A 205,796-nucleotide genomic window follows, 5' to 3' on the forward strand; every position below is an offset into this window, starting at 1 on the left:
CCTGGTTATGACTCGTATTTTCTTGCTTCTTCATATGTTTGGTAATGTTTGACTATATATTGGGAATTATGAATACTTCATTGTTAAGAGTTTGGATCATGTTTAAAGACTGTTGAGTTTGTTTTATTAGGTAGTAAATTCACTAGAGGCCCAATTTGAGCCTATGAGGCTTGGTTTTAGGCTTTATTAGCAATCCACTAGGCCTTATGGAATCTTGCTCTGCATGTGAGGCTTAGACAAAGCCTCAGGAGCACCTCTGTGTAGCTTTCCAGAGCTCCTTCTTTGTGTAGCTCCTTCTTCTTTGATACCCTGTCTCACAAATTTCAGTCACCTCAACATGTGCTATCTATGATCTTTATTTCCTTCAGTTGATGAGACCATTGTTTTCTCTCTCTCTCTCTCTCATTCTCTTTAGATATCTCGACCTCCTGGCCTCAAATGATCCTTCTGCCTAAGCCTCTGGAGTAGCTGGTACTACAAGTGTGCACCACAATGCCTGGCTAATTTTTTAACTTTCGTAGAGACAGAGTATTGCTATGTTGACCAAGCTGGTCTCAAACTCCTGGCCTCAAGGGATCCTCCCACCTCAGCCTCCCAGAGTGCTAGGATTACAGATGTGAGACACTGTGCCTGGTGCCATTGCTTTCTGGGCACCACTTCCCTACACTATGGTTTGGAAAGTATCCCAGGCAAAGCACTTTGGTTCACCTTGTGTGTTTCCCTTCTCTCAAGGACAAAGGCTTTTGATGTTCAATGCCTGTAATCACTGGCTGTAAATATTTCATCGAGTTTTATGGTTGTTTACAGCAGGGAGGGAAGTTTATTACCAATTTATCAGTTATGGTTGGAACCTAAGGAAAGTTTGAAAACTAAAAGAAGAAAGAAAAGGAAAAGAAAATAGGGAGGCCTAATTCAAGATGTGGATCTGATGTCATAAGTGTCTAAGAGTCTGAGCTTCATCTCAAAGCAGCTGGGCCAGTTGAGCATACCCTTCTGTAGTTCTTTTTAACCTGGCATTAGAATTGGACTGAATAAAACACACAGTTCTGGCCACTATAGCAGATTGTGTCAGACTTATCCTCCTGCCGAAAACAACTATAAAAGTTGGACAAAATGTATAAAACAACTAGTTGAAGGCATTTGAGAATAGTCAATACAGCTAAGAATTGAGGAGTTATGATCCTGGAGAAAAGGGAATAATGTGTAGTGAGTTCCACATCTTTGCTTTTTCCCTAAGGGCATTTCACATATTGTTACTTGAGGGAACAGGGACCTAGCAGAAAGCGTCGGTCTTACCAGATTGACGATACAAACGTCAGAGTTCAGGGAAGCCAAAGAAGATGGAAATTAAGAAGGAAAATTCCAGAAGGTAGGAAACAAGAGAGAAGGAGCCCAACAATTACATGCAAATTCCTCCAACTTTATTGGATTTTCTTTTTTTTTTGAGACAGGGTCTTGCTCTGTTGCCCAGGCTGGAGTGTAGGGGTGTGATCTTGGCTCACTGCAGCATCCTTCGACCTCCTGGATTCAAGCCATCCTTCCATATCAGCCTCCCATGTAGCTGGGGCTACAGGCACATGCCTGGCTAACTTTGCTTGTTTTTTTTTGGTAGAGATAAGGTCTCACTATGCTGCCCAGGCTGAGCTTGAACTCCTAGGCTCAAGCAATCCTCCAGCCTTGGTCTCCTAAAGTGTTGGCATGAGTCACCGTGCCCAGCCTATTGGTCTACTTTTAGCCTATGAAGCTAAAGAACTGAGCAAATTTTAGTAGTCTTAAAGTGTTGGGGAGACAAATTGGAAAACAAATTCTATCAAGGTAGAGAAGCCTTGGTAAATGCATAGGTGTTCTGATAAGTCCCAGAAGGGTCACACACTAGGAGAGAGGGTCACATCCTAGGAATAAGAGATATGTCCTAGGACAAAAATGAACCACACCAGCCAAAACATGACATAAAACAAAGCCTTGATGGGAGTAAGGTATTCATTTGGTACTCTGCCTTCCAGAAGGCAACTTAATTCTTTCTTTCTGGATGAATACATCACCCAGAGACCTTCCAACTTTTCATCCAAAATGTGTGTCATCCAAAAGAGAAGTATGAGACATGCTCAAAAACAAAACAAAACAAAACACAAACAAAAAAACAGGGCCAAATGACTAAAAATCAAGGGAAAAGACAGACAATGGAAATAGACCCACAGGTGTTTCAGAAATGAGAGACTTCCAATAATTATGATGAAAATGTTCAAGAAAATGGAGAGAAAGTAAAAAAAAACAAATAGATGAAAAGCTAGAGAATTTAAAAATAGAATTGCCAGAATACTGATAAAGATAGCAGATAGGAGGCAGGACTAGCTTGCAGCTCCTACTCAGACAAACAGAGTGTGGAGACTCACATCCTGAACTTTTGCTCCAAGAACTACTGCAGGAACATACCAGGAAAGCCAAGAGAATCCACAGACCCTTTGAAGGAACTGGATCACTACTGCAGGCTCCTTGAGACGCAAATAAACCATAAGTCTGCTTGTTTTCTCAGCGGGGAGGCTCATGGTCTGGGACAAGTTCTCAGCCCTGGGCACTGGCTGCCTGGAAATAGACTCAGTACTGTTGTGGGGGCATGGTGGGAGTCAGATTGGCCTTTAGGACTGTGGAGTGCATGGAAGCAGGGTGACGCCTGTGACTGCCAGCTTTCCCCCACTTCCCTGGCAACCTGTATGACTCAGCAGAGGCAGCCATAATCCCCCTGGGAGTATAACTCCATTGGACTGGGAATGACACCCCTATCCCCCATAGCAGCTGCAGCAAGCCCTGCCCAAAGAGAGGTTGAGCTCAGAAATGCCTTTCCCCGCCCCTACCTGCTGGTCTTTTTCTACCCACCCTGGTAGCCGAAGACAAAGGTCATAATCTCTTGGGAGCTCTATGGCCCTGTCTACCGTCTTAACCAGGTGTCCTTAGGGTAAATTTGCATTCTCCTTATAGGACTGCAGCAGATGTGCTTTTGAAAGCGCCACCTCCTGGCTGGAGGCCAACCAACACAAAACCAAGGACCCTCACAGAGTCCACTTCACTCCCCTGCTACCTCCACAGGAGCAGGTGCTAGTATCCATGGCTGCAATACTTGAAGATGGATCACATCACAGGACTCTGCGGACACTCCCCAGGTACAAGCCCATAGCCCAGTAGCTCCGCTGGGTGGCTAGACCCAGAAAAGCAAAAACAATCACTACAGTTCAGCTCTCAGGAAGCCCCATTCCTAAGGGAAGGGAGAGAACACCACATCAAGAGAGCACCTCATGGGACAAAATAATCTGAACAACAGCCCTTGAATTCCAGACCTTCCCTCTGACATAGTCTATCTAAATGAGAAAGAACCAGAAAAACAATTCTCTTAATATGACAAAACAAGATTCTTTAACACCCCCAAAAGATCGTACCAGCTCACCAGCAATGGATCCAAACCAAGGCAAAATCTCTGAATTGCCAGAAAAAGAATTCAGAAGGTTGATTATTTAATTAATCAAGGAGGCACCAGAGAAAAGTGAAGTCCTACTTAAAGAAATCAAAAACGTGATACAGGATTTGAAAGGAATAGTGTCAATAGGGATGGTAGCAGTTCTTTGAATGTCTGATAGAATTCAACTGTAAATCCATCTGGTCATGGATTTTTGTTTTTGGTTGCCAATTTTTTTTTGTTGTTTTTTAGAGATGGAGTCTCACTCTGTCACCCAGGCTGGAGTGCAGTGGTGTGACCTCGGCTCACTGCAACCTCCGCCTCCCAGGTTCAAGCAATTCTCCTGCCTCAGCCTCCCGAGTAGCTGGGACTACAGGCACACGCCACCACACCCGGCTAATTTCTTTTGTATTTTAGTAGAGACAGGGTTTCACCGTGTTGCCCAGGCTGGTCTCGAACTCCTGAGCTCAGGCAATCCGCCCTCCTTGGCTTCCCAAAGTGCTAGGATTACAGGCGTGAGCCACTGCGCCCAGCTGGCAATTTTTAAAATTACCATTTAAATCTCACTGCTTGTTATTGGTCTGTTGAGAGATTCTATATCTTCCTAGTTTAATCTAGGAGGGTTGTATATTTCCAGGAACTTAACTATCTCCACTAGATTTTCTAGTTTCTGCATGTAAGGTTTTCATAGTAGCCTTGAATAATCTTTTGTACTTCTGTGGTATTGAAGCGACTTTGTTGTCTGGGGAAACACCCTAGGTTCATCTTGCACTGAGAAGATTAACAACACGGACACACACACCTGGAGCAGGTTAAGGAGGGGAAAGTTTAATAGACAAAAAAAGGAGAGAGAAAGAGAGCTTTCTCATACAGAGAAAGTGGGGCGCCCAAGAGGGTTTCTGGGTTGAGGGTGGGATGCGATCCATTTTATAGAGAGACTTGAGGAGGCAGTGTTTGATTTACACAGGGGCCGGGGGGATTGGTTTGACCAGGTGTAAATAGTTACATAGCCTGAGAAGAGACTGGCCATCCCACCTTAATCTTTTATTATGTAAATGTAACCTCCCCTTGTCCGGCACTATTTGAACCTTGATTCCTCATTGTACCACACATAAAATTAATTTAAGATGGATCATAGACTTAACTATGAAACCATCAAGCTTCTAAAGGAAACCATGGAAGCATAGTTTTACGACCTCTGGGTAGGGAAACATTTCTTAAATGGGACTTAGAAAGCACTAACCAAAATATAAAAGATTAATATGTTGGATTTGTAGGAATTAAGAACTTTTATTTATCAAAAGATCCTATTAGGAGAATGAAAAGTCAAAGCACAGATTGAGAGGGAATATTTGCAATACATATATCCAGCGACAAACTCATATGCAGAAAATATATAGACTTCTACAATTCAGTAAGGAAAACATAGAAACCCCAATAGGAAAATGGACAAGGACTTGAACAGTCATGTCACAAGAAATAACTAATAAACACATAAAAAGGTGCTCAATATCACCAGGGAAACGTTCTTTTAAATTGCAATGAGATATTGCTACACACCCACCAAAATGACCGAAATTGGAAAAGCTAACAATAGCAAATGTTGGCAAAGATTGCCATTGGGAATGTAATTTTGTTCATCCATTTAGAAAAATGGTAATATCTACAATAGCTCAATATATGCTGTCTTACAACCTAGGAATTTCACTCCTGGATTTTTATTATATTTAAATAAGTGCTTGTGCCCACCAAAAGACATGTACAAACATATACAAAACAGTTTTATTTAACATGACTAAAAACAACCCAATGTTCATCAACAAAAATGGATAAATTGTGTTACATTCAAACAATGGAATACCACATAGCAATGAAAAAGAATGAGGAACTATTACAAACAAGATAGATGGATATCACAACCATAATGTGGAGTATAAGAAGCCGACCCAAAAAAATATGTATTGTATAACTTCACTTTATAAAGTTCAAAATCTGACAAAACTAATCAAAAGTGAAAGAAGAAAGAACAGTGCTTAGCTTTGGGAGAGTTTACTGACTATGAAAAGGCACATGGAAACCCTCTGGTATTCTGGAAATACTCTATTTTTATGTGGAAGGTAATTACGTGAACTTATATATAAGCAAAACGCATTGAGGTGTATATTCAGACATGTTTAGTTTACTGTATGTTAACTATATCTTAAAACAAAAGCACACTGGCTGCCCATGCCTCTCTACCCCTGCTAGTGGGGATTCGTGAGGCCCGAAGAGGGAGATACTATTAATAGCTTTCCAGTGTATAGAAGATGGGCTCATATTTGCACCCTAGTTTATGGAGCAGGGCACACCAATTACAGGTCACACATGGAATCCATTCATGCATACCTTCTTCCTCTCTCTGCGTACCACTATTTGTTCCCCAAATCAAAGAGGGCTTCCAGCGTAACATGTGGGTTTGGCCTTGGAGGCTTGTGACAATAAACTGGGGAGATGTATTAGTGTGCTAAGGCTGCCATAACGAAATATCACAGCCTGAGTGGCTTAAATAACAGAAATTCATTTCCTCGTAGTTCTGGAGGCCAGAAGTTCAAGATTAAGGTGTCATCAGGGCAGATTCCTGGTGAGGCCTCTCTTCCTGGCTTGTAGATGGCCACCTTCTTGCTGTGTCCTCCCATGGCTTCATCTTTGTGCAAATGTGGAGAGATACAACTCTCTTGTCTCTTCCTCTTCTTATAAGGACACCAGTCCTATTCAAGTAAGGCTTCACCCCTGCGACCTTACTTAGCCTTTATTAGCTTATTAACCTCTTTATAGGCCTTATCTCCAAATGCAGTCATATTGTAGGTAAGGGCTTCAACATATGAATTTTGAAGCTACGCAATTCAATCCATAAAAGGAGCTGATTTACTTTTTATACCCATGTCATTTTGGCCCCCTCCACCCCACTGATCTCAGAGCATTTCCTGGGGGTTACCTCAGTGTGTTCTGCAACAATCCCCTCCCTCTGAGCCGGGCTGACAGCTCTGCCCTGCCACCCCTTGCTACTTCTGCTGTCCATGGCTCTGGGACGCCTCTGCTCTGCTGGAATTATCATCTGTGCTGGTCACCACTGGGGAGGGATACTGTTTACTGTTGATACCCCCAGCCCAGTCCCAATGGTGGTGGGGGGTATACTCCCTCATTAGGCACTTTCCTCTACTTCCCAAACACAGCAAGGCCCAGGGAGGAATGAAGCTCTGCCTGGCCACCACAGGTCTCCACGGGAATGAGCCATCCCCTCCCCCAGGTTTGCTCATTCTATCTCCTCTGCTGGAATACCATTCTCCCAGACCTCCAGCATTTCCCCTGGCTGACTATGCAGGGAGACCCACACCTCATCCTCCTACCTGACCACTTGGCAAGTGAGCCTCCCCTTCTGTAGTCTCCCTCAGCCTCTGCGATTCACTGTCAATTTCTTCATCTGTGCCTCCTCTCCCCCCATAAAACTAAACAAACAAACAAGCAAACAAAAAACAACATGAGCTCCATGCAGGCGGGGTGTTTTTCTGACTCATCTCTGTGTCCCTGGGTACCCAGGACTGGACACAAGGAAGGTGTCAGGGGATGTTTGTTGACTGACTGTATGTGAGGGTGTAGAGGGTTCCTGAAGCCCTAGGCTGAGTGACCAAGTATGGAAACGCTGCCTGCCACACTTCAACATGGCCAAGGCAGCTGGTCTTCTCCTTCAAAGGCAGTCCTGAGGCTTGACAGGTCATAGAGCCAGGCTTTCGTGTCTAGGCTACAGACAGCTTCCTCAAAGTCCATCTCCTCTTCCCTACTGATCTTTTCCTGCTACTCCCCATTGGTTGAACCCAACCAGAAGTTGCAGGGCAGGTGTACTCATTGATGCTATCCATACAGGTCAGCAGCCAGGGCACAGAACAGAGGGAAGAGGAGACAGGAGAAGAGATCTGGAAGGGTAAGCAGATGACATCTGCCAAGTGTTAGGTAACACTTGGTACAGGGAGAGTGCTCCATAAATTAGTTGTCCAATCACAGAAGCATCCCAGAGCATCATAGAGACCCAGATGAGGACTGCCCATCCTGCTCCTCTGGCTCTTCTCCTCCAGGAGCTCCTCTCCACAGAGCCAGGATATTCTGGGTATGTTCAGAGTTCAAGGTCTCCCCATCTCCTTTCCTAACTTCACTGCATTACTAGTCCTTGGTGTTTCCTTAGGGTTACTGGCTTCTACGGCTCGAGGCTTCTACAGCCTGAGGCTTCCCAAGGCTACAGGTCAACTTAGCTGACCATGAAGGGCCCTGATCACTATGGGCCGAGGAAAGGATTTGGTAGCTTCCCAATATCCTCCCTGCCTCTTCAGCCAGTGGAGGTCAGCATTGGAGTCACTCCCCAGGGCCTGGAAAACATCTCTCTCTTCCCAGTTGCTCATGATTATGCAGCCCTAGACACAGGTCTCAGCTAAACCTTGGCAGGTTGGAGGGATGGGGCATCAAGTGGAACCCCAAGTGGAGGGGCTTTTTGAGCAAGGCTGGAGCTGCTCCTTTGAGTGTCCCCTGGTAGGCTCCATGCACCCTCTGGTGGCCAATCTCATTTTTGCAACTACAGCTCTGGACAAGAAGGAAGCAGCTCTCCTAAAAGATTGTCCCAGAAGGCCTCACACGTTTGCCCTGGGACAAAAATAGCTGTTGGTGCCCCAGGAGAGAGTGCAGAGAAAATTCCAGATCTTGATGAGGGCAGGGTGTCAGCCTGGCCTATAGCTGTTGGGTGACCATTGGGGTGAGAGGGCAGTACTTGCCCCCAAAACTGCATCCACCAATGACAGTGTCTAACGGCCCAGCTAGTTTGAGAAAGCCATCTTTCCACCTTTACCACCTGGATCATTCACTCTTCAGCCAAGAAGATGTACTGTCCAAGCCATCCCTTCTCCCTTGGGCTCTGATTTCTACAGATGATAGAGGTAGACATCTTCCTGATTCCAAGCCTGCGACTAGCTGGTTCAGGGTGTGGAACAAGGCCAGAGTCTGGTTCAAAGTCAATATCAGGCTCTGGTTCAGAGTCAAGGTTAAGGGCAGAGCCAGAGGACAAAGGACAGAACCTCCTCCTTCTCATGTGAAAGGCCAGATCCACACGCTTGCATATGCATGTGAATCCCTCTGTGCATAAGCATACAAATGTGTGTGTGTGTGTGTGTGTGTGTGTGTGTGTGTGTGAGCCCTCTTACTAGAGGCTATGGCTAAGTCTTTCAGGCACTAGAGGGTCAGGGATTATCAAGCTTCTCACAGGTTTATGCAAATGTTTGAAACATGAAAAAATATAGAAAGCTATAAAAAATATAAATACTAAATATAGCAAATGTTAACAGTATGTCATAGTCATAGTCAACTGAAGTTCAGCCATGCTCTTGTGTGGTTAGGTTTAAAATGTATTTATGTGGGATGTGGGTGTGTGGAACAGGTTTGATGTGGAATGAGGTAGTCAGGACCTTTGGAGGAATTAGTGCCCTGGCCTCCTTGTGGTGGGTAAGAGTCCCAGGGCAGTGTCCTGCAGGGGCACAAGGCAGGGCTGACTAGCAAGTTCAAATGCTGGTGTCTACTGAAGGGAAGGGGAGATCAGAGCTGCAACTGAAGCTGATACTAGCAGGGCAGTTGAGAGCAGGAAAGAGGCCACAGGAGGGTTTAGGGTCCTTGAGGCAGGAGTGAGTAGGCCTTAGCCACACCAGTGATTCAGGCTTTTGTGATTACGTGGTGGCAGATTGGGATTAGGGCTAGCCACTGACAGCTCACGTGGTGATTTTTTTTTTTTTTTAATTAGCGAAACATACTCGCTTTTCGGTTCACTTTATTTCCATCTACTGAAAACTTGTTGTAATGACTATGCACATCTATGATGTCTGCCATGTAAATGAAGCCCCAGGCTTCATTGCGCAATGCATCAATTGAGCAATGTTTGATTGGGCTAGGATCACTCATAGATAGATTCACGGACACCAATCTTGCTCCTGAAAGGATATGAAGTGCCTTACAAACATGTTTCATTATAGCAAAGTGAAGTACGTTCATTTAAAAATAGAGACAGGCAGCCTGGGCAACATGGCGAGACCCCGTCTCTACAAAAATAAATTAGCCATGTGTGGTAGCATGCACCTGTGGTCCCACCAGGGAGGCTGAGGAAGATTGCTTGTGCCTGGGAGGCTGAGGCTGCAGTGAGCCTCTGAACTCCAGCCTGTGTTTGTTCACACTCTGCACTTCAGCCTGGAGAGTGACACCCTGTCTCAAAAAAAAAAAAAAAAAGAAAGAAAAGAAAGAAAAAAAAGGAGAGGAAGGGTGGCACCAGGAGAGTTTGTGCTGAAACCATCATTAAATGGGTGGTTACCTTGCAATGAAAGGAGTCTTACATTTGAGGAAGCCAGACACTGTGATTAGGATTCCATGTCAGCCTGAAACCCAGAAGAGTGCTGGCATGTTCTCTGGAGGCAGCCAATTTTCATTCTGTTCTTGTACTGTCTGGGGGCTGCCACTAATTTCCTTTAGCAAAGGCTGCTCTAGGGTAACAGGGCTGAGGGGGCCTGGATGACAAGTAGGACCTCATTCCTAAAAGGGAGCTCAGAAAGGAGGGGGCAGAGCGTTCAACAAATATTTCTTGAATAAATGAATGAGCAAAGGAACATAGCCCTTCCTACTTTACTTCACCAATTCTTAACTCTATCTACTTTTCTCTCTATTCATTGGCAGTTCCCAGTTCAAGTCACTGTCAGCTGTCACCCTGCCTCAGCCAAGCTCTGCTCCTCCTTCTCCTCCTCTCACCCATAGTAGAAAAGGTATTTTTCCTAAATTCCAAATCTGATCCTGCCACTCCCCTGCCTTCGCTCTGGGGTGTTTGCTCCTTGTCTTCAGCCTCACATCTAAATCCTTTTTTGTGGCCCATGAGGCCTCAGGTGATCTGTCCCTGGGATCTCTGCAGCTTTACCTCTTATTATTTCCCTACTCTCTGTTCCACCGTTGTTCCCCAAATCAAAGAGGGCTTCCAGGGTTTGGGCTTTGAGGCTGTGACAATAAACTGGGGAGATGTATTAGCATGCTAAGGCTGCCATAACAAAATATCACAGCCTGAGTGGCTTAAACAATAGAAATTCATTTTCTCGTACTTCTGGAGGCCAGAAGTCCAAGATGATTAAGATGTCATCAGGGCGGGTTCCTGGTGAGGCCTCTCTTCCTGGCTTGTAGATGGTCACCTTCTTGCTGTGTCCTCACATGGCCTCGTTTTTGTGCAAATGTGGAGATACAAATCTCTTGTCTCTCCTTTTCTTATAAGGACACCAGTCGTATTCAAGTAAGGCTTTAGCTCTATGACCTTACTTAACCTTTATTAGCTTTATTAACCTTTTTATAGGTCTTATCTCTACTGGCTTCCTGACATTTTAACAAGGCCTGAAAAAAACATTAAAAACACTGAACTTTCAGCCTTTTAGATAGTAGTACATCAGATGCCCAATAGCTATCCTCAACCCTCACCTCATCTTCACCTATCCCTAATCCCCACCCAGCCCCAATATAGGCTCAGGGCTGGGGAAGGAACGATGGGTGGCTGCTGGACTGTAATAATAATTTCTAAAAGTGTGCTTTACAGTATATACCTCAAAATATCAGATTTCAAGCACCATGCCTAGCCAACTGCTGCCCTCTGGACATTTGCACTAGTCCAGAGCCTCTTGCCCAGGATGGAGGTGAAGTGAGGAGGAAAGCTGTAGTGTAAGCTCACTCTTTACACCATGGGGGGCCTGCCTTGGACTTGCTGGGTAACTGCAGTTCCTGAAGGTCTTGGCATGCCTGTAATGACAGCTCAGCGTGGGCTGACTCTGCTTGTCTTGGGCTGCAGGGGTCCATAGGGGAGACAACTGGTAGGAAAGTTGTAGCCTGCTTTGGTTTTTGCACCCACCAGATGGGCTCAGGGATTAGGGGGGCACTCTCTAGGTACCCACTTGGTCCTGCCCAGCATGTCCCCACAGGCTTCTGGGGATTCTGCCAGATTATCTTTCCCTTTTCCAGGATCAACCACCAGGCTATACGACCAGACTACTGGATAGGCCCTATTTCAGAAGCAATAGGGCCACCACTAGGTAGCCCCACTCAAGCTGCACCTCTTGCTGTCTGTGTTTGGCCTTGAGTCAAAACAATGGCCAATTGAGACACACCCGGTCCTTCCTCAGTCTCTAAGGGGAGAAACCTAGGGTGGGTTGAGGATTGTTTCCAGGCTCCAGTGGACAGCTGCATGCAGAATGTGCTGAAGAATACAGATGTGTATCCACATATACAATGCCCTCTGTGTGGCACTGGTTGAACCTGAGGGCCTTATTCTAGGAAATTCCATGGAAGGCCAGATAGTCATAAACCCTGACCAGACCTCCAGCTGCTGCAGTGGTTCCAGGGCCTGCAAGAGTCATCAGCATTCAGGAAGGCTTCAGTGCCAAGCAGTGGAGCTTGCCCCACTCCCCTTCCCCAAAACAGGGATCACAGATGAGTAGGAGGGGAGGAGGCTGGGGCAGGGCAGGCTGAGGAGGCCCCTGTTTAGAGTTAAGAGCTATGCCCCACCCACCCTCCTATTCATCCAATTTCCTGTCCACCCAGCACAGATGTTTTTACTATCCCTTCTGGGGAAACACCAGGTTCTTCCTTCTGGGTGGGGATGGCAGGCAGACAAGTCCAGACTGCTTCAAGGAACCAATGGCCAGGGATATTGCCTAGGGACAGCATGGAGGTAGAGCCTCATTTGGCAATGCCCTGGCTATGCTGGGGTGAAAGGTCATAGGCCTTGCCTAATCTTGAGCCTGGGAAGGGTCTCTAAGACTGGGTCTAGGTAGGCAGTACCTCCTACTAGTAGCCTTTCCCTCCCTAGACAAAGTTGCTGGGTGGTCCTCTGCTTATCTACTAGTTTTTTATACTAGACAGAGCCCCTTTGACATATGTGGTCCCTGAATCCCCTGCCTCGACCTCAACTGGTGATCAGCAAATGTTTGTTGAGTGAATGCATAAATGAACACCATAGAGCTGTTCCAGAAGTGAGGTATGGCTTTGTTCATACAATGTATCTGGGGAGAAGGGATGCGAATCTCTATAACACGCTGTCATGTGTGACTGTTAAAGATGGTTGTGGATTCATTAAGTGACACACACTGGGTGTACTCAATGAGGTCTGCTAGAGGCCACAATAGTGGGAATGTCCACTCATTCATTTATGTATTTTTGTTCACCACTTCCTGTGTAGGCTCTGGGTGCCAGACCCTGTGCTAGAGCTGGAGACGCAGTGATGAATAGGTTAGAGGCAGTCCCCAGCAGGGCCAAATGGTAAATGAAGTAGACATTGAGTGAGGTCAGGTAGCATGTATGAAACTCATCCATGAGGAGCTTTGGGGCCTATGACTCCAAAGCCATAGGCCCCAAAAGGATCTGGCTCAGGCTAGGCCCAGAAAGGCTTTTGAAAGAAACAACCTTGGCCGGGCACTGTGGCTCACACCTGTAATCCCAGCACTTTGGGAGGCTGAGGCAGGAGGATCACGAGGTCAGGAGATTGAGACCATCCTGGCTAACATGGTGAAACCCTGTCTCTACTAAAAATACAAAAAATTAGCTGGGCATGGTGGTGGGCACCTGTAGCCCCAGCTACTCAGGAGGCTGAGGCAGGAGAATGGTGTGAACTGGGAGGCGGAGCTTGCAGTGAGCCGAGATCACGCCACTGCACTCCAGCCTGGGCAACAGAGCAAGACTCCGTCTCATTAAAAACAAAACAAAACAAAACAAAACAAAAAAAACACAACCTTTTGGGAAGAGAGTGTTCTAGGCAGGAGGAATAACACATTCAAAGGCCAGGGAACTAAAAAGTGCCTGGAGTGGCTGCAGCATCAAGTTTAAGGCTGCACATAAGAAGAGAGACCATCAGGGCTGGATAAAGGGGATTGGCAGCATTGGCAGGATTTGTGTCTATGCTTCGGTCCATGGAATACCTTTGAGAGGTTCTGCATGGAAATAACATGATGGGAATCACATGGTTACAATGTCATTCTGCCTGTGGAATGGAGTAAGGATAGAAGGAGCTGAGTAGAAGAGTGGGCTAGGATGGTTTGTCCAAGTGAGAGATGGTGGTGTCCTGAATTTGGTCTGCCACAGCAGGGTTGAGGAAAAGTAAGTGAACTGAGAGAGATCCACCGGGTAAGATCTCCAGGTGGGGCATGCAGTGGGAAAGAAAAGGGAAGTCACTGGGAGATGGTGATATTTGCTGAGATGTAGGAAATGTTGGAGCAGAACAGTTTAGGTGGTATGGGGTGTGGTATGGGGGGACGTGTTTCATCCTGGCTGAATCTGCAACTGGAGATGCCCTGAAAGCAGTGGCAGGGGAGTCCCCACACGGGACTACCCCAAACGATCCTGAAATGGTTGGGATTCTGAAGAAAGTAGCACTAAATGCGAGGGTGATCAGTAAAAAGCATTTATTAGGGACATTTCTCAGTCTCCGAGGGGGCTGTAGTACATCCTCCAGGCAGACAGCGAGACAGGGATGTTCTATCTAGGTACGCCTGCTGCAAGGGGAGTCTGGATATGGAATTTATATGAGATTTTAAGGAATTTGGCTCAGGGTCGGGGCTAGTTTCTTTCGGTGTTTTGGGCAACAATCTAAACACCTTTATCAGTGCCTGGGAATGTTTAAGGCCCCAGCTTGGGCTCAAGCCTACAGGAAAAAACCTTCGGCTGTCTGGGTCATAGAGTGGTCAAGGCATTTGGTATTTGTCAGGAGAGAGAAAAATGTGGGGGAACCTGGGGGACCCCCCATGAGATAATGAGTTCACTTACAAAGAGGCTACAAAAAAAGGCTGTGACGATGTGGGTCTGGAGGAGACCCGGGCTGGAGATTCAAAACTGAGTGACAGATTTACATGGGTCCAGAAGCCTTTGAGGGTGTGGGGGAATGTCAAATGTAGTGGATTAAATGGCGCCCCCCAACCCCACCAAATTGCATTCATGTCCTACTACCTGGATCCTGTGAATGTGACCTTATTTGGAAAAAGGGACCTTACAGATATTATTAAGTTACAGATTAGGGGAGCTATTGTGGTGGTTCCAGGGCCTGCAAGAGTCATCAGCATTCAGGGAGGCTTCAGTGCCAAGCCTTATCCCGGCCTGCGGGATAGTCAGAGCAGGCCCTGGAGGAGGGGGTGGGAATTTGGGGAACGGGGAACAAGAGACACGAGAAATGGAGACAAGACAGTGCTCTGATCAAGTCTCGTTTAATGGCGGTAATGCACTGCCTTATATACACTTGGAAGGGAAGGGGTTGGGCTAAGGCGGAAATGATCTCATTGCCGAGGGCGTGGCCAGGTTAGTTTCGGTTTCTCCGGTCGGACGTCATGTTGCGCTTGTGCTATTAAGTAACAATTTTCCCGGGCGCGGGAAAAGTGAGTGAAGAAGAAGCAGGAAGAGTGCCATCTTTAATGAGGTATTAGTACAGGGGGAAAAAGGCAAAGATAGGGAGAAGGTGTGGGGTGGAAATGAATATAGCTCAGGCGTTTAATCCTCAATTATTATTCGCTATGGCCGGGGCGTGCAGCTCCGGACGAAGCCTCCTTGGATTACCCGGGTAGACCTCCCAATCTGCCCTGGATTACCTGGGTAGACCCTACAGCCAATGACAGTTATTTTGATAAGAAACAGAAGGGCAGATACCGAGGAGAAGGGCAGGTGAAGATGCAGGCAGAGATTCGTGGGATACAGCCACAAGCCAAGGAACTTCTGAGCCACCAGAAGCTGGAAGAGGCAAGGAGGGGTTTGCCCCTAGAGGCTTCAGAGGGAGCACACCCTGGTAACATTTTGATTTTGGACTTCTGGCCTCCAGAACTGTGAGAGAATAAACTTCTATTGACTTAAGCCACCCAATTCGTGGTAATTTGTTGTGGCATCCCCAGGAAATGAATAGATCAGGAGCCCAGATGGAGTCTGAGGGCCTTATGTTAAGCGCTGGGTGAAGTGAGGCCACAAAGGCAGAGGTCAGAAATGGTATCTTCTGGGTGGAGGCAGGTAGAGGAAAAGGAATGTAAAGACAAATGAATGGCCACTTCCTGCAAGGCAGAAAGACCAATGAGACATGATCCTCAGAAGTCCTGCCCCTTCTCAAGGCCTCAGATTTTTAGGAGGATACCTGACCAATGCTGTGGTCCTGAGCTGCCTGGACTCCGTGGAAGTCTTACTCATGCCCTTGGAGACTAAATCCTACAGTGTGGAGCAAGGTATTGAGGAGATATCCATTCATTCGAGGACTTAGCAAATACTTATTGAGCCCAGTTCTGTGGTGGGAAAATGGCAATGGACAAATGTGTGCATAGTTTATGTATTCCCAGACCTCCCAGTCCAGGAGGGGGGAAGATGTTACCCAAGCGATGATCCAATTTTATCAACTGTGGCAAGTGTTATGAAGCACATAGAGACATGAGAAGCTGTTATGGGAGGTTTTTTGTTGTTTCTTTTTTGAGACAGAGTCTTGCTCTTGTCACCCAGGCTGGAGTGCAATGATGTCATCTTGGCTCACTGTAACCTCTGCCTCCTGGGTTCAAGCGATTCTCCCATCTCAGCCTCCCTAGCAGCTGGGATTAAAGGTACCCGCCATCATGCACGGCTAATTTTTTTTTTTTTTTTTTTTTTTTTTGAGACAGAGTCTCACTCTGTTGCCCAGGCTGGAGTATGGTGGCACAATCTCGACTCACTGCAAGCTCCGCCTCCCGGGTTCATGCCATTCTCCTGCCTCAGCCTCTCGAGTGGCTGGGACTACAGGCGCCCACCACCACGCCCGGCTAATTTTTTGTATTTTCAGTAGAAACGGGGTTTCACCATGTTAGCCAGGATGGTCTCGATCTCTTGACCTCGTGATGCGCCTGCCTCAGCCTCCCAAAGTGCTGGGATTACAGGCGTGAGACACTGTGCCCGGCCATGACCAGCTAATTTTTGTATTGTTGTAGAGACAGGGTTTCACCATGTCGGCCATGCTGGTCTCGAACTCCTGACCTTAGGTGATCCGTCCGCCTCAGGCTTCCAAAGTGCTGGGATTACAAGTGTGAGCCACTGTGCCTGGTCTGTTACGGGAGGTTTTGACTTACTCAGGGAAGTAAGGAAAATCTCTCTGCCTCTGAGGGAATCTGAAAGATTTTGAAGGTTTTAATCAGGAGGGGAAAAATTTTTTCTAGACAGAAGGAATAGCATGTACAAAGGTCTGGGGTGGGGAGGGGGAATGGCCAATTAGAGGGACTGGAAGAAGTTCAACGTGGTTACAGAAGTGAGCAGAGGCCAAACCATGTGGAACCTTATAAACCACTTTTCGATGTTTCTCAAGATCAGTGCAATTTCCCATCCGCAAGTAATGGGCTCAGATCTGCATTTTAAGATCATCATGGTTGTAGTGAAGGAGAGATGAGAGGGAACAAAAATGGAGGAGCAGCCAGTTAGGAAAGTGTTGCCATCACTCATGTGAAAAAGATGGAGAGAAGTGGGTGGATTAGAGGGAGATTTAGGGGTAAAATTGAACAGACTTGGGATAAAGGTGAAGAGTCTGGAGATGAGGGAGAGGGAGCTGCCAAGTATGACTCCTAGGCTTCTGGTTAGGTAACTGATGGGAAGTACTTCCTTCAGTACAGCAGTGAAGACAGTATGCGTGGAGGTGGGAGATGTCAGGGAGAACAAGAACTCTGTGTTGGACATGTTGCCATTGAGGTGCTGTGGACACTCAAGTGGGGATGTACACTGAACAATGAGTTATATGAATTTGGGGTTCAGCAGTAAGGATAAGGGTAAAGAGAGAAATTTGTGTCACCTGCGTGTAAAGAGAAGAGGGAAATGGAAAGCCTAGACTTGAGCCTTGAGGAACCCCCAAACTTTACTAATAGGGAGAGGACGCTGAAGAAGCTTGAGCAGAGGTGGCCAGAGAGGATGAGGGGAAACCAAGGGAAATCAGTGTTCCAGGGGGGCAGTGGCCATCGCTGGGTGTCAAACACTGCTCGGGGCCCTGGCAGATAAGGTCTGAAGAACAGCCGTTGAATTTAGAGATTGGAGGCTATAGTTTATCGAGACCTGGTTTGGTGCTGTTAGGGAGCTAGAAGGCTGACTGCAGGGCCTGAAGAGTGGGAGGGACAGCTCTTTTAGGGCCTGAAGAGTGGGAGAGACGTGAGGATGAGAAGACAGCTCTTTCAAGGAATTTTGCTGTGGTTGAGAACAGAGATACTCAGTGGGGTTGAATGAGGGTTTTGTTCCCATAGCAGAAACTTGAACACATTTATAGGCCAATGGGAAAGATCAAGTTGAGAGCGGATGGTTGAGCCTTCAGGAGAGAAAAGGGATGATCCATGGGACAAGCTCCTGAGAACGGGGAGATGGAAGGAAGCTTCTGTGGATGTAGCAGATGCAGGAGGGTTTCTGTGTGGTTTTAGCCGAGCTCGGGCCGGTGGCTGAGGCAGGCAGGAACAGTGGCTCACCCATGTTTTATGTGTATTTCCGTGTGCGTGCTCTTGCTTTCCCCAGGTCTGGGCCGCCTGCCTGGCCCGTGTGCCATAAGGAATATCCACACTGGGGCCGGGCGGAGGCTGGGCACCTCCCGCTCTGGGCTTGCTCCCTGATGAGATTCTCAGACCGTGTTTCCCCTCATTCATGAGAGGAAGGTTCACAGAGCAGGCGTGGGAACTTGCCTGGCCGCCAGGGCCTCCTCCCGCTCAGGCTGAGGTTTACTGCATCTCTGTCCTTATTGCCTTCTAGACTGGATTGGCTCAACCAGGTGTCCACTCTTTTTGGCCCATGGCATAAAGAAGGGTTTGGGCAACCCAGTGTGCCCCAGGCTGTTACCGCCCCCCCGGCCCCCCCAGCCTTTGATGGGTCCCCTTCTCATTAATCCATCACCCATGCACATGCCACCACGACTGCCTAAACCAGAGCGTGGGACTCTCTGAATCCCTCTGGGAGCTCGGTCCTGGGAATGGGCCTCCCAATCTTGGTCTCCAGGGGGTGGGCCCCAGGTCTCTAGTCTTCCTCAGGATCTTCTCCACTGGTTTGCCTCCTCTCCTGATACCCAGTTCCTAACCGGGGTGACCCCAGCCTCCTGTAACAGCCTCCCTGTGGTAGTGCTGGGAAGAAGGGGCCCGTGTACCCAGCAGGGTCCCCCAGGCAATGGGCATGAGCGCAGACAAGGAAATCCGTCAGATTCCAGGGACGCTCTCCCTACAGCCCCAGCGCGGGGATCGGGTCGTGGCGACCTCTCCAGGCGCCCAGGGGCTGGGGAGGAGGGCGGGCCAAGGCCCGCAGGTGGGGGGCGCCAAAGCCAGGCGGGCGCGGAGTACGTGCGGCGGGCTGCGGGCGGCATGAAGGGCGCGGGCCGCCAGCTCCGGCTCCAGCTTCACGCTCCGGCTCCCGCTCCCGCGAGGTCGGGTAGCCTGGGCGTTCCCAGGGGTCGCAGAGGACTGCGAACCCCGCCGGAGCCCCGGGAGCTCGGAGCCTGGACGCAGTCGGGCGTGTGGAGCGTGAGGTGGGGACGTGGCGGCGGCTCAAGTGGGCGGAGCCCCAGCCGCTGCCGGAGGCGGGGTCGCCAAGGGAGGAGGCGCCAAGCTGACCGGGCGACGCCGCGGGAGGTTCTGGAAACGCCGGGAGCTGCGAGTGTCCAGGTGAGCGCCCGGCCCGCTCAGCAGCCAGATCAACCCCAGGGCTGGGGCGCGGGCTGGAGGCGCCAGGCGGTGCGTTCTGCCCGCGCGGGGCTGAGAGGGGCCGGGGCCGGGGCCGGGGCCAGGGCCAGGGTCGCGCCGCTAGCCGCCCGCAAAGCAGTCCGGGCCGCAACGCTGCGCCCTCCGCCCTGTTTCTGCACCCGTCTGGGTTCTTGTCTCGCCGCCTGTAAGCCTTCCCGAGCTCAGGGTGGTGAGGTCAGCGGCGCCCTTCGTGCAGTCCCCTCGGCGGTCGGGCGGGCCTGGGAACTTGGCCGCCCTTCCCTGTCAGGCTCCCGGGAAGTGGCGGCCTGACCCCGGGCTGCTGACTGTTGGGAGCAGGGGTGCGGCGTCCGCCTGGCCCTGAGGGGCCGCTTCATATTGGCTAGGCCCGTTTTGCACCCTCCCAAGGGCTGGGAGTCCGAGGTCTTGTCCTGGGAGGGTCCAGCTTGGAGCCCATTAGATGGGCCATTGGATCAGAAAGTCTTTTCTCCCCCAGACATCCTTGTGGAACCTGCGTTGTTTTTCCTTGGCAGCTGCGGAGACCCGTGATAATTCGTTAACTAATTCAACAAACGGGACCCTTCTGTGTGCCAGAAACCGCAAGCAGTTGCTAACCCAGTGGGACAGGCGGATTGGAAGAGCGGGAAGGTCCTGGCCCAGAGCGGTGTGGTGAGCGCTGTGCTGGAAGGGAATGCGGGCTGTGGGTACTTGCTAGAGGACTGGCTGCCTCTGGCCAGGGGACTTTCCAGAGGAGGTGACCCATGAGCTGGAGTGGTCAGAGGAAGGCTGGCAAAAGGGCACTGTGGACAGAGGAACAGCCTATATGAGTGGGAGCAGAGACCTTGGCCAATGCCATTCCTTATGGCATTATAGTGGAAGCAAGGTGATGGGGAAGGAACACTGTAGGGGATAGCTGTCCACGGACGCTGTCGACAAGACCCTGGAGTGAGACGACGTGCCTGGTACTGTGCCGTGCATGTGTAAGATGCCCAGTTGGCCCTCGCAGCATGAGCCTGGATCAGGGCACTTGCTGCCTCAGGTATTGCTGGGCAGCCCACGTGGGCCCCTGGCCTTTGTGTTTTATTTGACCCTTTAAGATGGTGCAGGAGGATACAAAAAAATTGGGTGTGGTGGCGTGCGCCTGTAGTCCCAGCTACTCGGGAGGCTGAGGCAGGAGAATTACTTGAGCCTGGGAGGCAGAGGTTGCAGTGAGCCGAGATCGCGCCACTGCACTCCAGCCTGGGCGACAGAGCGAGACTCCATCTCAAAAAAAAAAAAAAGAAAAGAAAAAACAGATGATGCAGGAGAGCATTGGGATCCCTCCCAAGACTGAAACTGTTGTCTTTTGCTGTAGAGTGACACCCGAGATTTGTGCTTCTTGATCTAGACTACCTGGGGCCTCACAGCCTCAGCCCTCTTGTAGGAAATCCTGTCCTAAGAGCAAGGGCTGGGGTTCGTCATTTTGTGACTTGGGGCATTCTTAAGTATCCCAGACTTTGCAGAGATCCATTGTCCACCTAAGAATTTATAGGATGTTTTTGGGATCTGCTGCTTGTTCTCAGCCTAATTCTCATCTGACATTAATCGGTTTCATAATTTAGTCTCTGTTAAATGAACTCGTATTTCCTTTGGCTTGTACTTAAACTGCCCCTGAAGTGTCCAAGGTGCAGCCTCTCACTGTGGTTCTGGGCCTCAGGGCCCAGTCTCTCTGTTTGCTTCTCCCCACTCACAGAATGTTTGATCTTTGAATTCTTTTCTTTTAGAGCCTCCTTGTTCTTACACAGCAGAGTGTCCACTGTGTGGCCCAGCCAATGAAGCCACGTAGCAAGGATGGAGTGAGTTGGCTGGGGGCCTCATCCCAAAGATGCTGTCATACTGGATCACCCTAGTTCTTTGAGAGCTTAGCAGGCAGACTTGGTGACAGCTTAGCTGAGACATTCTCTGTGGCATGTGATAGGCCCTTGTATCCTGTCGAAAGCTCTGCATTGGGGTACTCTAGACAGTGCTTACTTAGTCACTGGTTTAGATTGGCCCCAGCTGATCTCAGTTCATCCCTTGAGGGCCTCCTGCCTGTTTGGCTTCTGACTAGAGCGTGCCTGGGGCTGGAATGAGGGAGGAGAGAGAAGAGGTGGCTGAGGCACTATTCTTGCCTGTGGGTAGCTCGTACTCTGAGATTGCTGCTTCATATTGGCAGCTGGCCATGTGCCAGGGGAGGAGCCCAGCTGTGAGTGCTCATCAAAGGAAGAGACTACGTGGGTGCAGCTCCGAGGAATGAGTCGGTTGAGGGAATCTAGGGTCTCCTCATTTCCTAAGAAGGCCTCCCTTTTTCACTCTGCCCTCCCACATCCTTGGGAGAGTCTGAGACTGTAAGCAAGGCCTTGGCTGATTTGTGGCCACGCTGGCTGATAGTGTGCAGAGGGCTAGGAGGTGTGTCCCTGGCTCCTGGGGTCTGTCAAGAGTTTACTATTAGGCAGATGGAAGTTGGCAGGAAAAGCTGTGATGCAAGTACGTGCAAGCCCAGCAGAGTGCTGGAGTGAGAGTTAAACTTCGGGAAAGTTGCTCACGTCTAACAATTTGGAAGTTCCTTAGGGTAAGACATCAGCCTGTCCTGGAGCAAAGAGGGCTGGAAGGTCCTGTGGTCTGTGGGCTTTGTGCTAGGGACATGGAATGAAGGATAGAAAGACAGTTGTTTTTTTTTCCTCAGAGCAGAGGGGAATGAAAAGTCTGGATGATTTACTGGAGCCCTAGAAGAGAGTTCTTGTTCAGTTGGTGTCATTGCAGGGCAGAGGATTAAGTGTTTGGGTAGAATGCTCTCCAGCTCAGATGGAATCTGTCTGAACCTGGTAAGAGGCCAGCATCTGCTCTGGACCCCTTGGGAAGTGCTTGCTTAGAGTGTGGCCTGTTTTGTACCTGGCACTCTGAGGGCCAGGGTGTAGTGGAGATCCTCAGGCCTGGGTACTTGTAGGAGCCTGGAATGAGCAGGTCAGAGGCATGTACGTGTGTGAGATCCTAGAGTATTGGTCCAGTCCTCCGCCTTTTGCTAGAGAACATTGCTTGATGAGCTTTAGAACCAGTGATTGACCAGTTCCAAGGTTATCCCCTGATGATCAATGTACTACATTATACCTGATTCCAGTCTCTCCTGAATTAAATGTTTCAGCTCTTGTGGCGCTCCTGGGACGTGGAGATCGCCCAATTTCTGCCTTGTTTGCATCTTCACTGTCCCCTAGTCTGGACCTTCTTTCTCACCCGGGAATCAGCTGACTTGGGCTGAGCAGCTGGCTGCCTCAGGTCCACTGATGTTTCTCTGCTGCCCTTGGTACTAATGATTGACATAAATTATGCCTAGTGTGGGGCTGCCTTCTAACATTTGTCATCACATTCAGTCCTCCAACAGCCCTACGAGATATAGGTCCTAGTATTGTCTCTATTATATACATGGGGAAACTGAGGAATCCTATAACTTGTCCAGGGTCACAAAGCTGGGAAGTGGTATAGAACTGGGGTTTAACTTTTAGTATGTCTGACCCTAGGGCAGGTGTGCCTATCCATTCGACTGTACTGCCTTGCCCTGAGCTGGACTGGCTGGTTATTTGTGAGTGCTATCTTGTCTAAGGTAGGAGTGACTGCCCATCTGAACTTAAGGGACCATGGTGCTGTTTTCTGGGTCCATGTTGCGTTCCTCCCTCTGGTGAGATTCAGCCAGGGATGTCATGGACCTGCTTTATGAACCTTTGGTGTAACCCATGATAAAGTCCTTAACCTGGGCAGGCATGCTCTTCCTGGGCAAAGTGTGGCTCCCCTGTTTGGGAGTCCATTGCACTTTAAGGTAACAGATAGATTACTGAGTAGGACTGGATGGCTGCAATATCCAGCAGAGTGTGTTTTGTGTTTGACTCTTGGTTCTGTCATTGATTTGTTGTCAGATGTCAGGTATGCAGGAAACCCTCTCTCAGCCTCAGCTGTTTGTCGTTTGTATCTATCTTATATCTGAAATGGAGGTAGTTATCTAGCTTAGAAGGTTTGGGTGAGAATTAGATAATAGAAATGAAAGATTTTTGGAAACAAATAGTGGTTATCTCAGACTAGGTTCCCAGGAAACAGCCTGAGACAGAGCTTAAGTACTTAATGCTTTATTGGAAGGTGTAATTGCAGGGCAGCCAAGGTGAGGGAAAAGTGAGGTGCAGGCCCGTGTGATGGCTCAGGCCGTGCGATGGCTCCCGCCTGTAATCTCAGCACTCTGGGAGGCCGAGGCGGGTGGATTGCCTGAGGTCAGGAGTTTGAGACCAGCCTGGCCAATATGGTGAAACCCCGTCTCTACTAAAAATACAAAAATTAGCTGGGCATGGTGGCACACGCCTGTAGTCCAAGCTACTGGGGAGACTGAGGCACGAGAATCCCTTGAACCTGGGAGGTGGAGGTTGCATTGAGCCAAGATTGCGCCACTGTACTCCAGCCTGGGCGACAGAGCGAGACTGTCTCAAAAAAATAAAAGGAAAAAAAGTGAGCTATAAAGGAGGATGGGAGGTGGTGTTTTAGCAAGCTGGCTACCCTGCACAGAGATGTACTCGGTTACCCTATGAGGGCCCTTTGGTAGCCACTGGGGAGACCAGTCTGGTACTTCAACAGTCTGGAGATAGTGAGAGGAGCCAGAGATTCTAGCTTGGGCCTGGATAGTCTACGCCACTGAGCTGAGGCAAAGTAAATACCCTGGGACCTGGGAGATGGGTGAGACCAAGAGGTTGCAAGGTGGGACATAAGAGGCATCCAGTATAGTGGTATATGGATTTTATCCTTGAGTGTAGTTCCCTTTTATGAGTTAGTCTCATCCAGACTGCCAAGTCTCTGCCGAGACTGTGACTGAAAACCCAACTTGGGTTTTGCATGTCAGTTTTAACAGCCTTCTCTGCTACTTCATTGTCTAGTTACTGAAGCAAGACTTTGTGGTGGTGTTGATGGTACCCAGGTGGGAAAGTGGAAGTCAATCACTGTTCATGTACCAGATAGAGAATGTATGTGGATAGATACAGATAAACATCTTGGCTTTATTAGGTTCTTGGTGAAGGAGAATATTTTTCACATAAAGTAGTTGTTGAAGATATGAAACCTGGCATGGTGACATGAGGCTGGAGAGGGCAGCAGGGCCTGGTCACACAGTCAAAAGGACCCTTTGGGCTAAAGAGTTTGGACTTTATCCTGATGGCAGTAGAGAGCCAAAGGAGGGCTTTGATAAACCATGCTGGCTACTTTGTAGAGCAGAGGTGGGAGGAAGGCCAGATGAGATGTGGAGAGGCCAGTGTAGTGGGGGCCAGGATGGCTGTACGGGAAGTTAGGGGTGGCTCAGATCAGGGTGATGACTGAGGCTCAGGAGAGTAGGGTGCCCCCCATACTTGCCTAGGGTGCCGTGACAGCAGCTTATGGGCCTGAATGGACATCCACATGCTTTAGTGGCAGGGTCTCCTGGAGCCTCTGGATCCTCTTAGGCTGAACACACAGGTCCTTTCAGCTCTGTTATCCTAGAGTTGGGGGTGGTGGGGAGCCATGTCCAGTTAGGTTTTCCCCCTTCATAGAAGGCAGGCAGCTTCTTGTTCAGTGCCAAGCAAGACCAGTTTGTTCTCAGCAAGCTCATGTTCTGTCTCTAGGCTGTTAAATACATTGTTAAAACTCAAGCTGTTGCATTTGGGTTGCAGCTGGGAGCTTGGCAGAGGGTCTGCCTGATGAGGTAAGGAGAGAAGCTAAGGACACTGCTGGTTTGCAGCTGGAAACATCTTTTCATGGCCATTTGGCCAGATTGTCAATGTCTTTTCCAAAGATCAGGCTTGGTGGGACCTCTGGTGTATGTCTTGGAATTGCCCTGTGTTTAGAAACAGTGCCAGTCGCCTGATGGGTGACTCACTGTTGCTGGGATGTTGGCAGGTTTTGCAGGACCTCCCTGTGGGGGTCCAAACACTGGGGCTGGCAGGGCCCCTTTGGAGTCTATTTGAGAAGGACCTGCTTTGTTTTCTTTACATTTTAAGCATATGATAAAATAATTTTAAAAATTGCTATAGAATTTCTTGTAGAAAGAGTAGAGAAACAAATAAGCATAAAAATAAAAAGAAATTATTTCACCAAGATAGAGCCAGACGTATAACTCTTTTTTTTGCATCTCTCTGTATACACACATACATTAATTTTTCCGTACCAAAATGGAATTATAGAGTGCATATTATTTGGGGCCCACTTTTCTCACTTAACAGTATGCTTTGATCTCTCCATGTTGGTATATAGTATTCATTCTTAATATACTCCATAAAAACTCATTGTATAGAAGAAATGTAAAATCTTCTATTGTTGTAGTTTCCTAATTTGAACAAGTCTGAGGTGAAGTATTTTTCATTGTGTTCCTGGTATGAGACAGGCATTGTTCTAAACTCTGGGCATGCAGCACAGATAAAACTCAGTATTGGTTTTCTGCTCAAGGCTGGTGTCACTTTGTTTTTCATAAAATAGAGTTTGACATGGTTCACCTCCAGACATATTCCACTTGGATTTTGAGGGTTTCTGGCAGGGCTTTTGGCAGCACTGGACACTTTGTAGGGGCACTCAGCAGGTACACATACTTTCGCCTACTCTGTCTTAAGCTGTGGGCATAGTTATAAGATGGGATGGGGATTGGCCTTTCCCACATTGTGGGGCACAGTCCCTCTTGGATGCTGCCTCTTCCCAATCTAACCCTAATTAGAGGACTTTTTGTGCAGAGCCTTTTGAGTTAAGGGGCCCAGGCTTGGGAGAAATGGGGTAGGGGTCCAGAGTACCCCTGCCTGAGATGTCAGTGTTGATGTGGTAGTCTGGGAGCTGCTTCTTGGAGATGCCCAGCTCTCCAGGCTAGCAGAGTTAGTTATCCACTTTTCCCACCAGAGCAAGACTTTGCAGGCTCTTGGTAGGCAAGTCATCTGTGATTACCTGTGATTCTTTGAGGCTCTGCCCAAACCCCATCTGTAATTCTTTGAGGCTCTGCCTCCAGGCTGAGATTCAAGAATGGGCTCAGTCTAAGCCAGATCGCACATTCCAGAGAAATGACAGCTGGTATTCATGTAATGAAGAAACCTGGCTTTTCCCTGAGTGCTGTGAGGTATGAACCATAGATGATAGGAGCAGAATGGTTTGAAAGGAATGGACAGACTTCCTCCCTGGAATTTATCTGGCCTCTAAGAAGGTATGCAACTGTAGCTGGAGAGACACCTGGGGAGAGATGCTGGGTTCCCCACTTCCATCCATGTCTGGTTTGGAATCCTGCCTGAGCTCTGTTCTCCCACCACCCCAGCTCTGAGGAGCAGTCAGGTGGTCCCTTTCTGTTCATAGATACATCCTCCCAGCTCTATGTTTTCACTGTCCACTCCCTACATACATACAGAAGGAGCTGAGCCTGAGCCAGTCAAGTGTTTTGAGGAACAAGGAACAGACACTCAATCCCTTAGGTGTAAGGGGCTTGTGCAAGCAAGAGAGAGGCCTTCTGAAATCCTGGGATAGAGAAGACAGTATAGTAAGGCCTTGAAGCAGACCTGTGGCTAGAACCAGGAGGGCCTGGACTCTGCCTCAGGGCCAGCCCAGGCCTACTCACTTTCTCTGGATGACTAGCTGCTCTGACTCCCTAATGGACTGCTCAGCACAATACTCCCTACCCTGCAGCAGGTTCCAGGTTGAAAGATAATTGTCCTGTGTGTCTTGGGACTCCTACACCTAGACTATGACAGGAAGACTGTCAGCTCTGCAGATCTTTGGCATAGGCATGAACACATGGGGCCATTCACTTATTCTTTCCTTGTGATAGAGGATCCCATTTGCAGATGGGAGTTGTGGTTGGCCTTCTCTGAGCCTAACCTGGAATCTCAATGGATTAGGATTTCTTCTGAAAGAGTAAGATGAGGAATGGTGGGTGTGCTGTGTGTCTAATGAAGTATGGCAGGCAAAAAATTGATGAACTGGCTTTAGCTTAGACTTAGAATTCTGTCAGATAAGGCTTATGTTTTTTGGGGAAGCATTTGTGTTTCCTTTGTTTTGCTTGTTTTCTCTTAGTAGATTTCCATTTGAGCACTCTAGTAGGGTGCTTAAAAGCAGGGCAGGAAGAAGACTGGCAGAGCTGGGGTACAGATGGGTGCTAATCCTCCAACACAGTCTAGGCTGCATGGCTGAGCTGGGAAGACGACATCTGAAGCTTCTGTTGTGGACTGAGGGTTACTGCCAGTGGGGCTTGTCTCAGGTTGTGCCTATTTCTGGGCCGATGAGAAGACAGTAGCTGGCCCCTTTCCCATGTCAGCAGCCCAGCCTGAGGTTTTGGCCATGTGTAGCATATTCATTTTTGTATCCTGAGTGCCTAGATCAGTGCCTGGCATCTGCAGGTCTTCAGTAAATATTTGTGAATGAATGGTGACGGGCCAGTGAGGACAGTGTCTGCCAAGGAGCCTTACTACAGGAAGAACACTGTCTGCCCAGGAGACTGTCTCCCCTGACTGCTTTTTCTCTGGCAGGTGCAGACTGGGAGGGGTTAGTTTTATTTCTCTTCTGGCTGGCTATCTGTTGTACACCTTAGTTTGGGTGTTGGTACCCTGGAGGATGTTGTGTCAAATTATCTTTCTGTTATTATCTCTCGTGTAACAGTATATGAGAGCAGTACTTGTGGGCAGGTACTTGTTCCCTAGAACCTGGCACTGTCCTGGCATATGTCTTGGAAGATAAGACAGAAACAAACAGCAGTCTGTGAAATAAGAAGGACTGGGCCAGAATCTTGGACTGATAGACCGATGGAACCAGAGCTGACTATACCCCGCTGTGATTCCACCTTCCCATGGTACAGGTGGTTGCTGGGAGTAGAGAGGATGGGCTTTCTGCCTAGGGCATATGGCTTCCCAGAGCAGCGACCAGAATTGAGCACACATCACTGGCTGCACGCACTTTGTTCTTTCTGCTGTTTATCCTTTTTAGCTTCTGTGTGCTAGGCCAGGATTTTGGTATGTTTGATTATGTGTATCACATGGTATCTGCATATGTGTTCACATGCCTATGTATCTCTTCACCTAAATTACTTTTTCATTTTGTTGATCCAGTGATTGTCATTGAATGCCTTTCAGACACTTCCCTCTGTGACCATGAAACTCTGGGTGTCTGCATTGCTGATGGCCTGGTTTGGTGTCCTGAGCTGTGTGCAGGCCGAATTCTTCACCTCTATTGGTACGTGCCAACAGGACTGTCGTCTCCCTGACACCTTGGCTCACCTTGGCCACGGATATCTCTGGCTGCAGCCTGTTCTCATTTAGAGTGGGATAGCCTTAATAACTGGTTTTGACCAGTTCTGAGAAGAGTGAAACTGGCAGAGTTGCTATTTTTCCCTATACGATCCCAGTGATCTGGTTGTTCAGGAAGCCAACTGTCTGAATTAGGTCTTTCTCCCTGGGAAGTGCAGGCTGCACTTGGGCTCTCTGGTCTTTTTGACCACCTTGCCCATGGACCAGAGAGTGGTTCTGAGCAGCAAATCCTTTGTATCCTGAGGATCAAGCTTTTCCTGTCCTTCTGACCTGAAGTTCAGAGCTTTTTATCCTGTGATGTGCCCCCAGGATATCCATGCCTGAGTGTCACGACCAGCTATGTAACAGTTGGAGAATGAGATTTAGGTCTACTTCTTGAGTGACATCCAGTGCATTTATCTCAAATGTCCCACTGGTGCCTCTGCCTCTTTCTCTCTGAAGTTGGGAGATAGGACCCCATGAGTGCCTAGGCCCCCTTTAACTCCAAGTCCCCATAATCCCCAGAGATCTTACATGTTCTTGTCCCAGGGGACTTGCTTCTGTGCTGGTATTCTGTGCTCCAAGGAAGGAGGCTGGACATCCCTCTTCTGTTTCTCACTGTTGCCTTTCTTCTCTCTCTTGCAGGGCACATGACTGACCTGATTTATGCAGAAAAAGAGCTGGTGCAGTCTCTGAAGGAGTACATCCTTGTGGAGGAAGCCAAGCTTTCCAAGATTAAGAGGTGTCCTAAGTCCCCATACCACCCTTAGTTGGCCCTCCTTCCCTTCTGCCCCCCAAGGAACAAGGAAGCCACTCAGGGTACCTATTAGAGGAAGCCCTTGAGAGGGTGATGTGGGGCTGGCCTGGTTACTTCATGTCAGTCCTTGAGAGGAGCTAAGTGCATGGGCTAAGGAGTCACCGTTTATTTTGTATTTAAGACCTTTTCCCTTAAATTGGGGGTCCCAGCTCTTATCTAGATTAAGGGGCTAGAAGTATCTGTGGGGAGTTACTGTATTCATTTTTCATTGCCTCTTGATGAGAAGGGCCCTAGCACCTGGCACCAGGGAATTCTCACCAGAGAAATTATCACAGGTCAAGACCTATGTGAGTGGACGCATTACTCTTCCTTTTCCTCTGGTTCCACAGCTGGGCCAACAAAATGGAAGCCTTGACTAGCAAGTCAGCTGCTGACGCTGAGGGCTACCTGGCCCACCCTGTGAATGCCTACAAACTGGTGAAGCGGCTAAACACAGACTGGCCTGCGCTAGAGGACCTTGTCCTGCAGGACTCAGCTGCAGGTGAGGGATGGTGAGCAGGTGCTTGAGTGAGCCCATATGTTCGTGTGCTCATGCCTGGGCTGTTGTGTCTGAGCCTGTCTTGGGTCTGGGTGTTGGTGGGCAAGTGCATTATACAAACAGGACCCTGCTGGTCTCATGGCTCTCTTCCTTCTCTGTGGGGACCTGGAAGTTGGCTGTCCTTGGTTTTTAACGTCTAATGATGGTTAGTTCTTTTTTTAGCGTCCTTTTTTTAGTGTCTGTCTTTTCTTATTTTTTGCTAATGACATTTTTCCGATTATACTTTAGTGATACATGTTTATAGAAAAGTTGGAAAACACAAAAACAAGAGAATTATAATTCTTAATCCAATTGCCCAGTGGTGAGCATTATTAAAATTATAGTTTTTCTACCTATCCATATACATTAAAAAAATGGAACTATACATACATACCAGGGCATGCAAACTCAGTTGCTTGAAGGGACAAATGAATTTACAAGTGTCAAGTGGGCTGGATGGTGGGACCAGGGCAAGTTGGGGAGCATAGGTCTCATCTAAATTCATTCCTATTCATATCTTTTACAAACAAAGTGTATCTGATGGTAGATTTGTGACAGAAGAAAAAATTCTTTCTGAATTTCACCATGTTGGCCAGGTGAGCTTCTTTATATGCTATTCAGTGTTCCTCTGCAACGTGGTTTTAATGTCTGGATGGTGATTACCTATCAGATGGTGATAATCTGTCATAATACTGTCAAATGGGTCAAGTAATTGGATATGGGATTTTTTTTTGAATTATCAGCACCTTTTTACATATTTCTTGGTGTATACTTCTGATTTTTTTTAAGGGTAAATTCTTAGAAGTCATATTTATAGGTCAGATTGTGAACTTTTTAAAAGCTTTAAACTATACTTGATGCTTTTGTTGTGATAATACTTTTTATGCCCTAATACTTTCCTGTCAATAAGAAGAGATGGTAGGGTGGGCCTGGAGGTGGGCTCTCCTAACTCCTAGCCCTGGGTTTAGTCCTCTGGACTCACTGCCTTTTTTTTTTTTGAGACAGAGTCTCACTCTGTCACCACGTTGGAGTGCAGTGGCGTAATCTCGGCTCACTGCAACCTCCGCCTCCGGGTTCAAGCAATTCTCCTGCCTCAGCCTCCTGAGTAGCTGGGACTACAGGCACGTGCCACCAAGCCCAGCTAATTTTTTTTTGGTATTTTTAGTAGAGACAGGGTTTCACCATGAGTTGGCCAGGATGTTCTCGATCTCTTGACCTCGTGATCCACCCATCTCAGCCTCCCAAAGTGCTAGGATTACAGGCGTGAGACACCACGCCCAGCTGCCTTTTTTTTTTTTTTTTAAAGGGACAGAGTCTCACTGTATTAGCTCAGACTGGAGTGCAGTGGCTATTCACAGATGCGATCGTAGCACACTGCAGCCTTGAACTCCTGGCCTCACGTGATCCTCCTGCCTCAGCCTCTTGAGTAGCTGGGACTATAGGCACAGAGCCACTGTACCCAGCTCTTCACTGCCTCTTTTCCCTGAGTTGTGAGTGCTGATTAACTTGAGACTAGCTGTCTCTCTGGCTGAGACATTTTAGTCCATGTGGCCAGACTGGGTTGGGCTTGGGGGCAGGGTGGCCTCTGGAGAGGGATTGGTGAGCTCAGCCAGGCTGGAGCTGTGCCCAGTGAGCTCACTGCCTCCAGAAACCACGTCTGCCTTTCCCAGACTCCCGCCTCTCCGCCTGGGCCTGCAGCTTGGGACAGGCTGTTCTGCCTGCACGGCAGGAGACTAAGCCTACCCAGATGACCTCCCCTCTCCAATCTTGTTCTCCACACCCTACACTCACACCATCATCTGGTTCCTTTGGAAAACCTTATGATTACCTAGAAGGACTTAGGTCAGGCCCAGAGAATAATTGGTTGTTTTCATCTCTGACTTTTGAGTTCTTGCCCCTGAAATGAATGGGGCATGCTGACAGTGTGGCTTTTCCTGGCAGCATGTTCCCCTACCCCCACCCCACCAGATTCTAAACTCTTTAGAGTCCCTGACCGTGTAGCTATGAAGACAAGGAAGGCAGGGTTACAGCTTCTTGGTCCCTGTCCCCAGTTATAGCTGGAAGTGGATGTTTAGGTCTGAAGTCATAGGTGGCAGTGGATATAGCTGCTCTTGGGGAGAAGTTGGGGAAGGAATGGCCTTGTTCCCCTCTCATTTCTCAGCTTAGAGGCAGAATTGAAGGCCCTAAGTCACCCTGGGAAGGCTTGGCTCCCACCTGGAGCCCTGGGATTGTGGGAGGTACACATCTTACTTTACAGCTAGGGCTTGGAGTCCCAGAAAAGCCTCCTTGGAGTACTTCTGTGGTCAAAAGCTCTCCCAGGCTTCAGGCTGTGGTCTTGAGCACCATAACTGGAGAGCCCATGCCCTGAACTCATTGCAGGTCTGAGTGGTGGGAGTACAGAGGAGAATAGGCCCACCATGGTCTCTCAAGGGACTGACCTTGCTGGGCTGGTGCAGCCCCACCTTGGTCCTTGGCCTGTCTAGGTGGTCCCTCAGCTGTCAACCTAGGGGGAGGGGGATGACCTCCAGGACTTTCATCATCACCTTTCTGGATGATAAGTGCCAGTGGTCAGTAATGAGTGGCCAGCTCGGCTTCATTAGTTAACTGTCATTGTCCCTTGGACTCCTCAACTTGAAATGTGGGCTGGAAGTCTGTGTTTACCTGACTGGCCCAATTACCCTGGATCAAGGTTTTCGATGGGATTCATTTTCCACTGAGTGGTTGACAGTTCTTCCCTGAGTCCTCTCCTGTGCTCTTCTCAGTTACCCTCTCTATCCTCTGTTACTTCTGTCTCCACCAGCTCTGACTGAATGCTTTGGAGCCAAGACTTCTAGACTCCTAAATATTAACTAATATTAGTTCCAAAGAGCAGCACGGGCAGTAGGTACAGTGAGGACTAAGAAAGGAAAAGTCCCCATAGACTAGATCAGGGACAACTTCCTGGTGGAAGGGGCAACAGCCTTTGAGGGAAGGGGTGGGGAAATTTCACTAGCCAGAGACCCTCTCTGTGGCTGCCTCGCTGGTCCCCAGTGGAATTCTGCCCCTGGATCAAGGGTAATCTCTTGTTCTGACTCTCATTTGGAAGGTTTTATCGCCAACCTCTCTGTGCAGCGGCAGTTCTTCCCCACTGATGAGGATGAGATAGGAGCTGCCAAAGCCCTGATGAGACTTCAGGACACATACAGGCTGGACCCAGACACAATTTCCAGAGGGGAACTTCCAGGTAACTCACCACTCCAGGCGTTGCCTGTCCTGCATGTGTCTCTTTAGTGGCGGGACAGGTTGCAGCCACCACCGACTTGTGGCCTCTACCCTCAGGTGCACCTCTGGTGTACCTCTTCGCTCACCATTGTGTGTTGGACTCCCTCTCCCATGACAGGTTTCTCCCTCAGCCACTGCCCTGCCACCTCCTTCCATGTATTAGCCAAGGCCCTCTCCTCTTGTGTCTCAGAGAAAGCCAGAGTTGCTGCTCAGGAACCCCCTCTTCCTCTGTCTCCAGAGCACCGCACAGATCTGCATTCAGACCTGCTTCCTGTCTCCCACCCTCCAATGTCTTTTCATCTAAGACTGATCTGGGCTTAGTGTCCCCCTGTCCTGAGTCTTCTTAGTTACAGTCTCTGCTCCTATACATTCTGTCTCCACCTCTCCGGGTTCTACCCTGGAGCTCACATATAGGCTGTATTCTTGCTCATCTTACACTTGCCTCCCTCAGTATCTGAGACTCTTTTGAGTCTTTGCTGCTGATCCATCTCTTCTTCCATCCTGGTTAGGCTACTGGATAGAGTAATCTACACTCTATCCACTTTCCTGGTTCCCATATACTCCTGAACTCACAGTATCTGGCCTTTTTCCCCCCTGTTCACTGATCCTGTTCTTGCAAGGTCATCAGTGGCCACTTGGCTGGTAAACGCAGAGAACAAGGTTCACACATAATGTTCTTTAACTTCACAGCAGCATTTGACAGATGGATTGCCTCATTCTTCGTGATATTCTCTCCTCCTTTGAATTCTGGGATACTGATATCTGCTTCTCTTTTAGCCTCTCTGGTCATTTTCTCTCAAGTGGCCCATCTCCCACTGACTTCCCAGTGTTAGTGTTTATAAGAAGATGTTTTGAGGGCTACTGGAGACCAGTAAACCCAGCGATTCACTGTGTGAGGCCCATGCAGACCCAGCTTATTCCAGCTCCAGAGCCCCAGCTGCCCACTTTAGACTCCATTAGAGAGAGGGCAGTTCAGGGCACCTGCAAGATCTGTTCACCCTGTAGCCTGGAGATTGGTTGCTTGGAGAAGGGAACCACACCCTGGCATTGACCTCTCACATTCACTCAGCAAACCTGTGAGTGTCCTGAATAGGGATATGGAGCAGAAGGGAATTACTCCCTAGGACTCCATCCTTACCTCATCTTCTCCCTGAACACCTTCCCCAGGTGAGCCCCGCCATTTCCATCATGTGAGGTGGATGACATCCAGATCTGTGTTACCTGCCAAGGTTTGTCTCCTGAGCTTCTAACCAGCGTAGACAGATGCCTTTGGGACATCTCTACTTGAATGTTCCATGGACTTCTCGAACTTCATGTGTCCTGAACTGAAATCCTCATCTCCTTGTGAACACTTTACCTTCCCCCTCATCCTTCTATCTCAGCAAAAAGGACCTCCATCCTCTGGCTGCCTAAGCCAGAATCCTAAGGCCTATGGATTCTACCTCCTTCTCTCATGTCTTCTGTACTTATCCCCTGACTCCAGCCTCACAGCCACTTTTTTCTCAATTTGATTATCAAAATACCATCCTGACTTGTCTCCTACTTCCAGCTCACTGCTTAAGACCATCCTTCATATGGAGGATGGTCTTAAGCACACATTTGTTCACATGAGTTCCTGATTACTATGCTTAATTTCCAAGGCTACACCCAAACTCCTCCTGTGTGTGATCTTTGGAGTCCTGTATTGACTCTATTTTCCTGGCTTTCTTGCCCATTGTACTCAGCTTTGCCTATCACTCAGCTCTTTTGTCTCACCCCTCTATAGCTTTACCCATGTCAGCTGGGCTACTCCATGTCTGATTGCCTATCAGCACTTAGCTCAGCTGTCACTCTCCCAAGTGCTCTCCAGGGAGCAGACATTCGAATTGGCTTCTAGGGAGGATGCTGAGTGCCAGGGAGCCATTCTTAGCATTTTTGGCATCTGGGAGACATGTTGATAATAGCTACTGGTCATTAGCATCCTGGGGATCATAGGAGACATCTTCATATGTCATCTCATTGAATTCTTGGAACAAGCTCTTTAAAATTGATATTATCTTTATTTAGAGATGAGAGGACTGAGACTTAGAGAGATATGGTATCTTGTCTATAGTCACACATTGGTGGGCGCCCTAGTGAGGCCAACACAGACCTAGCTTAGTCCGGCTCCAGAGCCCCAGCTCAGTCAGCTATGTTACTCTGCCCCATCAATGCAGGTTCCTGGGCTTGCAGAGCCAGAGGAGACCTGTGGAGAGGGACAAGGGGCTCCAGGAGCCCCCTCATCCCTGGCCTACCTAGGGACTTCATCTTGTGTTTACTCTCCCCAACTTCCTGTTCCTCGTTATTGGTTCCTGAGCCACCGGGGTGAGCAGACCCTGGTCTCTGAAGCATTTAGCCTACTGTGTAGGGGTTTCATTCTAGGCAGAAAGAGCCTTCTCTGAGTTCTTTTGTGTCAGCCATGCCCCCGTTGCTGTTAATGGGGCTGTGGGGAGTCTTCCTTGCTTTCCAGGGTGAGTCACAGCCCCTACTTCCCCTCCATGGTATCTGCTTTCTCATTATTCTCTGAGGAACCGCACACATAGTCTTTCCCATCTTGAGCCCACCCTAAATCCTGCATCTTTCTCTAGCTACTTCTTCATATTGGCTTGAAACTATCTTCATGGTCACTTTCTAGCACTCCCCCTACAGCAGATGACCTTTGGTCATAAGACCCACTGAGCTGATACTCAGCAAGGTCCCTGCCACTTAACAGCCAAAGCTGGCACTGCAACCTTGGCTCTTGGCCTCTCTTGATGTCTCTCACACCACTCCCGCTCCCTCTGTTTCTCCTGTCTTTAGTTCTTTCTCAAGGTTACTCATTGTCTGTTCTTTCTGGGTAGGTGTTCCCTGGAGCTCTGGGCTCAGCCATCTTCTCCATTCTTTCCTTAGAGTTCCTGCAAGCAATTTTCCTCACCCATGGCTTGGTTGCCACCTAAATTTATATTTTTTATATTCAGCTAATTTTCCCATCCTCCAGACTCATATGGCAAGCTGCCCACCAGACATCTGCTTCTCTGTGGTCCACAGGACTTTCCCATTGTCCTCAACGATGCTTCCTGGTGGGTTTTTGGGGCTCCCCCTAAAAAGGCCCCTTCCCACTTGGGAGACGGGGAATCTGAGGCTAAGAGGTTGGCTGTGAACCCCAGTCCAGGGCAGGGCCATCTGTCTGTGCTCACTGTGTCAGCGGCCCTTTAGGATATGCGGTCTAAATGTCTGATGGGGTTCTGCTTGGTAGTGCCCCCCATCCAGTGGCCCAGGCTTTCTTTGAAGCGGGAATCTCTTTCCCTAACCCAGAGGCTCTTTGGAGCCTGACAATTTACTTCCCCTGCTGTAGGAACCAAGTACCAGGCAGTGCTGAGTGTGGATGACTGCTTTGGGATGGGCCGCTCAGCCTACAATGAAGGGGACTATTATCATACGGTGTTGTGGATGGAGCAGGTGCTAAAGCAGCTTGATGCTGGGGAGGAGGCCACCACAACCAAGTCCCAGGTGCTGGACTACCTCAGCTATGCTGTCTTTCAGTTGGGTGATCTGCACCGTGCCCTGGAGCTCACCCGCCGCCTGCTCTCCCTTGGTAAGGAGATTCTAGGGGAAGGTAAGATGGGAATGGAGAGTGGCAGAGGAACTGCACTGTGCTGGCGTCTACCTGACCCCTCTCCTGGGACTGAGTCAGTTTACCCTGTCACTTGGCCAGTGACTAATGCATTACTGACTTTAGGTCCAATCCAGCTTCTTACTAGCTCCTTACCCACCTCAATCCTGGCCTTAGCTTTGCCCGGTCGCTGATAGATACACTCAGGCCTGTGGCACTTGTGGCCCTTTTTAATAAGGACTCTGTGTTACGGTGTATCTATCACCATGCAGGACTACACAGGGTGGAACCTTTATTGCATCAGGAGCAACCCAGGAGTCAGAATGTACTTTAGGATTGCTACAGTGACAAACAGTGGCGGTGCTATTAGAGGCCTGAGGTCTAATAGTCGGACTTAATATGGCATTGATAGTGCCTTGTGCTGTTGAACTGAAGAAGGCCAAAAGCACTGTGCCTTTAAAACTCATCTACCTCTTTTTTTTTTTTTTTTTTTTTTGAGGCGGAGTCTCACTTATCCAGCCTGGAGAGCAGTGGTGTGATCTCAGCTCACTGGAACCTCCGCCTCTGGGGTTCATGAGATTCTCCTGCCTCAGCCTCCCAAGTGGCTGGGATTAGAGAGGCACATGCCCCCATGGTGTATTTTTTTTAGTAGAGATGGGTTTTCACCACGTTGGTCAGGCTGGTCTCGAACTCCTGACCTCACGTGATCCACCCGCCTCAGCCTCCCAAAGTGCTGGGATTACAGGTATGAGCCACGGCGCCTGGCCTCTGTTGGTTTTTCAGTTACGAACAGCATACTCTGGTTAGATGCTGTGGAAGGTAGAATGCAGCATGCAAGTGAACTGCTGGGAGAGAAACCCTTACAGAATAATTTCTCTAAATGACCTAACAGATGTTTGTGGTTTCCTTTTCCTTCTCGTTCCTTGCTTTTTCTAGACCCAAGCCATGAACGAGCTGGAGGGAATCTGCGGTACTTTGAGCAGTTATTGGAGGAAGAGAGAGAAAAAATGTTATCAAATCAGACAGAAGCTGAGCTAGCAACCCCAGAAGGCATCTATGAGAGGCCTGTGGACTACCTGCCTGAGAGGGATGTTTACGAGAGCCTCTGTCGTGGGGAGGGTGTCAAACTGGTGAGATGTGTGAGGGGGGCCAGGGTGCCAAAACAGTAGACCTGGACTCTGGCTCTGGGTAGGCAGGTTTGGGGAAGGTGTTCTTCATTCTGTAGGTACTTTTTTCAGTATCTCCCCCAGTTTTTCATGGCATCTGTGAGGCTGACATGTGGATATTCTCTTTGGTAGGAAAGGAGACTGTCTCCCCTCATGCCCCAGGTAGAGTGTTGCTCCTCTAAGTTACCACTGAGCTCATCTCCTTACCCCAACGTGTCCCACTTTTTGCTTCACTCACTGTTGTGAAGAAAACGATGGGTGGACGTACCTCAGGCCCCAAGAGAAGTCATGGTATAAGTGGAGAGTAAGTCTCTGTGGTAAAGACACCAGCATGTACCAGAGCTTGGTATTGAGCCTTTGAGAGCCCTGGGATCCTAGTGCTTCCTGAGGAGGCCCAGGTGTGACAGGCTCTCGGCCTTTTCCATGCCCCTGTCTGCATGGCTTCCACTGGCTCCTCCACCAAGAAAGGTTTCTCCCCCGTCCCAGCTCTTCAGACCTACTCAAGTCTTCGTGAAAAGGGTCAGAAATTACTCTCTGCCATGGGACTTGAGGATGTGAGGTGATCTTGGGAGAGAAGAAAGATTGCATGATTTGTGGGGTGTCACTTCATGCCAGTTAAGCTGAAGGGGCTTTTGTTCCTTCCTTCCTTTCTTCCCTCCCTCCCTCCGTCCCTCTGTTTTTCCTCTCTTTTCTTTTCTTTCTTTCATCTCACCCTGTCACCCAGGCTGGAGTGCAGTGGTGTAATCATAGCTCACTGCAGCTTTGACCTCCCAGGCTTGAGCAATCTTCCTGCCTCAGCCTCCTGAGTAGCTGTGACTACAGGTGTGCACCACTATACCTGGTTAATTTTTTATAGAGACAGGGTCTATGTCATCTAGGCTGGTCTCAAACTCCTGGTCTCAAGCTATCCTTTGGCCCCCCAGGATTCTAGGATTATAGGCGTGAGCCACTGTGCATGCCCACCTGCTGGGACTTTTGTTTTCTTCTGTGGTGTGGTGGGAGGGAGCAGCTGCTGGCCATGAGGTGAGACCAGTGTCTGCAGACAGCCAGACTGGGACCGAGGATTAGGACTCACTCAGCTCAGGGCCTGTTACTCTGTGCTCTCCAGACACCCCGGAGACAGAAGAGGCTTTTCTGTAGGTACCACCATGGCAACAGGGCCCCACAGCTGCTCATCGCCCCCTTCAAAGAGGAGGATGAGTGGGACAGCCCACACATCGTCAGGTACTACGATGTCATGTCTGATGAGGAAATCGAGAGGATCAAGGAGATCGCAAAACCTAAAGTAGGTGTCACTTCAGGTCCTTCTGGGGGCACTGAAGGGGGCAGGTCCTTTCTCTCATCCCTAGCACTGTGGGTGGTTGGTTTGCTCATCTAGCCACCCTTTATTGATATCTAGCATGGGCCTACCGTGGGGATACAGAGATGCTTCAGACTCAGCCTGACCTTGTGAGTTCGTGGTCCAGTGGGGAAGAACAGGGTAACCAATGTGGACAGCCAATGCTGTGATAGAAAGTCATGCTGGGAACAGGGCAGGTCCACACTGGTGTGTCAGTTCACCTGGTTGGGAGACTGGTGTGTGGGAGTTTTTAGGAAATATTCCATAAGGTGCTATGAAGCTGGGTCCTGTGAAGCTCCTGATTAGGACTGTAAATGAGCAAATGACTTAGAGGAGAATGTATATCTTTATAATATTGGGTCTTCTCATCCAAGGGCGTGACAGGTCTCTCCATTTATTTATATCTTTTTAAGTTTTCTTCATATAAGCCTTGCACATTTCTTAAGTTTAGTCCCAGATAGTTTCTTTGTTACTGTTAATTTACTTTATTTCTTCATTAGTATTTTAACTGGTTACATTATTATATTAGTTTACTATTCTATGCCAAACTGTTGATTTTAAAAATATATTTCATAGTAAGAGCTAATGTTTACTGAGTTCTTAACTGTGGCAGGAACTTCTAAATGCTTAACATATATATTAACTATGTCACAGTTATGAACAGCTGCTCATAACGGTGTCACTGTCTCTGTTTTGCCTATGAAAAAGCAAACTTATGCAGATTGCAGCTAGTGGTTGAATTTACTTATTCCTTTTTTGGTTTTTAGCTGATTCTCTTTGGTTTCCTGGATAGCATTAACACCTGGAAATAAGGAAAATTTTATTTTCTCATAATACTTGTAGTTCCTTTGTTTTTATAATCTTATTGAATCGCCCAGAACTTCTAGAGCATAATTACGAAGAATAGGAATCCTTGTCTCATTCCTGAACTTCCTGGGAATTCCTATGGTATTTTACTGCCAAGTATGCAGTTGGCTGTTGGTTTTGTTTTACGATTATTCTTCTGTTTCTAGTTCATAAAAGATTTGCTCCCCATTTGACATCTTTCAAAGAGACCTACTTGCTGCCATACCCCATCACTGATGATTGGGAGGGAGGATTTAGCTGGATTCTCTATTGCTCTGCTCCTAATAGAATTGTAGTGGCCGAGGTGACCAGGAGGCCTGACGCTCATGGAGAGACCTGAAATAGGTTCCTATCCTGGCCCCTGGACCTCATCTTAGAACACCTTGGCTTGAGGTACTAGGACATCTAGGGCTTTGAGTCAGTGGTTGGCATCATCAATGTGCCTGAGGGAGGGGGCTAGCCAGATGTATGTAGAATGGGGACTAGGACTCCCCTTTCTACTCAGCTCCAGAGTCCTCCAGGAAAGAAAACTACTTTGCTGGTTGTGCCAGGATTTCCTGGGAGATTTCTTACCTGTTCTTCAGTTCCAGACACTGAGAACATTTCTGTGTGCATGTGTGCATGTGTGCATATATGTGTGGCTGGCCAAGGGGTAGTATTGGGAAAACATGTATTTGAATAGAAGCCATGTGAAGAGCCAAACAAGGATGGCAAACATGTTTGGCTCTTCACATGGCTTCTATTCAAAGATAAGCTGACCCCTCCTTTCTGGAGACTGTGAGAGACAGATGCTAGTCTGGCTTTGAAGTAGAGCCAATGAGCTTAATTTGGCCTGTGGGGAATGCCTGGCAGCTGTCTATGGGGTCTCTGGCCTGCTTTCAAAATAGCCCTGTGTTTCCCCTGGGGCAGAGCACAGCTGCTCAGAGCCTCTTTGTGGGTGTCAGGCCAATGCTGAGGCACAGATGTTTGGATGGGGTCTGGTTGTGGCTGCAGTTTTCAGGGAAGGACTGACATACGCTGGAGCTCAGGAAGGGCCGTGAGTAGGAGTTTGGGAGCCGTCTGTCCTGCTTGCACTGGCCATCTTACCAGATCATGCTATAGCAGCACAGTGTCTAGGTTGGTCCATCTCACCCGCTTACTAGCCTTCTGGTCCATTTACTCCTCTCCATTCCGTCTGCCACCACCTGGCCTGGGCCACCATCATCTCTTGCGCTGACCTCTGCCGTGGCCTCACTAGCCTCCCAGTCCCCACTCTGGCCCCTTATTAGTCAACTCTCCATGAGTTATTCACAGTGATCCATTTTACATTCAAATTTTGAGTGTCCCTCCCCTGCATGAAGCCTTCCCCATTTCTCGTTGGCCACAAGGTTGCATCTAGTCCCTAGCTCCTGCGTGTCTCTTCAGCCTATTTTACTACTTCCCTTAACCTTTAATCCACACCTACTGCCACACCCATTTTCATTCCCAGGCCTCTGGATTGCTGCTCCTTCCCTGTTCCTGTAATGTTTCTCTACTTGGATAACTCATGTTAACCCTTCAGGCCTCAGCTAGGTGGTCTCCTCCCCTAGGAAGCTATTCTTGACACTATTCCCTGAGCTTCCACAGGACATTAAGTTCACCCATGCTGTGCTGCAGTTACCTGGCTGGTTTTCTGCTTTCCCCACTCGACTGAGTTGTAAGAGTGCAAGGGCCATGTCTCAGTTACCTAGCATAGTGCCAGGCACAAAGTAGGCACTCATCAATATTTATTAAAATCAAGGGGAAGTGTGTTGGGGTGGGAGTACCTGGGCCTGTGGCTGCACCCATGTGAGGTCATTAGGACAGTCCACAACTGAAGCACATGGACCTTTGCCATGTTGGCTGACTCTGGGCAGCGAGTCCCTCCTGGGGTTTCACTAAGCCTGTCTGTGGAGGCTGGGGGAGTGAAGTAGATGAGGGGAGTGCGTGTGTAGTGTGTACATATGTGAGTGGGTGACTTCCAGGCAGTGGTTCACTTATTTTAACTCACAGAATCTTTTCCTGGTTTTATCATCTGACTTTTAAGGATCCCAAGGGAGTGAAAACTATGCCATCTGTCTTTGCTTCTTGAGGCTGTGGGAACCCAGTGTGAGGTGGTACAGCAGGAGAGTGTTTGGATGGGTTTCTTGGCAGAGGAGCCCACTGAGGTTCAGAAGGATGGTGGAACTTGACCAAGTTGAGAGAAGTACATAAGGCGGAGGCTCAGGGATAGTGGCACAGTCTGAATATGGTGGGAGTAGCTAAGCTCAGGCTGTGCTCAGGCAGGAGTGGTATGTGTGCCTGGCAAGGAAAGGGGCTAGCCAGGCAGATGCATGGATGGATGAAGCAGGCATAATTCTGCAGGCAATGCAGACCTGGGGAGGAGAAGGGATGAGCAGTGACCGAGCAGGGCAATAGCCAGGAACTGATTGCAGATTGGGAATGTGGAGGCCTCAGACTTTTGCCCTCACCTGGCCTGCAGCATCTTGGGACCTTGGCTAGAGCCATTGGCTGCAAAGCTTCCTCCACTAGCATGACAGCAAATGTGGTCCCAGTGCTTTCTGGGAAAATACTCAAGGCAAAACAAACAAATCAAGTATTCCTTCTCCTCCTTCCTTCTAGCTTGCACGAGCCACTGTTCGTGATCCCAAGACAGGAGTCCTCACTGTCGCCAGCTATCGGGTTTCCAAAAGGTAAACAAAGAGCAGGGGTTGGTAGCTGCTCAAGTCTCAACTTCAGGACTTCTCAGTGCCTACCCTAGGAATGGGTGGCTTGCCTTTTCCTGCCTGCTGGCGACTCCTCACCCCTTGTTGCAGCAGGTACCCTGTACTGCCTGTTCGTGCTGGCCCTGACTCTGGGGACAGAGTGCAGGACCTCATGGAAACCTGCCCTTCCATCTTCTTTTCTCTGCTCTTTTCTTTTTACCCAGCTCCTGGCTAGAGGAAGATGATGACCCTGTTGTGGCCCGAGTAAATCGTCGGATGCAGCACATCACAGGGTTAACAGTAAAGACTGCAGAATTGTTACAGGTACAGATAGTCCCTGGGACTGTAGGAGTTGGGAAGTGGGTATTTTTGGCTAGATGGTCTCACAAGGTGTCCAGAACTGGGCCAAAAGAGGCCCAACTGTATGACTACTGCCTGATGCTATGAATATGGAGTGATCTCATTTTAGGAAACCAGAATTAATCATGCCTGTTGGCTTTCAACAATTAGTGTTCAACAAATATCTATTGAGCATCTGCTGGGTGCCCAAGTGTGCTGGAAGCTAGGGATCAGCGGTGGCTATGGCAGGTTCATTCATGTCTTCTTGACAACAGAAGCTCAAATCCTGAATGGTCTCAGGGACATCGCTAAGAGAGCTAAAAATGGTTTCAGAGGCCATGGTTCTGTGTCATAATCAAATACATTTGAAGGTCAAAGTGTTTTGTGTGTTTTCTCCTGCTGAACCACAGCTGAAGTCACTCCAAAAGCAGCAGCAGGGGAGTTCCCCTGAGGGACTGCCAAGATGGGGTCGGTTGAGAATCCAAAGAAAGCGGCACTAAACCCCTGGATCTTTAGTCCACAACATTTATTAGGGAACTTGCAGAGTGGGCTGCAGCAATCCTCAAAATGGACAGCAAGAGACAAGGGTTGTTTTACCTAAGTATTTCCACAGTGATGGGGTCAGAGTATGGAGTTTATGTGAGGGTTTAGGGAATTTGGTTCAGGGCTGGGGCTAGTTTCTTTCAGTGTATTAGGCAACAACCTAAACACCTTCATCCGTGCCTGGGAATGTTCAAGACTCCAGCTTGTGTTCCAGCCTGAAGGGAAAAACCTGCCGCTGGCTGGGTCACAGAGCTGTCAAGGGAGTCTGATTTTCAATCAGAACAAAGAAAGGCAGGGGTGGGTCTGGGGGACCTTACACTGTGATATGTAGGTGGAAGTGAGAGGCCTGGACTGGTTAAGCTGGTGCAGGTGGAGTGTTCTTGTCCAAGTACTCCCACTGGGACCCTGGCTTCCTGCCTTTATTCAGAAGTGATTATGAAGAAACGTGGCAGCACCCTGCTGAAAGGTTTTGGGTAAAGCTCCTTATTAAAGTATCCTCTTGGGTAAAGCTCCTTAATAAAGTATCCTCTTGGGTATTGAGTTCAAATCAGCACTGGCTGTGTTCCCTTATGAATATTGGAACTTCCGTGTTCTGTTGTAAAATTGATGACCTAAGACACTGTCAGAGAAGTTTCACTGGCATCTTTCTAGAGGCCCCTGGGTCTCTCTGTTTGGCCAAGGTTTGTGTATACTTAAAGATAGCAGCCTTTACCTTTATGATTGGCATTTGGGTCTGATCTACTATAGATCTCATTAGAATATTGACTGAAGATCATTTGGGAAAGATTTTTTGAACTTTTGCCTGCACATGCCCAAACAAATCAGCCTTCTTTTTGCTGTTGTTTTTTCAACAAAAAGAAGTGTAGCTGCATCAGCAATTGGAAAATCAATTTTGAAGTTCATCTTTATGGATTTGTGTGAAGTCTACCAGAGTTTTAAAAAACATACTGATTACCTTGCAAATAGTATTGTGAAATTTTAATATTTTTTTTTCAGTTCAGTTCAACTTTGTGTTTTGTAATTTTTAAATAAGTTCTGTAGATAAGCACATCCATGGAGGACTTCTGTCTCATCTCCCACTTGCTGCGTATGTGTAAGAACACTACCATTTCAAGAGAGATGGGCACTCTTGATGTGCTAGATGAGTCCCTGTTGGCATTGTCTTGACTCATATCTTCTTGGAGCAGATTTTTTTTGTTTATTTTTCTTTTTTTTTTTGAGACATCTGCCACTGCTTCCTCTGTGTCAGAGCCAGTCTTCAGGACTTTCATGGTTCTGATCAAAGACCACAGTCTGCTTGGCTGATTTCATACCCTGGACCAGGAGGCTAAGTAGACAGGACCTCTGGCGCGGTTGCTTTCCTGGCTAGCTGTGCAGCTACACTCACTGTATGCCTGTCTTACACTCACCCATGGAAGATAGCAGCTTCTTGCTTATGGACTGACTTCTCTGCTACAATTTGGACTTTATCTTGTCTGGCCTCTCATAGTGTTATAGCTCAGTTGACTGGGGTCTGAATGCCAGACCTCTTGGTAGAGGGGCTCTTATAGTTAAGGATCTTCTGGAAGATTCAGACCACAGCTGCCAAGTGGCTGAGATGCCATTTTTGTTTGCATTCTTCTCCTAGGAACTGTCTTGGCATTTCCTTTGCCAGTCAGTGGTGTTGAAGGCTTTGATCCTTCATGGTCTAGGGAACAGGAAACTGGATTTCAGCATCTATCCCTAAGTACTTACTCCATATGAAATGTTTGTGGTATGATACATGCCTAGGCACCAGCAACAGCCCTCACATCAGGTCCTTTAGGAAATGCTGCAGGCCTCTGGAAAGGAGCTGGTTCTTCTATCTGTGGACATTCTTTCAGCTGTAGCTGACATGTTTGCTGTAGACCATTTGAAGGAAAAAGGTAATTGAGGCTTTCTGGTGAATTGGATGAGGGCTTATCTGATAGAGAGGAAGAGATGCTACACCTCTAGGATTCTCTAAGATTGGAGACTTCGGCTGCATGATGTCTCAGCCTCACCAGAAAAGTGATTTCTGACCTTTTTAATTTTGCCTTTACTCTGTCCTTAGCATCATAAATACCCATGTCTTTCAAATAACTGACTCCACTCTTACAATAGTAAGTCTAAAGATTTAAATGAATACCTCCTCACATGAATCAGTCTTGATGTACAGTTGCTTGTTATTAAAGGCGTGAGCCTGGGGACTTACGTATGCCTGGATAGGCAATCTTACTGCTGCAAATCAAGATGGTCCCATGCGTTTTGTACTTATTTGGGAATTGTATTAAAGAGTGTAGGTACAGTGGCTTCAGAACCATGATCTATAATTCTCCAAACCTAAAAGATGAGCCAGCTCTCGCAACGCAACTTCTTTCACTGCCTGGGATCTGTAAGTTTAAGCAAGCCATTTAACAAGTGGAAGTGTTGAAAAATGCAGTCATACTCTGCAGCTCCAGCAACAAGCACTAATTGAATTTTCCTGAGTGCACTGGCACAGAGTCACAGTTGTGTTTAAAATTTTCTTCCAGGCCAGGTGTGGTGGCTTACATCTGTAACTCAGTTCTTGGGGAGGCCAAGGCAGGAGGATTGCTCGAAGCCAGGAGTTTGAGACCAGTCTGGGCAACATAGTGAGACTCTGTCTCTACCCCCACTCCCCCCCAAAAAAGAAAAAAAATTTTCTTCAAGCTCTTGACTGCAAACAAAGATATGCTTTCTCAGCTGCTCTGGCACTTCTCTCCTTAGATGCATCTCCAGCCTTAGGGCCACCTGCTGAACCAGGCTTCCTTGTGCTGTTGACAGGATTTCCAGGTATTTTTGGTGCAGGAATCTTAAAGGCTGAAGCAGTGGATGACAGCATGTTTTCATCCATGCTTTGTATCAAAAGTTTTATCTTTGTAGATATTGAAAATGATACTGCCAACATTTTGTGCTCCAATAAGATAATTTCCTCTCTTATAAAGTCCACTGTCCCTTTCTTTCTTGCATTTCTTTTTTTGTGTATATGTGAAACAGGGTCTCACTCTGTTGCTCAGGCTGGAGTGCAGTGGCGCAGTCATAGCTCAATGCAACCTTGAACTCTTGGGCTCAAGCTATCCTCCTGCCTCAGCTTCCTGAGTAGCTGGGACTACAGGTGCACGCCACTGTGCCCAGCTAATTTTTTCATTAGTAGAGACGGATGGAGTCTTGCTATGTTGCCCAGGCTAGTCTCAAACTTCTGGGCTCAAGCAGTCCTCTCACTTCAGCCTCCCAAAGTGCTGGGATTACAGGCATGAGCCACCACGCCTGGCTTCTGTCCCACATTTCTATAGGTCTCTGTTATTGCTAGTTTTGTAGCATCTCTCACCTGACCGTTGGGATAGCAGAAAAGGATATACAAAAAATACCAACTTTCTGAGAACTTATGGCCTAGCCCCAGAGGTTTTTATGTTTTCAGTGAGACACACTAACCAGCTGTTCCCAGACGGACATTGGTGGTGCTGCTTGATCCACTAGCTTCCATATCAGATTCTGTGCTTCATCTTTAACCTTGTCTTTCATTCTGTCTACTGAAGCTGAGACAATAATTGTGATTTAAGACTTTCCATTTTGCTGATAAGCTGTCCACAAAGGCATTTACAATTTCTAATCCAATTTATGACACCTGGTAGTTGCTCAGATGTTACTTCAGGTCCAGGGTCACACTGGGGGTGCTGATGTAGTGCGGTAATTCTTGGCCGCCTGGCAGCTGGCCACCCATGTTGTGCTGTTTCATTCCATGCAGTAGACCACTGTGGGAATCTGCCCCATGCAGTCTCACCAGGAATAGCAGTGGTGGTAGGAACAGTACAAGGTGCTGAGTACCTCCAAAACTAGTTTAAAAAAGAAAATCCTCTTCTTAAGTTTGTTACTGACTTTCCTCTGGATTACTATCTTAATATGTCCCAAACAAACTGGGTCCAGGGCCAGGGCTGGCCTCAAGCAGTGTTCCCTTTACTGCTGTCTGAGTATCCATGAAGGGGCTGGAGCTTTTCCTCAGTGATCATATGCAGTTCACCCATCTTGTTTTGTTTGGGAAACCACATTTGTGCTGCAGCCTTACTCTTGGACAGAAATGTAGACTTGTTTGTGATGTTTGCTCTGCCTGTGCTGGCAGGGCATGGTTGTCTTCCACCTTAGAGAGGCTGCTCTTGGGAGTTCTGGTTGTTTTCAGGCCTGGGAAGATTGTATCCTTAGAGTGATGGGCTGCTACAGAGCTGTTCATGCTGCTTACAAGGTCTAATGCTGTTATTTCCCACAGGTTGCAAATTATGGAGTGGGAGGACAATATGAACCACACTTCGACTTCTCTAGGGTAAGGCCTAAATCACAGGTGCTTTCAAAGGGCCCTACTCTAGCTGATTTGAGAAGGGTGGAGCTTCTAGGAGCATTTCAGCCTCCATATCAGTACCCCTACCCCTTGTCCTCCCTCCACCTCTGCATCATTGGGAGAAACTCTTTGTTACTGGTGAATCCCAAATCTGGAACCAGGGATCCTGCAGAACACAGTGGAGCCTGGCTGTCTCCCATGTAGATGTGGGGAGTTCATCCCCTGCCCTAACTGTATCACCCTTTGCCCTGATTCTAAAGCAAAGAGCCTCACTAGGTCTTTGTGAAAACTGTTCTTTTCCCTTTTCCTTTTCCCTGCAAACCCCATGCCCTAACCAGAATTTACTTTGCAGCCTTGGCACATGTTCCAGGCTGATTTATGGAACACACACTTATTACCTTCCCATGACCCTTTTGGTCCTAGTCTTGTGGGTGGTGGATGAAGCCTGTTGTAAACTTCGGTGAAAGTTGTTGTCTGTTACAGCGACCTTTTGACAGCGGCCTCAAAACAGAGGGGAATAGGTTAGCGACGTTTCTTAACTACGTAAGTACTGGGTCCAGGCCCACCTGTTCATTCTCACTTAATTTTGTAGAATGATGAGCGACATACTTTCAAGCATTTAGGGACGGGGAATCGTGTGGCCACTTTCTTAAACTACGTGAGTATGATGTGTGCTGATGGGCCCTAAGGGGACCCTGGGTCCAGAGGGCTGCCTTATATCCCACCCCCATCAGGGCTGATACCATCTGCTATAGAGTAATGGTCAGGTCCTTCTGGCTTTCAGCACCCTTCTTGACTGCAACAGGGAGAGTTGGCCTCTGTTTCTTTTCATTTTCCCCACTGCCACCACCAGGACTTTAACATTCCTGGCTATTTTTTTTCCCCAGTGTTTAAAATTGTGATAAAATAGACATATTATCTTACCATCTTAACCATTTTTAAATGTACAGTTCAGTGGTATTAAATACATTCATAGTGCGCAAGCATCACCACCATTCATTTCCATCTATTTTCATCTTCTAAAACTGAAACTCTACCCAGAGTTTATTAAGCAATAATTCTAGATTCCCCTCCTGCAGCTCCTGGCAGCCACCATTCTGCTTTCTGTCTCTGTGATTTTGGTTACTTAAATAAGTGGAATCAAAGTATTAATACTTGTCTTTCTGTGTGGCTGGTGTATAATGCCCTCAAGGTTTATCCATGTTGTAGCATATTCTGGCTGCTGGTTTTTTTTTTTTTTTTTTGAGATGGAGTATTGCTCTGTCACCTAGGCTGGAGTGCAGTGGTGTGATCTGGGCTTACTGCAACCTTGGCCTCCCAGGTTGGAGCGATTCTTGTACCTCACCCTCCCAAGCAGCTGGGATTATAGGCGCTGGCCACCACGCCTGGCTAATTTTTGTATTTTTAGTAGAGAGAGGGTTTCACCATGTTGGCCAGGCTGGTGTTGAACTCCCGACCTCAGGTGATCTGCCTGCCTCGGCCTCCCAAAGTGCTGGGATTACAAGCGTGAGCCACTGTGCCTGGCCATTCTGGCTCCTTTTTGATGGGCACAGTGCTAGTCTGGATTTTTGGGATGGGTGCCCTGGAGGGTTCCCTCCTTGGCACCAGAGTGAGGAGACAGCGTTAGCTCTCTCTAGATGAGAGCCACGTTTGTTTTATCCAAGGCTTAGTGGCCTGATTCCCACCTCTTGTCTCTGTTTCATCCATAGGTTGTAGGGTTTACCTTTCACATGAGGAACAATTTCCTCTCCCTTCTGCTGAGAGCCAGCTCTAAAGAGACATAGAGGCAGTAAAGTAACTTAGAGACAGAAGCCTGGGTCCATTTTTTCCTTTTACGTTTTTGTTGTATGGTTATTACATGCTGGGGATTGTGCTATGTACATGCTGGTGGGCAGAACGTATGTGGTCTCTTTTGTGGTGCTTGAGGTCCAATATGAGAGACTTATTTTAAACATCAGAGAGATTCTTCTTCTTCTTCTTCTTTTTTGGGCGGGGGGACAGAGTCTCCCTCTGGTGCCCAGGCTGCAGTGCAGTGGCGCGATCTCAGCTTACTGTAACCTCTGCCTCCCGGGTTCAAGTGATTCTCCTGCCTCAGCCTCCCAAGTAGCTGGGATTATAGGCGTGCACCACCATGCCCAGCTAATATTTGTATTTTTAGTAGAGACGAAGTTTCACCATCTTGGCCAGACTGGTCTCGAGCTCCTGACCTCAAGTGATCCACCCACCTTGGCCTCCCAAAGTGCTGGCATTACAGGTGTGAGCCACCTCGCCCAGCCTAAACATCAGAGAGAGTATTATGTAGTTATGGAGACAGGTGCTGTGAACCCCAGACTTGGGGTTCAATGGAGGCCTCTCTTTGGAAGTAACATATCAGTTGAGACTCAAAAGTTGAGTGGAAATTAGCTGGTAGAACATGGTTTCTGGCACGAGAGAGAGTGTATGTAGTCCTGTAAGAGAAAAGGAGCTTGGGATGTTGGAAAAATAGAAAAAGGCTGGTGTGTCTGGAGAGAGGCTAGTGAGACTGACAGGGCCTTGGGGTTCTAGAAAAGAATTTGAGTTTGATCCCCAGGGCTGTGAGAAGCCATTTTTGTCTTATTCATTTACCATATGTCTGTCAAGTACCCTTCACTTAGTCTGGTATGTGTCCTGTGGAAATATTTTTTAGCTCCAATTTTTATTACATTATGGACAAAAAAAGTAAGAGAGCCGTATGGGAAAGAAGTAGTGCTTTGGCCATGAGTCAAGGCATGCTCTGTGGGCATGAGTGCAGCCTTGCTAGTGTGGAACTTGTGTTCAGTGTAGTTTAAGGCCTTACCATGGGAGAAAGCAGGGCCTCTAGAAACACAGTGCCCCACCTTCCCACTCAGGTGGCCCCAGGAAGGGTGGCTACTCTGGGAAGGTGAAGGTCTGACTAGAGCAGCAAACTACTAGAGCCAGAGAAACAGAGCTGCAGTGGGGACTGCACATAGTGTTGGGAACAGTAGGGAGCTCCTGGTCAGGGCACTTTGCTGAGTACAGTGGCTTAGGCAAGGCCAAGGCTAGATGGGAATTCAAGGGGTGGGGGTCAGAACAGGCATTTTCTAAGTACAAACTCAGATTATTTTCATCCAAGGACAGCCTGGATGTGGGTCTCCTGTGGGCCTCAACTCTTGAACACTCATGACATGGAGACTGTTCTAATGAATCACACTGATTAAGTAGGCATGGGAAAACCTTTCTTGGCTAAAGGGCTGGCCATGGAGCAGACTCCAAGCAGTGTCACTGATGCTCAGAGGGGGGTGATCTGTACACTTTGTCATGTCCTTTGTGGCTCAGTTGCTCTGAGAGCCTTGCTTAGGAGGACCAAGCTCTATGTGTTATATTTCCAGATGAGTGATGTAGAAGCTGGTGGTGCCACCGTCTTCCCTGATCTGGGGGCTGCAATTTGGCCTAAGAAGGTAAGTTCTGATTCTTGTGGGTCAGAGGTTGAAGCAAGGCTCAGACTTTACTTTGTCCATGTCCCCCAGTACCATTACCTGGCCTGCCTGATTGTCATTGTGATGTGCCTTAGCCCACCTGGAGTCTGACCTTGTAGCCCCAGCTTCTCCCTGGGAAGAAGGGACAGGGAGGGAAGCCCCTTCAGGGGCGGGTGAGTTCCCAGACTTCTACTCCAGAAAGGTAGGTGCTTTCTGTGAAAAGTCTCTGTTGCTGGAGTCCCAGAGCCCTGTCCCCCATCCATAGGGAAATGAGGGTGTTTCTGCTCAGGGCAGAGCTTCTGTGATGCTTGAGGTCAGGTCCCTGAGCACAGTCTCTAAGAATGTGTTCTGAAAAGACCAATCTCTTTCCCAGGGTACAGCTGTATTCTGGTACAACCTCTTGCGGAGCGGGGAAGGTGACTACCGAACAAGACACGCTGCCTGCCCTGTGCTTGTGGGCTGCAAGTGGGGTGAGTGTCTTAAGGGGTGGTGTTGGTGTTGGTGGCCTCAGCTTGGGCTTTGCTTACTGGCCTTAGATTCTGAGCTGGGAGATAACTGCTGCCAAATTGCAGAGATTGTCTCCCTTCTTAGCTTTTTTTCTGCTGTTACTACCATCCAGCCATGTTATGTCCATGCACCTGGTAAATGCCAAGGCAGCTGGTTGGAAACACTCGGAGATACACAGGGAGCGGAAGAAGGCCTGAGGACGAATAGCTGCATAAGCACCACAGGTCCAGGACCCTCTGGCAAGGCTTCTGGGGGAGCAGAGTGGAGAGCTGGAAGCAGTGAGGGGAAAGAGTGCCTCAGGCGAACAAGGCCCATACGGATGGAGGCACAGGCTAAAACCAGCATATGGGTGTGGGGACAGGCTCCCTTGTCACTTGAAGAAAGGGAGACCTGTGGCACAGGGGCCAGGAGATGAGGCTGGAGGCTGGGACCAAACTGCAGAGGCTCAAGCTTGAGCTTTATCCTGGGAGCAGTTGTGTGAGCCTCGGAGAGGCTTAAACCAGGATGTGACAGGAAGTGTTTGTTAAGGAGATGAGTGTGTAGCCCCCTTGGAGAGTTTTGAAGATAAATAGTGATGGGTTCGCAGATAATTAAGCAAATGAAAAAGAAAACAAGGCAGTTGCTGAATTCAGGGAAAAAAAAGTTGTACAAGAGATAAGTATAAACTACTGGATGGCTCAGGCATAACACTTACATGATATAATTATGTACACACTGAGTATTACTTTAACTAAAACTTGTGATTTACCTGTACCAGAAAGATGGGAGGGGATAAGTATATGTTTTAGGGGTAGAACAAAAGAATTTCAAAGTTGAAAGTTACGGAATAGAACTAAAAGCATGTTACCTAGAAAAATGAAGTTAAATATCAGAAGAAACAGCTAGAGGAGTTTAATGTTCCCTGGGAGTGGGGATTAGGGATGGGAAGGAGAAGCTTCGGAGATTGCTGTTTATCATTATAAGCCTTGTGACAATTTTATTTTTTTTCAATGAATTACGTGTATTACTTTATATTTTAAAAGCTCTGTGACTTCAGTAGTGCATTGAAATAAAATTTTGATTCATTATGAGAGAGTCTGTGAGGAACAGAATCATGGTTCCTGTGTTTTTGAAGATATGGCATGGGGTGACAGTGCTGGCGGCAGCTCTGCTGCTCTTGTGCCCATGGCATACAGACTAGATCTGCTGGTCCACAGCTCCTGAGGTTAACATCAAAGCCCTCTGCAATGCTGACAGGCTTCCTCATCCTCACATCCTACCTCTCAGTTTCCACCTGCCACCTCCCAGTAATGTTAGGCTTCTTGAGTCCTCAACACGCGTCAGGGTGGCTCCTGCCTTGATTACTTTCTCATCCTGTTGTCACTCCTGGGACCCTCTTGGTGAGAGAACCATCTGGGTATGTCATTCTTCTTCCCAGGATAACTTCTATTTAACTTTATATTCTAGCCCTAGGATTTCCTCTTCTCTCTAAGAGCAAGAAATGTGTGCACGTTGCTATGGGCATAGAGCCAAAGGGCATCAAAGGTCATGGGCATCAAAGGGCATGATTAGATGCTCTTTGGTGCTATTCCCATGGGAGAAAAACCTGCACACATGTATCTTGTCCCACTGGCAGAATTTCATACACTTACCTGTTTACATGTGTCTTCCTCACCAATTCATTAGCAAATTGAGGCCTGAGATCATGTCTTGTCTTATTTGTGTCTGATTCCAGGGCACAGTGCAGGGGTCATCATGAAGGAGTCATTCATTCAGGCTACTAAACTGACCAATAGGATTGTAACATGCTTGCTTTCTTTTCACAGTCTCCAATAAGTGGTTCCATGAACGAGGACAGGAGTTCTTGAGACCTTGTGGATCAACAGAAGTTGACTGACATCCTTTTCTGTCCTTCCCCTTCCTGGTCCTGCAGCCCATGTCATCTTCAAGTTCAATGTGACAGACACCTTTGTATGTTCCAGTTTCTATCAGGCTGGTTTTTGGAGAAATGAATGTCTGGAGCAGAGGGAGACCATACTAGGGCGAGTCCTGTGTGACTGAAGTCCCAGCCCTTCCGTTCAGCCTGTGCCATCCCTGGCCCCAAGACCAGGATCAAAGTGGCTGCAGCAGAGTTAGCTGTCTAGCGCCTAGCAAGGTGCCTTTGTACCTCAGGTGTTTTAGGTGTGAGATGTTTCAATGAACCAAAGTTCTGATACCTTGTTTACATTGTTTGTTTTTATGGCATTTCTATCTATTGTGGCTTTAACCAAAAAATAAAATGTCCCTGCGAGAAGCCTTAAAGAGCCTTACTTGGAGTATTTTTAAGACTGGAAGCTTTTACCAGGTTCATCACTTCCTGTGCATCGCTTCCATGCAGGCAGAGTCTGGATCATGAATGCTTTAGTAACAAAACATCTTGGGTCTTGGATTTGAGACCTGGTTTCAACACTTGTGTCTCCTCTAAGTGTCAGTGTCCTTTTCGGGAAAGTAGGGTAAATAATTTCTCTTTGTCTCCCAGAGAACATAGCACACGTGTTCATGATTGTAATGCTGTTATAATGTATAATTTATTTTTAAATTTTGAGATAAGGATTGTTCATGATACATAGATGTATACTTAAAAAAAAAAATGAAGGTGAGCAGGAGCACCTGTGTCAACACCAAGTTAGAGAAGAGAACGTTTTCAAGTCAGTACCTCAGGAGCCCCTTGGGAACCCCTCCTAGATCACATCTCCTTCACTGCCCCCAGCACTTTGGAGATAACCATTGTCTAGTGATGTGTGGTACTCGTTCCTTTGCTTGTCCTTATAGTTTTACCGTCCATGATTACATCCCTAAATAAGTAGTTACTCTGTTTTCCCTGATTTTGAACTTCTACTAATAGAATCAGAGTAAATATTCTTGGGTATGTGACTTCTTTTGTTCAACATTGTTTTAAGATTCATCCATGTCGTGTAGCTGTAGTTTGTTTTAATCTTTATAGTACAGTTTTGTTAATGTTTATTGTAGGACTATACCATAATACAGCCAGTATGCTGCTGATAAACATTGGAATTGGTTTCAGTCTTTGTATATTGTGAATAATGCTGTGATAAACATTTTTATACATGATTCCTGCTATACATATAAACACATATTTCTGTAGGATATATATGTAGGAGTGGAAATGTGGAGTCTTAATGGTGTTCCAACTTTGCTAAATAATGTATTCCAAGGTCATTATACACATTCTCACCAGGAGTAAATGAGAGTTCTTATTACTCTAACCTTTTCCAATATCTAGTATTTTCATACTTTTGCATTTTAGCTAGCTTGGTATGTTACCGACTAAATGTTTGTGTCCCCTCTGCCCAAATTCATATGTTGAAATCTTAACCTCCAATGTGATGATATTAGGATGTGGAGCCTTTGGGAGGTAATTAGGTCATAAGCCTGGAGCCCACATGAGTGGGATTAGTGACCTTATGAAGAGATCCCAGAGAATGCTAGCCCTCTTTCTGCCATGCGAACACACAGCAAGAAGATGCCTATGAACCAGGGGGCTCTCACTAGAAATAAACCTACTAGCATCTTGATCTTGGACTTTTCAGTTTCCATAACCATGAGAAATCAATGTTTTTAATTCAATGTATGGTATTTTATTATAGCAGCTCTACCTAAGACAGTACATGTATAGTATCTATTTTAACATTGTTGATAATGTTTACAACTTTTCATGTTATTAGTTATTAGGTTTCTTCAAGTCCTCTTTTTGATTCATAGAAATTTTAAAATATGTACACAAGCTCTTTGTTATATATTTTGCAAATATCTTCTGTGGTTTGTCTTTTTACTATTTTTTGTCTTTTGATAAACAGCTTTTAATTTTTATGTCAAATCTATCAAGCTTTTTCTTTTTATGTTTTTTATGTCTTATTTGAGAAACCCCAAGATCATGAGGATGTTTCCTGTGTTCTCTTCTGAAAGCTATATAGTCTTTGTCATTAATTTTATCTTTATATATGGTATGAAGTGTAAAGGTCTACTTTTAATTTTTTGCATATTTTATTAGGATAGGATGGGCTTTTGCTATAGTAATAAATAATCCCCAAATCTCAAGGGCTTAATATATAAAATTGTCTCATGCAAAAAACCACTGGGTCTAAGGCAATTGCTATCTACTGTCATCTAATCTCCCTCTAGTGGCTTCCATGGGTAGACCCTAACAGGAAGCCAGCTGATAAGGGAGGGAATCTGGGAAATGTAGTTTACAGAGTGGCAGCTACAGTAGAACAGTAGAGACTACAAGGATGAGTTTGCAGCTGAGAACGGAAACATGACTGGCACACTAGGTTTTTCTTTTCCTGTTTGAGACTTTTTTGCCTTCTTGAATTTGTACAATGGTATCTTTAATCAATTTTGGAAAATTAAATGATTTTCTCTTTCAGCATTGTCTGTTTCTTCTGTAACTCTGATTAATTGTAAGTTGGATCATATCATGATATTATCTCTTAAATCTTTCATATTTTTATATCTATGCTATATTTGGGGAGAATTTTATACTTGTTTTGTACAAAGTTCACTAATTCTGTCTTCTATCGAGTGCATCCAGGAGTCTTTGTTTAAGGACTTTAAAGATTTCTTTGTTTTCTGGCTTATACCATTTCTGTTGAAAAGTCGCTATCTGGTCCTTTGTTGTTCTTTTGAAGGTAACTTTGCCCCCACCTGGCTGCTTTAAAGACTTTTTTTCTTTTTGGTTTTCAGTAGTTTTACTATGGTGTACTTAGTGTGGGTTTCTTTTTCTTTTCCTGCTTGGCATTTAGCTTCTTGAATTTCTGGGTTGACGTCTGATCAATTTTGGAAATTTCTCAGACATTATATCTTCAAATATTGTTTCTGTCCCATTTTTTCTCTATCTGCTCTGAGACTTCAGTAATCTGAATGTTAGAACTTTTCATAGTGCTCTATATGTCTCCTATTCTGTGTCTCTCATGCTTTTTTCCTTGTGTTTCAGACTAGATATTTTCTATTGATCTGTCTTGGAATTCATTTATTACTTTTGCTGCTAAACCCATCTACTGAGTTCTTAATTTCTTTTTTTTTTAAATATATTTCTCAGTTCTAAAATATCCATTCATGTCTTTTTTTTTTTTTTCTTGAGATGGAGTCTTCCTCTGTCACCCAGGCTGGAGTGCAGTGGCGGGATTTCAGCTCACTGCAACCTCTGCCTCCCAGGTTCAAACAATTTTCCCACCTCAGCCTCCCAAGTAGTTGGGATTACAGGCATGTGCCACCACGCCCAGCTAATTTTTGTATTTTTAGTAGAGATGGGGTTTTGTCATGTTGACCAGGCTGGTCTCGAATTCCTGACCTCAAGTGATCCACCCACCTTGGCCTCCCAAAGTGTTGGGATTATAGGCATGAGCCACTGTGGCTGGCCCATTCATGTCCTTTTAATGGATTTTAATTCTCTGGAGAATCTGTCTTGTTTTCTCTGTGTTTTTCTCGGACTGATAAATCAGTTGTGTGAAATTTTTTGTCTGATAACGCCATGATTTTGATTTTCTATGGCTCTCTTTCTATTGTCTTTTTCCCTCCTTAGTTTCTGGTCGTTTGGTCCACTCTGTTGATATGCCTGGTAATTTTTGATTGAATGTGTATGACAAATTGTAGAGCCTCTGGATGGATAACTTCCTGCACAAAGGACTCACCCTTTCCTCTACTATGCAGAGTGGGGATCAATCACCTTAATCCAGTAAGGATCTGAGCTGACTAGACTGGGTGGTAGTTTTCTTAAGACTCTACCTCTGGTTTACCCTTATTTCCCCTGGTATAGGATGTAGTCCTCCAAGATTTTCTAATTGAGAGCCTAGTGTATTCACTGGATCTGTTCCCACTGGCAGTTCCTCAACTCCAGTTCTTGTCTTCTCAGTACCAGACTTGGCCCCAAAAATTTATCCTCCTTTTCAAAGAATTTGAATTTTGTAATCTAAGCAGATATTTTTTGCTTACCTTCTTAGCCTTACATTCTGCACAGCATCAGAATTCAGAAAATGCCTCACTGGGTAAACAGGCTGAGTGTCTGGCCAAGTTCTCCACTCCTCCCTCTTATTCAATATTCTGAGAAACTACTGGCTAATTTTGGTTTTTCAATGCCCCTTGACACTGTCAAAAATTCTTTTGGTTTCTCTGCTTCTTAGTAGTTGCCCATTGCTCTGGATCCTCATTCTTACCCCATGGCTACAATCAGTAAATAATAATAATAATTATAATTATTATTATTATATGTTTTTTGAGATGGTGTCTGGCCCTGTCGCTCAGGCTGGAGTGCAGTGGCGTGATCTGGGCTCACTGCAAGCTTGGCCTCCCAGGTTCACGCCATTCTTCTGCCTCAACCTCCCAAGTAGCTGCGACTACGGGCGCCTGCCACCACGCCCAGCTAATTTTTTGTATTTTTTAGTAGAGACAGGGTTTCACTGTGTTAGCCAGGATGGTCTGTATCTCCTGACCTCGTGATCCGCCCACCTTGGCCTCCCAAAGTGCTGGGATTACAGGCGTGAGCCACCGCGCCCAGCCAGTAAATTATTTAAGGATAAAAGAGACTACGAACTTTTGGCTCACCCACAAGATTTATCGTTCTTCAGGATCTTGATGCTCATACTCTTTTTGCTTCAGCAATTCATTGATGTCTTCCAACAATTTTAAAAGATTTTATTCAGCTTTATTCATTTAGGAATGAAAATTGGTATACCATAAGCTATTCTATCTTGGAAGTAGAAGTCGCCTATTCATCTTTTTAAAAATTATTTTTATTGGCCGGGCACGGTGGCTCAAGCCTGTAATCCCAGCACTTTGGGAGGCCGAGACGGGCGGATCACGAGGTCAGGAGATCGAGACCATCCTGGCTAACACGGTGAAACCCCGTCTCTACTAAAAACTACAAAAAACTAGCCAGGCGTGGTAACGGGCGCCTGTAGTCGCAGCTACTCGGGAGGCTGAGGCAGGAGAATGGCGTGAACCCGGGAGGCGGAGCTTGCAGTGAGCCGAGATTGTGCCACTGCACTCCAGCCTGGGCGACAGAGCGAGACTCCGTCTCAAAAAAAAAAAAAAAAAATTATTTTTATTATAAAATACTGATACAGAAAACCTTATCTTTGTTATCTTCCTTTGTTATCTAGTATAATAAGATGCTCCACACTCATCTTGAGCATTTCTCACATTAAGCATGGAATCAGCCATTAAAGAATCTTATTATATGTTGATGTCTGCCTGTCAATCCCAGCATGGTCCTGGGAACAAACGGGGTAACTTCTACCTTAGAGACAGGGCATTGCTTTTAGCAATCCTTATTAATTTAGCTTGGCATTAATATGTTCACTAGGGCAGCAAAGAGTTATTGAGCTTTTCATTATGCATTTGGTACTGTGCTAGGGATGATACAGTCTGTTATTGCATTCAGCAACTTTTCAGAATGAATAAATAAGCAGAATGTCAGAAAGGTTAGGTAATATACCTGAAGTCACATGAAGTCTCATTGCTGGTAAGTGGAGGACCTGGCAATGAAACTGGCAGCTTCCAAAAGCCTTTGCTCTAAAACAAAATTTGTATTTTTATGCATTTAACAGTTATTAAAGATTTGATGGGGAAACATAAGGACTGTCTTTACCTTTAAAGAATTCTGAGCAATGGAAGGGACTCATAAATAGATGTGTGAAATGTGAGAAGTCTGATAACAGAGAATGTGCTTGAGGAGCACAGTAGAGTGAAGTTCTACTTTAACAAGAAGTTGGCACTACAGTAGGCACCGTTAGAGCTGGGTCTTGAAGTATGAGCAGGAATTTGTTTACTGTGCTATCCTAATTTAAAATACATGCACATGGCTTAAAAATAAGGGACAAAGGAAATTACCCTATTACTGCCCACTCCTAGTCCCCCTTCCTAGAGGAACCTTTTCAAATTATCTTTATTTTAATTTTTTCTGGCTATAAAATGCTTATAAAATGCTGTTCCTTGATTTTTCCACTTCAGAAATTTGAGAGATGATCATTTAGTTTATATTCACTATCTCTCATGGTACCTCCCCCTGCTTTTGCCATTTTTTGATAGTTATATTTTGTATAGTCCTCTCTTTGCCTGGCAACATAATTTTTTTGTTTGGTTAAAACTAAGATGGTGGTCTGGTGCTTTGGATCCGTTTCCATCGGTCCTTACAGCCGCTCCTCAGACCCCAGCAGCAAAGATGGTGAAGCAGATCGAGAGCAAGGCTGCTTTTCAGGAAGCCTTGAACACCGCAGGTGATAAACTTGTAGTAGTTGACTTCTCAGCCACGTGGTGTGGGCCTTGCAAAATGATCAAGCCTTTCTTTCATTCCCTCTCTGAAAAGTATTCCAACGTGGTATTCCTTGAAGTAGATGTGGATGACTGTCAGGATGTTGCTTCAGAGTGTGAAGTCAAATGCATGCCAACATGCCAGTTTTTTAAGAAGGGACAAAAGGTGGGTGAATTTTCTGGAGCCAATAAGGAAAAGCTTGAAGCCACCATTAATGAATTAGTCTAATCATGTTTTCTGAAAACAACCAGCCATTGGCTATTTAAAACTTGTAATTTTTTTAATTTACAAAAATATAAAATATGAAGACATAAACCCAGTTGCCATCTGCGTGACAATAAAACATTAATTCTAACACTTTTTAAAAAAATAAAAAATAAAAAATAAAATAAAATAAACTAAGATGGTGAGATGAAGATCTAAACTAGAATTTTGCCAAACAAATGATCACTATTGTCTAGCCAAGTTGACACATAGAATTAAGTATCGTACACCCTTTCGTCTCCCAACTACTGATCAGTTATACTTTGGACATTATTTTGGTAGCCATGGTAAGTTGCTTCTAAAAGTTAAAAACACAAATGTTATGTTACTTAATTTAGTTGAATTAGTCACTATAATGTTGATGTAGCTAATCATTAAAAGGAATTTGTGTCTTATTTGTCTAATAGAATTCAAAATGAATTTGTAATGTATATAATTTGCTAGGGCTACCATAACAAACTACCACAGAATGGGTGGATCAAACAAAAGAAATTTGTTTTATTACAGTTTTAAAGGCTAGATGTCTAGAATCAAGGTGTCAACAGGTTGTGTTTCTTCTGAGGCCTCCCTACCTGGCTTGCAGATGGTCACCCCTTGGTCTGTGTGTTGACTATGTCATATCGGATTAAAGTCTGAACATATTAACTCATTTTACTTTAATTATGTCTTTAATGCCTTGTCTCCAAATACAGTCACATATTGGGTTAGGACTTTAACATATGCATTTTGGGAGAACACATAAAACTACTAGGAAATCATGTTAGATCTGATACACTATTGAGACTAAAGCAAAATACTTTTCCTTACTCTTTGTACATCAGATATAGCCCATCTTGAACAAATGTATCTGATTATTAAGTATGTTTGTCTAAGAATAATGCCATAACACTAGAAGTTTTTATTTTGAGAAACAGGGATATAGGCTCTTTTATGAAATTATTAATAAATTGAAAAAAGATATTGACATAAAATATCTTTGAGGCCATGGATATAATTGGACAAATACAGCAGGTATATATTTGTTTCCTAAAATTATTTTCCCCTAAAATGGTTATGCCAAATAAGTTCATAATCTGTGCAAAAATGCTGCTTCTGTGAATTCAAATACAATCTTTTTAGTATGTACAAATGATACATAATCTTTTATGAATTCATTGAGCAGTGGAATGTTATGCTTGTTCTAAAAACTACATTAAAAACAAATCCTGAGAGGCATGAAAGTCAAATATGATCAAGGTACTTCACACAAATATGTTTGTCAAATATTAAAAGAACATAAAATGACACAATATCCTAAAATAGGAACCATCTTGGTGTGAACAGATTACAATTTTTCATGTAACTTGTCTATGTGGGATGATATTTTAAACTTAGTAGAAAAAGGTTTATGAAAAAAAAGACTATATACAAAGCTGCATGCTTAATAAAAGGCCTATTCCTTTGCTTATAACAAATGAGAGAAAGTAACTTAAAATTATGTTTGGTTAAAGTAAAACTTTAAAACAGATATGAATATACTTAAAGAAAAATCAGAAATGTACAAATTACTGAATGAGCATATCAATTATTGTGGGAAAAGTGTTTGTTGAATAGAAATTAAAGAGATTACAGATGTCCTAGAGATGGAGATATGAAAAATCAAATGAAGTATTTTTGTATTTTTACTTGGAGAAATTTTCTACGAATACATCTGATTAACAAAAAGCAGCCATTGGCTTGACTTACCTCTTAAATAGTCCAATGATTTAAATCCTGTGGCAATTTCATCTGAAATAGGGGTAAATAGCATGCAACATCAATAGTTTGCATAAACAAATGTGACCCTGAAAGAGCAAGTCCTTCAAGATGGATCTCAAGTGGCTGACTGGGCCTAAATATAAAGCAGAGCCAAGAAGCCATTTGGTGACTAGAGGCAACACACCTATTCTGAGTTCCCTGAAAACCCATACCTCTAACTTTGGAACTTTCAGAGCTCACCTGAACCAACCAATCACAGCCCACCTCCCTTGCTGCTCAGCTGTATCAACCAATCAGAACTGTGTTTCCATCTCATTTGTATCAATGACCCTGATTGGGAACCAGGGCAGGAACTTTTGCTATAAAGCTAGAACCCTTCCTTTCTTCTTTGGACCACACCTTTCTTTTACACTGAATGATGTGTTGGACTCCCTAGTTTGCAAACTATTTACTGGAATAAAGTCCCTTTCTTCCAGATAACTTTTGTTCACATTTGTAATATAAAATCATGATGTTTGTATCCTCTAAAACTGATTTGCAAATTTTTCTTCGTGCAGTCTTACCCAAATTTCAAAATGGTCCTGAGAATTTTTAAACAATACCAGTCACAGTGTGATATAGTTTGGATCTGTGGCCCCACCAAATCTCATGTCAAATTGTAATCTTCAATGTTGGCCATGGGGCCTGGTAGTCGGTGATTAGATCATATCATGGAGGTGGTCCTTCATGAATGGTTTAGCACCATCCCCTTGGTGCTGTTCTCTTGATAGTTATCATGAGATCCGGTTATTTGAAAGTGTGTATACACTTTGGGAGACTGAGGCGGACAGATCGCTTTGAGCTCAGGAGTTCAAGACCAGCCTAGGCAATATGGTGAAACCTCATCTCTACAAAAACTACAAAAATTAACTGGGCATAGTGGCTCACTCCTGTAGTCCCAGCTACTCAGGAGGCTGAGTTTGGAGAATTGCCTGAGCCCAGGAAGTGGAGGCTGCAGTAAGCCGAGACTGTGCCACTGCACACCAGCCTGCGTGACAGAGACCTGTCTCAAAAAGAAAATGTAGCACCTCCTCTCTCTCTCTCTCGCTGTCTTGTTCTCTTGCTCTTGCTCCTTCTCCAGCCATGTAAGATGTGTTTGCTTCCCCTTTGCCTTCAGCCATGATTCATAGTTTCCTGAGGCCTCTCCAGAAGTGGAAGCTGCTACACTTCCTGTATAGCCTGCAGAACCACGAGCCAATAAGCCTTTTTTCTTTATAAATTACCCATTTGCAGGTATTTATGGCAATGCAAGAACAGACCAATGCACCATGGTATCCTGCAAAATCCTGAAGTTAATTAAAAATTATTTAAGATCATCACTTAGTCAAGAGGAGTAGATTTTGACAATTTTATTGATCAGTTTGCTTCCATTAAAGTCATTGGTATAAAATATTTAAATTTAATGTGAGTTTTAAGATACCACCTTTCAATATTATCAACGAATTTAATGTGTAAAAATTAACAAAAACACGAAAACGTACATAAGGAGCATACATTTTTCATTTTGCCTCAGGTTTCAATATGGTTTGGCACAGCACTGCTCTTAAGTTTCCAAACTTGGCATTTTGACTCCAATATTAGATTTGCCAGATTCAGCAAATGAAAATACAAGTAACACCCAGTTTAACTTTAGATGAATAACAAATATTTTTTGCATAGAATATATGCATACTAAAAAGTTTGTTGCTTATCTGAAATTTAACTGGGCATTTTGTATAATATCTGGTAATTCTAAAAATAATTATCTTACATGGTTGAAAAAGCTCCCTGCTTCTTGGTACAATGTAACTGTTGTAGCAACACCGTCTTGCCCCTTTGATTGCTGGTTATGCGGATGACTGAAGTGCACACACGGGAAGTCACATGGCTTCTGTGTCACACTGTCCAGCCTGTAGGTGTGTCCAGTCCTTACCAGGTCTAGGAGAACACAGCAGCCTCATTCCATCTGAGGGCAGAGGAGCAAGCATATTCCCCACTGCCATGACCTTCTCCCCAGCTCCCTCTGCTTCAGTCACACCGCCCCAGTACATTTGTGCTTGTTGGTCCCTCTGCCTGAAAGGTACCTATCCCAAGTAGTTTCTACCCTCATTCCTTTCCAGACTGATCAAAGATTACCTTATCCAAAAGGGTTCTTCTTGTTTCACTGCTGTGCTGCTCAGGCTGGTCTGGAATTCCTGGCCTCAAGTGATCTTCCCAAGAGGTTCCTCCCTTCCTACCTTCTTTGGTTCCCTCCCTTCCTTCCCTCCCTCCCTCCCTCCCTTCCTTACTTCCTTCCTTCCCTTTCTTTCAACAGAGTCTTGCTCTGTAGCCCAGGCTAGAGTGCAGTGGTGCAATCTCTGCTCACTGCAACCTCCATCCCTTGGGTTCAGGTGATTCTCTTGCCTTAGCCTCCCGAGTAGCTTGGATTACAGGTGTGCACCACCACACCCAGCTACTTTTTGTATTTTCAGTAGAGACAGGGTTCCACCATGTTGGCCAGGCTGGTTTCCAACCCTTGACCTCAAGTTATCTGCCTGCCTCTGCCTCCCAAAGTGCTGGGATTACAGGCGTGAACCACCATGCCCAGCCCTGTTTTAGTTTTTCTTTAGAGCACTTATCACTGAGGTAAAAGGCGGGACTTGACTCTAGAGGCAGGCGTCGGACACCGGACCAGATTAAGGACTGGCTAAAACAGGGCCAGGGCCAAAGTAGCTTTCAATCAGACAGCCCACTGGGGTGCCACATCAATTTGCAGTTGCTATGACAACACCCTGGCGTTAGGGCCCCTTTCCACGGTAATGACCCAATGACCCCAAAGTTACTACTCCTTCTCTAGAAATGTCTGCATAAACCTCCCCTTAATCTACATGTAATTAAAAGTAGTTATAAACATGACTGCAAAACTGCCCTGAGCTGCTACCCATTGTCTGTGGGGTAGCCATGTTCTGCCTCTTTAAGAAAGTTGTTTTCGTCTACCTCTGGTTTGCCCTTGAATTCTTTCCGGGGCAAAGCCAAGAACTCTCGTGGGCTAAGCTCCACTTTGGGGCTCACCTGCCCCACATCACTGGCACCCGTTAAGTGATTTAAGGTGTGTATTAGTTCGTGGTCTGTCTCCCCCATGGTATAGAAGCTCCTTGAAGGAAGGAACTTTGTTTTTCCACTTCTCTATCCCCAGTGCCCAGAATGGGCATTTGGAAAGCACCAAGCAGCCTCTCTTGCTCAGTGGGCACTGAAATGGCACTCGGAGCTCAGTACCCAGAAAAAGGACACCCCCCAGATAAAGGACACCAACTCTTCCCCCGCGCAGGCCCGGGGAAGGGGCGAGGCCGTGCGAGGCCACGGGAAGGGGCGGGACCTCTGAGGACCTGGGGCAGGGTCTGGTTTTCTGGAAAGGCCTTTGACCTGTGGGCGTGTGCCTAGAGGCTAGGTGGTGAGAATGGCAGGGAGAGAGGACAGCAGTGGGGCCACAGGGTGTGAGTGTCTGTGGCTGCACTGGCTTAGGGCTGTGGCTGGCCCCTCCTTTCGGACCTGGCCTGGCAGATCAGCCCCGCAAGACCAGCTTGCAAGGCTCCTGGGGCCAGTGGGGCTCTGTCCTGTGAGGCGGTCTCTCCCCAAGGACGGAGCAGACAGAGGCTGGTGAGTCAAGGATGTGCCCTGAGGGAGGAGTCTGGGTGCGTGAAATGATGTCTTGGACATAATATCTAAGGCTGACGCTACTTTGAAGAGGTTTGACTTTTGTGAAGTTTCTTTATTCTAAACTCGGGGGAAACTTTTTTTTTTGTGTGAAGTATTTGGGGATTGTGAGAAGGTAAGTGGTAGGAAAGGCTGTGGGTATTTGGCAGGCTCAAAGTTTTTTGTTTTTAAGGCACTTTTCAGTGTCTTTCTGAAAGTGCATTTATAACAGGGGGGATCAGCCCCCTCCCCACACCCCAGCTTGATCCTCCCTGCTCTTACTCTCCTCTGAAAAGTCCGTCTCTTTGTCTTGAAATTTGCAGCCACCAAAGTAATGACCCAAACTGCTTTTGTACTCAGTGGGCTCACAGCTGTCATCTTGCCTGCTTCTTTGATTTCAAGAAGCTTAAGGCAAGCTGCTTATGCTAGATTTACTGTCCTCACCTTACATTCTTAATTTTTTGACGCAGTGAGTCTACCCCAACTATTTCCCTGGAATTGTCTGGTAAAGTGTTCTGGGTCCTCCTAGTGGCCAAACCCAGTAGACGCTGCGGACTTTTTTTTTTTTTTTCCCCTCCAGCGAAGCACTTCGTGATTCGAATTCTCCTTTATCTCCGGCCTCCCTGGCTCCTTTTCATCAGCCTACGCTTCTCATATATATGTTCCCTAGCCTAGTTTCTGTTTCCTTTTCACAGTAGTACTGTACACTATAGGAGGAAGGATCTTTACTTCCACTACTTTAACATGTATATGTTTATGATTTATTGAATTGTCTTTTTGCACTCAAATCTTTCTCTTGAGTTCTATTTTAGACCCGTATATCCAGCTTTCTAGTGGACATACCCACCTGGACCAACATCTAGAATAGGTGTCACAAATTATTCAACAAATGATCACAAATAGGCCCTGATGTAGGAAAAATACAATTACAATGACTGTTAACCTTTTGGGGTGACAGACCCTCTTGAGACACATACGAAATTTCAGGGTCTTTCTCCCTTTAAAAAGTACACACAAATTTTAGCCTGTTTCAAAGCTCCCTAGACCTTCTGTAGTTCAAGAATTTTGAGTCTTTGGTTAGAGCTTCCTGAAATGATAATGATAAAATGAAAAAGTATGTTTTCATATATAAACATCAGATTTAGAAACTTACAGTGGGAATGCATTGTATTGCAGCCTTCATCAAACATTAACCCTAATTAATCACATCAGGGTGATTTATGGAAACATTGTCTTTAGAAGTAACAACATAGAATGAAAAATCTGGAGCCCTAGAATTAAAATATACCCAGCAGACTCCCTGTGGCTAAAATGAGACATACCAAAACCAGAATCTAACGGCCACAGCAAGGTGAGGGCTTTGTCCTGTATCCCTGCGTTACTACCTGCCATAAGGTTTTCTTTCCTGTAATTAAGCAGAAACCAGGTCCTGAAAAACATCACAGAAACAACTACAGCTGGAAATTTCCCGTTGACCCTGATAGGCTACTACCTGACACCAGCTGACCGACCCCACTGGCTGCCCACCATGGTCCTGCCACAATTCTGATGGGACAGAGGATTGGCCTTACATTCTTTCCTGATAAATAGCTATAGACCTCAAGCCAGCCAGTTTTGGCCAGCTTATAGAGACTGCACAAAACTGTCTGTGTGCCCGGTAGTTCACCTTTTTGATGCAAAGAGCCAAATTCACCTTACTTTAATGCTAAAACCCCACCCCAAAGTGAACATGGAATGTATGTTACGTATATGTTTACCCACTGCAACATGCTTGACTTCCCTCACGTTGACAGATTCCTTCAACGTGCTAAATATACTATGTAAGGCTATCCCTGTAAAGCATAAATACCAGCTTCCTATTCCCTTTTGGAGTATGTCCTCTTGCTTTTCTTGGGAGGTTGCATTTCCCAGTTTGCAGATTGTTTCTTCCTCTGAAAATACAGGTTTTTTTTTTTTTTTTTTCCTTTTCTTCCTCTGTGCATCTCATGGTCTTTTGTTAACGTTTCAAAGAGAGTTTCTGATTAACTGTGGATTGCATGTTTCACAGTCCAATTAGCCTTATAGCCTGGTCAGAGACCAGGGCCTGCTTCAGACCATTTAGGAAGTTCTTGCTATTCAGAGTGTAACCTGGCTGGGCGCGGTAGCTCACACCTGTAATCCTAGTACTTTGGGAGGCTGAGGTGGGTGGATCACTTGAGGCCAGGAGTTTGAGACCAACCTGACCAACATGGTGAAATCCTGTCTCTACTAAAAATACAAAAAAATTAGTCGGGCGTGGTGGCACACTTCTTGATCCCAGTGACTTGGGAGGCTAAGGCAGGACAGTCGCTTGAACCTAGGAGTTGGAGGTTGCAGTGAGCCAAGATTGCACTACTGCACTCCAGCCTGGGCAACAGAGTGAGACTCTTTTGGAAAAAAAAAAAAAAGAATGTAATCTGCTCCCCTCCAGCTGGACGGGAATACAGATAAGGTTCTGAGGCCGGGTGCCTTCGTAGGAGCCCTGAGTGATCAGGTGGTCGTAGAAGTGCATGAAGTGCCAGGAGTTCCTTTCCAGCAGAACTTTCCTTCTTTGTTTATTTGTTGGGCCAGTGACTTCTCAGTTCCAGAGTTATTGCCTTGATCGTCCATGGGTGCTGTTTTGAGATTGACCCCCACTCTCTCGAATGAAATCTATTTCATCTCTTTTCTTCTTGTATTGATATGTTAATATTTATGTTTTAATAAAGGTGAGATCTAAGGAGACATTATCCACTTTTGTTAAACCCTTCTCTTGGCTGCCATGATCCAACTGTATTCTGGTTTTTCTTCTATCTCTGCCTACAACTTCTCAATAGCGTAGTCTCCCGTGACCCTCCTTTCCCATTCCTCAGTTATGGCTCAGAGTTTCTTTATAGCCATTTTTTTTTCTCTGAAGGCTCATGACTTCCAAATACTTGATATTCCAAATATTTGATATGAATATATTGATATTGTTAACTCTTGAGTCTTCAATTCTAGCTTTTATCACTTTCCAACTTCCAGCTCCAGCTGTACTTAGATGGCCCACAAGTTCTTCCATTTTAATGTATCCCGAACTAAGTTCATTATACTTCCTTTAAATGGTTCCTATTTCTGTTTTACTTATCTTTGCGAATGGCAAAAATGACTGATCATTCTCCTAGTCTCAGCTTTCTTCACTCTCTTCTTTCTTCACTGTTCTTGATAACTATTCATGTGAACTTTCTTTTTCGCTTTAGTTGGTATTTTTCCCCCACTGTTCCAGGAAGTTGGTAACTTGTTTCTATTTTGCTCTTAATCTTTAGATTTAGAGCACCCTTAGAGTTTAGGTATATAGTTCCCATTTTACTCATGAGAAAACAGGCTTACTTTTAAAATTATTAATTACACAAAGAAAATGTATGTGCATGTTACCTCTAAGCAAATTTAGGCAAAACAGAAATAGAATAAAATGTTACAGTGCCCCCTCCCTCTCATCACTCTCCTATCTCTTTAGCAGTGGTTCTCAGCTGGAGTGATTTTGTGCCCTAGGGCAGTGGTCCCCAAACTTTTTGGCACCAGAGACCAGTTTCATGGAAGACAGTTTTTCCACAGACAGGGGGTGGTGGAAGATGGTTTCAGAATGAAACTGTTCCACCTTAGATCATAGGCATTACATTCTCATAAGGAGCATGCAACCTACATCCCTTGCATGTGCACGCATAGTTCACAATGGAGTTCGCTCTGCTATGAGAAGTTAATGTCGCTGCTGATCTGACAGGAGGCAGAGCTCAGGCAGTATTGCTTACTCGCCTGTTGCTCACCTCCTGCCGTGCAGCCTGATTGCTAACAGGCCACTCACCAGTACTGATTTGTGGCCCAGGCGTTGGGGACCTCTGCCCTAGGAGATATTTGACAAGGTCTGGAGCCAATTTTGATTGCCTTGACTTAGGGGATACTACTGGAATCTAGAGAGTAGAAACCAGAGATGCTGCTAGACATCTGCAGTGCACACAAGATAGCTCCAGCACAACAAAGAATTCTCCTATCCCTAGATATACCTAATGTAAATGACAAGTTAACGGGTGCAGCACACCAACGTGGCACATATATATAATATATATATATATTAACAACACCATCACCCATGGTTCCCATTACCTTTACATAGTCTTGTTTCCTTCCTTTGTTCTTAATACCTTCTAAGATGTTATATCATTACCTTATTATGTTTATTGTTATGGTTCAGAGATATTTTCAAATTTTTACTTTGTATGGTATATATTTGGAGCAGTATTCAACAAAAAAATGTATTTGGAATCCAACTGTTTATTATGGCTGTTTTTAAAAAATTAATACATAGATTAAAAATAAATACATAAAGCTAGCCACATAAATATGCCTACATTTTGTGTTTTGCACTGGTAATCCAAAGGAAAATAATAATAATAATAATAATTCTCCTGTCCCAAATGTCAGTAGTGATCAGGTTGAAAAACTGCTCTGGAGGTAATCTGTTATACATCTTTTTCCATAACTACACTGTCCAATGCTGTAACCACTAGCCACATGAGGCTATTTACATTGAAATTAATTAAAATGAAATAAAAACTTCAGTTTCTCAGTGCTATTAACTACATTTTTAAGTGTTCAATAGCCACACATGGCTACAGAGTTAAACAGCATAGATTATAAAACATTTCAATTATCTCAGTAAGATTTGTTGGACAGTGCTTTAGGTATGTATCACGCAAGTAGATGTTCTCTTCTCCATAAATAGAATCATACATACTGTTCTATAGTTCTGTAAATATGTCTTGAAGATTTTTCCATCTAACTATATATAACTAAAATATGTACTAAGTACCTATAACTAAATATTTAAGTTGTGATACTGTTCAATTTTATTAAATTCATAAATTTAACTTATAACAGCAGTGTAGTTTAATTTTGCCTTTTTTTGAAGTGTATGTGCACGGACTCATATAACACATATTTTTTTTATCTAGTTCATTTTACTCAATGCTATGTTTTTAAGATATATCCATATTATTTCTGTATATCTATAGTTATTCCTTTTAAGTGCTTTATGGTATTCCATTGGATGACCATACCATAAGTTGTTTATCCATTTGACTTTTGTGGGCATTTTAGTTTCTTCCAGTTTGGAGATATAATGAATAATTCTGTAATAAATATTCTGTACTTATTTCCTGAATATATATTTTTATGCAGGTTGTACATGGGAATGGAATTATTGGTCCACTGGAATTTACTAGATTATGCCACTTTCTCAAAATAGTTGCATTCTTCTTCTTATTATTATTTTTGAGATGAAGCCTTGCTCTGTCACCTAGGCCAGAGAGCAATGGTGTGATCTCAGCTCACTGCAACTTTCACCTCCTGGGTTCAAGCGATTCTCCTGCCTCAGCCTCCTGAGTACATGGGATTACAGGCATGTGCTATCATGCCCAGCTAACTTTTGTACCTTTGGTAGAGATGGGGTTTCACTATGTTCCAGGCTGGCCTTGAACTCCTGACCTCAAGTGATCTGCCCGCCTCGGCCTCCCAAAGTGTTGAGATTACAGATGTGAGCCATGTTGCCTGGCCACATTTTTTTCTTAATAACAATGTGTGAGAGTTCCCCTCTAAACTGCATCCTAAGCAATATCTTTGTATTTGTCAGACTTTTAAAGTTCAAACTTCCTGGTGGCATGTGGTTGTATCCCATAGTTTTATTTCACACTTCTTTGATTATGAATGATATAGAACACTGTCATATATTTATCAACCTTTTGAATATTTTGTGAGTTCTTTTTGAGTCTCTAGACCATTTTTCTATTGAGTTGTTTTATTAATTTGTAGAAAGACTTTATATATTCTGGATATGAGCCTTTTATTGGTTGTATATGTTGCAAAGATATTCTCCAACTTTAGTGGTTGCTTGCCTTTTCTCTCTCTCTTAATGGTGATTTTTGATTTGTTTTGAGAAATATCAACCTTTCTTCCTAAGATTTTTCAGTAACAGCAAAGTAACAGTGAGAAACTACTGTCAGTTTAATGGATGTAGCTCCTCAGTTCCAAGGTATATAATCACTTAAATATAATCTGGAAAAAAAACCCAAAAGTATTTCTCTAAATCATGGTCTTTGTGAAAAAATGAATTAAACCTTCTCTGTTCTCTCACATTGTATTCCAATTTTGGATGTTGCCACCAGTGAGATAACAAATGTCTAAATTTGGACACATCACTTAAATATTTAGAACATTGGTTTCTTCAAACAGTGGGAAAATTCTTGCCATGTCTACCTTATAGACTTTGTATAATGCTATATCAATGCTAGCTGATACTAACTTAGAAGATGATTATACATTTAAAAAAAACTCTTCCTATCCTGGTTCCACAATTAGATACTGAATCCACCACATACTGGATGACCTAGAGCAAGTTAACTTAATGACACTGTGCATTAATTTACTTTGCTATAACAATGGGATAATATATCAATTCCATGTTATTGTTACAGCTATTGTTCAGATAGAACAATTGAGAGAATTTGTAAACAAAAGGACTAAGCAGATGATTTAGTTTTCCTAATTGACCAGCTCAAGGGAGAGAGTTATAAGGGCTATAGAGTTCTGGATGAAATTATAACATCACCTCAAAGAGAGAGCAACTTACCTCTGGTCAGGCTTTCTTCCTGAAGTGTTTCTTGGGAGAGGGTGAGCAGAGTGGTCAAGAGCCTGTCTATTTATTTCCGTGGGCTAAGCATAGATGTCCTTGAGAGAAGACTTCCTTGGTCCTTTAGGTAATGTAAGTCCTTCAACTTCATTCTTTTTCAAAATTGTTCTGACTATTCTGGGTCCCTTTTATTTCCATGTGAATTTAAGATCAGCTTGTCAATTTCTGCAACAAGCCCAGCTAAAATTTTGATAGGATTTACCTTGTTCTTGCTCTTAGGATTAGGAGCAAAGCAACCCATCTTTCACCATTAAGTATGATGTAGGCTGTGAGATTTTCATATCTGTCTTTATCACATTAAGGATGTTCTCTTCTATTCCTAGTCTGTTGAGAGGGTTTTTTGTTTTGTTTTGTTTTGTTTTTTGTTTGTTTGTTTTTGGAGACAGAGTCGCACTGTCACCCAGGCTGGAGTGCAGTGGCACAATCTCTGCTCTCTGCAACCTCCTCCTCCCAGGCTCAAGTGATTCTCCTGCCTCAGTCTCCTGAGTAGCTGGGATTACAGGTGTGTGCCACCACACCCAGCTAATTTTTGTATTTTTAGTAGAGGTGGGGTTTTACTATGTTGGCCAGGCTGGTCTCAAATTCCTGAACTCAGGTGATCCACCCGCCTTGGCCTCCCAAAGTGCTGAGATTACAGGTCTGAACCATCATGCCCAGCCTAGATTTAAAAAAAAAAATCATAAATAGGTGTTGAATTTTGTCAAATGCCTTTCCTGCATCTGTGGAAATAATCATGTATCCTTTATTCTATATAGTCTCATATTAAATGAATGTTAAACCAACCTCGTATTCTTGCAGAAATCCCACTTGGTCATGGTATACACATTCTTTTTACATATTCCTTGATTTAGTTTGCTAATAATTAAGGATTCTTATGATTATGTTCATGAGGGTTTTGTTGTTTTCTTTTTGTATGATGTCTTTAGCTTTGGGATTAGGGTAATAAGCATCTTACAGATTTAGTTGGGATCTATTCTCTCCTCCTCTATTTTCTGAAGACTTTGTGAAGGATTAGCGTTATTTTTTGGTTAAATATTTGATAAAATTCACCAGTGAAGTTATCTGGGCCTAGAATTCTCTTTATGGGAAGATTTTACATTTCTACTTCAATTTCTTTACTTTTTAATAGGTCTACTTAGATTGTTCTATGTGTTTTTTAGTTCATTTTGGTAATTTGTACCTTTCTAGGAACTTTCCACTTCATATTAGTTGCCTACTTTGTTGGCATAAAGATGTTTACAGCATTTCCTTATGATTTCTATAGGATCAGTAATCTGTTCTCTCTTTCATCCCTTTATTAGGTAATTTTTATCTTCTCTATTTTTTTCTTGGTCAATCTAAAGGTTTGTCAATTTTGTTGATCTTTTCAAATAATCAGCCTTTAGGTTTCTTCGGTTTTCTCTATTGTTTTTCCATTGTCTATTTTGTTGATTTCTGCTCTTATCCTTATTATTTCATTTATTTTGATCGCTTTGATCATTTTAACTTGCCCCTCCTTTTTCAGTTTCTTGAGGTGAAAGCCTGGGTTATAGATTGGAGAATTTTAAAAATATAGGCATTTAAAGCTATACATTTCCTTCTAAGTACCACTTTAAACTGCATCCCATACATTTTAATATATTATAGTTTTGTTTTATTTAGCTCAAAATATATTTTAGTTTTCATTGTGAATTCTTCTTTGACCTATGAGTTATTTAGAAAAATGTTGTTCAATTTCCAAATACTTGAAGATATTCAAGAGTTCTTGCTATTTTTGATGTTTCATTTAATTCCATGTGGTTGGATAGCATATTTTGTATGAATTAAACCTTTTAAAATTTATCAAGACTTGGTGTGTGACCTAGCATATGGTCTTTCCTGGAGAATGTTCTGTGTGAACTTGAAAGGAATGTGTATTCTGCTGTTTTTTGGTGGAGAATTCTATAGGTGTCAGTGAAATTGGTTGATAGCATTGTTCAGATTTTCTATATCCTTCCTGATTTTCTGTGTGGTTGTTTTACCAATTAATAAGAGTGATGTATTCAAGTATCTAGCTATTATTGAATTATCTATTTCTTCTTTTAGCACTGTCAATTGTTGTTTTCTGTCTTTGAGGGCTTTCATTAAGTGAATATACATCTATAATTATTACATCGTTTTGATATATTGACTCTTGTTACATTATAAAATGCCTCCTTTTGTCTCTAGGAGTATTTTTTATCTTCAAGTATATTTTGTCAGATATTAGTATAGCCACCCCATCTCTCTTGTAGTTGTTGCTTGCATGGTACATCTTTTACCTCTTTTTTTTGTTTGTTTTTTTAGACAGGGTCTCGCTCTGTTGCCAGGCTGGAGTGCAGTGGCTTGATCTCAGCTCACTGCAACCTCCGCCTCCTGGGTTCAAGCAGTTCTCCTGCCTCAGCCTCCTGAGTAGCTGGGATTACGGGCACGCACCACCACGCCCAGATAATTTTTGTATTTTTAGTAGATATGGGGTCTCACCATGTTGGCCGGGCTGGTCTCAAACTCCTGGCCTCAAGTGATCTGCCCACCTTAGCCTCCCGAAGTGCTGGGATTACAGGTGTGAACCACTGCACCTTGGCTTACCTTTTTTTTTTTTTAACCTTAAAAACCTTTTTAGATTATTTGAATCTAAAGTGTGTCTTTGTATGTAGCATGTATTTGGATCTTGTTTTATTTATTCAATCCGAAAAGCTCTGAGTTTGCTAAGAAAAATCAAGGTGATTTAGTGATAGAGAATCTCAGAGAAGAAGGGTTTCAGATAGAATGTTCAGGGATGACCTCTTTGTAGAGGTGACATAAAACTGATACTAAAGATTAGAAGGAATCAAAATGTGAAGAAGGGAAGGGAAAGGAAAGAGCATTATAAGTCAAGAGAACAGACCCTGAGTGATAAGAGAGCTTGACATTTTTGAAGAACTGAAAGAGAAAGCTGGTTCATAGTGAGCAAAGGGAATGTGGTGGCAGATGAAGGATAAGATGCTAAACAAGGGTGACACTGCAGAATCTTGAAGTCTATGGTGAAGAGTTTGTATTTTATTCAAAAAAGTAGTGTGAAATCATTGAAATTTTTGAAGAGTAGAAGAAACTTGATCCAATTTATGTGCACTAAATCTGAATCTAAACCTTGGTAAACAAGAAATAGCATATTGTAGGCTGGGCACAGTGGCTCACGCCTGTAATCCCAGCACTTTGGGAGGCTGAGGCGGCTGGATCGCCTAAGGTCTGGATTTCGAGACCAGCCTGGCCAGCATAGTGAAACCCTGTCTCTACTAAAAATACAAAAATTATCTGGGCATGGTGGCGGGTGCCTGTAATCCCAGCTACTCCGGAAGCTGAAGCAGGAGAATCACTTGAATCCGGGAGGTGGAGGCTGCAGTGAGCTGAGATTATGCCACTGCACTCCAGCCTGGGCAACAGAGCGAGACTCCATCTCAAAACAAATGAACAAACAAAAAAGAAATAGCATATTGTAAATTTTTTTCTAATTCAAATTAAATTTAACTTAGAGACTCTTCCCTGCTGAGCTGGTGAGAAATGTATTGTCAGTCACTATCAGGGCTCTGTCACCTCAGAAGTTCCCACCAAACAAGCTAACAAGGTTGCTAGAAAATAGAAGGAAAACTTCTAACTTTGAGTTTGTCATGGTCATTGGGATAGTATGTGGATGTTTGTTCATATCCACAGAGTTTCCTTAAAGGATGGTAGTTTTCTGCCTCTATGCCACTTTGGGGTTCATGAAACTGTGGAGATGACAAGTCCTGGTACTCTTTTTGGTGTACCATAGAACCTGCGGGTGTGGTAGTCAGTTCTCTTTATTATGCTTTTTCTTTTTCTTTTTTTCTCCCTCTTCTGATCTTTTCTTTTGTTTTCAGAAATTACTCTGGAATATATACTCTTCTCTTGTTACCATTAAAAACTTAACAGGATTTTACTTTGATTTTTACAAAAGACAGGAAGTACAATTATCTGGATTAGCTTCTTCTATGAAGAAAAATAAAGTAGCCTAACAGCGTAGAGATTGATAGAATCTACTATCTTAAATAGAGAGACCAGGAAACTCTTAGTAGAGTCATTTGAGTAGAATCCTGTATACAGTAAAAGAAAATAATATTTCACACAAAGGGAATAACAATTACAACAATCTGGGAATGGAGAGAATAACAATTACAACAATCTGGGAATGGAGAGTAGTTGGTGTTTTTGAGGAAAAGTAAAGGTCAGGCTACTGTGGCTGGAGTGAATGAACAAGGTTAAGGAGCTTTAGTAGATGAAGCAGCCAGATGTCAGAGCATGCAGAACCTTGAAAGTCAGGGGAAGGACTTTGAGGTTTTACTATAAGTGAGATCATAGAAGATTATTTTGCAAAGAGTAGACTATAGAGGGGACAAGGGCATGCAAGAAAAAATCAGACTAGATACCTAGATACCGAACTTACTAAGTAAAGACATTAAGCCAACTGTTATAAATATTTTCAAAGAACTAAAGACAACTATGTCTAAAGAATTAAAGTTTGAGAATGATGTCTTACTAAATAGAGAATATCAATTAAAAGATATAAATTATTTTACAAACCAGATGGATATTCTGGTTGACAAATACAATAACTGAAATGTAAAATTCACTAAAGGGACTCTTCATCCTTTTTGAACTTGCAAAATAAAGAATCAGTGAACTTAAGATCATCCAGTCTGAGGAACAGAAAGAAAAAAGAATGCAGAAAAATGAACAGAGCCATAGAGATTTGTGAGAACCCATCAAGTATATCAATACATGCATGAGGAGAATCCCAAAAGAAGAGAAGAAAAAGAAAAGGGCAGAAAGAATATTTGAAGATATGGTGACAAGAAACTACAAATTTGATGAAAAACACTAATCTGCACACTAAGAAACTAATGAACTCAAAGTAGGATAAGCCTAAAGAGACACATCATAGTCAAACTGTTGAAAGCCAGAGATCAAGAGAGAATCTTGGCCAGGCACAGTGGCTCATGCCTGTCATACCAGCACTTTGGGAGGTTGAGGTAGGCAGATTACTTGAACTCACAAGTTTGAGAGCAGCCTGGGCAACATGGAGAAACCCTGTCTCTACAAAAGATATGAAAATTAGCCAGGCGTGGTGGTGCATGCCTCTAGTTCCAGCTACTCAGGAGGCTGAGATGGGAGGATGGCTTGAGCAGAGGAAATAGAGGTTGTGGTGAGCAAGATTGTGCCACTGCACTTCAGACTGGGCAATAGAACCAGACCTTTTCTCAGAGACAGAGAGAGAGAGGGAGAGAATATTGAAAATAGAAAGAGAAGGCAGCAAGGCATGTTCAAGAAAATTAACAGCTTTATTTTCATTAGAAACTGTGGATACCACAGAAAGCAGAGGGATGATGTATTCAAAGTGCTGAAAGCAAAGGATTGTCAACTATGAGTTGTATATTCAGCAAACCTAGTCTTCAAAAATTAAGGTGAATATAAAACATTCCCATGAAAACAAAAACAAAGAATTCTTCACTAGCAGGCATACCCTATAAGAAATATGAAAGGGAGTTCTTTAGGTTGATATGACAGGACACTAAATAGTAACTTGAATCCACACAGAGAAATAAAGAGTACTGGTACAGATAACTCTACAGGTAAATGTAAGTCAGTATAAATGTTATTTTTTTGTAACCTTTTTCTTCTATCTCATTCAAAAGACAACTACATGAAGCAATAATTGTAATTATATGTTTTATAATGTATAAGGATATACTTTTAATGCCAATAATAATAAAAGGAGAGGAGAAGGAATGGAGCTGTGCTGGAACAGGGTTTTTATATATTATTGAAATTAAGTCAATATTACCCTGAGCTAGATTGCTTTAAGTTAAGATGTTAATTGCAGTCCCCAGAGCAAATACTAATAAAAGAACTAAAAAATTGTGGTAAAATAACTAACAAGTGGATTAAAATGGTATACTAGAAAACTAACACAAAAGAAGGCAGTAATAAAGGGATAGAGGAACATAAAGGCATGTGCAGAAAACAGCAAAATGGCAAATGTAAATATCATCAGTAATTCCAAGAAATGAAATGGGCACTACAGTCAAAAGACATAGATTAACAGAATGAATAAAATACCATAATCCAACTATATGCTATCTATGAGACAAATACATATTCAGACAAACAAATAGGTTGAAAGTGAAAAGGTGGAAGAAGATAGAGAATACAACAGTTCTCCAAAAAAGAACTGGAGAGGCTCTGCTAGTCTTAGACAAAATAGACTTTGAGACAAAAATTGTTACTAGAGACTGAGAAGAACATTGTATATTAAAAGGATCAGTCCATTGAAAAGACATAACAATTATGAACATATGCACCTAAGAGCAGAGCCTCAAAATAAATGAGGCAAAACCCAGCAAAATCAAAGGGAAACAGACAATTCAACAGTAATAGTTGGAGATGTCAATACCCCACTTTGAAAAATGGATACAACATGTAGGTAGATGATCACTGGGGAACTAGAAGACTTCAACAGCACTATAAACCAACTAGGCTAATAGACATCTATAAAACACTGTACCCAACAGTGTAATGCACATTCTTCTCAAATACACATTTAAAATTCTTTTCTCCCCCCTCCCTTTTTTTTTAGACAGGATATTGTTCTGTGGTCTAGGTTGGAGTGTAGTGGCATGATCACAGCTCACTACAGCTTCAAAGTCCTGGGCTCAAGTAATCTTCCTGCTCCAGCCTCCCAAATATCTGGGACTATAGGTGTGCACCACCATGCTTGGCTAACTTTTTTGTTTTTGTACAGAAAGGGTCTCACTATGTTGCCCAGACTGGTCTTGAACTCTTGGCCTCAAGCAGTCCTCCCAACCTGGCTTCCCAGATATGGAATTATAGGCATGAGCTACTGCAACCAACCTGGAACATTCTTTAGTCAGTTTCTAGACCTCATGTCAGGCCATAAAATAAGTCTCAATAAACTTAAAAGAATTGAAATTATTAAAGTATGTTTTTACTACAACAGCATAAATTAGAAACCAATAAAAAGAAAATTTGGGAGATTCACTAATATGTGAAAATTTATTAACATACTCCTACATAACAAGTAGGTCAAATAAGGAATCACAAGAGAGATGAGAAGGTATTTTGAGATAAGTGTAAATGAAAATACAATACACCAAAACTTAGAGGATGTAGCTAAAGCAGCTCTTAGAGGAAAATTTATGGATGTAAACACCTGTATTTAAAAAGGAGATTCCATATGAACTTTAAACTAGTTTTTTCCAATTCTGTGAAGAAAGTCATTGGTAGCTTGATGGGGATGGCATTAAATCTATAAATTACCTTGGGAAGTATGGCCATTTTCACGATATTGATTCTTCCTATCCATGAGTATGGAATGTTCTTCCATTTGTGTCCTCTCTTATTTCGTTGAGCAGTGGTTTGTAGCTCTTCTTGAAGAGGTCCTTCACATCCCTTGTAAGTTGGATTCCTAAATATTTTATTCTCTTTGAAGCATTCTCTTTGTGAATGGGAGTTCACTCATGATTTGGCTCTCTGTTTGTCTGTTATTGGTGTATAAGAAGGCTTGTGATTTTTGCACATTGATTTTCTATCATGAGACTTTGCTGAAGTTGCTTATCAGCTTAAGGAGATTTTGGGCTGAGGCGATGGGGTTTTCTAAATATGCAATCATGTCATCTGCAAACAGGGACAATTTGACTTCCTCTTTTCCTAATTGAATACCCTTTATTTCTTTCTCCTGCCTGATTGCCCTGGCTAGAACTTCCAACATTATGTTGAATAGGAGTGGTGAGAGAGGGCATCCCTGTCTTGTGCCAGTTTTCAAAGGGAATGCTTCCAGTTCTTGCCCATTCAGTATGATATTGGCTGTGGGTTTGTCATAAATAGCTCTTACTATTTTGAGTTACATCCCATCAATACCTAATTTATTGAGAGTATTTAGCATGAAGGACTGTTGAATTTTGTCAAAGGCCTTTTCTGCATCTATTGAGAAAATCATGTGGTTTTTGTCTTTGGTTCTGTTTATATGCTGGATTACGTTTATTGATTTGCATATGTTGAACCAGCCTTGCATCCCAGGGATGAAGCCCACTTGATCACGGTAGATAAGCTTTTTGATGTGCTGCTGGATTCAGTTTGCCAGTATTTTATTGAGGATTTTTGCATTGATGTTCATCAGGGATATTGGCCTAAAATTCTCTTTTTTTGTTGTGTCTCTGCCAGGCTTTGGTATCAGGATGATTCTGGCCTCATAAAATGAGTTAGGGAGCATTCCCTCTTTTTCTATTGATAAGAATAGTTTCAGAAGCAATGGTACCAGCTCCTCCTTGTACCTCTGGTAGAATTCGGCTGTGAATCGTCTGGTCCTGGACTGTTTTTGGTTGGTAGGCTATTAATTATTGCCACAATTTCAGAACCTGTTATTGGTGTATTCAGAGATTCAACTTCTTCCTGGTTTAGTCTTGGGAGGGTGTATGTGTCCAGGAATTTATCCATTTCTTCTAGATTTTCCAGTTTATTTGCATAGAGGTGTTTACAGTATTCTCTAATGGTAGTTTCTGTGGGATTGGTAGTGATATCCCCTTTAACATTTTTTATTACGTCTATTTGATTCTTCTCTGTTTTCTTCTTTATTAGTCTTGCTAGCGGTCTATCAATTTTGTTGATCTTTTCAAAAAACCAGCTCCTGGATTCATTGATTTTTTGAAGGGTTTTTTGTGTCTCTATCTCCTTCAGTTCTGCTCTGATCTTAGTTATTTCTTGCCTTCTGCTAACTTTTGAATGTGTTTGCTCTTGCTTCTCTAGTTCTTTCCATTGTGATGTTAGGGTGGTGATTTTAGATCTTTCCTGCTTTCTCTTGTGGGCATTTAGTGCTATAAATTTCCCTCTACACACTGCTTTAAATGCGTCCCAGAGATTCTGGTATGTTGCATCTTTGTTCTCATTGGTTTCAAAGAATATCTTTATTTCTGCCTTCATTTTGTTATGTACCCAGTAGTCATTCAGAATCAGGTTGTTCAGTTTCCATGTAGTTGAGCAGTTTTGAGTGAGTTTCTTAATCTTGAGTTCTAGTTTGATTGCACTGTGGTCTGAGAGACAGTTTGTTATAATTTCTGTTCTCTTACATTTGCTGAGGAGTGCTTTACTTCCAACTATGTGGTCAATTTTGGAATAAGTGTGATGTGGTGCTGAGAAGAATGTATATTGTGTTGATTTGGGGTGGAGAGTTCTGTAGATGTCTGTTAGGTCTGCTTGGTGCAGAGATGAGTTCAATTCCTGGATATCCTTTTTAACTTTCTGTCTCATTGATCTGTCTGATGTTGACAGTGGGGTGTTAAAGTCTCCCATTATTAATGTGGGGGAGTCTAAGTCTCTTTGCAGGTGTCTAAGGACTTGCTTTATGAATCTGGGTGCTCCCATATTGGGTGCATATATATTTAGGATAGTTAGCTCTTCCTGTTGAATTGATCCCTTTACCATTATGCAATGGCCTTCTTTGTCTTTTTTGATCTTTGTTGGTTTAAAGTCTGTTTTATCAGAGACTAGGATTGCAACCCCTGCCTTTTTCTGTTTTCCATTTGCTTGGTAGATCTTCCTCCATCCGTTTATTTTGAGCCTGTGTGTGTCTCTGCATGTGAGATGGGTCTCCTGAATACAGCACACTGATGGGTCTTGACTCTTTATCCAATTTAGCAGTCTGTGTCTTATAATTGGAGCATTTAGTCTATTTACATTTAAGATTAATATTGTTATATGTGAATTTGATCCTGTCCTTATGATATTAGCTGGTTATTTTGCTCATTAGTTGATGCAGTTTCTTCCTAGCATTGATGGTCTTTACAATTTAGTATGTTTTTGCAGTGGCTGGTACCAGTTTTTCCTTTCCATGTTTAGTGCTTCCTTCAGGAGCTCTTGTAAGGCAGGCCTGGTGGTGACAAAATCTCTCAGCCTTTGCTTGTCTGTAAAGGATTTTATTTCTCCTTCACTTATGAAGTTTAGTTTGGCTAGATTAAGAAAATGTGGCACATATACACCATGGAATACTATGCAGCCATAAAAAAGGATTAGTTCATGTCCTTTGTAGGGGTATGGATGAAGCTGGAAACCATCATTCTTAGCAAACTATCACAGGGACAAAAAACCGAACACTGTATATTCTCACTCATAGGTGGGAACTGAACAATGAGAACACTTGGACACAGGAAGGGGAACATCACACACCGGGGCCTGTCATGGGGTGGTGGTAGTGGGGAGGGATAGCATTAGGAGATATACCTAATGTAAATGACGAGTTAATGGGTGCAGCACACCAACATGGTACCTGTATACATATGTAACAAACCTGTACATTATGCACATGTACCCTAGAACTTAAAGTATAATAAAAAATAAAATGAAATAAAAAGGAGAAAAATATTAAATTAAAACATAATCTTTTACCCTAGGAAATAAGAAAAGAGCTAACTTGAGCCAAAGCAAGCAGAGAGAAGGAAATAAAGACTAGCACAGAAATAAATTAAGTAGAGAATAGAAACACAGTAAAAAATCAGTAAAACTAAAAGTTGATTTAAAAAAAAACCCAACAAAATGTACAAACCTTTGGCTAAATTAACCAATAAAAAAATATAGAGGACTCAAATTACTGAACTATTAGAAGAAAATATTGGACTAAATCTTCCTGACCTTGGGTAGGTAATGGTCTCTCATATAATGACATCAAAGGCATACAGAATCAAAGAAAAATTTGATATATTGGTTTCAGATATATATTGGACTTCATCGAAATTGTAAAATTCTGATGTTTTACAGGATACTATTGTGAAAGTGCAGACAGACTCCAGAATAGGTAGGTGGTGGCGGGGGTGGGGGGCAGCAGGTATTTGCAAATCACAAATCTGATCTTGTATCAAGAATACATAGAGAACTGTTACAACTCAACAATAAAAAGACAACCTTATTTATTTATTTATTTATTTATTTATTTATTTTGAGACGAAGTCTCGCTCTTGTCTCCAAGGCTAGAGTGCAATGGCGCGTTCTCAGCTCACTGTAATCTCTGCCTCCCAGGTTTAAGCGATTCTCCTGCCTCAGCCTCCCAAGTAGCTGGTATTACAGGTGCCTGCCACCATGCCTGGCTAATTTTCGTATTTTTAGTAGAGACAGGGTTTCACCATATTGGCCAGGCTGGTCTCGAACTTCTGACCTCAGGTGATTTGCCTGCCTTGGCCTCCCAAAGTGCTGGGATTACAGGAGTGAGCCACTGTGCCTGGCCAACAACCCAATTTAATAGTGGACAAAGAATTTGAATAGAAATTTCCTCAAAAAAGATGTACAAATGGCCAATAAACACATGAAAAGATACTTAGCATCACTAATCATTAGGGAAATGCAAATCAAAACCACAGTGAGATACCACTTCCTATCCACTAGGATGGCTAAAATAAAAAAAAGACAGAAAATTACTAGTGTTGGCGAGGATGTGGAGAGATTGGAAACCTCATTCATTGTGGGGTTGTAAAATGGTGCAGCCACCTTTGAAAGCAGATTGGCAGCTCCTCATACAGTTAAACATACAGTTACCGTATGATCCAACAATTTCATTCCTGGGTACATCCCTGAGAGAAATGAAAATATGTATCCACACAAAAACTTGTACATGAATGTTCATAGCAGAATTATTCAGAATTAACCAGAGAGTAGAAACAACCCAAATGCTCATCAACTGACCAATAAATAAACAAAGTATAATATATCCATACTATGGAATATTATTTAGCAAAATAAAAAGGAATGAAGTACTGATACATGCTGTAATATGGATGAAACCTAGAAAAATTATACTAAGTGAAAGAAACCAGACACAAAAGGTCACATATTGTTTAATTCCATTTATGTGTAATATCTAGAATAGCCAAATCCACAGTAATATATATTAGGCTAGTGGTTGCCAAGGGATGGAAAAGTAGGATCAGGGCGTGATTGCTGATGGATACAGGCTTTCTCTTTGATATGACAACGATGCTCTGGAATTAGAGGTGATGGCTGTGTAATTTAAAACTACTCTTTACTTTAAATGAATGTTATGGTATGTGAATTATCAGTAAAGCTGTTAAGAAAAGTAAGTTCACTCAATTTTAGATTTAAGACAAAAGATTCCAAATTGTGATGGATAGAAGAACATGCTCACTCTTCATCAAGGCCAGTACATTAACCAAAGAATGTCTGATGAAGGAGTCCATCAATTCTTGAATTTCCTGATGAAGAAACAACTGGTTGGCCAGCAAAGAAAAGCTGTACTTTAGAAATTTTTTTTTTTTTTTTTGAGACGGAGTCTCGCTCTGTCACCCAGGCTGGAGTGCAGTGGCCAGATCTCAGCTCACTGCAAGCTCCGCCTCCCGGGTTCCCGCCATTCTCCTGCCTCAGCCTCCCGAGTAGCTGGGACCACAGGCGCTGCCACCTCGCCCGGCTAATTTTTTGTGTTTTTAGTAGAGACGGGGTTTCGCCGTGTTAGCCAGGATGGTCTCGATCTCCTGACCTAGTGATCCGCCCGTCTCGGCCTCCCAAAGTGCTGGGATTACAGGCTTGAGCCACCGCGCCCGGCCATAGAAATTTATCTTTTTGTTTCTTAGATGGTCTACTAAACTATGCTTTAAAAATAGGATTGTAGAAATCCAAATATAATAGTAATTATGAGAAATACAAATGCATTGAACTTAGCAATTAAAAGAGATATATTCACTTAATGTTCAACAAATACTGAGTGTATATTATATGCCAGGCTCTGTTGTAAATATAGGGGGCATCAGCAAGCAAAACAGACAAGAATTTCCACCCTCATGGAACTAATGTTCTAGTTAAGGGAAAAAGACCAATAAAATACACTGGTTATGTATGTTTTTTGTATGTTAAAATATATTAAGTGCTATGAATAAAATAGAGTAGGGTAAGCAAGACTAGGGATGCTGGGAAGTTGCAATTTAATGTTCTCAGATTCAATAAAAATTTTAGCTATATTATATTTACAAAAGACACATGAAACTCAAGAATACAGAAAGGCTGAGTGTAAAGGAATTATATATACACTAAACAATTGGAAAAAAGTATGCTGATATGCCAATATTAGTATCAGACAAAATTATCTTTAAGGCAAATAATGATGTTAAGGATTCTAAACTCGCTTGGGCATTGTAAGATAGCATATAAATATTAAAACAAATACAGAATTACAGGGAAGAATTGATAAAGCTGTAATTATTGTGGGATATTTTAATGTACCTATTCAATAAATAGAGCAAATCATAAAATAAAGCAAATAAAGCAAAGCACAGTAAGGCTACTGATAATTTGAATAACACATTTCACAAGCGTGATACAATGAACACATAGAGAACCCTGCATGTTCATTTCAAGTGCTTACGGAATATTTAAAAAAAATTCCCCACATACTAGGTTATAAAACAAGCCTCAGCGTCCCAAAATAAGGAACTGAACATATAGTGTTCTCTGATAATCATTCCTTGAAGTTAGAAAGTAACAAAAGTGACTTTTAAAAGCTCGTGTTTTTAAAATTTAAATATACAGTTAAATAGCTAATGAAAAAGTTATGATGTCACTATAGAAATTAGAAAATATTAGAATGGAATGAATATAATAAAAATATATGTCAGATCTTGAGGGATGCATTTAGATTGTCTTGGAGTGATATTTACAGCTTTAAATGACTAAATTTCAAAGGAAGAAAGCCTGGAATTAATGAGCTAAGCTTTGTTAAGGTAAGTGAAAATTCTGTATTGTATTTTAAGGTTCAAGTGTTGAAATCGCTTTATTTTTTTAATTGCAAAATTGGGTTTTTCTTCCATTTAATCTCTTGAACCCTGCCTTATTGACCTTCTTGGGTCTCTTCTACCCTTTGAATTGTTAATGAACTCCAGTGACATATACAGTGACAAACAGGAAGTAAGCTGAAATCTGAGGCAATAAAATAGATTTACAACCTAGTGTAATCCTAGACAGAATTAATAGTGGTCTGGCATTTAGAATGAGAAAGTGGTGGCTCTTTCTCAGTTGGACCAGCCCTTCGGATATATATTAATAACTGCATATTATAATTTCATTCAGAAGAAAGTAGCCTGAATGTTAAAGGGTTATGTGAACATGATATGAGAAACAGCATGTAGAATAGAGACATATAGAATGAAAAAGAAAAAAACTTCATTGGATCATAAAGCAACAAGGCTCACAACTGGGGCATTCTCTCTTCTGAGAAATCTGCTCTGACGTCCTTCACCTCTCCCCAACCTCCCAATAGGTGTATCTTTCATTTGTTCCGTAGTAGCCTGTGATTCCCTCCACTACAGAAGTTTATTATATTTAATTTAAATTGTCCATTTACATCTATATTGCTTTTACTAAATTGTTTCCCTCAGTAAGCAAAGACTGATTTTTAAATCATTTTTCCATTTTCAAGCCCAACTGTGGTGCTGAGTACTTAATTTGATCTGTATTGAATGAGTAATTGAAGTTATTGAAGGAAGAAAGGATGAACTAATGAATTAAAGCAGTTGATTATATTTTGTTCTCTATGGCCCTGAAGATTAGCCCTAGAGGACATATGTAGAATATCCAGACAGATATACTTGGGTTCTGTATGAAGATAAATCTTAATTGCCATGGGCTGGCAAGATGGCCAAATAGGAGCAGCTCCAGTGTGCAGCTCCCAGCGAGATCAGTGCAGAAGGCGGGTGATTTCTGCATTTCCAACCCAAGTGTCCAGCTCTTCTCAGCCCATGGAGAGTGAGCTGAAGCAGAGTGGGGCGTCACCTTACCCAGGAAGTGCAAGGGGTCGGTGAACTCCCTCCCCTAGCCAAGGGACTGTGCCATAAGCAACGGTGCATTCCGGCCAGATACTATGCTTTTCCCATGGTCTTTGCAACCCAAAGACCAGGAGATTCCCTCGGGTGCCTACAAACCAGGACCCTGGGTTTCAAGCACAAAACTGGGTGGCCATTTGGGCAGATACTGAGATAACTGCAGGAGTGTTTTTCATACCTCACTGGCACCTGGAACACCAGTGAGGCAGAACTGTTTTTTTTTTTTTTTTTTTTTTTTTGAGACGGAGTCTCGCTCTGTCACCCCGGCTGGAGTGCAGTGGCCGGATCTCAGCTCACTGCAAGCTCCGTCTCCCGGGTTCCCGCCATTCTCCTGCCTCAGCCTCCCGAGTAGCTGGGACTACAGGCGCCCGCCACCTCGCCCGGCTAGTTTTTTGTATTTTTTTTAGTAGAGACGGGGTTTCACCGTATTAGCCAGGATGGTCTCGATCTCCTGACCTCGTGATCCACCCGTCTCGGCCTCCCAAAGTGCTGGGATTACAGGCTTGAGCCACCGCGCCCGGCCCGGAACTGTTCACTACCTTGGAAAGGGGGCTGAAGCCAGGGAGCCAAGTGGTCTAGCTCAGTGGATCCCAGCCCACAGAGCCCAGCAAACTAAGATCCACTGGCTTGAAATTCTTACTGCCAGCACAGCAGTCTGAAATCAACCAGGGATGCTCAAGCTTGGTCAGGGGGTGGGGCATCGCCTTACTGAGGCTTGAGCAGGCAGGTTTCCCCTCACAGTGTAAACAAAGCTGCTTGGAAGTTCAAACTGGGTGGAGCCCACTGCAGCTCCACAAAGCCTCTGTAGACAGACTGCTTCTCTAGATTCCTCCTCTCTGGGCAGGGCATCTCTGAAAGAAAGGCAGCAACCCCAGTCAGGGACTTATAGACAAAACTCCCATCTCCCTTGGACAGAGCACCTGGGGGAAGGGGTGGCTGTGGGCACAGCTTCAACAGACTTAAACATTGCTGCCTCCTGGTTCTGAAGAGAGCGGCGGATCTTCCAGCACATCCCTAGAGCTCTGTTAAGGGACAGACTGTATCCTCAAGTGGGTCCCCAAACCCCGTGCCTCCTGACTGGGGACATCTCCCAGCAGGGGTCGACAGACATCTCATACAGGAGAGCTCCGGCTGGCATCTGGCGGGTGCCCCTCTGGGACGAAACTTCCAGAGGAAGGAACAGGCAGCAATCTCTGCAGCCTCTGCTGGTGATACCCAGGCAAACAGGGTCTGGAGTGGACTTCCAGCAAACTACAACAGACCTGCAGCAGAGGAGCCTGACTGTTAGAAGGAAAACTAACAAACAGAAAGAAATAGCATCAACATCAACAAAAAGGATGTCCACACAGAAACCCCATCCAAAGGTCACCAACATCAAAGACCAAACGTAGATAAATCCACGAAGATGAGGAAAAACCAGCACAAAAAGGCCGAAAATTCCAAAAACCAGAATGCCTTTTCTCCTCCAAAGGATCACAACTCCTCACCAGCAAGGGAACAAAACTGGATGGAGAATGAGTTTGACAAATTGACAGAAGTAGGCTTCAGAAGGTGGGTAATAACAAAGTCCTCTGAGCTAAAGGAGCATGTTCTAACCCAATGCAAGGAAGCTAAGAAACTTGAAAAAAGGTTAGAGGAATTGCTAACTAGAATAACCAGTTCCGAAAAAAAACATAAATGACCTGACGGAGCTGAAAAACACAGTACAGGAACTTCATGAAGCATACACAGTATCAATAGCTGAATTGATCAAGCAGAAGAAAGGATATCAGAGATTGAAAATAAACGTAATGAAATAAAGTGTGAAGTCAAGATTAGAGAAAAAAGAATGAAAAGAAATGAACAAAGCCTCCAGGAAACATGGGACTATGTGAAAAGACCAAACTTACGTTTGATTGATGTATCTGAGAGTGACAGGGAGAATGGAACCAAGTTGGAAAACACTCCTCAGGATATTATCCAGGAAAATTTCCCCAACCTAGCGAGAGGCCAACATTCAAATTCAGGAAATACAGAGAAGACCACAAAGATACTCCTTGAGAAGAGCAACCCCTATACACATAATCATCAGATTCATCAAGGTTGAAATGAAGGAAAAAATGTTAAGGTAGCCAGAGAGAAAGGTCGGGTTATCCACAAAGGGAAGCCCATCAGACTAACAGAGAATCTCTCTGCAGAAACCCTATAAGCCAGAAGAGAGTGGGGCCAATATTCATCATTCTTAAAATAATTTTCAAGCCAGAATTTTATATCCAGCCAAACTAAGCTTTATAAGTGAAGGAGAAGTAAAATCCTTCCCAGACAAGCAAATGTTGAGAGATTTTGTCACCACCAGCCTGCCTTACAAGAGCTCCTGAAGGAAGCACTAAATATGGAAAGGAAAAGCTGGTACCAGCCACTGCAAAAGCATACCAAATTGTAAAGACCATCAACACTATGAAGAAACTGCGTCAACTAATGGGCAAAATAACCAGCTAGCAGCATAGTGACAGGATCAAATTCACACATAACATTATTAACCTTAAATGTAAATGGGCTAAATGCCCCAATTAAAAGACACAGACTGCTAAATTGGATAAAGAGTCAAGACCCATCTGTGTGCTGTATTCAGGAGACCCATCTCATGTGCAAAGGCACACATAGGCTCAAAATAAAGGGATGGAAGAATATTTATCAAGCAAATGGAAAGCAAAAAGAAGCAGGGGTTGCAGCCTAGTCTCCAATAAAACAAGAAAACTTTAAGCCAACAAAGATCAAAAAAGACAAAGAGGGGCATTACATAACAGTAAAGGGATCAATGCAACAAGAAGAGCTAACTATCCTAAATGTTTATACACCCAATACAGGGCACCTAGATTCATAAAGCAAGTTCTCAGTGACCTACAAAGAGACTTAGACTCCCACATAGTGATAGTGGGAGACTTTAACACCCCACTGTCAATATTAGACAGGTCAACGAGACAGAAAATTAACAAGGATATTTGGGACTTGAACTCAGCTCTGGACAAAGTGGACCTAATAGACATCTATGGAACTCTCCACCCCAAATCCACAGACTATACATTCTTCTCAGCAGCATGTCACACTTATTCTAAAATTGACCACATAATTGGAAGCAAAACACTCCTCAGCAAATGCAAAAGAATGGAAATAATAACAAACAGTTTCTCAAACCACAGTACAATCAAATTAGGACTCAGGATTAAGAAACTTGCTGAAAACTGCACAACTACATGGAAACTGAACAACCTGCTACTGAATGACTAATAGGTAAATAATGAAATTAAGGAAGAAATAAATTATTTGAAACCAATGAGAACAAAGACACAATGTGCCAGAATCTGTGGGACACAGCTAAAGTAGTGTTTAGAGGAAAATTTATAGCACTAAATGCCCACAGGATAAAGTAGGAAAGATCTAAAATTGACACCCTAACATCACAGTGAAAAGAACTAGAGAAGCAAGAGCAAACAAATTCAAAAGCTAGCAGAAGACAAGAAATAACTAAATCGGAGCAGAATTGAAGGAGATAGAGGCACAAAAGAAACCCTTCAAAAAATCAAAATCTGTGAATCCAGGAGCTGGTTTTTTGAAAAGATTAATAAAATAGATAGACCGCTAGCCAGACTGATAAAGAAGAAAAAAGAGAAGAATCAAATAGACACAATAAAAAATGATAAAGGGGATATCCCCACTGATCCCACAGAAATACAAACTACTATCAGAGAATACTATGAACACCTCTATGCAAATAAACTAGAAAATTCAGAAGAAATGGCTAAATTCCTGGACACATACACCCTCCCAAGACTAAACCAGGAAGAAGTTGAATCTCTGAATAGACCAATAACAAGTTCTGAAATTGAGGCAGCGAACCAAAAAAAGCCCAGGACCAGACAGATTGGCAGCTGAATTCTACCAGAGGTACAGAGAGGAGCTGGTACCATTCCTTCTGAAACTATTCCAAACAAGAGAAAAAGAGGGAATCCTCCCCAACTCATTTTATGAGGCCAGCATCATCCCAATACCAAAACCTATCAGAGACACAACAAAAAATGAAAATTTCAGGCCAGTACCCCTAATGAACGTTGATGCAAAAACCCTCAATAAAATAATGGCAAACCAAATCCAGCAGCACGTCAAAAAGCTTATCCACCACAATCAAGTCGGCTTTATTTCTGGGATGCAAGGCTGGTTCAACATATGCAAATCAATAAACATAATCGATCACATAAACAGAACCAATGTAAAAACCACATGATTATCTCAATAGATGCAGAAAAGGCCTTCAACAAAATTCAACACTGCTTTATGCTAAAAACTCTCAATAAACTAGGTATTGATGGAACATAATCTCAAAATAATAAGAGCTGTTTTTGACAAAGCCACAGCCAATATCATACTGAATGGGCAAAAGCTGGAAGCATTTCCTTTGAAAACTGACACAAGATAAGGATGCCCTCTCTCATCACTCCTATTCAACACAGTATTGGAAGTTCTGGCCAGGGCAATCAGGCAAGAGAAAGAAATAAAGGTATTCAAATAGGAAGAGAGGAAGTTGAATTGTCTCTGTTTGCAGATGACATGATTGTATATTTAGAAAACCCCATTGTCTCAACCCCAAATCTCCTTAAGCTGACAAGCAACTTCAGCAAAGTCTCAGGATACGAAACCAATGTGCAAAATTCACAAGCATTCCTATACACCAGTAATAGACAAACAGCCAAATCATGTGTGAACTTCCATTCACAATTGCTACAAAGAGAATAAAATACCTGGGAATACAACTTACAAGGGATGTGAAGGACCTCTTCAAGGAGAACTACAAACCACTGCCCAAGGAAATAAGAGAAGACACAAATAAATGGAAAGACATTCCATGCTCATGGCTAGGATGAATCAATATTGTGAAAATGGCCATACTGTGCAAAGTAATTTAGAGATCCAATGCTATCTCTATTAAGTTACCATTGACTTTCTTCACAGAATTAGAAAAAACTACTTTAAATTTCATATGGAACCAAAAAAGAACCTGTATACCCAATCCTAAGCAAAAAGAACAAAGCTGGAGGCATCATGGTACCTGACTTCAAACTATACTACAAGGCTACAGTAACCAAAACAGCATGGCACTCGTACCAAAACAGATATATAGACCAATGGAATAGAACAGAGGCCTCAGTAATAACACCACACATCTACAACCATCTGATCTTTGACAGACCTGACAAAAACAAGCAATGGGGGAAGGACTCCCTATTTTAAAATGGTGTTGGAAAAACTGGCTATCCATATGCAGAAAACTGAAACTGGACCCCTTCTTTACACCTTATACAAAAATTAACTCAAGATGGATTAAAGACTTAAACATAAGACCTAAAGCCATAAAAACCCTAGAAGAAAACCTAGGCAATGCCGTTCAGAACATAGGCATGGGCAAAGACTTCATGACTAAAACACCAAAAGCAATGGCAACAAAAGCCAAAATAAACAAATGGGATCTAATTAAACTAAAGAGCTTCTGCACAGTAAAAGAAACTATCATCAGAGTGAACAGGCAACCTACAGAATGGGAGAAAATTTTTGCAATCTATCCATCTGACAAAGGGCTAATATCCAGAATCTATAAGGGACTCAAACAAATTTGCAAGAAAAAAACAACCCCATCAAAAAATGGGCAAAGGATATGAACAGACACTTCTCAAAGGAAGACTTTTATGCTGCCAACAAATATATGAAAAAAAGCTCATCATCACTGGTCATTAGAGAAATGCAAATCAAAACCACAATGAGATACCATCTCATGCCAATTAGAATGGCAATCATTAAAAAGTCGGAAAACAACCGATCCTGGAGAGGATGTGGAGAAATAGGATGCTTTTACACTGTTGGTGGGAGTGTAAATTAGTCCAACCATTGTGGAAGACAGTGTGGCGATTCCTTAAAGATCTAGAACCTGAACTACCATTTGACCCAGCTATCCCATTACTGGGTATATACCTAAAGGATTATAAGTCATTCTACTATAAAGACACATGCACATATGTCTTTATTGTAGCACTATTCACAATAGCAAAGACTTGGAACCAGCCCAAATGCCCATCAGTGATAGACTGGATAAAGAAAATGTGACACATATACATCATGGAATACTATGCAACCATAAAAAAGGATTAGTTCAGGTCCTTTCCTGGGTCATGGATGAAGCTGGAAACCATCATTCTCAGCAAACTAACACAGGAACAGAAAACCAAACACCGCATGTTCTTGCTCATAAGTAGGAGTTGAACAATGAGAACAGATGGACACGGGGAGGGGAACATCACACACTGGGGCCGGTCAGGGGTGGGGGACTAGGGGAGAGATAGCATTAGGAGAAATACCTAAGGTAGATGATGGATTGATGGGTGCAGCAAACCACCATGGCACGTGTATACCTATGTAACAAACCTACACATTCTGCACATGTACCCCAGAACTTAAAGTGTGTGTGTGTGTGTGTGTGTGTGTGTGTGTGTGTGTATATATGTGTGTGTATATATATATATATATATATAAATCTTAACTGCCAAAAAGTGGAAGGAACTCCTTGACAGGCAGTACACTCCATTTCTATCCAAGGAGATGTTCTGGCATGAAGTAGACAACCAACAAATGGGGATACTACAGAGTCATTTCATTTTTATTGAATTCAGCAAACTTACTAAGATCTGTTACATGCTAGAATGCTGTAGTAGGCAAAAAAGTGAAACATTTATGGCCTGTGCCCAGAATATCTTATGGTCTATTTGGGGATGATGGTGGTAGACTAGATATTTAAACAGACGTCTTCAATGGATTGTGTGGCAAGTCATAAAATGGATGTTCAGAGTACTGTGAGAGCTCAGGGAAATGTACTCAAATGCTGGATTTATAATTTTATAATCACTGTAACTGACCAAAGGGCAACTTCTAATTTGACTGCAATATGTTTTCTTTTAGTTATACCATCATAAAACCCTGTTTTAGATAATCTTGGGAAGATTTTACACTCTTTTCTTTTCTTTTCTTTTTTTGAGACAGTCTTGCTCTGTCACCCTGGCTTGAGTGCAGTGGCATGATTTCGGCTCACTGCAACCTCCACCTCCTGGTTCAAGCGATTCTCCTGCCTCAGCCTCCTGAGCAGCTGGGATTACAAGTGTCCGCCACCATGCCCTGCTAATTTTGTATTTTTAGTAGAGACAGGGTTTCACCATGATGGCCAGGCTGGTCTCGAACTCCTGATGTCAGATTATTTGCCTGCCTCAGCCTCCGAAAGTGCTGGGATTACAGACATAAGCCACCCTGACCAGCGGATTTCACACTCTTAGACTTTGCTGTGCTAACTGATGTTAGAAAAATCTTTCTTCTGTTGACACTATTGTCAGTGCCCTGTCTTTGACTTTGGCTAGCATGGGAGAGTCCTTCATGACTGCCATAAAAAATTTGTAAATTCCTTCAGTTATTTTGGTAAGAGCCTTGGACTAGGAGTTAGACGTCTAGGCTCTAATTCTGATCTGCCCCTCTTTTTCTATATGACCTTGACCTAAGTTCCTTGATTACTTTGGGAATCAATTTTCTTATCTGAAGAATGGGAAACCAAAATGTTGGCTGGACTTTGGTCTTGGGTATTATGAAGGCACATGAGATGATAATACCTGTGGAATTTATCAGGGAAGGTATAAGTTATCTGGGACTCTAGTATACATTTTAACTGTGGTCAGTGGTGTAAAACATAACATTGTCATGAAAACACGTTAGGAAGCAGATGTGATCATATGAAGGTGAATTGTGAGAGGTAGGACTGCTGTCTGTCTGTCCTTGGGACTAGTGGGTGAGGAAAGGTGGGATGGATTTTCTCCACCCTAATCTTTGTTTCTCTCTTGATTCTAATTCTGGACAATGTTCAAATTCTACCTGGGCTTGTGAGAGTAGTCTGAAGAAAGGATTTGTAGAGCTTCTCTTAAGTTACCTCCCTGATTGCTAGCCATTTCCTACCCTCTCTTCTTTCCAGTGTCCAGACTCCTCTCACAAACAAGCCTAGTTTCTGCCAACTTTATGAAGTTGTTAGAGGAGGAAGGGGCAGGAAACTTGGATGCAAGGCATCAAAGACCAAGAAGGAGACACTGAGTAGTGTCCTTGAGGATTCTCTGGACCATCTGGAAAACTGGGAGGTCTATGAGGGCCTCTGCAGGGGAGAGGATATCAAACTCATTGCTATGCTCTAAATGTTTGTGTCCCCCTGGAATTCATATCTAAAAATTCTAACCCGCAAGGTGATAGTATTAGAAGGTGAGGTCTTTTGGGAGGTGATTAGTGCCCGTGTCAAAGAGAGCCAAGAGAGCTTCCTGTCTCACCCTTCCCGCTATGTGAGAACACAGCTAGAAGGCTCCTTATGTGAACCAGAAAGCAGGCTCTCACCAGACAGTGAATCTGCTGAGTGCCTTCATCTTGGACTTCCAGCCTCCAAAACTGTGAAAAATAAATTTCTCCTGTTTATAAGTCACTCAGTCAAAAGTATTTTGTTAGAGCAGCCCAGATAGACAAAGAACCTGTAAAAATGGGAAAGGAGGTGGATGGGGTTGAAAGGGCTGCTTAGGGTCCTTGAGAGACCTTCAGATCACCTGGTAATATGAATGCTTGGGACCTTGGCTTTGAAGGGCCAGATTTGGTTGAGAAAGTATTCCGTCCTCAAACCTGTCCCTTAAATGCACCTGTGGGTCTCTCTCAGTGTTAACAATTATATTGAACACTTATTTTTATTGCTGGCTAATTAGGTGCTAGGCATTAAGACCATTATTTATATTACTTTTTGACAATTTTTTATTAAATGCCTGTAGGAAAAAAATAGGTATTTTTCTCAGTCTTTCATCATATCTGAATTATTGCACTCACTTTGATTAATTCATGGGACATTTTCTTAACAGTTTGTTAGTTTATTGCCTTTGGAAAGTTTCTTTTTGCCTGTATTTTGGCATGATTAGCATTAATGTTTTGTACCCACTATGTTTCTGGCTCAGTACTAGTGAGACATGTGGAAAATGAATAATATATGCCCCTTCTTTGGTAGAGTGTAGTCTATTAAAGGAAAATTTAAAATGTAAATCAGTGATTTTAATACAGTAGTGGTATGTGCAAAGTCTGGTGGCAACACAGAAGATGCAATTAACTCTGCTTTGAGAGGATTGACAGTTCACAAGGAAAGGACTCTTGAACTAGAATTTCATGTAGACAGTGGTAGTAAGAGGTTTTAAGCTGATGCTGTTCCATGTGCAAATGTACAGTAAAAAAATTACACTATTTTGAGAACAGCAATAATTTTTTATATTAGTAGAATATAAAATTTGAAAAAGGAAACTATGGTGTTCAAGATGTTAATATATGCAGGCTTGTCTTGTGGAGGGTCAGGTGGATCGTGATATAGAACTTGGATTTTACTTTGTTAGGCAATTCTCAAACTTCAACGTGCATAGGAATCACTTGAGAATCTTGCGAAAGTACGGCTCTTGATTCAGTAAGTTAGAGTAGAGCCTGAGAGGCTGTGTTTCTAACAATCTCCCTGCTACACTGGGATTAGCAAGGCTATACAGAATAGAAAGCACTGTAAGGTTCAATCAGGGGTGTGAGCCAGTTACCTTGGACATTATAGAAAGGTGACTGGAAGAGAAAGGCTGTTTTTCTCCAGCCCCATATAAATTGAATTGTTACCGTTGTACAAGTCCTGTGTAAAGGTGGCTTCCCTCATAGAGCTTGTAGATATGAGGAGGAATGTTCCTGGGAGATAAGAAGCCATTGAACGTTTTATGTTTGTCATTTGTGCCAACCAAGAAAAGAACTTTTGCTTCAGTTCTGAGGGGTGAGGGAGGTGGGCATAAGGAGTGGGGCTAGTACCTACAGCCAGAGCAGACTGGTACTTAAGCCAGAGCCTGTTGCTCCGTGCTCCCCAGGCACGACAGAAGCAGCAGAGGCTTTTCTGTAGGTACTACCAGGGCAAGAGGGCTCCACAGCTACTCATCACCCACTTGGAAGAGGAGGATGAGTGGGACATCATCAGGTGTTATAATGTCATGTCTGAGGAGGAAATCAAAAGGATGAAGGAGATTGTGAAGCTCAAAGTGTGTTTCTCAGTTGGTTCTCACCACATTTTCCCTCTGCCATTTCCTGACACCTACCTTGCTGTCATTATTTTAGAGAAACTTAAGGAAAAAGCTGGTAGCAGAGTTGCAAGCCGATTTATTTTTTAATGACCTGGCCCTCCAGAAGAAATGTATATCATTATATATTATCTTTTAATTTGGTACCTCAGATGAGAATTTTTAAAATCTCTTTAAATTTTATTAATTTTCAACATTTTATTTTAGTTTTAAAGATTGCATATGGCTTTTTAGGGTTTGTCACCTTTTTCTTTTTATTTGACATAATTGTATATATTTATGGAGTACGGTGTGATATTTTGATATGTGTATACGATATGTAATGATTAAATCACAGTAATTAGCATATCACCTCAAACATTTATCTGTGTGTGTGTCAACATTCAAAATCTGCTCTTCTAGATATGTGAAAATATACAATTAATTGTTAATTATATTCACCCTGTAGTGCTATAGAACACTAGAGCTTATTCCTCCTATCTAGCTTTTACATTTGTATCTATTAACCAACCTTTGGCTGTCCCACCCTTTCTCTTACCCTCCCTGCCTCTAGTAACCACCATTCTACTCTATTCTATGAAATCAGGGTTTTTTTTTAGCTTCAATATATAAGTGAGAGCATGTGTTATTTATCTTTTTCTGCCTGGCTTAATTTCCCTTAACGTAATGTCCTCCAGGCTCATCCATGTCGCTGTAAATGACAGAATTTCATTCTTTTTGTGGTTAAATAATATTCCATCTATGTATGTGTATATTATATATATGTGTATATAGATGTGTATATTATATATATGTGTGTATATATGTGTGTGTGTATATATATCACACACACCACACTCTATCCATTCATCTGTTAATGGACACTTAGGTTGATTCCATATCTTGGCTATTGTGAAGAGTGCTTCAATAAACATGAGACTGCAGATATTTCTTTGACATACTAATTTCCTTCCTTTTGGATATATACCTAGCAGTAGGATTGCTGGATCATAAAGTAGTTCTATTTTAATTTGTTGAGGAACCTCCATAATGTGTTCTATAATGACTTTACTAATTTACATTCCTACCAACAGTGTGTAAGAGTTCCCTTTTCTCCACAGCCTTGCCAGCATTTGTTATTTTTTGTCTTTTAAAAAATAGCCATTCTAACAGGTGTGAGGAAATATCTCATTGTGGTTTTGGTTTGCATTTCCCTGATGATTAGTGATGTTGAGCATTTTTTCATATACCTGTTAGCCATTTCTATGTCTTCTTTTAAGATGTCTGTTCAGCTTATTTGCCTATTTTTTAATCTGATTATTATTATTTTTTACTATTGGGTTGTTTGAGTTCTTTGCATATTCTGGCTATCAATCTATCAATTCCTTGTCAGATGAATAGTTTGCAAATATTTCCTCCCATTCTGCAGGTTGTCTCTTCACTCTGTTGATTGTTTCTTTTGCTATGGAGAAGCTGTTTTTTTGTTTGATATAATCCCATTTGTTTATTTTTGCTTTTGTTGCCTGTGCACAAAAGAGATCCCTGCCATAAAAATCTTTGCCCAAAGGATATGAACAGATACTTCTCAAAATAAGACATTTATGCAGCCAACAGACATATGAAAAAATACTCATCATCACTAGTCATCAGAGAAATGCAAATCAAAACCACAATGAGACACCATCTCACGCCAGTTAGAATGGCAGTCATGAAAAAGTCAGGAAATAACAGACGCTGGAGAGGATGTGGAGAAATAGGAACGCTTTTACACTGTTGGTGGGAGTGTATATTAGTCCAACCATTGTGGAAAACAGTGTGGCGATTCCTTAAGGATCTAGAATTAGAAATACCATTTGACCCACTGATCCCACTACTGGGTATATACCCAAAGGACTATAAGTCATGCTACTATAAAGACACATGCACACGTAGGTTTATTGTGGCACTATTCACAATAGCAAAGACTTGGAACTAACCCAAATGTCCATCAATGATAGACTGGATTAAGAAAAGATGGCACATATCCACCATGGAATACTATGCAGCCATAAAAAAGGATGAGTTCTTGTCCTTTGCAGGGACATGGATGAAGCTAGAAAACCATCATTCTAAGTAAACTATCACAAGGACAGAAAACCAACACTGCATGTTCTTACTCATAGGTGAGAGTTGAACAATGAGAACACATGGACACAGGAAGGGGAACATCATACACCGAGGCCTGCGGTGGGGTGGGGGGCTGGGAGAGGAATAGCATTAGTAGGAGAAATACCTAATGTAAATGACGAGTTGATGGGTACAGCAAACCAACATGGCACATGTACAGCTGTGTAACAAACCTGCACGTTGTGCACATGTACCCTAGAATTTAAAGTATAATACAAATAAATAAATAAATAAATAAATAAATAAATAAATAAATAAAATAAAAATAAGTCTTGGTGCTAAAAAAAAAAAAAAAAAAAAAAAAAAAAAACCAAAAATCTTTGCCCAGACCAAATGTCTGGAAGTGTTTCCCCAATGTTTTCTTCTTGTAGTTTCATAACTTGGGGTGTTACATTGAAGTAGTTCATCGATTTTGAGTTGATTTTTGCATATGGTAAAAGAGAGGGGTCTAGTTTCATTATTCTGCATATGGGTATTCCGTTTTCCCAGGACCTTTTATTTAAGAGACTATTCCTTCCCCAGTACTGTTTTGGCATCTTTGTTGAAAATCAGTTGGCTGTAAATATATGGATTTATTTCTAGGTTCTTGTTTCTGTTCTATTTTTATTCTAGTACCATGCTGGGTTTGTTTTGCTTCTTGAATCCATAATGTTTGTGTCTTTTACCAAATTTGTGAAAATTTTGGTCATTCTTTCTCTAGTTTTTCTACCGCATTCTTTTTTCTTTTTCTGGGACTGCACTTACATATATGTAAGACCTTTCATTGTTGTCTGATAGTTCCCTAAGGTTCTGTTAATTTTTTTCTGTTTTTTCTCTTCTTCAGATTAGATAATATCCATTGTCTACTGCTAATCTCAGTGATTCTTCCCTCTGTCATCTCTATTTTCATGTTAACCCCATTTATTAAAGTTTTAAATTCAGATAATGTATTTTTCAGTTCTATAATTTTTAGTTAATTCTTGATTGTTGTTTCTTGTTCTTTTTTGAAACTTGTCTTCTTTTCACTAACTGTGAGTATTATTTTTCTTTACATCATTGAACATGGCTCTAATAACCACTTTGAAATCCTTGTCTGTGAATTCCAAAATCTGTTTCATCTTTGGGTTGATTTCTGTGTCTTTTCTCTTGGAAATAGGTCACATGTTTCTAGTCCTTCACATGTCAAGCAACTTTCTATTGTATCCTGATTGCTACTGGGGGAACTCCAGACTCTGTTATATTCTTTTGAAGAATATTTTCTTGAACTCCTGACCCCAAGTGATCCACTCACCTTGGCCTCCCAAAGTGGTGGAATTACAGACATGAACCACCATACCTGGCTGGAAGAATGTTGTTGTTATTAATTAGCAAGCAATTAACTTGGTTGGACACAAACTGCAAACTTTTTTTGTGCAGTGTATTTCTTTTATTCCTGGCTGGGCTCCTTGCAGTATAACCTACATATGTGTTGCTTAGCAGTCTGCCAGAGATTTGGGCAGAGTTTACACATGCTCCATGCCTCTCTTTTTATTGGGATTTCCTTTCTACTTTTCAGAATTTGTGCTTGCTCCAGACTCTGTAATCAGATATTTTAGGTTAAGAAAGCTGGGTTTTCTATCAGAATTTTAGTTGCTGTATATACCATCAACTGTGGTATGTCCTGAGGCTAATAGTCATTTTAAAAACAGGAAATCACCCTGTACTGTTCTCTTCATTCAAGGGTCAACTTCCATCTATTATCTGCCTGCTTTTGTTTACTCACCATTGACTTCTACTAATTGTATTTTGTATTTTATCCAGAGTTTATAGTTATTATCCGTGTGGGTCACTGTGATAGAAAAATACTCAACCATATTTTTCACATCTTTTATTTTTGCTAAAAATAATTTACTCATGTTAATTTTTTATTCTTATGATTGATATATTTGGTCTCAATTTGACATATTTTTCCAGGTTAATTTTCTGTATTTATTATTTTATATTTTCCTGTTTTACTAGGATATATCTTGGAATTGGACATTCTAGGTCAACTGCATTCTTTGATTTTTCTTCTTTTAAGGACTTCAATAATACCTATGTTGCTCTTCTTTGCCATTCTTTTATATTTATCACTGTTTCTAGTACTGTTTATCTCTGTGTTCATTTTTGCTTCATTTTCTTGACTTTTCTCATTGTCCTTTGTGTTTAGTATAGTTTTGGTCATATCTCTTTCTTTCTTAGGCACATTATAATTTGGTATTTGTTTCTAAGATTTTTATTATTTGCTTCAATAATTTTCCTGAGTTTGATCAGTTTCTGTTTTACATCTTTTGCCATCCATATCCATTCTGAGTTTTAAAATTTATGATTTTTGACATTCTTTCATGTCTACAGTTGTTTGCTTAATTATATTTAATTCATCTTACTGTATTTTATTATAGTTTTTCTCTTTTTTTGGATAGAGCAGGATTGTTTTGTTGTGTTTTCAACTCTTGAAAAGTTTTGATTATGTTTTATGTTTTTCTGTTTATAGTAACTTATGTGGATGTTGGGTTTAATTTTATTTTGTTGTTCATATATTTATTTGTGTTGGATTTTCCTGGACCAGTGATCTTGAGTCAACTGTTTCTTTTATTTCTATAGTGAAATGCAGTTTTTTCAATTAAAGGTACTTTTATGGTATGTCTTCTTCAAATTGTTTCTTAATGTATAATTTGAACAGGGCTCTTACTCTCAGCCACTTTATTCTCTTCTCCACCAAACCTCCAATGGACAGTTCACTTTTCATGGTTCCTCTTTCACCCCAGGAACAGTGCCTTCCTTATACTATCTCTGTGCACTTTACAAGCTCTTGTGTTTAAAATATCCATAAGCCAGTCCTCTGATGCACTAAGTCTCAGACGTTCTCTCTGTACTTTTCCGCTCAGGGTGGAACCCTTTTCCTCTGAAAGCAGGACCTTAGATGATATATATATTACACCACATTAAAACCACACTGCGTTGTTTACTCTTTCTGCAGTCCCAGACTGGTTCTTTGCAGTTGTCTCTGGAGTACTCTGCTGACATTTAATATTTATTTATTCACTTATAAGAAAATGGAAAATTGTACTATTCTCTGTTTCCCAGTTACAATGTAGGCATAAATAATGGGTAATTTTTTTCTTCATTGGTAGTTTTCAGAAATTTATGTGGGTAGAGTTGCTTTTAGAGGATATCTTTTTCTATGACACCCTGTTACATTTCAAATAATCAATGTCACTAACCATAACTTTTTCAGCTGTTTGAATTTGCTTTTCTGTTCAGCAAATGACATATGCTATGCATGAATGTTAAAATAGCTGAAAAGAATTGCCTGTATTTAAATATTAAAAGAATAGACTATATTTAAATATTAAAAGAATTGCCTATATTTAAAGAATTGCCTTTTATTTAAATAAAATATATTGCCTATATTTAAATCAAATAGCTGAAAAATTGCCTATATTTAAATATTTAAATACGTAAATCAACTATTTTTATGTTAAGTATTTTTTATCAGTACTCATTTAGCCCTTATTAGATCATTCCTCAAGAGCAGTGCCTTCTTTGAAAATAGTCAAGGGATGGAAAAGGCAAGCTTATTTGAAAAAATGTGTATCACTTCTACTGTCATACTTTATAAAACATTTTTATTTAGAACATCTCAACAGGGGTTAAAATGCCTCATTTCTAACTGCCATACTTCACACAGAAATATAGGCATACCTCAGAGATATTGCAGGTTCAGTTCTCAACCACCACAATAAAGTGAATATCACAATAACAAGAGAGCCTGTCCTTTGAAGCTTTGAAGCCAGGCATTGACATCTCCTCTCTAGCTATTAAAGTCCTAGATGGCACCTTCTTCCAATAGAAGGGTGTTTCATCTTCATTGAAAATCCGTTGTTTAGTGTAGCCACCTTCATCAGGGATCTTAGCTAGGTCTTCTGGATTACTTGTTGTAGCTTCTACCTTGCATTCTTGGGATTAAAAACTCTATTCAATCATGATGTATTATCTGTCTGATATATTGAAGGATTCAACTTACTAATGTTTTTCTTGCAAATTTTTAAATCTTTGTACATGAGGTACATTGCTCTTTAATTTTCTTTTTCTATATTGTCTTTCTCTGGTTTTGTTATCAAGGTAATGTTCACCTCATGAATTGAGAACTATTCCATTCTCTTCTAGTTTCCAGAATAGTTTATATAGAATTGCTAGTATTTCTTAAGTATTTGGTAGAATTCACTAAATGGACCAATTTGTGCTGGAGTTTTCTTTGTTGGAATATACTTTAGTAAGTATGGGGTCATTCACATTATTTCTTCTTGAATGAGCTTTTGGTAGTTTGTGTCTTTCAAGGAATGTGTTTGTTTCATCCAAGTTATTAAAAATATTAATGTCAGAGAAATCTGTAGTGATAGCCCTTCTTTCATTCCTGATATAAGCAATTTGTTTCTTCTTTTTTTCAATATCAGTTTGACTAGAAGTTTCTTCAATTGATCTTTTCATGGAGTTAACTTTAAAAAAATTTTAATAAGTTTTTGGGGAACAGGTGGTGTTTGGTTATATGATTAAGTTCTTTAGTGGTGATTTTTGAGATTTTGGTACACTTGTCTCCCAAGCAGTGTACACTGTATCCAATGTGTAGCCTTTTATCCCTAACCCCCTTCCCGCTTACCCCTAAATCCCCAAAGTTCATTGTATTATATCATTCTTTTGCTTTTGCATCCTCATAGCTTAGCTCCTACTTATGAGTTAGAACATATGATGTTTGGTTTTCTATTCCTGATTTACTTCACTTAGAATAATGGCCTCCAATTCCATCCAGGTTGCTGAGAATGCCATTATTATGTTCCTTTTTTATGCCTGAGTGGTATTCCATCAGATAGATAGATAGATAGATAGATAGATAGATAGATAGATAGATGACATTTTCTTTATCCACTCATTGATTGATGGGCATTTGGGCTGGTTCCATATTTTTACAATTACAAATTGTGATACTATAAATATGTATGTGCAAGTATCTTTTTTGTATAATGACTTATTTTCCTCTGGGTAGATACCCAGGAGTGGGATTTCTGGATCAAATAGTAGATCTATGTTTAGTTCTTTTTTTTTTTTTTTTTTTTTTTGAGACGGAGTCTCGCTATGTCGCCCAGGGTGGAGTGCAGTGGCCGGATCTCAACTCACTGCAAGCTCCGCCTCCCGGGTTTTTACGCCATTCTCCTGCCTCAGCCTCCCGAGTAGCCGGGACTACAGGCGCCCACCACCTTGCCCGGCTAGTTTTTTGTATTTTTTAGTAGAGACGGGGTTTCACCGTGTTAGCCAGGATGGTCTCGAACTCCTGACCTCGTGATCCGCCCGTCTCGGCCTCCCAAAGTGCTGGGATTACAGGCTTGAGCCACCACGCCCGGCCCTATGTTTAGTTCTTTAAGGAATCTCCACACTGTTTTCCATAGTGGTTTTACTTAGTTCTTTAAGGAATCTGCACATTGTTTTCTATAGTGGTTGTACTAGCTTACATTCCCACCAACAGTGTAAAAGTGCTCCCTTTTCACTGCATCCATACCAACATCTATTATTTTTTGATATTTTGAGTATGGCCATTCTTTCAGGAGTAAAGTGGTATCATATGGTGGTTTTGATTTGCATTTTCTTCATCATTAGTGACGTCGAGCATTTTTTTTTCATGTCTGTTGGCCATTTCTGTATCTTCTTTTGAGAACTGTCTATTCATGCCCTTAGTTCACTTTTTGATGGGATTGCTTTGTTCTTGCTAAACTGTTTGAGTTCCTTGTAGATTCTGGATATCAGTCCTTTGTCAGACGTATAGATTGTGAAGATTTTCTCCCACTCTGTGGGTTGTCTGTTAACTCTGCTGATTATTTATTTTGCAGTGCAGAAGCTTTTTAGTTGAATTAAGTCCCATCTGTTTATCTTTTTTGTTGTTGTTGTTGTTGTTTGTTTGCTTTTGGGTTCTTGGTCATGAAGTCTTTACCTTCTAGCCAATGTCTAGAAGGGTTTTTCAATGTTATAGTCTAGAATCTTTATGGTTTCAGCTCTTAGATTTAAGCCTTTGGTCCATCTTGTTGATTTTTGTATAAGATGAGAGATGAGGATCTAGTTTCATTCTTCCACACGTGGCTTGTCAGTTATCTCAGCACCATTTGTTGAATATGGTGCTATTCCTCTATTTTATATTTTTGTTTACTTTGTCGAAGATCAGTTGGCTGTAAGTATTTGGCTTTATTTTTGGATTCTGCAATCTGTTCCATTGGTCTATGTGCCTGCTTTTATACCAATACCATGCTGTTTTGGTGATTATGGCCTTGTGGTATAGTTTGAAGTCAGGTAATGTGATGCCTCCAGATTTGTTCTTTTCACTTTGTCTTGCTTTGGCTGTGCGGGCTCTTTTTTGGTTTCATATGTATTTTAGGATTGTTTTTTCTAGTTCTGTGAAGAATGATGGTGGCATTTTAATGGGAATTGCATTGACTTTGTAGATTGCTTTTGGCAGTGTGTTCATTTTCACAATATTGATTCTACCCATCTGTGAGCATGGGATCTGTTTCCATTTGTTTGTGTCATCTATGATTTCTTTCAGCAGTGTTTTATAGTTTTCCTTGTAGAGGTCTTTCACCTCTCAAGGCGACAACCTTTGGTTTCATAGATTTTCTCTATTGTGTCTCTCTTTCATATTTCATTGATTTCTGCCCTTCTACATAATTTTTTTCCTTCTTGTTGCTTTCCATTTAATTTGTTGTTCTTTTTCTAGGGTTTTAGAGTAGAAGGTTAGGTTATTGACTGGAAACTTTTATTTTTATAAAAACATTTAATGATCTACATTTTCTTGTAAGCATTGTTTTGACTATATCATGCCAAAATTTGAAAAGAAAAAAAAACTTTTTACATTGGGATAAATTTTAGATTTATGTAATAGTTTTAAATAGAATATAGAGTTCTCTCATACATTTCATCATTTCCCTTAATGTTAATAACTTACATAACCATGGTACATTTTTCAAAACTAAAAAATTAATATTGATATATTACTATTACCTTAAGATCCAGACTTTATTCAGATTTAACCAACTTTTCTACTAATGTCCTTTTTCTATTCTAGGATCCAATCCAGGATACCACAGTGCATCTAGTCATCATGTCTCTTTCATTTATTCTTTCCTTATTTTAAAAGATCTTGGTGGTTATTAAGAGTCATATGTTTTATAGAAGGGCCACCAACTTAGATTTTTCTGATGTTTTCTTATGATTATACTAAAGTTATGAATTTGAGGGAAGAATGTACCCTTCATGTTGCATAATTTTAGGGGAACGTGACTGATGAAGTAAACTTCGATCACTTGGCCAAGGTCATCACAGAAGTATGACATGTTGTCCTTCCATGTAAATGCAACTCAGAATGTTTTCTAATTTCCTTTATGACTTCCACTTTGACTCATGAGTTATTTAGAAGCATGTTGCTTATTTCACAAATATTTGGGGATTTTCCAGATATTTCTGTTATTCTAATTTTATTTTGTTGTGGTCAGATAACATACTTTGTGTGTTTTCAGTTATTTTAAATTTGTTGAGGATTGTTTTATGACCAAGAATATGGTTTAACTTGATGAATGTTCCATGTGCACTTGGAAAGAATGTGTATTCTGCCGTTGTTGAGTTGAATGCTCTATAAATGTCAACTAGGTCAAGTTGGTTGATAATGTTGTTCAGGTCTTCTATATCCTTACTTATTTTTTCTGTATTTGTTCTGTAATTTACTGAGGACTGTTGAAGTGTAACTGTAATTGTGGGTTTGTATGTTTCTATTCAGATCTATTATTTTTGCTTCATGTATTTTGACACTCTTGGTTAGGTAAGTACATAATTAGGATTGTTATGTGTTCTTGGTTAATTTACTACTTTATCATCCCATAATGTCCCTGTTTATTTTTATATATATATATAAATATTTCCTGTTCTGAAGTCTAATTTTTTGATACCAATATAGTTGCTCTAGCTTTCTTTTGATTTATGTTTCAACAGTGTATCATTTTCCATCATTTTATTTTTATTAAATTAATACACTTCATTTTTAAAAGAAGTTTTAGGTTTACAAAAAACTTAGTATAAAGTACAGTACTTCTATAATCCCCTGCCCCCTACAATTTCTCCTGTTATTAACATCTTGCTTTCATGTGGTATATTTGTTACAAGTGATGCACAAATATTGATACATTATTATTATTATTATTATTATTTTGAGACAGAGTCTCGCTCTCTCACCCAGGCTGGAGTGCCATGGCCTGATCTCAGCTCACTGCAACCTCCACCTCCTGGTTTCAGGCTATTCTTCTTCCTCAGTCTCCTGAGTAGCTGGAACTACAGGCAGGTACCACCACTCCCAGCTAATTTTTTCATTTTTATTAGAGACAGGGTTTCACCCTGTTGGCCAGGCTGGTCTCGAACTCTTGACCTCAAGTGATCCGCCTGCCTCGACCTCCCAAAGTGCGGGAATTACAAGCATGAGCCACAGCACCCAGTCTGATACATTATTATTAACTGAAGTTCACAATTCACATTAGAGTTCTGTCTTTGTGCTGTATAGTTCTGTAGATTTTGACAATTGTATGACATGTGTCCACCATCACAGTATTATACAGCATAGTTTCATTGCCCAAAAAATGTTCCGTGCTCCTCTTATTCATCATTCCCTCTGCCTGCAAACTCCTGGCAACCACTGGTCTTTTTACCATCTGTATAGTTTTGCCTTTTCCAGAATGTGATGTAATTTGAGTCATACATTATTTAGCCTTCTCACATTGGTTTCTTTCACTTAGCAACATGCATTTAAGGTTTCCCCATGTCTTTTTGTGGCTTGATAGCTCATTTCCTTATATGGCCAAATAATAATTTATTGTATGGCTGTACCAGTTGGTTTATCCATTCATCTATTGGAGGATGTTTTGGTTGTATCCAGGTTTTGGCAATTATGAATAAAGCTGCTGTAAACATTTGTGTGCAGGTGTTTGTGTGTACATGGATTTTCAGCTGATTTGGGTAAATACCAAGGAGCCTGATTGCTGGATTGCATAGTAAGACTATGTTTAGCTTTGTAAGAAACTGCCAAACTGTCTTCCAAAATGGCTGTAGCATTTTGCACTCCTACCACAGTGTATAAGAGTTTCTATAGCTGTATGTCCTCACCAATATTTGGTGTTGTCTGTGTTTTGGATTTTCATCATTCTGATAGATGCATAGTGATATCTCATTGTTGTTTTAATTTGCAATTCCCTAACAACATATAATATTTAGCTTTTTTTTTTTTCCTGAGACAGACTCTTGCTCTTTTACCCAGGCTGGAGTGCAATGGTGCGATATCGGCTCACTGCAACCTCCTCCCCTCGAGTTCAAGCAGTTCTCCTGCCTCAGCCTCCTGAGTAGCTGGGATTACAGGTGCCTGCCACCATGAGTGGCTAATTGTTGTATTTTTAGTAGAGATGGGGTTTCACCATGTTGACCAGGCTGGTCTCGAACTCCTGACCTCGTGATCCACCTGCCTCAGCCTCCCAAAATGCTGGGATTGCAGGCATGAGCCACCGTGCCCAACTAATATTTAGCATCTTTTCATATGCTTACTTGCCATTTGTATATCATCTTTGATGAGCTGTGTTTATTTAGATATTTTTGCCCATTTTTAAAGTTGGGTTATTTATTTTCTTATTGTTGAGTTTTGAGAGTTCTTTATATATTTTTAATAACAGTCCTTTATCAGATATGTGTTTTGCAAATATTTTCTCCCAGTCTGTGGCTTTTCTTTTTATTCTCTTGACGTATTTTACTTTTAACCCATCTCTGCCTTTATGTTTAGAGTGAGCTCTTTATAGAAACCATATAATCATGCCTTACTTTTTCATCCAATTGAACAATCTCCTTTAATTTGTATGTTTAGACCATTTATACTTAATATGGTTATTGATATAGTTGGACTAAAATCTGTCATTTTTCTGGCTATTTTTTATTTGTTCCGTCTGTTTTTTGTTCTTTTCTCCCCCCTTTTCTGCCTGCTTTTGAATTGGCTATTTTTTATGCTGTTTTTTTCCTTCCATTACTGGCTTATTTGTAACCTCTTCTAAACAAATTTTAGTGGTTGTCCTTAAGTTTACAGTATGTACCTTTAATTAATCACAGTCAGCCTTCAAATAGTATGTATAATATATTTAAGAACCTTATGATACTCCTAATTTTTTCCTCCCAATTTTGTGCTACAGTTTTCATACACTTTATTTTATTATATGCTGTAATCCAACACACTGCTACTATTTTTTGCTTTAGACAATTATGTTTGAGATAATTAAAAATAAGAAAAAATATTTTATATTTATCTTCACTTATCCATTCCCAGACATCTCCATTTCTTTGTGTAGATTCAAGTTCTTGTAGGGCAGGTCTGTGGATAATGAATTATCTCAGCTTTTATTTGTCTGAAAAGATATTTAGAAATTTGGGTTTCCAGTCCAGCAGGTAAGGAGTTTTAAAAAGTTGCCACTCCATCCTAACAACAAATAAAAACTGAACAAGCTGAAGAATTAACAACTCTTCTTAGATCTATAAGAGAGGTGAGGTCACAAGGGAAACTTCTGCACCCAGAATTGGTGAGAAAAACAGGCAGATACAGAAAATCACAACTTACCAGAGCAGAAACTCACCCCGTGAGAGCAAGTACCAGGATAGAAAAACCTGAACCATAGTTGACAAATTGTGGAGGCTCAGTGTGGACAAGCCTGAGTAATAAAAACCCCAGTGGCTTCCAGTCATCAGGTATCCCTCACACTTCTGTAAATTTTATGTGAAGATTGGAGGAAAATCTCCTTACGCTTCCAGCAGGGGGAGGAAAAAGGAACCTTTTTGCAATATGTCAGAGCATTCTGTTCTTGACAAGACCTGAGCCTAACCTGCTGAAGTTTTATAAGAACCTGACTCATCTGGGGCAAGGAAAATAACTCTAGCCCCCTCTGGCTATCCTTTCCCATTTAAAGGGGGGATAAAAAGCTGAAAAGGACTCGTGAAGTTCACTGTCTAGGAATACAGGCTCACCGAAAGATTGACATCTAATCATAGGACTGTGGAACACTTCCCTGCCCTCTGTATGTTACCACTACATTACTAAAAGCCTACATAGCCAGGTGCGGTGGCTCATGCCTGTAATCCCAGCACTTTCGGAGGCCAAGGTGGGAGGATCACTTGAGGCCAGGAGTTCGAGACCCTCCTGGCCAATATGGTGAAAACCCATCTCTACTAAAAATACAAAAAAATAGCTGGGTGTGGTGGCTCACGCCTGTAATCCCAGCTACTTGGGAGGCTGAGGCAGGAGAATCACTTGAACCCAGGAGGCAGAGGTTGCAGTGAGCTGAGATCGTGCCACTGCAGTCCAGCCTGGGCAACAGAGTGCGACTCTGTCTCAAAAACAAACAAACACACAACCTAAAAACCTTTTTACCACAATTCCTTTTACCCCATACACCTTTCAGCAGTATATTACAAGGCATATTAAAAGGCGAAAAACACAATTTGAAGACACAGAGTAACCATCAGAATGACACCCAGATCTGGCAAGGATATGAGAATTATCAGACTGAGAATTTTAAACAATTATGATTAATATGCCAAGGGCACTAATAGAAAAAGTAGGTAACATGCAAGAACAGATGAATAATGTAAGCAGAGAAATGCAAACTCTAAGAAAGATTTAAATGAAGATGCTAGAAATAAAAAGATAGTAACTGAAATTAAGAATACCTTTGGTTAAGCTCATCAGTATACTGGACACAGATGAAGAAAGAAACGGTGAGACTAAAGATATGTCAATAGAAATTTCCCAAAATGAAAAGCAAAGAGGAAATAAAACTTTAAAAAACAGAATATCCAAGAACTGTAAGACAACTACAAAAATGTAAGTACATGTAATGGTAGTATCGGAGAAGAAACTGAGAAAGGAACAGAAGCAATATTTGAAGCAGTGAGGAAATAATTTTCCTCAAATTAATGTCAGACATCAAACCACAGATCTAAGAATCAGAGAACACCAAATAGGATAAATTTTTTAAAAGCCCCCAAAATGAAAAACTATACCTAGGCATATCATACTAAAACTGCAGAAATTTTCAGATAAAGAAAAAAAATCGCCGGGCGCGGTGGCTCACGCCTGTAATCCCAGCACTTTGGGAGGCCGAGGTGGGCGGATCACAAGGTCAGGAGATCGAGACCACGGTGAAACCCCATCTCTACTAAAAATACAAAAAATTAGCCAGGCGCGGTGGTGGGCGCCTGTAGTCCCAGCTACTCGGGAGGCTGAGGCAGGAGAATGGCATGAACCCGGGAGGCGGAGCTTGCAGTGAGCCGAGATCGCGCCACTGCACTCCAGCCTGGGGGACAGAGCCAGACTCTGTCTCAAAAAAAAAAAAAAAAAAAAAAAAAAAAAAGAAAAAGAAAAAAAAATATTGAAAGAAAGCAGGGGGTGGGGCAGGGGGAATCTTATCTATAAAGGAGAAAAGACAACAAATATTTCTGCCTTCTGAGAAATCATGCAAGCAAGAAAAAAGTGGAGTGAAAAATTAAAGCATTGAGAGAAAAAACCCCCACCAACCTGCAATTCTGTCCCTGCAAAATTGTCCTTCAAAAGTGAAGATGAGATAAAGACTTTCTCAGATAAACAAAAATCGAATGAAATTGTTGCCAATAGATCTTCCTTGTAAGAAATGTTAAAAGAAGTTGTTCAGGGAGAAGGAGAATGATATAGGTTAGAATCTCAGATCTATATAAAAAAAGCATCAGAGAAGGGGTAAGTACATATAAAATAAACACTTATGTTTCTTATTCTTAATTGATGTAGCTGAGTAACTGATAACAGTTTGTTTAATAATATTAACAGTGTATTCAATTTTGTGCGTATATAAATATACACATTTATGTGTGCTTATGAATAAGTGAAATGAATGACAGCAATGATACAAGGGATGGGAGGGAGAATTAGAAATACTTGGTTATTAGGTACTTGCACTGTATGGGAAGTGGTATAGTATTATTTGAAAATGGATTGGGGTTAGTTATAAATGTATATTTCAAACTCTAGGACAACTTTTTCTGAAAAAGTAAGAAAAAGAAGTATAATTGGTATGCTAAGAAAAGAGAGAAAATGGAATCATATAAAATGCTCAATTAAAACCACAGAAAGAAAGGCAGAAAAAGAGTGGAAGACAGAAATAGGAACAAAGAGCAAAGGCAACAAATAGAAAACAGTAACAGATATGGTAGATCAAATCATATCAATAAACACTTCACAGTCACTCTGGAAGGCAGTTTGGCTGTCTCTTACAAAACTAAACATACTCTTACCATATGATCCAGCCATTGTACTCCTTAGAATTTACCCAAATAAGTTAAAAACTTATGTTCACCCAAAACACCTGCATACAGCTGTTTACAGCAGCTTTCTTCATAGTTGCCAATACCTGGAAGCAACCAAGATATCTTGCAGTAGATGGATGGATAAATAAACCGATACATCCAGGCAATGAAATATTGTTCAGTACTAAAAGGAAATGCACTATCAAGCTATAAAGAAATATGGAAGAACTTTAAACGCATATTGCTAAGTAAAAGAGGCTCATCTGAGAAGGCCAGCTTCAAGTGATTCTCATGCCTCAGCCTCCCGAGTAGCTGGGATTACAGGCGAATGCCACCATGCTTGGCTAATTTTTTCATTTTTAGTAGAGACGGGATTTCACCATGTTGGCCAGGCTGCTCTTGAACTCTTGACCTCAAGTGATCTGCCCGTCTTGGCCTCCCAAAGTGGTAGGATTACAGGCATGAGCCACCACCTCCGCCCCCATTACACATTTTTCAAAACCCACAGAATGTACACCACCAAGAGTGAACTCTAGTATAAACTGTGGACCTGGGGTGATAATGATGTGACAATGTAGGTTCATTGATCTAACACATGTACCACTGTGATGCAGTACATCAATACTGGGGATGTTCATGCATGTGTAGGGGCAGGGATAGATGAGGAGTCTATACTTTCTGCTTAATTTTGCTGTGAACCTAAAACTGCTGTTTTTTAAAAGATTTTTTTCCCCTTCAATTTAAAAGATTATTTCATTTGGTGTAGAATTCTGAGTTGACAGCAATTTTTTTTCTTTCATTCCTTTAAAGAACTCACACCATTGTCTTCTGGATTATATAATTTCTGAGTATGTCTGATGTAATTCTTATCTTGTTTATCTGTGTGTAATGTTTCTTTTTATCTTGTCATGTTTAAGATTTTCTATCTGTCTTTGGTTTTCAGCAGTTTAAATATGACATATCTTTCTAAGTGTGATTTCTTTTAGTGGTGGTGGTAGGGTACTTATCTTGATTGTGATCTCTGAGTTTCTTTTTTTTTTTTTTTTTAAAAATGTATATTTCATATATATTTAAATATATATTTTTTGTATATTTATGTTTATTTATTTTAGAGACAGGATCTTGCTATATTGTCCAGGCTGGTGTTGAACTCCTGGTTTCAAGCGATCCTCCCACCTGGGATTACAGGCATGAGCCACCATGCCTAATCATCTCTCTGAGCTTCTTGGATCTGTAGTTTGTATCTTTCATTATTTTCTGAAGATTCTTGGCTAATCTCTCTTTAAATATTTCTTCTTTAAAATATATATACTTCAAATACCTAATGTAGATGATGGATTGATGGGTGCGGCAAACAACCATGGCACATGTATACCTATGTAACAAGCCTGCACATTCTGCACATGTATCCCAGAACTTAAAGTATAATTTTAAAAAATTTTTTTAAAAATTTAAAAAAATCTACTTCCTTCCTCTGGAATTTTAAGGCTTAGGAGAAGAGTTGTGTACACTTCCAGAAAAAAAGTAGAGTTGAGTCAGTTTATTAGGATGTGGTGTGGGTTTGGGATTTTTTTGTTTTTGTTTTTGTTGTTGCCTTCAGTGTACCTCCAACTTCAAAACATTGTGCTTAGGGTAGAGGCTGAGTTTCCAGAGGTTTTTTGTTTTGTTTTCTTAAAATGTTCCTGCTTTACCTGCAGCTTTCAGAATTCCCAATGCACCTGTACCTTGGAGGGATGTTTCTTGATTCATGCTTGCCCCTCCTCCAGCAGTGGTCTCCTGTTGCTTGTTATCATGCTTGCTAGCCCAGTGATGGGGACCAGTGAGGACTCTGTGTTGTCCTGGTCTAGTCTTACTATTAGACAGACTAAAAATTCTGTCAGCCTGTTGGAGGGGCAGGAAATGGCCTGGCCTAAGTTCATTAGAGGTTTTTTTGTTGTTGTTGTTTTGTTTGTTTGTTTGTTTTGAGACAGAGTCTTGTTCTGTCACCCAAGCTGGAGTGCAGTGGTGCGATCTCAGCTCACTGAAGCTTCTGCCTCCTGGGTTCAAGCAGTTCTCCTGCCTCAGCCTCCTGAGAAGAAGAGATTACAGGCATGCACCACCACGCTCAACTAATTTTTGTATTTTTGGTGGAGAAGGGATTTCAACATTTTGGTGGAGAAGGGGTTTTACCATGTTGTCCAGACTTGTCTCAAACTCCTGACCTCAAGTGATCCACCCACTTCAGCCTCCCAAAGTGTTGAGATTACAGGTGTGAGCCATCGCACCTGGCCGTGAGGTGTTCTACCACTGTTGGAAGGGGAGAATGTTCTTTCTGGGTCAAGACCCATCAAAGAAACAAGGAAAAGTTTGGCTGTCTTGGAGAGGGGATCAGGATCACCAGGAAATCCCCAGACATGGAGAGCCAGTCTTTCTTGTGAGCATCCAGTAAAGTTCTGTGGAGAAAAATGTATGAGAGAGGTGTGAATTTTTCTTGTGTCTGTGACTCCCAGGACTTTCGTATTCACACATTAGCCCACAATGTGCCTTCAGTAATTTGTTTAAAAAAAAAAAAAAAAAAGGAAATTCTTGGAAGGAGGGGCCAAGATGGCTGAACAGAAACAGCTCCAGTCTGCAACTCCCAGTGAGACCAACACAGAAGGTGGGTAATTTCCAACTGAGGTGCCTGGCTCATCTCATTGGGACTAGTTAGGCAGTGGGTGCAACCCACAGAGAGCAAGCAGAAGCAGGGTGGGGCATCACTTTACCCAGAAAGTGCAAGGAACCAGGGGACCTCCCTTCCTCAGCCAAGGGAAGTGGTGAGGGACTATGCTACCTCCCTGGATACTACACTTTTCCCATGGATTTTTGCAATCTGCAGATCAGGAGATTCCCTCATGAGCTTATACCACCAGAGCCCTGGGTTTCAAGCACAAAACTGGGCAGCTGATTGGGCAGGCACTGAGCTAGCTACAGGAGTTTTTTTGTACTCCAGCGGCACCTGGAACCCCAGTGAGACAGGAGAACCATCCACTCCCCTGGAAAGGGGGCTGAAGCCAGGGAGCCAAGTGGTCTTGCTCAGCACGTCCCACTCCCATGGATCCCAGCAAGCTAAGAACCACTGACTTGAAAGTCTCACTGCCAGCACAGCAGTCTGTAGTCGACCTGGGATGATCGAGCTTGGTGGCGGGAGGGGCATCCACCAGTACTGAGGCATTAGTAGATGGTTTTCCCCTGATAGTGCTAAGGAGACTGGGAGGTTTGGAATGGGCAGAATTTACCACAGCATGGAGAAGTGACTGTGGCCAGATTGCTTCTCTAGATTCCTCCTCACTGGGCAGGGCATCTCTGAAGGAAATTCAGCAGTTCCGGTCAGGGGCTTACAGACAAAATTCTCATCTTCCTAGTACAGAGCACCTGGAGGGAGAGGCAGCTGTGGTCGCAACTTCAGCAGACTTATATCCTTCCTGCCTGCTAGCTCTGAAGAAAGTAGCTGATCCTGACAAGGGAGATTATTCCAGCACAGTACTAGCTCTGCTGAGGTACAGACTGCCTCCTCAAGTGGGTCCTTGACCCCTGTGCCTCTGACTGGGAGAGATCTCCCAACAGGAATCAACAGACACCTCATACAGGAGAGCTCTGGCTGGCATCAGGCCAGTGCCGCCTGGGACGAAGCTTCCAGAGGAAGGAGCAGACAGCAATCTTTGCTGTTCTGCAGCCTCCACTGGTGATACCCAGGTGAACAGGGTCTGGAGTTGACCAGCAAATTACAGCAGACCTGCAGAAGAGGGACCTGACTGTTAGAAGGAAAACAAACAAACAGAAAGCAGCAACAACAACAACAACATAAACAAAAAAGACGCCCACACAAGAACCCCAGCCAAAGGTCATCAGCCTCAAAGATCAAAGGTAGATAAATCCATGAAGATGAGCAAAAACCAGCACAAAAAATGCTGAAAATTCCAAAAGCCAGAATGCCTCTTCTCCTCCAAATGATCGCAACACCTCTCCAGCAAGGGTGCAAAACTGGACAGAGAATGAGAATGATGAATTGACAGAAGTAGGCTTCAGAAGGTGGATAATAACAAATTCCTCTGAGCTAAAGGAGCACATTCTAACCCAATGCAAGGAAGCTAAGAAAACCTTGATAAAAGGTTATAGGAACTACTAACTAGAATAACCAGTTCAGAGAGGAATATAAATGACCTGACATAGCTGCAAAACCAGCATGATAATTTAGTGAAGCATAAACAAGTTTTAGTAGCCAAATCACGTGGAAGAAAGGATGTCCAGAAATTGAAGACCACCTTGCTGAAATAAAGCATGAAGACAAGATTAGAGAAAAAAGAATGGAAAGGAATGAGCAAAGCCTCTAAGAAATATGTGACTATGTGAAAGGACCAAACTTACAATTAATGGGTGTACCTGAAAGTGATGGGGTGATTGGAATCAAGTTGGAAAACACACTTCAGGATATTATCTAGAACTTCCCCAACCTAGCAAGACACGCCAACATTCAAATTCAGGAAATACAGAAAACACCACAAAAATGCTCCTTGAGAAGATCAACCCCAAGAGACATAATCTTCAGATTCACCGAGGATGAAATGAAGGAAAAAATGTTAAGGGCAGCCAGAAAGAAAGGTCAGGTCACCTACGAAGGGAAGCCCATCAGACTAACAGTGTATCTCTCTGCAGAAACCCTACAAGCCAGAAGAGCATGGGGGCCAATATTCAACATTCTTTTTCTTTTTTTTTGAGACGGAGTCTCGCTCTGTCGCCCAGGCTGGAGTGCAGTGGCGCGATCTCGGCTCACTGCAAGCTCCACCTCCCGGGTTCACGCCATTCTCCTGCCTCAGCCTCCCGAGTAGCTGGGACTACAGGCGCCCACAACCGCGCCCAGCTAATTTTTTTTTGTATTTTTAGTAGAGACGGGGTTTCACTGTGGTCTCGATCTCCTGACCTTGTGATCCGCCCGCCTCGGCCTCCCAAAGTGCTGGGATTACAGGCGTGAGCCACCGCGCCTGGCTCAACATTCTTAAATAAAAGAATTTTCAACTCAGAATTTCATATCCAGCCAAACTAAGTTTCATAAGCAAAGGAAAAATAAAATCCTTTCCAGACAAGCAAATGCTGAGGATTTTGTCACCACCAGGCCTGCCTTGCAAGAGCTCCTGAAGGAAGCTCTAACTATGGAAAGGAAAAACTGGTACCAACCATTGCAAAAACACACCAAAATATAAAGACCATGAACACTATGAAGAAGCTGCATCAACTAATGTGCAAAATAGCCAACTAGCATCATGATGACAGGATCAGATTCACACACAATAATATTAACCTTAAATGTAAATGGGCTAAATGCCCCAATTAAAAGACACAGACTGGCAAATTGAATAAAGAGTCAAGACCCATCCATGTGCTGTATTCAGTAGACCCGTCTCATGTGCAAAGACACACATAGGCTCAAAATAAAGGGATGGAGGGATATTTACCAAGCAAATGGAAAGCAAAAAAAAGTAGGGGTTGCAGTCCTAGTCTCCAATAAAGCATACTTTAAACCAACAAAGATCAAAAAAGACAAAAGGGGTATTACATAATGGTACAGGGATCAATGCAACAAGAAGAGCTAGCTATCCTAAATATACATGCACCCAATACAGGAGCACCCAGATTCATCAAACAAGTTCTTAGAGACCTACGAAGAGACTTAGACTCCCACACAATACAAAAGGGAGACTTTAACACTCCACTTTCAATATTAGATGGATCAACGAGATAGAAAATTAACAAGGATATTCAGGATGTGAACTCAGCTCTGGATCAAGGGGACCTAATAGACATCTATAGAACTCTCCACCCCAAATCAACAGAATATGCATTCTTCTCAGCACCACATGGCACTTCTTCTAAAACTGACCACATAATTGGGAGTAAAACACTCCTCAGCAAATGCAAAAGAATGGAAATCATAACAAACAGTCTGTCAGACCACAGTGAGATTAGGATTAAGAAACTCACTCAAAACCTCACAACTACATGGAAATTGAACAATGTGCTCCTGAATGACCACTGGGTAAATAACAAAATTGAGGAAGAAATCAAGAAGTTCTTTGAAACCAATGAGAACAAAGAGACAACATGCCAGAATCTCTGGGACACAGCTGAAGCAGTGTTAAGAGGGAAATTTATAGCATTAAAGGCCCACTTCAGAAATCTGGAAGGATCTCAAATTGACACCCTAACATCACAATTAAAAGAATTAGAAAGCAGGAGCAAACAAATTCAAAAGCTAGCAGAAGTCAAGAAATAACTAAGATTAGATCAGAACTGAAGGAGATAGAGGCACAAAAAACCCTTCAAAAAATCAATGAATCCAGGAGCTGGTTTTTTGAAAAAAAAAAATTAACAAAATAGATAGATTCCTAGCTAGACTAATAAAGAAGAAAAGAAGAATCAAATAGACACAATAAAAATGATAAAGAGAATATCAGCACTGATCCCACAGAAATACACACTACCATCAGAGAATACTATAAACACATCTACACAAATAAACTAGAAAATCTAGAAAAAATGGATAAATTCCTGGACACATACACCCTCCCAAGACTAAACTAGGAAGAAGTCAAATCCCTGGTAGACCAATAACAAGTTCTGAAATTGAGGCAGTAATTAATAGCCTGAGAACCAAAAAAAGCCCAGAACTAGACAGATTCACAGCCAAATTCTACCAGAGGTACAAAGAGTAGCTGGTACCATTTCTTCTGAAACTATTCTAAACAATTGAAAAAGAGGCACTCCTCCTGAACTCATTTTATGAGACCAGCATCATCCTAATACCAACACCTGGCAGAGACGCAACAAAAACAGAAAACTTCAGGCCAATATCCCTGATGAACATCAATGAGAAAATCCTCAATAAAATACTGGCAAACCGAATCCAGCAGCACATCAAAAAAGTTATCCACCACATTCAAGTCAGCTCCATCCCTGGGATGCATGGCTGGTTCAACATATGCAAATAAGTAAGCGTAATCCATCACATAAACAGAACCAATGACAAAGACCACGTGATTATCTCAATAGATGCAGAAAAGGCCTTTGATAAAATTCAACATCCCTTCATGCTAAAAACTCTCAATAAACTAGGTATTGATGGAACATATCTCAAAAGCTACTTATGACAAACATATCTTAAAAGCTACTTATGACATATCTCAAAAGCTACTTATTAGGCAATCTAATACTGAATGGGCAAAAGCTGGAAGCATTCTCTTTGAAAACCGGCACAAGACAAGGGTACCCTCTCTTGCCACTCCTATTCAACATAGTATTGAAAGTTCTGGCCAGGGCAATCAGGCAAGAGAAAGAAATAAAGGATATTCAAATAGGAAGAGAGGGCTAATATCCAGTATCTATAAGGAACTTAAACAAATTTACAAGAAAAATCAAACGACTGCATCAAAAAGTGGGCAAAGTGTATGAACAGAAAATTATCAAAAAACACATTTATGCGACCAACAAACATTATGGAAAAAAGCTCATCATCCCACCATTAGAGAAATGCATATCAAAACCACAATAAGATACCATCTCATGTAAGTCAGAATGGCGATTATTAAAAAGTCAGGAAACAATAGATGGTGAGGAGGCTGTGGAGAAATAGGAATGCTTTTACAGTGTTGGTGGGAGTGTAAATTAGTTCAGCCATTGTGGAAGACAATATGGTGATTTCTCAAGGATCTAGAACCAGAACTACCTTTTGACCCAGAAATCCCATTACTGGGTATATACCTAACAGATTATAAATCATTCTACTATAAAGACACATGCACATGTATGTTTACTGCAGCACTATTTACAATAGCAAAGACTTGGAACCAACCCAAATGCCCATCAATGATAGACTGGATATACACCATAGAATACTACACAGCCATAAAAAAGAATGAGATCATCTTTGCAGGTACGTGGATGAAGCTGGAAGCCATCATTCTCAGCAAACTAACACAGGAACAGAAAACCAAACACTGCATGTTCTCACTCATAAGTGGGAGTTGAACAATGAGAACACATGGACACAGGGAGGAGAACAACACACATCGAGGCCTATTGGGGGATGGGGGGCAAGGAGAGGGAGAGCATTAGGACAGATACCTAACATATGTGGGGCTTAAAACCTAGATGACGGATTGATAGCTGCAGCAAACCATGATGGCCCACGTATACCTATGTAACAAACCTGCACATTCTGCACATGTATCCCAGATAAGATTAAAAAATAAATAAAAATGAAAAAGACAAAAAAAAAACCTCCGCAGAAATTATTTTTACCTGCTTCTATGTTGCCCAGTGTTTCTTCCTTTTGTGTTCTGCCACAGATGACCCAGTACTCATGTCCCATTTCTCTTTGGTGGCACCTATCTTTCCTTACATTTTAGACTTTTTATTTATTTTTTTTTTGAGACAGAGTCTCATGCTTTGCCCAGGCTGGAATGCAGTGGCAAGATCTCAGCTCACTGCAACCTCCACCTCCCAGGTGCAAGCAATTCTCTTGCCTCAGCCTCCCGAGTAGCTGCGATTACTGGCACATGCCACCACGCCTGGCTGATTTTTTTTGTATTTTTGGTAGAGATGGGGTTTCACCATATTGGCCAGGCTAGTCTTCAACTCAGGTGATCTACCCGTCTCAGCCTCCCAAAGTGCTGAGATGACAGGCATAAGCCACCATGCCCGGCCCATTTTAGACTTTTTGATTGCCCTATGATCTCAGTTCTCTAATGAGTTTAGAAAAGGTTATGATTTTGTAGTTTATCTGGCTATTCTTGCTGTTAGGGTGTAATACTTGTCCCAGCTTTCCACATCCTGCAATTCTTTGTGTTTTCAGAATTGTTTAAAAATTATACTTTAAGTTCTGGGGTACATGTGCAGAATGTGCAGGTTTGTTACATAGGTTTACACATGCCATGGTGGTTTGCTGCACCCATCAACCCGTCATCTATATTAGGTGTTTCTCCTAATGCTATCCCTCCCCTAGTCCCCCACTTCTTGAGGCCTTGGTGTGTGATGTTCCCCCTCCCTGTGTCCATGTGTTCTCATTGTTCAGCTCCCACTTATGAGTGAGAACATGCAGTGTTTGGTTTTCTGTTCCTGTGTTAGTTTACTGAGAATGATGGTTTCCAGCTTCATGCATGTCCCTGCAAAGGACTCATCCTTTTTTATGGCTCTGTGGTATTCCATGGTGTATACGTGCCACATTTTGTTAATCCAGTCTGTCATTGATGGGCATTTGGGTTGGTTCCAAGTCTTTACCATTGTGAACAGTGCTGCAGTAGACATACATGTGCATGTGTCTTTATAGTACAGTGATTTATAGTCTTTTGAGTATATACCCAGTAATGGGATTGCTGGGTCAAATAGTAGTTCTGGTTCTAGATCCTTGAGGAATCACCACATTGTCTTCCACAATGGTTGAACTAATTTACACTCCCACCAACTCTGTAAAAGTGTTACTATTTCTCTACATCCTTTCCAGTATCTTTTGTTTCCTGACTTTTTAATGATCGCCATTCTAACTAGTGTGAGATGGATATCTCATTGTGGTATTGATTTGTATTTTTCTAATGACCAGTGATGATGAGCTTTTTTTCATGTTTGTTGGCTGCATAAATGTCTTCTTTTGAGAAGTATCTGTTCATATCCTTCACCCACTTTTTGATGGGGCTGGTTTTTTCTTGTAAATTTGTTTAAGTTCCTTGTAGATTCTGGATATTAGCCCTTTGTCAGATGGATAGATTGCAAACATTTTCTCCCATTCTGTAGGTTGCCTGTTCACTCTGATGATAGTTTTTTTGTGTTTTTTTTTTTTTTTTCTGTGCAGAAGCTCTTTAGTTTAATTAGATCCCATTTGTCAATTTTGCCTTGTGTTGCCATTGCTTTTGGTGTTTTAATCATGAAGTCTTTGCCCATGCCTATGTCCTGAATGGTATTGCCTAGATTTTCTTCTAGGGTTTTTATGGTTTTGGGTTTTCCATTTAAGTCTTTAATCCATCTTAAGTTAATTTTTGTATAAGGTGTAAGGAAGGGGTTCAGTTTCAGTTTTCTGCATATGGCTAGCCTGTTTTCCCAACACCATTTATTAAATAGGGAATGCTTTCTCCATTGCTTGTTTTTGTTAGGTTTGTCAAAGGTCCGATGGTTGTAGATGTATGGTGTTATTTTTGAGGTCTCTGTTCTGTTCCATTCGTCTATGTATCTGTTTGGTACCAGTACCATGCTGTTTTGGTTACTGTAGCCTTGTAGTATAGTTTGAAGTCAGGTAACGTGATGGCCCCAACTTTGTTCTTTTTGCTTAGGATTATCTTGGCTATGTGGGCTTTTTTTAGGTTCCACGTGAAATTTAAAGTAGTTTTTACCAAATCTGTGAAGAAAGTCAATGATAGATTGATGGGGATAGCATTGAATCTGTAAACTACTTTGCACAGTATGCCATTTTCAAAATATTGATTCTTCCTATTCATGAGCATAGAATGTCTTTCCGTTTATTTGTGTCCTGTCTTATTTTCTTGATCAGTGGTTTGTAGTTCTCCTTGAAGAGATCCTTCTCATCCCTTGTAAGTTGTATTCCTAGGTATTTTAGTCTCTTTGTAGCAATTTTGACTGGGCGTTCACGCATGATTTGGTTCTCTGTTTGTCTGTTATTGGCATATAGGAATCCTTGTGATTTTTGTACATTGATTTTGTATCCTGAGACTTTGCTGAAGTTGCTTTTCAGCTTAAGGAGATTTTGGGCTGAGACAATGGGGTTTTCTAAATATAGAATCATGTCATCTGCAAACAGAGACAATTTGACTTCCTCTTTTCCTGTTTGACTACCCTTTATTTCTTTCTCTTGCCTGATTGCCCTGGCCAGAACTTCCAATACTATGTTGAATAGGAGTGGTGAGAAAGGGCACCCTTGTCTTTTGCTGGTTTTCATAGGGAATGCTTCCAACTTTTGCCCATTCAAAATTATATTGGCTGTGGGTTTGTCATAAATAGCTCTTATTATTTTGAGATATGTTCCATCAATACCTAGTTTATTGAGAGTTTTTAGCATGAAGGGATGTTGAATTTTATCGAAGGCCTTTTCTGCATCTGTTGAGATAATCATGTGGTTTTTGTCATTAGTTCTGTTTATGAGATGGATTACGCTTATTTATTTGTGTATGCTGAACCAGCTTTGCATCCCAGAAATGAAGCTGACTTGATTGTGGTGAATAACCTTTCTGATGTGCTGCTGGATTTGGTTTGCCAGTATTTTATTGAGGGTTTTCGCATTGATGTTCATCAGGGATATTGGCCTGAAAGTTTCTTTTTTTGTGTCTCTGCCAGGTTTTGGTATCAGGTTGATGCTACCTCATAAAATGAGTTAGGGAGGATTCCCTCTTCTTCTCTTGTTTGGAATAGTTTCAGAAGGAATGGTACCAGCTCCTCTTTGTACCTCTGGTAGAATTCGGTTGTGAATCTGTCTGGTCCTGGACTTTTTTTTGGTTGGTAGGCTATTAATTACTGCCTCAATTTCAGAACTTGTTTTTTGTCTATTCAGGGATTCAAGTTCTTCCTGGTTTAGACTTGGGAGGGTGTATTTGTCCAGGAATTTATCCATTTCTTCTCAATTTTTTGGTTTATTTAGATTTCTAGTTTATTTGTATTTTCATGGGATCAGTGATTATATCCCCTTTATCATTTTTTATTGCATCTCTTTGATTCTTCTCTCTTTTCTTCTTTATTAGTCTGGCTAGCGGTCTGTCTATTTTGTTGATCTTTTCAAAAAACCAGCTCCTGGATTCACTGATTTTTTTGAAGAGTTTTTCATGTCTCTATCTCCTTCTGATCTGCTCTGATCTTAGTTAACTATTTCTTGTCTTCTGCTAGCTTTTGAATTTGTTTGCTCTTGCTTCTCTAGTTCTTTTAATTTTGGTGTTAGGGTGGTGATTTTAGATCTTTTCTGCTTTCTCTTGTGGGCATTTAGTGCTATAAATTTTCCTCTAAACACTGCTTTAAATGTGTCCCAGGGATTCTGTGCATTGTGTCTTTGTTCACATTGGTTGCAAAGAACATCTTGATTTCTGCCTTAATTTTGTTATTTACCCAGTAATCATTCAGGAGCAGTTTGTTGAGTTTCCATGTAGTCGTATGGCTTTCAGTGAGTTTCTTAATCCTGAGTCCTAATTTGATTGCACTGTGGCCTTGAGAGGCTGTTTGTTATGATTTCTGTTCTTTTGCATTTGCTGAGGAGTGTTTTACTTCCAATTATGTGGTCAGTTTTTGAATTAGTGCAATGCGGTGCTGAGAAGAATGTATAATTTTTGTTGATTTGGGGTGGAGAATTCTGTTGTCTATTATGTCCACTTGGTCCAGAGCTGAGTTTAAGTCCTGAATATCCTTGTGAATTTATTGTCTCATTGACCCATCTAATATTGACAGTGGGCTGTTAAAGTCTCCAATTATTATTGTGTGGGAGTCTTAAGTCTCTTTGTAGATCTCTAAGAACTTGTTTTATGAATCTGGGTGCTCCTGTATTGGGTGTATATACATTTAGGATAGTTAGCTCTTCTTGTTGCATTGATCCCTTTACCATTGTGTAATGCCCTTCTTTGTCTTTTTTGATCTTTGTTGGTTTAAAGTATGTTTTATTAGAGACTAGGATTGCAACCCCTGCTTTTTTTTTTTTTTTTGCTTTCCATTTGCTTGGTAAGTATTCCTCCATCCCTTTATTTTGAGCCTAAGTGTGTCTTTGCATGTGAAATGGATCTCCTGAATACAGCACACTGATGAATCTTGACTCATTATCCAATTTGCCAGTCTGTGTCTTTTCATTGGGGCATTTAGCCAGTTTACATTTAAGGTTAATATTGTTATGTGTTAATTTGATACTGTCATTATGATACTAGCTGGTTATTTTGCCTGTTAGTTGATGCAGTTTCTTCATAGTGTTGATGGTCTTTACAATTTGGTATGTTGTTGCAGTGGCTGGTACCAGTTGTTCCTTTCCACGTCTAGTGGTTCCTTCAGGAGCTCTGGTAAGGCCAGCCTGGTGGTGACAAAATCCTCAGCATTTGCTTGTCTCTCAAGGATTTTATTTCTCCTTCACTTATGAAACTTAGTTTGGCATGATATAAAATTCTGGGTTGAAAATTCTTTTCTTTAAGAATGTTGATTGCAAAAATTTTCTCCCATTCTGTGGCACTATTCACAATAGCAAAGACTTGGAATCAACCCAAATGTCCATCAGTGACAGACTGGATTAAGAAAATGTGGCACATATACACCATGGAATACTATGCAGCCATAAAAGAGGATGAGTTTGTGTCCTTTGTAGGGACATGGATGCAGCTGGAAACCATCATTCTCAGCAAACTATCGCAAGAACAGAAAACCAAACACCACATGTTCTCACTCATGGGTGGGAACTGAACAATGAGATCACTTGGACTCGGGAAGGGGAACATCACACACCTGGGCCTGTCATGGGGAGGGGGGAGGGGGGAGGGATTGCATTGGGAGTTATACCTGATATAAATGACGAGTTGATGGGTGCTGACGAGTTGATGGGTGCAGCACAGCAACATGGCACAAGTATACATATGTAACAAACCTGCACGTTATGCACATGTACCCTAGAACTTAAAGTATAATAATAATAAAAATAAATAAATAAAATAAAATAAAATAAAAAAGAATGTTGAATATTAGCTCCTGCTGCCTTCTAGCTTGTAGGGTTTCTGCAGAGTGATCCGCTGTTAGTCTGATGGGCTTCCCTTTGTGGGTAACCCAAACTTTCTCTCTGGCTGCCCTTAACATTTTTTCCTTCATTTCAACCTTGGTGAATCTATAGATTATGTGTCTTGGAGTTGCTCTTCTCAAGGAATATCTTTGTGGTGTTCTCTGTATTTTCTGAGTTTTAATGTTGACCTGTCCTGCTAGGTTGGGGAAGTTCTTCTGGATAATATCCTGAAGAGTGTTTTCCAACTTGATTCTATTCTCCCCATCACTTTCAGGTACACCAATCAGATGTAGGTTTGGTCTTTTCACATAGTCCCATATTTCTTGTAGGCTTTGTTCGTTCCTTTTTATTCTTTTTTCTCTGATCTTGTCTTCTTACTTTATTTCATTAAGTTGATCTTCAGTCTCTGATATCCTTTCTTCTGCTTGATCGATTCAGCTAGTGATACTTGTGTATGCTTCATGAAGTTCCTGTGCGGTGTTTTTCCGCTCTGTCACGTTATGTTCTTCTCTAAACTGGTTATTCTAGTCAGCAATTCGTCTAACTTTTTTTCAAGGTCCTTAGCTTCCTTGCATTGGGTTAGAACATGCTCCTTTAGCTCAGATGAGTTTGTTATTACCCACCTTCTGAAGCCTACTTTTGTCAATTCATCAAACTCATTCTCTGTCCAGTTTTATTCTCTTGCTGGCGAGAAGTTGTGATCCTTTGGAGGAGAAGAGGTGTTTTGGTTTTTGGAATTTTCAGCGGTTTTGCGCTGGTTTCTCCCCATCTTCGTGGATTTATCTACCTTTCATCTTTGATGTAGGTGACCTTCAGATGGGGTCTCTGTTAGTTTTCCTTCTAACAGTCAGGGCCCTCTGCTGCAGGTCTGCTGTCATTTTCTGGAAGTCCATTCCAGACCCTGTTTGCTTGGGTATCACCGGTGGAGGCTGCAGAACAGCAAAGATTGCTGCCTCTTCCTTCCTCTGGAAGCTTCATCCCAGAAGGGCACCTGCCAGAGATGCCAGCCAGAGCTCTCCTATATGAAGTGTCTGTTGGGCCCTACTGGGAGGTTTCTCCCAGTCAAGATACATGGAGGTCAGGGCCCCACTTGAGGAGGCAGTCTGACCCTTAGCAAAGCTCGAATGCTGTGCTGGGAGATCTGCGCTTTTCAGAGCTGTCAGGCAGGGACATTTAAGTCTGATGAAGCTGTACGCACAGCCCCCCTTCCTCCAGGTTCTCTGTCCCAGGGAGATGGGGGTTTTATCTGTAAGCCCCTGATTGGAGCTGCTGCCTTTTTTTCAGAGGTGCCTTGCCCAGAGAGGGAAGGTAGAGAGGCAGTCTGGCCACAGCGGCCTTGCTGAGCTGTGGTGGGCTCCACCCAGTTTGAACTTCCAGGTGGCTTTGTTTACATTGTGAGGGTAAAACCACCTACTCAAGCCTCAGCAGTGGTGGACGCCCCTCCCCCCACCAAGCTCGAGCATCCCAAGTTGACCTCAGACTACTGTGCTGGCAGTGAGAATTTCAAGGCAGTGGATCTTAGCTTGCTGGGCTCTGTGGAGGTGAGACCCACGAAGCCTGACCACTTGGGTCCCTGGCTTCAGCCCCCTTTCCAGGGGAGTGACCAGTTCTGTCTCACTGGCATTCCAGGTGCCACTGGGGTATGGAAAAAAAAAGTCCTGCAGCTAGCTCAGTGTCTCCTGAACGGCTGCCCAGTTTTGTGCTTGAAACCCAGAACCCTGGTGGCGTAGGCACTGGAGGGAATCTCCTGGTCTGTGGGTTGCGAAGACCGTGGGAAAAGTGCAGTATCTGGGCCAGAGTGCACCGTTCCTCATGGCACAGTTCCTCACAGCTTCCCTTGGGTAGGGGAGATAATTCCTTGACCCCTTGCGCTTCCTGGGTGAGGCGATGCCCCACCTGCTTCTGCTTACCTTCCGTGGGCTGCACCCACGGTCCAACCAGTCCCAGTGAGATGAACTGGGTACCTCAGTTGGAAATGCAGAAATCACCCGCCTTCTGTATTGATTTCGCTGGGAGCTGCAGACTGGAGTTGTTCCTATTTGGCCATCTTGCCAACTCTCTCTATTTTACTATATCTATTTCATATGTTCTACTGTATACAATGCCAATTGATGTTTGCTTTTATTTATTTGCAATTTTGATTTCTTCTTTGACCCAAAGTTATTTAGTGACTTTAAAAACTTTTAAGGTGATTGAGATTTTTGTAAAAGAAAATATTTCTGTTCTTATGTCATTGTGGTCAAAGAATATGGGCAATAAAACTTCTGCTTTGAGAAATTTGTTGAGGTTGTTTTTATGACTTATTAAGCATAATGTATATCCAATGTTTATGTGCTATAGTGTTTAATGTTTCTAAGTCAAGTTTATTAATTATTAATAATAGTCAATTTCTCTGTCTTGATGAAAGAAATATGTTAATGATGTTCATTATTATTGTTTTATCAGTTTTTTCTTGAATTTTCTTTATTTCTTGTTGTTTTAGTTATTTTGTAAACTGTTATTCAGCCTAGAAATTGTTATGAATGTTTGTCTTCATTCTGTATTATCATAGCAAAATAACCCTCTGATTTCATTATCTATTATTGCTTCTGATTGCTTATTTTATGTATTTTTGCCCATCTATTTTAATCCATTTCCTTGTGTCTATATCCACTGCTAAAACCCAAGTCCACATTTACTGTGATCCATTTTCTAGACTACTGAAATAGGTTCCTACTTGGTGTTCTTGCCTCATCTTTTACCCTACAACAATTTATTGTTCACCCAGCAGCCAAAGGGAATGTTTTCGAGCCAAAAGCTCTCTCACGACTTCCCTCATACTTATGCTTCTTCTCATGCCTTACGTATATATGTATAAGCAGCCCCCAGCATACTTATCCAACCTCATCTCCTACTGCTCTCCTCTTTACTCACTGTGCTCTAGACATACTGACCTTATTTCTCTTCCTTAACTATGCTATACATTTCCCTCAGGGCCTTTGCGGTAGCTAGTTCCTGTACCTAGAAGGCTCTTTTTCATGATGAATGCTTTTTTTTCGTTGAAGACTAAGTACACTTGTCACCTCTTCAGAGAATCCTTCCCTGACACCTAAAGTAGCCATTCCATCACTAAGTCATCCTTATGTTTTATTTTTTCTTCAAAGTATTTATCAATATCTGAAATATTCTTGATTGTTTATTCTTTTACTCAGTAAGGGCGATTACCTTGTATGAGTTGTTGACTGTTATATTGCTGACATCTGTGACCCTGCACATCTCAAGCAAGTGGCATGGGAGTGGGAGTTGTGACAAAGGCAAGAGTCGGGCCTGATATAAAAAATTGTCTGTCATCAAAAGGAGGTTCTCCAACCTTGGACAGTCAGAGGAAATGGAGACTGGCCTAGCTATGTCTGAAGGTGAAATGAATGTATTTATAAACTAGAGCCACCTCTCAGTTATCTGTATGATCCCAGGCAGGAACACTTAGCATGGTTTCTGATACAGAGTTGGTACTCAGAATGCATTTCTTGAAATGAATCAAAGTATACTGACTGATTGCTGTATGCCTCTATCCTAGGTGCTATGGGAAATACAGGGATAATAAAAGCACAGCCCTTCCTACAAGGGGCTTCATCTAGTGGGGGATATTAGCCATTTGAAGAGTTAAACAATAACCAAAGATTTCTGAAGAAATCTAGATATACTGAAAGAAGGGAGGGCTTTCCTCCAAATTGGATAGTTGGGGAAGGCTTTCAAAAAGGGACAATGTTATCTACATCTTGAAGAAGTGGTTGGAAAAAGGAAGGATGTGGTTTGAGTGGACTAGAGAGTGGGAGTAACTGATAAAGATGATGTAGAGGCCCTAATCAGCATGACATGTGTGGGAGAAGTAAAAGGGTTCATTTGAGGTGGAAAAGGCATACAGGGCATAGAGTACGTAGGTCCTGGCCCATTCATCTTGATTGCTAAGCTTGGGATTTGGGCCTTTACGTTGTGGCTACAGGAAGGTATTGGGAGCCTTTGAGTCAGGAAGAACTATAGTTAGAAGTGCTTCAAGAAGTTCTATTCTGTATTAGGACAAGGCCTGTTAAAAAATTTATTTAAAAAGCTCCATTGATGCAAGATGTCTCCTTTTGTCTTTTTCTGCCTTCACCCCATCTGCCTTCCCCCACCCCCTCGCCCTGTCAATGTGGTCTTACTCTCACCTAGGCTGGAGTGCAGTGGTGTGATCATAGCTCACTATAGCCTCAAACTCCTGGGCTCGAGAAGTCTTTCCTACCCAGCCTCCCAAGTAGTTAGGACTACAGGTACATATCACCATGCCTGGCTAATTATTAAAAGTTTTTTCTTGTAGAGATAAGGTCTCGCTGTGTCACCCAACCTGGTCTCAAACTCCTGGCCTAAAGTGATCCTCCTGCCTCAGCCTCCCAAAGCACTGGTATTACATGCATGAGCCACTGCTCCCAGCTTGCCTTTTCTCTATTTCTTCCCTTCCCCCAATCTGGATCAGCCTCCTGATTACTACCATCCTCAAAGCAGTAATAAGGTCAGCACCAGACAGTTTACTTACTAGTGGCTACTGCAGTCTGAACCTGGCTAGCATGTCAGATATGGCAGATATATTAGAGTTTTCCAAAGGGGAATTCTGCATCCTGGATGCCTGAAATAGAGACTATGTTTGGGGCTAAGTAGACTACTTTGATGCCTTCAGTGTTGAACTCGTGGGGTTCTGGGTAGCCAGGGGCATTATCAAACATCAAAAAAACTTTTAAAGGCATTCCCTTACTCACCGGGTACTTCCTGATCTCAGGGACAAAGCATTGATGGAACCAATACAGAAAAAGGATTTTCATCATCCAGGCCTTCTTGTACAGCTGAGAGACTGGCAGTTGGTATATAACTTTTCCCTGCAAGGACTGGGAGTTAGCAGCTTTATAGATAAGGGCAATGCTAGTGCTTGTTTCTGTTCCTTACTAATAAATATCCTTTGTGACAATTTTTTTTTCCCCCAGAATAGGGCATTTTTGTCTGTATTAAAAACCTGTTGAGGCAGGTATCCTTTCTCCTTAATGATTTTCTTAATGCTATCTGGGAACCCATCTCCTGCTTTTGGTCAGCAGAAACTGCTTCTCCTATTACCTTGATATTTTTAAGGCCAAACCTCTTTCTAAAATTATCAAACCATCCTTTGCTGGCATTACATTTTTCAGCTTTAGATCCTTCACCTTCCTATTTATTTATTTAAGACAGAATCTTGCTCTGTCTCCCAGGCTGGAGTGCAGTGGTGTGATCTCGGCCCACTGCAACTTGCACCTCCTGGGTTCAAGTGATTCTTGTGCCTCAGCCTCCTGAATACCTGGGATTACAGGCATGTGCCACCACACTAAGCTAATTTTTGTATTTTTAGTAGAGATGGGGCTTCACCATGTTAGTCAGGCAGGTCTCAAACTCCCTCCTGACCTCAGGTGATCAGCCCGCTTCGGCCTCCCAAAGTGTTGGGATTACAGTCATGAGCCAGTACACCTGGCCTCTTCACCTTCCTTTTGGTTTATGTTATCATACAATGACTGTGCTTTTTCTCAAGTCACAGTAGGGTCTACAGTTATACCTTTCTTTTAGCAATCCTCTACCCACATAAAGCTGCAATTTCAATATGAGATAAAAAGGTATTTCACACACACAAAAATGCAAAGTTTTTGCACCTGGTGATATAGTTGCAGAGATGGCTTCATTAATTTCATTTTCTTTTTTAGCAATGGTCCTTACAGTAGATTAGTTTATCTTGAAATGGTGGACACACTGCAGCTGCAGACCTCAATGTATAGTACATATTAATGGATTCAGTTTTTCTTAATGTCATGACTTTCTCTGCTTCTTGGGAGCACTTTCCAGCATGGTTAGAAAGTTGAGGCCTCTTTCAACTCATCACTCTTTCTTCCTGGGTCCCTGTCTATGGAAAACAGGTAAGTCAAATTTCAAAACTGTGCACTATGGTTCCAACCGTAGTTTCCTTTGGCCACTTGCCAAAGTGGGGCTTCTCAGTAATGGGAGTAAAAATGAAGGTTTTATCCAGCTAACAGCTGGATCACACTGTTCTGTTATTCTGTTTGCTAGACTTCATATAACTCAGTTTCACTAATATAGCACCTTTCCTTGGGCTTTTCCGAAAATATCACTTGTACAAGATTTTCGTGTGTGAGCAGATTCTTGAGAAGACTTGAGGTGCCAAATGTGTTTTATGTTGCCATGGTGCTTGCTCTTAGCTTCATCTGTCATGAGGGTTTTGTTTCTCATAGTAGTGTTTTCTCCTACCAAATTCCACTACACAACCTCTCCTACCCTTCAGTAAACCCTGCCCCAAACAGAGCAATTAATCTAGAACTGTGTTGTTCAGTACAGTAGCCATTAGCCATATATGGCTATTTAATTAAATATGGCCAATTAATTAAAATTAAATAAAATTAGAAATTTAAAACTCTCAGTTGCTGTAACCATATTTCAGGTGTTCAATAGCCACATGTGCTAGTAGCTTCTATATTGGACAGTGCGGATGTACAACATTCTGATCACCACAGAAAGTTCTATTGGATAATGCTAATCTAGAGTAATACTGCCAAATTCCAGCAGGACTATCAAGGTAGATGTAGGTACTCCAAGGCACATTCCTATCACGTCCCTGTTGCCACTACAGAAAGTATAACTTCTTCATTATTCCAGTTGGCCATCTGGTAACTGTTAGATCAGGCACACGTGCACATGTACGTGCACATGCACACACACACACACATTAATTCTTACAGACTGGATATTCTAAATTTACAAGGAGAAGGAAAAGCATTTTCCTAATTGCTCCGTTATCTACCAACAATAATAAAGCGAGTACCTTACATTATTTTGCAGAGAAGTCCCTCCCTTTCAAATTGTGCCCCTTGGGCCTGGCATAAATAAGAAAACAAACCCATTTCTGCAGCTATCTCAGTTAATGACAGGTTACTCAGCTATAAAAGGATGCAAAGAAAACTTTTCTTATCTATTCCTTTTAAGACCCTAATTATGTTCTCACCTTCTTCCCAGTTCCTGCTGAGTCTGTAAAGGTAGGAGTGGGAAGTCTCGCATTGGAAAGGCCGTCTTAGGTGCAGTAGTATTTGTTATTTTATACCTTAACCTCAAAGGAAGTCCTTCTTTTTCTTGGGATGGAGCACTTTAGTTCTCATAATTCTTCTCTGAAGTCATTGCAGAGTGGGTGGAGGAAGGTGAGGGTGATGCTTTGGTCTGAACTTTCTTGGTAAACTTACAAGTGGATCTATCAAAACCAGAGGGTTTTTTCTTAACCACACCACCCCCAGAATTACATTTCCTGCAGATGTAGCAGCAGCACCCCTAGCCATCTTGGCCCGGCCTCTGGACCATGCCTTGGGAGGGCTCTGCCCTGTGCCTTGAGTTCCATTGGAACTTCTCCAGTGGAAAGAGTGAGTTACTTTGCCCTGGCCTGGTGGGCAGGCTTTTTCCTCTCTGACTTGGCTAAATGAAATGGGATTTAAGGTAGCTCTCCCTGTGGGTAAAACACATTTTGCTGTATGCTGGAGAAAGAGGTAGGCAGTGGTTTCATCTGCCACTACTACCTATGGATGTGAACAGAACCTCTGCTCCTGATGCAGACCCCTGGCCCTTTCCCAGCTCCTATTCTGTTTTGACTTCTGCACACCCCTTTTTCTGACCCTGATACTATTCCAGATCATTCTTCTTTCTCTAGTCCTGCCCTTGTTCTAGCCAGTGCCCCAGACCCAAGGTGAGCTAAGGGACAGTCTCTCAAAGTCTGGGCAAACAGCCTCGGGAAGTGGGCGTATGGCTGAGAGGAGAGAGGGGAGTACAGGGGGATAGGCATACAAACTCTGAATGCTTGACCTTCCATGGCCTTCCTTCTTTTCTGTCTTTGAACTTATTTCAACAGAGGAACCCTTATCATCTAGCCCTGTGGCTCTCTAGTACCTTGTACCTGCTTCCTGTCCCATAATTGTAGGCCTTTAGCTGTGGTGCAGGTGAGAGACCCATTCTCCCACCCTGAGGAGCCAGGAAGGCCCACCAGTATGGCAGGGAGGCCTAGGCAGAGATATACAGGAGAGCAGAGGCATCTGGAGCTAGGTCACCCATGGTCAGCAGGGCCTCCTGCAGAGGGAGCAGCCTCCTTTGGTCTTTGCTTGGCTGACTTCTAATGATCCTGTAAAAATTTGTTTTGTTTTTTAAGCACCCCAATGATACATGAATACACTGTTTTGTCAAATCTTACAAGAAGAGTACATCCTTTTTTTTTTTTTTAAATAAAAAGAAAGTTATTTAGTCTTAAGATTGTAAAATTGTAAAGTTAAATAAAGTGACTGCCCTTTGGCTGCCCTGATCCCCTTCCCCTACTCCAGCTTCTACAAGTAACCACAATTCTCAGCTAGTTGTATATCCTTCCAGATCTCTTTCTATACCTTTACCTTTCCTTATTGTTTAAACCAGTTTGAGTTGTGTTTTCTCTTACTTAAATCTGAAAGTGTTCCTAACTAATTTAATAACAGTTGCCTCAGTGCTGTTTATTGAAAGGTTCTTCGTTTCATACTGACATGAAATGCCAGTTGTGTTGGACCCTGGCCAGGCCTGCTTCCTCAAAGACCCAGAGTAAACATGAACTGTAAACTCCCAAACTGTACAACTAGTTAAAGAACGATTGCCCAAGATACTGGCAACAAGACTTTTTAAGGCCTGGGATTTACATATTAGACCTACGTAATGTGACTCACTGAAAAGCAGAGTTCTTGCTTTCTTTGGTAGTGTAAGCTGTTTCTGGTGCTCACACAGGAAGGACTGTAAAGGGCAGTGAGTGCTTAAATCTGGACTCCTCTGACATGAGGGACATCTCATTTTATGCAGGCTGCCAAGAGCATTGAACTTGGGGGATGCCTTTGTGAGAAAGCAAGAAAGGCAGTGGGGAGCTGCAGCCCCCACATACACCTTCATCTCAGGAACATCCTTTGTACTTTTAATTGTTAACTGCCTTAGGAATAAGCCAAAGTAAAAGTATCCTTGTTACTTGTTACTAACCAAGTTAACATTCTCACCTATTCCTGAACCTAGACTTTGTGTTACTCCATAAACCTATAAATATGTGAGTCTGTTTCTGGACTTTTCATTCTGGCCTATAGATTTATTCATTTATCGCAATACCAGCACCACTCTGTTTTGATTCCTATTGCTTTATATTTTGGTATAATATAGGGCAAATCTTCCACCATCATTTTTCTTCAAAATGATCTGATATATTCTTCCATATGGATTTTAGAATCAATTTGTCAGGCTTTATGAGAAGTTCTACAGGGATTTTGATTTTTATAGAATTAGGATATAATTTATAGGCTGATTGGGGAGAATTGATTTTGTGATATTTGAGAAAGCTGCTGAATTTTTGTTTGTTCATCTTAACTCTTGGATTTTCTGTGTAGAGTCTCATATCGTCAGGATAGTGATTAAGAGCACATACTCTGAAGTCATACTGCTTGGATTTAAATTCTGGCTCTGTAACTTATAACCAAGCACCTCAACATCTCTATTACTTAATTTCTTCCCCTGTAAAAATGAGTTTAATGCTAATACCTACCTCACAAGCCAGTTGTGAGGATTAAATGATTTAAGATAAGTAAAGCATTGAACATAAAGTATTCAGTAATAATGATAATCATCATCATTTATTTCAAAATAAGTTTATCTGAGGTTTTTTCAATTCCTACATCAATTTTTCTCACGTTGATGCATGTGCTGGAACTTCAATAGTCAGACTTTATTAGCACTGATAACAGATATCATCTTGTTCTGGACTTAATGGAATTTCTTCTGTTTTACTATTAAATATATTTACTATAGGTTACTGGTATAATTCTTTTCTTTTCTTTCTTTTTTTTTTTTTTTGAGATGGGGTCTTGCTCTATCACCCAGGCTGGAGTGCGGTGGTGCAATCTTGGCTCACTGCAACCTCCACCTCCAGGGTTCAAGCTATTCTCCTGCTTCAGCCTCCTGAGTAGCTGGGATAATAGGCACCTGCAATGACATCTGGCTAATTTTTGTATTTTTAGTACAGATGGTGTTTCCCCGTGTTGGCCAAGCTGGTCTTGAACTCCTGACGTCAAGTGATCCACCCGCCTTGCCTCCCAAAGTTCAGGGATTATATAGGTGAGAACCACTGCACCCAGCTTTTTTTTTTTTTTTTTTTTTTTTTTTTTTTTTTTTTTGAGACAGAGTCTCAGTTTGTCGTCCAGGCCGTAGTGCAGTGGTGCAATCTTGTCTCATTGAAACCTCCACCTCCCAGGTTCAAGCAATTCTTGTGCCTCAGCCTCCAGAGTAGCTGAGATTATAGGCACACACTCCCATGCCCGGCTAATTTTTTTTTTTTTTTTTTGGTATTTTTAGTAGAGATGGGGTTTCACCATGTTGGCCAGGCTGGTCTCGAACTCCAGACCTCAAGTGATCTGCCTGTCTCCCAAAGTGCTGGGATTATAGGCGTGAGCCACTGCACCCAGCCAGTTTCTGGTATAATTCTTGATCTTATTAAGGATGCTCCCCAGTAGTCCTAGTAGACAAAGAATTTTTCTCATAAACGGATGTTTCTGTTGAGATGATCATATTTTGATTAACCCATTATTGTGGAGAAGTACATTGGTAGATTTTCCATAATCAGATTTGCATTCCTGGGAACGACCCTGCTTGATCATGATCTGTTATTCTTTTAATTCAATTTGGTAGTGTCTTAGTCCTACTGAGTTCTACCTCAGTAAAAATTTTCACCAAAACCGTGCCTAGCCTCCAGGCTGGGTGGCATGTTCCTTCTCTGTGCACCCAGAGCACCATGTCTGTATTTTTCTAACACCTCTCTAGTTTTGTGCTTGCAATATGGTATTATAGTTACCTGTCTCCCTCAGTGGAATATGCCATTGTTGAGAGACAGACTTTTATCTTCTTCCTAATTGTATCCTCAGTGCCCAGATAAGGCCTGACTTAAAGCAGGCCTTGGGAAAATATGTCTAGTCTATGTGAAAGTGCTTACCACTCACCTGACAGGGACAAGTGCCAAGTCCCCATACTAGCTTAGCTTTGTGGGCAGAGCCCCGGCTTTGTTGGTCCAGCTTATCACTCAGATAAGAGCCATGTCAATACTGGTGGACCCCGCTTGCTGTGGGAGCTGGGCAGCCAGATATGCTCACAGCTCCCTTCTTAGTTACACCTAAGCAGCCCGTGGGGAGCTCAGGACTCTCCATGCGCCTCCACATCTTCAGGCTGAAGATTCTCCATCACTTCCAAGAAAGCACACTCAAATGTGAAGGCAGATAAATCATTAGCACCCCGTGCTGGAGCTTGTTACTGTTCAACAGGGGTTCTCTTTCTGGGAACCTAAGACACTTCATGTGTACCTTAGCAGCAGCTAATGGGGGTGGATGGAAGTGGTCACCAGGCATTCCAGTCACCCAGGGATGCCTGGGTCCCTTTACCAGGAAGCAGCAAGAGAGGCATAATGGACACAACTCTGTCTTTCTTATAGAAGACGCCTATTTCAGGCCAGGCCTTTAACTTGCTGAAGGTGACGCCACTGAAGGGTCATTGTGCTTTGGTGAGGAAACCACTGCAACCAAGGCCATCCAGTGACAGAGTAGTGGGATCCCTCCTACTGGAGCAGGCAGGCACCTACTGTCCCAGTAGTCTCATGTCAGAAACAACACTCAACATACATTGTCTTTTGTGCCCAGGTTGGGAGCTGGTCTGTGAGGACTGAGGGATCCCAGGTACCTTGAGGTCTTGTAACCATACAGTGGATGGACATAGACATAGCACCATCCTGGCAGATACTCCATGCTCATCGGTGCCAGGCTGCTCATCAACAGAATCACCCACCTCCATTCTGTCACCCACCAGGTATTTACTGAGACTCTTCTACGTGACATGTGCCGTTGAGGGTACTGGGAGAATAGCAGCAGACCTATAATACAAAAGCCCATGCCCTTGAGGGGGGATACCTGGTTTCCAGGTATACCCCCAGTTTTTCTCATGGTTTAGATGGCACTATTTATGACTCGCCAAGTTGTGACAAATGATCAGTGTCTTCCTTCTGCTGCTGCAGTTTATCTGTGCACAGATGCTGGCATCCTTCAATCCAGGTCTCAGGTTTGGGTCAGGGCTTAGCTTGAGGCAGTAGGAAGAACAGAGCTCTCTGGAAGGTTTAGGCAAGCTTGTCCAACCCATGACTCACAGGCTGGATACTACCCAGCACAGCTTTGAATGTGACCCAACATAAATTGGTAAATTGGTAAACTTTCTTAAAATATTATGAGAGTTTTTTTTTGTTTTTTTTTTTTTGGCTCATCAGCTATCGTTAGTGTTAGTGAATTTTATGTGTGGCCCAAGACAAGTCTTCTAATGTGGCCCAGGGAAACCAAAAGATTGGACATGTCTGGTTTAGAGATTCAGATGGTTCCTTCAACTTCAGTTGTTGGTGTACAGGGATGGCCTCTGACTTACTCCACATCCTCAATCCGGCCACCGCCTGGTTTTCTGCACACAGGAAACACTTGGCAATGTTGGCTGAAACAATGAGTGAGAGCCAAGTGCCAAGTGCTGGGCTAACCTCGCTCACAGCCAATTAGGCATAAAGTAACCAGGGCTGCAGGAGAAGTGGAAACAGATGCAGATGCTCCAAGCAGGCCAGACACTTGCCGTCCTCTCTTGGTGAGTCCTGTGCTCAGAAGGGGCACAATGGAAACGTGCTTGGGCTGTCCATGCGGCAGTCTCTCTGTGGCAGTGGAGAAATCTCTGGCCTGTGTGTACAGTGTGCGTGCAGGGGAATGTGCATATGTGTGCATATTTGCATGCATGCACATGCATGTTCATGTTGGCTCTGGTCCCCACAACAACACCATTATAGGGTCCTGCTTAGCCATCCTTTCTGCAGCGGGGGGAAAATGGGTTCCTGACTGCTGTGTCACTTTTGGATTGTCACTGTTTTTTGTGTGCAGCACTCCTACCTCACCTACCCCACCCCTAGAGGCAGGCAGGGTGATGACTGAAGCATCAGGCCTATGGTTTCTGTAACAGGAAGTGATTTAGATGCTGAAAGCTAATTTTAGATGAGTTGATATGGGGTTTTTAAACAATCTTTCAGGGTTGGTTTCAGGCTCAAGGCTCAGCCCCCTGCTCCTCTTGCCTACAGGGGATAGGCAGTTTCCCACTGTCCTTTTCACTGTCTAGCTGGGTGAGCTCATGCCTGGCTGGGCAGGGCTCTTGAGTAGAAAGCCAGTGCTGATTTTCCCTGGATTTCAGAATATGTAAGTCATCGTTTTTGGCCTTGAACACCAGGCAGAGTCCTGTGACTCAGCTCAGGCCTGACTCTAGGCCAAGCAGACACAGGACCTCTTATCCCTGGAAGAGAATTGCCTCGAGGCTCCCAAGGATCTTGTTAGGACAGAGATGTCCACCCTTAGAACCCAGGCTGAGGCCTGGGCCAGAGGTCAGATGAGGCTTCTGGGCCAAGAAAAGTATAATCTCAGGTGGCAGACACTTAGGTGGGGCCTCTTCTCCCAGTCAGCTCTGTCCTGAGCCTCTTAGAAGGGGCGGCTTTCTGACCCAGATGCCACACTAAGGATCCCATCCTAATTGAGCCCTGTAGATTGGGACTCCTGATAGCAGCAGACACAAAAGAAACTGAGGAGTAGGCACAGAACTCTGAGAGTTCTGTCCTCCTGGTGTTGAGGTCCCACTGGTTGGGGACCTTGGAGCCTAGTGGTTTCTGTCTCTGCCAAGGCCTGAGCACAAGAAATAGAAGGTTGGGCCTCCCTGGTCACCTCTGCAAGGGTCTTCAAAGGCCATTTTAATCTGCTATCCCATTCCCTAGGGCTTCCACAGCACCCCCTATACCAGAGAATGCTGTTCCCATGATCAAAGAAGCAGCCAAATCTCAGCATGCTAGGAGAGATGTCCCAGGGTTACATAGCTTCACTCAGGTAGCATTGGAGACAGCCAGGCGAGGAGCTGACCCTGCCCCGTAGTACTGACGGGATGCCCAGCATTCAGGGAGAAGAGCTCACTCTGCAGGTCTCATCTAGACAGCAGCCAGCCTCATGAACCCCTACCACAAACTGGGACCTCTGGAAAGCCAAGTATAAGTCTCTGCCAGTTCTTAGTCCACCCCTTGCTCTGCTTTGTGTTGAGGTGTAGCTTGGGAGATGAAGCCAGGCCTATAGGTCTTGGTTGGTACAGAAGAAGAAACACTTCTGCCTGGAGAGGCTGTCGACGGACATTTCCAGGGACACACAGCAGACGCCTTCATGGCCTTTATGACCAGTCAGTCCCTTGTGGAAGACAAGTAGGACAGGATGGATGACTAGCTCAGAGCCAAGACTGAACTCAGACCACAGAAGAGAAGAGCATTCTCATGAAACCTCCAGTGTTTGCAGCACAATGACATAGAGGTAGATGGTGTGAGCTAAGCCCTGTTTTGAGAGTTCCATAGAAGGTGTCTTTGACCTATTTTCAAGGGCTGTGGTGGTAGGAGGAATTTTTGGCCACATCATAAAGAGTTTTGTGGCCACCTCTGATACACCTAGCTCAGGAAGTTGTAATTTTCCATGATTAGGTTATTAGTCACCAAAGTGATCGCTGCCCCCAGTCCCTGGCCGCTGTGCTGCAGGAGGCTCAGAGATGCCCCCTCCAGCACTGCAGCCCTGCCTCCCCAGCTGCAGGTCAGAAGCCAGGGAGGCCCTGAGTACTGATGGTGGGCCCTCTGGGTGCCTGCCTTGTTTGTGGAGCCCCACAGCCCCATTCCAGCTTCTTGAACACTTTGCCCACCCCAGGAGATCCTGTAAGATCTCAACAAAGGGATGAAGGTAGAATAGCTCCCACAAAATCTACTCAAGGGAAGACCCATATACTCCAAGGTATCAATAATGGTGAGGGACCCAGTCTGTAACTTTCTAGGGCAGTTTCATTTCATTTAAAAAAATCTTAAGATGAAGGAATATATTAATGGAAGTAGTTCATGAAGCATTTTCAGGAAACCACACAGGACTCAGAGCTCCTTGCCCATTAGAAAGATGGGGCTTTGTCAGCCTGTGTGGCATTCACACCTGGATTCCCAGGGTGGGCTTCCCTTAGGAAGGAAGAATTAGGTGCAGCCCATCTCTCTGTAGGAATCTCACCTGGTGGGCCCCTTCTCCCAAACTCCTGGAGTGTCTCACCCCAGCTCCTGGGCTCGACAGGGTGCCTCTGAGGAGCCTACCTGCTGTTGGAATTAGCGGAGCACTGCCAGACTGAGGAGCGAGGAGAGCCTGCCCCTGGGCCCTGCCACCAAAGCCTTGGGGGCAGTCCATGCTTTGCTTGCCAGTTGTTGGCAATTAGGTGGCATTAGAAATGTTTGTTGTTTCTAATTATTTGTTGGTTTGTTTATTTGAACAAAGGCCTTTTTTCCAAAGGCCTGCATGCTGCCTTCATTCTGGAGGAGCCAGGGATTGGCCCAATGACCCAAGTGTTTGGAAGTCTGTAAGGGCCCTTCATGCCTGTGAAGTCACAGAAGTAGGTAATCACCCACCTACCCTCCCCAGGTACCTGATGCTGATGTGGTCAGAGAGGGTTGAGAAATAACTCAGCCTCAAAGCCTTAGACTGCCTTCTCAGGGTATACTGTCTTCTCAGGGTGTAACTGCCTTCTTAGGGTATAACCGTCATCTCAGTATAGAGAATTCAGGAAGAAGATGCCTTGCCACACATGAGGAAGTGGGAGTGGAATGAGCAGGCATTGCATTCAGGGCAGGTTTAGAGGAAGGTTTGGCAGGTGAATGATGGTTTGTGTACAAACCACAAACAAGAAATTGAGAGGACAACTGGGTATAGGTGAGGTGACTACTCTGCCCTCAGAGAAGTGGAAGTCTGAGTTCATGGGGAAATGCCTCTTAAATAACACAGATGGGCAAACTCCAGACATTAGTGAAACCTTCTTTGTTAGACATCCTTTTCAGGGGTTTCTCATACTTCCCCACCCACCTTAATCAACAGTGCTGACCACAACTGATACCTTTCTGGGTGACTCAGGGCCAGTGCTCAGGCTGGCCACTGTGCGTTGAATCCAGCTGAGGATGCAGGTGCAGCTGGAGGAAGGACTAGCCCTGAATGGGCACCAACCCCAAAAGAGTCCTCTGACTGTCACTCAGGCAAAAGTTCCACAGTCACATTGCTTTTGGATCCTCTGCCTCATTCTTCCTGAGAGGTATTTGGTGAAAATAGCCAGACCTCTGGAGTGGGAGACACCTGACTCCTGTTCCTGCCGCTTCCTCCTTCCTGCTAGTTGCCAGACCTTGGACAGTTTGGTAACTTTGAATTTGCCCCTGTCAGATTCATTCATTTACTCACGCACTCACTCACTCATTCACTCAACATAAATTCCTGAGCAGCTTCCATGTGCCAGGTACTAGTTTAGGTACTTGGGAGTGATCAGTAGAGGAAATAGGTAAGTGTTCCACCTTCAGAAATGTGTATCACAGCATGGGAGGTACAAAATAAACAACAAAGCTGTTAACAGGTTAGAAGATGGTAAGTGCTATGGGGAAAAACAGAGCAAGATAAATGGTGCTTGGAGTGGTGGCAGAAGGGGCTGCAATCTTAAACAGTATGGACATGGCAGATCTCTGAGAAAGTAACATCTGAGCAAAGACTTGAAGGTGTTGAAGGCGTTAGCCCCTTTTAGGCACAGGGAAGAGCCAGTGCAAAGGCTTTGAGGCTGGTGTTTTCAAGGAGCAATGTGGAGGCAAGTGTGACTGGAGCAGAATGAGTGAGCGGGGAGGGTCACAGGGGAAAAGAGAGGGATGGAAAGATAAAGGGGAAGATGATGCGGACCTTGTAGGCCACTGTGGGAACTATGGCTTTTCTCTGGTAAAACACAGAACTCCGAGAGGGTTTTGAACAGAGGGTGTGATCTGACTGGAGTGTAACAGGATCACTCTGGCTGCTGAGTTGAGAATAGATTATAGAGCAGGGAACAGGTAGAAGCAGAGAAATTAGCTAGGCTTCCACTGAAGTATATTCTAGAAGATAATAGTGGCTGGAATCATCATGGATTCAGTGGAAGTGGGGAGAAATGAGAAATGTTGGATTCTGGACCTATTTTGGAAGAAGAATCATCAGCATTTTCTGATGGATTAGATGTTGAGTATGAGAGAGAGGTCAGAGTCAAGGATGACTCCAAGGGTTTTTCTCTGAGCAGCTGGAAAGAAGAATTTGATATCAACTGAGACAAGAAGACTATAGGTGGGGCAGGCATGGAGGGGAAGATTAGGAGTTCACTTTAGTGCACATAAAATGGGATAATTAAACTTCACAGGCTGTAGTGAGGGTTAAATACGATAATATATGATAGGCCTTAGCACTAGCACCTAGTTAGCTCTTCGTAAATGTCACTTTCCCTTTTTCTTTCTCAAAGAGGTGGTGAAGCATGAACAGTTGGGGTCCCCAGACCAATTTGACTAATTGCCTTTCCGTAGAAATAATGTGCCAATCAGATGCCAAGACAGCCTCCTCCCTGTGGTTTTCTCACTCTTCAGGACACTTTCACTGTTGCTAACAGGGTCTTTAGATTTGTCAAAGGTTTCTCAGTGATGTTGACACACTGGTGTGATGATGAGTTTCTGCATCAGGGGCACTGTGGCGCCCAGACAGCCTCCATCTCTGTGCTCACTGTTTCCATATCAGTCACCCTGCTGGTGTCAGATGAGCAAGAGGCATGGTCTCTTCAGCAGAACAGTTTGGTTCTGCAGACACACACACCCACATCCATATCACCCCTTGACCCCCCACCCCCAGATTGTTATGGGACTGTTGAAAAATTACTTACCTGTGAGGTAGGTACTGTTAGTCCCATTTTATAGATGAAGAACAAAGGTTCAGAGAGGCTTGTTATATGAATTAAGTGAGTGAGTACATGCAAAAGTGCTTAGTAGCATTGCGCCTGGAACTTAGTAAATGATTGAGAATGGTTAACTATTGTTAGTAAATGTTAACCATTGTCAGTAGTTCAAGAAAGGAAGGAGTTTCTTCAAAACTACACTTTTGTTATAAAAGATAGTAGGCTGACTTAACATTAGGTCACAACTTTATCTTAGCTATTTGAATCATTTGATTCTGAATAATATTGTTGGTATGTGGCACACCACAATTTTTAAATGGACAAAACAAAAAGGGTTATAGTCTGCATAGTAGAAGCATTTTCATACAGGGAATAGTTGGATATACTTGCCTTTATGGATGAGAAAATCGAGGTACCTGGAAGGATGCTACCCAAGGGCCATCTTTGGATATGCGATGCTGTTTACTTGTATGAATATTTAACAGTAAACAGAAATCCTTCTTAGGACAGTAGGCTAGTTTGTAAAGATGCCTCTGAAATGTCCGAGTAAGATTTGTGTGTTTTCAGTGGTTACATTGCTTCATCTGAGGGGCCACCTGACTGTGCTGCCACCATGATGGACAGCCCAAGGCAGGGTGCATAAGATAGTGAAGCCTAGCAAAATAGATTCCTTAGAAGTGCCCAAACTCCCCTCTTCAGCTGAGGTTGGTGAGCGCTCAGACCCAGAGCCGTGCACACTCTTAGTCATTTGCTCACTGTCTGAGAAAGCCTTCTCTCCAGGTAGAAACACAAGAACAACTCAAGGTTTGTAGTATCCCTCTCAAGCTTGTCCAATCCATGGCCTGTGGGCCACGTGCGGCCCAGGACAGCTTTGAATGTGGCCCAGCACAAATTCGTAAACTTTCTTAAAACTATTATGAGACTTCTTTTTTTCTTTTAAGCTCATCAGCTATCATTAGTGTATTTTATGTGTGGCCCAAGACACATATGGGGAAGCCAAAAGATTGGACACCCCTGCTCTATACACTGGTTGGTGGTGAGTGAGGGCTCAGGTAAACATGAGACATCTTTGACAGCTTCAGGATAACAAAATCTTTAGGTACAGAAGTTCTGCTTGCAGGCCTCCTGTAGAACTGGCATATATGAGAACAGGAATCTCATCTTTATTCTGTTTAAATCCTGGAGATTTGATTCATGGCCCCTGCCAGTGTGGATATTTGCATGTGAATCTCAAATACACTGGCTTCAGTAGCCTGTAAAACAGTTCAAGAGACAGACCAGGTTCCCGAATGGTCTCTCAAAAAAGCTATAAAATTGTGCAGAAGCAGAACATTTGAGTACCTGCCTTTCAGCCATGATGTCTTCTATATTGGAAGCCTAGTATCATCCTGATTCAACTACATTTTCCTGGACTCATTCTTAGAGTCCAGGGCAGCTCAATTTGAAAATGGCATAATTCTCATACTCTCTGACCATTGGGGTTCCACTACCGGGTACCAAATCATGATGGGGGTATTGCTGGATGTGTCACAGACATCCACCCTGCCCCACGCCACTGAGATTTGCTGACTGGACCATTTCTGCCCCAACACTGAATGCTCACACAAGGCCCTTGACTCTTCCCTGATATTCCCATTTATGCTTCAGCTGTCCTTGCTTCCATTTCTTACCCCTTCACCTTGGCATCCCTAGCCCTCTGCTTTGGTATATTTGTGTCTTGGATGCTGAGTGGAGAGGAGAGCTCTCTTTGGTGGTGAGCAGTGGGTGAATAGTGGACCTCTGATGACAACTGACTATCTCTCCTCCTGGCAGCTGCCTTCCCTCGGCTCTGCACCACTACCACTGTTCAAACACTCCTCTCTGCCCTCCCCATGGCCAGGAGCTCAAAAGATGCTGCAGACCAGGAGGATTCCAGCTTGGGCACATTATGACCAATGGGCTACAACTTTAGTGGGCATCATCTGGGTATCAGCTTGGATTATGACCACCAGGTCAAAGTGCTGAGTGCCAGGCAGTCAACAAGCAGCTGCTATGGCATCTACCTGTCAAAGTTCTGTCAGTTCAAGATACAAGAGCACCAGGTGGAAGGGCACTTGCTGCATGTCAAGTTCACTGTTTTTTATGGTCAGGGTCAGAGTTCCCTGCAAGTGAGGACAGAACCCAGCTAGACCTGGCCCCAGGGCTCCCTTGCGGTCTGTTCCCACTTCCTTCTGGATAATTCTGGCCCTGTCCCAGGGCATTTGACAGGGGCCAAGTACCTAGGCCAACTGAGGAGCAGAGTGTAGAAGTGTTGAAAAGCCTCCACCTGCCAAGACCTTGAACACTGAACCCAGCCAGCCTCCTGTGCCCCAGCCTCTGTCCTCTATTCCTTTGTGAGCCCTTCCTTGACCACTTCTCCTCCTTTTTACCCTCACTCTCCAGTTCAGGCCATCAACTCTGGCAAAGCAAATATAAAAACCTCACTGATCCCCTTACTGACTTTTGGCCAGCACAATAGCCTAAGGGATCCTTTAAAAACATAAATCCAGCTTCTTCTTGTCAGTCAGGTCTCAGCCAAATGTCGCCTTCTCAGAAAGGCTCCCATCGACCATCTAAAATCTTCCATGCCATTATCACATATTCTATTTATTTTATTTTTATTTTAAAAATAGGTTTAAAGGGCACAAGTGCGGTTTTGTTACATGGATATATTGTGTAGTGGTGAAGTCTGGGCTTTCAGTGTAGCCATCACCTGAATAGTGAACATCGTACCCAATAGGTAATTTTTTAACCCTCACTCCCTCCCATCTCTTGAAGTCTCCAATGCCTGTTATTCCACTCTGTATTTTATTTTATTGTATCCACTGACATTATCTTGAGCATTCTTTTATTTACTGCTTTACTGTCTTCTTTACTACCTTGGAAGCATCAAGAGGGCAGACAATTTGTCTCGCTTGGTCCTAATGCCCAGGACAGTGCCTGATAACATGGTAAACTGGTACTCAAAAAGTATTTACTGAATGAATGAACGAATCCATTCTTAAGAAGAGCTCACATTGCCAGTCACGGGGCTGTCAAGCAGTCCTCAGGCTGACTTGAGTGCTGAGTGGAGAGGAGCGCCTCTCCTTGCGGTGAGCAAAGCATGAGCCTGCCATAAACCCAGGAGTTATGGGGCAAGGCCTCTTGGCCTAGTGGATGCCAGCCAGTAGGCCATGTGTCTCTTTAAAAGCAGCAGGAAGCCAAGTCCTGGAGATAAGAAGTGTGGCTGCCAGCGTGATAGAGGTGGGAAGAGAGCCGGAGGGTGGAGGGTGGGGGCTGCTGGGTACCTCTGTGCTGCTCCCTGGGGATGCCCAGACCTCTGTGGCTGGCTGGCCAGCACCACATGCTTCCTGTGGAGAGCGAGGAGAGGAGATCCCCTCCAAAGGCCCTGGAACTGGGACTGCCCCAGCAGCCTCACCCTTGTCCTCACTGTGGTGGTTGAGACACAGGGCTACTGTCCCTCTTCTCTGCCATTCATGGACACTAGGGCAGCTGCCATAGGGCAGGTGTCATATCCATGTGCTCTCTGCCCCAGCTCCTGTGCTCCTCTGTGTTTTAGACTCTTCATTGGTACAATGGGTTCCTCCACACTGGTGATTGTAAAGAGTCTGGGAGGAACTGAGGGCTAGAGTCTCAAGGAGGAGTGAGGGTCTGGAGGGCTGAGATACTAGATATGAGAGGCAGCCCGGGTGTGGTGAATGGGCTGGCAGGGGCTAGCTAGCATTCGGATGCAACATAACAAAGACCTGGCATCCCTTTCAGTGTCTCATCCCAGCTGGTTGATGCCAAGTAGCAGGAAGAGTGATGGAAGGGCACCTGAGGAGTCTCAGAGACTTTGGTTTATGTGTTGTCTCTGCCACTGTCTGAAATGCCACAGGTCATTTCTCTGCTCACAGCTTCAGTGATGCGTCTGTGAAAGGGGTCATGTTCTGTCTCTCACATGATCGTGGTGAGCATTAAGGAAATTATGTAAGTCATTTCAGTGACTCTTCAGGCTTTAGCTCCCCATTCCTGCTGGGGTCATCTCCTAGGATAGTGAGGATGTCTGTGGACACAAACTAAGGAAGCCAGAAAACCGCTGTCCTGACTCAGTGTCTTGCCCCACCCTGGCCTCTGGCCCAGATTCTGGAGGCCTTAGTCAGGGGGTGGGGGTCTGTTTGCCCAGAGCTGGGGTTTCCCTATAGATCCTGTGGGACAGAACAAGTGCAGCCCACTGGAAAGCCCTTGAAACAGTTGGATGTCACCCTGTCTGAGAGGAGCTTAAAGCTGCCAGAATGGACTGATGGACTGGTTGGATCCGCCCCCTTGGGAAAATCCAGGCATGAGCTGTCACTGGACCTGAGTACAGTTCCTGTCCATCCTGCACTAGCAAGGCCATGGGGAACACTCAGAAGGGGAGGCTTCCCCTGAAACCTGCTTAATATACAGCTTGTCCAAAGGTCCCAGCCCCTAGCCACCTGAACAGCCAGGACTGTTCCATTTCACTATCCTCCACAGGCCTGCCCCAAGGCCCCTGCCAACAAATGTCACTTCACCCCCGCACCAGCCTGCTTCCTCCAGGATTGGTATTTTCTGACTTCTGTATCTTTCATGGCTTCTATGATGCCACTGCTCCTGTTTCTCTTTCTCCTCTGTGACCAGTTCTTACAAGCCTCTCACACAGCTGTCTCCTCCTCTGCCCATCTTCTAGGTTTCCAAGTTCCTTGGGGCTTGGTCCTTCTCTCTTTGGCTACCCTACAGGTCTCAAACTTGTGGTCTAAAGGCCAAATCAACGTCTGCACCCTCCAACAAGGGTCCCTACCTTTTCTTAACCTGCCACCCTGCAAACAACACCTCAGACTAGTAGTGTTCCCAGACATGTTTCTGCATGCCCCTCTTTGGGGAGAAACTCCACGATTATGGAGCCATCCTAAATGCGAGCTACTAGGTTCAGAATTCTTTGATCTAGCTTCAGCCTATCCCCGCCACACCTCTTACCAGGTCACCTGGCTTGGTTGAAGGGCTTTCTTTAAGGCATCCCATCACAAGCATGTTTTTCTCTGCCCCTTTGCCACCTGGCAAACGACTCCTCCTCCTTTCATAGACTGACGAAGAAGCTATAGCCGCCCCAACACAGATGGTACTGAGTCTGCTCACTACTGCTCGGGACAAAAGCTGCCTGACAGGTGTCTCTGATACCTGGTGGCTGAGATACAGTGAGTACTCACTATTAGATGGGGAGAGGGACCCTGTAACCATTTCTCCTGAGGAGTTGAGTACCTGAGAATGACAGAGTGAGGCTCTTCCTTGGGCTTATGTGTTGCAGTAGGAAAGCAACAGAACCCCAGTTGCTGGGGTTGCGGGGGGGAGCGTGGTTTGTGAGCGTCAGGCTCTGACCCATCTGCCCAGGGACAAGATTTGTACAGGCTTTTTAAGGTGGTCTTGTGGATGCCGTGATACACAGCTCAGCCCCCTTTCCCCCCCGCCCCCCCCCCCCGCTTTATGAATGAAAGATTTATTTCACCAGCTGGTGGGAGAGCTGCCAGAAGACAGCCCCAGCTGTAGCCGTATTTTGGCCTGCCGCTAAAACATAATTGCCTTGTGTAAGGTCACACCTGCTTCTGCAGGGAGCCCACATCTACCAACTGATAAATATGAAGGTATAAAGGCTTGGCTCCCTCTCCTTCTTAGGAAAACTCTGAAGGATCATCACAGGTGAACTCTCCTGGTCTCAGCTGGAACCTCGACTGGAACTGCACGGTAGCTCCACTTCTCCTTTTGCCTATTCCTGTTTCAGTCCTCATTTCCACTGATGATGACCCCAAGAGCTTTTCCTAATAAAGGTCCTGCATGCTCATACCTACTCAGTCTGTTTCCTATAGAACCTAATCTACGGCATCTGGCTTTAGGAGTGATAGAAAAAAAATGAGATGCTAAGATGTGATTTTGGAGCTGGATCACCCACTGTTGGCTGCCAATGAGGACTCCCTTCACAGGTGGCAGGTGAAGCAGATGGCTTTTGGCCCATGGTAATAGTGCAATTGTTAAAACTTTTACCCATGTTGGAAAAGAATGCATTAGATGGTGCAGTGCCTCAGGTGTTTGAGAAATATGGCGGAATTAGCCACTTCAAGGACAATAGAATTGCTAAGGTTGACTAACTTTCAGTAAAAGATAATGAAGAGCTTAGAGTGATTAATTGGCAATGAAAACATAAGCGTGAAAGCCATAGGCCTCTTTGGTGCATCTGTAGAAAAGAAGAAAAAGCAGAGAATCAGACCCATACTTTTGTCAAAGTAGTTAAGCTTCAAAGAAGGTTATATTCCCAACCAAGGCAGGTCTCCTACACCAAAGGCAGAGCCCTGGTTGGGGAAGAATGAAACCCTGACACATGGGAGGAGGACCTCTGTTGCACCTGAATATCTTGAATCCTCAGATTTCACTAAACACTCTGGACCTGGAGAAGTAACCTACTCATCTCTATTAAGAGCTAGAATTTGCTTCTTACTTTAAAAAGAAAATGCAGAGACTTCTGTCCTGCAAGACATGTTCTCTCATTCCTCCGGGATTTGCTCCCATGTTACCTCTTTGTGCTAGGCCAATAACTAGGGTTAAGTCAAAACCCAACCTGGCCAGACATGCTGAACTTGATAATGTAGAAAAGGACTATACCTCAAAGGAAATTCTGTTCCTATCCAGAAAGTACTAGCGGGAGCTTGGAGAGTATGCACAGGACTGGATTCTGGACCAAGGGGGTGGAACAGAAATTTGAACAAAAGAGTTTATGGATATGGGAACATTCTTCCAGGATAAAGTATTTAAAACTGTGGCAAGACCCCAAGAGATGGTGCAAATACATCGTTAGGATGGCTCCTAGAAGCGTGGAAAGAGGATGGCCCATATTAACTGAAGGTAGCCAGAATGACTGTGGCAGACTATGAAGGACGTGGGTATGCAGGAATAAATATACTAAGCAAATTCAGAATACTTGCCTGAGGGCCAAGAAGATACCAAACAGGGAATATGTTGGAAAGAAGGGCACCAGTATCACCAAGAACTAAAATGGTGGCCAAAATAGGCCAGCACTGACAGGAGATGTCACAGAACTGGGCTCACTGATAGCAGTAGGGGTGATAGGACTCCGAAATAATAGAGGCCAAGTCATAGCACCTAAAACCTCACAAGTCTGATGGGCTCAGTTGTCTGAGTGGCAAGATTAGAATGATGGTTAAGAGGGCCTGACTCCCTGGGAGTTAGGGAAATGGTTAATAGAACATAGCATCTCGAAGGTCACAATGGATGGCCAGCAAACAATGCTGAGGATTATTCTGTGCAAGAGAAAGAAATCAATCATGGATAATGAGTCCGGTCACCCCAATAAAAAGTCACCTGCCGAGTTTCCAGATCTGACCCAGTTTTCAGACTTAGAACCTACTGATTGAAGAAGAAGCCAGATCTCCCAGAAGAAAGAGTCCCACACCACCACAGCAAGTGTGCACGATAACGATTTCCCTAGCCCTTTCCCAAGGGGACCTGTGGGCACTTAACTTGGATAACTACATACTAGGAAAGAGAATATCCAAACACGTGAAAGACTATTGAACCTGGGATTAGAATTGACATTGTTACCTAGGTACCTGAAGTAGCACAAAAATCCTCTCATTAGAATGAGGGGTATATGTGGGCCAGGTGAGAGATTCCTGGCCCGAGTTCTGCTAATAGCAGGCCCTCTGGGTCCACAGACCCACAGTGATATAATCAGATCAACACACTTGATAATTAGCACAGCCCCTACATTGGGTCCTTGGCCTGCATGGTAAGAGTAATCATAGTGAAGAAAGCCAAGTGGAAGCCTTCAAAACCTTCCCATTCCAGCCAAAATAGTAAATCAAGAACAATATCTCATTCCAGAGTTAATGGCAGAAATTATTGCCACCATTAAAGACCAAAAAAGGAGTCCATCATATCTTCATTTAATTTACCAGGAAAATCCAGTTAAATCCTGAAAGATGACAGCAGGCTACTACCAATTTAATAGTAGCCCCATTTGCAGCCACTGTGCTTGCCAAATGTGTCTTCACTACAACAGATTAACGTGGCCTCAGGCACACAGTGTGTAGCTGCTGATTTGGTGAATCCATTCTTTTCCACCCCTGTTAGAAATTGTTTGCATTCACTTGGGACAAACAACAGTTCAAATTGCCAAGGGAAAGTTAACTCTCGTGCCGTCTGTCACAACATAGTTGCAAGAGGTCTGCACCACCTAGGCATCCTGCAAAACATCACACTGGTCTACTCTATTGATCATATTATGCCAATCAGACAAGACTGGTGGCCATGGCAAAACACATGCACTCCAGAAGATAAACCCTATGAATATTCAGAGCCTGCCACATCAGTAAAGTTTTTAGGAATCCAGTAGTCTGGAGCATGCAGATAATTTCCACCAAAGTGTAGGACAAATCACTATGTCTTGTACTTCCCACCACGAAGAAGGAAGCAGAATGTTTGGCAGGCTTCTTAGGGTTATGGGTGCAACCTATATGGATGCAACCTATTACACACTTGGGAATATTACTCTGAACCACATATCTGGCAGTGACACAAAAGCCTGCCATCTTTGAGTGGGGCCCCAGGCAGGAAAGGGCTCTTTGGCTGTAGTACAGGTAGCCCTGCCATGTGGGCCATATGAGTCATCAGATACTGTGGTTTTAAAGGTATCTGTACTGAGAAAATACACTGTCTCTAGGGTTCTGGAACAAGGCCATACCATCTGCACTGGAGAATTACATACCTTTTGAAAAACAGCTCTGCCATGCTTCTGAGCCTTGGTAGGACTGGAGGGCCTGACTCAGTGACCATGCAGCAAGAACCACCATGATGAATTGGTTTTTGTGAGACCTACTAAGTCATAAGGTCAGGTGGGCTCAACAGCAATCCATAGTAAGATGGAAGTGGTACAACTGGAACCAATGAGCAGGATTGGAAGACACAAGTAAGCTGCAGGTACAACTGACCCAGAACCCTGTACCGTCCAACTCCAGGACCCCAAAACCTTCCCCCAGCTCACATCTATGGCTGCATGGGTGATCCTTTGTGTCCAGCTGATGGAGGTTGTAAAAGCTCAAACTTGATTCCGAAATAAGTTCAGATACAATACTTGGCCTCAAGGAGATCAAGAGGCCACCCCACTGCTAGTTGACTACATTAGCCTTCTTAAACCCCAGAAGGGCCAATGATTCATTTTGACAAGAATAAATACACAATTTAAGTATGGGGTTGCCTTTCCTGGCTGCAGGGCCACAGCCAACATCACTATCCAAGGGCCTTTGGAGTTTTTTATTCCCCTGGTATGGGATCTCACATAACACATCAGACTGAGGGATCTACTTTATGTCAAAGAAAGTGGAAGCACAGGTCCATGACCATAGGATCTGCTAGTCATATCACATATTACACCACTCAGGTGTTTTGTTAGTTTGGTAGAATGTTGGGCAACAGCCTGTTGATGGCATAGTTGAAGCACTGGCTTGGGGGTGCTACTTTACAGGATAATGAGCTGTCCTTCAGGATGCAGTTTTCACTATAAATCAAAGACCTTATATGGAGCTGTGTTCCAGTGGGTATAATACAAGAGTTTCAGAACCAAGAGATAAAAGCAGGAGTAGCCCCCTTTACTATCATTCCCAGTGACCCACTTGGAAAATATATGCCTCTCATCCCTGCAAATCTGGGCTCTGTGGGTTTGGAGATCTTGGTTCTCCAGGAGGGAACATTTCCAGCAAGAGTCCCATTAGACTATCAGCTAAGGATGCTGCCAGGGCACTTCAGCCTTCTTGTGTCTAGGGACAAGCAGGAAAGAAGAGGAGGTGCCATCTTGGCAGGGGTACCTGAGCCTGATCATCAGGAGCTAAGACTACACGGTGGAAGCAGGGAGGCATACATGTAGCACCCCGGTGATCCAGTTGGATACCTCTTTATTACTCCCTTTCCCAATGTTTACAGTAAATGGACAAGTGCAACAATCCCAGCCTGAGATGGAATCAGATCCCTTAGAGATGAGGGATTGGGTCATGCTACCAGGTAAGCCACCAGGATGAGCAAACGTGCTAACTGAGGGTGAGGGGGAATCTGAAGTGGATAGTAGAGGAGGAGATGATGAGTGTCATTTGTGGCCCTGAGATAACTGCAATAGCAGGGACTGTAGTTCATTGTGAACCTTCCTCTTCTAAGTCTTCTCCCAGGAGTAGAAGCCTACTGGAACCACTGGTGTGCTAGAGCTGGCTACTTGTTTGTGAGATCCCATTGCTAAAGTTGTTGCCAGTCTGTTTTTAAACTGTTGGTAGCTTGATGATGGTGGGAGTATTTATACCATGACAGTGTTTTGTTTTTTTTTTTTGTTTTTTTTTTTTTGAGAACCAGTTATTGATAGCACAGCACTAGAATCCTGGAGGAGCTGCTCCCAGAACCGGTGGGAAGTGTTTATATGAAGAAGTGGATCCAAAAAGCTCAAAGGGTGGACTGTGGTGGATGCTGTGATATGCTGCCCTGAACACCCTTCAGGAGTCCAGGTCTGATTGCTCCTGCTGAAGAAAATGTCCATGCCTAAGGTCATGCTTCCTTCCAGGGGCAGCTTATATCCCATTACTGATCAAACTGAAGGCATAAAGACTTGACCTCCTTGCCCCAACATAGGAAGAGTCTGAAGGGCCATCCCAGCTCTTGAAGTCTCCTTAGGATCAGCTGAGACTTTTGTTGTGACTGTATTTTGTCCAATTTCTCCCTCTGTTCATACCTGCTTCCTTCCTTTCCCTTCCATGAGCAGTCCTTCAAGCCAGTTTCTGTCTCAGAGTCTGCTCCCCAGGCAACCCAACCTCAGGCAGGCAGACTGGTCATGCTTTCAGCACAAAGGTCCCCTGAAAGTAGAAAAACCTCAGCTCACCCCAGGGGAGTTCTTGGACCCTACAGGCTCAGAGCAGAGTGTGTTCAAGTCAGCCTTAGTCTCCGCAGCTATGAAGGGGACTAATCACCCCATCCTCACCCGGCCTGGAATCGCTCCCCTGGGTCAAAACCTTTTAGGCCCTCAGGCCTCTGGGGCCTGAGATCATGAGGGGTGGTAAGAAAAGAAGGTGGCCAGGTAGAGCTCAACATCCTCTGATAGTCATGGAAATGCCGGACTGTAGCCTCTGCTGGGCACTGCCCCCTGTGCCCACAGTCTGGACTCATAGTGGTTCCTAAAAAGACCTTTTCCATGACAAGCACAGCCACTATGCTGTGAGTAGGTGGCCCCAGGAGAGAGATCTCTGCCCCACAGGCCGGGAAGGGGAGGAAAAAAACAGGAGAATGGGTTGATTCTTGAGTCTGACTCCAGGGGCAGTGAGGACCACAACCTGCTGCCTTCCTGGGCCTTGTGGGGTTGAGGGCATTGTAGTCCTGGAGAGGTGGGTCCCAAGAGTCCCACAGAGCCTCTGATCACAGTGCCAAGAGGAGGAACCTCCAAGAGAATTGGGATCTACAGTCAGGGGCTGAGCTCAGAGACAGAGCGGCCACATTTTAACCCGACCATAGCTTGCAGCTGTGTCTCTGTCTGTCCCTGCCAGGGGTTCTTACCAAGTCCGCCATCTCATCTATGTCCGTCAGTCTTTCGCTGTCAGCGTTCCCGCTTGTCTCTCCATCTGTCCTTTCTAGGCTCTCGCTGAGTCTGTCTGTCAGTGTCTGTCCATTTACTCATCACTGCCAGGAGCCTGAGCTGTGCCTATCTGTTTGTCTGCCCCTGTCATGGTCCTGCTGTGTCTGTCTATCTGTCTGCTTGTGACACCTGGTCCTTCAGCCTGACAGAGTCTAAGGTCAGATGCTTCTTCCTAACAGGGGGGTTCATCGAAACTTGGGGACCCAGGCCCACGACCATTTTTGTTTGGTCTCAGAGCCCAAGGCTGCATATCTCTGTCCCTCAGCCCCATAGGCACAAGAACCTTTGGTGTGACCTTAGCCCAGGGTATAGCTCGAGGCTCTGGCAGCTTCCTCTTATTTCCACCTGGGTTCCAACACTGGTTGCTGTGCTTGTCCAGGGCTGGATTGGTGAGAGAGGCATTAGGGTCTGTCTGATTCACAGCACTGCCCCTAGTCCTGAGAAGAGAGAGAGCTTCCATTGCAGTTGAGGACTGAGAGGCACCCACAGAAGCTGCCCCAGAGAGGTCCCAGTGGGAGAAGGGACCTGAGGGCTGTGGAGTTCACTCCGGGACAGCTTCCTGGAGTGTGAGGGGAGAGGGGAGACTATGAGTTATCCTGTTATTGTGTTGTTTCTGACTGTGGCTCCAGCCCAGTTGCTGCTTCCCTGGCCTCCCTTCCCCACCCTTCCCCAGCACATGACCTCACCCTTATCCAGTCTGGTGGAGGAAGAGGCCTGGGTAGGAGCCAGGGCCTCCACCAGGAGAGCTTGGGGCTGCCCCAGGCCTAGCTGGAGGAAGTGTGACACATTCCCAGAGAGCTGGGCTTCCCTCCCTCCTGCAGCTTCTTTTGAGATGGTTCCCGAATCCGTTAAGTGGGAAAAAGAGCTGGCAGCTGTGCTGGTGTTGGGCTCCCAGTTCCCCTGGTTCCTGGATGGCCCCAAGGGCCTCTTATTGGCTCCCTCACAGATGTTATTTTTGATAAGAATAATGCAGACAATAGCCCTGGCTGTGGACTGAGTACCTGCTTATAGCCTGTGGCTGATCTTGACCCCAAGAGCATTTTCTAAACTTTGGAAAATTGGATGTTGCCTTTCCATCCAGACTTCTGTAGAACCTGTGTGCATTTCTTTTATTCAAAGGTGAAAAGAGGCTCACTTGCATCAGACTCTGGAACATAGTCACTGCTGGCACTTGATGCCATGAGGGGCCCTCCTCGGAGCTGGGGGATAAAGCAGTAGTTCAGAGCAGAGACCCTCACAGTCCCCTGAGGAACAGATGACAGTCCACCCCTGTGGCCTAAGAGGTGGGCGGGCTAGCCTCAGAGTAGGTGTTGAGGAAGAGGGGGCCCCAGTGCAGGACCTCTCCACCTCCCGCTGGACATTGGTCTTACCCCATTGTGGGGACAGATGTCAACCATTTGGCTTGGGTGCGTTCCAGGCAGGGGTAGCAGATGACGGTGGCAGTGCTGTGGCTGTTTCGTGTTACTGGGGTCCAGGGCTGATATGAAGGAGATGGATGGTGAGTAATGAGGCTGGAGGTGTCTTCAGGGGCTGACGGGGCCAGGGCAGTAAGGGAGGGTCTTAGGTCAGACCAAAGGGCTTGGAGTTCATGCTGAGCTGGCAGGTAACCCTTATGACACACAACTAGACTAACCCCTAAAGTGTAAGCTCCTCAAGGGTTGGGTTTCTTTCAGAGCCTGGCACAGTTCCTGACACTTTGTAGGCGCTCAGTACATATTTATGTAATGAATTAATGGGTGGCTGGTGTGGGGAGAGAAGCAGGAAGGGTCTGTCTAGAGACAAGGCCTGTGGGTATTTGGGGTGATTGTTTGCATTAGTGAGGTGGACTGGGTCAGGGCAAAGCCATAAAGACAGAGAGAAGTGGGGAGGTTGGAAAGGGGCTGGGAAGATGAATGCACCAGGACATGGCAGGGGACTGACTTAGGGACCGAGACCTCAAGAGGAACCCAGGACAGTACCCAGGTCTCCACTTGGTTTCTCCACATAGGATAGCAGCACATCACAGTTTCCTTGGAGCCTCCCAGAGGCTCTGAGACTTTGTAGACAAGGGCTTCACTCCACAGTGTGCTGGCAAGACACCATCCACATCCACGTCAAACTGGGCCCTTTGTGAGCTACCTCTCCCAAAAAGGAGATGCAGGAGTAAACAATGTAGAGAAGAATTTCCAGTAATGATGAGAGCATTTGGGAAGCAGGCTCAGATCTTGTGAAAGAAGAGGAGAGTTCCAGAGTCTGGTGGATAAGCAGTGTCTACAAAAGGCAGGAAAACTAACAGCAACGTTGTTTACGAAAGACTTTTTTTTTTTTTTTTTTGGAGCTAGAGTCTCACTCTGTCACCCAGGCTGGAGCACAGTGGCGCTTTCTTGGCTCACCGCAAGCTCCACCTCCCGAGTTCAAGCAATTCTCCTGCCTCAGCCTCCCAAGCAGCTAGGGACTACAGGCATGTGGCAGCATGCCCGGGTAATTTTTTGTATTTTTAGTAGAGACAGAGTTTCACTGTGTTAGCCAGGATGGTCTCCATCTCCTGACCTTGTGATCTGCCTGCCTCTGCCTCCCAAAGTGCTGGGATTACTGGCGTGAGCCACCACGCCCAACCAATGAAAGACTTTCCTTGGGAAAATATTAAATATTTGGCAGTACCTACTAAAGCTAAAATATGTATATCCTATGACCTAGCAATTCCATGTCATTCCCAGCATTTCCAGAAGAAAGGTAGACATATGCTCACCAAAACATGAGTGCAGGAATATTCAGTGAAGCTTTATTAATATTAGCCCCAAAGTGGAAACAGCCCAAATGTCTGTCAGCAGTAGAATAGGAAATTATTTTTTTAATTAAAAAAAAATTTTTTAGCTACAGGTTCTCACTTGTTTGCTCAGGCTAGAGTGCATAATCATAGCTCACTTTAGCCTTGAACTCCTGGGCTCAAGCAGTCCTCCTGCCTCAGCCTTCCAAGTAGCCAGGACTACAGGCCCGTGCCACCATGCCCAGCTAATTGTTTTATTTATTTTGTGGAGATGAGGTCTTGCTGTGTTGACCAAGCTGGTCTCAAACTCCTGGCCTCAGGCAGTCCTCCTGCCTCAGCCTACCAAAGTACTGGGATTACATGCATGAGCCACTGCCCTGGCCAGAATAGGGAAATAAATTGTAGGATATTTTTATAATGGAATATTATACAGCAGTGAAAAGTAACATTACAATGATAGGCAACAACTAGAGAATTACACAGACACAGTGTTGAATGAAAGAAGTCAAACATAAAAGGGTATAGTACATGCTTCTGTTTAAATAAAGTTCAAGAATGGGCAAAACTAATTTATGGTGGCAGAGGTTGGAATAGTGGCTATACGTGGAGGGAGGATACTGATTAGGAGCAGGGAAGCATAAGGAAGGCTTTGGTGGTGGTGAAAAATGGTCTATGTGTTTCCCTGGGTGCTGCTTATTTATATAGGTATAAATATAAAAACTCGCTGAATGATAGATATACTTAAGATTTGTGCACGATATACTTAATAATTTGTACAATAATGCAATAAAAATGAAAATAATTTTTTAAAAGGTTTTTCTCCATCTACACAAGAACTGCAGGCTTTTGAAGGAAGTGCTGAACTTCACCTTGGGTGAGCGTCCAGGTGGTATGTTAAGGGAAGGGCCTGGAAAGTTCGTGCTGATCTTCCCTTGAGGTTGATAAAAAAAAAAGGGGAGAAAGATTTTAATTAATCATCTCTCAGGTTGAAAGAACAGGTCTGGGCCAGAGATAACATCAGCAGCACCAACATGAAACTGTTTCGCTGCTCTTTTCTTAAACCACAGTGAAAATAACTTTTGAAGCTGCATTTTTCCTGGCAGTCATGGTGCAGGGTCCCCTCACAGAAGGGAAATTGGTCAGCTGTTTCCAAGAGTGAGGCCTGTGTCCAGCAGCCCTTTAGAGGACCCAGAGAGGGGATTTCTGTGGGGCCAGGCTCAACGATTCTGTCTCGCTCACCTCCTGTGTGGTCCTGAGGAAGTCCCTGCCCTCTCTGGGCCTTGGGGCTGGGGAGCTTCCAGCACGGACAGTAGGTGAGATGGCTGCTCATCACCCCCAGTTCCCATCTTGGGGGCTGCCCCTGTTTTGACTTGCTCTGCAGACTGCATGTCATGAGTGTCTGGCCTCCCCACCCCTCTGAGAAACGGCACCCATCAGGGTATTCTCAGCAGCAACAGGTTTTCCCAACTCTGCATCTGCCTGAGCTTAATGGTATCAGGGCAAGCTGGTCTTGGGCTGGCGTCTTTCCATTTCTGCCTCACCCCTACTTCACAGATAAGAAAACTGAGGATAGAGAGGGACCCACGCACCACATTTCTTGTGAAGCCCATGTAACAAAGTGGCAGAATCCACAGCAGGAGCCGCTGGGTCCAGGGACACCAGCCATGCACCTTCAGCACAAACCAGCAGCTGGCTAAGAAGCCTGGGACAGCACAGTGTGGTGCCTGCAGCCCCTGCCCTCCACTTCAGTCATGCAGACCCGGCTTACCAAACACATAGGTATGCAGGCAGCCAGGTACCAGGAGTAAAGGCTCCAGAACATAGCGCATCTGATTACCAGGGCCAGTCCTGTCCATTTGGGGCTGACGTGGTGCAGGCCAAATAGCCCCCTGTATGGGACTCCATGCACAGGGCATTAACATGTGAGGTTAACTGAGGATGTCTGGACAGCACTTGCACCCTCTCAGGCCATGCTGTGAGCTGTTCTGCCTGGCCGGGAGGAGCAGACAGGCCTCTTCTGCTGTCCGTGCTGAAAGAGGCACCTTGACTCTTGCCCAGGCAGGAATGTTCTGGGCCTTTGAGGAAACCTGCCTCATTGTAAGCTAATCAAGATGGTCAGCATCTTGGCTGAACAACCAACTTGTGGAATCAGTTGACGCAATGCAGGACACCACAGAGAATCTCATTTAGCCAGGGACACTGAGGATGGACATTTTCTATAAGCACGGGGACCACGTGATGGCCACTGACCTGGGCACTGAGCCCTTCTCTTCAGATCAAGCCATGAGGAAAATCTCATCTGCCATCCCATCTCCCAAGTCATAATCCCAATTCCCTTCCAATCCTTAGCCCACATGGGGTTATCCTGGCAGCTGCGCCATACTGGACCTCTCAGGGATGCCTTTTCACATTGCCCTGTTAGTTTCATGCCCATCAGTTCGTCTCACAAACTGACGGATTGGCCATTTCCATGGATGAAGCTTCCCTCCTTATGTGTGGTCTCTCTGGGTGTGAATGTCAAGTCAAAGGGTATGGCCATACTATGACTGTGACAGAGACTGCTGTGGGGCTGCCAGTTCTCAAGGCCCAGCATATAGAGAGGGCCGTCCTGCTGCCTTAGTGTATTTCTTAGATTTCTGGTTCCAACCTCAATACTACTGGTTTCTGCAGTGGGAGAGAGTACACAGGACACGGAAGGCGGTAGACAGTGGAGGTGGTCTCTTGGGAGGCCCCTGTGAAAGGAGGGGCTATCCCATTGTCTTGAGAGATCTTGATGTGTGAATGAATCTTCTCAGGCCACCAAGCCCTGCTCTTCCTCCCAGTCTAGAGCATTTCCTCAGGGCCCGGCCTGCTATAGTTGTCTCCTATGGAAGAATATCGTTTGGACCTATTTGTTGGCCTCCTTGGGAAAGGAGGTACCCAGGGCCAGTCCCAGCCAATGGAGTCAAGACCATGCTTCTTGGGCCCGAGTATCTAGCCCAGGGCTCCAGGGATTCAGCGGGCCAGCATCTTGAGATCCTGAAGCAGCAATGCCAGCAGGCTTCTGGGGAGCCATGGGTTCAGGCCTGCCTGCGTCTCAGGTGTAGTACCCACATGGCCCTCCCACCTGGTTCCAGCCCCCAGCAGCCTCCCCAGCCCCACTGTCCAGATATGAGTCTACCTGACGGTAGAACAAGGGCACATGGAAAACCCAGGTGGCCGTCACTACAGAGTCTCTTCACGGGTAGCTCTTTGGTGACTTTGATCAAGAGTTAAGGCTGTCAGGGGGATGAGGACAGTCACTTGGTTTAGTACAGCCACCTTCCCACCGGTGCCCCTTCCAACTTCCTTGTTTACCAGAAAAGGTACCAGAAGCTCCCTGTCAATCCTTCTGACCTCAGTTTCCCCAGAGTTGAGCCAGATGCCCTGAGGTCCCTTCGCTGGTTAAAAACCGTGGACCTGAGTTCTGATCTGGCCTCTGGGGCTGGAGTTCACCCCACCTTTGCGGACTCTGTGGCTGAGAGACTGAAGTACCTGTCCCAGGTCACACAAGAAGCTAGCGGCAGGCTAGTGTCACATGTAACGTGCTGTACTGAACATGGCACTGAGGTGACGAGGACGTACATCCACACTGCCCACCCCCACTGTCAGGTACCTCAGGCTTTGTCAGGAGCTCAAGGTCAGGAGACTTCATGCCGTCTGAGAGACGTCTGTGACAGGGAAGTGGGGGGTCTCCCGCCAGTGTGTCCCAGCAGCGCCATCCAGCTATGCACCTCACACACTCCAGAGCCTTGGGACCTCTGAGTACCCAGGTGGTGCACCCAAGGGACAAGAGTTCACAGTCTCTGGTGACTGGATCATGGGTTTTCTCTGGACTGAAACCACCCTTGGCCCCTGGCCCTGCACTAGCCCCTGACACCTGATCCTGAGTCACAGGGCTACCCTCCATATTCTAGACGATTTGGCACCTTTGCTCAGGCATAGTTGCTGACCTCCAGACTGATGTGTTCCCTCAAGGTGGAGATGAGCAGTGGGGATCTCGGGATCCTAGGACAAGGGATGGGTCAGCAGGTGTGTGGTTGGCCTGCGTGGCTGCAAGCGCTGTCTGAAGCTTTACAGCTGGGCAGGTCTGTCACTGGGCAGATGTGGCAGACTCCCTGCAGGTCTGGCCTGGGCTAAGTTGTGGTTGCAACTTAACAATTCTGTTCCAGAACAAATGGGTCTTTATCGGTCCTGGTCGGGTGGAGAAGCTCACGGTTGGAGAGGTTTGGATCGTAGGAAGCTATGTGGACTGTGGAGTAATCCCAGGTGCCTCCAATAAACTCCTCAAATGATTAGAATTCAAGTTAGAGCTAAGGGTAGGGGGTCAGAGCTTTGTAACCCAGTCTGGCAGCACTTTAGGACTCAAGCAACTGGCATTTCGCCCCAGGCAGGGCCCAGTGCTTTGCGGATGTGAGGGGTACTAGTCAGAGAGGGGCCGTCATGCCATGGAGACACAGGAGAGTGCTGGCCAGGGCTTTGCAGGCTAAGAAAGAGGTTTTACTTTGAGGTCAGATGACTCTGTTGGTCCAGAGGAAGCCAGGGATTTGGAGATGTCCCTGGCCTGTGTGGGCCCCCTCCTCCGCAGGTCCCACACTGTGCCCAGTGCTCTGTGAGTCACCTGAAAGGCCCTGTTCCCCTGAGCCATTTATCAGGGCTGACATTTCTGTGGCACCGCACTGGGCCTTGAGGGGGTGGCAGGGCTGGATTAGATTTCGAGCTCCCCAGGAGCTATGATACAGAACAGAGGAGGGAGGGCTTTCATCTTCAAGTCCTGGCACTTGGATCTCGAGTGGGCATGTGCTGACTGAGGCTGGGGAGGCGGGCCTGGGAAAGGACCTGAAATCTTGAGTTCTGATGGACACAAGGAGAAAGGGGGCATAACAAGCTGATAGAGCCCCCACTGTGTGCCCACTGGCACTGGAGTTGCAGTGGGGGTTCAGATGAGGTGGGGTCCCATTTGCCCCATCCACGGCCAGATGCTTCTCCTGAGAGACCCGTGGAACTCCAGGTACGGAGCCCAGAAATGGAGCCATCGCCCCCACCCTTTGCAGTCTGCCAGGACTCTGTCCCTGCGAGGCTGGACTCCGTCATGACTCTCACTCACCAGCATTTCCACACCCTGGGCTTTAATGAAGCAGCAGGTGTCAGTTACAGAAATGTGTCCCCAGGCACCACCACCCCCAATACCCACCCACATCCTTGTCTGCCAGCCCAGGGCCAGCAAACTCACACCCCAACCCAGCAGTAAGTTGTTCCTAATGCTTTTCCAATCAATTTCCTGCAGGGCTAACCCCGGGAGATGGCAGGAGCCCAGAGGCTGCCTTTGATCCTCTTACATGATTTCCATCCTTCTATGGATATGATAACACTCTATAAGGCTTCCTTAAACTTGGAGAAATGACTTTACTCAATAGTACCGTTCTTGGGTGAGTCTCTTGGCTAAATGAGAAATACACATTTAAGTAATCTTCTTAGTAGGAAAAACAATGAATAAATGAAAGCAAACTCTTGTCCTTCCAGCCATCCTCTAGGAGGTAACTCTGGCAGGCCCTCCCCAACTGTTTGAGGGAGGGCACAGGGGCTGTGTGGTGATAGAAGGGCCCACAGTCTGAGGACTATCCATAGCGTTGGAGAGGGAGCCCGCAGGATAGGCAGGTCCCATGGCTATCCGAACAGGGACATAAGGACAAGCAGGCTGGGAGGAGTACCCGGGACTGTCCGAGCAGTGGGAAAGGAGGGAGGGGCAGCTCAGTCACTTCTCCAGGCATGCCCCCGCAAACTGCTGCTCATCCCCCTATCATGGGTTCTCAGTGGGGCTCATGATCCAAAAGAGGCCCTAGGGACAGGGCAAACTGGAGCAAGCTTGCGCTGGCTCTCAGTTCAAGTCCATGACCTCATCCTGAGTCCATGACCGGCCCTGCTCTGACCTGTCTCAGACCTGTCCCACGCTGATCCCTGTGCATGGGGGCTTGGCAGACAGCACAGACAGAAACCCTGAGAATCTGAATCGCCACTTCCTCACACCCAGCCCTCCACTCCCCACCCTCCACTCTGTGTCAGTGAGTGGACTTCTTTTAGATTGGAGACAATGCCAGAGAACAGCCACCTGTGGCCTAAGAGTAGCCCCAGAGACCTTGCGTGTGCATGCTGGGTGTATAAAAACCCTTCGCCTCACGGGGCCCCTGGTGCAGGGAAATGATGTGTCAGGTTCCCCTAAGAGCAAACAGCAACTACTTTCAGGTTTGGGCAGATTTTGGTGAGTTCTTCCGTGTCCATATAAACCTTCATTATGTGGTGGTCCTGTTTGTCATATTTGTTAATGAGATCCTTCAGGGTGAAGGTAAAGTTCTTTGTAAACTCCCCATAGCAGAGCTCCTGAAACAGGGTTGGGGCTCTGGGATGGTGGTGGTGCACAGCAGGGCACCAGCTGACCCATCCTTATCCATCCCTGGGTAACCTGGCCGGAAGGAGCCCTGGACCCAAGCTCAGGCCCTACCCTGATTCTCCCACAAGGAGACCTGTGGCCTTGCAGGCCGAGTAGTGGAGACAGTGGGCATCTGCTCTCTCCCTGGGCTCAGGGCTGCACTTGGTTGGGAGGCTCGCCTGCTGGCTAAGCTGGAGGTTCCCTCCCCACACTCTGAACTTTCTCACTCCACCATTGTTATCTCTTCCCTGGGCACTGACTGCTGGGATCTCTCTCTCCTTGTTCAAATGTGGTGTGAAAGGTCGCGGGGTAGCTGTTTCTTACCTCACTGGCTTTCTGGGGCCTATTGAAGGAACCCTGGAAGCCAGATAAATTGGTCAGGAGCACAAAGGGCCACTAAGAGCAATATAACATTGGATGGAGACCCAGACTTACCTTGTATGTGTTATTGTCAGCCAAGAGTTCTTTCTGAATCTCAGCACAGATTACTGTGTGATTTTTGTGGGGAGACGTGGCTACTTTCACTGGGGAAGAATGGCTTTCTGATTCCCGGAGCACATGAGCCAGGAGCACGTACAGGTACATGGTATTACTTGAAGGTGACTCCAAGCTGGTCTGAGCCCTGAGCTTGGCAGCATTTCTGTGGAGAGAGGTACCTATATATGTGAGTCTAAGGAAATTTGAAACCTCTTATCAGTCATCACTGGCTTACGCGGAAAACAGAGAGGACCTTATCGCTGGGCAAGATGTAATTTTCATGCATTTTCAACAACCACAGCACACTTCATGCATTCTTCCCTGTGCTGATATTCAGGCTTCGTCCTGAGTGTTCACCCTGACTTCTTATTTGTAATCACACCTGAAGTCACAGTCTTTCTGCATGAGCATGGAGTGGGTCTCTGGCCAGGCCTGGCGCCGTCTGCAGGTGCTGACTGAAGCAGAGAGAGCAAGTGGGGTGGTGGGCACATGACTGAGGACAGTGCCAGGCAGAGGCTAAATCTGCCACAGGCCAGCTTCCCCAGGCCCACCTGTCAAGGAGAAGCTGGCCCTGCTGCCCACCTGATCCTCGGGGCACATCCTCTTCCTCATAGTCCCGGAGGGAGATGAGAGAACAGGTTCAGGTACAAGGCCTTCAGCCCAGCTATCAAAGCAAGGAGGAGGAGGCCTGCTTTGTTTTTAGCCTGCAGGCCACGAGTTTTAGGGAAAAGTGCCTAATTAGATTCAAAATTTCATGTAAAAATAAAAACCAATTCAGAAAAATCCTGCACTACAGCCATGTACCAACAAATTATGACCTTACATTCTGACTCAGAGATTAAGATCACCCATTTGGGGGCAAGTTTGGTAAATATGTTGCATTCTGACACCTGTGGTTTGGTTTCTTTCCCCTGAACAGTTAGTCTATTTGTTATTTACTTTCGGAGTGGTTGAATCTCAGAGTATGAGGGGCAGCACGTGGGGCACAGGGGCCAAGGCCTCTACAGGGCGGGTATTTTACCTGATCCCAGGGTGGGCCTGTTCAGCCAGTGACCAGCCAACCCCCAGGCCTCCTCAGGAAGGGTGATGCCCTTCTCTGGGACAAGATTTCCCTGGACTGGGACTTCTAGGTGAACTTGAGAGCCATTCTCTGGGGTGGGAGCCCTGAAGCATCCAGGGAAGCCCGTCCAGGTGCGCAGAATTCCGCACCTATGCCCGGCTCTCACCTCCCCTCTGCTCTGACAGTGTTGGCCCTTGGATAGTGCCAAACCCCTGGCAGGCCCCCACCCCCTCCCCACCCCGCTGTTTCCTCCCTTCCCTGCCTCATGGGAAGGCAGGCACCACCAGCATCTGCTCATGGTTGAAAACAAACTAGAACACTGGACACATAGAAGCAGATTTTTAATAATAATTATTATGGTAAAACATTTTGAATAAATATGGAGTATGAACTTAAATAAATAAATAAATAAATATTTAAAAAATATAAATATATAAATATTACTGATTTCTGTCAGTATAAAATATTCCCATTCTTCTGCCATGCCTGTATCAGGGTCAGTGTGGCCCAGGGCAGGTCTGGGCCACTCCCACCATGGCTGTGCCCATCCCTTGGTCCCTCCAAGATGACCATCCTGAGTTTCTAGCTCTTGTTTCATGAGAGAGCAGCTCCCCGGCTTGGCCAGCCTCATCCAGCCGGCCTTACTCCTGGACTGGCTCCCAGCAGTCAAAGGGGATGACAAGCAGAAAGTCCTTCAGGTTTTCTTTGAAACTTTGGAAGGTGATAATCTGGGTTGCACAGGAAGTTTCCTTTAAAAAAAGAAAAATAAAAAACACTTGAGTCCAGGCAAGTGGGTAATGTGGGGGAAGCACCAGTGTGTTTCTGTACTGCCTCTTAGAACTCAGAGACCAGGAGGCCCACTCCAGGACCCACACAATGACCTGGGTCAGGTGACACTGCTGCCACCCACGTGTTCCCCAAGGAGTGCATAGCTCTGCCGGTGACAGCCAGAGCCAAGGGTCTGACTTAAGTGCCAGCCTGAGGTTGGCCTTCTGGGCAGTCAGATGCCTGCCTCTTTTGGTCCCAGACCAGGGCAGAGCAGGGCGGCTGGGCTGAGGTCGTCTCTGGGCACCCAGAAGGAGTGGAGTCAAGGCCACAGACTTTGCTCCCTTCCTGCAGGAAGGAGTGCCTGAGGTCCTTGTCCATTCCAAGTAGCCTCCCTTCCTTGATCCTCTGCAATTCAGGCACCCCATCTGGGGCCAGAGGAAAGTCCTGCCAGGAGGTGGCACTTGGGCCTGGGCACTTCCTCTGGCCCTTGGGCAGGCCCCAAGTTTCCTTGGGTTTGCCTCACCTCTGACCTCATTAACCATAATGACAATAATGACCAGGATAGGAGCAGCTTCTGCTGGGAGCACTGTGGGCTTCAGTGCTCTGTGGCTCTGACTCCTTGGGATGAAATGGGCTATCTGCCTCCTCTCTGGAGGGCTAATCATTACATAACTGTTGGCACAGAAACCCCCTGGGATCCTGAACAGCCACAGCCACAGATCTCCCCCCATGTCGACCCCACCCCCTAGATTAAGACATTCCTGCTGGAGGCCCTGCCGTAGGCACTCACCGGGGTTGGAGGGCAGTGCTGCTTGTAGTGGCTGGCCATCATGGTCAAGGGGCCCTTGAGCTTGGTGAGGCTGCCCTGCAGGCCCTGCTTGTACAGCTCCAGGCGGGTCTGTAGGCAGCTCGGCTCCTGTAGAAAACGTTGTTCCTCGGTGAGCAGCGGCCAAGTGCCTGCAGTGGCACGGGAACTCTCCACCACTCCTTTCTGCTGCTGTCCCCAGCCCCCAGGAGTAGGGCATGGGAGGGGCACAGGCTGGGTCCAGTCATACACCCTGCTCTATCCATGGCAGGCATGAGCCAGCCCTTCTCACTGCCGAGCCCAGACCACCCTCAGCGGTACCTGGAGAGGATCCCAGCCTTAGGGAAGGAGGTGATTCTCACCCCATCATTCAGGGAGAGGGGGGCGGGGCCTCACCTGGACCTGCTGGACCCCTCTGTGTCCCTCTGTAGTCAGCACTGTCTCAACAGGACTTGGTCTCAGGGCACAGTGAGCACCCCAAACCTGCAGCTCCTGTCTCATGAAGTGACCCCCACTTTACCACCTGTCCCCTGGTGACTCCTGGCCCTTGAATGCTAGGTCTGCCCATGGCCACTCAGCTGATAAAGGAGCTCATGTGACTGCCACAGGGGCACGGCCAGCAGCCTCTTGAGCACCCAGTTGCTGCCCCCTCCCCCTGCAGCCAGCTGATGAGAGAGAAAGTGGACAGCCCTGTGAGGTGCCATCTAAAATGGAGCCCCCACCTCCACCCCAGCGCAGGGGCTCCAGGAAAGCTACGTCAGAGAGAAGCGTCTTACCTGGAGGTCAAACATTTCTGAGACGACTTCTACGGTTTTATTCTGTAGAAAAGGAAAATGTCATGTTATCAAGCTGACAGGCATAGCCAGTCCGGGGCCAGCGGGGTGGCCTAGGCACGGGCCCACACTCTCTCTCTCACTTACCATCTCAGCAGTAGTGTCTCTACTCAGGTTCAGGAGACGCCGGGCCTCCTGGATGGCATTCACATGCTCCCAGGGCTGCGTGCCGGGGCTGGGCGAGCGGGCGGGTGCAGAGATGCTGCAGGCCACAGTGCCCAAGAGCAGCAGGCCCTGCAGCCACATCCTCCAGAGAACTTTAGCCTTTCTCTCTGTGTACTGGGCTCACTGGCAAAAGAGCTCTTAAATACACAGAGGAAATGATTAATGGTGACCACAAAACGCCAGGGAGGCGGGGGAACTACCTGAACTGTGGAATCTCCTGGCCCTTATCAGCCACACATGGGAACGGTGAGCCTTTTCCCTAGGTGGTCAGGCTCGGGGGTTTTCATTAATGAACCTTTCCAAGAACGACAGCCCATCCGCCCGCCTCCCTGAGGGCTCTCCAGCCCTCCCTCTCCAGCAGTCTGAATGGGCCTGAGGCTGCCCCCTCCCTCTGAGGGGCACAGTTTGGACTTCCTGGCCTGGAATGGCTGGGGTGGGGCGTGGGAGACACTTAGATAGGGCTCCCCATCCTGTCTGTAATCCCAGGGGCCTTTGGGCAGGCCATGCCTGCCCTGGTGCCTCATTCTGACTCCAGCCTTCCTCTTCTCTGGCCACTGTGAGAGACTTGAGTGTGAGGGGAGCTCTCACAGACCTGCCCCACTGACGGTTCACCTGGGCTCCCACCCAGGACCTGGAGCAGCCGGCAACCTCAGTCCAGTAAGGGGGGACCCCTGCCCCTGTGAGCAGATGGAATGACCACCATGTGCACATCCAGCAGCAAGACTGCAGCCGCTCTCAGCAAGCTTCAGAGAGGGTGGGGCTGGGCCAAGTCAGGACCCAGAGTCTGACCCTTGGCTCTGGAGCCACCTTGCTGAGTGACTCCTCTCTCTGGTTGTATGAACCTTGACTCCCTCTGCAGAGCAGGTTTGCCCCTCTGAGGTGGATGCTACACTCCTACATGTAGCCCCCAGGAGGCACCAGGAGCTTCAGGCTGGCTTCAGGGCTGTGGCTGCACCCATCTCAGGTACAGGGACAATGGCTTCCCCAGCAAGGCCCTCCAGGCTTAATTTCCTACATAGCCCCAGTACCCCCAACTCCTGAGGCTTTTCTGTGGAAGTAGGAACTGCTTCTGGAAAGCTAAAGGCTCTTGAGGGGCTGATAAGTGTTTGATTTTCACAATGGAGTTCAGAGAAGACAGCACGAGTTTGTGTTTGCACAAGGTATCTGGCTCAAGCTGCCCCGTGGCTGGGTTTCATAGCTAAAGGGGTGTGGGCCCACACGTGCCCATTTCTAGGTGTATGTGTGCCGCTGTGATTGGTTGCATCTGTACATATAGGTGCATGGTGGAGGGGAGGATGTTTTCCATGCAAGTGCATCTATGTGAGTCCTCTTACCTGCTTTATGAAAGGCTCCAGGCCTCTGAAGGTGACCCTGATACTGGAGAAGCTCCCCACCCCAGGTACAGTGCCTCTGGGCCCTAGAGGCTGATTCAGCCTAAACCAATGGGGTTGGACACAAGCGAGAACATTCTGCTGGACTCAGGTTGGCGAGCCTTCAGAGAGCAGGTGGAATTCATGGCTTTAGCACTGTGGTCTGAGTCTGCAGCCCTGGCAAGTTTCCCTGTATCGTGGGAGTTTTTCTGACCTTGCATAGAGAAGCCAAACCTTAGTCCTCCACACCTCACTGTGAGGCCAGGTCCATCCATCTGAGCCTGCGTGGAACACTCCTAGGTGGCCAGGCTGGGTTGGGAACATGAAATGTCCAGGCCCTGGCCCTTCCTCCACCTTTTTTGCAAGACCTTGGCTCAGCTCTTTCCAGGGAGCTCTCGGGAGGGAGATGAGGACATGGATACTACACGTAGATATCACATGTGTTGGATAGCACCCTGGAGGCTGGAGGGCAGGGAAGGGAGCCATAGACAGTGGTTCAGCTGATGGCCAGGGAGGTACAGAGCCTGTACGACCCATCTGGGAGGGAAGGTCACTTTCCTCCTAGAAATGAGTTGTCATAGCTCAGACAGTCAGTCAACAAGTCTTTCCAATCCACACCAGGCCCTATTCTGGGGAGAAGGTGAACGGGACCCTCCCACTGGCCCTCACATTTGGCCCTTGAGGCTCTCGGTCTGGTAGGAAACAGACTGCAATGGACCCTCCCACGGTGTGACCTTGACTCGGCAGGGGGAAGTCCAGAGCTGAGGGATCCCAGAGAGCCACCTTCTCTAGCTTGGGGATCCAAGGGGACCAGAGAACTTCCCCAGAGATCCTGCCTGCAAGCCCAGGTTGGAAGGAGATGGGCAGGAGAGGACAGGGGAGAATGTTCTGGGCACAGGGAGCCCTAGGGTTTTAGGAATGGGTATAAGGAACAGGAGGCAGACTCTAGAGAGATTGAGGAGGTAGAATCTCAAAAGGCCTTGGTGCTACAGTGAAGTCACTCAGTCATTCATTATTTTCTGAGCACCTACTAGGTTCCCAGCAGGGAAAAGGGATATAAGGATGACAAAAACGGTCAAGGTCCTGCCTCCAAGAACTTTTTAACCCCATCCATGGAGGAGCAAGATTAGTCTACTCTCCCCCTCCCCACCAAAGCGTGCTTTGAATGTGTGTAAGAGGAGTTAGAATCACTGTCCACATGGCTAAGATAAGGACCCAGGGGACAAAGGAGCAGGTCTTCAGAGTGCGAGGCCCACAGGAAGTTTTGGAGTTTCAGAGGCTGCATGTACAGGAGACAGATCTGGCAGCGGTACACGTCCGTGTGGTAGCTGAAGCCACGGAAGTTATTCAGGAAGAAGAGCTGAGGGCCAGCAAAGCTGTGTTTAAGGGCTAGGACATAACAGATGGGCAGGTAACAGGCCAGTGGCCAAGGGCCTAGGAGGGAAGGAAAGGAGGAAAGCAAGAGTCATAATTAGAAATCCATTTCGGCAGTGGTGGCCTGCAGGTGCCCAAGTCAGCACATACGGGGCAGAAATTCATGGGTTTGGTGATGAGGTTTGTGGGCAGCCACACATCTTTCTCATGGAAAGATGACATCAGGGCTGAGGCCGTGACACAGGCTGGCATTCCTAGATTGCACCGTATTTTAAACAGTGTGAATAGATAGCATCCAGCCAGCCATGCTGACTCAGGGGCTCCAGTGGGTCTGTGGCAGGGCAGAGGCGGGGACCACGATGGGTGGTATGACCCCTCTGGGGCCCCCCTTCCTACAGGGACAGGAGAAAACCCTCTGGAAGGAGTTTCCTATGCGTGTCCACCCCACAGGCTCTGTAGGAAACAGGGGCTTGAGTCACTCCAGGATTCTTATCATGAGAGACGTTATCACAAGGGGAAGGAAATGGGCCTCAAAGTCCCTTCGGTCTCATGGCACCCCTGCACAGACTTCAGGGCTGATCTGATCTTCTTAGACCTGTCCACCCCTTGGTGAGGGTCCTTGTTATCTCTGGGGGCCTGAGATCTGGGAGACCAGTGGTCGGCCCAGTCCACACAACCAGTGACCACAGAGTCAGAATTTGAACCCGTATCCATTCCTGCTATCCTAACGTTTTCCATTGTCTTGGGGTCAGGAAGCTGGGAAATGCTGGTCACCTGATTGGACCAGCAGGGAGTGGATCCAGCATGCTTGTCCCCTCAAGGCAGCTGTAAAGAGAGATGCCTGCCAGGTGTGGGCAGGTAGGCTGGAGTGGTCTGTGACTGTCCCAGGGAAGTCTGGGGTGAAGGCAGAGTTTCCCCAGCAGATCCTGCCATCCAGGCATCTCTATGCCCTAGGCTTGGTCTCTTGTCCTTACCTAGCCACCACTGACACCTGAAGCATAGGAAAGTCCCTCCTCCCTGAGCCTCAACCTCTGCATCTGTACAATGGGTTAGTGGCCACTGCCTCACAGAGGAAACTGTTGCCTGCCCCAGGAAACTTTGTGGGAGATCCTCCCAGGGAAGAGGCAGTGCTTCGATTTCTCCTCTCCCCAGTGCTAGGAGAGATTTCTGAAGCCCAAACTGGTCAGAGGAGCAAGGCTTGCTGGAGTTTCTAGGGACAGCTGCCCCTTGCCCAGCCCTAGCCCCAGAGGGCACCTTTCTGGACACACACGGTGAGGTAGGGAGTCCAGCCTCCACCCGAGTCAGGGCTCCCGGCTCCTGCATCACCGACAGGAGATCCTGGTACTGCATGGCACTGTGAGTGGTTTGCCCTTCCCTTGTCACTCCAGGCCACACCAGACACATGAAGCAACATCTCTGGCTTCTGCGGTTTCAGTCCCAGTCTGTCTGCACCTGCATCCCCTCTGTCTCAGTCCACAAATGTACACCTCAAAAAGGGAAGCTGCCCTGGCCAAGCTCCAGTTCCAGTTTGGTCTCTGGGTATTCCCAGGTTCCTGGCACTGGGAAGTCTTGACTGGCCTGGGAGGATCTGAGGGTGGTTAACCCTCAACCATGTGTGGTCTCTGCATCTATTCAGCCAGGCTTCCAGGAGGGTCTCCTGTGGAGTATGCACCTCACAGGGCCCTTGCACTCTAAGCGAGCTCACTTCTGGTGGTCCCATGGGGTGGGGGACAGGGAGCACAAGGTCCACACTCATAGTCAGAGACATGGAGACCATTTGCTGTGATGGCGGAGACACGAGGCCACAGAGAGGTTTGAGAGGTCAGCCCATGCTGCCCTGAAATGGCAAGTTTGAGAGGCCAGGGGACCTTCAGGAAGACTCAGTCAGTTGTGGCCATGTGGGTCTGGAAGTCAGGGTATTTGGAAGTCACTGGTAAAGAGGAGGCTCCTGACACCAGAGGGGCCGTTGAGAGTGAGCCAGGCAGGAAGCAGTGGCAGGATGTCAACTTTTAAGGATGGCCAAGGACAATGAGACCTCCTTGTTTGCTTCTTTGTTCTTGGGGCTTCCTCGTTTTCCCTCAGGATCTGGCAACTCCACCATGCACATTACTCAGGCAGAGGAGTCCTTGTGGACACAAACACCCCGTGGGTGCGCCAGGCCTGCCCACCACAGCGCCCTCCCCGACTTGTCTACTGCTTGCCCAGTGTACTCCCTCTAGGGCCGGAAATGCATCCCCTGCCTCTGAGTCTCTGCTCTGAGCCTCATCTCCAGCTGGGAGGGTCATCAGGCACCGAGAGGGGCCACTGCCTGTGTCTGCCCTCTTGGGAAGAGCCATCAGGAGGTGCATTAAAAATCAAAAGTAGGAGAAATCATGAGACCAGAAGCCTTTATAATTTCTGAAGTCCTGCGGGCATCCGTTCCTGCCCTCTATGTCTGGAGCGACAGTCTGGGTCAAGATGCCAGGTGGAAGTCCCAGGCCCTTGCCCGGCTCACGAACCTGCATCCCCCTGGAACTGATGGCTCAGAACTGAGGTGGCAGATACGGGATTTCTGCTCTCAGCAGAACGAGTGGTTCTGGAATGAGCCTCCTCCGAGACTTTTCTGGATCCCCCATGTGTCCCTCAGACTTTTCCTGAAGCCCTGTTTGGACGGGCACAGCTCGCTGCATGACCTTGGACTGTGGCCTGCCCCTTCTGAGCCCCAGCTGGCTCTCCCCACAGGGCATGCAGCACTACTTTTGCAGGCTGTTGGGAGATGCACTGGATATCTGCACGGGAAGGTGTTTCTGTTTTGGTTTTCTGTTTTGGCTTGCTAGGTGCCTCCATCTAGCCTCAGTCTCCCTGTCCATCAAAGAGAGGGGAGTGGTTACCAGGGTCCAGACCAGCCTCCCGGCCTTGTCATGCCCTGGAGGTGAGTGTAAATTTAGGCTTCCCTCATGGGACGTGGGCCTATGTAGATCAGAGACCCACTGTGTGGGGGAGTCCTCCCTGGTTCAAGGCTCTCTGAATGGTAGCGGCGGCTGCCCAGTGTTTTTATTCCTCATGCTCAGGAGGGCCTTGGCGCAGCCCATGGGATCAGGACATAGAGCAGATGCGCAGCTGGTGCTCATGAAGGGAGGCAGGGAAAGAGACCTCTGCTTTGCTGCTCGGCCTTCGCTCCAGCGCCCGCTGCCCTCTGTTGCCTCCCTGCAGCTGTCCTCCCTCCCTGACACCCTGACTTGGCCCCTCTCGGGGCACACACACCACCCCCACAGCCTGCTGTCCTTGCTGCCTGCCGGTCTCCAGCACAGCCCCCTTTCCCTCCAGGAAAGGGCTGAGTCTCCAAGTGCAGGCTCCAGGCAAGTCTCTGCCGAAGCAGGTCCCGGGAGCAGCCTGGGTCAAGGGCTTATGAGTCTGAGGAGGAGGCAAGGAGGCCTCACACCAGAAGGATTCCATGGACCCCGCAGGGCAGGGAGGGCTCATGGAGGGGAAAGGGAAGGGGTCACATCATGAACCACGGCTGGAGGTGGAGTTAAGCTTGGGGTCTTTGGGGGGCCTGAGTGGGAGCTGGAAGAGGCCTTGACAATCAGCCATGGCAGGGGACAGCTGGGAACCAGGGTCTCTCTCAGAAGTCCCCTAAGGCATGGGGACAGAGAGAGAGAGGAGCCCAGAGGACCACCTCCCTGGATCTAAGCCCCCAGCCTGTGTGTTGGTTGTAGGGAGGGGGTGCCGGGTAGGAAGACAGGACAGATGGGCATGTAGAGGCATTTACTGGGCAGCATGAGAGTGGTCAGGTGAGAAGTGTGGAGCTGGAACTGGGAGGTTGTAGGGCAGAAGTTACCATGGAAGGCTTGCATCCAGTCAAGGGGAGACCCCAGGCATGACCAGAGTCAGACTTAAAGAATTCCTGGGCCTCGGTGGGCACTGGTGAACCACTATTGCTTAAGGATTCAGAAGCTCTGGACTCAAATAATCTTCATTTTTCTGCCTCAGTCTCTGTCTGTGTAATGGGGCTAATCACAGCCTGAGTGCCTGGGTCATTGTGGGGATTCTTCGAGTCCCTTCTCAGTCCAGGAGGGCAGCAGCAACTTTGCTGATCCACCTCATTGAGCCTGACCTGAGGCTTCCGAGGGGGAAAGTTGGGCCCCTAGCCCCCACCCCTGATCCACACCACCTCTGCCTCCTCTCCCTCTCTCCCACCATGGGTCCCACATCTTCCTGGGCCCAGGGATCCCCCTCTGCTGGGCTAGCTCCTGTTTCCTCCAGCACCACTCTCCCTCTGCCCTGGCTCCTTCCTGTTGGTGTTAAACACACAGTGTCTGCCATGGCTCCATCCTGTCCTTCCGCCTCCCTCCACCCACCGCTCCTCAGGCCATGGCCGTCCAGTCTTGCAGTCTCCACAGTGGCCAGGCTGGGCTGGGCTGGGCTGGCCTGGGATCAGGGAGGGAAGAATGGGGAGAAGAGACTAGCTAAGACTCAGAGGTGTCTGGGGCCGAGACTGGCTGGGTTCCAGGGGCAAAAGCAGTGACCCAGGGCACCGTCTTCACCTTGGACACCTGGCACCCAGCCACATTCTGGCCTCTGCACTACTTAGACTCTCCTGTGCCTCCGCTTACCTTGTCTTCTCGACCTCCATGCCCTTCTCCCCCAGGGCATCTGCCTCCTTCCCTCCCTGTGCCTTTCCCACCCTTCTCTGCTGGATGAACTTCTCAGGCCCCTTCTGCGCCACCTGTGGGCAGTGCCTCCGAGGAGGTCCATGCCCGTCCGTCGGTCCTGTGCTGTCTGTAATGATCCCCACCGCACTGTGCGGGGCCAACTGCACATGGCCGGGAGGCCCGAAAGGCCTGGCCCAGTGCCTCACCTATGCCCGCCCCAGCCTGGGGGAGCTATGGAGAGTCCTCAGAGCAATTGCTCCACTGAGTCAAATGGGGGCTTGAGGCCAGGGCAGAAGGAGCAGAGCCCCTTCCTGGAGTGGAAGGATTCCTGTCGGGGGTGAGGCTGGTTGTGCCTTCTGAGTTATGCCCTCCTTAGGCACTTGCCTTTCTGTCAATTTTCCCTTTGTTCTATTTCTCTGCATTTCCAAGTTTTTCAGTAAAGAGTATATATGCTTTCCCATCTTCCCCTCCAGTGAAAAACAATAGTGTTTTTTTTTTGAGACTGAGTCTCACTCCCACAATAGTATTTTTCAGTGAAAAACAAAATTCCTGGCTGAGAGCTGTAATCCACCTTCCCCCTGAGGAGACGCCTGGGATGTGGGAAGGCAGAAACTTGGGCCTTCCCTGGCGGTTCTGGGATTTATAATGGGGCGATGCTGCCCCCTGGTGCCATCTGGACACATAGACCTGGCTCAAAGGACAGGCCCCACATCCTAATACCATCACAGTGGGGATTCAATTTTATTTTTTTTATTTTTTTTTTAATTTATTTATTATTATTATACTTTAAGTTGTAGGGTACATGTGCATAACGTGCAGGATTGTTACATATGTATACTTGTGCCATGTTGGTGTGCTGCACCCATCAACTCGTCATTTACATCAGGTATAACTCCCAGTGCAATCCCTCCCCCCTCCCCCCTCCCCATGATAGGCCCCGGTGTGTGGTGTTCCCCTTCCTGAGTCCAAGTGATCTCATTGTTCAGTTCCCACCTATGAGTGAGAACATGCGGTGTTTGGTTTTCTGTTCTTGTGATAGTTTGCTAAGAATGATGGTTTCCAGCTGCATCCATGTCCCTACAAAGGACACAAACTCATCCTTTTTTATGGCTGCATAGTATTCCATGGTGTATATGTGCCACATTTTATTAATCCAATCTGTCACTGATGGACATTTGGGTTGATTCCAAGTCTTTGCTATTGTGAATAGTGCTGCAATAAACATACGTGTGCATGTGTCTTTATAGCAGCATAATTTATAATCCTTTGGGTATATACCCAGTAATGGGATGGCTGGGTCATATGGTACATCTAGTTCTAGATCCTTGAGGAATCGCCATACTGTTTTCCATAATGGTTGAACTAGTTTACAATCCCACCAACAGTGTAAAAGTGTTCCTATTTCTCCACATCCTCTCCAGCACCTGTTGTTTCCTGACTTTTTAATGATCGCCATTCTAACTGGTGTGAGATGGTATCTCATTGTGGTTTTGATTTGCATTTCTTTGATGGCCAGTGATGATGAGCATTTTTTCATGTGTCTGTTGGCTGTATGAATGTCTTCTTTTGAGAAATGTCTGTTCATATCCTTTGCCCACTTTTTGATGGGGTTGTTTGTTTTTTTCTTGTAAATTTGTTTGAGTTCTTTGTAGGTTCTGGATATTAGCCCTTTGTCAGATGAGTAGATTGCAAAAATTGTCTCCCATTCTGTAGGTTGCCTGTTCGCTCTGATGGTAGTTTCTTTTGCTGTGCAGAAGCTCTTTAGTTTAATGAGATCCCATTTGTCAATTTTGGCTTTTGCTGCCGTTGCTTTTGGTGTTTTAGACATGAAGTCTTTGCCCATGCCTATGTCCTGAATGGTACTACCTAGGTTTTCCTCTAGGATTTTTATGGTATTAGGTCTAACATTTAAGTCTCTAATCCATCTTGAATTAATTTTCGTATAAGGAGTAAGGAAAGGATCCAGTTTCAGCTTTCTACTTATGGCTAGCCAATTTTCCCAGCACCATTTATTAAATAGGGAATCCTTTCCCCATTTCTTGTTTCTCTCAGGTTTGTCAAAGATCAGATGGCTGTAGATGTGTGGTATTATTTCTGAGGACTCTGTTCTGTTCCATTGGTCTATATCTCTGTTTTGGTACCAGTACCATGCTGTTTTGGTTACTGTAGCCTTGTAGTATAGTTTGAAGTCAGGTAGCGTGATGCCTCCAGCTTTGTTCTTTTGACTTAGGATTGTCTTGCAGATGCGGGCTCTTTTTTGGTTCCATATGAACTTTAAAGCAGTTTCTTCCAATTCTGTGAAGAAACTCATTGGTAGCTTGATGGGGATGGCATTGAATCTATAAATTACCTTGGGCAGTATGGCCATTTTCACGATATTGATTCTTCCTATCCATGAGCATGGTATGTTCTTCCATTTGTTTGTGTCCTCTTTTATTTCACTGAGCAGTGGTTTGTAGTTCTCCTTGAAGAGGTCCTTTACATCCCTTGTAAGTTGGATTCCTAGGTATTTTATTCTCTTTGAAGCAATTGTGAATGGAAGTTCCTTCATGATTTGGCTCTCTGTTTGTCTGTTACTGGTATATAAGAATGCTTGTGATTTTTGCACATTAATTTTGTATCCTGAGACTTTGCTGAAGTTGCTTATCAGCTTAAGGAGATTTTGGGCTGAGACAATGGGGTTTTCTAAATATACAATCATGTCATCTGCAAACAGGGACAGTTTGACTTCTTCTTTTCCTAACTGAATACCCTTGATTTCTTTCTCTTGCCTAATTGCCCTAGCCAGAACTTCCAACACTATGTTGAATAGGAGTGGTGAGAGAGGGCATCCCTGTCTTGTGCCAGTTTTCAAAGGGAATTTTTCCAGTTTTTGCCCATTCAGTATGATATTGGCTGTGGGTTTGTCATAAATAGCTGTTATTATTTTGAGGTACGTTCCATCAATACCGAATTTATTGAGCATTTTTAGCATGAAGGGCTGTTGAATTTTGTCAAAAGCCTTTTCTGCATCTATTGAGATAATCATGTGGTTCTTGTCTTTGGTTCTGTTTATATGCTGGATTACGTTTATTGATTTGCGAATGTTGAACCAGCCTTGCATCCCAGGGATGAAGCCCACTTGATCATGGTGGATAAGCTTTTTGATGTGTTGCTGAATCCGGTTTGCCAGTATTTTATTGAGGATTTTTGCATCGATGTTCATCAGGGATATTGGTCTAAAATTCTCTTTTTTTGTTGTGTCTCTGCCAGGCTTTGGTATCAGGATGATGTTGGCCTCATAAAATGAGTTAGGGAGGATTCCCTCTTTTTCTATTGATTGGAATAGTTTCAGAAGGAATGGTACCAACTCCTCCTTGTATCTCTGGTAGAATTCAGCTGTGAATCCATCTGGTCCTGGACTTTTTTTGGTTGGTAGGCTATTAATTATTGCCTCAATTTCAGAGCCTGCTATTGATCTATTCAGGGATTCAACTTCTTCCTGGTTTAGTCTTGGAAGAGTGTAAGTGTCCAGGAAATTATCCATTTCTTCTAGATTTTCCAGTTTATTTGCGTAGAGGTGTTTATAGTATTCTCTGATGGTAGTTTGTATTTCTGTGGGGTCGGTGGTGATATCCCCTTTATCATTTTTAATTGCGTCGATTTGATTCTTCTCTCTTTTCTTCTTTATTAGTCTTGCTAGTGGTCTGTCAATTTTGTTGATCTTTTCAAAAAACCAACTCCTGGATTCATTGATTTTTTGGAGAGTTTTTTGTGTCTCTATCTCCTTCAGTTCTGCTCTGATCTTAGTTATTTCTAGCCTTCTGCTAGCTTTCGAATGTGTTTGCTCTTGCTTCTCTAGTTCTTTTAATTGCGATGTTAGAGTGTCAATTTTAGATCTTTCCTGCTTTCTCTTGTGGGCATTTAGTGCTATAAATTTCCCTCTACACACTGCTTTAAATGTGTCCCAGAGATTCTGGTATGTTGTATCTTTGTTCTCATTGGTTTCAAAGAACATCTTTATTTCTGCCTTCATTTCGTTATGTACCCAGTAGTCATTCAGGAGCAGGTTGTTCAGTTTCCATGTAGTTGAGCGGTTTTGATTGAGTTTCTTAGTCCTGAGTTCTAGTTTGATTGCACTGTGGTCTGAGAGACAGTTTGTTATAATTTCTGTTCTTGTACATTTGCTGAGGAGTGCTTTACTTCCAATTACGTGGTCGATTTTGGAGTAAGTACGATGTGGTGCTGAGAAGAATGTATATTCTGTTGATTTGGGGTGGAGAGTTCTATAGATGTCTATTAGGTCTGCTTGCTGCAGAGATGAGTTCAATTCCTGGATATCCTTGTTAACTTTCTGTCTCGTTGATCTGTCTAATGTTGACAGTGGAGTGTTGAAGTCTCCCATTATTATTGTATGGGAGTCTAAGTCTCTTTGTAAGTCTCTAAGGACTTGCTTTATGAATCTGGGTGCTCCTGTATTGGGTGCATATATATTTAGGATAGTTAGCTCTACTTGTTGAATTGATCCCTTTACCATTATGTAATGGCCTTCTTTGTCTCTTTTGATCTTTGATGGTTTAAAGTCTGTTTTATCAGAGACTAGTATTGCAACCCCCGCTTTTTTTTGTTCTCCATTTGCTTGGTAAATCTTCCTCCATCCCTTTATTTTGAGCCTATGTATGTCTCTGCATGTGAGATGGGTCTCCTGAATACAGCAGACTGATGGGTCTTGACTCTTTATCCAGTTTGCCAGTCTGTGTCTTTTAATTGGAGCATTTAGTCCATTTACATTTAAGGTTAAGATTGTTATGTGTGAACTTGATCCTGCCATTATGATATTAACTGGTTATTTTGCTCGTTAGTTGATGCAGTTTCTTCCTAGCCTCGATGGTCTTTACATTTTGGCATGTTTTTGCAATGGCTGGTACCGGTTGTTCCTTTCCATGTTTAGTGCTTCCTTCAGGGTCTCTTGTAAGGCAGGTCTAGTGGTGACAAAATCTCTAAGCATTTGCTTATCTGTAAAGGATTTTATTTCTCCTTCACTTATGAAACTTAGTTTGGCTGGATATGAAATTCTGGGTTGAAAATTCTTTTCTTTAAGAATGTTGAATATTGGCCCCCACTCTCTTCTGGCTTGGAGAGTTTCTGCCGAGAGATCTGCTGTTAGTCTGATGGGTTTCCCTTTGTGGGTAACCCGACCTTTCTCTCTGGCTGCCCTTAAGATTTTTTCCTTCATTTCAACTTTGGTGAATCTGGCAATTATGTGTCTTGGAGTTGCTCGAGGAGTATCTTTGTGGCGTTCTCTGTATTTCCTGGATTTGAATGTTGGCCTGCCCTACTAGGTTGGGGAAGTTCTCCTGGATGATATCCTGAAGAGTGTTTTCCAACTTGGTTCCATTTTCCCCCTCACTTTCAGGCACCCCAATCAGACGTAGATTTGGTCTTTTTACATAATCCCATACTTCTTGCAGGCTTTGTTCATTTCTTTTTCTTCTTTTTTCTTTTGGTTTCTCTTCTCGCTTCATTTCATTCATTTGATCCTCAATCGCAGATACTCTTTCTTCCAGTTGATCGAGTCGGTTACTGAAGCTTGTGCATTTGTCATGTATTTCTCGTGTCATGGTTTTCATCTCTTTCATTTCGTTTATGACCTTCTCTGCATTAATTACTCTAGCCATCAATTCTTCCACTTTTTTTTCAAGATTTTTAGTTTCTTTGCGCTGGGTATGTAATTCCTCCTTTAGCTCTGAGAAATTTGATGGACTGAAGCCTTCTTCTCTCATCTCGTCAAAGTCATTCTCCGTCCAGCTTTGATCCGTTGCTGGCGATGAGCTGCGCTCCTTTGCCGGGGGAGATGCGCTCTTATTTTTTGAATTTCCAGCTTTTCTGCCCTGCTTTTTCCCCATCTTTGTGGTTTTATCTGCCTCTGGTCTTTGATGATGGTGATGTACTGATGGGGTTTTGGTGTAGGTGTCCTTCCTGTTTGATAGTTTTCCTTCTAACAGTCAGGACCCTCAGCTGTAGGTCTGTTGGAGATTGCTTGAGGTCCACTCCAGATCCTGTTTGCCTGGGTATCAGCAGCAGAGGCTGCAGAAGATAGAATATTTCTGAACAGCGAGTGTACCTGTCTGATTCTTGCTTTGGAAGCTTCCTCTCAGGGGTGTACTCCACCCTGTGAGGTGTGGGGTGTCAGACTGCCCCTAGTGGGGGATGTCTCCCAGTTAGGCTACTCAGGGGTCAGGGACCCACTTGAGCAGGGAGTCTGTCCCTTCTCAGATCTCAACCTCCGTGTTGGGAGATCCACTGCTCTCTTCAAAGCTGTCAGACAGAGTCGTTTGCGTCTGCAGAGGTTTCGGCTGTGTTTGTTATTGCCCTGTCCCCAGAGGTGGAGTCTACAGAGACAGGCAGGTTTCCTTGAGCTGCTGTGAGCTCCACCCAGCTCGAGCTTCCCAGCAGCTTTGTTTACCTACTTAAGCCTCAGCAATGGCGGGCGCCCCTCCCCCAGCCTCACTGCTGCCTTGCCGGTAGATCACAGACTGCTGTGCTAGCAATGAGGGAGGCTCCGTGGGCGTGGGACCCTCCCGGCCAGGTGTGGGATATGATCTCCTGGTGTGCCTGTTTGCTTAAAGCGCAGTATTGGGGTGGGAGTTACCCGATTTTCCAGGTGTTGTGTGTCTCAGTTCCCCTGGCTAGGAAAAGGGATTCCCTTCCCCCTTGCGCTTCCCAGGTGAGGCAATGCCTCGCCCTGCTTCAGCTCCTGCTGGTCGGGCTGCAGCAGCTGACCAGCACCGATCGTCCGGCACTCCCCAGTGAGATGAACCCAGTACCTCAGTTGAAAATGCAGAAATCACTGGTCTTCTGTGTCCCTCGCGCTGGGAGTTGGAGACTGGAGCTGTTCCTATTCGGCCATCTTGCTCCGCCCCCCGGATTCAATTTTAACATATGAATTTGGAGGGAACATAAACCTTTTGTCTAAAGCATGTAGAAATTTCCCCAACCTGTCCAGGAACTGACTGCCACTTGGTTCTGGCCCCAACCTGGCTTTAAGCTGCAGTCTATACTATTCCAGAAGGGCAGCGAGGAGCCCTCAGCACATTTGAAAAGGCCCGCCTGCTGCCCTCTCCAGCATGTCACCTCCACCTGCCACCCTCCGGCCAGCCACAGGTCCTGCCGACTGGCCTCTTGCACCAGGTCTGTGTCTGGTCCAACCACTAACCCTGCCTCTTGCCTGCATCAGTCACTAACACAGGACAGCAGAGGAGATGGCTGCTGACCCACTCTCCAGGGTGTGAAGAGGAGGTGACAAGCAGCGACTCCTCTGGGAACATGAGACTGGGGCACAAATGCTGCCTCAGCCCAGGATGAAAACAGGACCAGCTGTCACATGCGAGAGGGAGGGAAAGTAAGGGCTGGGGGGCTGGGTGTACAGGAGACTTGGGAAACCCAGTCCAGAGTCAGGCCTCTCACCACACCCTCTAAGGCCTGGCTGCTCCAGGACCCTGGTGTGCCCTGAGACCAGTGGCACACACCTCCCCCTACTGGTCAATTCAGAAACTGCAGCAGCATCCTCTATATCTCCTCCCAGGCTAAGTCCAACAACAAACGTCCCAGGATGGATCAAGGTGGAAAAGAGGAAAAAGGGGGACAGGACCCCAGGACCTGGTGTCAGCCTCTGAAGCTTTTCTGGGACTTGGGAGGAATCAGAGAGGATGCTATTGCTGCTTACGTGGTGACAGAGGAAGACCCCTCTGCCCCTCCTTCCACCGGCAGACTGGACGAGGGCCACAGGGTGGTGTCAGGGGCATTAGAGGGGGGCACTCCTGCCTCCAGGCTGTCCCTCCAGTGGGTCCCTGTGTACCCACCTATTTCAGAGGAGGGCCCCATCCTGGGACAGTGTGGACAGTCCAGAGGTGGGCAGAGTTTGAGTTGGTCCATGGAATAGGAGCTCATCATGCCAAGTCAGGGCTTGCCATACTGAGGTGACAGTGTGGATAGAAGCTCAGGGGCATGAAGAGAGGCTTCATGGAAGCCTCTGTAGGAAGTCCCAGCACTCCTGTTGGCTGGAGCATTGATTAGGGTTGTAGCCATGGGGGAAATAGAAGCAACAGTTGGAGGCGAGCCTTATATATTGTCCTAAGGATATGGACAAGGTCCAGAAGACCCTGAGGACTGGAGGATTCAGTATAGATCCACATGGTCAGATTTGCATTTTCTAAAACTCCGTCTGGCTCCCCAGTAGGGCACAGATTGTCAGGGTGTGGGTTCCAGGGCTGGCCAGGAAGCCTGCAGGGGGGCTGCTAAATCATCAGGCAGGAGAGGTTGGGGGCTTAGGCAGGGGTGGGGACTCCAGGCTTGGAGGGTCTTAAAGGAGTGGAATCAAGGGTTGGGTGGCCTGTGTCAGCAGAACCTGCTGCATAGTGGGGATCAGGGGATGTTGGTCCTTGAACTTGGTCCTGGGAGGAGCAGGGGCGGCTGCTGCAGTTTCTGGAAGGACCACTAGGGGGGGACGTGCCACAGGATCAGTGTGCTCCAGAGCCCCGGGGACCTGAATTCAAGCCACAGCTGGGCCATTATCAGCTGTGTGACCTTAGGCAGTTGCTCAGCCACGCTGAACTTCAGTTTCCCATGAAACGGAGAAAACATACTCTTGGTTGGTGTGAGGAGTAAGTTAGGTAGCACAGGTAAAGTGCTGAGAATGGCTCCTGGTACCTGGTAGCAGTTCTGTGGATATTCAAGATTGCTAGGGTTATCATCACCTTTCTGGAAATGGGGGTGGCAGGAGGGCAGTGTGAGAACAAGCTCACACAGACAACATCCACGTGGCAGGATCAAGCCACCCAGGATTCGTGGCACACCAGTCTCCTCTAAAATGGTCACTAAGTCCCGAATCAAATTGAAACACTGGTAACAAAGCAGTTGTTCAGAGTCTGATTTATTCTCACACATCCCTAGGAACTAGTTTAAAACTCGAGGTACAAATGAACATGCTTCCCACCCTACTGTGAGTTTTTTGCAGAAGCAGCAGGACATGGCTCCTTTGCTGAAATAAATACACTTCACATTCCAGAAAGCAATAAATAAATAAATAAATACATAAATAAATAGTCTCAATGGGATAAAAATGAGAACACAACTGCACAAGGCCAAATGGGAGCTGCACATTTCAGAAATTAGATAATTGACAATTCGTCTGATGCCGCAGGAAAAGGTGAAATGCTTCTGGTCCTGGACTGTGTGAGAGATGAGCCAGAGGTTTCAGAAGTTTTCAATGTCCTGAAGCTCTGTGGTGAGAAGACCCAGAGAACGAGCTGGACGTTGGACTCAAGAGATCTCGAGGCTCAGAGTCGTCTATTGAGCCTGCTCATTCTCAAGGGTTTTCAGATAGAACTTCAGTTTCCTCCGGAAGTCATTCCGGTCACCGTTCGTGATACGGATTGGAGGTCGCTATAAAGAAACCAAGAAGGTGGGATTAGGTGAGTCCAGGCTATAATGGTGATGACCAACTGAGGAGCAAGCCACGACACGGGCATCTTGGGGGACAGCTTACCGTGGGTGCGGCCGTGGCCATGGGCAGGCATGGTGGGAGATTCTGTGGAAAGAGATCAAAGCAGATGGTCAGAGATTCCCTTGGAAAGGGAGTGGGCCCTGCTGTCATCCTCCCCAGAGGCAGGGCAGGGCCAACACAGGGATCCCAAACCCTCAACAGCTTCACATACCTTAAGAATGCTCTCGATTGCTGATGCGTTCTGTAAACTCTTGACAGCCTTACTGAATGCCTCCAGGTTTGACCTTCGAAGGTTTTTTTCCTAACAGGGCAGAGAATACACTTACGGGGGAAAGGTTATGGAGTATCCCTCCCACAAGCAGCTGGAAGTCACCCCCACGGTTTCCCAAGCCCACTCTCGGGTTCCCTCCTAGTCCCATTCTTGCCTCAGGTGGGTCCCTGCCCAAGAGCACAGGCCTAGAAGTGAGTGGCAGGCAGGACCTGGTTTCCTCAAGCCCCCAGTCTCTGGCTCCATGTGAGCTGCCTGAAGGGCCTAGGTGGGCCGGGTGCAGTGACTCAAGCCTGTAATCCTAGCATTTTGGGAAGCCAAGGCAGGCAGATAACCTGAGGTCGAGTTCAAGACCAGCCTGACCAATATGGTGAAAGCCCGACTCTACTAAAAATACAAAAATGGGAGTGGTGGTGCATGCCTGTAGTCCCAGCTACTTGGGAGGCTGAGGCAGGAGAATGGCTTGAACTTGGGAGGCAGAGGTAGCAGTGAGCCAAGATCGTGCCACTGCACTCCAGCCTGGGCAACAGAGTGAGACTCTGTCTCAAAAAAAAAAAAAAAAAGGGGGGGGGTGGACCTAGGTGGATCTTTCTGCACTTGGGGTAGAACATATCTCCAAAAAGAAACTCTACAAAAGGCAGGGGGTCTTCCATGGGAAGTATTTGTAGCTCAAAGGCTGATAACAGCGTTCATGCCCTGACTGAATTAAAGTCTCCTAGAAATCAAGAAGAAAATCACAGAGACCGCAACATGGAAGTGGGTGCAGCATGTGAGCAGTGAGTGCCCCAAATACAGATGGCCCAGGAACTCAGCAAAGGCTTCCACTTCTTGTTTGACCCAAGAAATGTCATGCAAACGTGAGAGAGAACCATTGCAACCAACTGGAACCATGAAAAATAACTGTAAATGATAATGCCACAACCAATGAGGGTGGAAAACACAAACTCACTTTTTAAAGGGAAAAAGAAGCTGGCACATCTGTGGGGGAAATTTCTGTCTGTCAGTCCAGAGTCTGTCCTACCAAAAACTGACCTTAAGGCCCTTAGTATTCCTCACCTAGAACTGCCTTTTCATTTTCTAATTTAAAAGTCATTTTCATTCTTACAGCCATGGCTGTGGCCACGTATTGAACCCTTAAGTGCCAGATGCTGGGCCAGAACGTTATGCACATTGTGTCATTTGACTGTCATAACAGTCCCACTGAGACAGGCGCTATTAACCCTATTTTACAGATGAAGAAAGCAAGGCTAGGCAAGATGGAATGACATGGCTGAAGTCACCCAGGCAGGAAGTGGATTGGGATCCAGGGGCTGAGCTCTTACCACCAGAATGGTTTGGTCTTCCTCATTGAGGTTTTTGAAGTCCTATGGGGTGAAGGGAGAGAGAGGCCCATGAGGCCTGTTGGCCTGAGGCAGCCACCACCCCTCCCTGCTGCAGGCCAGTCTTATCCCAGCTACTCACCGGTGAAGGCAAAGGTGGCTGGTTTAAGTGTGTTATAATTTCATCGATCATGTTAGAGCACTTAGCCCAGCTTGTCTTCAAGGACGTTGTCTGGGTCATGGGAGCTTGGAGTCCGGGGCTGACCAGGAGATGGAGCAGGAGCAGGACGGGCAGGCGGCTCATGTTTGGATTGGTGGGAGGCACTCTGTCTTGTTCTGGTCCTTCGTGGGGCTCTGAAGAGTCGGCAACAGCCTCCCGCCTTATATGTGCAGCAGCACGGTGCCCACAACCCCGGGCAAGGCGGGGGGCGGGTGGTGTGGTGCAGGCGTCGGAAGGATCTTTATCTGACATGGAACCTCCATAGAAAACCACAGACGTAATTATTCATCCATGACTTTCTAGTACTCAAGATCAGTGAAACAAGAAAAAAGATTACTTAAAGGGTATCCCCTCGTCTTGTCAAGGAGGATGAGAGATGGGAAGCATGGCAGCAGGTGAGAGGACCCCTGTGGCAGGAAGGGGAAGCCTGACTCAGCTCACTCAGGCCTCCTGCCCAGCGGGATCTCATCTGTCATCACCTCCAGGTGGCCCTCTGCTACCCACCCTGCTTGGTCCTGGTGGGTGGCCAGGAGGCCACTGGAACAGATGAGTTTGTCTGGTAGCCGGTCGCACTGCTCAACATCCATGTGCAGCCTCAGGCTCTGAGAAGCACATCTCTTGGTGCCCCCTCCCAATGCGGAATTACTGGTGTTCCAATCCCCAGTGGTTTGTCCCATGGGCTTCGGGCAGCTTCTCCTTGACACTTTGTTTCTGGTGGGTGACCAAGAGCACTCAGGCCCCAGGTGGCCATTCTCTTACTTGTCTGCTAGCAGTGGCATGGCTGTTCCCTGCGATGTGGGACTCAGCCTCTGCAGGAGGCCTGGCTGCAGCCCCTGGCAGTACTTCTGGTATCACCAAGAGCTGAGCTTAGGTACCTAAGGACAGGAGCTCTTGAGGACACTGTCACTGGGAGCTGGGGGAGGGGCTGGCCTGGGAGGTTTAGGAGGTAGAATTGGCATGGTCTGAGGGGCGAGGTCAAGGGAGGAGAGGAGAAAGGAGAGCAGCTCCCTGGTTGCAGGCTGGGCCTCAGGCTGCTGGGGCAGGGATTGGCAGGAGACAGTTGTATTGAGAGGTCTCCATCCCTGTCTGTGCTGAGCATGGATTTGCCAGGTACAGGCCCAGTAGGCAAGGTTTGCAGAGAGGGGATGCGAGTGGGCACAGACCATGGGGAAATACACAATGGGCCTGAAAAGCTGCAGCCAGATAGGAAGCAGGAAACCAAAGAGGGCGGGGGTGGTGATCCCAGAGGGCAGCCCCTGAGGGAAGAGGCGTCCCCCTGATACGGGCCTGTGTTGAGGCCTGCCTGACCCACCCCATGGGGTAGGGACTTTTGGTAAAGGGATGAGTGTGATGGGGGCATGTGGAAGAATTCTTCAAGATGATTGGCCCCGGGTGGGAGGGAGAGGAGAGCAGGATGGAAAGGCCAGGGTCTGGGTCGTGGTGCGGTGTGATGTGATCAGTGTGGGGAGATGGAGGATAGGAGGTTATGCTGAGGCAGGGGAATTTGGGTGCTTTGGCCTTCTGAGCATAAGCAGATCAGGTGAAGACAAGAACCAGGATGTGGCTGTGGGGAGGCAGGTGAAGAAGCTGTGACTCAAGGCCATGCTGTGAGGATAATTTCTGTAGCTGATATGTGCTCCTGGCTCAGCTCCAGGCTGGGCCGTGGACCAGGAGGAGCCCTAGGTTCTGGACCCAGAGTGGAGTCTCACAGGCACAACTCAACACAACACAGAGGAGCCTTAGGACCAGCTTGGGTACTCGGTAGGCACAATTCATTCAACAGATGTCTACAAAGCACTTGCTGTGTGTCGGCACTGTGAATAAAACAGACGTGGTAACCTCCACTAGCAGCTCAGTCTTGTGGGGAGACAGATTTCAAGTCTTGCTACCCTTCCTGCCCTTCCTGTGGTCCCAGACCCGCAGGTCAGCACTGCCTGGGAGCTTGTTAGCAGTGCCAACCCTCAGGCCCCAGCCCAGACTTTCTGAATCAAAAATTGCATTTTGACAAGATCCTCGATGATTCAGTGACATTTGAGGGGCTCTGATCTAACTACCTCATCAACCTTAGCTCCCGTAGGGTCTCCTATTGCCCCAGGGACCCAGAGTTTGTTCCTTGCATACTCAAGTATTCAGTAACACCAAGGTACCATATAAATGTTTTGGGGACTTGTGCACAAATAATGTGATTCCTTATAGAGAAAAGCTGTATTTTTTTTTTTTAATGTAAGTGGGCTTTTCTAGGGAATTTTAAAGCTTAATGAATTTAAAGCTGTGGAGACAAAACATTCCTGTATATTTTTTTGTTTCTTTAAAAGGCAAGACTTTGTGTTGTAACCATGCATGCCCACGAAATCCTGAGTAGTAGTAGTATTATAAATCTTGTCATTTGTAGTGTTTCTCTCTTGTTTTAAAAATGATTATATACCAGCCTGAGCAACTTGGCAAAACCTTGTCTCTACAAAAGGTGCAAAAAGTTAGCCAGGTGTTGTGGTACACACCTGTGGTCCCAGCTACTTGGGAGGCTGATGTGGGAGGACTACCTGAGCCTGGGAGGTCGAGGTTGCAGTGAGCTGTGATTGTGCCACTGCACTCCAGCCTGGGTGTCGGAGTGAGACCATCTCTCCAAAAAAATTATATATATATTTTATATTATATATAATATTATATATAAAAATTGTATATTTTATATAATTATATATTTTAATATATTTTTATATAATTATTTATTTAATATATATACTATATAATTATATATAATTATATATTATATATTTTAATATAGATTATATGTAATTATATATTTTAATGTATATAATTTTATATATAATTGTATATTTTAATATATATATTTTTTATTATACTAGTTCTAGGGTACATGTGCACAATGTGCAGGTTTGTTACATATGTATACAGGCGCCATGTTGGTGTGCTGCACCCATTAACTTGTCATTTACATTAGGTATATCTCCTAATGCTATCCCTCCCCTCTACCCAATAGGACCTGGTGTGTGATGTTCCCCTTCCTGTGTCCAAGTGATCTCATTGTTCAGTTCCCACCTATGAGTGAGAACATGCGGTATTTGGTTTTCTGTTCTTGCGATCATTTGCTGAGAATGATGGTTTCCAGCTGCATCCATGTCCCTACAAAGGATGCGAACTCATCCTTTTTTATGGCTGCATAGTATATTATATATAATTATATATTTTAATGTATATAATTATATAAATTTTAATATATATTTTTATGTATATATAGGTATATATTTTTATATATATATTTATATACATATATGTATACACACACACACACAGTTTATTAAAGGTGAAAGAGGTTGAGGCTTCCTGCTAGGAGCGTTGGAGGACTTGCGGGGTTTTTGACCAGGGGAGGCGTGGTGAAGCTCAGGTGCACCTGCTGTGGGGGCATGGATGAGAAGGATCAAGGCAGCAGGGTGGCCAGTGAGGGGATATTGGAGTCTCTGGAAGAGAGGTGGTAGGAAGCTGGACTAGGTAGGTTCTGATAGGGTGGAGGGGACTGGGTGAAAGGAAGCGCTCTCACAGCTGACTTCTATTGAGTGGCACTTGTGAAGCATGGGAAACTAAGTTCTTTTCGTGTCTGAACTCATTTAATCCTCATGATGAACTGTGAGGCAGGTACTGTTATTAGTCCCATTTTCTGGAAGAGGAAACTGAGTCTCAGAGAAGCTGAGCTGATGCAGCCAGGAAGTGACATCACTGGGACTGAGGTAAGCAGAACAGTCCAACCCAAAGACTGAGCACCCCCTGGGCAGCATCGGACAATGACGGCCTTCCGGGGTGATGCCGCCTGGCAGGAGGGGACAGCAGGGTGAGGATGAGGTGTAACCACTCCTGACGGGGAGATTCCTGAGACCTCTGGCAGAGTGGTTTCAGTGTGTGGTGAGGCAAAGCCACTGGCAGTGGGCTGAGGAGCGAGTGACGGTGAGACAGAGGGTAGAAGACTCTTTGAAGTTTTATTCTGAAGGAAAGAGGGGGATGGGGCAGCCAGAGGAGTCACAGGGTCAGAGTGCACCTTCCACATAAAAGTTTGAGCTCCTTCTTCTCTGATGGAGGTGAGCCAGGAGTGGGCGAGATGGCTGGCCAGCCAGCACAGGCAGTGCCCCATCAGCTGTCCCGGGCTCCTCGCAGAGAGCTCAGGGAAAGGCTGCCTGGGTGGCCCAGTCTATCTGGTGGGGAAGGTGCAGTGGGGTGGTTCAGGTTGGTCCACAGGTTTGTGGTGGGAAGGGACAATGGCTTCTGTGTTCTCTGTGAAATAGAGGTAAAGTCAGCCCCTGAGGTGGGGCTAGAGGCAATGAGAGTGGTGAGGTTTGGTGGCTTGAGCTGTGACTACCTGGAGGTGATCTTGAGGGGCTGGCACCCTGGGGTCGGAGGGTGAGGAGGTTGGGAGGACCCAGGGCCTTGGTAGGCAAGAATATGAAATGGAAGGCCCCAGAGGCAGGGTGTGGGGTCATGGGAGGAGGCTGGGATGGGCAGGGAGGCCAGCCGGGCAAAGCAAAGGAGGCAGGAGGGTGTGCCCCCCAGAGAGGCCCAGTGACTGTAGCCCAACACCTGCTGCTGTTCGATGAACCAGGGAGGAATGGAGGGACATGTTCCTAAATTCAGAACATGTTCAGAACATGTTCTGAAGTTCCCCATTCAGAAGGGGCTGCCAAGGATATCTGGGTAGCTGGCCACCACAGCGCTTCCGCGAGCCCTTGGTAGACCGAGGCATAGCTTGGGTCATCCTGGGGGTCTCCTTTGAGGTTTTCCTTGACTCTGTAGGAGCTTCATGCAAAATCATAGGCACCACTTCCCTCCTCCAGAGGCCACAGTCCTGCCAGCCCTTGGGGAGAGACCTGGCCCCTGTAAGATGGTGATTCCATCCCAGGCCTTTGCGTCAACCCAGCCCAGCTGAGGGGAACCCTTCTTTGCGGGCTGGGCTGATTGCTATCAGGAAGGGAAATGAGCACACGTGCCCACCCCTGGGGCAGGCATGAGGGAGGCTGTGCCAGGGCCCGGACAGGAGAGCCAGCCCAAGACTGCCGCCCGGGGTCTGCCAAAGCCCTGGAGGTTTCAGGAGGGGTCTCTGGACTGTGGGCCGGACCTCATCCCTACGGAGTTGGCCACAGTGTTGGAAGTCCTGGCCCTCAGGGTCCAGTCCAACCAGAGGTACATGCCTCCTTCTTCCCATTACTCACCCCCACAGGCCTAGTGGAATTTTCTGGGGTACCCACCACAGGCAAGAACCCGCGCCTCAGTCACTGTGACGAGCTCCTCTGCCACCCTCTCCATGGCATCACGTGTGTCAGATTTAGTCTGCCCATGACCTCACTTGTGCTTCCGCTGGTGGCCCTGATGACATCGCCTGGTTTTGTCACCACAGAAGGCAGCTCAGGGTTCTTGGCCAGCCAAGCGGTGCCATCGGATGTCCCCTGCTCACCTGAGCAGAGAGCTCAGGAAAAAGCCACCGAGGGGGCCCAGCTGGAGAGCTCAGGACTCCTGTCCCAACCTTGGCTCTGCACTCTGTCCCCAAGACCTACACAGCCTCCACCTGTGCACCCTCGCCTTTCTATCCCCTGCTGCAGGGACATGGCCTCCTTAGGGCCCAGTTGGTGCAGAGCAGACCCCCCATCCCAGGCCCAGTCTAATAGAGAAGAAAGATAGAGAATCCCCATTTAGAATGATATGCCTGTGGAAGGTGGAAGCCCAGAAATGAGGCAGCCTCATCCAGCCTGCACTATCAGAGAAGACAGGAGGAAAGGACAGCTATGACCTAAAGGATGATCTGGAGCCAGGCATGCCATGGAAGAAGTGCTCCCTAGAGAGCGCTGGGTTTGGGGCTGCAGGTGCTCCATCTGTTGGCCTCAATCCAGGGCTCCAATATCTGGATACCTGGTGGGGGGGCCATATCATTCCTATTGTTATTAATAAGTTATGGGCTTTCAGTGCCTGTCACTCTCTTGTTACCCACCTGGAATACAAAGCTTTGGAACATGCATTCCTATTGCATTTATCATATCGATCGCAGACAAAACCAGGAGCTCCCCATTCTCAAAGAAGCTGCTCCCAAACTGTGGGGTGACAATGTTGGGGCATAAATGCTAAGAACCTGGCAGTCCAGGCCCTCAGGAAATGCTCCCCTAAGTGGGGGAGACTTCACATGGAGCGTTAGTTGTGTGGATGATGTTGCCAGGCGGAGTCTTGTCTGCCTCCCAGGGAGAGAGGGGAAGGGCCAGCCTGGGTGGGCAGCTGCAGGTCAGAGCTGTCCAGGGAAGGGCAGGACCAGATGCTAGCTAGGCAGGGACATAGACAGGCCAAGGTGAGCTCAGAGCCAGGCTGCCTCTCAGCCATGCCCACTCTGTCTTATCTTCCTTGGTGAGGTGAGGAGAAACCTTTTACAAACATTTTTTCCAGCTTTACTGATCTTTTCTTTACAGAAAATGATGAATAAGTTGATGTGTTTGTCGTGGAGGTTCCATATCAGAAAAGAGTATCAATCCATCTGGGGCTCCTCCCCATGCCCCACCATCCGCCCAACCCCCACGCCCCATGAATCTCCTGCACCCCCCTCCCCCGTGCTGGGCCTTTACAGAGGATGTGGGCCAGGCCACTTCAGATCCACACAGGTTAGGGAAGACCATGGTACCTCCGAGCAGCAGAGATATGTGGAGACCATTTTGCCTCCACCTCTTCCTCATCCTCTTTCCCCCCAGCCTCCAAAAGCCCCTACCCACAATGGCCGTTAGATTCCAGACTAAAGACAACTTCTTGAACATCATCCTTGAAATCCAGTGGCACCTGAGCACACCCTTTGTGAGTATCTGGTGCCAGATGGGCTCAGGGTAGGAACAGCTCCTCTCAGCCCCAGACCAAGCACTCGTGGGTTCTTGTTCTTCCCCTGCAGAAAGGTGAGATCCAGGAGCAATGGATCCTGAGGTGAGCACACAGCCCCGAAGTCCCACTGCCCTCCCTACCAGTCATCACTGCCATTGTATTGCTGGTCACTGCTCTGGGCTTGGGCACATTCAGGTGAGGCGCACCTGCAGGGTCACACCTGAGTCAACCTTTATCTGGCATCTTCACTGCAGATGCGTCCACCAGCCTATTCTTTGCCTCACGGAGGATGCGTGTGGTAGATGTTCTTCACCAAGCGTGGGAGTTGTAATATTCACATTGGCACAGCTGGCCTCCTTTTTGCGTCCTGGAAGCTGGTTCAGAAAATGCCCCCATATGCCAGGCCCTTGCCCAGTGCACCTGGAGCCAGGAGGCGTGATGGTCCCTGCCCTGCCGGCCTGTGTCAGACTGTACTGTGACCCCCTTGGCTGCTGTGACCTGAAAGCAGCTGGGTTCCTCCTGGGGCCGCGGCAGGACAGAGCTGGGGGAGGCAATGGGGGAACTAGTGAAGGCCACTCCAGAAAGGAGGCAGGGGAATGGCAAACAAGGCCACGAGGACAACCTTCCTGGCCATACCGCATACACTTGGCCCCTGTAGAACACCACCTTTCTGAAGCCTAACCTGGCTGCCTTACTGAACACCTCAAAGCTCTTTAAACCTCATCTTCTTTATCCATGTGGAACAATCCAAAGATGATTGAGGTGTGCGGGGCTGGGGAGCGTCCCTCTGTCTCTGGAGTCTCTGTGTTCCCAGGAGAGCCCGTTCCGGGTCAGAGTGCCTGCCCTTGTCCTGCCCTTTCCCAAATAGGCAGCATTTCCACTCCACCTCCACCCCCCCAAGTTCTTACCCTCTCCACTGCCAGCAGCCCCTCCAGGGCTGGGCCACAGCCACCGCCCAGGACCTTCTCAGTCTTCTCAAAGGGCCCTTCTGGTCTTTGCGGCTTCCAGAGGCTGACTGGCCTCTTTTGTCTCTGACCCACAGGAATTCCTGCAAACCTTGCCCATCTCCACACCCACACCCCAGGGAAGCTGCCACCTGGGCTGGGGTGCCCATTGCCCCAGGCTGAGCAAGGTACCTGCCACGACCCTTCCGCCTTCTCCACACCTGACCCAATGTTCTGGTTTCTTCAAGGGAAAAACAGCAGCTGCACATCAAAGAAAGCGATTTTAATGACTTGTTGAATAGCTTCCCAAGAACCCTGGGTGATGTTGGGCTCTTGCTACTGACCAAATCTCTCATGCCTGAGAGCTGGGCTCAGGTCCTGGGTCACTGATATTCCTTCTTGATATCCCAGGAATACTCCACTCCTTGTCGCAGACGTCAGCGGTTGAAAGTTTAGCTCTGGAATGAGCCTCTCAGTTTTCTTCTCAGGGGTACTGACAATCATGTGTATTTATGTTGCAGATTACTTAACTGTTACTCAGTTTGTTGTGAAATTCTTTTATTTTAATAAGGGAGCCCTCTTAGGAGCCTCTGAGCAGAGCTCAGAGCGGGTATAAGAGCATCTATGTTTCTCTCTAGATTTCAGAAAGTTCCTTCTCCTCTGGGAAAGTGAGCACTTTGTAGAGAGTCCCTTTATCAGCAATGCTGCATTTCTAGAAGGCTTCTCCATTTGACTTGGGTCTGGGTTGCAATTTCCACACTCCACAGTTAATTTCTTTCATGCCACAGCTTGGATTCCTCTCAGAACTCTGTCTTTGGGGGTTTTCCTGGTATTTCCCTAGCTTATGCCCTGAGTGGGCCCACCCAGACCCTGCTCGTTCTCCCTGGCTCAGTCACCCCCATCACTCCCGCTCCACCTACTCGCCCCTCTCCCCACTGCCCACACGAGCCTCTGAAGGCCTCTCTGTGCCATCTGCTTCTCATTGCTCCCATGGACTCCCCCATTCTGGTCCAGGCCTGGCCGCCTTTGTTCTCACCACAGCTCTCAGGCCCAGGTTCTGCCACTGCATGTCTCGCAGATGTCAGAGCAGCCTTTCTGGACACCTCTCTGCTCGTGTCACCTCTGCTGTTGGCCTTTCACTGATTTATGGTTGGTTCCCTGGGACCAGGACCCAGGAGACGAATAAGCAAGTTTTCTTCCTGTGGAAATCCCCCTGAGGATTCCTAGGGCTCCTTCCAGTCCAGGGAACAATGCGTCTTTTTTATTTTGGGATCCCTGCCTCGCCCAAACTCCCTCACCTCTATTTAAGACTTTGATTCTCTCTCTACCCTCCTACCTTCCTCCACTTCCTGGGAACTATCCCCGGGGGTCTACTGGATAAGAAGCATGCGACCCATACCACATGAGATGAAACATGCCCTCACTTTCTTTTTTCTTTTCTTTTCTTTTTTTTTTTTGAGATGGAGTCTCACTCTGTCGTCTTTTTTTGTGAGACAGAGTCTCACTCTTGTTGCCCAGGCTGGAGTCCAGTTGCACAATCTTGGCTCACTGCAACCTCTGCCTCCCGGGTTCAAGTGATTCTTGTGCCTCAGCCTCCCGAGTAGCTGGGACTACAGGCACATGCCACCACACCCAGCTAATTTTTGTATTTTTAGTACAGATACGGTTTCACCATGTTAGCCAGGCTGGTCTCAAACTCCTGACCTCAAGTGATCCACCCGCCTCCACCTCCCAAAGCGCTGGGATTACAGGAATGAGCCACTGCACCCTGCCCCAGTTTCTATACTCTAAAACCCTTCTGTCAGTCTCCATCTAAAGCACACCAATGACAGACACCAGGCAACTGCGGTGTTGCCTCCTTCCTAGTTAACTGTCCACTAGAGCCATCTGCCTGTTCTAAACTGCCCCCTCAGTGTTGGGTGACAGTTTAACAGGATGCTAGGTAGGATTTTACCAACTGCCCTGGGAAAGACAAGCGGCACCCAACCATGTGCCTCTGAGCCAGGAAGAAACTGTTCAGACAGAGGACCCTGGAGCCTTCTACCCTCCCACCATGTGGAGGAGAAAGGACATAGGGTTTCCCATCACCTAAGTGGACACCTAAAAGTTAGAGGGCTTAAACCGCTGATTAAGAGGGTTGCCTTCCAGACAAGGGGACCCATCAGGCAGAGGTTGCAGGACAACCACAGGGAACAGAGCAGGGGGACTCAGAAGAGGCCACACCGTGGGTTCTCCCTTGATGAGGAACTGTGAGGGAGGGAGGTTTCTGCTTGTTCTTATGGAAAATCCTGTAGGACGCATACACATGCCCCATGGGGACCCACCTGCCTGACAGCGTCACAGCCAGACACGGCCAGCCTGAAAAGCAGCAACAGATCAGAGGATGACGATAGTGTCTGTTATGTAAGAGACAGGTCTCTTTCCACCCTGTTCTTCCCTGCCCCAGTACACTGCGGAGGAAAAGGTCCTGAAGAGGGAGGAGAGAAGAGAAAGGCCAGACCATGCCCTCCCCTGCACCCCCATTTCAGCTCTATGTGGCCAGTGCTGGCCAGCCCTGGGGAGGGGAAGAGACGGGCATCACATTGGAAAAGAGATTGAGGCTCAAAGCTGTGCTGGACCTTTTTTTTTTTTTTTTTAAATGCTGCAAGTGACTCCAGAATTGGGAATCTGCCCTAGAAGTTGACCAGGGTCAGGAATGAGTGGCAGGAAGGGACACAGTTGTGGCCGGAGATGGGAAAAAACAAAGTGTTCTGTGTGTGCCCCCCAGGTTCCAGGCGTGCCACAGCCAAGTGCAGGTGTAGAGCACCTAAACCAGCTGCCCACGGCCCTGCCCCAGCTCCCCCATGCCCTTCACTCAAAGCCAGCTATTCCTATGCACCTGCCTCCCCATTCGGATGCCTGACTAACCTTTCCCCCAAGAAGACCTGTCAGGTGTGGATAACCTTCCATTCCTGCTAAAGCGGAAGTCCCCTGAGGCTGACAGAGGAGAGTTTGGACAAATATTCACCGCTTGGACTCACACACATCTTCCTCCAGGGCACTTCTCTGGGGAGCTAAAACGCTTCAGCCCCTGGACCATCACTCTCTTTTCCCAGAGAAAGTCCTCCTCTCAGGCCTGCTCTTTCATCAGGACTCAGCTCCAGAAGATGCCAGAGGTACCTTTGCAGAGCCTGGATCCACTTTCTCAAATCCCCAGGTAGGGCCCTCTATCTCAGCCTGGAGACCTGGCTCAGGCATTGTGGGTGCAGGGGTGATGTCCACCCCTTACTGCTTGGTTTCCAGTCCATACAGTGGGCAGCTCCAAGTTCCAGCAATAGGGGAAGTGTGATAAGCAGGCCGGAGCATAAGTGCCAAGAGCCCTGAGTAGTGGTCAGAGAAAGAGGAAGCCACGGGGCCCCAGATCACGGGAGTGCTGTGTGGTCCCAGCAGGCTGGGGCTCATGTTGTATGTAATTGGGCATTAAGGGGCGAGTGACCCAGAAGCCTGGAGAACAGTGATCCATGACACAGGCCTGGACCACACAGGACGAGTCTCACTGCGCCTCTTCATGTGAGCTCTGCATTCTACAGACTTTGCACCTTCTGATGGTGTCCACTTCCGGGGTAAAGGAGCAGGCCCATGAGAATACCTCGGTGCCCTTATAAACCCTACTCCTGATGCAGGGAGTGGGGGCTGCAGGGCTCTGTGTTTCACACGAGCTCCAGGACAAGCTCTCTTGCCCCTTACTCAGAGCTCTCCAGAGTGCTCTTCCCAGATACTCATGCACATTGAGTTTTCCAAAAGGGCTTTGAGCTTTAGTGGTAAGAGGGTCATAAGCCAGACCTCAACATGGGCTGAGCGCAAGAGTGCATCAGCCAGGAGGAAAAGTGACTTTCTGTAATTCGCCCACTTGGCAAATTCTCACCCACGCAAAGGCACCTCATGCATGCTAGCGGGGATCGGCTTTGCTTGGCTCATTGCTGCTGCCATCCTTTAATTTACATAGCTTCTGCGGCGAACCGGTCTAACGCACACCCACCCCTGAAGGCCGAGGGAGCTGAGAAACTGAAGTAATGAGAGGCTGAAGTAAAAGTCTGACAAGTCCAGTTTCTCCGAAAGAAGCATTTAATAGGGACTTAGGAACGGAAGTGATGTCTCTGGCAGCCTAGACGGTGGATCCCCACACTTGTCCTCCAGAAACTACTCTTAATACGGCAAAGTTTTAGGGTAAATGCATGTGCAACTGTTCATATCTTAGACACTCTTGCGAAACTCCTAACCTCTGGGGAAGTTAGATAAGCATCTTTACAAGGGTTTATCTACACTACGCGCATTATTTCTTGACCTTGCTGCCGAACACCTTGGTATGCAGGAGTCAAATGTCAGTCACGATGGTTTTTGCTTCAAGATGGCGTCACTCTTGCCATGCAACAGGCTATTTTCCTACACATGGCTGTAATCATGGCGATTACAAGCTCCCTGCTCACTTTGTATATTTCCCCGGCAGGCACCCAGAGGCAAGTAGGGCAGAGACATCTTTGCTGAAGGCCCTGTGAAGACCAAGAGCACAAGCAAGTTGCCCTGGCCTGAGGGGTTCCCAGTACAAAGGACTTTTAGCTTTAAAAAACCAGGATGGGTCCAGGCAAACCTCACTGTAGTAAGGATCTCTATGCTGTACCTGGTTGGTGCGTCTCCCGTCTGTACATAGAACCCGACATTTGGCTTCATTTATAGGAGTTTAGTTTGAAACATTTGCTTTACTATTGAGCACTAACATTTTCCAAACATTTTCTTGCATACTGGGTCTCGCAGGTTTGCAATGGACTTTTTCAGCTCTGAAAACTTTCAGATTTAACTACTGAGTCACATTCTTGTCACTCCACTGAACATGTACAGTATTCCATAAGACTGGGATGAGGTTTTAGCTGCTGTTGAAAAGCCCATGGCCTGGAATGACCACACTTCATTTCTGTAGAGATGCCTGTGCCAACAGGGCCATGAGGTCACTGACAGCAGGTAGGAGATGGATTTGGAGTTCCTGGGTCTCTCTCTAGTCTTGGTAATTGTAACTGTACTGGCCTCTCCAATGGTTGTTTTATTAACTGAAATTGCCTTAGTTTTTCACTTTGAAACATCTAGCCTGTATTCACACACCAGTGTTCATAGTGGCTGTCTTATCCCATTAGGGCTGCTATAATAAAACACCATACTGAGTGGCTATTCAAGAACAGAAATTCATTTCTCACAGTTCTGGAGGCTGGGAGTTTCAAGATCAAGGAATCAGAAGATTTGGTGTCTGGCGAGGGCCCACTTTCTGGTTCATAGACAAACATCTTCTTGCTATAACCTCACATTGAAGAAGGGGCAATGGAGTTTTCTGAGGTGTCTGTTATAAAGGCCTAAGGTTATTCATGAGGGCTTTGCTCTCATGACCTGATTACCTCCTAAAGGCCTCACCTACAAATACCGTCACATTAGGGCTTAGGTTTCATCGTAAGAATATTGAGGCACAAATATTCAGTCTGTAGCTGCAGCATTATTCACAATAGCTGAAAGGTAGAAACAACCCAAATGTCCATCAGTAGATAAATGGATAAACAAAATGTGGTATGTATATAAGTGTAATGTTAACCTTAAAACAAAAGGAAATTCTGACATGTGACAATATGGATGAACTTTGAAGACATTGTGCTAAATGAAATGAGTCAACACAAAATGACACATATTATATGCTTCTATTTATTTATTTATTTGAGAAAGAGTCCTCGCTCTGTTGCCCAGGCTAGAGCGCAGTGGCACGATCTTGGCTCACTGCAACTTCCACCTTTCAGGTTCAAGCAATTCTCATGCCTCAGCCTCCTCCTGAGTAGATGGGACTAGAGGTGTGAGCCACCATGCCTGGCTAATTTTTGTATTTTTAGTAGAGACTCCCTTCTGCCTCCAGACGCACATAAGCTAGAAAATCTAGAAGAAATGGATAAATTCCTGGACACATGCACCCTCCCAAGACTGAACAAGGAAGAAATTGAATCCCTGAAGAGATCAATACAAGTTCTGAAATTGAGGCAGTAATAAATAGTCTATCAACCAAAAAAAGCCCAGGACCAGATTCACAGCTAAATTCTGCCAGATGTACAAAGAAGATATGGTACTGTTACTACTGAAACTATTCCAAAAAAATCAAAATGGAGACTCCCCACTAACTCATTCTATGAGACCAGTATCATCCTAATACCAAAACCTGGCAGAGATACAACAAAAAAAGAAAACTTCAGGCCAGTATCCTTGATGAACATCAATACAAAAATCCTCAACAAAATACTGGTAAACAGAGTCCAACAGCTAGGCAGAGACACAACAAAAAAAGAGAATTTTAGACCAATATCCCTGATGAACATCTATGCAAAAATCCTCAATAAAATACTGGCAAACCGAATCCAGCAGCACATCAAAAAGCTAGTCCACCATGATCAAGTAGGCTTTATCCCTGGGATGCAAATTTGGTTCAGCATACACAAATCAATAAATGTGATGCATCACATAAACAGAACTAAAGATAAAATCCACATGATTGTCTCAATAGATGCAGAAAACGCTTTCTATAAAATTCAACATCCATTCATGTTAAAAACTTTCAATAAACTAGGTATTGAAGGAACATACCTCAAAATAATAAGAGCCATCTATGACAGACCCACAGCCAACATCATACTGAATGGGCAAAAGCTGGAAGCATTCCCCTTGAAAACTGGCACAAGACAAGGATGCCCTCTCTCACCACTCCTATTCAGCATAGTACTGGAAGTTCTGGCCAAGACAATCAGGCAATAGAAAGAAATAAAGTGCATTCAAATAAGAGGAAAGGAAGTCAAACTATTGCTGTTTGGAGGTGACATGATCCTATACCTAGAAAATCCCATCATCTCAGCCCCAAAGCTGCTTAAGCTGATAAGCAACTTCAGCAAAGTCTCAAGATACAAAATCAATGTGCAAAAATCACTAGCATTTTTATTCACCAACAACGTTCAAGCCAAGAGCCAAGTTATGAACAAACTCCCATTCACAATTCCCATGAAAGGAATAAACTACCTAGGAACACAGCTAACTAGGGAGGTAAAAAGATCTTGGCAAGAACTACAAACCACTGCTGAAAGAAATCAAACATGACACAAACAAATAAAAAACATTCCATACTCATGAATAGGAAGAATTAATTTTATTAAAATGGTCATACTGCCTAAAGCAATCTATAGATTCAGTGCTATTCCCATTAAACTACTGTTGACATTCTTCACAGAACTAGAAAAAAATATTTTAAAATTTATATGGAACAAAAAAAAGAGCCTGAATAACCAAAGGCAATTCTAAGCAAACAGAACAAAGCAGGAGGTATCACACTACCTGACTCCAAACTATACTACAGGGCTACAGTAACCAAAATAGTGTGGGACTGGTACAAGAACAGACACATAGACCAATGGAACAGAATCAAGAACCCAGAAATAAGACCACACACCTACAACCATCTGATCTTTGACAAAGTCAATAAAAACAAGCAATGGGGAAAGGATTCCCTATTCAATATATGGTGATGGGATAAGTGGCTAGCCACATGCAGAAGACTGAAACTGGACCCCTTTCTTACACCATATACAGAAATTAACTCAAGATGGATTAAAGACTTAAATGTAAAACCCCAAACTATAAAAACCCTGGGAGACAATGTAGGCCATACCATTCAGGACATAGGCACAGGCAAAGATTTCATGATGAAGATGCCAAAAGCAATTGCAACAGAAGCAAAAATGGACAAATGGGATCTCATTAAACTTAAGAGCTTCTGCACAGCAAAAGAAACTATCAACAGAGTAAACAGACAACCTACAGAATGGGAGAAAATTTTTGCCAACAAAGGTCTCATATCCAGCATTTATAAGGAACTTAACAAATTTACAAGAAAAACAACCCCGTAAAAAATGGGCAAAGGGCATGAACTTTTCAAAAGAAGGCATACATGCAGCCAATAATCATATGAAAAAAAGCTCAACATCACTGATCATTAGAGAAATGCAAATCAAATCAAAACCACAATGAGATACCATCTAATAACAGTCAGAATGACTACTATTAGAAAGTCAAAAAATCACAGATGCTGGTGATGTTGTGGAGAAAAAGGAATGCTTATACATTGTTGGTGGGAGTGTAAATTAGTTCAACCATTGTGGAAGACAGTGTGGTGATTGCTCAAAGACCTAAAAACAGAAATACCATTCGACCCAGCAATCCCATTACTGGATATATACCCAAAGGAATATAAATCATATTATAAAGACGCATGTATGCGTATGTTCATTGCAGCGTTTTTCACAATAGCAAAGACACGGAATCAACCTAAATGTCCATCAGTGAGAGACTGGATAAAGAATATGTGGTACATACACACCATTGAATACTATGCAGCCATAAAAAAGAACAAGATCATGTCTTTTGCAGGGACATGGCTGGAGATGGAGGCCATTATCCTTAGCAAGCTAACACCAACAGAAAACCAAATGCCACATGTTCTTATTTAGAAGTGGGAGCTAAACGATGAGAACACATGGACACAAAAAGGGGAACAACACACATTGCAGCCTTTCAGAGGGTAGAGGGTAAGAGGAGGGAGAGGATCAGCAAAAAGCACTAATGGATAATAGGCTTAATACCTGGGTGATGACATAATCTGTACAACAAACCCCCATGACACAAGTTTACCCATATAACAAACCTGCACTTGTATCCCAGAACTTAAAATAAAAGTTAAAAAAATAGGTACTGCTTTTTGTTTTGTTTAGGAATTCCTTCTCTACCTTGAGATGATGATATTTTCTCGTATAGGATCTTAAAAACTTTATAGTCTTTCCTTTCACATCTATGTCTTTAATTGACCTGGAATTGCATGAGGCAGGGCTCTGGTTTAGCTATTTCCGTATTAATACTCATTTGTTCCAGCACATTTTTTTGCAAAGACTTATTTTCCTGCTGATTTGCATTGCTGCCTCTTACATTTCAAGGGTTCATAGATACGTGGGTGTGGGTCTTCCTCTGGGTTCTCTATTCTGTTCCATTGCTCTATTTGTCTCTCCTTAAACTAATATCACAGTGTCTTAAATATTCTAACTTTATAATACATATTGGTATCTACAAGAGCATGTTCTCACACCTTGTTATTTTTCTTTAAGAATGTCTTGGCTATTCTTTATCCATATTCATTTTAAACTAGCCTGTCAACTTCTCCCAGCACACCCCAAAATGTTGGGACTTTGAGATTGCATTGATTCTATAAATCAATTTCAGTAGAATGACATTTTTACAATATTGAGACTTCTAGTTCATAAACACAGTATATTCACTTTGTGTGTGTGTGTGTTTGTGTGTGTGTGTCTCCCAATAAGGTTTAAAATTTTCTTAATAGAGAACTTCTTTTGTTATGTTTATTCATGGGAACTTGGTATTTTGGCATTATATTAAAAATGGCAACTTCTTTTAAAATATCATGTTAATAAATGTCTTTTTCTGGTATAAAGAAATGCAGTTGAT

The 205,796-nt window shown here is 44.9% G+C and overlaps 4 protein-coding genes and 1 long non-coding RNA gene across 11 annotated transcripts; 3 read left to right on the forward strand and 2 right to left on the reverse strand.

The window, feature by feature from the left end:
* Positions 1–19,001: 19,001 nt before the first annotated feature.
* Positions 19,002–56,282, forward strand: LOC105467184 (prolyl 4-hydroxylase subunit alpha 2). Of its 6 annotated transcripts, none has more exons than XM_011716654.2 (16): positions 19,002–19,128; positions 19,698–19,833; positions 28,275–28,374; positions 29,073–29,169; positions 29,574–29,725; positions 32,847–32,984; positions 36,375–36,614; positions 37,569–37,762; positions 38,907–39,083; positions 42,603–42,673; positions 42,910–43,009; positions 47,847–47,900; positions 48,508–48,573; positions 51,284–51,352; positions 51,744–51,840; positions 53,683–56,282. In XM_011716654.2, exons 3-16 carry the CDS (start codon positions 28,293–28,295, stop codon positions 53,751–53,753), a joined length of 1,608 nt encoding a protein of 535 aa, XP_011714956.2. In that variant the 5' UTR covers positions 19,002–19,128; positions 19,698–19,833; positions 28,275–28,292; the 3' UTR covers positions 53,754–56,282. The 6 variants fall into 6 exon arrangements, with proteins under 6 accessions (XP_011714956.2, XP_011714958.2, XP_024644095.2 ...); XM_011716656.3 differs by having other exon boundaries at positions 19,021–19,128; positions 19,661–19,833; XM_011716659.3 differs by lacking the exon at positions 19,002–19,128 and adding an exon at positions 19,178–19,197.
* A 3,707-nt stretch (positions 56,283–59,989) lies between these two features.
* On the forward strand, positions 59,990–60,532 carry LOC105467185 (thioredoxin). The gene has a single exon (XM_011716662.3). The coding sequence runs from the start codon at positions 60,075–60,077 to the stop codon at positions 60,390–60,392; it is 318 nt and encodes a 105-aa protein (XP_011714964.2). The 5' UTR covers positions 59,990–60,074; the 3' UTR covers positions 60,393–60,532.
* A 4,652-nt stretch (positions 60,533–65,184) lies between these two features.
* Positions 65,185–150,679, forward strand: LOC105467186 (uncharacterized). Of its 2 annotated transcripts, none has more exons than XR_978667.3 (4): positions 65,185–65,271; positions 138,656–138,821; positions 149,893–150,004; positions 150,480–150,679. It is a non-coding gene; the product is annotated as an uncharacterized lncRNA (long non-coding RNA). The 2 variants fall into 2 exon arrangements; XR_011624223.1 differs by lacking the exon at positions 65,185–65,271 and adding an exon at positions 137,001–137,087.
* Positions 150,680–167,533: 16,854 nt separating this feature from the next.
* On the reverse strand, positions 167,534–169,892 carry LOC105467187 (colony stimulating factor 2). Its single transcript, XM_011716663.3, has 4 exons — positions 169,699–169,892; positions 169,555–169,596; positions 168,764–168,889; positions 167,534–167,954 (listed from the first exon to the last, which is right to left on the reverse strand). Exons 1-4 carry the CDS (start codon positions 169,855–169,857, stop codon positions 167,847–167,849), a joined length of 435 nt encoding a protein of 144 aa, XP_011714965.1. The 5' UTR covers positions 169,858–169,892; the 3' UTR covers positions 167,534–167,846.
* Positions 169,893–186,481: 16,589 nt separating this feature from the next.
* LOC105467189 (interleukin 3) lies at positions 186,482–188,529 on the reverse strand. The gene is made up of 5 exons (XM_011716664.2): positions 188,368–188,529; positions 188,229–188,270; positions 186,850–186,939; positions 186,681–186,722; positions 186,482–186,577 (listed from the first exon to the last, which is right to left on the reverse strand). The coding sequence occupies exons 1-5, from the start codon at positions 188,527–188,529 to the stop codon at positions 186,482–186,484; spliced, it is 432 nt and encodes a 143-aa protein (XP_011714966.2).
* Positions 188,530–205,796: the final 17,267 nt, after the last annotated feature.

This window comes from Macaca nemestrina, chromosome 6, assembly GCF_043159975.1.
Source record: "Macaca nemestrina isolate mMacNem1 chromosome 6, mMacNem.hap1, whole genome shotgun sequence".
NCBI lineage: Eukaryota > Metazoa > Chordata > Mammalia > Primates > Cercopithecidae > Macaca > Macaca nemestrina.

Coding starts and splice junctions, on each gene's coding strand:
- LOC105467184 (XM_011716654.2), top strand. CDS start 28,293: ATGAAACTCTGGGTGTCTGCATTGCTGATGGCCTGGTTTGGTGTCCTG. Junction 36,615..37,568: donor CCGCCGCCTGCTCTCCCTTG/GTAAGGAGATTC, acceptor TGCTTTTTCTAG/ACCCAAGCCATGAACGAGCT. Junction 39,084..42,602: donor AGGAGATCGCAAAACCTAAA/GTAGGTGTCACT, acceptor CCTTCCTTCTAG/CTTGCACGAGCCACTGTTCG.
- LOC105467185 (XM_011716662.3), top strand. CDS start 60,075: ATGGTGAAGCAGATCGAGAGCAAGGCTGCTTTTCAGGAAGCCTTGAAC.
- LOC105467187 (XM_011716663.3), bottom strand. CDS start 169,857: ATGTGGCTGCAGGGCCTGCTGCTCTTGGGCACTGTGGCCTGCAGCATC. Junction 169,597..169,698: donor GAGACACTACTGCTGAGATG/GTAAGTGAGAGA, acceptor CCTTTTCTACAG/AATAAAACCGTAGAAGTCGT. Junction 168,890..169,554: donor CAGAAATGTTTGACCTCCAG/GTAAGACGCTTC, acceptor CGTTTTCTACAG/GAGCCGAGCTGCCTACAGAC.
- LOC105467189 (XM_011716664.2), bottom strand. CDS start 188,529: ATGAGCCGCCTGCCCGTCCTGCTCCTGCTCCATCTCCTGGTCAGCCCC. Junction 188,271..188,367: donor AGCCACCTTTGCCTTCACCG/GTGAGTAGCTGG, acceptor TTCACCCCATAG/GACTTCAAAAACCTCAATGA. Junction 186,723..186,849: donor CAATCGAGAGCATTCTTAAG/GTATGTGAAGCT, acceptor CTCTTTCCACAG/AATCTCCCACCATGCCTGCC.